Genomic DNA, 251,436 nt, shown 5'->3' on the forward strand with positions numbered 1-251,436 from the left:
GTAAAATTTCATAAATATAAAAATGATGGTTTACAAATAAGTATATAACGATGAATACAGGAGCTCACGATTATCATTAAAATAAATTAAGATTTTCGATTATATATTATAATAAACTTCCATCTAAAGAAGCTGCCATTTGAAAGAAACGCAAAAAAAATAAAATGTCTATTCAAATATGTCACAGTAGCATAAACGCACAATCATAACAAAAAAAATAATATTTCCGTTTAATTCATAATCTTGGCATAGTAATAACAAATCCAATTACTATTTTATTTTCATCATCAACCAGTATCAATCTACTATTGGACATAAGCCAATGCCTTGAAATTCGATTTGCAATTTTCCGCATTCGGCAACTAAACTAAATATATTAACCTATAGGTATCTTAGCATGTCTATATTTAACTCTTGTTTTGACCAAGTAATCTGTACTAAACATCAGATGTCAGAGTACCTAATACAGTGTAAACTCTTTATAACGAAACACAAGGGACTGAGCATTTTTTGTCGTTATAGAGAGTTATCGTTATATGGAGTGAACAAAAAACAACCAAATTAACAAGATAACATAACATAAACAATAATACCGATAATTAATATTTACAGCCTAAAAATATGACCACATTTCTTCGTAATAGAGAATGGCGTATCGCTATAAAGAGTGTTTTATAAGGTGGGTTTTAACGCAAAACAACCAAGTTGGGCTCACTTCAACGTTACAGGAAGTTTATTGTTATAAAGGATAACGTTATAAAGAGTTTACACTGTAATTATATTGCAAGTGTTACGATTTTCAAGTAAACAAAGACTAGTACAGGAATTATGATGGATGTAGGTATTCGGTGAAGGAAAGATTTTCTTTTGTTTCTTAAAAATCGCCGATTAACAATGTTATACGCACATTCGTGAGTAACCATTATATAGAAGTACATACATTTCTTCTTATTCTGCACAATAATACTTCAGATTGTTTTGAAATTAAATTGAATTGTATAACAATTTAAAAGTTGTTTTATTCATAAGTTTTTATGTTGAACGACCGAATCCCGCGACCACAATTACTCGTAACGGTGAAAGTAATGCCGTTTCTTTTTTGTTAAATCGGTAATTAGACGTTATGTAACAAGATCTTTATTGAAATAACTACAATTAGTAATCCGTACCCCTAATAAGCAAAGATTAATTTAAAAACCAACACACTTTATTGGCTCATATCTTCTTATGACTCCATGCACAGATAATACAATACTATAACTCGTAATCTTCGGCGAATTGTTGTTTTATTAAAAATTACCTTAAACCGAGTTGTACATCTTAAAAATATTATAAATACGAATGTTTGGATGGATGGATAGACATCCAGACTTCAAACAGACGTTTGAAGGTATCTCCAGAACTGATCAACGGTTAAAATTTGACACAGATATAGATCACAGTGTGGAAGAACACAGGCTACTTATTATGTTTTTTTTAATTCCACGCGGACGGAGTCACGGGCGACATCTAGTACATCTTAAAACTATCTGTAAAATAACTCTGCGTACTTTTTTGTAAGAGCAACTGTTTCTGAGAGATTACGGTTCAAACTGTTCACAAAATCGTATTCTTCACCAGCCAGGACTGCGACTTCGTCCATGTAAATATACTGTAAAATACCAATTCCGAAACACTTATCTTGTATTAAAAGAAAAATAACATATTGTCTGTTTTAAAACAAGTGCTTCGGCAGTGGAAACCCACAGATACAAGTGATACCCCACAGTTGAAGTTATTGCGGTCAGAGGTGTTTTGCTGCGAGCATAGTGCGCATTCAAATCCAATAATGTTTGCATATTTCACATATATTCTATACGTAATAAAAGTTATAGATACAGTGTTTTCTATTTCATTTAACGTTCTTTTATAAATAAGTATGTTTAAATGATAAGTTTTAAAACTTTAATATGTCTTAAACATAAAATATAATTATGCCAACGATATGTTTAATATATATTTCCACAGATATTGTGCCCTTATGACTCTTATCTTATAACCCCAAGTTCAGAAAAACATTTTAAATTATTTTTTTAAAGTACCAACACTGCAAGTACAAGCCATTCATAAAAATAATCGGCTCCACAAACTCAGTCATTTCGTGCAATTTACATCGTGTATCACGATGCGTCGCCACTTATAGTTAATTGTTGATGAATGTTTCTTCGGACGACCTAACAAAAGTGTGACCAGCCTCTTTATATACTCACTATGTATTTTGTTTCTCAAATTACACCTACCTAAATACCTTAAATTACCTCACTAAACGTGCTAATGACAAATTGTCCAAGTTACAAGTCGTCTACTACTTTTTTGCTATAGCTATGTATTCCATTCTTGTAACTAGGTTTAGGTTTAAAGAATTTATTCTCAAAAAGACAAAGACAAAGTCACATGAAAACAATATCGCACACTATACATAATACAATATGGTCGCCGTTTTTAGTTAATCTTCTCCTCGGATTCATATAACTCCCATCAAAGTGAATATCTATGTGCATATCAAAAGTGCTATCTTATATGTGAAAAAACATAAAACGTCAAACAATACTTTCATTACATATGTTTTAAGCTCTTTGTTTGTAAAGATAAGACACTTAACTCAAATATCAAAGGTAAGTGATATGCTACAAGTGATATAATGTAGAAGCGCCTATTGTTCTCCTTATTACACTTCGAAGCATGACGTTTGTCGCCAAAGATTCATATAGTACAAAGATTTAAACATAACATAGCGTTACATCCATAATTACGATTAACAATCACTTTAAAATTATTTGCGTTTAAACCTAAACAAATAAATGTTAATGCAACAAGAATAAAATATGAAAAGTAAACGTTCCGTTATTACCGGTAACATATTTTTTTAGCACGACAAACTTCTGACCTTGAAAACTTTAAGGAGGCGTGTGCAGGTGCACCAAGTTTGAAGTCGTAGATCAGTCACCTAGAATAATATATAGAAATATAGTCTTATAGGCTTATAGTCGATTACTAGGCACTCTCTTAGGCACCCCCAGATGACTTAACATGGATTGACGGGGCTCAAAGGCCCCGAGAAGGGACCTCGACTTGAAATGTTTGCTTTAAGCATTTGATTGGAGAATTCCCGTCTACGTTCTTTCGTTCGTATTAGATTACCTATAGCGTATAAAGATAGAAGCCTAATTTGTAGTAGTGGTCACTGCCTACTGGCAGACAGCTGTATATATTTTTATGCGTAAGCGTGAGCACAGGGGCCAATGAGAGAGCACAGGTGAGTTTATAAACGCTAACTTTTATTACGCACACATGCGCATATTGTCTTTTTATATCACGACAACAGAAAGGCTCACATCTTCGTCAATCTTAACGCGTCTTTTATTTTTCAGAAACATGAATATATGGTAATAAACGTCGCGACCCAACATCGCTCCGGTAGAATTATTTACAAATATTAATATTAATATCAAGATATAAACATATGTAATTTATCCCTCTACCAAACGTCGAGACATGATATTTGTTATGTACCTATACATGTTACGGTAGTTGTATATGTAAATGGGACACATAAGACGCAAAACACAAAAAAAAATAACCTTCATGTTATGGATTTTGGATAACCACAAAGGAGTCATCATCTTTTGTTGTGTTAAAATAAATCTGAAAACGGAAGTTTCCTTAATTCCATTTGAAAAGTCTTGATTTACTTAAGTACTGCGCAGTTAAAGTTAGAAAGTTAATTCATGTTTAGCATAACCAAAAAAAACGTGCCCGTCGGGTTAAGCAAATGTGTTTTGCTTTTTATAAACAATTCAACATTTTTAAAACGTCTTTAAGTCACTAACTTTACCTAATGATTGAGAAAAGGCGCGGAAGTGACGAATATATTCACTCATCGTTACATTTGTACTCTGTATTTTAGTATGCTAAAGAAAATACGACCATTGTCTAAGTACCCGTTCTAAAACACCGTGTTATTGAAACGTAACCATTTAGTTTACGTTATTTTAAATTAAAAAATGAATCATCCATATTACCGTAAGTGACAACTGTCCAAACAACTGTACAAAACATTTTCTTTCTTAAAAAAGAGATCATGCTTATGTATGATGCTTTGCATTTCAAAAATTGATACTCAGATGTTTGTGACCTTGGCAGCCTGGCTTATAACCATATTATCAAGCGCCATAATGCGGTTTTTATGTTCTTATATTGCTTATTGAGTAATCTCTAGTTGCTGTGAATGTGTGCACAGCCCGTGACGCGTTTCTTTCTGTCACAATAAGCTGGGCAGGGTCTGTCAACAACTCCCTAACAATGTTACTTCCTGTTTCACCTACTTATGTAAGAACCTATATATGCACAATACTATGACAAAAAAATAGAAAATAATCTTTTATCATTCAAGTATTTCTAAGAACGAAAGAGGGAAAATACTATTTTTTATGTTTATGTTCTGAAATTAAAAAATCAATTAATGATTTTTAAGACTTAAATTACTTATTATTTAATTGAATTAAAATTATTTAAAACTTTAAACAATTCTTTGATGTTTATTCTGCAATATTTAATAGTAATATTAATTTTATTACTAATGCAAAATTGTAATTTATCTAAATATATAGACAAGAACAGGCATAATGAAAATAAAAGTAAACACTTAAATAACAAGCTCATTTTTGAAATTTTATTCATGTAAATTTGCAGATATAATTATTACAAATTATGATCGTGTAAATCGGGACCTATGATAAATAACATATCTATTAACTGGTTGAGAGGTCTCTGTCACTGCTGCCCCATCTGTTGCCAGCTCCAGCCATTGTTAAATTTAGATGACTCATCGATATACAAAAAGGCAGTCTCGGAAGTGTGGCGTTACAAATACTGTCTTATCTCTAAGTTTACATTATGAGATTTTTATTGTGATAGTGATAAAAAAAAAACAAAACTTAACTATGTGAACATATCTACTGCCTGAGTTACTACATGACACATAACTTGTTCAGGTTTCTCACATCCTAGGTGGTTTCAGGTGCACAGCTATATGAGCTAAGAGTCCTAGAGAATAATGTGACAAACCCTATATTGTCTATATGTCACCATACATCACAATTTTTACTAAAGCTATCTGTACAAGAGGGAAAATTTTGGATTTTTTCTATTAGTATGCCAATAATCGTAACCACATAAATGATTCTACTAGTTTGAGCAGCGATTGTATTATATACATTGCTACCATTGCAGGGGAAATCTATATATTTTTTATATCGCATCAATTTAGTATTTTGCTCATAATTATTTATGGAATTAAGGATATCTATTAAAACAATCTAGGTAGGAATTGAACTATTCACAAACAAATCCATAAATAAACTTTGATTGAAACATAAAACATGCATATACTTAGTGTGTCGACACTACTGATTTTATGAATGCAGACCATTCATAACAGAGAGCGATAAAGATTATTCCTCAGACTCTTTTTGTTCAGGTTGGCTCTTCTTCAGCCAAGGGTGCTGCAGGCACTCGTAGGCCGTCGCTCGCCGATTGGGGTCAAAGTCTAACATAGGCTTCAAGAAATCAGCAAACTCCTCCGCCTCCCTCTGACTCCATTCATATTTATCTTTTAATACGGAAACTAAGCCCCAAGGCTTCAACCCTGTTATATTTCTTAACTCACCTTTCTTGTTGAAGAATACCTTCGAATATTTTCCTGAAGCTGCAATGCGTTTGGGGATATCACCAAGTAACTCTATTATATGAGCTAGGTGATCTTCATCTCTACTGTAACCATCACCGGAATGAGGTTCAAATAAGTAATCCCCTGTGGCAAGTTCAAATGCCATGCAAGCTGTGCTCCATATATCTGCTGATGTGCCATAACCTGCACTCAACAGTACTTCCAAGGACCGATACTGTCTTGTTTGAATATCTTCAGTGAAGTGCCGGTGTACCCAACAGGCATTTCCTAGATCAGCAATCTTGACTTCTATGTCACACACTTCAAATGCAGGATCAGGGTGTTTATCAAGCAGTTTGTCCTTAGTTTGGGAGTTGAAGGAGGGTGGAGTATCAGTCATTTCTCCTTCGGACATGGGTGTTCCGGGATCATCACCGCAGTTATACTGCTTATTTCTTACTTGCACTGCATCAGCATCTGTGTCAAATGCGTCGTCATCAGCTCTTTGTAAGTCATTGCAACCATTAATATTGGCTTCAATCTCTGACCGTGTTGTTTCAATAACACTCGCTTCCTCCGGTGTTTGAGGTGAATCATCAATATCCTGAGACATCGGAGCTGACTCACTGTTGTTTTCAATCTTCTTCTGTTCTTCCATTTCCTCTATTTGTTCCATCTGCTTCTTAAGTAACATGGATTGACGTTTGGCTTTCTTCTTTAATTTTTTCTTTTTGTTTCTACTCATTTTTGAAGTGACTACAGGCTCCTGGAATTCCTTTGGTGCTGTGCTAATGAGGGAATGGGGCAGTCTCAGGCCAAGGGAATGTAGCTCTGTTGCTTCAGCGGCCAGCTTTCGAATATAAGCTTCATCAACACAAACCAGCACATTTTCAGGTTTTATGTCGGTGTGTATTATTTTACACTTGGTATGCAAATAATCCAAGCCTTCTAACACCTGTCTTATAATAGTTTTAACATTTTCACGTGGGATACCTCTATAGTTAGATTTGAGTATTAGTTTCAGCAGGTGGTGACCAAGAACTTCAAACACCATACAAACATGGGTTCCATTCACACCAGTAATTTTAAAATCATTAAGCAATTGAACCGTCTTGTTTCTTTTCGGATCGGCGGGATCACTATCACGAACCGCCTTTAAAATTTTGATTTCATCTAGAGCGGTTTCCGTAAAGTGGGGCGCCGATTTAACTACTTTTAACGCTACAAAACGCTTGTCAACGAGATCCCAACACAACCACACAGTAGAAAAGTGACCCCAGCCCAGCTTCCTGGTGACGTGGTAGCGGTTCAGGAATAGATCTCCTATTTTGACAGGATGGTATCCACCCTTACAGTAATCGGCGCTGTCCTCCTGCTCCTCGTCGTCACTAGCATATTGTTCATCCTCATCCTCTTCGATGGTTTCATTAGATGAGCTATGTGTTGGTTCTAGTCGATTCTGATTTTGATTGCGCAGCCCATTTCCTTGCCCAGCAGCGCCGTGGTCCTCCTCACGGTTTTTCTTTTTACCAAGTTTATGCCGCTTCTTTTTCGCCTGAATGGCGAGTACTCTTCTATTGACGTCTGATTTAGAACTCATTTAGTAAATTAAAACACTTTCAACACCTTTCAAGATATAAAAAATTTATCTTTTCATCTCAACCTTTTTGTTTGAGTATGGCGGCCGGTTGCAGACAAGACAGAACAAAATGCGCTCGAACATGAACCTATAGGGTTGCTATTAGTAATTAAACGCCAATTTTATAACGCACGTTTATCACAGACTACACCAAACTAATCTTAAAAATGATTTCATGGAATATATTTAATAGTAATTAAATAAAAAGACACCTTACAAAATTAATAGATGTTTAATTTTATTCGATGATTTTATAATTAAAAAAAAAATATAAATGTTGCATTTTCGAAAGAAAAAAATAAATTTCTGCCAGGGTTCCTAAAGTTTAAATTACAAATATATCCTTGATTATTGAATAAAATTAACACATGAAAATAATGTAATAGATATATTTATTTTACGTACAAAAAGGTAACTATACTAAATTAGAACAAAGTCATTTACTTGTAGTACCATTTACATTAGTCCTCTTTTGATTAATTATTTCGTTAGTTTTAGGAGTTAATTTTAACCTAATAGGTAACAAAACAAAACCTCCTAAAGATATAAATAATCCAGAGACGTAAAAAGCAAAAGTATATCCAAAATTACTTTGAATAATACTTGCGAGCGGTGTGCTAACTAAACTGCCTAGGCCATGAAATAGTATCAGCATCCCTGTAGCATTCGTTAATTTTTCTAAGCCATATAGTGACACTAACACCATACTTCTTAGACAAGCAGTACTCGCGATACAAAATCCAAATACAAAACAATAAGCATACTGGTAATATATGTCGAATGATATTCCGGATGCTATAGTTCCAATACCCGCTATTATACAAGACCCGGAATACATATAAAGCGGATCAACTTTACATGCTAGTATTCCTAAAATTATTCTTCCTAGTGCATTCGAAAAACCTATCGCACTTACAAATAACGCACAATGATGTGAATCTACTCCGGCTTCTAAGTTTCGACTTTGAATAAAAACGTACGGTACCAAAAATCCTACATATACACAGAAAGCAGACGCGCACAATAACAAAAATGAACTTTGTTTCAGTAATTTAGGGTCCATCATTGTCGCCAAAACACGTCTGGCCGCAGTAGTGAAAACACCTCGTCGTTCTTGAATATCTGCAGTTGTAGCCGCTCTCGATACGGCTAACTGATACTCTAAGCCAGTTTTTCCTTCTGCTGTTGTATCTACCATACTTTTTTGATAAATAGGTAATTTTTCTAATTTACCGTCGTAAAACGCATCGTCTCGGTACATTGGACGAGATTCCGGTACATGTTCTTCCCAATGAAATAACCTTCTCCAAAACCCAGGCCTTTTTGAGGGTATGTTTGACTCCTGTTCAATGTCCGCATTGACCTGCTTTACATCTTTAATATTACTTCTAGATATCATATCCTTTATCTGTTTTAATTGTTGTCGACTTATTGCGCTTTGGGGCCCATGAGCCATCAAAGTAAGTTTAGATACCGGCGTCGTTGATGGGCCCGGTTGAGAGACAGGCACGGCGGCACCTTCTTCAACTATTGCTGCCGCAGTTGGGAAGTTGTAATTTGAAACGGCACTGAAAAGTCGTTCTGTCGTCGTTGGTATCAAATTATCCGCTTTCGTGCCTGAAGCTGTCAGTTTTAAACCTGCAGCAGATAAACTTGGCAAGTACGTCACAGTGCGTGTAGGATCTTCTGTAGCTTTTATGACTGTTAAGGAGAGCAGCGGCCGGTATGTCATACCGATAAAATATACTAGACCAAAAAGTCCTGAATGTAATAGTGTAGTATTACGCCAGCCTGACAAATTAATCAAATACGTATTTACAGGAAACATTACCATTACACCAAAGCTAGATCCACAAGTTGAAATTGCCATAGCAATCGGCCGTAGTTTCTCAAAATAAAATCCTACGATTAAACCTGACGATAAATTTATCATACAGTAACCAATCCCCGCCAAAGCACCATAAAATACACACACTGTTGCATAATCAGTTGTAAAATATGTTGCAAATAGCGAAAAAGCACATATAACGGATCCCGACATAATACATGCTCGAAATCCGAATCTGTTTATGTAAGCCGAAGCGAATGGTCCTCCTATAAAGTATAGAGCAATTGCTATTGAATTTATTAATGCTATGAGTGATTCGGGCTCATTTAGATCCTTACTCATATCCTTAAGAAAACTTCCAAATGTGAAGCAAGCACCATCAAGTATAAAAATACTCAAAAAACTTGCAGCCACAACTACCCATCCCCACCCGCCTTCTTGTGGAACAGATATTTGGGCTGTGATTTCAGTTTCTTCCCCGCCTGCTAAGTTGTCTGGTCTACTAACAACTCGGCTTGGTACGACCAGAATACTCTTTTTATTGTCAGTTTTGACTGAAGCACCTTTTGCCATTGTAAAAAATAGTTCACATTCCTATGTTACTAAAATGATACTTTGCTGATTTACTGTATAAACTAAATCATTTTTAGGCATAGCATTCGTTCTAACTGCGATAAAGTTGTTTTGTTTCTTTTCTCTATACTTGATAAATAAAAATAATTCTATGTTGTCATTTTCAAAAACGTCCATGACTGTTTAATTGTCAATTCAGAGTAAATGTTGATAGAGTATTTAAATCTTAAAAAAATTAAGTCCTAAAATTATAGTATTTTAACGTAAACTAATCCTACCTTAAAATACTATAAAATAATTGAACATTAATTTTTTAACCCGTGAATAAGTATTTATTTGTATTTAAAACGCTAATCCAAACAGAAAAGACGGCGGAATTGTAAAACTGTAACAGTAACAATAACTGCAACTCTGTGCCTGTAAAGGTCTGTAAACTGTGATAAAGACGTGAGTCAACTCCGTTAACTCCGGAATTCGTTCGATCGTTCAACTCCTATGTACTATGTATTAGTACAAACGTAAGCTTTTTGAAATGGATAGTTAATTGTTTCAAATCCTACTAATATTATTTTAGTTTTAATTAGAAAATATTTTATTTCTTCGCTTATTAAGAAAAATTTAAATATAGATAAATCTGAAAAAAAAAAAACGGACATAGCATTCACATTTTGAGTCGATGGTATGCTATTATTGTCTTTGTCTAGAGCTCAGATTGCAAAGTTTCAATTTTAAGTTGAAATTGTCAAAAATTTAGTACTTTTGGAGGGAATTCCGTTTGTTAAACTTATAGAAAAGTTGCTTAAAATATATACAAAGAAAATTTAATCATGGCTCAAACGACTATTACTACGTTTTTCAATAGTCGAAAACGGCCAGCATCGGAAGATCTTGTAAATACAAAACATAAACTAGCGCATATTGAGCGTATTCCAGATAACCACAAAGAAACTGAACGAAACTCTTCATCACTTAAAAATAATGATGTGGATAATAAAAATTTGAAGCCCCATTTTACATGTACAAAAGTGTTGAAGACAGATAAAAAGGATAAAGGTGAATGCCATTCAACCTCTTCGAATGGCCTTATAAGAGCATCAAACCAACTGGAAGTATTTGCAAAAAAAGTTAATGCTAATAATATAGCTAAACCTTCGTTAGCTTCAGAAACAGTCTCATTAAATTCTGCTCGTAAAGAATTAAGTTTGGGGGCTAAACCTTCTATTCCTTCAGAAACGGTAACCGGTTCTGCTCGAAAAGAGTTAAGTTTGGGTTCTAAACCGTCTGTTTCATTAAATTCAGCTCGTAAGGAGTTAAGTTTGGGAGATATCCGAAAGAAATTGGCTAGCAGCTCTAGACTAGCAGAGATAAAATCAACTGCTGAACGTCTTAGTAAAAATATTCCACTATGCTTAGAAGGAAAACATAAACAAAATCTTAAAGAATTTAAGTCAATTGATGTGGATGTACCTATAAGGTTAGTTATTTTAATATATCATTCATTATACTTGAGAATTATATGAATTTCTGTTATTTCATCCAACATTTGTACAGTCCCTACAATAAATGTTGTTAGAAATGTTGACTACTATATTATTATATTATTTATATCTTATATTTTGACTAATGTGACAATATCATTTCATAAAGTGTTCTGTTCCATCTTTTAGTCCAAGTAAACTTAACAAGGGTTTATCAACACCCAAGAAGGAGGCAAAATCAGAAGTTCAGTTACAAAGACCTATTATTTCACCAAGAAAAGTCCTTGTCAGCCCTGTCAAGAGCCCTAATAAGGTAAATAAAAACTTTTAGAAAATTCTACCCTATCTTTTGAAAACATAACTTATTCTTGAAAATTTTATTGAAAAAAGCATTTATCATTTTGATATGTATGAAAAGAGTAATTGTTAATAATAAAAGTAAATTTATAAATTTTCTAAAATTAATAACAGTAACAGTAAATTAACAACATAAACAGTAAACAGTTTAGACCCATATAAATGTAATTGATGTTAAATTATCTATGTATTTTCATATACTGCATATTGTAGGCTTTATGTTTATTATACTTTTTGGATTTCCAGGTGCCAGCATTTATTAAATTTGCATCTTTAAGCTCATCTACTGCCTCCGAGTCTCACAGCAGTCTCCCTCTACCCTACCAATACAGATTCGTTGGTGAACTCTTCAGGAGCATGGAAACAATTGTAGGCATGCTATACAGTAGGAATGAAAAAATTACTTTCACCAAACTCCAGCCCTCTATCCAAGAGATGCTCAAACGAAGATTTACTCTCAAACATTTATCTCAAATTAAACATCTTGTGCCGGACTTTTATAATTACAGTGTTGAGAAAGTTAAAAACTTCACAGCTTCATGTCAGAAGGAATCTTACGAGTTGGTGATATCACCAAATCTCCCCAACGAAATCAAGACCATGAACCTGAGTGTTCTGTTAGAAAGACGAAGATATTTCTTCAATACATTGCTCCAAATGGTGAAGAAACATCATGCTCAATTCCTGGCATCACTGGACCCTCCAATGGAAATACCTGATGACAAATTAATTCGTTGGCATCCAGAATTCGAAATTGAAAAATTGCCAGAAATACCATGCGCTAAATTACCAGAGATGCCTAACACTGAGAAAATTAGTTCGGCTCAGGATGTGCTTGCTAAAGCTCGTGAATTATTTAAATGCAATCCAAAGATGGGTAAAGCTTTAGAGAAATTAACTGCGGCGAAAGTAAATGAAGAAAAAATAACAACAGATAAAGCTGTTGCTGAAAATATGCCTAGCACATCTACTACGAAAGAAGCAAGTCAACAAACAGCTCCACCTACATTTGTAAATCCTGCTTTTAAAGGATTACCTATAAGTTTATTAGAAAAGGTTAAAGCCAAACAAGCCGCTAAAGCTTTACAATCAATGATGAAGACTACAGAAAAAGAACAACAATTCTATATTTACAGCGGTCTACCTGACTTAGCTAAAACAATAAGAAATATATTTGTGTCGGAGAGGAAAAATGTTTTAACCCTAAGTGTTGTTCTTTCCAAGTTAGACTGTAGTTTTAAGACCTCAGCTAGTGATTTACAAAGAGATATCAAATTGCTCACAGAAAAAGTGCCAGATTGGATCAAATTGCATGAAATTAGAAATACAACATATTTGAAAATTGATAAAAATCGTGATTTGAAAGAAATAACAACAAAATTAGAAGCTTTGGCGGCGGAATTTAAAAGTGATTAATAATTTGTGAGAACGGACAAGTTTATTCTGAATGATCATTTTCTATGTTTTTGGCATAATTTGATTATTCAATCATGACTTTATTGGTTACAACTTAACATATCTTTAATTTGGATTTTAATTATTTTGGTTTTTCCCATTTAGCATTATAATAAAGTTTTCAACTGACTTAAAATTGAAAATATTTTTTTAAAATCTTAAAAAAAAACACTTAAATATATTGTTAAGTTCTATATGAAAATATTTTCAGTTTTACAACAAAAAGTTTTTAGCTTTCTATTTATTATAACTTAATTTTATTTTAATAATAGTTATAAGTGACTTTCTTAGCGTAGGCAATCGACTGACAATAATCATGTTTGATTATTATAAGGAAATAAGTTGAATTAATGGATCCTGAATGCCTTTATAATTATTTTCAGGTACAAATCAACTTTACACAGTAAAATTAATATAAACTTTGACAACATTACCTCAATACTATAATATTTACTAGACATCTATTCATTATGTTTTTGAAAAAAAGTTAAATAGACTGTTATAATTTTACGGCTTTTTGCGATATTTTTTTTTTGTATTTTTCAGAGGTCAAAGACATTAAAATACTCCATAGACATTTAAATATTTTTATGGAAAAAAAAGAAGATAAGTACAAAAATGTTACCGTATGGTGACAAGTTTAAATTAAGTTTTTTACAAGCAAAAAAAATTATTTTCATAATTGTTTCATTTCAAAATAAAAGAATAAGATTTATTAAAATGCTTTTATTTTTAATAACAACATTGTTATTTAATTAATATAAAATAATAAGAATTTATTATGTTAAAAGGTCATAATCTGGTACTTTCCCAGTTCTGTAGGCTTCGTAAATTTTCAGTAGCACATCTTTGGGCACTAAATAACTCTTTACAGCTGGATCATTCAGCATGTTTTCAATATACTGATTCTGTAAAGTAAAAAAAATGATGTTGCATTGAATTTTTGAATTTTAAAACAACCAAATTGCTATATTAAAATTCTTGATAAACTTAAAAAATAACAACTTTTAAATTCATTCTTTTAGGACCCGAGTAAAATTGGGATGTAATTTTACTAACTTCTAAAGTTTTACGTTAAAATTTGAAACATTTACCAAGAGTTTATATTCAGCACCATCAATTTTCGCTGCTTTATACTCGTCTTGGACATCGTAAAGTCTTTCTAGCCAGGGCCATATCATGTAGTCCGCGTAGCCTGGTTCATTGCCACCGAAGAATTGAGTGCCACGTCTCTTCAATTGGTCTTGAATAAATCGCAATGCATTATTATAAGCATTAATATTATCGTCGGTGAGCGTTTCCGGAGCCTTTATGAATTTGAAGAACATAGTTTGCAACTGAAAAAAAAAATCATTCCTCCTATAATAATGGGATAATGTCATTATTTTAATAATTAAATCAACACTAAATGTGACGCAGAGTGACTAGATGGCCACTAATGAACTGCTTAGTTATGTTTCTATGTGTGCTATTCATACGTACTGGTCCAGCTGCCTCAACGATGATTTTGTCGTAAGCTTTGGTCAACGGATCTTTTGATAATAACGGTCTTTGATCATAAACTTCATCTAAATATTCCACCGTAACCAAACTCTCGTAAATACACACATCTTCTTTTATTTCTAGTGATGGGACTTTGCCTGTAAACCAAAAAAAGCTTAATAAACTTTTAAGGAGAAAAACAATCCGTAATTAACCATTGCGATTGACTTAAACCTAAATATCCCTAATGTAGAATAAGTTCGAGCAGTGCCGGCGTTAGGGTAGGGCGATGTCGGGCTGCCGCCTACTGTGCTGGGCAAAAAGGAGCGCCACTGATCTGTTAATTACATATTCTCACGTAACCCTGTTAAAACCCAATAAATGGTAACAAATATAGCGCAAATGATATGTAAAATTCATTAGTCACCTTTAGAGGAAAGTTCAAAAACTAAAAAGGTATAGATGCAATACCAGTCTTTTCATACGGAGGGTAATTGAGATTGATCAGAAAGGATAGAAAAACTGTTTCCTTACCAAACGCACTTTTACGGGTAAGCCATTCTGGTTTATCTAACAAGTGCACATTGACCACTTCGAAGTCAATGTCTTTGGCAAGCAATGCTAGAATAGTTCGTTGTGCGTAAGGACAGTATCGCATGTTATAGATACGCAGTTTTCCATTGTAAGGAGGCAATGGGTCACCTGGAAAAATTAAAAAGGTTTAAACTGAAGTCAAAAAGATGAATACAACAAAAATTTACAAACCAAGTCTAACTCAGTCTAGTCACAAAATAAGCGCGGCGCGCGTCTTCTATGATTCCTAATTTGAATATGCCGCCTTTTTGTTTCGCGACCCACTTCGGAAATTATGATAAAGAATTATATTCAAGAGAAATATATTCTATTGATTTTGTACATATACTGCTAAGGCGATATTAAATCACTCAAAAGAAATTAAAGGAAACCTTAATCAATACTATGTTGTACTTAGTTAATGACCTGTGAATAAAGTAATACGAAATAAGTAAGTAAGTACAATACAAAACAAAGTAAACGCTTATTAAATACTTGAAAAGTATAAAGGATTAAATAATTTATAGCTTACCTTTTTTCAAATGTTTTACATTAAAATTAATTCCTCCTTTGATTGCTTTGTTTGCCATTTTTCTGTAAGTATAAGGCAATACGTATTCGACTACTTGCCTGACTGGTTCTAGAATTTTGTATGACGACAAAAATATATGCATAGCGAAGCTCAAAGTACTGGTTATCATGTTAATTAAAATATGTAAAACGTTGTATAAAAATGATAATAATACTTAGTGTTTGTCTGTAAAACAATGACACAGCAGTTTTATAACCTTGAAAATTTGTAGTCTATCGGATTGATGTGTTTGCGTTTCTGTCAATAAAAAAAATTACGTTTATCAATATTTCTACGTTATTGTAAAAGTGGACTTTGCTTCATTTAGTTTAAACTAGCTTTTACCCGCGACTCCGTCCGCGGAATAAAAAATAGAAAACGGGGTAAAAATTATCCTATGTCCGTTTCCTGATCCTAACCTGCCCACCAATTTTCAGTCAAATCAGTTCGACCGATCTTGAGTTATAAATATTGTAACTAACACGACTTTCTTTTATATATATAGATAACGAAGCAGGTTACATTATGCCAGTAAAGTAGGACAGTAACACTGGCACTAAACGAGGTTTAGACTAAGCGCCATCTGCGCCCGGTCACCTCAAGCCCGGTGACACTGTAAATGCCTCTTCAAGGCAAACAGTGACTACTCAGTCACAAAAAAAACGCTGACCTTGCTTGGACTGTTTTCGGTATGCGCCAATTACTGTTTACATAATGCCAGTTTGTCAGCGCTGATTTTGAGCACTGCTGTCCTACTGTACTGGAGTAATGTAAACCTGACAGTAATAATTGATTTCTACTGATATTCGATTTAAAAAGAAAGAGACACCTGTTTTAATATAAGTGATACAGCAGTGCAATTTCATGTTTACACATATTATTGCGCAATTGGAAACATTTAACATGTTATCAAAATTTTAATTAGGGTAAACAATTTGCATATCCCTATCCTTGCATATTTGTTAACTTTTAATTGTATTTAATTATTACAATGTACATAAATATTTATTATCTAGCTATCGCGAGACTCCGTCCTCGTGGAATTTAAAAATTAGTAAGCCTATGAGACATCTATGTCAAATTTCATCAAGATTCGTTGAGCCGTAGTGGAGATACCTTCTAACAAACACCCATCCATCCATTTAAACATTCACATTTATAAAATTAATAAGATTTCTCCATACATTTTAAATAACATGAAATGTTGAATGCTTATAAAATAATGCTTAGATAAATAACAAATAAAACAAAAAATATAAAACTATAAATTGTACTTTTATTGGAATTACTAAAATAAATATATTTTATAATTAGTTTTAATAACAAAGCCAAAAATTTCAAATAAAAATTTCCATGCGTAACCAAATTTAGAAAGCATTGAAAATTATTAAGGGGTTAAAAATGGACAAAATAAACAATTTCTCGATAAAAAATACAAATTAATGTCTTTTAAATATACAAATTGCATGTAAATTTTGGAAAGATAAAAATGTTTTTAGATGTTCCGTATTTATTCCTTCTTCTTCCTAGGACGCATGCAGCAAACAGCGCTGGTATCCAGCATATTGTAATCCGGACTGCCTTTAGCTCTTGATTCAATGTATTTAGCATGAGTTTCGGGAGCCAAACAATATGATTTCACTGCTGGCACATTTTTCATTTCTTCAATGTATTTTGTCTGGAATTTCATTTATATTTCAAATCATTTAATACCTAAATTCTAAATTAAAATGTTGTATTAATTTCACATATTTAAGAAAAAAATAAATTCAGACTATGGTTTTTTTATAGTATATGATGTTAAACGAGCAAGTGGTATCATGAATTCACCAAAATAGCAAAGTGACTGCTTCTCATACACATTCAAATTTGCAGATGTTAACAGACAGTCAACAGTGGGTTATTCAAATAAGAAGCATTACTAAGCAAGAATCACACCAGTAGTAATCTTGAAAGAAAAAGTATTAAACTATAAAAATTACATAGATATAAAAATAATTTCTAAGATATTAACTTACCAAAACATCATACTTAGACTTATCAATAGCAAACTCCTGCTTGCCCAACAATGGTAAAGCTTGGAAACGTTCCAAGAACGGCCAAATGGTATAATCTACCAAACCAGGTTCATCACCGTGCAAGAACTTAGTTTTACGGACTTCTAATTCCTTTTGTAAAACTTCAAGACCTTTGTGATAGGTTTCCACCATGGATGGTGTCAGAGAGGGCGAGGAAAATGCTGCAGTGTAGTACGCTGATTGAGCCTGAAAGTTGTTAAAATTCATTAGTTTTTATTCATTATAATTCTAATTATAATTTAGTATTAGAAGACTGGGGGATTTAAAATTGTGCAAAAGATGTAATAATTAATTTGCTCATAACACTTTAGAGTTAACAAAACACCATAAATATAAAAACATTTGAACCTGAATAACCAAGAGTTCAAGGGACCAAGATGTTTTTTTGCTTGTGGAGGTTTTCTCTATCCTTTTTTGGTTATGGAGATCGTCCATTGGGACTGGACAATTGTCTTATCCAGCTACAATTGCATAATTAATATGGGCTTGGCCCAAAGCACCATCAATTACTGTGTTTACACCAAAATTACATAAAGATAATTAAATTTAAATGCTATAGTAAAGTCCAGTCGCGGAGCACGAAGAATTTCGTACAATGACCTCTTTACCTACTGACAGTGGTCACAAACATTTTTGTATTTGGTACGGTTTACATGAATTATTTGAAGGAGGGAGAAAATTTACCAACTTATGAAATATAGTTATTATTATATAAATTATTTATTTTGATTTTATATTACAAGTAATAAAAATCTAGACAAGTAATAAATCGGCAGAAAAAAAAAACAAAAATCAGAATCCGATTCCTTTGTATCGGTGTAACTGCTTTCCGAAGACGTCTCGCCTGTCACATTTATTACAAAAGAATCAACAGTTTTGTCTACATTATCTAGTCTAGCTAATTTCGATTCCACTTTTTTTACGTGACTGATGCAGTTTTGCCATTTTCATGCTGACTTTTTGTCGTGACTCAAGGCCAAATAAAACCACATTATGCAAACAAGAACAAACCTTATAGTCTACAGTAAAAGGTTCACAATCCCTGAGGACGGCGGCCATTGTATCTGTGCGAGCGAGACTCATTGTATTTACGCGGGAGTGACAGAGACAGGTAATGACAGTTCAATGTACGAAATTCTTCGTCCTCCGCGATTGGACTTTAGAACACATTGATTGTTACTACAATATTTTAGAATTACAGTGAAACTACGGGGCAGGCTGTCTGTCACATTGAATGTGTTATTAGATACAAATTATGTTTGGTGAAACATAGACATACCCCAGTAAGTTGTTCAACTAGCATTTTGTCTTGAGCCTTTCGGAGTGGGTCAGTAGATTGCAGAGGCACCTCTGGGTATTTCTCGTCCAAGTAATAGTTAATAATATTACTGTCAAAGATTCCCTTGCCCTGTTCATATTCTAGTGCTGGCACGGTGCCTAGCAAAAAACATAATTATTAGGCAAGAATTAATTAAGAGATAGGAAAATTGAAGACAAATTATATTCATAAGATATGTTGTCACTATAAATCTTTTTTATTTAGTTCCATTTTTAAAATAACAAAGTAGCATTTTTTTAATCTGGCAAAAAATTTGTATATGTTAATATTGTGTTAATATTTATGTAGTAAACATATTATAAGAGATAAGTTATTAAGTTTAAGAAACATGAATGACTTATACAGTAAATACACAGAAGGCACACAACCTTACAGATTATATTTTATCTGTTGTTTATCAAAAACCACATATTGCTCAACATTTCATATTGATATCATTTGTTACCACATTTCTAAAAATAGTAATATATGTACCATGAAACATAATTGATAACCAACTTGAACCAAAATATTTTTTGGAGAAGAAGGTTTTTGGTGTCTACAGTGGTAGACACCAGCAACAACATCTGTTGCACGAATTGGCTGGCTCGACCGGTGTAATACCACAACAACACAGAAGACAGGCATGAAGTGGAAGCAATTCTACATTTTCTCTGATGAGTGTGGTGCCGGAGGCCTAATTTTAGTCCTCTTTCCATTCCCACCCTTTTCTTATAAGGAAAGGATGGGACGGGGAGGTGGATTGGATGGAAGAGGAGATGCATAGGAAGGTTAAATATTCTCTTTTAGTGTGTCTCCTCCTTCGTCAATTGAGGGTAGGCAACGCATCTGAAATTGCGGATGCCTATGGGCAGCGGTCGCTTCGCCATTTCGGCGAATTCAGGTTGCCGCTTGCTCGTTGTAATATAAAAAAAAAGGAAAACAATGGAAAGGAATTGGTATTTTGGAAGGTCATTTAGACGTACCTTTTGGGCTGAAAGTGAAGATCCATTCGGGCTTTTGATCAAGATTAATAAATACATGATCGTATGGAATTTTTTTGGCATTCAGAACCAAAATGCTTCTTTCCGCGTACGGACAAAATCTCATAGCGAATAAACGCAATTTTCCGCCAAATGCTGGCAGTTCATCACCTAGTAACAAAAAAATTCAATAAGAATCTTGTGAAATACCTACTTTCGCCGTAATAAAACACTATCAACTTACCGGTTTGCAAATGTTTCTCAGACATGGTTATTACTATGTTAAATTAAAACAAAAGTAATCTGTTCCTAGAAATATTGAGATAGATATATCCGAATAATCAGTTAGAAAAACCAAAGAGAACCAAGAAATGAACGATTTATGTATTGAATAAAAAATACGAGAAAAACTTGACAGGTGAACAAACCGGATACCGGTGAATTGGAATGTTCTTTGTCTTTGACAGTTCAAAACACAGAATATTTATTATAGAGCAGATTATAAAGACCAAAGTACCAACATAAAAAAGAAAACATTTTTCATTGCAGATCCCTCGATCCTCAGGAAACGGAGTAATTTTTATTAAATAATTAAAGAACTAGTAGTTTTCCGTAGAGTCCATGCGTATTTCGACTCAACTTGACCATCGTCTGAAGGCAATATGGTTACTTTTCCCTTGTACGTCAAAGTGACGCAGTTTGTTTTGCTGCGCGGCAAAAACTGTAAAATACCTACTTTACCTAACTCTCGCTTAGGTTAATTAAAATAAAACAAGTTTTTATTAAAAACATATATTTCATTGTTACATTAATTACTTTATGACACAACCTGTATCCAACAACTACCAAACGACAAAATTTAGGCATAGTTTTTATAACGACAATTATTAACAATTTGTTACGATTTTCTCGTTTAAATCAGAGATTCACAAATAAATTAACAATAGATAAAAGTTAATTGAGTATATTTGAACATCTATAACTTAGTAACTGAAATTGTGTGAAGCTAAACTGGGTAGTCGAAGCTGCCTACCTTTAACATAATTAACAAATAATAAATTCTGTCAGAACAGTTTAAACACTAATATTTTAAATCTCATTTATCATACAGCTATCAGTATTATTTAATGCTAGGTTTTCATCGATTAATTATATCCAAATGTTAAAGTGCGATACACGGATGTCGCCGTGACACATTGTCGTCTCTGTTAATTTTAAAAAGAACGTAAGATTTGACCATGTGTAGGAAAAAAAGCGTCAATGCCGTCGTGTCCCCCATTTTACCTGTCATCAAATTTGGAAGACCTTTTTTAACTTATAAATGAATACAAGTCAATATTAATCGAAAACAAACAATGTTCGTTTATTATTCTCAAAGTAAAAACCTTTTTTGACAAGTACTAGGTATTATATTTTAACTTAAAACTTATTCGAACTAAAGAAGTCAGTATTATTATTAAATTCAGTTCATTAAATAAATAGCTATGATTGAACTGAAACAACTGAGTTCATGATCACACAATTCAAAATAAGTACATTAACAAACAAAAATACATTGTGAATGTTAAAAAGTTTAACACATCTTTTATGTGCATGACCCTTTAACAGCCAGAGTTAAAATAATTATTTTTCAATAAAATTACCTTAATGAAAAAATAACAACCTGACAGACTGAGGCTGTAATAGATGGAAAAGGCCTATCTATTGTCTGCGTTTTAAAACAAAGATTTAATGTTTTTTTTTAAATTTAAACTAAATAAACTGTAATGTTAAAAAGAAAATTAAAAAAAATAATAATTTAGTAATGAAAAAGGTAATATTAACTGAGATTTGCATTTGAATGTGGATGGATGTTTGAAGGTATCTCCGGAACAGCTCAACAGATCTTGATGAAATTCGGCACAGATCTAGAACATAGTCTGGAAGAACACATAGGCTATTAAGTTTTTTTTTTAATTCCTTGCGGACGGAGTCGCGGGCGACAGCTAGTTCTATAATAATCATGTTTATATTACTAATTATCGGAGTTTTAATTTGGAATGTGGGAAAATATGAAAGTGTAATAAGAAAACAATAACACATCTATAACAGAGCATGTGACAAAATAATTATAATTTGACAACTTTATTATGAATTTTATGTACAACATGACAAACATGCTTTACTATATTTATTGCAATAATTTGTACTATATATATAAAAATAATTAAGTACTTCTGTTATTTTGAGATAGTTATATGAATAAACATTATTTTAAAATTAAATAATCCTTATTATTAATACAAAGCGAATATGATTTTCTTTAAAAATTAATGTAAAGAAAAAAGCACATTTCTAAAGAAAAAATTAAATAAATCCATTAAATGTTTTCGTAAATATGTATCAAATACGTGTTCTATTTACTGCAATAGATTAAATTAACTTTTTCTATCAATAAATTAAATGTCTTTTATGTATAGACTAATCGTGGGTTTCTAAGACTTAAATCTCCATTTAAAACATATTGTTATCTCTATTTTGTCAAAGATAATGACAGGGATGACTATATGTTTTATACAGTGATTTTTGTCTCGGAAACCTCCGTTAAAAGGTCATAGATATGAAAAATACACTTTATTTTTTATTTATTTTGATCAATTAATATCTCATTTTAATCTCCATTACGTTAGTCGTTCTTTCATTCATTTAACATTCGTTCAATCATTCGTTCAGTTCACTAACATTAAAATTCATACATACAATGCAAGTATTATTATTATTTGTATTGCTGAGATTTGGAATATTCAGGTCATTTGTGACATAAATCTAAGGTTGATCTTAAAGTAAATCAGAACAATACAAAAACCAATTATAAAGCACCTTTTAAACATAATGAGAAGTATATAATAATATTTTTTTTTTTACCTAATCGCCATAATGTTTTAAATATTGCGAGAAAATAACGTAATAGAGACATCTATTATTTCTCAAATTGAAACACAATCTTACAAAATTTTCTTAACAATACCAAACTGATCTGTACTAATTTTAGTTGAAACAGTCAAGAAACTTCCAGATATCTATTTTAATTAGCCCCCATTCTAACGGGCGCTTTTTTAACGCGCGCTTAAAAAGCATCCAAATAGAAAAAATGAAATTATACATATCTATTCACATGACAGCATTTATAAAAGTGAATCTTTTTTATGATTGCATTCTGAGCATTGCATCTGGACGCAGGTAACGAAGAGTAATTTTAAAGCGTTCATCGTGTAAAAAAAAAAGCGCCCGTGAGTTTGAAAGTATATAAAAACAAAAAAAAAAAAAACAGCGAAATCAATCTTAAACTAAAAATCCATCGGAAACATGTTTCTAATAAAAAAAAAACAATATTAATTTCAGTTGAAACAGTCTAGAAACATACATAATAGATTTCAAATTAAATAGAGATTATTTTTTTTATAAAAAATTAAATTTTTACGTACGTTACGTTTTCTTCTTGAATATATTCTGTAGATTGATATTGTTCTTGGAGTGGTGGAAGATCTGTGTGACCCTCCTGCCGACCTCCTGCGCCGCCTGCAGGTTGGTGGTGGTGGTGGCAGCTCTCTGCGGCTCTCGCGCACTCTCGCCCGTGTGACTTCCCGCAGCGTTCAGTAACGCCTCTATTGATGATTTGTACTGACTCATCGCTCCTGTTTCTACACTTTCTTCTAGTTTCCTATACAATATTAACGTACGTTTAAACCGCCTTACAAGAGAGGACGCTGTATTTAAAAACGAATCGTAGCATCTTTGTAGTATATCATCAGCTCAACAGTTCTGAACTGAGGGGTTTGGAGCTGACCTTAGGACATAATCAACCATGCCTGCCCAGTGCGAGTTGACTTAACACATATCTTTGAATTTTTTTTAGATATGTGCAGCATCATGATGTTTTCCTTAACGGTAAGAACACCGGATAAATGTACATATGTAAATCGGAAAACACAATGGTACATGACGGGATTCAAACCCAGGACTTGCAGATTGCAAGTCAAGTGCCCCTGAGCCACCGACGCTCCAACTACGCTTTGTATTACATACTTATAACAATCTTGATTTGATACCTCGTTTTCTATATTATACTAGCTTTTACCCGCGACTCCGTCCGCGCGGAATAAAAAATAGAAAACGGGGTAAAAATTATCCTATGTCCGTTTCCTGGTTCTAAGCTACCTGCCTACCAATTTTCAGTCAAATAGATTCAGCCGTTCTTGAGTTATAAATAGTGTAACTAACACGACTTTCTTTTATATAGATAGTATAGTAAATTTTAAACAAAAAATAAATACAATGAAGCTATTTAAAGTCATTTAAGGTATTAAGGATTAAAAACTTTGGTTATAGTGATTTAAATACTCTTTTATACAAAATCTAGATAAGAGAAAATCCTAAGAACTCAATTGTTCTCGCTTATAGAATTTTCTCTCTAACCCAACTTTCTCGCTCCATGGACCTTGAGATCAGACAGTAACTCTCGCTTATCCAAGTTCAATCGGTTACTATGACTGTATAACGTAGATAACTTGGATGTCGTTATAACCGGTATTGCGTACCTGAGTGCGGGTAGTATAGCGGGATGCTGTCGACAGTGGTGCACAGCAAGCTGCAGACCCGGAGTCAAAGATGACACCCACTCGGCAGACAGCGCCGGATGGTGGCATAAAGCGCACAGCAATGACACCGCTACAAACACACCAAGTTAGTTAGCATTCGGAGTTAAAATAGTTCCTTGAAGGAGTTATTTATGAAGGTTGTACTCTACTCTAAGAGTCATATAACTTGTTAAAAGATTTTCAAGAAAATAAAATAACTAGCTATCTGCCGCGACTCTGTCCGCGCGGAATTAAAAAACGTAACAAGTAGCATATGTGTTCTTCCAGACTATGTTCTACATCTGTGCCAAATTTCATCAAGATCCATTGAGATGTTCCGGAGATACCTTCAAACATCCATCCATCTTATTATTATTATTATTATTAAAACTACCAATCATTAAAAGTATAACCTTGTTCGGAGACAGCGCGGTCATCAACAGTGGGCAGCACGAGGAGCGCCAGGGCTTCGGCGAGACGAGCCGCCTCCTTCGGAGTGAGGGTGCGGCCTCCCACCCACTGCTCCATTGGCGGCCAGCACTGTGCCCCGCACGACAACCCTCGCACCATACACGCGCGAGTTACACTGCCCCACGAGCTCAGCGCAGCTTCCCGCACAGAACTGATTCATACATTTTATTATATAGCAAATGATGCAAACGATACCAGCGAACCATTGAAATTCGCCAAAATAGCGAAATGACCGTTAAGCATGGACATCTGCATTAAATGATGCGTTGTATATCTTTATTCCAGAGGTGGACGTATATAAAGAGGATATCATTTCTATCAAATACGAAGTGAATCATTAAAAAAAAAAAAAGGGTGGGAAGGGGAACAGGACTAAAATTAGTCTTCTGGTACGCAAACTCAAACGTAGACCTAAATAAAACATTTTTATTTCTTAAAAATGAAACAGGTAGACCAATTTATGTTGAAAAACTGTCACTGATTGCAGCCCCGGATCTATGAGGGAGGTCAAGATGAGGCTAATTTTCCGGGCCGCAAAATTCACAATGTAAAAATCAATCAAAACTGATCATTTACTTAGCTTTCATTATAGAATAAACATAAACGTTAAAAGTAAAATAAGTGGGCTAAAGCGTCATATTTAAATTTACATCCAGAATAAAAAAAACTGTAGATCTGAATCTCAATGTATCATTGCAAAGTGTGGACTCACACGTGATCATCATACAAGAGCGCGATGACGGCGGGCAGCAGCTGGCGCTCCATACACTCCTCTCTTACGTCCGACACATTCACCATCTCCGTGAGGAGTGCGCCGATGTGAGCGCGGATACCTGCACCACTCGCGTTCTCACAGCTACTAGCGCAGACTGACCACAAAGAATACATAAGTTTGCCACACAACAAAACAAATCACCAGGACAAACAAAGCAGCAAGGAATTAAAAAAAAATAACTTATAATATTCCCGCATGCATCAGCTACCTTCCCGTTAAAGCAGTGTTTCCCAAAGTGGGCGATAACGCCCCCTTGGGGGCGTTTGAAACCTAGGATTGGGCGATAAGGGCCCAAAAAATGGGGGGCATTGAAATTAATTAACGTAATGAAATTGTGGTTTTTAAGTTTTAGGGATGAATAAAAATTAGGGGGCTCTGAAATATAATTGATTTTCAAAAGGGGGCGGTGAAAGAAATAAGTTTGACAATCACTGCGTCAAAGTAACGTAATCAGTGCAACCGTTCCAGTTTATCCGGAACAAACGTTTAACGGAAAACATCCACTTTCTCTTCCGTTTTGTAACTGTTATATTTTCTTGATGATAATTAAATTTTCTATTTATGATTATATATGACTTATTTAATAACTAATTTCGATTAACACACTTCATAAGAAAGTACTTACATTCCCTTAAATGTTGCCAGAAGAATGTGAGGACTTCAGGTCGATGTGTTGCCAGCCATTTGAATGGCATAGAGAATATCTTTGCAGGAAGTCCACGTATACTGCTGTATACAATCCATCTAAAAATACATATTATATTATATTTAATACTATTAATTTACAAAACTTAAAACTCTCATCTGCAAAGTAGAGCACAATTTCTATGTCTTAAAAAAAAAACTGTATATTAATATCCCCTCTAATTATCCGATATTATGTAAAAAATGACTTACTTTTGCAAAAACTCAGCTTGTGAAGGGCCCTCTTCGACCGCAATTAAAACTGAAGCCAAATATATACCAACAACAACAGTACTCTCCAAACTAACTGTGTCTAATTTTTCTATTTTCTGTTCCAATTCATTTAAAATATCAGTAAATATAGGCTTCATTATGTTACAAGCGAAGTTATAACCGAAATTATCTATGTAACTATTAAATAATGTAATCAGAAGCTCATAAACTATTGGATGATTTGAAACTTTACAGCTGCTTATTATTTCTAACATTTTTCTTATCCTGGAAAATAATATAAAAATAACTTATATTAAGAAATTAAAGAAATGAAACGTCGTAAATCTATAAGAATACTTGACTATCTTACTTCTTACTAATATTATAATAGGAATGTTTAGATGGATGGATGGATGAATTAATATTTGTTAGAAGGTACCTCCAGAACGGCTGCATGGATCTTGATGAAATTTGGCATAGATGTAGAATCTAGTCAGGAAGAACAACTAGGCTACTAAGTTTTTTTTTTTAAATACGCGCGGACAGTCTCGGGCGACAGCTAGTAGTTCATATTTAAAATAAATTATGAAATAAAAAATATTTTAAAATCAAATCCTATTAAGGTCACCAAATAAAAAATTTATAAGTATATTTTTCTTTTAAAATAAATCATTTAAAACAGATTAATAAAAAATTATTATATAATTTTTTATTCCACAACTACGTTTAAGGGCAAAACCTAGTCAAGATAATAAAAGGTAAACTCACCAGTCAATAAACCAATCGAGCTCTGTCCATCTAACCGAAGGGTCTTTAATTAAACTATTCATAGCTAACAATAACATCTTAGCGTCCACACTGTCACTAACATAACACGATACATCTATGAAGTTCTCCTCAGACTCCAACGGCACATCTTGTAAGTTAATTGTCTTCATATCACAGTCACTTAAGTTAACATCCTTAACTATTTGTACATTTATCACATAAGCGAGCTTCGCCAATACTAGACTCTTGATAACTTCTAAATTTAATAAAACACTCTTCCATTCATTATCATTACAAGATTTTATTAAATTCGTCATAACACGATTGCACAGATCTGATGAGAATTTGCCTGAAAAAGATAAACATGTTCTAAAATAAACACAAATAAAATAAAAAAAACTGTTTACTAATTTAATGTACAGTGGGGTACGCTGGCGGTATTCTACTAGTGAAATAAAAATCATTTGAAGGACTTGTACGCTTTGAAACGGTAATGGTCAGTAAATAAGGTACAATACTACAAGTACATTGTATTAAAATTACAACATTACATATATCAGAAGTTAAAGTTCAGAACACAAGGTTAAGTACAGTGCGATGCAGGATTCGAGGTAGGGCACTGCACAGTGCTCCAATGACTCTGGGCCGCCATAATGTTTGAAAAAAGTGAGTAAAGAGTATTGACATTTTTTTTTTGATTAGTATATCGATAGAACAGAAATTAATTATGTATTTGTAAGAAGGTGCAAAGTTTAAATTCATTGCGTGCAAGATTTCTGTAACTATAATACCGCAAACGAAGGTGACTGTACATTTTTGTCTTAAAACTAAATAACTAAATTTCACATACCAGCCATCAAAGCACTCCTCGCCAACGTCGGTACGAACACATTGATAGTATCCTTAACATTCTTATCCACTGGGTCTTTTAAAAAGCTAAACATGAGATTCTCCAACTGGTTATATTTATGATCAGCGACCACACAAACAAGACACGCAGATTTCAAACCCAGACTACGGATTTCCGGTTCACTGGATTCACACATAAGTACCACAAGACTTAGTAGTAGTGATGTACATAACTCTACAGGTACATAAGGCGCTATAGCCAGACAAATCTGACTGGCCAATATCCTACGCTCTGATGACCTTGAGGCTAATAATTCTGCAACTGATGATAAGACTTCCGCAGCCCCACCCCATTTCACCACGAGGCAGACAGCTGAAAAAAACATATTACATTTTGGAGTACTTTAAATTTTATTTCTTAGCAAACTAAAATAAAACCTACTCTGAGTTAATTAGCGGTTACTTGAGAAGTCTTTTAATGCAGTTTAATACTTTTAAAAATGACGGTTTAAACAAGAATTTAAAAGATTACTACAGTCTTAAAACCTTTAAGACTGGTAAAATAGATGTGCTTACAATATTAGCAGATTATTTGAAAAAAACATTACATATTAATCACGGCGGTCGAATGCGGAGATTCGAATCCATAGCCACGTGTTTGGTTGTCCTTCTAAATATGCACAAAATACTACGTCTTATAGCCAGTCATTTTATAGAGGTCAATGCTAGTAACCCTTAAAACTTGTAGACAAATCTGTCAATGTCAAAACTGTAACAAGATCCTTGTGGGATAATACCTTCACATATGATCCTTGCGTCGCCGGGTTCAGGTTTCTTGAGCAGCGTGAGCAGTGTGTGCAGCAGACGGGCACGCCGCGCCTCCGCCGCTGACAGCAGCGCAGCGCCCGCCGCCAACAGGGCCGCCGCCTCGCACCGCCGCGACACCAGCGTGTGCGGCACTATCTGCACACGACACCACCATCTCATAATGCACACCAGTACAGTAAGACAGTAGTGTGTAAGCTGTACCAGGCCACTTAGAAAGTATTGCGAGAAAAAGTTTTTACGTATGTGAGACTGGCCAGTTATAATTTATTTTAAAAATATGATTACTTGTAAGTAAAATACGTTCTAAATTCAAAACTTCAGGCAGTTAGTGTTAACATTATGCCAGTTGTAAAGCCAGCGCTGATTTGGTGTGCTACTGTCCTACTTTACTAGCGTAATATAAATCAGGCGTAATGTTAGCCTGTTCTGATATTTCAGTTTTATATGGTTTAGAAGACTAACAAAAATGTAAATTTGTCAAGCTAGGTTTACACAAATTGGATCACTTATTTAGTCCTTTAGAAAGTTACTTTTTTTTTAATGTGGCAAAATGATTTCAGCTAACATATTTGTCGGAAGAATAGCAAAATACATGATGAAAGCATACAATATTTACTTTTGTATATAAAAAAATATTAATTTAAAACTATCAAAAGCTACAACTGCAACAAAGAATCAATATGTTTCTTATAAAGAATGAAATTTAAATATGTGTAATGTATGATTATAGATTATTTTGAATATTCACCCGCGGCAATGTATCAGCCACTAATAACAACAGTCCAGGTAATGTGATGGGTTTGTCACTGTTGACCAGCTCTGCCAGCAGGTCATTAGTCAGTGGCTCGTTGAGATTCAATGCTTCAGAGCATAAGTTCAGAATAGACTCTTTCACACCAGTTGGTATCCCACTAAAATTTAAATTTAAAGTCTAACATAACTTACAGACAGTCAACAATAAATTAAATAATAAATAAGTGTTTTAGTGATGTTTCTGCATAGTTGTCTGAAATCTAGGAAAGATTAACAATCTGGTGCAGTCATGTCACACCTGTACTCAAGAGGTGTCAATGAACTGCACTAAATAGAAATCCGTTATCTCCCTCTAGTCCACTGGATCACTGGCATGAGGGCAATGTCAGTTTCAACCTAATAACGCCCTAAGCCAGTTCTCTACGTTTTTACTAATACTCTTTTTTCCCATGTTTGGGGGAAGGTTAACATTTGTGTAATTCGCAGACCAGTAGCGCCCCATTCTGTCCTAACGCCGGCCCTGGAAGTAAGTTACGTACCTGTCTATCCACATTTCCTTTGTGTTATTCTCAATATTATATTCGTATTGCACGCGTGTCCAGTCTCCGGCGTCGTTAATACTCAATGTTTCGTCAAGGGTGGTAACACTACCTGTGCGTAGTGGGGACCCTCTGGCGCTGATCTCGCCTAACATCGCGGGCTCGAATGAGCTCGTGTTAGACCCATCTTTCTTACTGTAATGAGTTACAGCTTAGTATTTATCTGTTGGAATTTATTACGATTGTGACAACTAAGATGTTAAAATTGGAAGATGACTTTTTCATAATTAACGAAATGGATTATTTTATGTAACATTACATAATTTAAGTGTTACTTATAGTATTTTATATGGGTTTAAATTTTTTTTAAATGATTTTCACGTTGCGCACTATGTTTAAAAACAACTAACATATTTTTTTATTATTTTGGACAACCATTCACTTTGTTTTTAATCATATACTTATTGTGAAAAAAATTACTGATATATAACAATAAGAAAGACACTCCTTTATGAATTTACTAGCTTTTACCCACTACTTCGTCTGCACAAAATAAAAAAAGGGGTAAAAAGTATATCATGTGTTACTCGAATCTATGTTCTTCTGTTGTTGAGTATATTTGATCCAAATTTCAATAAAATGTGTTGAACCGTTGCGGAGTTAATTTGATAAATAATCGAGATCAAGATAAATAATTCACATCTTACATTCCACAATTTTTCTCACTGTCAATCATTTCAAATTGATCTGGTGTTGCACTGTTTGTTGAATGTCCACTGCCATAATGATTTTCAGCGGCAGTACAAGTTATGGGTCTTGCATCTAAAGACTGCTGTATTATTTGTCCCGTTGTTAACAACTTGTCTCCAGGTATTTGTAGGTCGAGACCTTTACTCTCTGAAGTAGGACTTGTCAGAGAGTTTAAACTCACTATCGCAGCATCATACAACTTTTGGAAGTTCAATTTTTCAGTCTCCAATGCTATTATCTTTTGTTTTAATAATTCGATTTCTTCAGCTTGTATTAATAACTAGAAAAAAAAAAAAGTTATTGCTAAGTTAAATAATTAAATATACTTTGTCAATAGTCAAAATTAAATATTACTTATGTATAGTATACAAAAATAATTTCTCTGTTTTAAAAATATGTTGTGAACATTTTTAAACAAAATTTTATTTATTTATTGATTTTTATTTCAGTGGAAAACTGTGTTTTTATAGTTTTCGCAAATACACAATGAAAATAATAGTATACAAATCGCGAAGAGAATAAGAACAATTTATAAAGAATAGGGAAGTATAAGAATAATTTAAAAAAAAGTTGAACAAATTAAAAATAAACAGTAAAAAGAAAAAACAAGCGGCTAGCAAACCGGACAACCAAAGAATTCGCTGCTTAAATCGATTACAATGTCAGCAAGCCTAGTATTAAACAAGTCGATGTGAGGACTTTATCTTGATATTGAGTTAAAGTTAAGTTATCAAAACACAAACCTTCAGAGTCAACAATAATAGAAACACTTAAATATTTATGGATGATTTTATGTACAAATTAGTCAAAATTAAATAGATTAGCAGCCTTATGAACTGGTATTTCGGATGTTTATGAACATCTCGGTGTTCCCGCTGCTCATTTGCCCCCGTGTCTTTAAAAAAAAAAATTATACATACCTCATGGTTCCAATCTGTGTCATTATCTAATGATGTCTGACAACTGACACATACATTTTCTTCTTCGCATTCCGTTTGACAATGTATTTCAACTCTTTGGATAACATCAGTCTGTGTGATGGCATCATTCGTTGAAGTGCTCAATGAACTTTTATTTCCTCTAAATAATGAAATCAAACCAGCTGGTCGGGGCATATTGAGACCAACATCATCCCAATCTTCAAATTCCTTTAAAAATTAAATTTGATTTAATACTATAACTAGAACTGCTAACTCAGAGATTCCCAAAGGGGTCGATATTTACCCCCTGGGGTTGATATTGAACTTAAAGCATTCGTAATTCTCACTCTGTCTTCTTCTATTGACCTAAATCAGAATGAAAAATAATAATAATAATAATGATTGATCTTAAAAGTAGGTAATTTGGCCATGGGGGTCTGAGGTAACAGTTCATTTTGTAAAAGAGGTCACTTGTCCAAAATAGTTTAGGGATCCCTGTGCTAATTTCTTATCAAATAACAATTTGGGTTTAAACATGCTCATGCAATTTTTTTTTATGTTGTTATATCAATTTTATTGGGTCTGCTGCTTACCAATAAACTTCTCATACAGGACTTAAATATTCTTATGTGACGGAATTAAAAATGTATTGCAAAAAAAAAAATAGAAAAAGAAGTAATTTCATTGTCTGCCCACTCCATAGTTTCTTCTTGTGGAATTTATATTTTAACTCTTTACCTGATCAGGGTTCTCATCCGAAAATGTAATGGAAGTAAGCTTATAATTCTGTAGCAGCAAATATTCATTGATAAGGAAATTTAATGCTCGTTTTTCATGTGGCTTTAATGATCGCTTATCAAAATTATCTTGTGTGATCTTATCCAATGCAGACTCACCATCTAAAAAACCATGAGAATAAGAAAATTGGTTTATTATATTAACAAAAAAGTAATACACATCTTAAGGATGCTATGCAGTTGTTTTAAATAAAAAACATAAAATAAAAAAAACCCTAATTGTTAAGTAAGTTTTAGCAGTAAAATGACATAATATTTTAGAACTTATTTATGAAGCAGTGGATTTCCACTAACAAAATAGAGACATAAAACATATACATTGCCTTTTTTTTCAAAGCGAATGATAGGAATGACAGTATGTGTGTTTTTGAAGTACTGGAAATCTATTGTATAACACATTACTATGTAAAGTTACCTGCAAACTGTGTAAGATTGGCACGTAAAGCATTAATAGTCTCTCTGGCCTTCCTTAGTTCAAATTCTAAAACAGCCACATCCCCTCCACTGCCACCTCTGTCCCCACCACCATCTTCTGAGTACCTGGCTGTGTCCAGTGAATCCAATGTGGCTTGGCTAGGTGTTCGGTCTGGAGTATACATTGAAAATTTATTTAATTTGTCTAGTGTAATTACACCGAATTACGTTCTACACTTAAAAAAGAAAAGCAATATAAATACTACAAGAATTTTTAAAAGCTTCAGTTCAGATTTTTGCCCATTTGAAAAATGTTGTTTAAATTCTCCTAAAACCATAACTGACCACAATGACGTCATAAGTAATTGATTATTTAAATTCACTTACGCATAGACCCAATATCAGATGGTCTAGATACATGTTGTTCAAAGTTGCCCGGATTTGAAAAGAATTCTCTTAATTGCGGAAGCTCTTTTCCGCTCTCTACCAACTCAGTATGAAGCTCTAAAGCTGTTAGAAAGTAATGGTCTTTCAGTAGTTTGGTTGCGATATCTTCATATGCGAGATGTGGTGAAGAAGTAAATGAACTGTCTTCTACGTCTTTATACGGATTCATTGTTTTGATAAGAGTTCATATAACCAAACATGTATTAAAACTTTGTGTATCATCGCCCACATGAGTCAAATAACAATTATTGCTTTGTTTTATCACCAAAACAGACTTTTTCTAAGATTATATTTAGTTGACATATCCGTAATATTGACATTTGACATTTGACAGTTCACATTTTGTCATTTAAACAATAAAAATACAGAACATAAAATACTTTTATGAAAAAATACTTTCACGTAAAATTATTCACCACATTTGACGTTAGATTCAATGTCTCTTTTAAAGACCCCTTCATAATTTTATTAAATATCTATTATTAATAAGAAATATAATTGTAAAAACCAACTACTTTTTGCTTGCAATAGCTTTTTAACAAGTGTCAATGTGAACAACAAACAACTGTCACAAGATGCGTAGCCAGTTCAACAGTTTTGTTTTGATTTAAATCTAATTACCAAATTATTCAAATACACAAATTAAATGATCTAAGTCTGTAATAAAAAGTAGATCCAGTTTGTTCAATTTAATGACTTCTATTGCCATTTTTAGCTAACCGCTGCCACAAAGTTATAAACATGAGTGAAGGATACTTTAATCTTAAACAAAAATTGGAAGATCTCGGATATAATTATTCACTGCCAATAGAGGCAGTGCCATTAGTAGAATGTATTGTTGCGGATTTGCTGCAGACTACACGTAGTTTACAACACTATATGGATTTATCCAAAGATGCTCTTATACAACGCGATTCGTTAATGATGGAAGCGGAACCATACAAATGTGACAACGCTAAATTAATTCGTGAAAATAATTCATTGCATAAGGAAATTTTAACACTCAAAGAAGAAAACATGAGATTGTCAAAAGAATCAAAGAGGAAAATTAAATGTATGACGGATGAAATAATGAAAAAAGATATATTAATTAGCAAACTACAACACGACATAAGAGATTTAAGCTTAAGAGGATTGTGTGCTGGCACTCAAAGTAGTCGGAATAAAAGTAGAAGAAAAGATGATGAATCTACGGCAGTTAGCAAAATTTGTATTTGTAATAGTCAAAGTAACAATGACTTAGGTAAGGATACATTTGAGTTGTCGAAAACGATTCAGCTTTTAAAAGATAAAAATGATACTTTAGAAGATGAAATAACATTGCTTAAAAGTAAAGTTGAGCAAAGGGATGATGAAATTGTAAGACTTAATATGATGTTAGAAGGTGGTAGACCATTAACAGCTATAAATAAAGACTTTTATGCTAACAACCCTGATTACACTGAACAAGCAATATTCCAACAACTTAAGAAAATCCAAATAGAAAATGATGCATTGAAAAAAGAAATTCACAATGGCTTAGGCAAGCAGCATGAGGCAATGTTGCGTGCATTGAGTCTTGCTGATAAAAATAGAAATTTAGAAGAAGAATTGCAAAAAGTCGATAAACTGGCATTGCAAGTTGAAGAAGAATGTAATAAAAAATTGTCATCATTAACAAATGAAGTAAACTATTTGCAAACAAGATTAGAAAGTTTACGTTTTAAAAATTCAGAATTACAAAGAGAACTTTCAGAGTTCCATAGAAAGGATAAATCACCTCAGTCTTGTTACACACAAGAATCTTTAAAGTTGGCTCTCAAAGAAAGAGATATATTACAAAAAGAAAAAAAAGATTTAATAGACATCAATAAAAATCTTCAAGAAAAAATTGGTTCTTTATCTCAATTTAATAAAAACTACCAGGACAAAATATCTATGAATAACCTACATAACAATAATGGATCTAAATGCCTTCAAAAGGAGGAATTACAAAAACTTCTACATGAAGAAAGAGTTAAATATGAAAAGTATATGATAGATATTCAAGATAAATTATCAGAAGCATTAAATGTTTTTAATAAACATGTACATAGTGGTTTTGGAACAAATTCTCAACGAGATATATCTCCAGATAATACATTTATAAAAGAATTACACAATAGATTGTGTGAAAGTGAGCAGAAAATTCTTATGTTAAAACAAGAAAACAGTGAGCTTAGACAAAATGCAGTTCAACAGGAAGATAATAATAGGGAAAATCTTAAAGATGTTATAAAACAATTAAACATGGAAAATACTCAACTAACAAAAGAAAATATATCTCTGTGCCAACAACTTAGTCAGCATAGAATGATGAACTCAGTACAAACAAATCCAGATGAATCTAATTTAAAAGAATTGTCTACGTTAAGAGATAAAAATGATTCCTTGACAAGAGAACTTAATTACCTTAAAAAAGACCAACAAGAATATAAATTGAGGTATAAAGAAGCAGTGGATTTAGTTGAAAAATTAAAAAGAGATTTAGCTCACAAGCAAAAGCAGATAGAACAATTAGAGGAAGAAAATTATTCATACAAAATGACTAATAGAACTGGTAAAGCGTCTGCAGAGCAGTTAAGAGATGAATGTAACTTTCTAAGAGAGCAAATAAAGACAATGCAAACAGATGTTATTAAAGAGAAAACTATAGCTAGTCAAATTAAAAATATACAAATAGAAACAGAAAGAAACAGTTCTGAAGTTCAAAATGAATTATTAAATGTTCAGAAAAAACTTAGTTTATCAAAAGACCAGATCAGTTCATTAGAAAAAAAATGTAAGGAGTTACAATCTGAAATAAATTCATTGCAAATTGATAAAACAAATTTAATTGAAAATATTAAATCCATTGACAGGGAAAGGGATAAACTAGTTATAGAATTAGATAATAAAACTGAAAGAGTAAGTAATTTGGATGACAAAGTTAAAAGTCAAGCATATGAAATAAGCAAGTTAGACAAAGAAAATGGTGATTTAAAAAGAAAATTGAATATACAAATATCAACTGAACACAAATTAGCTGATTATGAATCACAGATTATGTTTTTAAATGGTGAGATATCAAGGCTCACTCAGCAAAATGATACAGCTGTAATGGAAAATAAACGTTTACAAAACAATTTAGGAGATGCAAATGGTGCCCTGAAATTAACAAAATTAGAATTGGAAAAAACCAAGAAAGAAGTTGACAGTCTAAAACAACAGTTACAGCATTATGTTGCAGAAGTCAGAAGAATTGAAGAACTCTTGTCACAGAAAGAAGCAGAAAGATCAGACATGCTTGAACAATTTGCTAGTTTATCAGTAGAAGCAAATATTTTAGAAAACACAAATCATTCATTAGAAAGTGAATCAGCATCCAAGTCAATGCAGTTACAAAGTTATGTTAATAGAATTGAAAACTTGGAATCTAAACTCATTGATAAAGAAAACATAATTGACAGTCAATCTGCACAAATAGCAGCTATGACTTGTAAAGTAAATGCTTTAGAGAATGAAATAAAGCTTATATCAGATGAAAAGAAGATTCTAGAACAAAACATATCATACATGAAACAAATGTGTAACCACATGCAAATGGAACAATCTCAAAAGAATTTGGATCTCAAAGACACAGATTCTGAGTTAAAACTTTATGAAAATAAAATAAAATGTTTATCAAATACAAAAGCCAAGTTGCAAGTTGAAAATGAGGAAATGAAAAATAAATTAAGTACAACAGAAAAGTTGCTTTCAAATGCTAGAAGAGAAATAATTGAATTAAAGTTAGCTCTACAAGATGCAACATCTGAAACTAAATCATTAAAAGACTGTGTTAGCAGATTGAGCAGAGAACCTGATATTCATGAGGTAAATTATTTTTTTATTATCTTACAGAAACAAATATACTTAATGCTAAACTCAGAATCATTTTATCATGACTTGTGCAGTACCTTGGTGTATATTTAAATACATTTCAGTGACCATTAAATCACTTAGCATCATGGCATAGCACAGCATAGTAGCAAGTTCTAATCACTAATTTGATCAACTAGACTAAATTCATAGTAATGAACATTTGTTTCACACTTGATTTTGATTAGGGCATGTTAACGGCAGAGCTGTTACAACTACTCTAATCATGTTTCTAAATATTTTTCAGTTTATGCACTAATTCATATGTTTGATGTTATTTATTATTGATGCTAATTGACTACATCATTGAAAGGAAAAACACAAGAAAACCAAAATGTAGAATGGTCAAAACAATAATTTAGTTAATGCTTCTTTTATATATTTTTTTAAAAATTATTTTTTTTATAATTTTCAGCATACTTTAATAAATGAGGACATTGACTTGCCTCATAGTCTTGGTGATACAATTCATGAAGTGAGCAATGAAGATGATGACAGCATAATTCATGGTGACCACATGCTGCATAAAACATATTCAAAATATTCACATGGGAGTACTATTTGATGACCTTTGGCTATGATATACATTTTCTAGTCTGGGTACATTAAACAAATGAAAGAAGAAAGACAAAAAATACAACAGTGATAGGACTATCTATTCCACAGAATACTAGTCCAACTTGTGAACTAAATAACAACTAACACTAATGAGAATTATTTAATGAATTTGCAGGATTTAAGAAAGTGAAAGATGTGTCGGAACCAAACAATGAAATTTAGTGTCTGTCCTAATGAGCTAAGGTTTTGAGATTGTCACTAATTTGAGACAGCTAATTCGGTGATAATTTAAACAGGGAATTTTAACTGTTGGTATTAAGATTTAATGTGTAATTTTCTGTAAATATGTCAATATATAAAATGGTAATATATAATACAAATATATAATTAAATTTTAGTTGTCCACGATTTATTGTACAGAATCATAAAATAAAATTCTTTTAATATGAAATCTTCATTTATTATCATCGAATAAATAATGCAAAAAGTTTTACATCAAAGTTCAACCACAATTTATTGCTATAAAGCTACCACAAACAAACAGTAGCTTTTTAAGATAATATTTACATTTCTATCAAAAACCCTACCAAAAATCACATCAAGTAATTAAATCATGGTTTTGTACAAAATAAAATCTCTTCTTTAATAATGAAATTATTAAAAATTGATATTAAAACACATTAGCAAGCAGCTAGTCATGTCATTTTAATCTTAAATTATCACATATAATACATTTTGCTATTTGAAATATCTCTCATATAGTTTATCCAATCAAGATATACTGAGATAGCAATAGCTATTTTATATTTTCATTAATAAACTCACTTTTTTTTGATCCAATGTGAAGGAAAATTGTAGGCAACTTACTTGCTCTTTTATAACATAATTAAGGACAGACACAAAAGGTAACTGTTTTATATAATATAGAAAAAAAACTCAGTTATGGACATTAAGCAATAGGATGTCAAACTAACAATTATCACAATGTAATTCTATTACTTCTATTGGCCAAAATATATTGTATTAGTTTTCATTTAATTTGAAATAATACGAAATATTTTTGTGAATACTATCGGTGGGGTACATAAAGCCAATTTTGCAATATAAATTATACTTTTCAGAGACTTAGGTCCTTCATACACAAGGCAACGTAAATATTTGAAACCGGGTGATTTTAGTTGCTAAGTGACTTATGCAAAACAGAGTCATAGAGGTTTTTACAGTGTCTCTGGCATTTCTATCTGCCAAAGGCAGTTGCTCACAACCTTTTTGTCAAGATTGTTGTGAGTAGAGTTGTTGCATGTAGTTACCATGCCTATTTTGATCAAATAGACGACATGCATTGACAATTTAACATTATGTGTATGCAACAATACAATATTGGTATTAAAGATTCATGTTGCCTTGTGTATGATAGAACTTAAACATGGTTATAATTTGTGATGATTGTGGAATGTTCCTCTATTTACATTTTGTATGAAAAAAGTAACTACACCTAACTTGACAAACTAATCATTGGTTTCTGAGATCAAAATACCTGTACAAAACATGGTATCTCTGTTTTGTCAAAGTTAATGAGAGGGATGATATGTTTAAGACAGGGATTTTGCTCTTAGAAACCAACAATAAGAGAAATAGAAATCAGTCAAGCTCAAAATTATTATTTACATACAATATTTGTACAAACATAAATTTAAATGAATTTTTTTGCATCACAGCATTTGAATGATAAACATATTTCTACAGTAAACCAATATTTTGAAATAAGGAATAATTTAATATTTACATTATTAAGCATTAAATCTAATGGTATTAAGAATATTAACTACACAAGTAGTACATTTTCACTATAACATGTCAAGCTATTTGATACATATTTTCCATTGATCAGCACCATCTAAATTATTTAAGATACATTAATATAAGGCATAATTGACTTTACACATATTTTATTAATACTATTGAACTACAAAGATTATTTTATAATGTTGCTAATATTCTTGTGAATCCGATACCAGCCCCTAATACTGTTTGTCCAATACCCCATATCATAGCATGTATAGGTGGCATGTCCAGTTTAGCCGCACGATATATAAACGCTATAGCAGCACTGCTTGCGACGCCTGATGTGACTGGAGTCACAACTCCCATAACTATTAATAACACAGGAAAGAATTTCCCGTATTTATGCTTCCGTAAAGTACCAAAAGCTACTAATCCAGCACAAGTATGCACAAACACAGACGAGCACAATGACCACAAAAACACGGGGTACCACATTTCACCAAAAGTATCAAGGGGGTCACCTGAAGTCAACTTTAATATATCCACGAATGAATCAAATTCGGACACCTTAAATTCCGACAACATGTCATACATGTTGTCTTGATGAAGTTAATGGTAACATGCATCGGGGTGAATTTTCCTCTCATCAAAGTTCGAATAATAATAAAAATAAGTGGCTAAACTTGAATCGCTTAGGGTTTTATATCCTTTTGAGAGAGCGAGGCTACTGTTATGGCCTCAAGTTAGAAAATATAAAAAGAAAAATGAGATAATTTCTTTCAATTATGCAAACTTATTGTTTTACATTTGATTGATATATTTTAAAACAAAAAAAATCACAGACATTTCACATTTCGTTTGACAATTACTTCCAATTTGACATTTTAATTTTATTACCTTTTCTTTTCACAGATTACTTAACTTTTTTGTATTATTTATGGTAACTTTGTTGGTTTCGTTTTGATATTTTTGTTTACTTTTACGTTTCTTATATCTTAACTCAATATCCAGTGTCCAGTTATTTGGTATTTTCATAAGGCACAAATGTATTTAAGAGCTAAGCAATCAAGCTATTATTATTAAGCTCTTATTAGTAAGAGCTTACAGAACTGTTCCTCGATTAAAAGACTTATTGATCCCAATCCCTTGAAAATAATAAAATTAGCTTTAAAGAAAATTTTCTGATCAGTCTGAATATTCTTAAACTCATTTAATCTACGTTCTTCAGTTCAGTTCCAATGACAATGACATTGATTCACTGTTTCAATGTGGTGAAGTTGGTAACAAAAACAAAAATAAAGAATTACTGTAAAAACCTCTTCTTTTAAAGCTATTGTTATTTTTTTAAGCTCAAACTAACAATTTTTATAGGATACTGAAGATTCCTGTCGATTTGAAAAGGTAAATAGTTAATTCATGTATTACATCAAAGAGATAAATTGGCTTATTCATTAGTCTGAAGTTGGTGTGCAACGGTCTCGCCGTTCTGTCAAAATTCATGTTCAATTACGATACAAATAACCTAACCTCGTTACTTTACGACTCCGCGTGTTTATTTCTTAGTTATTTGTTAGTTAAATTGTGATAGTATTTATTTTGGATAAAATAAAAAAGTGACAATAATGGGTAAAGTTCGATCAGCACCGGGAGCGCCCCGCAAACAGGGGTTCAATAAATCTGGACATTCTATGAATCCAGACCGTCCTACAGAAGGTTTGAAGGGTGTTGGTAAGCCAAGAACAAAGGCAACAATTAAAAGGCTGCAGATGTACCGTAATTTTAAGGCAAAAAGAGACAAGACTGGGAAAATCTTAACACCCGCGCCGTTTCAAGGCTGGTTACCATCAGGTACACAAGCTAGAGTAGAACCGAATCAGAAGTGGTTTGGCAATTCTCGGGTGATTTCACAGAATGCTTTACAAAAATTTCAAGAAGAGTTTGGAGCTGCCGTTAAAAATCCATACAAGGTTATCATGAAGCCCACAAACTTACCTATCACATTGCTGAACGAGAAAGCTAAACATGCCAGGGTTCATCTTTTGGATACTGAAGGTTTTGACAAAACTTTTGGCCCTAAAAAACAAAGAAAGCGTGTAAATTTGAAATTCAATGATATAGAAAATCTCTCCAAAGCAGCTGAAATAAGTAGTGAAAAATATGACGAAAGTAAAGATATTGATCTAGTGCGTGAAGACACTGGTGTTAGAGAGGGACAGAGAGATTGGGTGTTTGGTGCCGGGATGAGTAAAAGAATCTGGAATGAATTATATAAAGTAGTAGATTCATCTGATATTCTACTGCAAGTCCTTGATGCTCGAGATCCTATGGGTACAAGAAGTCCTTATGTTGAGAAGTTTTTGAAAGAAGAAAAGCCACACAAACACCTGATTTTTATCTTAAATAAAGTAGATTTAGTTCCCAACTGGGTAACACAGAGATGGGTTGCTATACTTAGTGCAGAATACCCAACCATAGCATTTCATGCGTCAATGACCCATCCATTTGGTAAAGGGTCACTTATAAATTTGTTACGTCAGTTTGCTAAACTACATATTGATAAAAAACAAATCAGTGTTGGTTTAATTGGATACCCTAATGTTGGAAAGTCATCAGTTATTAACACTTTAAGAGCTAAAAAGGTCTGCAAAGTTGCTCCAATTGCAGGAGAAACAAAGGTTTGGCAATATATTACTTTGATGCGAAGGATATTCTTGATTGATTGTCCTGGTATTGTTTATCCTTCAGCCGAGACAGATACAGAAAAAGTTTTAAAAGGTGTAGTAAGAGTGGAATTGGTACAAAATCCAGAAGATTATATTGAAGAAGTCATAAAGAGAGTTCGGAGAGATTACTTAATCAAAACATATAAAGTTGATGGATGGGAAACTTCAACTGAGTTCCTAGAAAAACTTGCTGCAAGGACAGGAAAGTTACTTAAAAAAGGTGAACCTGACATCTCACAGGTTGCTAAGATGGTACTCAATGATTGGCAAAGAGGTAAATTGCCCTTTTATGTAGCTCCTGAAGGTTTTGAAGTGCCTTTGTCTAAGCAAGTTGAAAAGCAAACTGAGGTGCAGGATGAAGACAAACAACAAACTAAAATCCAAGAAAGTGAGGACAAAGCTGAAAAAAATATCAAGGAAGTTGTGGAAACACCTGAACAACCTAAATTGATAGTCAACAAGTTGGTAATAGCACAGGACTTTGCTAAAATAAGAGTAGGTTTACCATTTGACAACGAACAGGATGTCAAACCACTTCAAGAAATTGAAATTCCTGAAGAGTTGAAAGGTATTGATGATGGAGATGAGAATGATAAATCTTTAAACGAATCCCAAACTATAGATGAGAATGATAAAAAAGAAGATGAAAATGATTCTGATTCAGATATTAGTAACTTTTATAGCAATGATGAAAAAGAGTGCAGTGATGTAGAAGATTATTTAACAAACAATCCAGAAACTGTAAAGGAATTAAAAAGAAAAAGGTTGGAAGTGGCCAGTGGCACTTTCACTGTAGAGGAAGTACCAAACAAGACTGCAAAAGTTAAATCATCTATTGTTGGAAATAAATTAACAGCTAAACAAAGAAGAGCATTAGAAAGGGCCCAACGTAGGACTAAAACAGGAAGCAACTTCTATGAAGTATCCAATGTAAAAAATAGGAATAGAAATAAGAAAAAGATTGTTTAATTTCATGACCACTTTAGTGTTATTATTTTAATAAAATAATTTAATTATATTTATTGTTTTAATTGCATTATCCTATACTACCTTTTACCCGCGACTCCGTCCGCGCGGAATAAAAAATAGAAAACGGGGTAAAAATTATCCTATGTCCGTTTCATGGTTCTAAGCCCACCAATTTTCAGTCAAATCGATTCAGCCGTTCTTGAGTTACAAATAGTGTAACTAACACGACTTTCTTTTGAATGATGAAGAAGATGTTATATATATATATTTATTAAGGTATTTCCATTTTGTGTTTTATATAAATATATTTGATTTTTTCTCTGTAGATGTCATCTGGCAGTGAAAGTGATGATGATTATGTACCAAAAGAAGCTGAACAACTCTCCGAAGAGGAATCAGCGGATGACGAAACTGAAGCACAATATGAAAATGAAGTAGATCAAAAGACTACAAAAAGAAAAGCAGTACAAAGAAAAACTAAAAAGAAGAAGAAGACTTGCAATGGTGATAAAGAAGAGTCTAAAGATGAAAAGGAAATAGATAAAGTTGAGACAAAACCGGAGGATGAAAAGAAACGAGAAGATGATCTGTGGGCTATGTTTTTGGAAGGAACGGATACAAAACCTAAATCTGCGAACAATTCTAAAACTGAAACACAACCAACAAAAACAATAACTAAGTGTGATACAAGTAAAAATACTTCAACAAATAACACCAAGACCTCCACTGAAACTGATAAAGAAAAAGAGAGAAGGATTTTTGAATTTGCAGGCGAAACAATTATTGTGGAAAATAATGTCATCAAAGAAAAGATCAAAACAACTGAGACTTCACCTTCAGGTAAATATTTTACTCATAATTGAAAACGTCTACATAAAATTTTCTTGTTTATTCCCTTTATTTAAAGTTTTATGTAGTACTACCAGTCGCCTGTGGTTACGCCATCGCGAAATAAATTAAACGTAGCCTCAGTTACTCGCGTACTTCTAAGCTGTCTTCCAGTAAATGTCCCCTCAAAATCATTCCAGCCAGACTTGCGGAAAGACAGGCAGACAAAAATTAGATTTAAAAAATCGGATTTTCGTTATAAGCAATATGTTTGCGAAATATGAATAGTCACCCCTAATTTTGTGTAGACTGCGTTGTGTGTGCAATATATATGAGCGGATGACGACGAATACAATCTTTGTTTTGGCATTGCAGTGAGTAAAACAATACCTTCTCGAAGTCGCGGAGGTGGTGGTCTATCGAATGTTCTGGGTCAGCTTAATAAGAAAAACAAACTTTCCACACTCGAAAAGTCCAAGCTTGATTGGGACACATTTAAAAAGGAAGAGGACATTGAAGCAGAAATAAAAAGTCATAATAAGGGAAAACAAGGGTAAATATTTCTTAAGAATAGCACTTAACTTCAAAATCTAGATATTAATGTGCCATTTAAATTTTATATAAGGACCCGAAGGGAAAAAAAGCAAAACACGAACAAATTACCTACGTTGTTACCGCGTTTTTCCTTTGCCGAAACTAAAGAAATAAAAGAAAAAAAAAAACGAAAAATCGGTCTATCTCTTATTCTCTATGAAAACCAAAGATTAAATTTTATTTTGTACAAGTATTTTGATTATGGAATACAATTATATCACATGCAGAGTTTTTAATATTTTTTTTGTTCCAGTTATCTAGAGAGACAAGATTTCCTCGCGCGCGCAGACGAACGTCAGTATGAGATCGAGAGAGATCTCAGATTAAGCAAAAGAAGCAACCGATAAACTGTTTAAAGTCAATTGATTTTCAGTAAAAATATTTGTCTGGAAATAAAATTGTATTAGCTTTTTAATGTTTTATTTATTTATTTTAAAATTACATATAAAATATTTTATTGCATTCAAAATTAAAAGATTAATATAAAAAAATTGTTGTTTTATCCTGCAAAGGGACATACAGACATACAGATCTCAGACGAAGTTATTGAAGTATTTCCGTGGAAAAGTCACTAAGTACTATTTTTTAATAAGTAATCTAACTTGTTATGTAAACTAAATAAAATGATATGAGCTTTTTAGTAAAAGCCTTGTTAAGGTTAACCTACCTCAGGAGAAGAGATCAATCGTGATTACTATCACAGGAAATTATAATTTCACTAAATGCTGTGATAATTCGTTTATGTTAAGAAGTTGTCATTCAACATTAGGTGAGAGGCTTACTTGTTTACCTATTTCTAACATAAAATAACTCTTTACCGGTCTCTGTGTGTCTAACAGGCCATTTTGTTCCAACTAATCGTCATTTACTTAACGTTAGTGCGTTTAAGTTCCTTACTTATCGCACAAGATAATTTATCACGGGTTTCTTGGCCATTAAAAGCATAAGAAGCGACCAGTGAACATTAGGACAACTTTCTTAATTGTTTATTACTCGTAGCTTTGAGTAAAATGGTGATTGCTTTCTTCACGTTAAGTTTATGTTGGGTACATTGTACGGACTTCCAAGATAATATCTATGACTATCTTACGAACAGGTTATGCAGTGATAAATTACAATGTAATATTTATTTTCATACGACTACTTAGATTAACCTAAATGCCTCCTTTATTTAACTGGTTGCGGGTGATAGTGATCTTTGTTTCAAACTGTTTAAGTGATTGTTAATGCAACATTGCTAGTCAATAAAAAGTGATACGGCTTCACCATAGCCACTTATTTTTGTATTTTTCCATATGGTATAACAAAACGCTGACAACACAACTCTTGGTTACTGGTTGGTTTAATTCTTACACATGTAAGGTAAGGTAGAGATAATTTTTTTGATATAAAGACAGAGGGGACTTCGTCCGTGTGGAATTTAAAAAATCTAGTAATATAGCCTATGTCACATGGGGATAGTGTATCTTCCCAACAGCGAAACAACAAATTGGTTCTCTAGTTCCGGAGCCTATTCAATGCAAAGAAAAAAACATAAAACATACAATCAAATATTTAGAACTAAAGTATTAAAAGTAAAACTCTTTGAGACAGTAAAGTCCTATTTAACACGTTCAATGCCACATATACGCCTGGCGAGTTCACTTTCATACAAAAAAGTCATAGTGGTTGGGAACGTTATTAAACGTAAGAATTTTAATACAGTAATATAAGTGTGTACATGCATGTTGTATGCAAGGAATTTGAAGCTGGAATATATTTTAATCATGCCATCAAATGCATAATGGTGCACATGGCCATTTTTATTAGCATCTCAATATACAAGCAGTGACTGCGTCGATACAATATTTATACCAATAAAATGGACCTTGTATACTCACTTATATTTGATTTTGATTATAGACAATTTGTTTGAAAAAGAAAACAAGTAGCGTAAGTTTTAGTAGACACACAATGAAATAATCATGTTGTTATTGGTTTTATAATTAACTTATAGTTAACTAGTTTTAGCCTATGACTCCTGGCGGAATTGAAAAAAAATAGTAGCTTACGAAACTTCAGCAACATATATCCACCCAAACATTCGTTCTTATAATAATAATAAGGTGTCCAATACTTTGGACATAGTGTGCAATGGTATGAACTTTATCTTTATTTTAATACTAGCTGTCGCCCGAGACTCCGACCGCGCGGAATTATATACTAATATAATTACGAAAAAAACGTAATAAGTAGCCTATGTGTTCTTCCAGATTATGTTCTACATATGTGCCAAATATCATCAAGACCCGTTGAGTCTTTCCGGAGATACCTTCAAACAAACATTTATCAATCCATCCATTTAAACATTCGCATTTATAACACTAGATAGATAACACTAGAATTTACATTTAAGAAATCGTACCTAAGTATCAAAGAAGTTTAACATAGCTTATTTTCTAAACACAATGTAGGGTATTTTTGTTTTTTAAACCTTATACCTTCGAAATAAATAAAATAAAATACATCGGTACTTTGAAATGAACTTTACATTGTTGTAACAATAGCGTTAACCAACCGCCTTGCAAGGTTCATTTCAACCATTTTGTTCAATCACGTCAATGAATGTGACTGAGAGGGCAATCAATTTCAATCTGCGAGAAGCATGCACACTGGTACGCCGCGACTACAGCCGAGCGATTTGCACACTTTGTGTTAATCAGCACTAAATATTTGCTATCGTTCTAGTGTCAAATAACAGTTGTCACATTGCACTCGTGGTAGCCTCATGCTTTTTAATTTAGTTGTTAAAACAAAAAATAAGTTTGTTTTAAGCCTGTGATGTATTCAGTGTAAAAAATGACTACATACGGAAGATGGACCCTGTATGATGGTAGAATGGAAAGAGTTCAGGTGAGCAACTTTAATGTTTCAATGTACGTGGGAGGCGGAGGATTTTTAATTCAGCAATACATTAAAGAGAAATTTAATTGAATCAAATATACTATCTATAATATACTAATATATTATATACTATAATATACTAATATCATATTTTCATATTCTTTAACTGTTAATGGAGACAGAAAATACAACTTATTGAATTTAACTTCAGTGTCATCAGATGTGATTATAGTTTCGGAAGGAAATTCGATTTTGCTCTGTGTTAGAATTGCAAGTATCATATAAGATTTGATGGAATTTATTAGGTCAACAAAATATTTGACTTTAAAGTGCAGAGAAGATTAAGAACTGTGTAAAAGACTAACAGAGAAGGAAGTTTGAAAATTAGAAATAGAATTTCAGTTAAAACATATATCCATGGGCGTCGTTGAACACCTCGGTGTTCCCGATGCTCTTTTGCCCTCTTATCTAAAAAAAAAAAACAACAAGAACAGGATGCGTCCGAAATACCTATTTTAATTTCCGCATTCTTAGTATTGTTATTTCTGATGAAAGGCAACAACAAGTTACTTTATGTTCTGTACTCATAACTTGGTTGTTATTACCAAAAATGATGTTGATCTTATATATAAAAACTCTTGTGAAAATTAGTTCGATAAAGAAAGTTCGCGAACAACACGCGCACATGGTGATAGTGAAGTTGCAAATTACATCGTCATTTGTGGAACGAATTTGTTGTTAATTTCGTTGCGTGTTTAGAAAGTATTTTTTGCGTGTCTAAAGGAGTTAATTAATTTAGTAAAAGTGACTGGACTTAGACATAAAAATATTAATCGTAGTAGGTAGAGATTAGCGTTTCAAGTACTGGTATTTCATTGTCACCCTTTATGACACCACTGTAAGTATAGGCCTTCCCTATTCCCCCCACAGACTATATGATGTTCAAAATTAAATGTAATATTAAAATATTAAGTGTTTAAGACGTTCAAATTGCATTAAATATTGCAGAGTGATTTAATAAATTGATATACACTGCCTTCGCAAATTGTATCCTCGTGACTCGATCATTACCGTCTCTAGAAACAGATTTCTTCATAACTATTGGATTAGTAAACAAATGCGCACGCTCGGGGATTCATTTGCTGATAAATGGATCGTAAGAACCTGTTTCTAAGACTATGTTTCCGAATCCTTTAGCCAGCTGTGGTCGCCCACGTCTAGAGAATATTGAATGGCTAAGCACTGGGTGTGATGACGTAATGTGGAGCAGTGAACGTATCAGAAAGGAAAAGTGGGCGACTACCGGCTAAAGTTCGCAGCCTCGAGTGCGCCCACGCTGGCCCACGGCCTACTGCTGCGACACCCTTCCTGAGCTACCATAGAAAGGAACAAGTGTTTCGTACAACCAATGGGCTGCCTTAATTTAACACCATTGTTAAACTTGTTAGTATTGAAATAGAGATGATAGATCAAAGATTTGAGTAGTTGATGTGATTTAGAATTCAGATTTGTAATCGAATGATATGATTGATGATTAATTAACTAAAAAAAATATCTATATACTCATTTTTACTTCACGGAAACTTAATTTTTTTGCTTTTTTTGTTGCCAATTTCAGATTTAAGTATTTCATATTTAATAGGGCTGAAAGTCCATTAACCTAAGTGGCAGGATGTGCAGGGCGGATCGTGGCTCAGCCAATGTTAATTGGTGCTTGCGTTTCGAAACAACGCGTCTATTGTCGACAGTCCCATAATATTTGCTCAGGTGTGTATTGTGCTAGGCGATGCCTCCAAATGAATGAGCCACGGAATGTGCGGTGTGAGCGGTGCGTGCAGTGCGCATGTGTACTCGCGTTCGATAACCGCACGGGTACTAGGCACTACGCCCGTGGGCTGTGCACGAGGCACGTGGAGGCGAAGGAGGCTGGAGGCGCGACGCCACCGACCCCGTGCTGCCGTCGCCTGCCGTCGCCGATCGTAGCCGACGCGCGCGGGGTGAACGCCGTACGCGTCCGATGCGCGCGGTGCGTCAGTCGCACACACGCGCCGACCCGAGCGGCCGCTCTTTCTGTCGCACTCGCGCCAAAAATCGACACGACATTACGGATTTGTTTTCATACTTACGATCAGTGATAAATCGATATTGAATGAAAAATATTCGGTGATGTGTGTTTCGAGCTATTTTTACACGTGCGGTGATTTTTTGGAAGCGGGTTCCTTGTGATCGGTTTTTGGGAAAATTGTTTTCCTCGGAGGACGGCGTCTTTGGGCGCTGAGCGGCGGCGGAGTAGCGGCGGTGGCGGGTTGGTGGATGGTGCGGGGCGGGCGAGGGCGCGGGCGGGCGCCGGGGCGCGGCCGGCGGCGCCGCTAGCAAAATGTCGATACCCCTGGGCCGGGACACCGCGCTACCCACGCAGGTGAGCCTACGCTTTTCTCGCTTTTCCGGGTGCAGCGAGCGCCGTACGTAGCTCCCTGTGACGTATGCGCTCAGCAATAACAAGTGACGGCTCTTGCAGCGATAGCCGCTCGATATCACTGGTTAGTGTTGTTGCTTTACTTGTAGGTACATTTGTTATCGTAGAGTTGGAATGTAGGCTTATGATTAGTATAAGTAGAAAGTGTAAGTACTTTATAATAATGACTAATATTTTTATTCACCTTGGTAAGTAATAATTTGCCCAATCCCAAGTTTGATTTTTAATGGATAATCTTACAACTTACAATTAGTAAAGACAATTTCTCTTAAATACAAAGATTCTTCTGTAATTCGTCATCAAGGTAACAGAATGAGTCAGGTTGTGATTTAGGTCAATTTTTACGCCGATTAGATTCGTCAATGAACTGCTTAGTTCATAAACTCATTCAAAGTTTGTAAAATTTAGGACGTAAATGGACGTTATTTTTGGTAGTTTATCATTTTGACCGTGACATTATCATATGTAAATACCGTGAAGATAAGCAGGTGTCTTTATTGTGTACTTATAATTTGTTATCAACATTAAGAAATCTTTTGTTTCTCGAACATTTCATATGGAACAAAAGTTTTAAAAATCCGCATAATGTTCCTACTGCTGACTATTGTTATTTGCTTGTAATATGTACTGGATTATTTTATTAATAATGATTGTGTGCTTGCTCTAAATATAATATTCCATTGGTTTAGGATGCGCCCTTCTGTCACGTATTTATATAAAATCGTGATGATTCTTTAAAGAAATCTGTGTATATTAACAACTTGTTCAATCAGTTATTTAATTAAATTATGCGCATATTTAATAATCATATCTGAAAATCAAGTGATATAAAATACTTATCAAAATTTCTAGAATCAGTTGTATTATTAATATTCCTTAAAATAAATGATTATAATTGAATATGATTAGACGAAATACGTAAAAATGTTGAACATAACAATGAGTTTATCCAAAAATTGGTGAAACGCTAATCCAGCGACCAATCACGATTCAACGAAGACGTTTACCTCAGTATTTCTAGGAATTACAAATTCATCATTTTTTAATGCATTATGATGTAATTTTTTCTCATATAAGACCTCCTTTAAATGTAATGGTATGGAAATTAAATTGCAAGTAATATTAAAAATATCGATGTGGTTCTCTTATCTCTGTGGTAATAAAACTACTACCATTTAAAATGCATTTTAATTTGGCCATAGATGAAAGATTTTAGGCTAGTTAGAGATATTAAATATGGACGATGATCATCTAAATTATTGTCTTTATTAGTATTCATCTATATTTAAATAACTTATTAAGTTTTACAGGTTTTTTGTAGAGACTTTGATGGATTATCTACGTTATTCCAAGAATAATTATTATTCCTTGAAAACATTAGTCATATATTTTTTAATTTGATTTTCAAACTAGCAACACATCAAAAACTATTTTAATAGAGGCGGATGCTTGGTTAAAAATATTACTAACACTTTAAGAGGTGATAAAATTGATTAACAATTTATTAAAATCATAGTTAATTAGAGAGAAAGTTAAGGAAACGGAATATTGATAACAAGTTTGACGAATGATTGATGTTAAGGAAATATAAATGAACTTTCGTTTCGGTTTTTAAATCGGTCAAGTTCGCGAAAATAATATTAACACCTTGATGGATGACCTTAATCTGCTCCACGTTACGGTATTGTAGGAAATGATTAATTACTTGCCTTATCTTAGTCCTACTATTTACAATTCGAGAACGCTGATTTTATTTATGTAGGTGAAGCTACCGTTCGATATAATAATTACTCTTTGACTTTAATGTACGTTTAATAATTTAATTTTTTCAGGATTTGTGATAAGAATTAATGACATTTACACCTTGGTAAATGTTATCGATACTTGAACCAAATGTTAAGTTATGTTATGTTTGTAAAGTTTTAAATAACAATTCATCAAAAAATGACTGTGTTCATAAAAGTATTCAGTTTTAAGGAAAGCTATATATTTTATAAATTTTTAAAGCTTCCTAAAGCTATGAAAGCTAAAGGCAAAATACATATATTTTCAGTTATCAAATTAAGTTAATTAATATGAAATAATAAAGCTTGTATCAAACAATCTGCGTGACATAGAAACTAGGTTTATTTATATAGTGGTCGTAACTGGCAGGCAGTGGCCTAAGTTCAAGGGTCTATCGATCCGTCTTGCGGTCTCAAACCAAAGCGCCGATTCATACATAAGAACATTTTACTAAAATCGTTTTACTTTTTTTGCTCTTGCAACACTAATTATAGAACGACAACATGATTCATTTAAAAATTAGAACTTTTATTATCTGTGAAGAAATATATCGGGTTAAAGGTTAGGTTATCGCTATTTCATGTTTTATTATTAGAGATACGCTAAATTTCGTTACCCATTGTTGATTGAGTAATAAAAATTGATTGTTTTTGATGACATTATATAAATTACTATCATTGTTTCCTTTTAATTAGATTTAAAGATCTTTATTTCTCATAAAAAACACAATGTTTCGCTTACAATGAGAATGTCATATAAATAAAACATTAACGGGTTTACATTTATAATTTGGATATTTATTGATTGGGCTTGCTGTTTCTGGATTAGGTAAAAAGTCGTCTTTGTTGAGTAAATATTAGCGATGATAAGAAGTCATGTAAGTGGTAACAATCTTCAGATGTATGATTATTGTTTTTGGTATAAATGCTAGATATGTATAGACAACAAATAAATTTGCATTATAATATGGCCATGCTATTTATTCTAGTTGAATTATTGCAACATTTACGTAACTACAAAAGTAATAATGTTTACATTTTATTTTGCAATTATTGCCACAATTAAAAATATTCTATTACTGAAGACATTGTTAAAGGCTAATGGGTAGTAAAAAAGTATATAAAATATTAATAAAAATATAAATTGTTGCATCTGCCGACGCCTTTATCTAAAATTAATTATTTATTCTGCCTTATATACACAGGTGAAATATTTTGTGTCTTCTTTATGACTTATTCCAAAATAACCTTGTCGTGCATGTCTCGGTTCAAAATGGCAAACAACGACGTTGCTCATATGTGACTCATGGTTCACATTTCTTCGAAACACTCCTACACCTTTTGTCTATGTAGTTTATCGATTACATACTAATATTATAAATGCGAATGATTGGATAGACGGATGTTTTTTAGAATGTACCTCCGCAAAGACTCAACGGATCATGATGAAATTTGGCACAGATGTAGAGCATAATCTGGAAGAACACATAGGCTACTTTTTTTTTTAATTCCGTGCCGTGTTACGGATCCGCGAGTGACAGCTAGTTAACCATAAAAAGTAGCGACGAAAAGATTAAAGTTCACATAGTACAGAAGAGAGTTTTTTTGTAATGTTCGATTAATAAATTTATTTATAGTATCATTTAGACTTAACTAAACGTAATCCGTTCTTCTCGAACATTCAACGAACGCAAGAAACAGTTAATCAGCTGTAGTATTTAGAGATATTGATCCTGGCCAAGCCATTGTTAACGCAGAAATTGCTAATATCGAGTTGTAATACAGCTCTACCCATTTTATTTATCATCTCTTCACAGTGTTCCATAAAAGTGATGTTAAATTATTACCAAATTTTGTTAAACATTCGTTGTCATTTATATCTATATACTTTGTGTGTAAACAGTTTTAAAATATGCAAGTTATGTATGAATGTAAAGCCTTTATCCTTAATGCGTTACGAAGTGACTGAGAGTTGTCCGGTGTCTGAGACACGTTATTATTACAAAACTGGTTCAAAGAAATACCGGTAATTTGCGTTCTATTTTTTTCTACTGGCAAGCTAAATATAATAACTAACTAAATGTAGATAAAATACACTAAAATAAGAAGCTTTCTTTTCCTTTGCGTGTTCGACCGGAGATAATTTAAATGGTTTATTGATTCCTTGATAAAATCGTCAAAATTATCACGAAACAAGACGTTAGTGTTGTAAATATTTGTGAAAGAGTTAACGAAGGATATTTTAGTCCAATTCACTTCATCGCATATTTAATAAAGGCTATTTGTCGGAAAAAATAATCTTGTATTTATAAATTTAAGTTTATTGGCGATTAATCTAATGCAAGGAATAATGTAACGTAAGTGTGTTTATTTGTTGCGGAATAAAAAATAATTCTAATTATTCAAAGTTCAATGTCTAAGATTCAAAATTGGATTTCTATCTTTTTAATAGCTACTAAAGTGTTGGACTTTAGCAAGGTCAATGTAATCTATTGCCGTTTAATTATATTGATAGCGGCTTCGATTCTAAGATAAGAAATGTATGAAAGTAATTCTGCAAAATGTGCTATCCTCGAGCTATAGGCGTTATCGACAGTACATTGTTCTCATCTTAGCCAGCCTTTATTACGTTAATGGATCGTTTTGCTTCGTGAAAGCTTTGCCTAGTCACATAGAACGTTAGCAATTGAAGTGTAAAAACGTCCATTAGCTTATATTGTATTACTATGAAATACGCTTCACTTTTGTCCTCAACTGTCGAAGTTCGATTATAAAAATGACAACGTTCTATGCGATTGTATTTTTTTAGAATCAAGATATTCAGCGTTTGATTTCTTTTACAAGTGGTTTTTAATGAAATGGTCTTACAAAATGCAAAGGTTATTTTTGATTTAGTAATATTGCTTTTGACTAAATTCGTTGATCTTGCAAAATATAATTATTAAATGTTTTGTTGTGCTCTCCATTTTTATTTTCTCAAGATGTAGTAGGTACTAGGATATCATAAATGTTGTGCAATCGTTCAATATTCATATTTATTGTTGCGCACTGTTACCTCCTTTCGGGCTTATCGTGCGAATCGTAAGTACGAGCTTGTTCGTACACTTACATTATCGATACTGATATACTGCGATAAGGAAATAAGTATACGGTTCTCTTTTCGGATATCGATGTTCTTACGTGTAGTGATATAATTTGAAATATGATTATAGCTTCGATCTCTTTATTCGTTTCTCCTTTTGTTTATTTTTGTTTTCTTAATTTGATGACAGCGATGTAAAATTGATTTGTACATTTTTAAATTTTAAATTGATTATTTAATTAATAAACAAACATGATGTGAATACCCACGCCTGTAGCTAGCACTTGCACGCAAGCTACTTGCACGTGCCAGCTACAGGTGTAAAACAAGTGCATGCAACGACATTTGATTTTGTTTTGTACAAACACGAATTTCGAGTGCTTTCATAATGTAGTATACGTTTTGGAAGCAACAAGCATGCAAGTAAATTGCAAATGTTTCCGTATAACATCGGTGACAGACACGTGCCAATAACAGGCATGCCAGCTAATGCTCCATTTCACACGCATTAAACAAATTTAAATTAGGTAAAAAAGAGAACGTATAAAAAAGTAAAAGTCTGATTAAAATTGTTTACTTTGAAATGCGAATAAAATACACTCGTACAAATTAAGTAGTTGTGTTAATGATTTTTTTATAAAATATATTTTTATCGTTCTAAATACCTTTCAAGAGTTAATCTTTAAAAACCGCCCGAGCAGCAGTTTTGCTCGTTCACCGCTTTTTAATCTCGTAAGCAAATTTCAAGTTATTAATGTGCTTAACGTAAGAGGCTTTAACTTTGTAATGAACAAGGATATAAAAATGCTTTTAGAATATACGGATTAACTTTTTTTGTAGCGTTTTAGTTAATGTCAGAGTTGATGTTATGTTATTAATTAAAAAAATTGTTTAAAGTTCACTTGCACTACGATACATTCCGAACGCGTCGATTCGCAGATAACAAATTGGCAAAAAATTAAGAGCGTCCGAAATTCCATTTCATGAGAACCTCACTACGACATCGCGTGCGTGAGTTTCGCGGAACCATCGGTTCCTTAAATAACCCGGCGTGTAGTTAAAGCGGCATCTCGCTCGTCCTCGGCGGCGTCCTTTGCAGAATGCCCCCCCATCCCATATTCGGCTACATAATAATCCCATCCCATCATTCGATGCTTCGATTGTAGGACCCGATTTGGAAAGCTGACGCATTTTTGACCAAGAATTCTCAACATTTTATTTCGCTTTACGTTTATAGTTCTACGTCTAGTCTGCCGAAATGTCCTTATATGATTTTAGATTAAGTAAGATTTAAGATAATTGTAAAATGAAGTGTTTGATCGTTAGAAGATCCTAAGATCAAAATAAAGTTTCCAAAGATTTCTATCTCAGATATTTTAAAGAAAATGTTAACTTGGTAGTACTGTGTATAAATACAAAGTAGCAGTGACAAGGATTAGAAATCTGTTAAATTATTGCCAGCAAGAAATTCTTAATCGATTATATTAGCTTAAACTATTTACGGTCTCTTAGCATTAGAAGCCACGTCTTAGAAGTGTGGCGCCTATTTGACATTTCAATAGTATGCAGATCGCATGTAAAACGGTTGCATGGTGTCACAAGGCGTAGCAAATTGGTGGCGCGGCCACTGCCGTATATGGTATCGTCGAGGCGAGTACAGCCCCTTCTGCACGTTACCTCGTACACGACTCAAGTTGAACGGGATTTTACGCCTCACACGATGCTTACATGCTACTCGTAAACCTGAAGACGGATTTATTAATAACTGAGTACACAAGAAGGTCAATTTCATCCATTCCTGATTTATGAATGAGTGTTTTATAATTTTGTCTTCAATACTTTCCTACTTATTTGTTCCTAATACTTCGTGATGCTTTTCCATGAGGTAAATATTCCAGCAGAGATACAGTTTTACTTTTTTACAAGAAATATCTTTGCGTTAAAATATAGGTGGAGTAATGCAGTACAGCTCAATTCCAAATCTGATATTTTTTCTCGGAACATAAGAATTTATTGTTAGCTATAGACGAACTATCTGACATATTGGATCATTTAAGTTCTGCTGAAAAATAAGCTTAGATGTTTGTTGATAAATATTATTACTATTAATATTTTGACTCATAAGTATGTAGAAGCTCTGCACAAGTTTATTGTTTTTGTTTTATTAAAAAAAATAGTGGAACAAAAGAAAAACAAAACTTGTTTGTCGATGACTGTCATTTATTATCAACATATATTTTATCGGAATCAATTACTCTTACAAGATGATAGATAATGGTGAGTCTGGCTTAGATAGATAAAGCACGCAACTAAAACTAGTACAAATATTCCTTACAAGCTAATCAACCGCTCGCCGCAACTCGGTCGCGACAACGATGTAGGATGTGATCTGGATTAATCTAATGTAAACCTAATAGCTAATTGCACTTAGAGCTCAATAATACTAAAAGCTAAAATAGGCTGCGGCATATGCGTCTCAGACCGTCTCAAGAGGATGTTAAGTTGATCCTATAACATTCGAATTACGATTTTATTTCCAGGTATTAAGTGTTACATTGGGTCAGCAAGTAGTGGAATCTGCACATAAATTGCCATCTCTACGAGTGTGACAGAATGAGAATAATTCCGGAGTCAAGTGCTACCGTTCGTTACGGATCTTAGCATGCCACGCCACATGCCACGACGAACGAGTATTTCCTGTGGAATACCTATTCTTAACGTTAATATGCAATTTAAAAATGGAATGAAATTTTTACTGATATTCCATTATATTGAAAGTAAACTTGTAAGATTAAAGAGGTATTACGAAAAAGGTGGTCCGCATTGAAAATAAATGTATCAATTAAATTTTGATCCGTCCGGCGAGCGAGAATGCCCCGCCGGTTTAATAGGGCTCAGTTTACGATCCAATTTGAATTTAAATTTCTGTTGAAAGCTTTTCGGCCACCAAGAAACGCATAACAGCTATTGCTATATGCTATAAAATATTCTCGGCCTGTTACCTCAAATAGGACGTGCATAATTTCATTTGTTTCTTATTAAGTTGCAGCAGTAAATGTTTTGTTATTTATGTTTTTTAAATTAATTTTTATCGAGATATTGATGAAGTTTATAAATTTAAATAACTCTCACATTTTTTTAATACCTTGCAGATATAAATGTTTTTTTTATTGATTTTGAGCCATTATACTTTTTTAATAATAAAAAATACAGATTTTTAATTAAAAGGACATACTAAGTGCTCTGGCTCTTTACAAAGTACCACGTATTAAGTAAAAGACACAAGTGTTTAAATATAACTTTTATAATTTATATTTAAACATGCAATTTATGTTTTAAATAAATTTCAAATCTTTAATCGCAATAAAAACATGTTTGAAATTGCGAACGAATAAATCATTTTATAACGGCATAACATTGGCACAACACTAATCATTTCTTCGCTTATGAGATGTCATAAATTTTATGTCGGGGCATTCGTTTATAAAGCGGCACACATTGCTGATTCCTTTACATATAGAGGTCTCTGCTCCTCGGGCTTTTAGTAGGAGATTTCTAGGCTTTGACTATAGAGAACGAACTAGGCACAGAGCAGACATTGTACTAAATAAATTATTCACTCTTCGCAGAGCCTAAAGTAAAGATGACAATTGACATTTAATTGAAATTGAAAGATCTTTCACTTTGAACACTTTCACATTGAACGCGTACTAGTTAAAAATTATACACTTACACAAAACGAGTATACAGGCAAGCATGCTTAGATCTTACTGTGTTGTTTTTATTAGAGGTGAATGCGCGCGCTTGATAGGTCCTGTCTCTTAATAGTTATAGTTTCTAGGTATGTCGGTCACGGAGCTAGCCTTAAACAATTATATACCAGCTCTAGATATTTCGAATGTAACAGTACTCTCAGACGCGCCGACGGCTGCTTATAATTTTTAATCTCACGTCGGATCTAAGCAACCGACACATTTATTAATACATTTACATTTGTTTGAATTTAATAAAAACAAAATACAGTCAAAACCGTTTATAGCGACATCGTTTAGAACAACATACCGGTTAAATTGACCAAAATCAAAGGTCCTGGCTGAATGTTATTACATATCTTTCCTATTAATACCTGTAAACGCGGTAATGCAAAGGTTCTTTTGGGTTGGTCGTTGCACGGTGGGACGAGTACAAAACTGCGGGAATACGATAATTGAGGCAGTTCTGCTAAAGGAAGGAAGCACAGTACCTTGTCTCTTTCTCCGGACTTCTCCTGCTTCTGGACACCTCCAGCACGAACCCGCACTCACTTTAAAAACCTTTTCGAATAAAAAGTTGCGGAGCGGCACACGCACAACGACGACGATTTCAGCCATTATAAATTTTCAAAAACGTGCGATTGCGGGGCGCGTCCTTCTCGCTCACCTGTACTGTGCGGGAAAAGGACAGGAAAGGATGCAACGACCAAACGCAAAACGGCGTAACCATTCCCCCGGGCTTGAAGGAACGCCTTCAAAAAAATTTAGATGATTGATGAAAATAACGCGATATCTAACTTCTAACTAAGTACCTACATTACTAATACGACTAATAACTAAGATTAATGAAAAAACGAATGTAATTTAAGCGCGCTACTGTTTAGGTAACGGACAAAGACGAACAACGGGACGCAAGTACGATCCAGTCGTAGTCCTAACCCGGGCGACGCGAGTGACTCCTGTGGAGTCGGGAAAAACTTCCTCTATGACACCTAATGGCCAATGTAGCGGTGGCGTATTATCAGTTATGATAATTACGACTGAACCCACAACGACTGGATCCACCGGCGTATTCCACTTACGACGCGATTGCAACGTATGGAGGTAATCCCTTCTCCAGCGCTTCCAGAACGATTGAATTAATTTATCTAATAAGTTGTGCCTAGCCACAATAGTAAGGCTTTCATCTATTTCTTCCGCTGGCAAATGCCGTAAAGGTGAGAGATTTAAAAAATGCGCTGGAGTCAAAGCGAGGGGTTCGGAAGGATCACTAGAGAGCGTTGAACATAAAGGACGAGTATTCATTACCGATTCAATTTGAGCAAGCACAGTGCTTAACTCTTCAAACGAAAGAGTGGTGTCACGCGACAGACAGTCGGCGGGATTGTCTGTACCCGAAATATGATATAAATTATGCGGCGCTAAGTTATTTTGTATTTTTGTAACTCTGTTGGCTACAAAGGTATTCCATCGGTGAGGCGAGGAATGTACCCAGCAGAGAGCGACAGTTGAGTCCGAAAATGCGAATATGTTACGAAAAATCACGCGACTTTGACATGCGTCTACCACCTTTTTAATAAGTTGAGTTAATAAAAGAATAGCACAGAGTTCAAGACGAGCGAGTGAGACAACCTTTTTTGGAGAAACCTTCGATTTAGCCGTTATCAAATTGATTGTATTAGAGTCCCTATTTTGAACGTGAAAATAAATAACTCCCCCGTACGCTTTCTCGCTGGCGTCTGCGAATGCTAAAATAGTAATTACACTATCAGCGACGATACCAATGTGACGGGGAATTTTTATATCACCTAACAAGGGAAGTTCCTCTCTTAAACGTGTCCATATTTTAACTATATCTTCAGGCGGAGTGTCATCCCAATCACAGTTACACAGCCAAAGCTGCTTGATAATTAATTTTACGTACAAAACGACAGGTGCGACAAATCCCATAACGTCCCATATTTTAGCGACACACGACAATATCGAACGTTTAGTACAAGTTGTTATGGGAGTATTAATTTTTATACTGAAATAATCGGACGTGGGAGACCAACACAAACCGAGTATCTTATGTTGATCTGACTCGTCAAATTCTTTCACTTCCGGTAGACGGTGCGATGGCGGAATCGAATCTAGAACCGCCTGTGAATTACTAGACCATTTGACCAATTCAAATTGTCCCGCTTTCATGAGACTTATCAACTCCGAAGCGGTAGAAATGCCCAACTCTTCAGATGGGACTGAGTAAACGAAGTCATCCATATATAGACTTGTATCGATGACTTCCCTAGCCTGAGGGAACGAAGCGCCTTCGTCGGCCGCCAGCTGCTTAATAGTACGCAGCGCGTGAAAGGGGCTAGATTTGAGACCGAATACTACACGATTAAATTCATAAACTTGTAAAGGTTCTTGCGGGGAAAAACGATACAAAATGCGTTGAAAACGCCTGTCAGATTCTCTTATGCCGATGCTTAGAAACATCTGACGAATATCAGCGGAAAGAGCGATCGAAAATAAACGAAAATTATTAATTATGTTAAATAAACTACCTTGAAGATTTTCACCTCTATATAATAGGTCATTAAGAGAAAAACCAGTGCTGGTTTTACAACTACCATCGAGAACTACACGTAACTTCGTTGTGACCTTATCTTCTCGGATCACACCGTGATGCGGAATAAAATACGAACTTTGTGAAGAATTACAATTTATAGGCGAAATATAATCCTTTTCTAAGTATTCGCGGATTACATTGTCGTATGCGATCTTTAATTGTGGAGAAGCCTGCATCTTTCTCTCTAAGCAATAAAACCGCCGCTCACTTGCCTGACGCGAGTTACCGAGACAGCTGACGTCAACCTTGAAAGGCAAAGCCACCACGTAACGACCGTCACTAGCTCGCGAGGTAGTACTCGAGTAAAACTCCTCACACAATTTATCATCGGGACTAAGTACTGGAGGGACGTCGACTTCCTCCAGCTCCCAGAATTTCCGTATAACGGAGTCTAATGGATCTGCGGTGCAGCAATATGAAACGGACTCGTGAGTATCTACGCGGACCGGAGCGTCACCAACAATGACGTAGCCGAGGACCGTTTCTAACGCGAGCGGTGAGACATGCGGAGGTTGTCCTTGAACCTTATTCGATAAAAGAAGATGCGGAAAAATAGAGGCACCGATCAACATTTGAACCGGGCCCGAGCAATAGTAAGTATCGTCTGCTAGCGGAAGATCTTTAAAATTCGACAATAACGAAGGATCGACTGTTGCGGTCGGTAACCGTTCTGTTATTTTATCTACAACCAACGAATCAATATTATAAAAAATGTTGCGATCGAAACGAGAATGAAATTTAAGTTTTACGGAACCTTGAATGGCTTTACTCGAACCTCCTATCCCCTTAACCACTGAACAAGCGGGTCTTATGTTTGTGTTCAAACCTAAAATTTGACAACAAGAACGAGTTATAAAATTGCTTTGAGAAGCGCTGTCTAACAATGCGCGAACGCAATGTTCTTTACCACGAGAATCTACAACGATAATACGCGCGGTTGCTAGTAATACCGTGGTAGGGCCACGAATATCGCTGCGAGTAATACTGCGACTATCCGCAAGCGCACAAAGCGTGATGTCATCGGTGCCTGCGGAGCGAGCGGGGAGCGTATTCGACTCGCTTGTAAGAGCGGGACGTGCGGCCGCGGCGGCCGTGAGTCGTGTGTTCTGTTGTGCGGCCGTCTGAGCGTTTCTTGCGGCAGCGGGTTCGATTCCGAAGCATAATAAAGTATGATGTTTAGCGTTACATTTTTTACATGAAGATGTCGAGGCACAAGCGGAAACACGATGACCAGAACTTAAACAATTTATGCATAAATTTTTCGACTTGACGAATTTAAAACGTTCATTCGGTTTGTAGTTATTAAATACCTTACATTTATAAATGTAGTCGTGATTACAATTGCACAAAGTACATGCGGACGACTCGAAACTAGTATAAGCGTGCATAGTCAATGGCTTACGATCAAATGGTTTTCTGTTGTTGTTAGCAACCTTTGCCACGGATGAGGTGCGTTCCAAAACCTTAATATGTTCGCGAATAAAAGAAACCAAGCTTGAAAATTTTGGAATTTCACAACTCTGACTATGACAATGGTTGGATTCAAATGAACGCGCCGTATCAGTATCTAGTTTTTTAAGTGCGATATGCAAGAAAATTAAATCGGAGAGGTCATCGACTTTTATGTTTTTTAAAGCGGCTACTGACGAAGCGAATTTGTCTAAGAATGATTCTAAACTATTAGGGGTTGCAGTAGTAATGGATTTAAAATCAAATAATTGATCCAGGTATGAAGTGGCAGAGAGACGCTTATCTTCATACTTACTAGTTAACAAATCGAAGATTAATAAATAGTTATCAGCTGAAGGCGTGATCCCCGAGCATATGGAGCGTGCCCTGCCAGTTAATTTGCCTAATAAGTAATAAAGCTTCTCCGAATCCGACAACGACACATTATTGTGTACGACGTTTTGAAAACTTGCAATGAACAAAGGCCAATTTTTTATGTCGCCATCGAACTCGGGAATCTCCATCGGAGGCAATTTCGGAGGTCTAGGTTGACAAGTGGGTCCGACATGAACACTAGTTTGAGAGTATTGCGATTGCAATTTTTTGGCAGCTCGTTTCACACTCCCTAATAGAATTTCGAACGAGGAAAGCGGTTGATAATCAACAACGTAATTAGGATTTGCCTTCAACTCTAAAGTAGCTATTTTATCCAGCACATTTTCAAAATCATCACGCAATGAATCAACAGTTTCAAACTCGCACAAAAACGAATCTGCATCAAATGATTTTGAATCAATATCTTTAACGCGATTAAAAATATTTTGCATGCGGGAGAATATCCTATCTCTTTTAGCATATTGCAATTGCAAACTGGTATCGGCCGGTGCCATTTTTATAGAAAAATAGATGTAAGCAAATGTTTAAAAATGAAATAATTTAAGCGAAAACGATAAGAAGCGACGGAGAAACGAAATACCAAGTACCGGTACGAGCAAGCGACGTTAACGACAAATTTAATTTTAATTATTCTAATTATTCTATTCAATTTAATTATTCTATAATCGCGGTACGAAATATACGAATACCGCCAACTAACGCGGCGAGCGGGCGGCGCGGGGCTTGTAATAACTTACCCGGCCGGTGTGCGAACGATAATTTAAACGAAACGAAACCGATATATACGATACATACGCGGGATGAACTACTTATTGTACACTTAATGCGATTTAATGAACACTATTTTAACTAAAACGACTTGAAATTAAATATACACCTATATGCAAGTATAATATTATTACGTAATTTCAAACGACAAAATGGCGGGTTAGTGCAATTTAATTTATTTATACGACTTTAAGAGACAAATATTAAGTATTTGAATGGGTTTAAAAATGCGGGTTAAGCGAATTAAATCAATATGTAAGCGAACTAAATCGATATGTTAGCGAATTAACTAAGATATAGCGGGATGAACGAAAATTTATACAAGTAGGTAGGTAACCGCGCGAACCGATGCCACGGGTGTACGAACTACTTTGTACGCGGTTTTAATACGAAATGAAACGAAACGAAAACGAATTTAGATAATGGCTAGCGCAAATTTTAACAAATAATCCCGGCTCGTTTGGACCAAAATGTAAACGCGGTAATGCAAAGGTTCTTTTGGGTTGGTCGTTGCACGGTGGGACGAGTACAAAACTGCGGGAATACGATAATTGAGGCAGTTCTGCTAAAGGAAGGAAGCACAGTACCTTGTCTCTTTCTCCGGACTTCTCCTGCTTCTGGACACCTCCAGCACGAACCCGCACTCACTTTAAAAACCTTTTCGAATAAAAAGTTGCGGAGCGGCACACGCACAACGACGACGATTTCAGCCATTATAAATTTTCAAAAACGTGCGATTGCGGGGCGCGTCCTTCTCGCTCACCTGTACTGTGCGGGAAAAGGACAGGAAAGGATGCAACGACCAAACGCAAAACGGCGTAACCAATACCTGTCACCGGTTGTTACAACTATCGGTTTTTACGACTCAATATGAGTAGTCCCTTCGATGTCGTTATAACAGATTTTGACTGTAACATCAAATAGAATATTTATGTCTAGTGTATTATGTTTTTTGCAACAATTTGTACACTAGAATTTTTTTTTTTACATATAAATAAAACAATAAAATAATGCTTGAGTACGTCCTAATTTGTCAAGTGGCGATGCGATCGAAGTACACTCGACATTTGACTATTCAACAACGGAAACATTACGTTAGAATTTTATACAAATTTTGAATAATCTAACTTTAATTTAAACGTTATAATTTATTAGGTCACATGAGTTGCAATCATCGTATAGATGACAGTGGAGGTATGACACATATTAGTTGAAAATAATGTATACACAAGCTTTATAGTGACACGCTTCGATAAATGTTGTGCTCATATGTAACGAGAGATCATAAAGATATGTATATGCGCGTATCGTATAGCGACAAACGGCAAGAGCCGCGTACTCGTTACTCTTATCAAAATCTAGGTATACTTAACTTTAGCGCTCGAGTTTCCTAATGTTATCGTGCGTATCCACTGTCGAAACATGTATAAAAACATTTTATTCCCGTTAAGTTAAATGGACTATGGACGAACATTCAGTTTGAATATGTTAGCCGAGATTTAACTGCGGTGTTATTAATTATAAACATTAATATATCGAGCGAGAGTTGCAACGGGATCGATACCGGGAATAAATACCAGCTTGAGCTATTACTGGTGTGAGGACTTGGCTATACTAAATGCACCATTTCCTGGACAATTAATATTTCCTGTGTTGCCATTGTAAGATTGCTAGAGGATATGCTTGAGGGTTGCCTATAAATATACAACTTATTATACTAAGAAACTTAACATTGATAGTTAAGTAGTTAGAGATATAGGAGCAATGTATTAACAATTGGGATTCGATATCTGAGCAACTTTTAATAATACGAAAATTCCTAAACACAACTGATTCTCTCATATGTTTAGGATTTTAAAAGCTTTTTCAAACTAATGGCAATTACGCCACATTCAAAGACCTTAAGTGGTCTCTATTAGTGTAGATGTATTCCAAGAAATCTCCACTAAGTGCCTCCCTTAGTGGTAAATTAACAGCTCTGAGTGTAAAGTAAAATACGTGCAATTTTATAGACTTTAATAAAAATCACGAATAAGGAAATATGTCTATAACAGTTACCCTCACCGGTAGTCTATTGTGATAATGAAAATGTATTATATGCACTCAAGGCTAATTAAATTAACCCTACAGTTAGTATATTTTGCAGTTAAAGTCCACTGAAATGTTTCCTGTTACATTTAAACGTCGTGTTATGTGTTTAGTCCGAAGTCAATGACCTTACGCCACGCTTATAAAAAGTAACTCGAAGCCGTCTGCCGCAATACTGCAAATCGACTCCATATCTGACGATAGCGACTTGACTTTACCATAAACCCGCTCCTGACAATGACAATATCATTTTACGTGTCGTAATCGAAAAAAATGTGTAAATGTAATCGAATAATGTGTTACTAGATTACTAGATATTTTAATTATTAATAAGTATTACTTTTATTATATTTCCAATGTTGTCAACATGTGCTACATGAATCTAGACGGATCGATAACCTCATTAGACTTAGCTATTGTTGAATTTACGCCCATTAGTAAATTGATATAGTTGAATTATTAATACATTCGCTTCTCTATGTCAGTCATTTTGATATTCAAAGATTTATATAAATAAATGGGATTTTTTTTTCTAAAAAGTGTATGTTTTCTGTGATGTAGTGGACTTAAAAAAATCCTCGAGGCATCTCTTTAAAGGTGCTAACAAGAAAGTTTATATTCTTATTACGTATCACGACGATACTCGATACCCAATCATTGACGCGTCTTTACGCCCGTCCTAATTAACCACGTGCGGCGCTGTAATTGACGATGCGCCTTCAAAATATCATTTATATGCTTTTATTGAGTGGCCGTAGCTTATGTTTAAGCAGGCGTTTTATGATGTTTAATATGCATACTTATTTATAACGCTCATTAAATGTTGTCGGAAGTTTGTGCTAAAAGTAACCTATAAAGCGGTACTACTGCGAACGTCATTAGGAGCCGGTTGTCGATTGTTTTTCTGCAAGTAAAAGCTCTCAGTCAATAATGAATAGAAACCAATTCAATAGAACTGTAGAGCCTTGGCCTTTATCGAGTTTCTCTACTACTTTCGATAGTTTTTATCTGTTAGAGGCGAGAAGGAGTATCGATTGAATTAATGTTACTATCCCTTCGGGCTGTGGTCCGCGTCCGTATCACACTTGACTTTCACTGATCAAAATTTTTGCTAAAAGCCGGTCCATGTTTCGCGAAAGTGGTCGGCGGTGAAGGTAAAGTCCGCAGTTCGTCCGATAGACTAGACGTACGGTATTTCATTTTACAATTTACGGTACGCGAAAAATTCGACACATTTGTAATTAAATTAACGTGAAAGCTTGAATGTGTTATCATTAAAATATATTGGATGTTCATTATTTACACAGTACAGAATTTACAATTATTTTGATAAATCACATTGGTTTTTTTTATCTGTGGTTGTAACGTAGTAAAGTAAGAATCTATGAAGTTTGTGACGAAATGCTATTTTTTTAACAATAACAATTTAATTTCAAAGCCTAATATATTCAGGAATAATAGTAGCTAGTGTTGAATTCAATGAAAATTGAAAAATTATAACAAACCTGTCTAAACAATTTAACTTTATAACGTTACTAGCTGTCGCCCGTAACTCCGTCCGCGCGGATTTAAATAAGTAAAAAGAACTTACTTAATAAGTAGCCTATGTTTTCTTCGATACGGTGTTCTTCATCTATGCCAAATTTCATCGATATCCTTGCAGCTAGCCTATTATTTCAGACTTATTAAGGATAGATATGTTTGTATCATCAATTTAAACACTTAAGCTTGCCAAAATAAATCCATAGACAATAAATGACTTGGTCGAGAAGACTTTGCTTCAATTCGACTATAGAAATTAAAGAAATATTAGATTCATAACTAAGAAAATTATTTTCTGACCTAAATCGAGCTTTCAATTTAATCTCTCCGACATTTTTTCAACATTACATAACCTTTACAATTCTTATTAAAATTTCTGAATAAAAACATTCCAAAACTTTTTCTATAAAACTTTACAGAATTTCTTATGCGTCTATTGAATCTGGCTTCATGGTCATTATGTTTATGGACGGCAATACAGACAGAAATAAAGACAATTAAATGAAAAGAGCCGCCGCAACAGGCGCGACATTTATGACACCTATTAGCTTGTGTGACTGATTTTTATACATGGGAATTGGCTCAATGTGATCCAGTAGGCATGTATTCTTTGTGTGAAATGTTTTTAGCCTCTGAACGTTTGTTAAATTTTTGTTCCTTATCTTTCTGATTTCATACATAATTTGTTATTTTCATACCACTACCACTCGGGGAAATTGTAGTGGAATTAAAATAGTTTTAGGAATCTGTCTTCCACCTGTTTCGTTTATTAAATTGCTTTGCGAAAAGAGCTTATTTTTAAGACAAAGCACGGTCTATTAAAAGTGTTTTTGAGAATGTATAGTGAAATGTTTGAAGTTCATAACCTTTTATCCTATTTGAATTTCATTTTGTTAAAAATTAATTTCAACAATTTATTAAAAAACAAAGTTTCCTTTTTGTATGTGACATTTAAAATCTAGTGAAAGGTTTTAACGGCGCGTGTTGACACGCGCATGTCACTTGTTTAAAAACTTTTTAATTAATCAATGGCTTGTTGTTAAATTGACATTTAACAAAGTTCGTCAATCAATTAAATTCTCACGTTCTTTATCATATTGGATTGGCAGAAAGTTTTCATTGACCTTTTTAGGTCTCACTGGACGACTTCTGTTAGGTTAGGGATAGTCGGAGATTAAAATTCCTACCGTAATATTAGTTAACATTTTATAGATCGAATAATTAGATTTTTGACCCTCATAATTAAAAGAAAGCTTTTACCCATTCATTAATTCATCAGCCTTTAAAGTTCAATGTCGTTGTTAAGACTTTCTTCAAGGTATTCAGGGTGTTTTACAAGACTGATGACGTAATGGCATCACATACCAACTGGTTTCATATCGTCAGTCTTAAAGACAGTTTTTTAGTAGTCGACACTTTTTGATTAGGAGAGCTATTTACAGTTTTAACTGGTTTGCAATCGAAGAACTCTTAGCCTGATTTTTTAAGAGTACTCAAGGACACCATTGTTAACTGTTTGTTTTTATGTCAACTGCCACTGACAAGAGTGTAATAAATTTCTAGAAGCAAGCTGATTTTATAGAATTATAATGATTATAGTGTGGGCATGATTCACTTGATATGGATTGCTTGTCAGCGTTGATGCGACGCGTCGTCTGCACACTGGAATGTACCAGGAAGTATTTCTTATAAATATAAATAGCATCAAAGAAAAAATGTATTAACAAAGAGTTGTGGTAGACGATAAGATATTTATTTTGTATAATATTACTAATATTATAAATGCGAAGGTTTGCATGGATGGATGAATGTTTGTTCGAAGGTATCTCAATGGATCTTGAATTGACACAGATGTAGAACATAGTCTGAAAGAATACATAGGCTAATTATTATTTTTTTTTAATCCGGGCGGACAGATACTGGTGCGACATCTAGTCTGAAATTATTTCATTCCTTAAAAGTTAGTTTTTAGGCTAATGGTTATCCTAACACTAAAGGCGGATAAAATTTTTGGAAAGGTCAAGGTTTTTGTGCGATTTTATAATATAAAATTATAAGTCAACAATATATTTAAATAATCATAATCAATATACTACAGCGTATTATTATATTTTTTTACGTGTTTACATTTTTTATTGTTATTCGATAAGAAACTAACTACATATAACGCACAATATGTTTTCACTTCTTTCTATGAAATTGCTTGTATCACTATAAAATATATTCATCACGAATCATCTTTTTCCTATTTCTATATTGGACGTGAGAGCCATTACAAATGATTTTGAGACCAGCTTGAATTTATTATAGAACGTTATGAAATAACTCACGTTTCGAGGAATTGATATAAACGCACATTTTTCAGAAATGATGTGTTTAAATGCACATCAAACAATCCAAATAACAAGAATTTTAAAAAGTTCATAGTCGTAAAAATATTTTTTTTTTCTAAAGCAGTACGTCCTTTTCTGGATGAATGATTGAAGCGTTTTGAAGTGAACAGAAAAGCATTTTTAAACTTAGTCGAGAGATAACCAACGGTTGACGACAATTTTAACTGACTGGTCGAAGATACGCACCGATTTAGCATTTCTAAAGAAATACGAACGCTGTCAACTCTTGTTAACAATCTTTTGCTATATGCTTAATTAAAGGCGAATCAAATCGCTTCGATCTATCAACAATTGATAGATAATAGCTAGTGATATATAATTTTAAAGAATCAAATATTTCCTCTTTATTTAGTACTAGCTTTTGCTCAAAACTCTGTCCACGCGGAATTTAAAAAAAAACTTAAGTGGTCTATGTGTTCATCCATCCATCCATCTAAACATTCACATTTATAATATTAGTCAGGTATGTAATATTTATATGGTATACACAAAGAGACCAGTTCAGTAAGTGATTTAGAATATTTGAGTGGCGTTAATAAAATCCTGTAGCAAATGTCACTGACCGTAAAAGGTCGTTGAAGATTTCGTGTGCATCAGAACCGCAGGCTATGATCAATATTTTATCACTAAATTATAGTTGTAAACTTGGTCCTTATTTATCACTTATTATGGTCCTTACGGATAAACCGGACGCCAATCAATTATGAATAACAATTTTCGTGACGCCCACATAAGTAATTTTTATATGTCTGGAGGCTACGATATAAATTGGATAAAATATCGTATACATGTTTTTTAAAATCACAGAAGGAGTTAAATTAACTATGGACGTGATAGCGTTAACTAAACAGTAATACAAAACATTTTTACAAGAACTAAAAGTGTTTTAACGTTATATCTTAATACTTTTACCGCAGTAATTAAAACTTAGGTTCAGAAAAATTGCCAGTTACTACAGTAAGACTATTTAATTTATTTTATTAATGTACTCAAAGCTCATTCTATATTTTATGGTGCGTCTGTGACCGCTACTAGCGGCGCCATTCGAAGACATCGTGTCTAGATAACATCAGATAGGTCAGTGCCGATTCTCCATCGTGACTTCGAATAATAAAATTGAACTACTAAATGTTTTTTTAAGCCTAATAAAAACATCATCGATCATTGCGTATTAAAATCCTACTTAATTTTAAATAGTATATAGATGTTCGTTGATTCAGGCCAGTTATAAATACTTAAATAAGAATCCTGCTCTTTTGTTTATACCAATGATCAATGATTTACCACTTCTGCTATTTAGTTTGTAGTGATAAAATTGTAGTGGAGATTATTACTAAATCCCAATTTATGCAGCTAATAGCGTATTTAAATTCTCAAAGCTTTGTAAAAATTAAGCTTTTCTACGAAAGTGAAAAGCATAAAAAAATCCTTAATATGCATCTTTCACTTACAGTATAATTGGTTGGACTTGTGTGGTCTTCGCCCACGTCTAAACTAATTGATTGAGATTGTTTTTGATTACTTATATACTACTTAATAAATCGAAACAAGTTGTTTTATTATCTATGCAACAAAACTGTTGATGAATTATAATTTATGACCTATATAATCTGTGGCGGTTCTCTTGTATCGACACGTCTGATATGCAAATAGAACGGCCGATATGTCGAGACCGATACGCGCTTTAATTCTATCTGTGGTGTAGACTTATGAATTATTCAGCTTCTGTCTGTAGACGACAAAATTTAATTTTCCCGCCCAATCATTAAAACAAAGTGGCTTTACAACAAACACGTGATACGATAATCTTTAACATGTTGAATCTTATTTTAAAAGGTTAAAGCAACATGTTTATTTTTTAACTTATAATGTCCATTTCTGAAAGGTCAATCAATTTACTTTACGATTAATCTCTGGTTAATCGCTGTTTAACATTATTGAAAACCAATTAATCTTATTAGTATTATAAATGCGAAAGTTTGGGATAAATGTTTGTTATTACGTATCTGCAAAATGGCTCCACCGATCACGATGAAATTTGGCACAGATGTACAATAAAGTCTGCAAAAACACGTAGGCTATTAAGTTTTTTTTTAATTCCACGCCGACGTAGTTGCAGGCTAAAGCTATTATATATATATAACGGCCGGGGTGGCTCGCTATCAGAATTATTATTGATTGAGATCACTTGTGGGCGGCTATGGGTAATATCGGATTCAAGGAATACACTGCTTATCACTTCTCAACTCGTTATAATTGATTCACAGGCTCATGTACAACGAACAATGCTTTAGCTACGAACCATATTTCCAGAATGACTAATGTCAGACGCGCATCGTACAAGAAGTCTCTTCGAACACAGCTCGTGTTCTAATTTCGATTTATTAAAGTTGATTTCTTCTTCTGATTGCGACACGGCCGTCCTGCGAACACCCGTCCTCGGGTGATGTTAGATTGCGAACACCGGTCTCAGTGTGCTCTTAGCATGTGAACATTAACTCAAGGAAATATTTTGTTACGCTCGGCCACTCCTGGCCCAACTTCTGTTATCTAACGGGACACCGCCGTTAAAATCAACTCAAATACTCTACAACGTTAGTTACTCCCAATCTCCCAGAAACCCACCGAGTAAGATCTCTAACGCCACGGCCTCTCGACCGAATTTCACTCAACGGCTTCTCTAGCCGAATCTTTCACCACGGCTCTCCGGCCGAATCTCTCTCCACGGCTCTCCGGCCGACCAAACACGTGTGTTACCGTGATATCACACCACCGATCTGTACAAATGGATAGGCTATTTGCTTGGAAATGATAGCTTTTGCTTAGTTCTGCCCTAAAAGTGCATGTTCACGTTTATTATTTCTATTATTAGTTTGAATCATCACCACCGCTACCAACCAAAAATACAGTCAACGCCAAAATAGCGAAAATCAAAAATCAAATACACAAAACACCACGTCTTTCAGCCTGTACATTTATAGAGGTCAGTGCATCACACACACTGCGGTCCTCCAGACCTCGATCTCTGCCCGTCACCCTGTGACGTGGCAGTTCCACATCCGGTCCTCGAGACCTCTGCCCGTCACCCTGTGATGTGACAGCTCCACACCATGGTCCTTGAGACCCCTGCCTGTCACCCTGTGACATGACAGTCACACAAACCGGTCCTCCTGACCCCGACCTCCGCCAGAGTAGAACGCGCACCGCTCACCCACGGACTACTTGAGCTGCCCCAAGAGATACCGATTTCCACAGGGCTACGGTTACGACGTAATAACTCCTGGTACGGTCGAACACAATACGGCCGATAGAGATCTTTACCCGAGTTTCTGTTACAAATTAGCTTTACTAAATATCACCAAATTCATTATCAACTCGACTTATCTTGCACCAAGCTTTGCAATCCTGCAAACGTCGCTGGTATCCACCAACCGCTGCCACGCAGACGCTGCTGCAGTGGCTTAAACCCACCAGTCTCGGCCATACTGACATTAGCACGTCCCCGTGCTATCCTCATAACAGACTTCCTTCATATTGTACATCTGCAAAAACAAAACGAAACCGCAGAGATTACTGTGTCACACCGCTCGTCTTATTCTGACATCATACGTATCATTACGATTTACGAATAGTTAATAATCATATCAATTAACTGTAAGAATGTTTGACCTTAAGGACATTAATAACTCCAATACCAAATTCTCTCCGTTACTAACTCATGGCAACATGGCTCAAACAATCAAACCATCTGCACCAAATGTCATTTCGTACGATAACGTCGACAACATCATTTCAAAGATTTACTTCTTAAATTTAGTAGAAGTCAAACTTCCTTATTCCCAATTTACAGATTTTAAAGTTTTGACGTTAAGTAAAGGAAAAATAACCAGTAAAGAAACAACAATAATATTCGTAATGAAAACATCCTGTCATTACATGCCATATTTTCATTCAGTTAGTAGCAAACTCTAAGTCCTTTTTTTTTCTTAGCAAGCATAGCTCCTAGGCACCAGATTCAAATTCTCGTAAGCGTATTTATGATTACGTTAAAACCCAAAGATTTAATATCAATGCCAACCCGTTTTTATCGATTTTACTGAATTGTACTCGTTAATTCTAACATCTTTGCGACACCCACATTAAGTCCTAGACACAAAACCGTGTCAACTAGTTAATGTCAACAAACCATTTATTTACTTGCACTATTACAACTTAAGACCGAAGGCCCAATCCGCTACGGGAAAGCCATAAACAAGAAAATGAATTTAATTGAACTTAAGACCGAGAAGAGATTACTATCTGTTAAGTCTAATCACGTCTAAACACATTTTCGCTTTTAAGAAACAGCTACACGACTTAATTCATTTCTGTTTAAATAATTTTCATTAAAACTGTCAGTTGACATTCAAACCAATAGCATAACAGCTAAAACACACAAAATAGTACAGAAACGAACTCACCGGATGATTAAGTTGAAACCAACTACTGTTGATATGAAAGAACACACATTCACGCAGAATGCATTCAAAGCATTCAATAGGTTGCACGACCCAACTGCTTTTGGGAGACCTCTAGACCCCTTGCGTCTACCTTGCTCTTCAAGCCTTCTTTCCAATTTCAATTCGTTTCATTCTGTTCTAGAATATCGTTTCTTAATTGTTGATGATCATTTTGGAATTCCGCATTGAATTATTTTGAGACTTGTCCTTAAGATTGGTTGAGGTGGATTTCGGCTATCCGGTTTTATTCACCTCTGCTCCAAATAGTGATTCAATGCCTATGCCGAACCAATGTCTAAAGTGGCTTGTTATTATTAATGTAGCAATACATTTTTACGTAATCTTTCTGCAATGTCAACTTCATAATTTGGCAATTATTTTCTTTTGACATTTGGTTTCTCGAAGCATAATGTCATGGATCCACGCATGCGCGTTGGATTTTTCTTTCTTTCCTCGTAATTTATCTTCGAAATAGTTTTCTTCAAATTATTGTATGCCATAGGATCCCCAAATTATGTTAGCGGCTCACTTGTATCGGTATGCGTATACCTCGTACTGCTACTAAGGACTCACGCATACTTCGTTTGCGTATTTAGTTGCTGAAACCTCTAGATCGTACACAAAATAAATTTATCATAATCTTCCACATCAACGTTTCTTATTTACGTTCTACCAAATTAATTGCGTAGTCGGAATAATTTTCTTTAATGACGGACGGAAACGTCATGTTATTTCTTTTCTTTTCTCAATGTCATATTTCACGGAGAATTTCACAAATACCAACTGAAAAAAATTGCGCTCATCTCCATTTTCTCACGATCATCCCGATCACGATGGATCCCACTTCTGATAACGGCCGGGGTGGCTCGCTATCAGAATTATTATTGATTGAGATCACTTGTGGGCGGCTATGGGTAATATCGGATTCAAGGAATACACTGCTTATCACTTCTCAACTCGTTATAATTGATTCACAGGCTCATGTACAACGAACAATGCTTTAGCTACGAACCATATTTCCAGAATGACTAATGTCAGACGCGCATCGTAAAAGAAGTCTCTTCGAACACAGCTCGTGTTCTAATTTCGATTTATTAAAGTTGATTTCTTCTTCTGATTGCGACATATATAATTTGTAATCAGAGCTAAGAATAAATAATGTTTTCTGATTACGCAAACCCTGATTCAAGTTTAATTAAGCAAAGTTCAGGCAGTCAAAGCGAATTAAATTAGTTTTTCGTTGCTACAATTTCAAGAGTTGACTCTTAATTACGCTTAGTTAGAGCGTCTCGCTCTTAAAGTGTACAAATGTTTGATTAACTTATTCTATCCTATCCAATGTCTGATTGCAATTAACTAAAATCATTTAATAATTATAGCAGCATTTGCATTCTGAAGGCAGGAATGTGTTGGCATTCAGTTATGTTAACAAGAACATAATTAGTTTTATCACACAAGAAAGTTTATATATTATAATTTCTTTAATAAAATATAGGAATTAGAGAACCAAACCGATTTATTAAATTAGTGCTTGAAATTAATTAAGTTTTTAATTAATACTTTTGTTCGAAATTTATATGAATAGTGAATGCTTTAAAATTTGATTGCAAAACAAATATAAGGGCGTATTGTATCTATGTAGTTAGTTTTATACGTAGCCGCATGCAAAATGCGGGCAAACTGTTAACTACCGCAAGAAACAAAAGCGTACTCGTATATTTTGCATGAGCATCGGGGCCGAGGTATCCTTGCGTTTATATTTCTATTCTTTGTTATGCACCCGTTGGTTAAATTTTGGAATTTAAAAGTTTTAGCGTAAAATATGCAGTTTGTCTAAGGTGAATATATTAAGGCTTAGTAATTAATCCTCAAATTAAAAACTGTTATTTAGCTAACCTTAAATGTATAAACCATGTTATTTTATTTTATGTGCGATATACACGAACGAACAATTCTTTATAGGTGGCATAAAAGTAGACTGTAAATTACACATGGCGCCAGAGACTAGAGTTATCTTTTTAATAGTTGGACACATGTTCTCTATCTTTCTGCCTGTTTTGGTATAATCTGTATCTAAATGATAAGTCATTTGTCGAAGTCAAAGATACTTTTATGTTTGTTTGTTTTTGATTTTATTTATTTATTTAATATACGATGCAATACAACTCCTGGATTATAGTTGTACAAAAAGTTTTGCTTTTAAAATGTTTACAGTACATTTATTTATTTTTAAACTAAAGCTAGGATGTAGTTGAATTCTATGTCTCACATTGATAAACCCAGTCAATAATCAATAAACCTATTTTCATATTTTGAACATATTTTGATAGGTAAAAAATAATTTTATTGTATTGCAACACTGTATATTCTTTTTACGTGTGATTGCATAGAACATTATTTAACCATGTTACAATCCTTATCCCGTAAGATAGATATCTTGTAATGTGATAGTTAAGGAGATAAATTAGACTGCCTGTTGATACGATTACCTCCCTCGAATATACACTACACGAAATCCCGTTCCTTTAACGAAGATCGATGTTTATAGAATGTTCAAGGAATTATCGCACTCTGGGGTAATCAATGGAAGACATCCTTAGTGTAAAATTTTCATTATAAATCTACACTAAGGTCACGCTTTGATAACTTTCTACCATGCTTTTCTATTTTTAAGTATGGAACAACTTCAAAATGCCACGTAAAGGATGGCATCTGAAATGCGATTGTGATTACGTATATTAAAGACATTTTACTTTCAGATCAAGTGCCTTCAAATGACAATAATTCTTGTCTCATAATTCCTTGGGCATAGGCAAATTTCTTATTATTTATATTTTGTATTTTTTTATCTCAGTTATCAAAGTCAGTTTTTATTTCAATCAATATTCTATTAGCGTTTGTGGTCAATAAACAATTATAATCGATTTTTTGTTATCTATTCCGGTCCGTAAGTTGCTAGTGATTGAAAGCATTGAATATGCGATACAACAAAAAAAAAAAATTCCATTTACATTGATGTTGTTGTGGTGGTTGTTTTAATTTCAGCGTTGAATGGTGGGTGTGTGCTTTTATAAAAATCCTTTTATATCTTGATAACGTCAATAAAATGTTCATATAGCGCACCTCCATTACCATAAACTTGGTGGATTCTTTTACGTTGCAGTATTAGTGCCAGGTGCGGTTTTATGTGCAAGGTGTCACACCATATGTTCTTTAAGTCATAAACATTACAAAATAAGTGACTTACATATTCACAAAAGAGCTCAAGAACACACTAGAGGAAAATCCCGGAGAACAATAAGAATCCACGTCTTTTTTATAAAGTCTTCCCTCAAATAACTTATGTATTTCCTCAATTTTGACAGTGAAAGAGATAAAAAAATACCTTAATCTATCCTTTTCTTATCCTATTTCTCTTCAAATTCACATCCTCTTGTTACCCTTTTCTTATTAGAAAACTGAGACAGTTCACTCGTCTGATGAAACGCAGAATACTTCAACTTCACAAGTGTACATTTAATCAGGATTCTTGCAACAGATGTTGTTGTCTACCATTACGAAAATAAAGGCAAATCGTAAAAAATACTGTCTATTACACGTTCATATTTTCAGAAATCGTGACTTCCCTTTCGTTAGCACTCATGCAACAATTCTTAGTTCCACTGTCGAAATAATCGCTTTCAAATCCGTTGTTGCCTGTCGCGATGAGATTGAGTAATTGATAACTAAGAAATCTTTTTTTTTTTATTATTTCCATGTGCTTGGTATAATATAGAAAATACGCAACCTTATATAATACCAAACTGCACTTTTTTTTTTCTAAAACAGTTCTGTTCAGTCACTGACTATGATAGAAACGATTTCTAGTTGTATGTTATCTACCTAAAAGGAAATTTCACTCAGAATAGACGATTGGATAAATAGGTCGCAATTTATACTACAAATCCGTCTAAAGTATAAATGCTCTCTATATATCCCCAACGCTCGGAGTCTACCCTAAGTTAGGGGTGACTAGGCCATAGTCAACCACGCTGGCCCAGTTCGGGTTGATTAACTTCACACGTATCTTTAAATTTCTTCACAGATGTGTGCAGTGTATCACGATATACAGATAAATGTACGTATGTAAATCGATAATAAAAAAACACATTGGTATATGACGGGATTCGAACCCAGGACCTGCAGATTGCAAGTCAAGTACTTAACCTATGAGCCACCGACGCCTCCACGATTTAAATATAGAAGTTAATATCAATATTTATGCAAAATATGCAATGCAAAAATATAATCAAAGTTATTCGCACCGAATTAACTGTCGCTTACACAACTTAATGCCAATTTAATGACGGAAAGAAAGGCGGAAATGATTAAAGTATTAACATTTAATGTATTGGTCGTGTTAAAATAATTATAAAAAGGAACCAAATTTAATGGAGGCAAGCGTGAAAACGAGTGCAATCAAATCAATTGTAGGGGTTTCGATTGCGACGCTTGTCGAAATAGTTTACTTTATCGTAATTAGAACACTTTGCTACTGAAGTTTGGTTTCTTACTTTTATACTTTTGGATTGCAAACTGTAATTTTTAAGATAAGTTCGGTGATAAGTATCAGGTATTAAGAAATATTATGACTATGATTAATGTCTGCTGGATTTTTTAGGTTATATTGGTTTTTAAAATAAAATATACGATCAATTATCATTATTTTTTTTTTAAATAAAACGTTGAATAATTAAATATTATACATATACTGTCGAAACAATTAAGCATTTTTAAAATATACTTGTATATAAAAAGGTTGTGCGTGCCTACACGGTGCATTGACATCATTGCAGTGTCAAGTGTTGCCAACACAACTGTATCAATTGTCGAAATTGGTTGCCAATGTTGCCAGCTTACTTATATCAATTTTAACCGAAAGCTGTCGCATTGAGAGCGTGGCGGATTCGTACACTTTCGGGGACATATTGCCGTATGTTAATGACATGTCGTTTATTTAGGACCATAGTGACAGTTCCCCTGGCATGGAGCGTCGACTTTTATTGCTTCGACATTTATTGATTCACTATCTTCTTTCATGAAATTGAAAAAAAAAAGTAGAGAGAAATTGTTAGGTTTTGGTTTTTCTCCTTTCTTACCCGAATTTTTTTTTCACTTTGTACATTTGGAACCTACCTACTATTGGCACCTGTTAAATTCCTATAATTTCTTCCTGTTCAAAATTTTGTCAAACAGAAGTGAGACGCAAAATAACGTTGAAATAAAATAAAATAACTACCAAATATTTATTCATCAAAGACAGGAGAGAAATATTTTAGATCCGTTATGTTGTTCGCTGGCAATAAAACCAGGTAATTTGTTTATATAAGTGACTACCGGCTTAACCTTATTTAACTTTAAAGAAACATTAATATAACCTTAATGCTCGTATATTAAGAAAGTACCTTAAAAGGTGAGAAGATATGAATCAAGATCAGAAACAATCTTAACGCACGGAGTAATCTCGTTAATAATCCTACGGGAACTAGTAGCGAGGTGAATGACCTACAGTCACGAAATAACAATAAAAAAATATTCGGGTGCAATAAAGCATGGAACCTTTCTTCTGTCGTCTAATAGTCCCGGCTCAGACACTCCGAGGATCCTTAAAAGCCATAAATTCAAGATTAGTGTCAAAAAAGAAAAAAAAAAAACTGACCATAGAGATTTTTTCTTCTAGTATCTGTGGCGTCTGTGCACGTTCCTTTGTCGAAATTTGTAAACGAATCATACTTTATTTATACTGTACTGACGTGAGCGTGGCCTAATCGATTTTATTTCTTTTTGTTCCAGGTATGTCCTTGTAAACATTTTACATTTCCGTAAGTAAATTGTTGGATTTTATTCTCGTTTTACTGCTTTAACTCTTATTTTGTTGTAAATAGTGGAGTAGTTTTGTGTACTTTAAGGAAAAACGATCTTGTAGTGTAGTGTAGTGAGTTTGAATGATTATTTTCGTAAAGTTTTATTTGGGAGGTCGAGGTAGTTTATTTATAAGTTTATTTAAGTATTGGCCATTGCCAATATTTCCTTATACAAGTATTTAGACAGTGGAAACTCAGGGAAAACAAACATTCTCTTACGTATGATCGTTTCAGATAAGAAGATGTCTCCACAATTATGTGTAGGTTTAGCGGGAACATCAACATTTCTGTAATTAGCTCACCAAATACGGTATCCTTTGATAAGCGGTAGATTGCTTGCTAAAAGGCAAATGGATAGCTGTAGATTTCATGCATTTCTATTTAAAGTAAAATTCTACTGCCTTAATTAATTCTTGGATCACTTGTTATGAACATTGCCGCTTCCTTAATTTTTTTTTAATAAAACATAATATGAAAATATATTTTTATACAAGTGCTTACACAGTTATAATATAATATAATTATGTTAATTTTTTTAATATATTATAAGGTGGCAAAATTACAAGCGGCCACCTGAGTTCGCCGAAAAAGCTAAGCGATCGCTGCCCATGGACATCTGCAGTTGCAAATACGTTGCATACCTTTAATCAACGGAGGAGTGGACGCATAGAAAGAGCATATTTACCCTTCCTGTGCGTCCCCTTCTCCGCCAAATCTACTTCCCCTTTCCCATCATTTCCTTATGGGCAAAGGGTGGGAAGGAAACATGGACTAAAATTAGGCGTCCGGCACGCAACTTTAGTATTAAAAGTCATATATCTTCGTGGTCGTTAGCCAATTTGCTATTGTACGAGGTCGCTTTAACTTTCCTTTGACTAATTGGTCACGCTTCTCAAAGTTATGAAGACGTTCTTCAAATCGTACAATTAAAGCTGCGGTTGAAGGTTAGGGTTGTCAGAATTAATCATAAAGGTATATTACACAATTTCTTACTCGACAATAGTTTACAACCAATCTGTTTGAGATAAATTATAACCCCTGATTATTGTTAAAGTACTACTATAGTACTATAGTACTAGTTCTAGATTTTAGCGAAAGATTTTACGACAGTAATTTACTCGGTTTGCAAATAAAAATAAATAATACTTTATCTAACAAGTAATCGTGGACAGTTGGGACACGCGACCGAAAGCGTTATAAGATTTTCCAAGAATCGCCAGCCCTGGGTAGACCCGGTTTGCCGACAAAGAGCGCGTCGACGCGGACAATCAAATCTGACGACAATTTCTCTGACAACTACTAGCTTTGTCCTTTGTACGCCGAAGAACGTATGAGTTACGTGACCTTATCTTTATACCCTTGGCACGAAGCGACAAGCTCTTTTTTAACTTCTTTGTTTGTACGGAAACATTATCACCGTGGGTGTGACCAACAATGTTAACTGACCATATTGGGCAGCTATTGAATTATTGAAGTCAAACAAAAGTAACTACATTGTCGGATAAATTTAACTTTGTTGTCAAATAATTTATCTATAAAAGTGACAATTTTAACATGTAAAAGAACCAACTTTAGTTTACGTCTAGGAGTGACTTTTTATTAGGGATTTTTGTCAATTCAATTTCGTTCATTTCGTCTTACCGAAAACATTGGTTTCTTGATATGATTTATGACATTGTTTCGAATACAAAGCAAGTTAAATATTATATAAGATTTAATTTTGTAAAACGTTCCACTGCAAATTATTCGTGTTATATTACTATTCATCCTTTATTAATACCATCCATTTAACTACATTTGGCGTATATTGCATTCATCACCACATGGCCAAACAGTCACAACATATGTGTAGGTGCGTCATTCAAGGGTCATTTTAGGCGATGTCATCCGACGGTTGTAAGAAGTTCTTTGTATTCATCTCCCCCGGTGGCGGGTAATCGATATTGAATTAGGCCGGGTTATCGATGTTTCGAATTCCTGTGTACAAAAAGCAGGTAGTCCGTACGAGTCACTAGAGGTCGCCACACAGCATGCCGCAAATAGTTCCTTTTGGTGTGTCTGCTTTTTGCGAAGTTTACTTTAGTGACTGGAATTTTGATGTGAAATACTTTTTCGTTTCAAGTGTTTATCTACATTTCAAGTTAAATTTTTGGTTGCAGAGGTTTTCTCTGCAACCAAAAATTTAACTTGGCTGGCCAAAACCAAAACCAAAAATTTAAGGCTGGTTGGGAGGTGGAAGAAGAAACTTTTCATAACTTATTTTCTTCTTTACATGACAATTATTTACTGTGTAAAAACGAGTGCGCAATGCATTTTTTAGTATATATTTTAATTAAAAAGTTACAATTTAATTAAATTAGCAATAACTAATTTCGACACATGTCCTTTTCATGTTTATTATTGCATGCGTTGGGTAAAGTTGACGCTTACTTGCAGGTTCCATATTGTTGGTGATAAAGGGTTCCGTACACTTTACAAAACCAATATTATTACAATATTTTTTTAAGAAACTTTTGGTTGATTTTTTAATTTATAACATTTATTTTTATTTATTTTCGCAACTACAGATAGAAATTAAAATAATTTATTACGTGTTTATTGAACCATGAGTACTGCAAAGTAATGTTAAGAACAGAATCAAAACTCTTTAATATAAATTGGCAGGTCATTGAACTCAACACGTAGATTGCCAACAAGCGATTATTGTTTTCCAAGTTTCAGTGAAATCCGCAACTAATTCTAACAAAGTAACTGAGAATTTCTAATGCAGAAAATCGTATAAAGACATATTCACATCCCTCTCACTTACTTTTAGAAAACTGAGATAGCTATGTTTTTGAACGTATATTTTAGCAGTGGAAACTGATTTATAATTGACTTGTGTCAGGATTTATTGAGTAATTTCACACTACAAATCATTTTAATTGATGTTATTTCTCACGCGTTATTTAAATACTTATAAATTTAATTTTAATAAAAACTAAATTATTTACGCTTTTAAAGTTTTTTTTTCATATCCCAAAGTGTACGGAACCGATGTGTGAAACCGGTTTGTGGTTAACTTTTTGTTGTGGAGATTGTTTTTAGTTACTATCTGAATATGATAAGGAACAAAGCAGTTTTGTTTTTATTGTTTTATTTTGTTTATTGTTAAAGTCGGCCTGTTAGTGATTTCTATGGTCATTAATATTAATGAATAGGCTATATTTATTAATTGACGTTTGTTAAAGCTTTCTAACATAGACAAAAAAAGCTTGACTAGAAAATTCTTTTAATTGTGCTTTCTATTTACAAAGACAAAATGTAAGTTCATTACATCAAGTGAATATTGAAACAATGAACTTTTAATCTATTGGAATTCATTTGTTTTAATTTCTTAAACTCTATTACCTAAGTAAAAAAATGTAGATTTCTGTTGTTTAAATGAAACATCTTGTCAATATTTCTTTTTATTTAAAAACTGAATGTCATGTAAATACTATAAAAGCCTGTAGTCTGTATTACTTATGTATTTTTATTAAACTAAATATGTTTTAATTAGTATTATCTTACGTTATCATAATTATTTATACCTTTCCGCGGCCTTAACTCACTACTCCAAGGACTGATGAAATATAATTTACAATATAAAACGACAACAAAATTTATCATTACTTTTATCTGTGATTTCATTTTCAGTGTGATGAAATTTTAAAAATATATTCATAAATCGTTGAAATCTTGTATTAAATCATTGATTTATTACTTACGAGTTAAGGCTCTTCCACACGATGACCATAACGTCAAAATATACGTACACATATAAACAAAGAATGAGAGGGTTTAAAAAGTATTTGGTACATTCAGCTGCAAAAATATCTACTTACACATTTATAAAACTTAAAAAACTTTTACTTGGCCTTCATTTTCAAAAATATGTATCAACGTATCCATCCGTTTGCTTCAGACTATATGTTATTGGCGGATTTGTGCACATATTTTTGAAACAGAAGGCCAGGAAGGAATAATTTTTTAAGTTTCATAAATGTGTACATATTTATGCAGCTGACAGTACATGCGATTGATTGATACGATTACAGATATTCTTTGGATAAACTGACTTTTAGATTTGTAAAGATCACCGATGTTGTCTAGACATTATTGTTTTTGGTAACAGACTCAGATGTGTTAAATGAGTGTTGGAAATAGAACCATCGTATCTTATCTATTACTACCTCATTAGGTTTGATCGTCATCATTTTAATAATAGTAATGAGCACAAATACTTACGTGGATGTTATTGTGGAACAAACGAAAGTGTGTCACGGCTGTGCCAAATAGAAATGATTAGTTCTTATCCTTACCTAGTGTTTTGAACGTGAGATTCTTTTTTGTCAATAATATTATGAGTCATGGATTAAATTTTATAAATCCATATTTTGTGTGACGTAATATTAAAATGCCAACAAAATGTTAAATAATAATTCATTCACTAAGCAAAAAGTGACTGAAACTGACTTACGACGCTTAGTATACGTGTAAAATATTCGGTACGTTTGCAATAATTTTGTTATGAGCATTCAAAAATATTTTGTTACTGCCGTGATGTGGAACTACCTTTAGGACTAAAGATATGATTTCAATATTACGTCATTTGAACGGAGCTGAGTCAGTTCACCAAATGTGTAATACTCTGAACGATTGGACGAAACGGAATTCCGATTCAGATATTGCTAGCTGTTGCCTGCGACTCCGACCGCGCGGAATTAAAAAAAATATTTAGTAGCCTAGGTGTTCTTCCAGACTAAGTTCTTCATCTATGCAAAATTTCAGTGAGAACCGTTAAGCAGTTCTGCAGATACCTTGTAACAAACATCCATCCATCCATCCATTCGCATCTAAACATTTACATTTGATTCTTTATCTTTAACAAATAGTAAAATAAGCATTTAAGTAAACCTATTTCTTACTTAATTCATCCTTATTCATTTCTTTCTTTTTTATCTGTGAAGGCGCGTTGCCGTGTTTTAAAAGCAGTCATCATGCGGCCGAGTGACTCTTCAGCCGTGAACTGGCCCTTGCGGCAAGGATGTGGAAAGTACTAGAATAATCGGAGACATCGTTTAAGGGAAAGGTCAGATGATATAACTCGTTCGTGTCACTGTCAGTTAAAATATAATTGCATTAAACTACGTAGATTTTATTTATAACAGTAACTATTAAGGTTTCTTTAATCTTAGACAACGTATAATCAGTAATTGATCTCGTTTTCTATATCATTTTGTAATCTTAAACATTGTAATGAAATTAAAAGTAAGTTTTGTTATTAATGTCTGATATAATAGTGGACCATTTGGGTGGTCCTGCAATCTAATGGTTCCAAAACAAATGACGAACGGCGCGCATCAATCGATTTATTGGGAAATTATATTTGATGAATTATCGATTGACCACTAATAGGCCAATGGCTTTCACAAATATTTGGCCACCCACTACAAATGTTTCTTACTGCAATTTAAACGTTCTTGTGTATTATTTATCTATACATAAATAACAATTTGTACGCAATTTTTCAATTTCATTATGAACTTCTTAAGCAAAAGGGATGTTAGGTACTATAGAGGAATCTGACAGTATTCCAACTTAAAAACAACAGTCGTTTGAACATTTCCTACGAGGCGTAAACAATTCCCAATTGGACGCAGCTTTCGAGCAGTCTGTACGAAGAAATGTCCGTGGTATATGACTAATTGCTTTTTAGCCGACTTTTACTACAATTCTTTGCGCAATTCACTAACCTTAATGGTTATAATCTTATAATGTTCGAAGAGTCTTTTTTTCTTTTTAGAATACCGCGAAAGGGCCTGACTGTACATACGTGTAAGCAATTTGTAACTTAGAATGCTATTTTCACTCGGCATGTAAATAAACATAAGATTTGTTGAATCGCTGTTGAACATCACTTGTTGCTTGAAAGCGGGCCCTTGCTTGTTGTTTGGTCAAGAAACAGAATCGGATATCAGTAAACAAACCGACCTGCGTTGTTTCATATCAGATAGGTGATAATTTTACAAACGAACCATAGAGATGCGTGCGTGTACGTCTTGTGGAATGTTAAAGGTGTCAATAGCCTCCGAAATAGTGATAATGGTGGAGAACACACTTGCATTAAAATTTTCTTTTACGAGTACAAGTGGAAAATACAGACCAGTCTATAGATTTTATGTAATTATAGGCTAGTTCGTTTATTTACCAATCACAGATGACTGGTTTTGACTGAAGGGAAGATTTGACCAAAAATAAGTAGACAATATTTGCAACAGATTGAGATCTGGAGTTTTATATAGTTAACAATTATGCAAAATATTTTCTTACTTCAAAGAGGTTATGGATTGTGTATTTGTTATTTCTATTAGAAACTAGCTTTTATCCGCGACTCCGTTCGCGCGGAATAAAAAATCCGTCCGTTTCCTGATTCTAAGCTACCTACCCATCAATTTTCAGTCAAATCGATTCAGCCGTTCTTGAGTTATAAATAGTGTAACTAACACGACTTTCTTTTATATATATACGAGTAGATTAGTAAGTTCGAGTATAATTACAACATGGTGCAACGTTTGATTTAAAATTTCACGATTCGTAGAAAGAAAATAGCGATCGAATTTATATTTTAACAAAAAAACTACCACAACTGCTACTTTAACTTATCATGTTTCAATACCGTAGACATTCTATTGTGATTGTATGAACACGTGCGTAAATAAAATGTTAGGAACGCAACGCGAGTGAGGCGATTGAGGCGAGTGAGGCGACCCTGTTGCCCTGTCAATATCACTGATTGGAAACGAGTCGGCCCCTCGCTTTATTGCTTTTATTTATTCGCCAGCCTCAGCTTTGCCGTATTTCACTTTAATGCCGCCTAACCCACATAAATGCTTCCTTTTTCATTTAAATTTAAAACCATCGCGTGTTTTGGTTGCGTTTAATTTAAAAAATTCTGATTAGGGGCCTTTAAGAGGGGTCGTAATTAATTATGTAGTCAAAACGCTTTATCAATATTTATTCATGGGTATTTACATTACTGTAGAAGATTAGGATGAGATATTTTAAGGAAATTGTTCTGGAATTATTTTTCAGTACGCCAGAGTATATTTTGAAAATTATCTGGATTTTAAAATTCTTACCATATTCCTTTTATGGCTTTTTATTTCTTTTTAAGTATTTACTTATTGTTACATACAAATAAAATGCCAAACAAAAAAATCGATATGAAAGTGCATTCTTTGGTTTACGATGTAAATTCTCTCTTAAAATATTGAGCATACCTAAATTTTTACTCGAAAACAATAAGATAAAATTTAAAATCCGAAAAAACAACGTATATCTTGATTTACGATACAATAACTCAACTTAAAATTACTGTAATATCGCAAAAAATAAGCACCATTTATAAATTACAAGAGCACGTAAAATGGCGGCTGTTGGCAGAAGGACTTAACGAATTATGTACGATCGTCTCGTAGTGGATTCAGCCACTAAGCCGGGGTGAACGACCCCTCTCAAAGGACGTTAGGTAATTTTTATTCCACAGCGAAAGGAAAAATAGATTACCACAAGCTTATTTTTCATCGTGGTAAAATGTAATTTCTGAAATCTACTTTTTAAGGTACACTCCGTTAATATTTGTAATACTTTTGTAGTACTTGAAATAACATTAATTTAGCTTATTTTGAATTTTCAGTGATAATACAACTCGTATAAAAACGTATCGTATTCCCTTTGAAAATCCAGAGACAACATTTTTTTTTAATATAAAGTTTAATATAACAGTGGAATTAACGGTTAGAAATTATTAATCGTTAAATGTTCCTTCAGACATAACAGATTTATCGTAAGTAATAACAGGGAAATTTATCATAAAATAATACAGGACATATTCAAATTTTATAGTTATAATTGCAGTGGGAATATTATCGAACTGTCAACAGATAATGTGAAAATACAACGGCAGAAGAGAATTATATCTGTGGTGTATGTAATACTGCACAAATCATTGCGTTCAAAGGCCTTTATTCGCGGGCGCAATATGCGGTTACAGCATTTATGATGATAAGTTTTCCACAACTCGACTGTTATAGGACTTATGTTTCAATTAATTTCCTGACTTGTTTATGTTTTGTATTTTAATCTTTTTATACCTTTATACCTTCTATTTATTTATTTTTATTTAACTACCCAGTATTTAAGCCTTGAACAAAATTTAATGTCGTACTCAGAGTCTTTAATTCTCGCTTGTATAGTATCCTTCTTCATCATCATCAACAGCCTTTGTCTGCCCAATTAACAAATCAAAGTAAACAAGAGAACCACAATCAAGTCTCAAATGGAATACCTAATTGTAAAAATGCGGATCACAACCACTTTTTCATTTATTTCGCAGTAAATTAGTTTATTTGTATTTCATATGTATATTTTGGAATATAATTTGTAGGCCATTATGTTGAGTTATTGCGAGGGGCGACGGCAGCGCCTTATCAGTGCGCCCAGCCCTACGTGACCACTCATCTCTTTAGCGTATACTATAAGCTTCACCATGATTTTACCATATGTATGGATACTTTCAATTTCAATTTACAATTAAATTTCAATGAAATAAACCATATGTAGTTAATATTGCTTTAAAAAAGTTCATTTAAAAGTTGACGGTAAATTCGCAAAAATTAAAATCTCAGATTAAGTATTAATAGTTATATAATTTTTATTTTTTCCTTTGCTTACTTCCCGTTATCATTACTTTAGTGGTTTATTTGAATAACATAAGTTAATTCAAATTTTACAAATTAGATGATACTGTTTCTTTGTTATTTAACAAAATATGGCAACCCTATAGAGCACAGTTCTATCATAAGGCGTTGTCAAATGCTTTTTATCAACTACAAAATGCTTTTAACTTCACTGATATTCTTACTTTCACTAATGTAAAAATTTAAAAGCAAGAACAGCAAGATAAAAACATGAAAACTATTTGATTCTTTTACTATTCGCTAGAAATATGATAAATGAAACTTTCACCGCAATTAACCGTTGAATTTCACTGCTGTGGCACTTGTTTTAGTACATATTGTTACACATATTGTACATCTGGCTTGCCTCGTTGTCCTACGGCGAACTCGAGAATAACCTGGATTTAAATCGGCTAAACTAAAAAAGTGATAACTCATCTGTACCTTATATAATCCTCACGACACAGGCTTAGCCTAGTGTGAGGGTTATAGGAAATAGAAATTTTAGAACTAAACTTTGTTAATCTATATCGCCAAATCTAAACTGTAAATAATTTTTTTTTTCAATAAATCTTTTCATATTGTTATCCCTTTCGTACTCTTTGACAAAACAGAGATAACAATTTGTATTAATAAAAGCGTTACGCATTTATAGTACTTAACAAACTTAAGTATAAGCCGATTACCTTACAAAACCACTGTGGCATAGTAATTTATCTTAAAGATAAGTGTGAGTTAAGTTCTTGCAAGTTGCTACGCTAACATCTTTAGAAAATGAACGAGTTTCAGCACTCGACGCCATTAAATTTTCACCTTCAGAGAGTCTCTCGTGTTAGTAAGTTGGCAACACCGCCTTCGCGAAGAGACACTTTTGTTTTTGGCTGCCACTTCGTGTTAAAAACGTAGTCTTAAAACGTAAAGTTTCTGTCATGGTTGACTAATGGATCGATAAAAGATAGGTCTACGCTTGTTAATATTGTTACTTCTATAGTAAGGTACACATAAATAGTCGTTTTAGAAGTATCGTCTAATTTCGTAGGTAAAAATTCTATTTTTGATTATACTCGTACATTATTTATTTTAAAGAATATTTTTCGTTTGTAATCAGACATGTAAAATCCAGTCTTTAGTTCACTGACATTTTCTTACTCAATAACATTTAAAAAAACATTCGTTATTAAAAAGATAAGACTGTATACACAGTCATACTAGTTACAAAGAATTTAACAGTGGATACAGTACTTAATGTGCCAGTCAGATGTAGATACTTTAAATAATAATAATAATGAGTCTTATTTGAAAAACATAACATTTAAAATAAGAAATTTTTAATATGATGGCAGATATACGAGGGGAGGTCCAAAAGTTCGCGGAATGAAAGGGTTGTCAATGAAATATAACAATAAATTTATTTTTCCTTTTCAATATAATCACCCTTAAGTCTAATACATTTATTCGATCTATGAATTAATTTTTCTAAACCATCGAAAAAATATTTTTTGTCTTTGGCCTCAAAATGGGCCGAAATTGCCTCCTTCACTTCATTATCGTCGGAAAATTTCCTTCCCCTTAGCTCTTTTTTTAAATTTGGAAATAAATAAAAATCGCTAGGAGCCAGGTCTGGACTGTAGGGTGGGTGAACAAGTGGTTCGAACCCATGTGTGTGCAGAGCAGCCATGGCAACTCGGCTCTTGTGAACCGGCGCGTTGTCTTGCAAAAGCAACACACCCTTGGCCAATTTTCCTCGACGTTTTTCTTTAATTGACTCCTTTAACTTTTCTAATATGAGTGCGTAGTATTCTCCGGTTATAGTGGTACCTTTTTCTTTATAATCAATGAGTAATATTCCCTTACAATCCCAAAAAACAGTGGCCATCAACTTTCCCGCCGATTCTGACACCTTGAATTTTTTGGGAGGTGGTGTACCCTTTTTGTGCCATTGCATGGACTCCTGTTTGGACTCAGGTTCAAAGTGATGAACCCATGTTTCATCTCCAGTAACAATCCGCTCCAAAATCTGCACGGGCTCGTCTCCACACAACTCCAAAAAGTGCTTAGACGCGTCGACGCGCTGCTGTTTTTGAAGCGGCGTGAGCATTCTCGGCACCCATCTTGCACTGACTTTTGTCATGCCCAGGTGGTCGTGCAGGATACGCAAAATAGTTGTATCTGATACTCCAACAAATGCAGATAATTGTTTCTTCTTCAAACGTGTGTCTTCGAGTACAAGTTTTTCGACTTTTTCGACGATGTCTGATGTGGTGGCGTCAGCTGGCCGCCCAGAGCGAGAGTCGTCTTCAATTGAATCTCGACCATGTTTAAAAAGACCATGCCACTTATAAACCATTGTTTTACCAGGGCACTGATCTCCATAAACGGCTTCCATTTCATTTAAAATGGTTTGAACGTTTTTTTCTTGCTTGGTAAGGAATTTTATCACAGCGCGATGTTCAATTTTCTCCATAGTTGCAGTTTGCTTCCGGATTGACTTGTTCAGCAGGCGAGTACTCGTAAACGAATGGCACTATAGGGTTGAAATGTTATATATATACTAATTATGAGTGCCCAATTAGTATGACACTAAGCGAGCTACCCTATCCCCACTCCATCCCCTCCATTCCGCGAACTTTTGGACCTCCCCTCGTAGCTAATCAAACTCAATTCTCAGAATTAATACATTTAATTTACCTAACATTTTATGGTCCTTCGAGTTCGATGTGACATTTAATTCTATGTTTTTTTATCATTCCAATACGTAACTTACTGTAATCGTGGAAACATCAATAGATTCATTAATGTATTATATTTACAACAGTAGTATTGTCTGAAAATCTCAAATATAAATCACGCTATAACCTAAAACGTAAAACCTTAAAAATATAATATAAAAACTAAAATATACCGTTAAAAGGAGTCCCTTTAGGCTTCAAAGTTTCGAAGATACTGGCAGCGTTCCCCCTTTGAATAGCTAGACTTATTCTTTGTCCGAGGTAGCTGCCAGCTCTTCGGTCTCCTTTGATGTCGACTAACCTTCATTAATTACATTGTGTTTGTAATTTAGACATGTCATCAATATTTCCCTAAGACGAGGGTTAAAAGTAACCCCGCGTTATTAAAGCATCTTCAGGCGTCTCAACATTATACAGTTTTATAAAAGGGTTTAAGGATAATCCATTTTATCTACAGACAGGCAGGTTGGATTTGAATCGTAAAGGTTGATGGATCCATCAGGTGTTGTTTACGAAGGAGGATTTGTATCCAAGTTGTAATCTGCGTCTTAGCCTTATATCTCATGTAGCATGTTTGCGAATACAGGTATCGAGTTCACACCTTTATGGTCTTACGGTATTATAAATTTAAAATCAGAGATATATGTACAGCCGAAGACGTTTATTTCCTACCCATTTCGTTGAAATGTTATATCACGCTAACAATTCAATTAGGTGACATTTTACTCCATGATATTCGATCATAAGTGGTAAGCGAGCTTAATTCTTTGACTAGGTATACTAAAGTCTACGTTTGTATGCATCAGTCATAGTGATTAATTTTTACATCATCTAATTAATATAATATCTTACGGTTTTATGTTGAAGGGATCTTTAATAAAATACTTATTTTAGTGTTTTCTATAAATCTGAGTCTGTTACAGTAATCAGAAAAAAATGCGAAATGTATTAAGTAATGTCATATCTTCCGCACACTGTTTTTTTAATGTTATATGAAAGAATACTAACATTTTACTATATGTAAAAGAATTTTTATTATAGCTTACTTCTAGTAACTTAGCAATAGTAGTTCAGTTAATAATACCACCAAAGAAGCTGTCTTTTACATAGAAATTCCTAGTTGTTAATAGCATTCAGTCAGAATAATTATAGAGACACTAACGCTTTATAAACAGCGTTAAGTCGACCACGGTGACATCATGACATCATTTTAGGTCACAGCCTTTAAATACTTGAGCTGTTTGCAAATATAAATCTTATCAACAATGTTATAGCACTTGTCACATTCGATTAAAAAAAAAAACCTTTTCTAAAGATTAAACCGATTCAGCCAGAACTAATTGCTTTGTAAATAAATGTTATAATTACTTTGATTTTTTTACCTTACTAATGAAACGATGTAATACAACACTTTTCTGTAAAAACGAGCACTTCATGTTAAGAAACGGTTTTCTTAGTATTCTCTTTTTAAACGATTATAATAAAGGATAGAAGGTATATAGTGAGACGGCAAGTTTGTAGCGTACGTCGGTTAGGTCATGCGGGTGTGCGAATGCGCAGTGCAGGCCGGCGCCGGCGCCGCGGATCTTAACATTCTGCGTATCGCATGTCGTCGGCTATTCCTATACCTCAGGGTTGCCACTAAACACTATTTATTAACTTTTGGATTTAATTGAAGGAATAGCAAATTGGAATGAATAAATAAGGAGTGATAAACATTCCTTAAATATTTTAGTGATCGTTTATACATACTGAGACGCTCACACCTTTTTGTAAATTTTCTTTAATTAAACAAATGACACATTGACCAGTAATAATGTTTGGGCATTCTATTGATCCACTTTAAGATTGAAGGAGATAATTCCTATAAAGTAATGTATGCACAGGATGTCAGCCCTGTCGTACTGCAGACGCACGAGCAAGGTCGGCGGGAGCGCGTCTATCTCCGCGGCGCCTGCCGCACGCCGCCAGCTTCGGCCGCTAGTTCATTCACAATCAAATTAGAGTCCTGCCGCGATGTCCGCTGAACATTAATTCCTTTAATGGCCTTTGTCTTGCGTTTGTTTAACCGATTGCAATAAATCAACCGGTCGACGCTTCGCTTTCAACTTTCGCCCTATTTTAAGGCGGCCATTTTGGTTTTATCTATTTGTGCCGTTTATACGCGTTTTGTCAATGGCGGCCCTGCGTAATGTGTCAGCTTGTATTACATTTGAGTTATTTTAATCACGTTACGATGTTGGTGTCATTGTATTCAATGATCGATTGAGCTTCGCATTACGGGAACTAGGTTTAGGTTTAGGTACGTGCTGAGAACATCAGTTGATCGCCGACTTTAATTTAAATAATGTTAATTTTGAATTACGAATAACCGATTACCTTATGCAATCATTTGATACATTATTAATTTTCTATGACCGCTGCCCATAGACAACCGCAATTGCAGACAGAAGGGGGACGCACAGAAACGAATAGTTTCCCCCTTCATATGCGTCCACTCTACCGTCAGATCCACTTCGCCATTCAATTGTTTTCTTGGAAGAAAAGTACGGAAAAGGAAGAACAACTAAAATTAGGCCTCCAGCACGCACACTCATTAGACGAAATGCGGTATTATAATTACCCTAAAATACGACTAAAATAACTGCTGCAAGCATCACCAGTGTTCCACATATCTAATGCATATTGTAATCTAACTAATATTATAAATGCGAATGTTTAGATAGATTGATGGATGTTTTTGAAGGTATCTCCAGAACGGCTGCATGGATCTCGAAATTTGTCATAGAGGTAGAGCCTAGTCTGGAAGAACGCATAGGCTATTTTTGATCCCAGAAACAGTTACGGTTTCCGTGCGATTGATACATATTTACTCGATAACTCCACAACACATCTTATTGAAATTAGGAACTGATATTTTGTAGAACATAGACTCGAACACATAAGACACTTTTCACTTTTTTTTAATTTAGCGCAGACGAAGTCGATGTCGAAGACGAAGCCAGTATCATTATATTTATTCGCAAAGTTCTCATGTTGTAGGACAGCTTAAAGCGCTTTACATCGTTTAAGCAATGGTTTGTAGTATTTGCGGTGCGATTGCACATAGTTTGCTTGTTAGTCGTTTTAATGTTTTCTAACATATATTGAGAACGAATATACGGTTTTATGTCTAAGTATGGGTTTTCACTGCAGAAATGTGTGTATAAAATGAAGCCTCTCTTTTATTATCTTTGAAATAACTGAGGTAATATTTAGTTTTTGTTTTCGCATGGTTCAATTTCGCTTTGTTGATGGAAATCCAAGGTAATTAATTAAGCAATTTGTGGATAAATTTAATGTTATTTCTCTATTAGTATTTATACCTGCATTTCTCTACTTTAATAGATAGTAGTTTTAAACGTGAAAATTATTTAAAACGTAAAAGATAGTTTACAAATTCATTCACAGTAACGACTTCATTGCAATGAAAAGCGCGACCGCAAAACTTTTTCACTTTGCGTTTGTGGCAGGCCTTTTGAGCCCGGTGAAAGACATTCAGGAAAATATTTCATCATGTGTGCAGTAATTAGCGGTGGCTAGTATGTTATTCAATCTTTTTTATTTAAACTCAGATTATGATGAAGAGGACTTGGCACCGTCAATATTCAAAATGATGATGCATTTATTAAATTTTATTTTATGAAATAAGCCTTATTTATACTTAACGCATTTAAAAAGATTACATTAGGTAACTAAATCTGAAAAAGTAGTCATAGATTGACCGCAGATAAAGCAAATATATAATATATAATAACCTCCGTGGAGAGTAAGACTTTTATAAGCGAAAACTTGATGTTTCAATCTACTTTAGTTACGTTATACTGTGACAATGAATTTAACTTTAGAAGGATTAAGTTCAGTCGAGTATTTTAACTAGCTGTGACGTGTTATTTTGATATGTCTTTTTTTCCTACGATTAGAACTACTAGTTTACGATACGCATTTACACAGGAAGATACTTTTATTAAAAACAAATTTTTAAAGGTGAAGATGACAATTGTCATCTTTTCAAACATAGAAATGTATTAATATACATACACATAATATGAACTTTTTTGGTGACAGTGCATAAGCGATGTGTCAGGCGCCATTAAAAGTGTAACGGGCGTGTACCTCAGAGGGGGGGCTATTGTGTCTCGTACCTTGTCAGTAATCAGGATGTAATTGTAATTGTAATCTTATACTCGTAGACTGGAGAGTCAAGTGTTCGTATCTCATTATAGGCGTCATCACATTCCTACGTGTTTTGTTCAATATAACGCATCAGCTATGCCTCATTACAAATTCATTTATTTCTTTTATACGAGTTAAAACTATGTGTAGTGGTTATTATGTTCTATTATGTAATTGAAATAAGTAGCCGGAACTCTCTTTATATGGTACTGCATATTTCTTTGGTAGCGTGCAACTAGCTTCGGTGATGAAAGACAAAATGTCGGAGACCTGTGCCTGTGTACGAATCACTATGTCATTGTATTGAGTAAGTCGCTTAGATTCTAAAATCACTGCGTATTGAAGATTTACTTAGCTTTGTGAATATGAATTAGACACGAGCGTGAAGCAATTAAATCTGGAATAGCATAACCTATATTTCAACAGTACCTAAAAGATATTTAAGATACGAACTGGCCGTGCGCGTGTGCATGCGTCGGCTCCGTTTAACGAGGCGCGATAAGATTTCCGTATTTACTTATCATTGGCCTGTTTCTCAGTTGTGTGCGCCATAGACCATAGTAAAACAACATTGCTTTTACGTTCAAACTGTGGTTAAACTTTTATTTGTTAGCTTTGCTCAGTTTTATTCACTAATGTGCCATGTATTTATGTAAACTTACTAGTTTATTCCTTGAAGTATAACAATATTTTTTTTATATAGATATATAGTTTACTTCACTTCTTTGTGAAAGGAAACGATACTAATAAGTTAATGTCTTTGTGGCTATATCGTAATCAATAACTGTGAGTTTCTGCGACCTCTCTTTCAGAAAGTGGCAGTACAAAATTATTAACTTATTTTGATTAAAAAAACATTAAAGTATAAAAACAAAGCATTAAGTTTCTTTACGCGATTAAATTAAATCAATGAAGTTAAATTAATAAATAATTTATATAAAAGTTCATTCATTATATGTCCATTGATATATTTGTCACATTTGTTTAAAGGCTTTAATAGAATTTGCACATCACATACTAAATACTTAATCAACATTCACAACATACGTGTCGTGCACAAACAAATGCGTCAAAACTAAGTACATTCATTATTATTTAATTTATGTTACTTTGCTAAATATAAATATATTTATACATGCAAATACTAGTCGTCGCCCGCGACTCCGTCCACGCGAAAAAAACAATGCATAGCCTATGTGTTCTTCCAGACTATGTTCTACATCTGTGCCAAATATCACCGAGATCCGTTAAGCTGTTCTGGAAATCTAAATTTTCGCATGTACAATATTAGTAAAATAAGATTTATTAATCTAAATTTCGTTATTATTTTTGGAGAGTTAAATAGTTAAGGTAATTTATTTTTGTTTCTTTTTTATTTTAAAATACAGGATAATCTGTATTTCGCATTTTACTTTTATAATTTATTGTTATTAAAACTTGACTTCTTAAATCAGTTTCAATATTTTACTAATGATATTACACATTTATTATGGAGTAACCTATTGTATTTTATTAACCAAGTAAACCAAGAACACTTACTAGTATTAGAAGCTTTAATCTTACTAATATTATAAAGGCGAATGTTTAGATGGATGAATGTTTGTTAGAAGATATCTCCAGAACTGCTGCATGGATCTCGATGAAGTCGCGGGCTGCTAGTGATTTATGTTTTCGTCGTATCGAATCAATCATCTGTGGTTGTTAATAATTAATTTGAAAAGTGTTTATCTTCCCAAAACACGCAGAGTGTTTTCATATTGTTAGCTATAAATCAATCAACGCCATTCAGCACTTCGTTTTGTGTTTAATTTTATATCGCTGGCTTTAACCGCTACTGTAAGATAGAGATAGCCATTGTGATATATTATAATAAAACTAGCTGTCGCCCGCTACTCCGTCTGCGCGCAGTAAAAAAAACTTAATAGGGGTATGAAAAATAGATGTTGGCCGATTCTCAGACCTACTCAATATGCTCACAAAATTTCATGAGAATCGGTCAAGCCGTTTCGGAGGAGTACGGTGACGAAAACTGTGACACGAGAATTTTATATACAAGACTATCAAATATGCATGCATATATACTAGGGTGGCCCAAAAAAATAAAATTTTTGTTTTTTTCGATTCTCGTGTGAAAATATGTGAGTTTACTATGTTTTAAGAACCTCCACCAAAGGACAGGTTAAAAAAAAAATCTTAAAAGAATTCTTAGAAGGAGGAATTTCCAAGGTAAATACTTTATATCTTTTTAAAAGAGAAATTTATAAAAATTCGGAGCGACCTTTAGAAAATAAAATTTTAACGTCAAATTTTCAGAATCATTATATTATTTTACACTTAAAAAGATGGCATGACGAGAAAAAAAAATTAAAACAAAAAAAATCTGATTTTCGGCAATTTTGGAATTTTTCAAAAATTCTGAGCGACCTTTTAAGAATTTTTTTTTTAACCTGTCCTTTGGTTTAGGTTCTTAAAACATAGTAAACTCACATATTTTCACACGAGAATAGAAAAAAACAAAAGTTTTATTTTTTTGGGCCACCCTAATATATACACATATATATGATGAAACCAAGCTACTAATGAGATTCATATTTGTGTTAATAATTAAATTAATCAAATAAATCATTACAAGTTATGAAACATTTTACGAAAAAAAACGAATTGAGATATTCCTATACGTTCTTTTTTGTCAAGAAGCCATTTTTTAGTCGGACAGCATACGAATGTTCCCACTAGATGTCAGCAGTTTCGAGCACGCGTGCCGCAGACCGCCCGAGGGAGATTATCCCGTCCAGTACAGGGAGAATGCCGACCCTCCGATGTAATCGCAAGGGAAATAGCTATAACATTCACGGATATTGCATTATGACTGCCGAAGTGCCAATGGTATGGTATTATGAAGGCATTAGTTTATCATAATCGAGTCAAGCTTAGTAGATTTGATGGATAATAATAAGTAGGTGTTCCTGTGATTCACTTTTCTAACACAGAAAAACTTTCTTTTATTATTTGAATTGCATTAAAAATTCAATTGCCAATGCTCAGATGACAACGAAAACCTTCGCCATTGGCTCAAAATTACCGTTACTATGGCAACCATTCGTCGAAAGTAATCATGTCTATTCTTTCCTATCAATTCCCAACAACTTATTACTAAAGCTTCATAAAGAAACTATGACTTCTATAATTTTTTTATAATGGTCGATAAAAATTGTAAGCAAATCCTTCCAATATTCAAAGAATGTGAAAAAAAAAAACATTGGAAGAAGCTAATCCGGCCAGTATGATTTTACTCTTTTTTTAATGCATGTAACCTCCTTTGTGTCAACTCTATTTCCAGCCAGTCTTACCATACACAGGATTCAATGCATATGGATCTAACATTAGAACTCGCTTCGTGCAATCGTTGTGCGAATATTTTTATAGTCCATATAAGATGTAATTGCATAGTTCTGTATATGGAACAATGCATAATCGCTGTACATCTATGACGTCATACGAAGGTGTGATATAGTAATGCTATTGACCCTGTGAATGGAAAGGCTGTATGTTTTATAAAACTTGGTTTCTACTTTTACAAAACCTCTCATCCCTTTCATATTCTTCTTAGAAAGTGAGATGAGAATATGTTTTTGTAAATTTGTATGTAGTGGAACTCGCGATTAATCTTTCAATTTCATTAATTTAATTCATTACTTTACAAGTTAACTTTAAAAACAAGAAGCGAATCAACAAATAGAATCCTAATAAAAATAAATATGGTTCAGCGAACTACCTTTTAAGATGTTTAAAACTTGGGGGGGTCTTTTATATTCATAGTGGCCTAATGTTTCACTAAAGGTGATATACGTAATATAGACAGCAAAATATACGATCGTAACTTCTCTAAAATAAACTGTAGATAAAAATAGTAACGTATGTAGTCAAAGTTTTAACTCGGTAATACTCAGGAGATAGATATTGAAGTTTAAAAATTCTTATCGAATTCCACAAAACTAATATTTTAATAAATGTTTCGTCAGTGAAAACCCACGATTGAAGTTATTGGCTTAAAGCTAAAAGCTCTTCTTCTATATATTTCGTTAGTTGACAAAATTGATGAATTATTATGCAAATTGAATCGCCCTATGCTGTTTGCCAATTTTTACCCTCCAACCACTTTAAGGGGAAGTCAGGGATGGAAGAGTGATTTTTAAGCAGCTCTATTTACATCCCAATAAATCCGATTAGGTGAATCTTGTGTCCGCTTTCTACCAGCGCAAATTGATTCCTATAATATAAAACCGTTTAACTCTGTAAAGATTTCCGATGGAGACTTCATTCAACTCATATTGGCGTGTGAAGCCATTGTATATGTTTGTGATATATGTGATGGAAGTCATTTTATAAACCTTGTCACACACACAAACACACACTCACAGTATTACTAACCGTTACGCACACATTCAATATGGTCCGACTAAATTTTCATTTGGATTGTATTGGATGGGCCACCAACGAGAACGCTAAGACGTCGATGAGATATTGCCGTGTGTTAAGCTTAGTTTATCTATCTATATTATCGTTAGTACCTTTATTCAGTAGTAACATAGTATTAAAGTCATTCTCGTAAGCATGGTAACATACCGTCAAATGTCAATGGCAGGGTGAAGTGAATGCATAGAGCAGAGAGCACTTGGCCCCGCGCCTTTACACGCGACGTCAGCCGCGCCGCGCCCCTAAACGAATAGGGTGGCGGTCTATAGTTAAATGTACTACAGCTCACGTTGTCTATTGTTATGCATATGTATGAGTAAACCAATGAGTGCATGAATTATAACTCGCTTTGCATTCAAGACATTATTGATTTGTTAGAAGGTATCTCCGGAACGGCTCAACGGATCTTGATGAAATTTAGCACATATGTAAAACATAGCCAACAAGTTTCTTTTAAGTTCTCCTCGCGGACGGAGTCGCGGGCGACATCTAGTCACACATAACTATTAATATGGTTGTAACATTAAATTCAAGTTAAAAAAATAAACAAATAAATTTCGAAGAGCCCTTTTGACTCGCCGAGTAACCGCTTTGCCTGATTTGAGATACTCGTAAAATAACGATCAAACCTGTTCTTAGCCAGGAGCGGCAATTAATTCGAGGGTACTGAATAAATTTACAACAGAAATTAATTAACGCTATCAGAGTTATGAAAATCCTTCGCAATGAAAAAAAGGTATATTTAAAAAATTAAATTCATTTCCAACTTAGAATCAACTATCGTACATTAAACTCCCAACTACATTAATACCACGTATTTATGTTGCTTCAAGTTTTCGATCTAATTGCACTGTGAGTGTTCTATGACATTTTTTCAAAATGGTTAGGAAATAAACGTCCTCGACTACGTATCGAATGTAATAACTCTTCGTTTGAAAATCGAATTCCGGATATCGGTCGGAGTGATGGGACTCTATTATTGTCCAATAGGAAGTCTGGGACATTGCGATGGCCGCAATATCGCGCGCTTTCTTACAGATTGTAAAAAAATATAAAATGAATTCCCGTCTTTGTGGGTTATTTCTCTCACGACCCAGTTTTAATATCCGCGTTCTATTTTGTTTAATGAAGTAATAAGAGACTATTGACATTTTAAATAACTGAACTGAAATCTACTACGGAATAATTAATTTTTATCTATTATAAAGGGAAAAGATTTGATTGTTTGTTTGTTGTTATAGGCTCCAAAAGTACTGAACCGATTTGAAAAAGTCTTTCAGTGTTGGGTAACTTATACTATTCCCGGATGACATAAGCTATACATATGTACTGCTAGATTTTTTTTAATGCCGCACGAACAAAGTAGCAGGAAAGTGCTACTATTTAATGTATTTGAACAGTAATTATACTGCATTCATCCATTTTTATTTATTTATATAAACGAATTTTATATTGCATAATATTTTTTCTATTATTAGAATAACTTATAACAATTCCATTCAGCAACATTGACAAATGACTCTCAAGCAGTCATAGCGCACCCACAAACAATACCACAGACTATTTTATTGTTTCTATTATTACGAATGCGTCATGAAGTGATTAATTTAAGCTTATTAATGGTTTGGATGATTGGCTTCATTATTCAAAATCATAATGGAATATTGCAGTATGGGATAAACTAGTAATTGAATATTTCTTATTTTTTTATCTTACTAATATTGCTTAAAAAAACGAAAAAAAAAAACAGTACTGTTTTATTATTGTCAATTTTTGCAAATAAAGTCTTTTTTTTTAATTATTGTGATATCATATGAGTCTTTTTGTTACTACTTATTAATATTTTAAGCAGATTAGCTTGTATTTGTTTGAGGAGATGATTGCCAGTAACAAAATAGAAGTTTTGACACACGTTTAATATACGTTATCCAAATTAATAACCAAGTAATTTCAAATCTATCCAGAAAAAAATAGGACCCACCTGCAAGCACTTCCTTTTGATTAAAATATTTTTTATCAAAATCGAACCACAAGGGGCGGAGCATCGCAGTAACACACATAAAAAAAATAAAAACAATTTGATAACCTCCTTCTTTTTGAAGTCGGCTAATAATGGTTACTACAATACTTCTATGTTAAGTTTAAAAAGATAATTTGTTAAGACTATACTATCATGATATTATTATTAAGATTACTGTTAGTTAGGATTACCATAGTCTCGGTTTAACCGGGATAGTCCCGGTTTGAGATTCCAGTCCCGGCGTCCCGGTCAAACTTGAACAGCACCGACACCCCAACCAATCGTTCCCCGGCGCCGTTTTTTTCAATATAATTCCGCGTTTTTAATTCATAATAATTTTGATTGCATTTCAAATATGAAAAACACAAATTAAGCGAAAAGCAAAATGAAAATGAGCCTCTTTCTCTTCTGCGTCCCGGTTTGGCTCTTCGTAATTATGGTAAGCCTACCGTTAGTTACCACTCCTGCTATGTCCTATGTTAGTAGCAGTCTGTGAGTGACGTACAGACGTGACCACGTGACATGTAATTCATCATACGTCATGCTGACGGTTGCTCGTAGACACTGAAGGCTGAACTGTTACGTTATCGAATCTATTGATCTTTACATGTTACTTATTTTCCGGGTCACCTTTATGAAATATTTATAATATTATGATTTTACCTATAGTTTTAGAGAACGGTTTATTGCAACTTTGCAAGGTCCTAAGACGTTAGATGTAGTTAGTAAAACTTTTTTGTTAATGAATTCTGTTTCATAAAGTGAAAGTATTAACCGTGAAATATAATACAAAATCATTAGCATTATCTTTCTGTGACCTAAATGACGTTCTTATTTACAACTTCTAATTATTTAACTTAGATAACTAACTGTGGGTTTTTGAGACCAAATCCCCGCTTAAAACATATTGTTATCTCTTTTTAGTCATAGATAATGATACTGAATATATGTTTTATAAAGACATTTTGGTCTCAGAAACCAACGTTAAGTAAAGTATATAACAAAATGTTTTTGTTTACAAAATCCCAAACCGTAATCCTTAGTGTTCTTCTTTAACTTGCTTTAAAGCCTAATTACAATTTATGACCCCATTGCATAAGAAATCCTTATAAAACTTTTATGATTTCCCCACTTCTTTATGAAAATTAAACAAAAAGTTGGAAGCTCGTTTGCCGAGTCCGCATCTAGAATTCGCATTTCCAACGTTTCGTTTCCTCGAATATCCCTTATTACAATAGGCTTTAGAAATAAGCATAAAGAACAAAGCCGTAGTAATTTTTTACTTTGCTTGCTTAACCGCATTTTTTTAGTAACAGATCCCAGGGGCAGTTTCTGATATTTATTTTACTTTCACTCATATATTTATACCGCACTGTTTTCCGGCAATAGGGGAGCGAAAAAATTTTCAATAAAGACCTGTCTGCGTCCGGCTGTAGCTTTGTAAAAAGTGGAGGGTGACCATCCCTCATCAGGCCCTTCCCCCCGTTTTGTTCCTCCCTATGCAAGGTTTAAAGGATTCATCCCTCACATCGCATCACTACTCTCATTGTTACAACCCAGTCAATTGCATATTGTTTGTCTTTTATATCTAAACTGCAGCTACAAAAGTGCTACATAGTTTGTACAAATAGATTTCCAAATACATTAGTGAGAGTTAAGTACAATAATGTATTGACAACCAGCAAAATGACACATCATCTATTATATACAATTCTCGTGTCACGGGGTTCGAATTGAACTCCTCCGAAACAGCTTGACCGATTCTCATGAAATTTTGTGAGCATATTCAGTAGGTCTGAGAATCGGCCAACATCTATTTTTCATAACCCCCCCCCCCCCCTAGTTTTTTTTTAACTGCGCGCGGACGGAGTTGCGGGTGACAGCTAGTATATTCTATAAAGGAATTATGCGTTTAAGAGTAACAAAAATGTATTTAATAAAGATAAATGTATCTAACTTACAAAAAAAATATTGACGGTATGTTATCTGTAAATTAGGATAATACCCTTTCTTCTGGGGGCCATTACACTGTCTGGGAACGTTAGGCGGCTAACTTTGCCTTATAACTTTTCTTTATTGCTTTTATCGTGGGACAATGGAGAAATTTATTGTAATCCAGTTCTAAAAATAAATATTGATATTCTTAACATTTGGATTGATTTAATTTAAATGATGGAACAGATTCCATTCCTAAACGTTGGAAAATCAGAATTTTCCAACGTAATTACAAGCAAGCCTATTGTCCAATTAAAACATTGCAAAAAATTCCGTGAGCCGAGGTAGCAGAAACAGTTGACAATCGTCGAGTTGGAATTATCGAGCGGAGTGCACTATAGAATGGTAGGCAAATAAAGCAAGTGCGGGCGGAGTTTTAATCAGGGACAGTGCTCTCGAGTGGTGAGAGCACAATACAGCCAACGAAATTGTTTCAAGTCGCCCGGAGAGCTGTCGTTCAACTCCGCTACTTGTCGCTACGCCAGGGGTGTCAACCCCTGCAAAAAGTAGCTGACAACGTGCGGCTTGACACTAGGGGTAACTTTTTTTGCTTTATCAGTTAACTAGGCAAACAACCATGACTTCATTTATTCGAATTTACACGGTGAATTTTAATTTTAAGGAGGAATTTTGGTTTTAATAGGAAATTCTTGAAATTTTCCACCATATTTATTACTGTTTTTTCTAAAAATAGGTAGTACACACCTAACCATAAACTATAATTTTACAACACGAAATTAAAAAAAATCGAAAATTTGATTTTTTTGGTTAATTTTTAGACTAAACTTTTATGGTATGTTTTATTTGTCAGTTTATCCAGTTACACGAGTCAATAGGGATATCACCCCATTTCTCATTTCGAATTTAATTAACTCAATAAAAAACGTACAGGGCTACATACAAAGAGGGTTTATTTTTTTGTTCTACAAAAAGCTTGGCAACCCTATTATGAAGACTAACAAACTGGCAAGCGTGACTCGCTGGGTTTATTTACATGTTATCTATTATAATCGTAGTTGTAAACACGGGATTTGTTTATTTTTACACAGCTTTAACACACTTATCTGATTAAAAAGAATGCTGTTTATATTTTTTTATTTTTACATAGGACAATAACACACACCTTACGACAAATAGCAATCTTGCAGTTTTAGCGACTATTTCCATTGGGTGTTACTAAATCTGAGTGTTTTATTTTTAATTAAAAGATAAAATATAACAACGCTTTAAAAATTTCTGGCCAGTATCTAGGTTAAAACAAAGAATTTCATGTTTGTTAAATTCTTTTTTCACTGTCGTACTTCAGAGAGGTACGAACGAGCCGTTATTGGTTTTAACAACTGTGTCCAATTCGGAACACGATTGGACGTTTGCCAAATAACTGGCAGTCGTCCCAAGCTACAAGTGTCAAAAGGAATACGATTCGCGGCTTACAAATTGGAATAACAGGAGACAGGGAGATATTCTAACAATACATTTGTCCGTTGTTTTAATAAATTAAATTACAACCTGATAACTATCCAGTCCAAATCCATAATCTAACACAAAACGAGCGGTCAAGCGCCATCTGCCCCTGCTCACCTCAAGCCCGGCGAAGCTGTAAATGCCTCTTCAAGGCAAACAGTGACTACTCGTATTTTTCATAAATTAAACTTCTTCTTGTTATTGTGCTATCTCCTGAAGAAGATTGGCGATCATCATAGCAACTCAAACTCTGGATAGAACAGTACTTTTATTGTACTATTTATTTTCCAGCCAAGATATTCTTGTCCTTCCTTTCCTTACGACAAAATAACTGAAAAATTGTAATAATGTTATGTCTTTGTACTAAATTTATACGCTGAATCGAAACCTGGTAAACGTATAGAGATTTTTCCCTAAAACTCAGCGGTTAAAGTGAGGTAAAAATGGCATTGTTTACAAATCCATGGAATTCATTACAAAATTGCATCACTATGGGTGCTTACTCCCTTCGTTTCGACCTCACCCTCGACTATTTTTCATTCGCCCCTTCAACTTTTTTTACTACTAGACTGCAAAATTTTTATTCAATGTTGAATTACCAATTCATCTAGTACGAGTATTATCTTAAGGCTAAGGTAAAAATTAATAGAGTTAATTAATTAAGAAACGGCTTAACTCACGTTAAGCCGTTCCTCGAGTTAAGCCGTTTCTTAATTAATTAATTATGATGTCTCACGAAAGTTTAAACAATTTAATTAATAGAGTTGTTAATTTTTTTACTGAAATGTTAGGTATCATAATTTAACTGAACGTTATAAAAAATGCATACACGAAAGTAGTAATCCTAAAACCTTTCTTCTAAAGTTTGTTGTCGTAAATTCATATAAGTACTATTATGAGGCATTAATTAACTTATCTGAATTTCTTTAAAAATATGACTACCGTATCATTTTGCTTAAATCCTGATAATAATGAGCACCAATTAAGCCGAGCTTTAAAATATGAGATCAGTTAGCTTTGTCACTAATATAAGGTACAGCCACAGATGTGAACTGTTATTTTTTTTGATACGGCATTATTATGAAGAAAGGAAACACATTGGCAAGCAGCTGCGCGGCTTAGACTGTAATCAATGTCATTTGTAAATCTATTTTTGTAATAAGAATCCTTAGGAAGGGGATTAACGTACATGTTTAACAAATTTTAATATTTATTTAAATACTATAGCGAAGTTTATGACCGATACTTAGTTACTGAAATAGATTCCATAGAGATACTCGTAATTATAACAAGCATAGAAGTCTATATTCAAGGGTACTTAATTTAGTCTAAAATCCTTTAAGAACATAACTAACTCTCTCGTTTTTTTATTTTAAAATAATAAAATAAAAGTCCGCATTTTGTTTGAGTCGACCGCAGGAGCGTCGAGTGCTGTGCAAATTCCGCCACTCAACCCACTTGAGACGCAGATGAAGGGCATTATTTCCACTTTTCATATGAACGCAGCCCTTATCGTTCATAATCACAAAGTTCCGCCGCGCCGTCGCCGCATTTTTACCGCCACTTGTCAGTTCGTTTGTGCCATCTGTGGGCCTGATTGCAGACTGTCATTGATTGCTCTTAAAGCAGAGACACACATTATATTTTACTTGTCAGTTAGTCAGCGACACGCATGAGCTTTATTAACTTATGTTGCGTCAATAGACACAGATTTTCAATCAAACTATCTAATATATAAAATTCTCGTGTCACAGTTTTCGTCACCGTACTCCTCCGAAACGGCTTGACCGATTCTCATGAAATTTTGTGAGCATATTCAGTAGGTCTGAGAATCGGCCAACATCTATTTTTCATTTTTTTTTAACTGCGCGCGGACGGAGTCGCGGGCGACAGCTAGTTATTCTATATTATATACTTTACACTTTATACTTTTATCAGATAGAGATGCAGCACATTTTTATTATTTGTTACTAAAATAACTGGTTACAATTAAAATCGATTAAATTCTGACCTGACAATACGTATACACAACACAAAACTTTGCTGTATTGTATTACTAACTTAAAACAAGAGGAAATTGTGTTGGAATAGTTTGCGTGACGCTACAAACTTATGGTTATGATATCACATATTTAAGTTGCAATGCTTTTGACAAGGGATAGTTAACTATGAGTATCATTACCTGGACAAGCAAGAATCCAAAGGAACCGCGTTATTCTCTAGCTTATAGTAGTTTCTTTTTAACCCGAGTCTTTCGCTTATGGAGCAGACAATGACTCTCGCTTATAGAGGTTTTTCGCTTATCCAGCTTCGACTGTACTTGCACAAAAACATAGCAATTCTTCTCAATTGCTTTGAAAATAAAACAGAGATAACAAAATATCTTTCTACTAGTGTTACGGCAGCGTAATTTTATCTTTAATGGACATTAATAGAGAAGAGGACTCAACCAATTTCCCCGGTTCAGTGGTCGAGCTGTAGTGCACTTGCGTTGCACGTCTTTGAGAGCAATTTAGATCAAGAGCTCCCGAGATTGAGTCTCGGTTTAAACCGTTACTTTTTATCGGATATAGATCAATATTTATAATATCATTTTACCATTATCGTAGATTTTTTCATCACCTATTTGATACTATCACCATAATCTGGTCTCATATCTGTAATCAAGAGTTTGGAGGTGATCTGAGGGTATGGATTTATATTATAATAGGATATACTTAATACGTTTTTGTACTAGTTTCTAACCGAAGAAATCTAAAGTAAGAACATATGATACAGTCTCAAAAATAAATATTATAACATTGAGAAAATGGAGTTCGGAAATATGTTACGTATTACAGAAACTACCAATACTTGTAGGTGTATGCGAGGAACGTACTATCTCGAATGACTTTCTGACATATTCCGCTGTCCAAGTACTAAGTGAGTTCCATGTCATTTCGCAGTACAAGTCTAAAAGTTTATGTCGCAGAAAAGTTCACAAGTATTCGAAGCGACTTTGTGACAGCGCTGTAACCGTACAATATATGATCAAATGTTAAGTTGTTCCACAAACATTTTTCGTGAATACTAACTTTCACGAAGATGTCAACAATATTGCGAAGAAATTTTTGTGAAGATATTTTAATATTCAAATAATTGATACTCTAACTGCTGTCTCAGAATCGTCAAGTTGTTACTATACCAGGTCCTATAAGGAGACTAGATACTGTTTTCGGAGTTTGTTCTATTTTTAAAAAAGGTGAATATTACGCAAAGGTTGTCGCACATGCGCCGTGACGTCGTAGTACGGTGCGGGCGACAAGGGCGGGGACGGGGGCGACCTACGAAGGTCGCAGCCGCCATTGAGTCGCACATCCCTCATTGATTTTCCAACCGACGCCATATGGACAGGTTAACTGGAGCGCAAACTGACCTCACTATCGGTCACCACTCAACATTTCTACACAATTATATTTCGTAAACTTTTTAATTTTTTGAATATCGAATGTTTTTTTTTTTTCAGTTTACGTAAGTAGGTAATGTAAGAATGAACAATAAAGGATGTTCAAAAACAATATCAGGAATTCCCTTACCTCTAAATTTGATGTCACAAATATGATTACATAATCTACAATTTAATTTATGACATGTCTGTATTATGTACTAACGGTTGCCTGCGACTACGACAGCGCGGAATTAAAAAAATAGCCTCAGGTACACCCGTACACATAAGAAAGGAATAGAGTGCAAACTGCAGCTTAATTAATTGTATGATAACGTAATAACAAGAAAAAGCTCTTCATTTATAATATTTTTTTCTAAATATAATAATGACTTGCTATTTTGTATGTATATGATGAAAACCACAGAAGTATTGTTCTAGCCTTTTTATATTTTTAATTTTCATCCCAAACAACTTTATGCGGTTTTAATAGGAATATTTATTCCACTGAGCATGAACTCACAGCCTTGAATTAGGTTGCTAACAAAGGACACGTTCGTTGAAAACAAAACAAACATCTGAATTACATGTTTTTGAACACTTTTTCCTTCCCACTCACAGAATTGTTACAAATAGGATGTGTCGAAGTTTTGCATTTCCTCTGACACTTCCTTCCTTCATGCTATGACGACTCTTTAAGGCAATTTAAATAGAGCATTTGACTGAATAACTAAATGCTTTACACAATTGTATAAAAATAAATATTTTAGTAGTTTCCTTTACAAGGATATTATCATAGTTAACGATATAAGAATACCAATTTAAGATTTTCTTTTTACTTAATACGACAATATAGACTAAAAACATATTCTCAATACCTATTTTACTTCACATTTCTTCTTATCTTCTACTGCTACTTCTTCTTCAACTCTAATATTAATGCTTAAATACCATTAAAACTAAAATTTTATATAACTCGTAACACTTTTTCTTCTCTCTTAATGTTTTTATATAATTTTTTTATTGTTCTGTTTATATAAAGTTTTATATTAATTTAACGTTTTTATTTCTCAGCTAAGGTTCATAAAAGATTAGTTTAACGCATTAATTTAATGGAATTTAGTTAATTATTGATTGACAAGTATGACAAGGATGCGGCAAGACGGATACATGTTGAATCATGGCGCCTTCGGAGCAAAACTTCCACGAATCAGTTCGCCTCCATACGCGGCCTCGTATCGTGCACGGCGTAACTAAGGTCATTGACTCACATCGACCATAGATAACATAAACTGTCAATGAGTGGTCACAATATAGCTTAAATTACCCAGGTATAATGTAGAATTTTAAAAAAATGGGTGTAGTAGATTTTAAGTTTACGAATCTTTCTTCTTTTTAAAGTTCAGATTTTTTTCAAATCTTTTATCTTTTCGATTTATCGGTTTTAACTACCCAAAAGGTAAAATAAGTTTAATTAAAAAACTTTTTCCATTTTGTGGTTATTATATTATACTTTCGAAGATGCAAAAAATTCACTTCTTTACCATTGGTAAAATGTGACTTCAAATCTGTCAAATAATAACGCATTGTTCCTTTGTGAATTTGCTTATTTTTAGAACAGGAATGACGTATCTAATACAGACGTTTCACTCATTGCTATTTACAAAATATCCTTTCCTTGCCATCCAGCCATCCAGAACAAAATATTAATATTACGTAGTTTACGCACTGACGTACGTATTCGCTGATTCACGAACGAGTTCTAATAACGTCGATTTCATAAATCATATATAAAGTTGCATCGAACATTGACCGATCAGTATGTTATTAGCCGTTGTAGAGAACGCATGACTGTCCGAGGTATGGTGGTCGCAGTTTGTGATATTAAAATCAGTGCGAAAGTACGATTAGTTATAACGATGTGCAACTGCAAGGGACTACACACAAGTGTACGAATTGTTAAAGAGAAACGGGTTAGTGTTCAGTATTTTAATTTAAGAGCTTTTGATAATTTAATAACGATATAAAAATTCGCAGCATCTAACTTTCCTAGATTTCATTTAATCGCTAATAAAGTACTATGATAAATACTGCTGCTATACTTCTTTTAATAATTAAATAAACTTGAGAGGTGTCAAGGGACACCCGGATGGAACGAAGTTCCTTTCTATTAATTAGTGAAGGAACCAATGTTTAATCTATGAATAAAAAACTTAAGTCTTCACAAGAAGTACATTTTATTTCTATGAATTTTCGTTATATATTGTCACGTCGTTGCCATGGTGAAGTAGCGCTCATTCGTCGTTAACATACTTACTATAGCAAAAAGTGTCGTGACAACTTTTCGTAAGAATTTTTTCCGTCCAGCCCCCTTACACAACGCGCGATAAGGAACTTCGTTCCAATAATGTATTATTAAATATAATTAAATCAAAAATCTTGTAATTATTACATTAAGTGCTCATTCACACGGGCGTTTTTTTAACGCTGCGTTAAAACTCGGCGTTGTCGGCTCTCGAGCGATGAACACTTTAATATCACTCTTGTTCCATTAGCCTTTCCCTCAAAATACATCACTTCGCGATAAAAAGTGTCATGTTAGAAAAGCGTCTGTACGATTTAGGACTAATCAACTTACTCAAACGCCGGCAACGAACTTGCAGTTCCTCCAGTATTGCGGATTATCTTGGCGTCGATATCACCACGGTGCTTCTCACCGCTCGTTTGCCCTCTTCTCTTATACAATAAAATATTATTTAATTTAAAACTAGTTTAAAAAATAATTAGATTAGATTATAACGACATTACTCTCCGCTGAAACATCTATTCAAATTGTTTGATCAGTTTTTACTGTAAAAATGAATGAATAAGACAGCAAGCTGTTTTCTTACAGATGTTGTGGGAACTTTGTAGAAATTGGGTATTGCTAAAAATTAGTTCGTCTTATTGATTTAATTTTCCAAAAAATGGAGTTGATAAAACATCAATAACAGTCTAAGTTATTTTTGAATTAATTAGGTATATATTATTGCTTGCATTGTAAAACAATAGTAAACTTGTAAGACAAGATGCATTTAAATATAGATAGCGACATCAATATTGATTTACGTCAAGAATCCGCCGGCGCCGGCGGGCGTCGTAACTTATTGCAATTCGTCTCTTGATAACAGTACAGTTATATCCGATGCAGATAAACTGTAATCATCGTCTGTCTAAAAACGGACGAGCCACTCTAAATGCAATAAATGTTATTGTTTCTTCTTTAACTATCATGTTGTATGATTTATAATTTTTTTTCAAAGTTCAACTCGATTTTAATTAATACAATTCAGACAATTTACAACATATCAAATTGCTAATGATTAGTTTTGTTTACAAATATTTCTAGTCCGATTACAAACCGGCCACAGTCCATAATCGTTCGGTGACATATCAATTGCATAAAGGCGTCGGAAACGGACATGGCCTGCCCCAAGCCGCCGACGCGCCGACGACGCCCACAACGATTGCACAATGCAGCGCGATGCAATCCGTCATTATCGCGCCATTTGGGACGAATGTTCCGCTGCAGCTGGGTGCATGTGTACATACACTACACACACCATCATTTTGTACTTATGTGAGACTGTTCTGATATTTTAAAAGTGCCATGGAGATAAATGTTGTCGAAAAACATCGAATCTTTATAATCTATTATCTATAAGTGCGTTTATTTGTTAAAAACATAAAGTAACCATCGTTAAATATTTTTTATTAACCTACTATTTGAGCTGCGAAAAAGAATGTAAACTTTATAAGCTATTGCAGTAAATTAACTTACTTAAAACCCACACTCTTACGCCTAGACTAAATAATAGAATTGCCATTAACCTCAGTTTATCTCATAGTTCCTTAAACACCCTTAAATCTTATTTGTTGAACCGGCAGGCATAACAGTGGGAACAAAGACAGTAAAAGACAAAGGAATTTTCCTATTATACAACTGAATGCATGAAAGCTATTTAAACCCTTTATCAGTCTTTCAGTTCAGTCTCGCTTCCAATAAACAATGCTTTTATTAAAATTAAATGAATCCAGTGTTATTTCAGTCCAATAATTTATGATTTGTATTTGGGCATTGCATTTTTTATGCAAAAATTACTGCTTCTATTTTATGCAATACATAAATTTAAATATTGTCTCAAGTATATTTGAAATTAAATATGTAGGTCCCGAAATTCAATGTGTTTATGGTCAATATAGCGACGTGGGCGAAAATGTACGCAAAGGGTAGCTAGTAGAAAACATATAACAATTTACGACTCCAATTTACGGAGAAAGATTTTTGTCGCTTTTATGTGTTCGTAAACGAACAGCTGTGAGTCTTTGTCCCATGGGTGATAGGCAATTATCCAAATACAGTCGATCCTGGATAATCGAGAAACCTCTGTATGCGAGATTCACTAATGGTCCCGATGGACGACCTCCATAAAGGAGAAACTTGGGTTAGGGAGAAAACTCTATAAGCGAGGAAAACATCGCGATTCCTTGGACTCTCGTATACAGATTCAACTGCAATAAAAAATACTGTTTGTTATTTCTAGATTGTTAGTGTAAATTCAAATGATATCAACTACCCACAAACAAAAATTTTATAACAAAACTTATTTCTAAATGATTAGTTTAAAAGTATAAATTTATGACTTATTTTTTGTCTAAGAAATTAGTTAATTTTATCAAATGTAAAAATATATTAAAGTTGTTAGTTATTTTAAAATAAGTCTTCATTATAACACATGATAAAGGTGACGGTGTTATAAATATATGGACGTTATTAACCATTTCAAAGTAGGTTAATACGAGTGCAGAGATTTTGTGTCTTAATTTAGTTTGGGTATCGCTAGAATTATGTAGACGCGATGACAAAAGACGGTGTTCCAAATTTGAAACTCGGGAGAACCACAAATTATTACGTCCGTCTAAAATTAGTAAAAACAAATTCTATTGCATAAGAACTTTATTAAGGCATTTCGAATTTGTTCTAAACTTTGTTTTCAAGTTATTCAGTCCATAATACTTTCACGCTATGATTTTTCATGACTCCTTTATGACATTGCGACTCCTACATTTGTGGGGCTACTTTAAATTTCCTTGCTAAAAGGCAAACCAATGCTTGGTAAGAATATTCTTCCACTCTATTAATACAAGTTTTAGGTTTACCAACGTTAGAAAAAGAAGCAGAGAAAGCAAAAATTCAATCATGCTAATTATTTTGTAATTTGTTTCCAGTGTATGGCGCGAGCACTGTACGACAACATAGCGGAGTCGCCGGACGAGTTGGCGTTCCGGCGCGGCGACCTGTTGACTGTGCTGGAGCAGAACACCGGTGGCAGTGAGGGCTGGTGGCTATGCTCGCTACGAGGCAGACAGGTCAGTGCCAAGACAAGACAGAAACATACAATCATTATCTTCTTTCTGTCCCTTTATAACGTCCTATAGCTTCTAGAAAATTTCTACAAGGTAGGCAGACTGACAGTTGACAGAAGATAGAGACTCACAATCACGATCTATCTACTACCTTTCGAATCTAGCTTCTACTAGTAACGTCACTTATTTGCCATCTAGATTTGCATCTGCAATTAACCTATTCAATGGAGATGTCTATAGTTATGATCAACAATGCGTAAGCTTGCTATCCTCTTTTATAAAAAAATAATTAATACAAAAATCTTAAGTCTTACACGCCTATAAGTTACAAGCGATATTTTATACACATTCCCTTTAATTACCACATTTTTTACCTTAGACGAAAACCTTTTCTCTTGGTGCACAAAGGTTTTAATTAAGAAAGTGACTGACCACTAAAGCTATTAATGACCAGTAATAAAACGAAACTGTAAGGACAACACAATTATCGCAACGTTACGCATGCTATTGAACTCATCGTTTGTTTTTGTTACCATGACGCGGATCGTACGTGACTTGGCGTCAAGATTTTCGTTAGCTTATCCCATATCCCATGACGTCGCAATTATTAGAACTGCACAATAATAATCGTTATCAATTGTCTTAATTTGTTGTGTAAACAACAATTAAAATAAGCCACCCCTAACTTAGTGTAGGCTCCGAGCCCCTCAGTGGGGACTATAATGAGCTGATATTAATGATGTTTACTGTATTGGAAACCAAGATAAAACATATCTATAAAAAATCAATTATTATTTTAATTTTACATACTTCGAAATCTAGTCTAAAAATGCACATTTTTCCTCTTTTTTATGACCACGCACTTTTTTATCTACTTACGTAAGTAATTGTTAAATTGGGGCTTCGTAAGTCAAGTAATATGGGAATAACGTACAATGTAAGTTACAGGTACATACAATATAAATGTATTTTATATTTTCTAACATTTAAAAGACGCATTCCATGTAGCAAATATTTTTCCTGTCCCACTTTAGTTCCGCTATTTAATTCCTGTCCAATTAAATTGAAAAATACATAGAGATTGCAGAAGTCCGTAGAACTACATCATTGTCGACACAGTAATGTGTCAGTGTCTGCGGTCTTTCACTGAATCCAAACTAATTAAAATTATTTTACCTTTATTAAAATGCTCATTTTAAACCTGGCATCAATGCACAGAAAACTTTTTCTTAGCATTTTTGAAATTAGAGAGATAGGGTAATTTCATTTTCTTTTTAATACAACCAGTCAGAAAATTCGATGTTCTTTTTCTAAAAGTTGGCTGTTGGAATGTGAATGTATGTATAATTAAATTTAAACAAATCTTAGTTTTTCTTTGTTAATACAAAGTTTATTTGATTTTTACATTATAATCGAACAGGGGACATTATCTCCCTTATGGTACAAAGGCTAACATATACCTATCTGTGCATTGCAGGGCATATGTCCGGGCAACAGACTGCGCATAGTGGCGGGCGTGTTCGAGGCGGGTGCGGTGACGCAGCGGCGCCGCACGCGCACTCCTGTCGCCGCAACAAACACCGTGCCCGCACCCGTCGCGCACCAGCCCATGCCCGCGCACCACTCACCCGCTTTCACTAAAGTAAGTAATACCTCTTTATTCAACTGTAATATAAAAGTGATAGTGAGAATATATTACAAATACACTAGATTGTTGTCATATTTCGTAAACACGTCTGGCGAGTAACTGACAGCTGTAGTATGAGTCTACTATAACCAAACCATCTCAACAGATCGAAGAGTGTTCTCACTACGACGTGCCGCGTGCGCCTTTGCCAGTAACCCGGGGTACATACGACTGTCCCCGGCCGCTCGGAGACTGGTACGACGCGCCGCGAGCGCCGCGGCCGGCCAGCGCAGACTCCGCGTGCAGCGGCACCGGTTCTCTCACCTCCGCCACCTCCAGCGCATCCGCAAACTCCGCCAATTCCGCAAATTCTGCGCACTCAGCAAACTCCGCGCATTCCGCCGCCTCTACCTCGAGCACGTACGACGTGCCCCGGTCACGGGCATTGCCCCTACCTTGTGATGCAGCATTAGAAGCCCTAGAGAGGTTACAGGTATGGTACTAATGCTTTACGAGAAAAATTACATTAGTAGCTCCTGCACATTGTAAGATTATTAGAAATAATCTACCACCTCCCTCAGTAAATAGAATGCATAAAAAAAATTACTAAAATCCGATTTACGATTTACATGTTAGCGCGTTCGAACTCTTCAATTAATAATAAAGATATTTAAAGACTATGTTTGACACATTATATTAATAAAAGATTATAAACGTGGTTTGTGGTTGATATCAGTGCAAAGCACAGTGACCGTAGAGACGTTATTATTGGAGTTGTATAAAAGAACAGTCCTATAGTAGCTATGATTCATGTAATGACATCGGTTTGTGGTTACGGTACTGTTGTTGATGTTACTTCAAAAACAGATGATCTAAGCGCAAGGTTATGGTTACAATACGAACTCTTAAGTTGACATTGAGTTGATTAGTCTCTTACAGACAGAGGGATTATAGCAGAGCGGCGGAGTTTTCTTTAATTTACTTCAGAATAAAACATGCGACACAAAACGTTATTATTATTGCTTTCTGTGGTCTAAAGTGTTCTTGTGCGTGTAGGAAGAGGCGTCTGCGGCGGTGTCGCGGCTGCTCTCGCACGTGTCGCCGGGCTGGCGGCGGCGAGGTGCGCTGCGACCACGCGTACTCGACGTGCGCGTGGCGGGTGCCCGGCTGCGAGCCGCGCTGCACGACCTCGCCGTTTTCGCGGACGCCACGCTAGCCAACGCACACGATGCACAAGACAAAGGTACATACTTAGTTTGTCATAAAACTAAAGACAGAAAGAAACTTTCATCTGTTATAATAATGGAGGAATTAATAGCCACGTTGATCTTTCTAATTAGGCATTCATATGCGTGCAGGTATCGCAGTGAAGCTGCGTCCGCTAGTAAAGGCGTTGAAGGACGCGGAACGGATCACGCACGAGGCGACGAGCGCGCTGGACGCGGGCGACTGGGCGCCGGAGCGGCTGGAGCGCGACCGCGAGCCCACCGACGGCTCGCAGGACGCGCTCGACCAGCTCGTCGCCTGCGCACGCTCGCTCACAGAGGACGTCCGCCGCGCAGCTTCGTTTATTCACGGCAATGCTTCCCTACTCTTTAGGTATGAAAATGTTTTAAGTTACTTTATTACCGTTTTGTGTTACATCTTCATAATTGAATGTAGGCCTTCAAATTGGAGGTAGAGGAAGACCGAAGAATTTGATTTCTTTGTTTAGAACAGATAGAACCTCTTTACGTACATATAGATTATATGGATTACAATTTGCTGTTGCATATCAGGCGGTCATTGGCGCCGGAGCACGAATGGACGGAGGAATACGACTACGTGCGGCTGGAGTCGCGCGCGGCCGCCACACGCCGGCACGCGGAGATCCGCGCCGCGCTGCCCGACAAGCTAAGGGCCTCGTTCGACGCCCTGCTGCGGGACGCCGATCACGCCGGAGAGGTAACGCACGATAACTAAATTTCTAATTGCTGCACTCAGAATCGTTAAGTGGCCCCTTTTGGTGTAGATTTCATTAAAGAAATCTTGCTTGGACAAATGCAATTAATATCTTAATCTAACTTAACAAAACCAGTTTAATAAGTTTAGATTTTGATTACTTTAAAGCAAATACATTTTATAGCAAGATAATAAAACTAAGCTAGATCGAATTTTCTAGCAATAAATTAAACTTTATCCGTGTACAGGTAAGCGCAGTGGCGGCAGCGACCCTCTTGCCACCGGATGACCGCCAACTGGCGGCGTTCTACGCGGCGCAGACGGCTACGTACGGCGCGCACCTCGCCACCGCCGTCGAAGCCTTCCTGCGCACCATCGAAATGGGCCAACCGCCTGACGTCTTCCTCGCGCACGGCAAGTTCGTCGTACTCAGCGCGCACAGAATAGTGCACGTCGGGGATACCGTACACAGGTACGTCAACTCAAATTGCTTATTTTACTCTTGTTTCTAATTGTATTATTTTATTCCTCCGTTTTAAGCATTCATACGGAGTTTTTCCTTTCTCTACAGAAACAAAGGCAAATGAGGTTATTTAATTTATTCAATCATTAATGAAAGAAATCTAATTCAACAGGAGCGCTCAACACGCGGGTCTAAAATCCAAAGCGTTACGATGCTCAGATGCGTTATCTGATGCGCTAGCGGTGACCGTGGCGAAGACAAAAGCGGCGGCGCAGCAGTTTCCATGCGCGAGCGCGGTCGCCGAGATGGCGGAGGCGGCGCGGACGTTGGCCGCGCGAGCGCAGGACTTGCGGCGCACGCTGTGTCAGGCCGCAGAGCCGCCCGCCCTCTCGCCCTCCACACCCGCCACCACAGTGCCCCCCTCCGCGCCCGCCACCCCCCTCACACCGCTAGCCCCCGCCCTACCCGCACTACATATATAACGCGACTGAACTTACACTTTTGAATCCCTTATTCTATTTTGTGATGAGTTCGATTTGTGTGAGTTCTACACTACACATCCCAAGATACTAAAGTGAAACTAAAGGGTTCTCCAGAGATACGAGTTTAACCATGAAGTGATAGTTGACGTTGCACTAATCAATATTAAAATGATTGATGAGAACACCAATGTCAGACATGGACTATATTTGTCAATCGAGATATCGTAAAACTGACATCGTTTTATAAAATATATTTATTTTAAGTAAAGATTTTTTATGAAATTATTCTAAATAGCATTTACACAAAACTTGTACTTCATGTTCGCAAACCATTGAAACTTAAACAAAAACATTTATGACAGAAAAATGTCATATTATTCAGGGAATACTTTTTGTAAACTGGAGTAATATGTTTATTCCGTAAAACTATGTGATAATGGAATGATGTTAAAAAAAACTTCCAAATCGAAGTATATTATAAGCGCCTAGGATCAGATAGCTTTGCTTGGGATTATCGATATTGTAAAATTAAGATGACTTACCGTGGGTTTCTCAGACCAAAATCTCTGTATAAAACATATCGTCATCCCTCTCATTATCTTAGACAAAACAGAGATAACAATATGTTTTAAACGGTGATTTTGGTCTCAAAAACTTACAGTTAGTAATTATGTCGTTCTCTTTATATTGTAGTATGATACAAATGTCTCTGCGTATAGTTTACCTTAATTTTATTCAAATGGCGGCAGCTCGCAATCACTAGAAAAAAATTAAGGATGGCTCGCAATGTGTTAAAACCGGTAACATATATATTGCTTGACGGTCATAATAATTGATATATGGGTGACTTATGCATCATGTTATAACATAAAGAGTATCAAGTATGCGTGAGGTTCGTGCTTCGCTTTTGGCAGCGGTTGTGTTAAAGATGGCGTCTGGAACGCTCTAGAACTTTACCGTTGGTTTACTGACGAAATGTTCACATTACATATTGTTATTTCTTTCATTATTATCGAAATAAACTGGGATAACAATATGAATGCGTAATTTATTCGGCAGTTTAAATCCACGGTTAATGTGTAAATAATTGTTCGATGTTAGCTAGCTAGATAACTAACAATTAAGCAGTAAATCTGCTATCTACAGTGCGCGCCAATTAACACGTTGGGTAGAAGAGTACAACTTGCAGGAACATCGGCTGAGTTCGATTTGTAGAGCTTTCTCTCTGTCACATAGTACAATATAGCGCTGTTGACTGAGAGAAAGACAGATAGGCAACGCTTTACAAATGGCAATTTCTCTTGTTCCCGTGCAAACTCAAATTCCTCGTACTGTACGATATAAGACAATTAAAATAATGATTGTTATTGAAAAAGCGTAAGTACGCCTCAGCTGCAAAAACATATCTAAACATAACGACAAATGGAATTGCTGTAACTATAGATAATATGTACTTAATTATAGGAATAACTATCATCGATGAAAACGTAAAAAGGCAAATTGTTTTGTGCCCTTTGCATTTGTTTAGGTTACAATGTAGTATATTGAGTGTATTTTGATTTGTGTGAGAAATATAACCAAAGAAAACTGCGATAGGAACATTCATCAACATAGACTGCCAATAACGAGACAAATATATAAAAAAGAGTTTCTATTAAATGTTAGAAATATATACAAATTAACCAAGGCTGCTGTTATTTTATTCGTAAACTTGTTGCTAAATTATCGAGTTTGATGCTGGATGCTCAGATGCCTAAGTGAGTTGAGTTATCCGTCCAGTTTTATAAAATGTTGCTACAAATATTTGTAGTTTCGTGTAAATGGGATGTAAACGTACATTCGCGTACATGATAATATAGAAATAACATCGAGTTAACACTTTCACTGCCAACTCGCCTGGCGAGCTCACTTTTTACATGAAAAAAAAATCGTAGCGGTGTTAACTTTTTTATTCTATCTTTCTTAATTGATGTACATATCCCATACTACAAATTAACTGGCTGTTTTAATATCTAAAAAGCCAAAGAGCCTTTGTATTTCTGTTTTTAACACCATGTATCTAAAAAACTATAAAATTTCATCATAACTTGAAAAAAAAAAAACAGATAACAATGTGTCAATACTAGTTCCCCAACAGTCGAAACACATCGAAAAGAAGAAACGCACAACATAATATTTTGTTACTGTAACAATAAGTTTAACCTTCATAAAAACATAATCAACATCCCTTTCATAGTCTAAAATAAAAACTGAGTAAACAGAATGTTGTATACAAGTGTGACGACAATGAAAACTAACGGTTATTTGTATCTAAACATAAAAAAGATTTCACTAATTGATGCTCAAATATTTTGCTGCTCAGTTGCTCTTGTATATTATTTTTGCACATTTCTTATTTCCGCTTTAATGCTATAAACTTTTTATATCTATTTATTCAAAACCAATTCTAAATATAGCTATAAAAACTGATCACTATTTAATCGGAACTTGTACAACTAAACTTCTTTAAACCATACTGTATTAAATTATAAGTAATTAAGACATCAGTGTAAAAAAACATGTATATTAGCAATGTATTATATCTAGACATAGCGTATGTGTAGTTAGGCATAGATGAAATTGTACAAATGCATATTATTAAAAAAATAATAATTTTATTATAATGAGAATTATTAATTCAATCATCTTGTAAAACGCAATCAAATAAAATATACAAAAATTTTCGTATGTACTACAAAGTGTATTATTTTAAATCCTTATTCTGTGTACCTTTTATTTTGTTTATATGTAATAGGCTTTATTGTACCATTATACTGCAAGAAGAAAAGATGTCACGTCAAAAACACATTCTATTTTTAAATGAATTAAAAAAATGAAAGAATGAAATAAATTTGGGGGTAGCAGTTAAAGAGTTAATTAAGCATCAAATTTATTATTAATTGGGGGTAAGACAGGGTTATGTGTGTCTTGACTCACTAAAACCCCCTCGGTAGCTATCCTTAAGTGCAACTGGTGCGAGTCCCGGAATCTTCAAAGAAACGCATCAGAACACATACAACACAGCTTACATAATACAGTAACAGCCTACATAGTAATATTAAATATATCTTATGTACATCATAAAATAAGTACTCAGTACTCACCCACACAATCCTATGTATTTTGAATTATACAACACATACAACTTTTAACTGTGTTGTGAAACATAGTTCTGAACACGACACTAACACATTCACTGCCACCGACTCAACTAGCGAGTTCACTTTATATAAAAAAACACTTTAGGTATGAATCATCACATTGTATGATTATATCGTTCTAAGTATTCTTGCGCTGGTTTCTCTTCATCAGTAAACAGCAGTCCAGGATGGTTTGCTGGTAGCTTGGCCTGTGCTGCAATAACTTCTAGCCTGGCCGCCCGCAGCTTTAAAGACCGTTCCAATGCATTAGACTCGAATGCAGCCACTTCGGCTTGCATTGCATTCTCTACTCTTTTTCTTTCCATCTGAAAAATTACAAATTAAAAACCATTATATAAAAAACTAGTGTTAATGTTTGTTATTGTACTCTTAACTATTAAAAAAAATTACGAAAAAACATACTTTTTATTTTTAACTAAACTTTTTGCACTTTTAGCGTTATTTTGTATCACAAAATGAGTTCTGATGTAATTCTGAATGTAAGAATACTTACCTTTGCAGTTTCCAACTGATAATTAAAGAGTTGTAATTTTAACTTCTCAACAAGTTTACTATCTTGTGTGCACCAAGGATTATATGGGTGTTTCGATTCTAGGAACAAAAAAACCACGTTACGCAAATAATTGCTAAAATAAGTATGTTCTACTGCATATAAATAAGTTTTTAATTTACATCTAGAACTGGATAAAAGTTAAACCTCTATAAGCAAGAAAAATAACATCGCCATTGAACTCTTACTTATTCAGGTTCGACTAATATAATATTTACCATTTCCACAGTCACCATTGATAACTGTATCGAGAGGATCAATATCTAGATATTTATTTTTATTTAAACTTAAGGTATCCATCTCTACATTATCATTCAAATTTCCATCATTTGTGTCCGAGTCAGATTTACAGTCAAACAGTGGTTCAGTCTTTATTTTCTGAAAGAGATTATTTTTAATTACTGAATATCACTTTCCAGTAAATTTAATATATAAAATTCTCGTGTCACATCTATATATATAAAATAAAGTCGTGTTAGATACACTATTTATAACTCAAGAACGGCTGAATCGATTTGACTGAAAATTGGTGGGCAGGTAGCTTAGAACCAGGAAAAGGACATAGGATAATTTTTACCCTGTTTTCTATTTTTTATTCCGCGCAGACGGAGTCGCGGGTAAAAGCTAGTAACTCATAAAAACATATTATCGTCCTTCTCATAGTCTTTGAAGCAATCAAGATAACAGTGTCATATTTTGAAACATTACAAGCTTACTACAGATATACAATACTGAAGCTCATGAGCCAGAGCGGATATGTTTTGTTCAGTCTTAGTACCCCTTTCTTCCACATTCATACATATATGCTATTATTTTAGAGTAAACTTAATAATTATTGCTTATCTGATGTAACCTACACTTATAATATTATGCTAGATGTTGTTTGCTTTAGGAATTAAATAGAAATACTTGGTTACTTTAGCATACTTTAGCTTCCTTCCAGCGAATGCCCCATCAAAATCGATCCAGCCGTTTCAGAGATTACCCGGAACAAACATTTTAAACATTGGTTTTTGGAATAAGTAACACATTATGTGCATGAAATATATATTTTTTAATTATATTACACACACACACACACTTCAATTTTATTAACTGTATAGATTATTTTATTTATTCATACCTCTTTTTCATGCTGATTGTTCAACAGATACTGTTTCATATGAACTGACTTAGCAGCTTTCTTCATATTGTCAAACTTTGTACGCAAAACTTTACTAGATCTTTTCTGTGGGTTCTGTTTATTAAAGGCCTCTGCAATCTGTAACATGTAGTTGATTAAAAAAAAATCATCATCAGCTTACTATACATCCCCACCGAGGTGCTTGAAGCCTACCCTAAGTTATAGGTGACTAGGCCATAGTCAACCATAAAAAAAATATTTTTACACAAATGTAGCAGTTACATTAGTTTATAGAGTTTGATTTGGAATTAGAATGAAGTACACTTAATTTGTATGCAAGTCAACAAAACATACTATTAACACTTTGACTGCTAACAACTAATCATGTAAGCTCACTTTAATATATAAAATTCATAGTAGCAATGCATCTATTGACCATGCAGTTTGTTTAAAGTTTAACATAATTTTTTATACATACCCTGGTCCAAGCACTATTTTTGAGAAGATTTGTTTTTGAGTTAGTTTCCTTAATGAATATATTGTTCTTCTCTTCTCTCACACATTTTAAAAGAAGAGTACACTCTTGTGGTAAGAAATTTAAAGATCTGTTTGACCTAAAACACTATGACTAGGTTAAACACAGATTTCCACCATTGATTGTAGATTTAATGGTGTATAGATTCCAGCATGTAATTTACAACCTTTGCTTGATTCCAACTTAAAAATACCAGTTGAAGTTTATCATGCAGATTGCAAGTCAAGTGCTTAACGCCTGAGCCACCGACACTCTCCAGTTGAAGTGAATGTAAACTAATTCTATCCCTATTATTATTAGTTCAAGTTCCCAACATTGCTACAAACTGCTACAGTCAGTACCGAAATAGCGAAAAACAAATAAGCACAAAATACCATGGATTGTAGCCTGTCCAGTAGAATATAGAGGTCAATGGTTTCTACAATTGAAACACTTGGATAAAAGATATTTGAATCTTTGGTGGTATACATTTATTGGCAATGATGTCAATTTATTTTAATAGAAATAAAATTACCTTACCTACAAGTCTGCATATCTCCATCTGAAAAGACAAAATTCAAATTATTTTTTTTAGTAAATTTAACAATGTCTTAGTTTAAATTTTAACTTATCACTAAAAATAGTGAAATTGTCATACCTGAACTATCAGATTCTTCATTTTCACATTCCTCAAAATCCATAATAGTTGCATTATCTGTGTCTTTTGTATTTATTTCTGAAAATATACCTCAAGTTAATAATTTTTATATGACCTAGACTTATCCAAGAAATTTTGAAAACAAACCATTTGATCCATTCTCAAGACTTGGCTTAGAGTCCTCATTTTTTTCATGTTCTAATAACATTGTAACCACTCGACTCCACAAATCGTTGTCATAGTGTTTCATTATCATTATATTTTTAGCTGCCTTCCTTGCTTCTTTTTTTAAATTATCCCACTTTGTTTTTATGCTTTCAACACTCCTTATATGCTTGAAGCCTTGTTTATTGAAAACTTTGGCTATGGAATTCCATGCTCTGTCTTTAGCGTGACTAGCGGCAGTAGAAGTTGATTTATTTAGAATAATACTTTTATAATTTTCAATAATATTCAACAAAGCATTCACCTCTTCCTTTGTGTACACAGGACTCCTGTACCTATGTGTTTTTTTTTACATTTTTATACAATGTTATAATTACAGCAATTATATATCTTAAGCAACTTACGATTCTTTGCGGTCTTCATCCATAATCTAATATTTGTACTTGATAAGTTGTTATGAAATGAATAATATAAAACGATAACATTTATAAGTGTGATCCGTACTATGGAAATAAACTCATATCCATTTTCAATTTAATATAAACATTTCTTTATATAATCTCCCCGAAATCTACAGTATTATTTTATTTTTTCTTTGACTGCCAAAAATAAAACGATTGACAGTTTACAAATTGAGATTGACATCTAAATTTGAATGACATGTTCGTTCAAAAATTATTAGATAATCTTGTAATTACCGTTTTATTTTGTTTTTCTTATTCAGAAATACTCATTTAAATTATTAAAAGACTTTAATCTTCGAAGGAAAAGTTTTTGATCCGATGTCTAATTTAACACTATTTCGAATTAATACAAAGCAGTTGTATGTTGGACACTCAAGATTACCATCTCTAAGGATCAATTTTACCGATACATTTTTAGCAAAGTAATACGTTTTTTATTTTTATTTATGTGCATTCAATAAAAGAGTGTTTAATTTTATCTTATATTTCATTTTTTTAAAGTGTTTTTTTTAAAGATGCCAAGACTAGATTGTCAAAAAACGAATGACATTTATAATTGATTTGAATTTTTTAGGTTAGGTAATTCGTCTTATTCTCTCGGAAACAAGAGGAAGTTGACGGGAAGATTTCATACGTATTATTTTATTTAACACTTGTTTAGATAACTACAGGAAAAATCGAAGTAAACAAGTAATAAGTTATTGATTTATTGTTTACTTGCACGTACACCTGACTCCAATAAGTGCCAAAATGGCGCTGTTCGCTTTATCTCATTAGACACACTAGTCGTAGTTAATAGTTATCTCACATAACGTCCCTTGTTATGGGTTTGTTTACTATTAAATTTTAACAAAAGACGAGAAAGTAGCATTCTACATTATTCCTGAGTTAATGTTTGTATTAATCTTTTATGTAGTCGGATATGAAGGAAGTGATTTTAGCTATTTTAACCTTCGTATGTAGTGTAATTTTAGTTTTTGTATTTGTGTTGTTTTGTAAGTAGTTTTCTGTTTGGTATAACAGCTAAATAAGAACTCGTATGCGCTGTGTAAATATTTTTGAATGCCTCTTAAGCATGATCCTTTGTCTTTGTTCTAGGTTGGTACATTGTATGGAAGTGTTGTTTGTCTAAGTTTCGATTTGTTCGTGAACTCCTCGGGGGTATGTCCGATACGCCCCCAGCGTCAGAGACAAGACAACCTAACAAAACAAAAAAAATAAGAAGAGAATAATACACCAAACTTCTATCTATCTATTAAAAACAAGATACTTTCTTATCTTATATCAAGAGCTATTATTGTACAGGTCAAAATGAATATACGCTGTGCACGTCCAAGTGATCTTATGAATATGCAGCATTGCAATTTGCTGTGTCTGCCTGAAAACTATCAGATGAAATATTACTTCTACCATGGTCTCTCTTGGCCACAACTGAGCTATGTAGCTGAAGATGAAAAAGGGCACATTGTAGGTAAGTATTACTAAAAGAGTATCCAATACAATTTATGATTACTTTGCCAATTGGTAATCTAGTGTTTTTTTATTTTATTTTATTGTAGTAGTGTTAAAGATTAATCTGCTTTGTTTATTCAGGCTATGTGTTGGCAAAAATGGAAGAGGATGGAGAAGATAATCGTCATGGACATATCACCTCCTTAGCAGTGAAGAGATCACACAGGCGCCTTGGTCTTGCACAAAAACTTATGAATCAGGCTTCACTGGCTATGGTTGAATGTTTCCAGGTATAAATATACTCGAAATTTAAGTTGTTAACACGGCATTAAAATGCAGTAATCTGAGATTAAGTAACTAGTGCTTAGAACTAGTTAAATATATATTCAGTTTAGGGGCCAATATATTTACACGCAGCTCACACCTGTAACCCAAAGGGGTAGGCAGAGATCACAGACTTCCATTTGGTTTGGCCAAATGAATATCCGCAATCCGATTTTTGCCATTTCAGGAGACAGAACCTGATGGGTGGCGGCACTATATTTATATGCTGTCAATTTACATTAATTGCATATTAAGCTCTTTAGGTGTTCATGACATTAATCATTTATTCTATTTTGCAGGCAAAATATGTATCACTTCATGTGAGAAAAAGCAACAGAGCAGCTCTCAATCTTTACACAAACTCTTTAGGTTTTAAAATTCTTGAAATTGAACCGAAATATTATGCGGATGGAGAGGATGCATTCTCTATGATGAGGGATCTAAGCGCTTTTGCTGCAGAAAATAAGACAGATAGTGATAATTTGGAAATTAAGTCTGAGTCCGCTATAGTGTCACAGTGTTAAATGGAATCATATTAAATATTTGACAAGAAACTATTGTTTTATTTACAAGGTTTATATACATCAAATAAAGCTGGGTACTGACCAACTGTTATAAGGTTGAATTGTTTGTGGTATGAAAGTGAACTTGTTAGTCACTGCCAAAGGTTTACGTAGTGAAAAGATTACAAATGTAAAAAAAAAAATATTTTTATTATAAAATTAGTCATCACAGTCATCATCCATATCTGTGAGATGATTTAATTTTAACTCTACTTTCTTTGTTCTATCTGAGTTGTCATTAGATACCTGAACTTTGTTTTTCTTCTCTTTTTTCTTTGATACACCAACAACATATTCTGGCATTATGATTTTGTTTTGTTTAACTATTGGCTTTTCCTCATCTTCAATAGGTTTGACCTTCAGTGTCTTAGATGCTTTGAAAATAGGTTTTTTAAATACAAGACTTTCATGTGAATCTTCATCCATTGCATGTTTTTCAATATTTCTTTCTTCTAATTCACGTATCAGTGCTAATGCCGTTGCGGTGTTGGTAGCATCAGACATTTGTTCAGCAGTCACATCTGATAAAGAGTAATAAACCCATTTATCAGGATTCTTTACATGATCAGGTACCGTTTTTGAACGAAGACAATTTCGTAGTTTTGCTTCTGGACGCTTAAATATGCTCTCTTTTCCAACGAATTTCTTCATTTCATTTTTAAGTTTTCGATAAGCACTCCTATCAATAATTCCATAATCTGTATCAGGGGAGGCCTTGTTTGTTTTCGAAAAGCTATATTGTTCTTCAGCATCTTTTAAAGTGTTAAACAGACTCTTCTGTCTTTCGAAATATGAAGACATATTTACAGTACCTTAGTACCGCTAGGGTATTTAATGCAATGAATTCACAAGTAATATTAAATTTGTATAAATTAAATTCTTCTGAGACGGAGATAAAAATAAATCCTTATTTTTCTATAAACACTTGTTTCAATTATTTTGACATTGACATATGTCTTTTTTTTAATTTTAAGAATTTAGAAGCAAATGGTTCATATCATTAGTCTACTATCAACTTTTTGTGTTTAATGAAAAAATATTAACAAATTCATTGTTAAAATCATATCACAATAGAATCGAATGTTGATTGCGTTGGTAATGGGAATATTCTGTCGGCCGATTGACTTATTTGGAGCAAAACTGAAAGCACTAAGAAGTTGGCGCTACCTCCAGGAGTGGACTTCATTCCAATTTAAAAAAAAATATTTTTTAATTAATTTTTGTTAAGAACTTTAAAAATTATCTAAAAAAAGATATTTTTGAATGAAACTTATCGGAAGTCGTTGTCATAACTACAGTCCACAGAGTACTTTGTATATAAAACAAAATATTTTTCTGTGGTACATTTAGTGCTGCTGTTATTTTTATCATGCTGACATCTATAGTGAGCAAAGGGAAGTTCTTCTCGCCATTTAATACATAAATGATAGATGTCACTTCCACACCAGCATTATACAAATATTTTATGTTGAGTATGTGTAGTATATTGTTGTTCAGTTTTCATAGCACACCTTTGCAGTTCAAGTTAACTGTTACATTACTAAAATTTTTACTTAATATTCAATTAATAAAAATGTCCTTCATTTCTTTCAATAGAATTAAAGCAACGAATTAACAATATAAATAGTTATTTTGAACAACCAAAAGCCTTTTGAGCTGATTCCCACCACGTAACTCAAAAAGGTTTTCAAATTTTGCAAACTGTAGGGATTCTTTAAATTCGTTTGAATAACGTGCAGAGATAATCGGAAACCTACTAAGGGCAGTTCGGCAATTGAACACCCACGGATTATAGCAGCATATCTTTTGGAATCGTACAGTACAAATACTAATGTGTATCAAGTTAATAACATTATCCTTGACCAAATGGATAACAGAAAGGTTTACCAAGTGTCGGTTCAACAAGTAGTAAAGCTTATGCTCATATTTACAGTGGCGTACCGGGCAATGGGTTAACGCGGACTGGTATTAACAACTGATTAGATTAAACTCATATGTGTTTGGTAATATTAATTGTATGTTCGGGTCGGCTCTCTATGGAAAAGGAAAACCTTTGCCAACTTAGATAAGAATATAATGATGTTCGCCTCGCTTTTTTTCTGCTTTTTAGTCTCAAGGTACTGGGTACTAGCCATTTTTCTCCTTGGAGTAGTAAAAGAAAATGTAACTATATCACTTTCATAACAAAGATCAATCCCAATACTCAATTTAATAAAATTATTTTATTTCTGAAAGCTTTTAAATAAGATGTAATGTGAAACCGGAAACACTTGACGGTCACCAACGACAAAATTACCAAGTAGTCTTGTAATGTTTAATGTAAATTGAAACTGTACAATAAATAAGTCTTACATTGTTATCGGAACAGACCTCGAAGTAACCAATATTCCGTTGGCATTAAATATTAAAAAGCTGGTTTATAAGTAACAGTAATAATTCCAAATTACATGACTCATTGAGTGGTGCTTACGCATGCGTAGAGTGGCCATGATCCATGATGCTTTTTAAAATACTTCTACTTTATTACTCCAAAAAATAAAGTTAGACGCAGTTTAGTTAATCACTTGTTTTAACCCTTTGACCACCGGTGATATTATGGACCTCAGCGTGGTTATAAAAGAGCATGTTTTGCCCTTAAATATGTATCATTATAACTGCTCCCAATATAAGTACTTTGTCATTTATTTGTTAAGACATTTCTGAAGCAATACGCATGAAGCATAACACAATTCAACAATCATGATTTCTGATAATATCTAATTTCAGCTTGCGATAAAAGGGTTGGCATGTTTAAAATGTAATTGAAACAATGTTTTTTTGCTTAGATTTTTAAATCCCAATAAATATATTAAGACCGTCATAAATCGTTATTTAAATTAAATCTTGCCGCAGTTTTCTTAATGTTTGTTAACATTGACTTGCGGTAGCGGGCGCAAGCGTGGTAGACGAGCGGTCTTGTGTTCACATTGGCCGCGAGGCGTTTGCGTGATCGAAACATACTTTGCTTCACTACTAAAATTTAAATACACTTATTCAATAAATATTTTTCCACAAAACATGAAACCTTAAAGTTGCTTTTCAGATATTTCATTGGATTTGAAATTACGAGTACAATTCCGATTCAACGAAACTAATGGTCACCCTACAGCAAATGAAGTGGCGGTTAAGTTACGCTACTTATCGTGGGTTTTGGAGAATACAATCCCAAAAAAGTTTCGTCTCACAAACCAACTGCTAACAATCTTAAATTTTACTATAAATTGTTTATTACTTGAATAAAACACTTATTTAAAAACACTAAGGTTTATAATTTACCAAGCTTTGCCGTAAGTATCAAACCTAACAAATCAGAAAATAATAACTTACAAATATCTTTACTCACTGCCTTCAAGATCCCAGCCCTATACAGATGAATATGGTAATGGCCAGTAAAAGACTTAAACTTCTGTTCTATTCTACGTATATAAAAAGCTACATACATAAACTTATAATGCTTGTTTTCTAATAATTACAATTGAAACTTTATGATTTATACAGTATTAAAACATACATATATTTCTACTACTTATAAATTATGTATTTACATATATTTATTTAACCGGTCCTCATTTACCAGAATATTATCGGCCTTTGTTGAACGTATTGTGTTACGATAACACTTTAATTAAATTGAAAAAAGCCGAAATACGTATAATACGTTTTTAAATTAACAGGACAATCTCAATTTTATATTCAAATATATTTTGATACTTGAATAGGTTCATTCATTACTTCGGCTTCGTTCGCCTAATGTACTCCTTATCCTCCTACATCGTGTCGTCAACGACAAAATTTTTGTAGCGCCCCATATCGGGCGTAAAGTACACCAAAAATCTAATACTAATTTTAGTATAATTGACGATTAGGATATGAAGGCAACTGTCACAACTATTTATTAGCCCACTGTTCCCATCGTGTCAAATCAAATGCTGGGTATTATACCAAAATAATAACGATTGAAGAAAAAATCCATTTTTATGACAGTTTTTTTGTTTTTGTGAAATATTAACGAAATCACGAATGCTTTACTTTGTACCTATGAGTGAAAAATAGAAAGGAGATGAAACCTTGTGTTGGAGTTGTTTTTATTAGCGCTGCTGAAATATACATAAATAGTGCTCGCTTTTCACCTGTCTGGGCTAGGTATTTTTGCAGAAATTTAAATGCAGAGTTGGTTCTTATTTAGTAACTATAAATTAAAGTGTAACAAACTATCAAAATTAACAGGAAGAATGTTATTTTTCGTAATGGATGAATTACATATTATGATTTTTAGAACTTACAAAATAATACATAAATAAATTACAGATCACATAGCCCATAGACATAAAAAAATTATGAAAAAAAATATATGAGTTGTCATTATTTTTTAATTTATTTCGTAATTGAAAAATTTAAAACAAATTTGTAATAATTCGTTGCGCACATTGAATAGAATGTAAATCAAATTAAATTTCAACTGATGTGAGATGAAGGCTGCTAAGGTTTTGTCAATACCGATGTTGACGGCTGAAAACAGACAGATCTGTTTGTTGTTATCGGCGTGCGCATGCGCGCGATAGTTCGATGGCGGCCGGGCACACCTCGACCGGCCAGGCACTCAACGTTCGTGGCTCGCGCTGCCATCACGCCGACGAAAACCGCGGGCTAATATTAGCCCCCCAGCGTGACTCTATACCTAAAGAGTCTTAGTGCTAGCCCGCAAACGTGACACCGCGTCGCGTGCTAACCTCGCACTGAGCCCGGCTCGGGTTTTTCCGCGAGAGCTCGCAGGGCGGGCGGCGCGCGCCGGCACCACCCTATCTTCCCAATAAGAAATCAACCTTATAACCAGTCGCACGTCCTGAAAATAGTCTATGAATTGCTGTAATTTTCACATATTTTCAGTATAAAAGTATTTTGTGCAGTGATAGTTGAAAATTTTGAGATTTTCTTGTGAAATGTGAGAAGGGGCAGAGGGACATAACAACAGGTAACTATTTGTTGTCAATGGCTGTATCATATGTCGCGTAAAAAGTACTTTCTACTAGTATTGACGTTTTTCTCAATATCCTTCTACGTTTAGATATGAAAAAATAAACAATAAGAGTGGTTTAATTAAGTAGTTAAATTGTTTTTAATGAATTTAATATTTAAATTTAGCACCCTTGTAGCAACCATATGGCATGAACAATGAAATATGAATTAATTAGAATAAAAGGACCAATTAATATAGGATTGCTACGCGAGACATATTGTTTTGTTGTTGAAAAAAAAAAGTCAATTATTTACTTTAGCACATTTATTATTATAGGTTTGATTACGTTGCGTAAATAACTGATTCAAAATCATAATTGAAATTTCATACAATTTTTCTCTAGTTACATTTATAATTAAAATAAAAATTATAAACGTGCTGATAATAAAACGTAACGAAATTGAAATTACACATTATTCATACACGATATTTATTATAACTTATTGTAAAGTTTTCAATTTAATATTTAGTCCTAGGTTATTTGATGTGGTTAATGCTGAAATTAGTTTTCCTGTGACCTATTTCTGATGAGAAAGGAGTTTACAATGATTGAGCTTCCAGCTGCGCGTTTGCCTGTTGCTTTACAATACAACCTGCGCAGACATCTTGAATGACGTTGTACTTATTTCTATAAATAATTTTAAGTTATCTAAATAATTTAAATACAAATTCCCTAAATATGAAATTCTGTTTTAATTAACTAAGGTTAGAAGAAGACGCTAACATAATAATGTTTTAAAATAAATTCTTTGTACACAAGATATAATTTATTCTTTACTAAATACTAGCTTTTGCCCGTGACTCTGTCCGCGCGGATTTAAAAAAACTTAATAAGTAGCCTATTTGTTCTTCCAGACTATATTCTATATATGTTACAAATTTATCTGATCTGTCTAGCAGTTCCGAAGATACCTTCAAACAAAAACCAATCAATTCTACCATCCATCTAATTCTAAACATTCGCATTTATAATAACTTTATAATGTTTTTAGTAAAATTAATACTCCATTATATGCGTAACTCTCTTTAATATCAACTTAGTATATTTTGTCTACACTAGACAAGATACGTTAGCAGTAATTTTTAGGCCGATTTAGATGCAAGTTTGCCAGACTGGAGATACAACATAGTTATATTTTTTGGAGTTATAGTTAATTAGAGTATAGTGTGGTAACAAAAGCTTTTTTTTAACAAAAGGGATCAGAAAATAGGGTTACCGGTAACTATAAAAATTTCGTAATAATGCATTTATTTTAAATTTACTAATCAATTAAATCGAAAGTAATAGATTTAAAGATACTTTTGTCTTTACTCAATTGCCTCAATAATAAGTAATTTGTATACTTTAAACAAGAACGCTCACTTTCTGACTGTTACAAACGAGAGGTGTCAGTTTTCAATGCCGCAGCTGTACAAACTCTTAACGTAGAACTCTATTGCCGTAACACTTGATATAATATATATTTAAGTCACTGTTTTTTCAAAGAAAATGAAAAGGACGACAATATTCATACAAGTGTCAAGTCAGTGGAGTTCTACTGTTATATAAACCGTCTGGTATCTTCGCGCAGAACCAATTATATTTTTTAATTACACATTTCAGTAATTTACATACACGAACGTGTTAAACTAATTTACTGTTATATTAAACAATGTTTTATTATCTGTGCACCTAACATGAATATTCGTGAAAATCGTCTTCGTATCTTCATCGTCAATTATGTCAAAATTAGTATATGAGATTTTTGGTATACTTTACGTCCAATATATGCGATGCACAAATTTGGTCTATAACGATATGATGGCAAATGTCACAAAATATTCGTGCTTGGCTCAATGAATGTATTGAAAATTAGTTACTATATATTAATATTAAAGATTACAGATATCAAAGATGTAATAATGTGAAACGTAACGAATTCTACTGTTGAAATTTTCGTACAAAAACATAATTATCTCTGATTTTTCAAAGAGAGTTCCTGCCTGGTTTATATTACGCCAGCAAAGTAGGCCTATAACGCTTAAAATCTCAACAATAAATGGCACCAGTGAGCCCAAACAGTCCATGTCAGGTCAGTGTTACTATCCTATTGTACTGGTATAATATAAATCAGGCATTATACTCGTATTATTAACAGGAATACAAGGAAAACCTGATTTTAGTCAGTGCATTGGATTATTAACGTTCTAATATTTGGATTGAATATATAAATACATTTGGCACATCGCCAGTAATTTTGAATCATGTATATTTTTTTAAACAACTGGCTTTTCACCGCCACTTCGTCCAAGTGGAAGTTATTGGGTATATTAGACTTTAAAACAAACGTTTACCCCTTATTTTTGACATTTAGAACATAAATGAAAATTATCGAAAAACGTTTTTATTTGGCAGTAATTCTGTCGAAGAAACATCTCTCTACTTCACAAACTTTCATCCCCCACTTAGACTTTTAGGAGACAAATTTTGTAAAAACCTTTCATAATGATCAAGTAACTATACTAAACTATGTATTTATCTTTTGGCATATAAAAAAATTGTTAACTTAAAAAATTATAAATGTAAAGCCAAGTATATGGTTATGTGTTCAAAGGTAAGTTTAGCAGTTAGTAATTTGTGGTTAATTTTGTGATGTAATATTTAAAACAGACAACAAAATCATAATATTACCTTGAGATTGGAAGGGGATATGGATTGGGTAGAGGAGAGGACTCATAGAAGGGGAGAATATCCTCTTCCTGTGATCTCCTTTGCCGATTAAAGTTCGGCAATGCATATGCAAATGCAGATTTGTTTGGAAACGATCGCTTTGCTATTATATCGAATCTAAGTGATCGCTTGCTCGTTTGCTATAATAAAAAAATCTAATAACAGTCAAGTTTTCTTTTTTTAGTTTTCGTTGCCAGTTACAAAATCGGTTCGCTAAATTCAATAATATGTAGTGACAAAATATAATTACTTGCAACTACAAAAGAAAAATATACTTTTCATTGTTTTCATTTCCTTAGAAAAAAAACAGAGTTTACAATTTGTTTTTGCACAAGTCTTTTAGCAGTGGATCTCATGGTAAACCTTGACAATATATGTTACATTTTATTATTCAAATTTTTGCTTTTCTGGGGCATATATTCAAAAATTTTAATTCCTAGTTAAGTTTACGCCATTAGTACGTGTACACTGACCTTAACGACTACTTAATAAGTATGACCAATCGTGACGTCAATGTAACGTATCACTTCTGTGTCAGACATCGGTGCAAGCGCACTTGCCACTAGAAGCTCGACTCATGTCCGTTCGCGGACAAAAACATTAAATATGCTTATAAATTAAAATGGAAAAGTTTCGCATGGCATTACGAATCTACTGTGAAATTCCTTTGGCAGAATATTCCATGCTTTCAGCTAAATGATTAATTCAAGTCCCAAAGGCGCACTATATTAGTTCCATCTCTGCAAACTGCTTTCAGTACAAGTCGTGAATGTCGAGGAGTAAAGAACGAGTTAACTGTTTAGTTACTAATGTTTACTATTGGAATTTGTCTGACTGTATATTATTTTGTATGTTTCTATGCTGTTACTATTGTATGGTAAGTTATATGCTTATTTATGTACATGTTTCTAAGTGTAACTTAAAGCTATGCTAGAACTATTTATAAAAAAGTATATATAAGTTCTGTAGGGAAGTGACATTAATTCTTGGTTTTCCTTTAGCTCACTGGATAAAAGCACTAGTTATTTTTCTCAAGTTGCATATTGTGTAATTTTTAAATTGTTTAAACTTTCGTGAGACATCATAATTAATTAATTAAGAAACGGCTTAACTCAAACGTGAGTTAAGCCGTTTCTTAATTAATTAATTGTGTAATTTTTTTCACTTTTAAACTTTAATTTGCCAAAGAGATACCGGATAAAAAGGTTGCATATTGTTTTTTGTTTAATAATAATTTTATCAGAATAAGATTTAATTACATAAAAAATAAAATAAATTGTTTTAAACTCTATTAAGATTAATGATTTAACAATTTTTATATAAAAGCTAAACGATCTAATTTGCTGAAATCGGAGAAAAAGCTAACTTATATAAAGCTTTCATTGGCTTGAACTTTTCTCAAAGTCATAACTTTCGCAACTTTATTTTGAAGGGGATGGAAATTGTAATGAAGGTTCTTCATTTAACTTCTTGGGCTTAATTTTAATTTAACGTAGACGAAGGGCAGACGCATACCTTTATTATTGTATGAATGAATCTTAAATTATAAATGCGAATGTTTAGATGGATGGATGTTTGTTTGAAGGTATCTCTGGAACGATTCAACGGATCTTGATGAAATTTGGCATAGATGTAGAACATAGTCTGGAAGAACACATTTATTATTTTTTTCGCGCAGACGTGGTCGCGGGCAACAGCTAGTTTAGGAAATAAAAATAATACTGCCACACTCGACTCGAGCGACTTATTCTAGATTTTATGTGAAATTTACCTTAAATACATTAACCATCGAGATAGTATAGCGCATTACCATCATGATTAATTTGAACAAAGATGATTCAGTAACGCGTTTCATACTAATGAGTTCACTTCATAAATCTGTACCGCGTATTTCTGGCCTGGGTTTCTGACCTTCTCGAGTTTATGTCGATTTTAACATCTCACTCAATAGTACTCGTCATAAAACGTAGTAACGACTCATCAGTAAAACATCGTGACCTGATTTTAAAATGCGAAATAAATAATAGATTTTTGCGATAAAAATGAAATAAAAACGTTTTTTTCGCTTCGATCTTACTCATCGATAATCGAACGATTTTATACTCAGTTACTTCGTTGAATTGCAAATTATTCGTTAATTCAAAATATATTGTGAGCATGGATTAAGTTTGTGAAAGTTATATTACGCAATTACAGTGGAAGGAATTTTCTTCTATTTTCATTTTTATGACTATGATTCATTTCTCTCGCTTTTCTACACATACAGTTTTCGTATTTTTAAAGCCTAGCAACCGCGTCGTCTAAAAAAACCATGCCTTGCCTACGAATAGTTTTATTAAAAAATATGTTTTTAATTATTATTTATTGCTCAACATGTTATTAATACTCTGTTCTCTCACGTTTCAGTAATAATATTTTCCGTATAGCAATTGAAATCATGAAACAAAACACGTTAAATATTAAACGCTTTAGAATTTACACTGTTTATTTGAGAAAAATTTAGTAATTTAAATTTCCGTTAGTCGATCGATCCGTTCTTCCACATCTTTAGTTTCGACAATAATACATTTTATGAAAAAACCTTTTGATGTTTAAAAAATGTTAAACGATGATTTTTCCTTTTGATTTCGTTTGGCAAGGCGGGCATTTAGTTGGGTTACTCTTGACCCAGTTATCTGGATGTAGGACGGAGCCCGGCCGGCACCATCCGGCACCGGTAGCCCGCGCATGCGTTCTCCAGAGCTTTCCATTTTAACTCAAATATAAGTATCTGGGTCCTGAAGTAAATCGTAGATAATGTAATTTATGTTTGTTATTGTAATATAAAATACTAAAGCCAATGAATTACGAATTCATTCCGATATGACGATTGATACAGACAGAAGAGAACTACATAGTACTATGCCGACCCTTGGAAAACAGGGCAGAAAGGTGATGATTTAAGTAGATGTCATTTATTCATAAAAATAATTGAACAAGATAAATTAGGCCCCCAAAAACAAAATGATTCGTTTGTCTGCGGGTGCGGAGTACGCTCATTATATATTTAATGTTGTTACATTACAGAAATAACGTATTTTTTCATTTGTTTCATGTTTTTTTCTTCCTAAATAAGTTGGAAAATGTCGATACTCCTTTGTCGTTGTTAGCTTGAGAGATAATCTAAAAGTGCAGTATCCTAATGTACAAAATTGAACTCTGACATTTTTGCATTTGTTGCCATAACTCAAACTTCAACTATAAACGCGTTAACAGTCTTGACACTATCATAATGTTGACTAGCTTATTACGAATCAGTGTCCAATGTTAATGCGCTAACTAAATATATTTTGTGTATTGTATCTTTTGAAGTCCATATGTAGACATACAAAATTATTTTTCTCTTTGCCGCCTCAGGAAATACAATGGTGGACACACAAATAATACGACTAAACAAAGTTGTCAGCTCTCAAGATTCAATGTCACTTATTCTGTAAAAGGTCTTATTACCGCACGTCAATTATTTGAGTAAATAACAAATGCTGAAATGTATTATTGTTATGTTAATGCTAAACTGAAAAGCAATTTGTTAATACAAATGATTAAATATTTAATTTGAAGTAAAACGGGAAGCAGTAGTATTTACTTGTTTTAGAAATACTTGAAGCAACGAGTAATATCTAATAATAAAATTGACAGGCAACATAAATAGGGTAATGTATATATATGCTATTTGACACCCGTTAATTTCATGATATGGTCATTGTGACTGCATCATTGTGTCATGATGGTCACTTTGTAATTGTTAAAAACTGTTGAAAATAGAAATTATTCGAAAACTTGGACAAAGTCAATGAACACTCTTGGTACTTGAACAAAATCACTTTATATTTTAACTGTTTAAAAATTTAAATAAAGAACAGAGTATCTAATATAAGTTTGAATTCACGTAGATCTCCGTTTCCTTGTATTTGTATACATTTGCAGAAGCATAATAAAATAAATGGTGTCCAACATTAGCTTGCGGGCGATTCGAGTGCATTCATTTCCGCGTGTCGCGACTGCTGCTGGGCGCCTAGTGCCGAGTGCCAAGTGCCGAACGCCGGCTATTTCCGAAAGCAACTTCTATCATTCTGAGCTTTGCATACTGACGCTTAATATGACTTTCCCGTATCTAAATGTATCATCTTATGTACGAACATATAGCATGTTTTAAAAGTGTAATGAGTATCGCGAAAAATAAGATTATCAAAGACAAAAAACTGCTCCGGTGGATAACTAAAGTAGCTCATAGCTATGTCAATGACAAAAAATGTAACAAGATTGGCTTATGTTTTGTAAAATTTTATATGCCAAAGTGTAGTGTAGTGTAGCTACGTCTAAATCTTACAAATATTATAAATGCGAATGTTAAGATGGATGGATGTTTGTTTGAAGGTATCTCCGGAACGACTCAACTATCTATGGATCTATATGAAATTTGGTGCAAATGTAGAATATAGTCTGGAAGAACACATAGACTACTTATAAAGTTTAGTTTTTAATTCCGTGCGGATAGAGTCGTGGTCGACAGTTAGTGTTTAATAATTTAAAAATTAGAATAAAAACCTAAAGCTAGAGTCAGATCACTAACGTATGTGAGTTTTTTCTTATTTCTATTGGTAGATAATATTTGCGAACGTGTAATAATGAAATGAGCGCGCACGCGATATTCAATGGGTTAATTAATAAATACCTTGTACTGGTGCAAGGCAGATATTTGGCAATCGGTGAGCATTATCGCTCTTAAGGCGCACCTTGCGCAATTAGGATTCACGCACTGATACAGAACGTAGAGGACGATTAAAAACCGTGTTCCGACTATTAAATATATCTCGAAAATTATTTTTATATAAATTAAAACATTGACTCTGAGTATTAAAAACATTTTTTTAAAGTTAAATACACATATTTAATCATATATTATTAAACTAGTGGCCAAGCAGCATGCGTAAAATGACGTGGCCTATGGGACGAGGAAAAAAATATTTTCACCGTCCCAAATGTCCCAAGTTTTCAGTCAACTTTTTGGTTTCCTTAATGTTCGTTAGTCACTCTTTATGCCCATGCAACAGCACATATAATGTGAATTTTCAATAATAAAATAAATGTTTATTGGCAGACTAACAAATTAGTTATTTGAACCAACGCAATAAGAGTATATTTAAAAATGCATGTACTTTAACTTTCACATATCTATTATTGTTTTTATTAGTTGTAAGTCTACCATGTTAACAAGTAAATATTTAAGTTTTTTATTCCGCGCGGACAGAGTCGCGGGCGATAGCTAATCTTAATATATATCAAGAAAAAACAAAAACATAACTCATATGTATACGCGATAAAATGTACTATCATCAGCTCCAGTGCAACAAAAACACCATTATGTTTTTAGTGGTTCCTAATTGAATATAGAGTGGAACATATTTATGCGTTGCAAGCCGTTACACTCGGATCTCTAAATATAGGGCAATACCGACCGAGTCCATAAAGCTACGGCGGTATATAGGTCAGAGGCGAAATAGCTATCGTAAAATGTCTCTGATGTTACGAAATTGAGTGCATTTCTCATCAGGCCAGTTATAACATGCGGAAAATGATTGCAACATGCTTCGATTGTGCAGGAAGTGTTCGTGTAAAGAATAGTCGGACGTAGATAATCGCCTAAAATAAGATTACTCCAATTTAATTTTATTACTACATATATGTCTATTAATTTATCGGTTTTAAACTTAATATTTTATTCATGTTTTTATTGTTTTATGTAAAATGAGTCTTGTCTTCTCTATAGTGGTCTAGTTCTAGACGTAGTGTACTATACTTTGCTGTATAAATAGGAAACGTTGTATCAAGATATGTATGCATCCGAAAATATGTAAAAAGGAAATCGTTTTCAGAAGCGCGCTCGAGGTATATTTTTGTTTACAAAGGAGGAATGCGCGGCGTGCGTCATGACGCATCAAGTGTTGACGCACATTTCGCCAAACCGACGGCTTTCCATCAACATGGGTATTAAGTATATGAAAATTATCTGTATTATACAAAGATAATATGAAAACTTATGGAGCGTTTCCGAAAATCATACAATGGAAACATGCCTATAGATATAATAGCGACAAAAGTTTAATTGATTAAAGTTATCTGTAGTATTGAAATTAAAATAAACTTAATACAAATAGTCCAAGTAATTGAATTTAAAATAAAATGTGGTAGGCGCGAAATATACGTGATCCAATTAAATTGTAGTTACAAGGCAAATAAATGTTAAGTATCAAATCATTAAGCACCTGAATGAAGTAGGAACTGAATCGGTCTAAAATTCGCGTACCTGTACTTATTGCCCTTGCCTGTTTCTGTGTAGTTTAACACTTCGCTGTTGCTCTCTGCGTTGAAGGCAAAATAAAGACTCTTTGTAGTATGATGGTGAGGACTGCCCATTGAGTTTATAAAAGTACTTATTTTGGATTCTTTTTCTTGGTAAATTAATATGAAATATATTTCGCTTTAAACTGGACGTTAATATTAAAACAAATGAAACGTAACTTTTCAATCACATACTTAAAATATGCATAAACTATGTATAATTTTTTTTCTTAAAACAATTATTATAATTCAAATACAATATATTACTTTCCGTTTTTTACAGGTCTGATAAGAAGCGGTCAACAAAATGACGATAGTAACGAACCCTGCGCGCTCAAACTCCGAGGATGAGATCGACGCGGGCTGCGAGATCATGCCGTGCGGCGAATCCTCTGGCCTCACCATCGACGATAACATGCGCCTCTACGACGACGAGAAGCAGAGCGACATCGTCTTCGTGGCGGGTATCAACGGCGACACCTGGCGCTATCCGGGTCACAGGCGCGTGCTCGCCGCCACCAGCCCCGTCTTCGCCGCGCTGCTCTCTGCCAAGACCGACGTCATCGTCGTGGACTACATTGACCGGCGCGGCTTCGACCAGCTCCTGCGTTACCACTACTGCGAGCCCACCCAACTCAACTCCGTGGCCACGGCGCGCTGCTCCCTCGACGCTGCCTACAAGTTTCTGTGCCCGCAGCTCGCCGAGCGCTGCGCGCGCCGGCTTGACGAGATGCTGAACGCCAGCGTCGCGCTCGAGATCCTGCGTGACCTGCGCTTCATGTGTGCACGGCTGCCGGGGGCCGCATCTGCGCCGCCGTTGCCCTCGCTCACCAACGATACGGCCGCGCGCCTGCTCGCCCAATGCTCCTGCTGGTGTGACTCTCTCGCGCACAACGCCCTTCTAGTGCTCGACGAAAACGCCGACGAAGCGCTCACTGATGAGCGGCTCGAAGAGCTCACTTACGAAGACCTCGCGCTGATCGTAAAGCGCGATACCCTTCGCGTATCGAGTGAGCTGGTGTTGGCGGAGGCACTGTCGCGGTGGAGCACTGCCGCGTGCAAGCGGACCAAGCGCGAGCTAACGCCAGGCAACAAGCGCGCGGCGCTGGGCGAGCTAGCGTACTGTCCACGCTACCTACTGCTGGCGGGCGAGGAGCTGGAACGCGCGCTAGCGTTGGAGTTGCTCGAGCCGATGGAACGCGCATTGGTAATGGCGCGAGCGCGCAAGCTGTCTGCACCGGTGCCGGTGGGCGCGGAGCAGGAGGGGTTGCTGCGGCAGTGGGCGCGCCCGCGGCCCACCACGCCCGCTGCGCTGCCTGTGCACCTCAGCGCGCGCTCCGAACCTGCGGATGTGCAGCCTAGCAAGCTGTGCGCGCGTCGCGCCAAGCGTCCCAAGCGGCCGAGCTTCGCGCCAGAGGAAAGGAAGGCCCCGAAGCGCGGCTGCTGCACCTCGTTCTGCGACGGTCTGTTGAGAGCCTTCATCTGCCTTTTCGATTGAATTACAATAATCGTTTGTCGCAGATGCTACTCTCCAGGTATTGTTTGTTAGTATGTGAAATCGTTGTTCAATGTGAAATCTTCCTAGACGGCAACACTTTCCTTCTATCTTATATGTATGTGTCTACAAAAACACACTATTCAATACATTAGGTCGTCTCTATACGGACAAACGAAAAATATCTTCGCTACATGAAGAGTTTATTGTATAAATGTGTAGAAAAAATAATTTATTACTTAGTAATACGAGCGTAACTATATTATGATGACTTTTCTGTAAAAATATCGGGTATACTATGTACTATGTACAATCTTTGTATTTTTCAAAAGTTTATACTAAATCATAAAAAAAATATCAGATGTTATATTTCCAAACAAAATTAATCCTCAAGGAGGTGGACGGAAATTTAAGTTGTACAAAATTGTCATACATTTTTTCTGTCGGTTATTTTTGTATATGAAATGCATTTAATGTAGTACTTATTAAACATGATGCATTATTTCCATGTTATAAAACAAAATGTAACTTACTATAATCTTGTGTCGCTTTGGTGTCTTTGTAGTAAAATCTCGTGCTTTTGTTTAGAGAAAATTGTTGTCAAATTATTCGTCGTTTGCTTCTTTTTTGTTCTCATATCAAATTGTCAAACAATTTGCAGGCGGAATCTAGCCGCGGGCTTCTACTGGCGAAAGACTTGTACTAAAGCATATTGTCAACACTAATTTTCTTAAAAAAAGAGAGCTGACGATACATTCATGTACAGATGTTTAGGCAGTGACTTACGTTTAGGATTTACTTTGTTGCATTTATAATTAGCGAATTTTCTCGAAGTTAGTGTAATTATTTTATTAAGATAGAAAAAATCTTCCAAAACATTTTTTTGCTAAAATGTTTACTTTGCTAGTCCTATATTAAGTAAATTAATTAGCTTTAATTAATTTCAATTGTACTTAGCTTTATAAATCTCAATAATCAATTCACAGATTATGTCCACTGCCTTTTTTGTTACTTAGTTGTAAATTTACTTTTTTTAATATAGAATTTATACTTATTTAGTCTGTGCCATATTGATTATTGATATTAGTGTAGAATCAATGTCATAATTTTAAGGACTTAGGTAAAATACCTAGTACAATTTAATTAGGTGCTTTTTAATGCATTTAAATTAAATACCTATTTAATTTTTTAATTTTTATCTATGTGGCCTTGTGTATTTTTTTTTTAGATTTTATGGCTTGTTTATTGGACCTTAAAGCCAAGTGATTATTATTATGCTTTGCCATAGACAATTGACATATATTATTTTGCAAATGATAGATTTTTTTTAAATTTTGATTTAGATCATAGATCATTTTTACTCTGTGTACCCTTTATAAATGTTTTAAACAATATATACTTATGTAGGTGGCTTTAAACACAATTTAAGTGTTTCTTTATAACGTTTTAAACGATTAATTCAATGTTAAAATGGAAAAAATTAATGTTAACTTGTGTTATTTAAATACACGATATTATTGTAATCAAAATTTTCTTGATGTTTATTGATGTTCAGCTGAGAGCTGATTTAATGTATTTCATGAAAGGAAATAAAAAGAATTCCGTCATACTTTCTTGCTTTTATTGATCGTTACCGAAATATTTATATCTATAATTAGAAAATTATTTTCCTATTACATATTTATTTTCACTTATACTTTTTTTTAATACACATTAATTCATAAAATAGAGCTGTTTAGAGATTAGATCATGAATACAATTTTATATAAAAAAAAATCTTGTATTTTACAGTTTAAATTTTTTCAACAGACTGTTTTGGAAAAAAGATTTGAAATGTTGATTAAGAAGTGTTAACATAACTTATTTCCTTGAGAAAAATGGATTTTGCTGCATTTTTTCACTTTTCATAGAGACCAAAAACTATATTTCTTCCCACATAGAGTTTCTTCGTATTGGTGAATGGCATGATGAACTAGATGGCGTGTATGATATATTTTCTCTCTTTTCTAACATTTCTACTTTTTCCAATATATTAGCAATTGAATTTTCAGCAGCGTTGAGGTCTTTACGCAATGCTATAACTGTTCTTTGTAGGCCTAGAATAGAATTGATCTTCGAGTCAACCATTTCAATTTTATTTTTAATTGATTCTCGCGCTAAATTTGTTTTTTCTACTTCGTTTGCGATTTTCGTATTAATAGCTCGACTTAAATCTGAGAATTTTTTTATTGAATTTGCTGCCATTGCACTGTCCATGAGTCTACCATCGCCAGTGTTAGTCGACGTATTGCGATATTTATAACCGAGGCTTCTTGTATTGTAATAACTCCAATAGCACATTCTATCCATATTGATATATGCAATGGCAAAATTCGATAATAGAAGATTGTTGATAATGATGAAGTATTAAGAACTTTTACTCTACATCTAGTAGGTATTTTACGCAAAATTTTATGATTTTGATTCCCGAAAAAAATAAGTATTTACCAAATAAATCGATGCCTGACTTTTATTTTTTTAATACCAAATGTCAAATTTAGACGAATTCATGCCAAATGTTGACAGCAAATAAATTGTGCAAAAAGATTTTTTAATTAAAGAAGGAAGTTACGAAAAGGGAGCCATCTGTTGGAGACCTTTGTTTTGGTTTATGGTTTACGCAAAAAGCAATAGAAAAAAAGGTTTATTTGCTGGCCACCAGAGGTCGGTTAAGTATTCGTAAGGACTCTATTTCAAAATATATTTTGAATGAAAAAATAAACGAAATGCCATCTATTGGGCACTTTACACACTATTTTTTGCGTAAACATGGTTGTGAAAAATTAAATAGAGATGGCGCTATAATACAAAGTAGTGTACTGTAAGCTGTAATGTGCACAGCAGTTGAAAATAACAGTTTTAACTCATACGAAGTGAAATCCTTAGATATTTATCATATCACCCCTGGCCTAATTCATCAGTGATAATATATAGGCTTTGACGATTCCATTTCAACAAGTAGCATAAGCCACGGCTGCGTTGGAACAATAAGAACTAATAAATTCAGAATAAAACTAATTAAATATATTTTATGCTAACTAACATTCCTGCATTTATTTTTAAATCAAGCAAAGAAACCATTATAAAGGCGATAGAGGCGATTCTTTCATGTCTAGCCCCTTGTCTCGCCGTTTTGTAAAAGAAAAAACTATTCAGGCCGCATATTAGCAATCTATATGTATTTACGTTAACAATAGAAAAATTGTTGGTGGCTAGACGTTCATAATGTAATTCAAATTTACAAAGAACTTTAACTTTGAAAAGGACTTATTCAATGTCCACTTGAGAGTGTAATGGACAAATCAGGTTAAAAACAATAATTCAACTTCGTATTTGCACTTACAAAAGAACGTTGGAATCTTTTTTTCTTTCATTGTTCAAATAACAAAGGTACCAGCAGGTTGCCGTGTATTATTATTTAGAGTAAATTTATTTTTGATGAAGTGCAAAAGTCGGTAGAGTTGTCTTTGAAAGTTGTTTTTTTTTTGAGGCGTTTTGTTACAAAGATCATGCGTGAAGGGTTTCGCACACGTGGGGCCAATATGTCCATTGTGCTTTGTGAACTAATCTAATAGTTGGTGTGAGAACCGAGGACAAGTGTGCCTTTTTTTGCTGTCAAAGGAAATTTTAAATTATCGGCCAGATATAGAATAATATTTTTAACGGCTTACTTTATGTTTAATTTAAAATTGTAAATCGAACCATTCATTATTATTATTAAAAGGTGTTTCAATAAGATATAGTATTGTTTAAATTAAGAACCTATCGTAATTATGGGAGGGGCTTAAATGTTTGTACTAAAAATGTTTAATTCAATTTTAATTAAACGAAAATGAAGACAATTAATGCAATCGTGTTTACCGGCGGTAATTGCGAACTTATAAACTGTTCATTAAACAGGATAATTGTGGGCGAGGCTACACTCGAATAATGATCACAAAATAACGGACCGATTTCTAATATACGAAATAAACTGTAATTATAATATAACTAGCTGTCGCCTGCGACGCCCTCCGCGCTGAATTAAAAAAAAAAAACATAATAAGTAGCCTATGTGTTCTTTCAGACTATGATCTACATGTATGCCAAATTTCATTGAGATCCCTTAAGTTGTTAACGAGATACCTTTAAACAAATATCCATACATCCATCCAAACATTCGCATTTATAATATTAGTAAGATTTGAAGATTTCATTCGTTATTAATTCCGCCCTGTTCTTATAATATTATGCTCAAAGTACGTTTTAAAATCTAGGTATTTTACATAATTTTGTATGTATATTTATTGCCTTCGGGAATCTCAGATTGCAACAAGTTTGTAAAGTCTATTGCGAAATTAAAATCGTCATTGATTCATTTTTTACTGAAAATAGACAAAAAAGTAAAAATTAAGCATTTAAAATCTTAGTTATAAAGCCTAGTGCTAGTGGCTGACTAAAATAATATAAAAATAACACATATTTTGCAATGATAAATAAAAACAACACAATATTAATTAAACATGTGTGATGATAATTATGTGAATAGTAAATGAAAATATTCAGTAAACACAAACACAGTTTGATTTTATTACGTGTAGGTGTTGGAACGAAGACTTTGTCTGTTTCTAAGTATTATTAGGTGTAGATAACAGACTTAAATGTTAAGTAAAAAAAGTTTATTATGAGAGAATTTGTTTCTACGAAGATTTTAAATGGGTTATTAGTTTTCCGCGTGTATTAAAATGTAATGATATAAACAGAGTTGTTTAGATTGTCGGTAGCTCAGGGGTTAGGCACTTGATTTGCAATCTTCAGGTCCTGGGTACGAATTCCGCCATGTACCAATGTGTTTTTCGATTCTCGATATACATATGTACACTTTCCAACGTTCTTACGATGAAGGAAAACATCGTGATGCAACCTGCACGTATCTGAGAAAAAATTCAATATGTGTGAAGTCAACCAACCCGAACTGGGCCAGTGTGGTTGACTATGGCCTCCGGGCTCCGAGCCCCTCAGTGGGGACATTTAGTGAGCTGATGTTGAAACAGAGTTATTTAGACCACTTTATCTTGTTTATATTCCAAAAACGCGATTGGGTGATTAAAAAAATAAACTTCGAGTCTTCTTTTAATTCTTTGTAAGGTGTACAATTTATAGTGAAGCACACCCACTAAGCATTGCATTGTCTGTGACAGTAAATTTGCCGGGCGCCTCACATAATACCTGGCAACAATAGACAACCACTTGAAACTGAGTTCGGCACAATTTATTCCATTCTATTTACAAAAAAAAAACTAAGGAACCCCTCCTTTTAAATGTCTAAGCGCCATCGAAGTTTCTACTATTGACATTTTTTTTGTAGTCTGAACGTAAATTTGTAGTAAGATTTCGTTTGAAACAGGTCTAAAGGGTCTTTCGATGCAGGTAGAGTATTCTTGTAAGGTTGAAAAAAAGGTTCTCCCCGAAAATGATCCTTTTCGAACTATTTATGTTATGAAGAGCGACATTTAATTTATGTTTAGGTTAATAAATAAGCGTGGCTTTTTATCAATCGAAGTAGCGAATAAGTAAAAGTATTAAAGATTAGAGAGAAGAATTAATTGTACCATTATATACCAAAATATTAAATGATAAGGATGCTCGTATATTTAAGAATGGTTTAGTGTAAATAATTAGCCAATTCGGGAAAAAATTTCATTGCATTTGCGTCACGCACACTAATAACATATCGAAAAAGGGGTCGTATATCAGTATCTATATATAGACATAAATATCTATGGTTTCAATATTTCTTAAAATAAAACCTTCTTAAATTATTAAGAAATTGCAGCTTAGAAATGTTAATAATAGGCAAGACGTCAGGAAACTTTGAATAAGGTACTAATCATGCCCTGCAATTAGGATATCCGCAATTCAATTGAAGCAATTTCCAGAAACATTTGATTAGACTGGTTCATATCAAATAATACTGTCTAATATAATGTTAATACCAGCTATATCATTTTAAATATTAACTATCATTTTTTTATATAATAAACGATTGTGAGTATGTGTTTTCTTCATTTGTAGTAGTAGCAACAATAAAAAAAATTACTTTATGAGGGCCATGACTGAACACATAATGGTCCCGACATTCCCGCCACATGTGGAAAATGGGCTGAGAAATCTGATTCATGATATTAATCCTTGTCTCTGATCGCCTACCAAACATTTCGAAGTTGTAATTTGACTCCACGTAGTCGTGATGCAATAAAAAAAGTATAAGCAATGTCTATGGTGTGCTTCGAGAGTCGCTTTTTGTGACTGCTTTGAGTGGATCGTTTTTATTGAAGTTAATAGTCAGAGGCTATGCGTAAAAAGTCTTTTTGTTTTCTTTTACTCTTCGGTGTGACTGTATATTAATACTAAGTATTTTGTTTCTTGAATAATAACTTTAATTTATAAGATACTAGCTGTCGCCTGCGACTTCGTTCTCGCGGAATCAAAAACAAACATAATAAGTAGCCTATGTGTTCTTCCAGACTATGTCTCATCTAAATCTGTGTCAAATTTCATCAAGATCCATTGTCCCCTTACGGAGATACCTTCAAACAAACATCCATCAATTCATCCAACTAAACATTTGCATTTATAATATTAGTAAGATTTATAGAGAAGGCATTTTGCATTGTGCCTTTATCGATTTAACGGAAAAATATTATTAAAAGGTTAGGAATGTATTACATAGATTCAAAAATTATTACGATTAAGTCGGATAAAGACAAAGTAGAATACCTACCTAATACATTACCACAAGTTACATTATTAAGTAATGTAATATTTTTAATCGAAGTTTCTTAAAGTTAACTAGTGGTTTAACAAGTATGGTCCTTCGTTCTTTTAACAAAATACGAACAAGTAATTTCTCATTGAGTAAATTTTGTCGTTCAATACACACGACTTGTCGCTTAACTGACTTTAAATAACGTCGCCTGTCCGAACGGTCGCCGGGACGGGTAAAAAAATGATACTGTCCAATCGACACGAAGGCGCCATAACTATTAAGTAACCACTTTACCTTAAGCCACGAGAGTAGCGCTGACCGCCAATGGACTCACAGGTAAACAGAAATATAACGCATTCCTTAAACTACGGCTTTTAGGTTACTAAAAGCTTTGGCATAAGATCGTTGCGGCATTCGTGTGGTATACCTAAAAGTAAGGCAGAGCCCCTGGATTCCGGCTACGAATATCGTGCTGGAGGGAGCGATGTGCGAGTTAATTCGTTCCCTAAAAGCTCTAATTGGTCGTTTTTGTGCCCGCGGCGGACGGACGAGGCGAGGGCGAGCAAAAAGCGAGTCCGTCGCGGAATGCGCCGGTTGAATAACCAGCCGTCTGTCCTGCCATTACAGCCTATATATAAACAAAGGAGTCTGCATTGCGTAAAAATACGCTATGCCGAGCGTACCGCATCGATGTGATTTATTTTTCGTGTCGCCGCGAGCGCTCTCAGACTCGCACTGAACTTATTTACGCTGCAGCTCGTTTATTTTTTTACACGGATTATCGGAGCCGCGCCAAGAATGTCGAAACCATTCAGGCCAGTAAGTGGGCAGAGGAATTCGCCATTCATATAGCCGATGCCGTCGGAATAACGAAGTGAATTTCGGGCGCAGCGGAGACTTTCAGGGCTCGCCGGCCTAAAATTAATCTGAGTCCCACTAAAATAAAGATGCAGCGAGGGCAAATTTTACATCAGACGTCAAGGCGAGACTGCTGCATAAGCATACGTAGTTTTAAACTAGTTACGTGCATTTCTTATTTTTCATAATAAAACAGATTTTGGATAACCCTATTTTATTAACACTTTCTAGTAAAACCTACCGAAGGATCCGAATATAGCAAGGCAAATAGGAAACACTATATATGAGAAAGTAAAGCTGAAAACATGCTGCTCTTTTTTTACGCTCAATACATCAACATCAACTCACTGTACGTCTGCACTAATGGGCTCAGAGTCTATCCTAAATTGGGGTGACTAGGACATAGTTAACCACCCTGGCCTAGTGTGGGTTTGTTGACTTGACACGCATTTTTCAATTTCTTCGCAGACATGTGCAGGTGACTTCACGATGGTTTCCTTCACTGTAAGAACGTCGGATAAATGTACGTATGTAAATCGAAGATCGAAATACACACTGGTAAGTGGCGAGATTAGAACCCAGGATCTGCAGATTACAAGTGCTTAACCCATGAGCCAACGACGCCTCACATATGTACGCTCAATCATAAATACAATTTTTTTATTTCAAGACAGGGAAAAGATTTTTTTTTTGTTTGTTGATGTTTTACTAAAATAACTACTGAACTGATTTAATTAATTATTTTAACAGTAAAAAGCTCTTCTCTTGGCCATTGTCTTAGGCTATATACTAGTATCAATTTATCTTTCTTAAAGCATTGCCAGTAATGCACGCATTTGTGAAATATCTATCTAAAATGTTTAATAAAAAAAACTGCGAGTTAATTGCTATCTTAGTCTGATTTCATAGATTATAGGATTTCCAAGATAAGACAAGGATAATAAAGCTATAATGCATGCGCAACCCTACACACAAATTGCGGTGTGTACTCAACACAAACTTACTAAAAGTTATCGTGATATGCAAACATTAAAGATATTTATAATACTGACGTGGTCGAAGGTATCGTGAACCGAGCTTCTGAGTTGTTAGTGTGCGTTTACACACACAAATGCGTATTGTGTTATAATACACTATAGTATAAGAGATTACAGTCAATGTAATGTTTGCATAGTTCGATTCCTCCTGACCCTATTGTTGTAATCCAAAAAATGTTCTCAGGACAGCCATTTCAGTGTACCTAATTTAATGATATGGACTCTATTTTATAGAAAATCTCTTGATCTGAACTACTTATTTAATTAATTTTTTGATTTCGAAAACCACAAAAAGTAATTTTGCTCAAAACGAGTTGCGACTTTATGTGAAGGACCCGTCGAGTTATGTTGGATAAGAAGCTTACGGCTTATTACGTGTTTTTTTTAATCGTTTAGTAGCGGTTTTATCGTTGATTTCAAATTGTATTCTTTATGCTTTCTTTTGTTAATTAGAGTTATTGATATTTTATAAAACGACCTGAATTTAAAGATTACTCGTATGTTAGTGTATGATCCTTTTAATGCTATTTTTAGTATTGTTTATGATTTATACAAAATGACAATAAAGGCAAACTGATTTCTAAATCTATATATATATAAAAGAAAGTCGTATTAGTTACACTATTTATAACTCAAGATCGGTCGAACTGATTCAGCTGAAAATTGATGGGGAGGTAGCTTAGAACTAGGAGACGGACATAGGAACTTTTTTTATCTTGTGTACATTTTTTTTATTCCGCGCGGACGGAGTCGCGGGTAAAAGCTAGTTTATAATGAAGATTAATAGTTTGTATCATAGTTTTTAGATGTGCGAGTGGCTGCGCAAAACCCATTTTTTAAAGAACAATACGTGGAATAAAACGATGAATAATGGACATAGAGATTTTAATGTCTCTATGTAATAATCTATTCAACGTTTATGACGAATCCTAAATGTTATTAAAATAAAACATCGCTAACAGTTTTGTCTGGAATTAGTGAGATATAAATAGAATGACTTTTAGTAGCACAATGAAGTTGAATAACAAGTCTAGTCCTGTTTGAATATAGCAGCTTTAGTGACTAACACTTAACAATGGGAGGTTTATTCGATTGTTAGCTTGTAGTAAGAAGTGTTCGTAGTATGGACGCGAGAGAGCGGTGCGGTCAGGTCATTATCCTGACTATATAACTAGATATAGTAAGTATTGTATATGAGAACCAATTTAAAACATTAAATTGTTCACTTTTTTAGGTTATATTTGTTAAAAAATGTATATATTTGCTGTGATGTTAACTGTTAGAGTAGTAATTAGAGTTTTTGTTTTTGATTTGAAGAGATTTTAAGTTAATATCGTTAATTATGTTTAGAAATATATTTTTTCTGTCATTTTGAAATATTTTCTAACGTGCTCACTTCTTGAAAGGCACTTTGTAGGTAGGTCTTTGTTGTCTTGGAAACATCCTTATTACTATGAGTGGCTTCAATACAAAGGCTTAAAATAAATAAATCACAAGCAACAAAAGATATTCTCATAGAATTTTTATTTAAGCATCAATTCATTGATATAACTTGTTTTTGTCTTATATTCGTTATTCGATTATAAAACAAGCAGATATAGGTAAGTATATTTTGCATTCAGAGAAACAAAAGCAAAAAATTGTCACAAACAATTGAATGAAAAACATAACCTGTTAGCTAATGAGTACCTGTTTATAAGTAGCTTATGTGTTCTTTCAGACTATGCTCTACATCTATGACAAATTTCATCGAGATCCGTTGAATCGTTTTGGAGATACCTTCTAACAAACATCCATACTTTCATCCATGGTTTATGTACATTTTTAATTATAATATTAAGCCTATCTCCTAAACAAAAAGCGTTAAAACTTTTGAAAAAGTTTTTACTACTTTATAGACAGGACATCACCGGAAAGGGTACTGATATGACAGAAAAGAAATCAGCCATATATTCTTTATCACCTGGACGAAGCCGAGGCGGTTTACTAGTAGCACATATAGATAAATTAATGTCAATCATTGTGCTGAGTGCTGCAATTATTTTATTGTTACAAGTTGTAATTTATATTGATAAAATAAATAACAAATATCTTATGCAAGCCCGTTAATGTGACACGTGACTCTATGTCGTGGAAGGAAAATATATCTGATACAAGTTTACATAATATATTCCTACATATACCTACCTTTGCAAAGGTAGTTCACGGATGTGCTAACTTAGCCTAAGTGATAAGAGTGATTACTACTCGTTTTCATTTACATTACCAGCTCAAGGGTTAGACTTAGACGAGCTTTTATACTTAGACAGCTTTTCATCTTATTTTTATCGTTTAGCATTTTGGTTAATGGACGTATTCAAGAGTTAAAGAAACCTCTAGTATTGTATTAATTGCCCGACTAACAAGGAGGGTAATTTTTCTCGGATATGTATGTATTTAAATTGGATTGCGACTTCCTATAGCCTACACACAACCAATTTTTAAATTACAGGTGACATAGGGGTACAGTCAGTTGGGCTTCCTAATTTTTAGGCATTATCATGTTTTTTTTTTAAATAAGGTACTAGCACAGATTGTGTTTTTATTGTGAGTGCGTAAGAGACAAAAAACACGATTGAAATTAACTGTCGGGCTCAAGGTTGGCGGGGTCGACGTCCTTGCGGCGCAGCGAGCGCTCACCGCTCCGCGCCGCGCAGCGCCAGCGCAGTACACTGACATTCAAAGTTTATGGCAGTTCGCAATTTCGCCACAGACGCTGTGCACATCAGTATTTCAGGTATCGTCATAACGTAATTGGGGCAAGGTGCACGCCTGTGTCTTTTTTTCTTCAACGAGCTTTGAATTCATCCGGCACTCGTCTACGAAGACATGCGCTCGCTGTTAATCACGAGCAGTCATATAGTTTGTGACTTATTATACAGCGCCTAACCTCACCACTCAAGAGATGCGCACGCGCATCGATAAGCTAATTTATTCATTTTTGTTTACAAGCCGTAAAATGTTTTATGTAAATTAATAGTCAATATGGAAAAAAATGTTACTGTAATGTCTCTTTTATTTTTATTTTAGTTTAATACTATTTTTAGTGTATTTGAATTTTAAACAAAATTTTACTATAGAGTATTTCTTTATATGATTCAGTAACAATTTAGTTTTCATTATACTTATTATGAAATGGGTATCTGCTAAATCTAAATACTGAATTAGAGACTTTTTTGTGTGATACCACAAAATGGTTATAAATTGTGTTAAAAGGGCCACATCAATACGTATATTGAATCTGAAACGTTGTGAAATATGGCATCCCATTCCCTCTACAGACCTTACAAATATTAGAACGCCCTATAGAACAAAGTTATTGCATCAAATATCAATATTATTTAATCGATTATAATGTTGCGGGACATCCCTATAGTTTGAGCGGTGGCTACCGCGCTACGCGGTGCGCCGAATGCCGACCGCGCGCCGCCGCCGGCTCCAACGTAATTGACTAATTGTCGACAATCATTTTGTTTAGTGCTACTTTTAATAAGTACGATCGTTTGGCACTACAGTTAACGATGCTATTTTAAGATGGCCCCCGACCGTCCTTTGCTCCACTTTGTTAATTCAACTCTAATAATAACTCGTTCAATTGAAATGCACTGTAAGAAGTGAACACCATTGTGAAGTAACATTATATAACTGTAAAAACACGCAATTGCTTACCATTGTTTTAGTAATATCTGGTTCATAGAGTAATCGAATTAACAAAAAACATTTAGTGGGTTATTAGTTAACCACGCTGGCCCAGTGCGGGTTGGTTGACTTCACAGATATCTTTGAATATGCAGATTGTAGATATGTGCAGGTTGCATCATGATGTTTTCCTTCACCGTAAGAACGTCGAATAAATCTACATATGTAAATTTAAAAACAAAAACACATTGTTATATGGCGGGATTCGAACTCAGAATCCGCAGGTTACAAGTCAAGTGCTTAACCCCTGAGCCACTGACGCTCTAAATAAAGGAATGTTCTTGATAAAGATAAATAATGAAATATCCTTACAATATTATGCAATAATTAAATTAATAGAAAATCAATTACAAATCGATTACTTAAATGTTTCGATCGATTTACGAAATATTCAAAGGTATCAAGATAAAATATTATAGTTAAGTTATCTGCAGACATTGATTGGCGTATTTAATATACGAAGAAAATAGTACATGACAAGAAAGTTCAGTTGTTTCTCTTTTGCATAAACGACTTGTCTTATCGCCTTTATCGAGAACCGGTCGTGTGTAGTTTTCACACGCTGTTGAATTTCGTACGTATTGAAACTGGATACATCGAATGCGAAGCGACGTTAAAATATTTGTAAAACTTTACAAGTTTACCTCGGATACTCTGCTCGTACCGTTAAAAATATACGGTGTACACAGTTCAAACATCTTTCAAAACAATTAAAATTGGTAGAGCAAGTAACGGATATTCATATTCACTAATTTCAATCATTAAATGACCACTAATGAACTGTCTTAGTATACATTTAGTGTGAGTAATATATACTAAGTAACCATTAAAGACTCTAAGTGTGGTACAAGATCAATAATTATCAATTTAGATTGAGTGAAACATAGAAAAATAATAAAAAATTGTACGTAATAAAATTCGTGTCTCAAACTTCTCAAAGCAGCCACTAAATAGAACAATTTAATAGGCTTACAATTTCTGTAAAATATTCTTTGAAGGATAAAAAAAAGTTGCTATAATTTACAAGAAGACTATATACCTAATACTTATTAGGCTAAAGCTAGTAATACACTCATTATGTTACTTGTAAGTTTCAAGGACGGTAAGTATTGATTAAATCTCTTTTTATAAAAAATAAAATTAATTCTCAATATCTCAAGTCTTCGTAAAAAACAAATGCCATTCAATGATGATTACTTTGTAAGTTAATAATATCGGTCTATTTTTTTGTTTAATTGTATAATTTGTATACCATGACACAGATCCACTTCGTTATAAACATTTTACGCTTCATTTGCTTTTTTAAAATTACAATTACACAAGCATAGAATAAAAACGTTGACGTAACTTGATGGCTTTTCACCGAGAATTCACGATTCTACGTATTGGAATCTACGAGCATTGAACATTACCGAAAAATCGACTCAAATAATAATGTCATGAAGTAAACAAAAGGTATAAATTCTGTAGGAAAACTGAACTAATTAAGTATTAGAAAAACTAAAATAAGAAGGAAAGAATAACTAAGAAATGAGTGAGGTGAGGCAGGAACGTGCCAAATGGAGGTATGTGGTTTCTGCCTACTCCCCCTGTGTTACAGGCGTGAGTTGTTTTTAGAAATAAAAAATGTGTAAAGTCTATTAAATTACTTAGCATTAAAAAGCGAAAATTCCAAAAAAGAAATGCGAATACAAATCATTAAGCACTGATTATTCTTACTGAGGACAAACACGATGCAACATCTGTAGAAAAACGTACGCTGTCGTTATTCTTTCACAAAGTGAATCACAATATTTTTTTTTTGTTTGTTGAAAACCCACGGCTAGTTTTTTTTATATCAAAACTTTTTATCTTGATTTTATGTAGTCTGTACTGTAATTGGTAGTTGTTAGGCCGCGGTTTGGCGTTGCTCTTAATTGACATACTCTATAACTTTTTGCTGCATTTGTGTTGAAATTTTGTCCAATTTTGACCTGATACGGTATAACATCACTAATTTATGGACTACACGTTGCAGTTTTGGTCTAATGATAGCAATTTAAAAAGAAAAGAGAGTACGGATGTGAAGTAAAGATGGATTTGTCCTGATTATCGACTAGTAGTTGAGGTTAGACAAGACACATTACATTTTCATATTCCACCTCATCTTTTCCTTTATTTTAAGATTAGGAAAATTATTTAAAATTTAACAAACATTTGTTAATCTTATTTCTTACTGATATTCTAAATACGAATGTTTGGAGGTTCGGATGTTTGTTAGAAGGTATCTCCAAAACGGCTGCATGGATCTCACTGAAATTTGGCATATACAACATAGTTAGTTATTTTGGCAGAACACATAGGCTACTAATTATTTTTTTTAATCTCACGCGGACGGAGTCGAGAGTAAATATAAATATAATAAAATATTGCCGACATCAATTTTCACCGTTTTCAGATTTCAATATTGAATTTGAATCGCTAACTTCAAAACCTATTTCATGATATCTATATTAAAAAGTATTACATCAATTTACACTTTTAATGGATAAAGTTTCCTCAATTCGTTCACCATGAATGACTGGTATGTTTAAAGTCAAAGTTCCCACGCTCTCTTTGCTGTGATTTTGGCATCGCGTGAACGCACTCGTGTGGGCTTCCTGTGTACTTACGTAATTTTTGATTCACAACGCTCGCGAAATTTTATAAAAGTGGGAACGAACTTCGAGTAAAGTAAGCCCTTTTTTTAATCAATGGCTTAAGAAAAGTTCCCACAAAAGTTTCTTGGGTCTTGTTTGAAAACTTTAAACTGTTTAAAACAATAGCAAAGTTTTTATCACACTATAAGATTTCTAGTGACTAATTTAAGGATTTGAAACATTTATCTATATCAGATTTCAGACTTTACATTTATTGTAATACCTTCACATTTTCATTTAATTATAATTATTCAAATTAAATATAGTTTTTCTTAAATAAACAGTTTTTGAACTTCCTGTAAATACACAACGTTTACTTTTTTTTAATCGTTTCGTCGTCGCGTAAAGTTGTGTACTTTTTCTCGATGTAATTATCATTTGCAGCTGTACTTGCGTTAATCACGGCAAGATAAACCAAGGCGGTGCAAAAACCTGCAAACTGCTCCGGCATGCCGAACGTCGCTTTATTACGTCCCCGTCTTTTCTTTTTAATTTCAATGAAAAATCATAAAGCCAACATGCCGCTAAAAAGTGACATTCCGTCTCGTGGTATTAAAAAAGTCTCGTTCCCAGAAAATGGACGTTAAGAATGCAGGAGCCGAGCTTTATTAGGGGACCGCGTGCAGCCGTCTGGAACCGTTCTAAATTTACTTAACAATCTCAGTAATCAACCATTTATAGGACAGTTTTATTTTACTTTACTACAAGCTAGTTGTCAAACAATCTTAAATACGAGTTTGAAAGTATTTTCCAAGCATTTCAAAGGGCTTTTTGTGCATGTTTTTGTTACACTATTAAATGTTTGGCTATTTTTCTAATTCTTGCAAAACCTTCGTCATTACGGACTCTATTAATTTTCTGACGATGCATAAACCCAATAAGGTATTCATGAAAATCACCAATGTACAAAACAATTCAAATTTCCCACGTGATATTAGATAAATTGACTTTGTCTAATCATGTATCAAGACAGCAACTAAAGGTCTCTGAGGATCAGAGGTGATATGTCGGGAACCTCATTGTGTTTGAACTTTCATATCTTCGAATATTTTCAGGCCACACAACGATACTTACGCAACCGAGGAATCAATCACGGCCACTGTAGGTTGAAGGAATTGTGATTCACAAAAAAAAAACAACACTTGAGGAATAATTCATACATTGCGTGGACTGCGAAGCTTTACATTGAACGCGGCGCTGGCACAAACAATCGAGTATACGCTGCGTTCCTTTTTCAAATATTTCTTTTTCTCATTTCGCCGTTTCCTTTCCTGGCTTCGTGCCACATGTTTTATTGATGGCCGGTTCATTGATATTGCTGGCTCGTTCAACCGGTGGGTGAGTGCCCACTTATGTTAGCCATAAAAGGTCTAGCCTTGGCCATATGGGGAAGCCGGCGCGATGCGAATGCGTTCATGCGCGCGCGCATATCAGATCGACGGCTTACAAAACAAAGTGACGGGTAAATCTGTACGAGTCGCATAAGCAAGTGGCCGCGACTCACCGCGCCATTTATGTATATTTACTAGATATGTATTGGGCATTGTAATTTACATAATGCCATTAAAAGTTACACTATATTGTAGACACAATGTTGGGAGAAATTTAATTTAACGATGGAAAAGTAGCAGAACTATTTATAATCATGCGTTTTAAATGCTTCATAGACTATTAAAAGCACAAAAACACAAAATATCTCCATCTCAAATATGACATATGTGTGTATGACATAAAGCTGCCTTATATTAAAAATTTATAATAAACTAGCTTTTACCCGCGACTCCGTCCGCGCGGAATAAAAAAAAATAGAAAACGGGGTAAAAATTATCCTATGTCCGTTTCCTGGTTCTAAGCTACCTGCGCACCAATTTTCAGTCAAATCGATTCAGCCGTTCTTGAGTTATAAATAGTGTAACTAACACGACTTTTTTTTATATATATAAGATATAATGTAACATGCGGGCCATAAAACGCTATTTAATTACTTGACTTAGACTACGCTTAATTGATCCGACTAACAAACTGTCATTTATGCGTAAATTAACATAGGAATATAGCTAAAGCTAAAGTGTTTAATAATAACTATTACAGCTTGCAACATTGTATACAATATGAGTAAATAAATAAGACTTTTTTTGTAAGTACAAAATAAAAGCTAAAGGAAAATGATCTAATCGTAGACGTTCCTAGCAATAAATTGTTCACCAGTGCGTAAAAATTCTGATGCAAGGTGGTAAAAACCAGTTTAAACCGGTACGGTCGAACTCTACCCGGATAACAGAAATTTATTTTCATATTATAAGGTTGAAAAACGCATATTTGTTACTGACAGTATAGGACTCTTTCTATTTGCAGTGTTGGCTCAGAGCGCTAAGAAATAAGTTAATTATAAACATTTTATATGAAAAGTATTTGAAGTGTTATTTGTCCTTAAAAAAAGTTATATGTAAAGGCATACGTAAGAGTGGAAACACTGATTTAAACTTTATCAGACTGAAGATGGTACTAAATACTAGTGTCGTATGTAGATATAATAAAAACCGTTGTTGTAAATGAGCTTAAACAAATGTCGTGTCTAACATGCATTTTTTTATAAAAGTACAAGATAAGTTAATGATTTATTGATGTAATGAACGGACTCTAAGTCGTGAGAAATATTTGGATGCACCAAAAGACGTCATGTGATCTGTAATAGGACGTAACAATGATAATAGTAGACATAGGAATGTAAGTCGATCCACGTGTCTCTCAGCTGACACGAGAAACGAGAGGGGGTGGTGTCCCCTCCTCTTCCCCACCCCACAAACTAGGGTAGTCTGAGTGCATCTGTATCGATATAATTAACAATGTTCATGGTACAACAAAGGTATCATGATCATTTTACTGGAATGCTACATGGTGTATTTTCTATATTAATTTCAATTTATGACATTAAAAAAGGAAGGGAATTTTCCACAGAATAAATTATCGTTTTTTTTGGAAATTTTGATTGATTCTATCAACGTTAGGATGATATTTGAGAAAGTAAAAGCATACATTATGAAACGCATACTGTGGTGAAATGTCAAACGTCTAGGTTGTATGGTGAAATAAACAAAAAAGAAAAGCAATCCTTTTTTTCTCAAACTGTCACGTTAGCTTATTTTTCTTTGGTTGTTCAAATGCGGCAATCAGTTTTTACGGAGTTACAAGCAAGAGCTAAATCAGTAGTGCTCTTAAATCGTAAACTTTTAGTATTTGAAACTAATAATAATCGAAGTATTTTTCTACATTGATACAAAATATATTTTGAAATAGGAATCTGCATTTGTCAGTTGCGTAAGGCAGAAATCAAATAGTGAACGAATCAAAGGATAGCAAAATTTTCCAGCATTTCAAAATGAGTTGTGTAATTTAATATTAAGGATGTTTAACATTGTGTTTTAGTTTATTATATTTATCTGTCCGGGTATATTTAGTTAGTAAGATAGGGCCAGCCCTAGTGACGCACGTGTCTCGCGGCCAAGGCTGCGTGAAAGCTCTGTGTATACCCGCCCACGCTACAGCGTACAAACGTACACACACAGATATTTACACACAAACCAACCTGTATACACGTAGCCGCACACAATCGTAGCTGCATACATACACAAGTTGTACTTATAAGCGAATCTCTGTTATCCAGCCTTCGAAGCATTTAGTCATCGTGCATTCGTGCATTGCTTTTTGTACATTAGTGTGTGTGTTTTTCAAAATGTGCGTCGGTCCCTCAAGCACCATAACTTGTTTAGTGAACAAATTCTCAGAATCAAGCTAATGTCGGAGTATTTCCACGTATGTAGCAGTTTGATCAACCTTCCTCGTCTGCCTACCTATGGTATGGCGATGTTTTGTAATTAAAATTAAGCAAAACAAAGGCATACCAAGCCATTTGTTAAACATCTTATGTCGTTATATTGTAGTATTAGAATTGTTTTTGGTATGATATGCTTGAACATTTTAACTTGATAGCTTGGTTTGATCGAGAAATAATTAAAGTCTCTCATGACCATAAAGTGACAGCGAAAAAAAGATTTTTTTTTTTCAACTTATTTCGAAGACATAAGACTAAGTGGTTAACAAAGCATCTTTAAAACTCATTAAGAGCCAAGTGATACCAAGTCAAGACCGAAGACTTTTCGAGTATTCGACATTTTTGCTTTAGGAAAAATAACTCATTACGCAGTTTGTGAATTAGGACAATTCTATTGTATTGACAATAGAGCCTGTTGCTCCACGTGTGAGGGGTCCTAAAGTCCAAGGGTGGGGTGTGACCCTGGGGTTTGTGGGGGGTGTGTATCTGGGTTACCGGGACGCTGCATCTCGGCCCCCGAGATATCATGACCTGACCTATTTTTCCTGCATGCAAATAGGCTTTGTTATAAACATGTTGTAAATAATATTGCTAAAGGTGATCTTTAATGTAAATTTTTAGGTTTTTTAGAGACGTTAGACATTCTTTCTTATATGTTGTCCTGAATAATAACAGTACATATAACTTTCCTTACTATATGCAATTTAGGTAGCGTAAAAATAATAAGTATATAAATTTTTTATTAAGCAATGATATTATGCCATAAATGTATAACGGTTAAACATTTACGTTTTTACCTTTTACTGTTTTGTAATGGAATTAATTTTAATTCAACATTAATCGTTATCAGCCGACCCATTTCCGTACTGTAAAAAATATAACGGCCTCGTGTAATCGACTGACAATAAATATACAAGATCTTTAAAAATTCTGCCTCAAATACTGGGCCGATTTAGATCAAGGACTACTAGTTTTATGTCTAGAATTTAGACAAATACAATTTATAAACTTAACTGTTTATCACATGGATACTGTTTAGTCTTGACTTTGCATTATACTTATACATTTTTTTATAATCAGTAGATGCAAATTAACATTATAACACGGTTGAACGTAGTGAGGGGATTCAGAACTGTCATAGTATTGCGAGTGACCATAGGTTTACACTTGCATATTATTATTGTCGCTTTGTAAAAACATAAAAAACACATAATAGACAAGGGTTTCGCCAGTGAAAACCCACGTTGACATATACATCTTACCATGGGTTTCAAGTTGAAGTATAACAACAGATCAAGAAAAGCCCGAAGAAATATTCGTTCAGTGCGAAGGGGTCCTTTTCTACTTGAGCAACGGATTTTACTTTTTTTTTGTAATAATATTACATAAACTAGGTACTAAATAAATAGGTGGTAGAGCCGGCAATAACATTATTTGCACGAATGGCACGATCAACCGGTGAAAAACTACGATCACATAAAAGACAAGCGTGTGGAAGTGGAAGCAATTCTGCGTTTCGTCCGATGAGTGTGCGTGCCAGAGGCCTATTTTCAGTCTTTGTGACTTTCCCATCCTTGCCTACTAAGCATAGGGTGGAAAGAATTAGACTCAGCGAAGAATGTGGCATATAGGAAGTGGAAATACCCATTTCTTGCACGTCCCCTTCTCTGTCCGTTTAAATTAGGCAGCTCATCGATAATTTGTTGAAGATGCCTATAGGTAGTGGTAGCTTTTTTTAGCGAAATATTACTTACTTTTTCGGCCGCTTACTCGTTTGCTACTTTCCAACATAAAAAATGAATAACAGCTATAGAGTTATAAATTAGCATTCGCTAGTCTCTAGGCAGTTTGCTCACTACAATATTTTTCAAGTGACATTTAGCTGGATGTAGAGCATGAGGATTACTCTTATTGACGTTGTGATGCTGGTTAAAATAAACTCTTGCGTGACAGAAGCACTGCATCAAGACGTTGCTACATTTATTACTATGATTAATTTGTAATGAGTGTTTATACCCTATTTTAACTACGTAAACTCTATCTAATTTCTAAGTTTTAAAAATGTGAGAGTTTAAAAAAAGATGTTTAATTAAAAGGTAATAATAAATGGTACGAATAAGCGATATCATATTGTTTATAAGTTATATTACAAGCGATAACTTGTTTACGACGTTTTAAGAGGTTGTTACTGTAACTTAAAAGCAAATTATTTTATGGAAAATGGAATACTCTAGTCACTTAAGTTGGTAATCAATACTAAGAAAGGTAATATCCATATTAAAAGATGTTTGCGTTGCCAGGTGTGAAAAAAGCAAGTTGAAATGCTAAAATAAGAAACTTATATCTCTGCGTTCTCCACTAGGTCATGGCTTTCAAGGTTTTATTACAATTTATATTTATCTTATAAACGTTAAGTATAAAAACACTTCTTAATACGTAATATTATGTGATCATTTTTGTACTATACATGTATGTTTTCTTTAATTTGTAAAATAAGAATGCATAGAACATATTAAATGGAACAGTATTTTGCTATCAGCAATTCTGAAATGTATTTATTGCATAGTTCTAGCCAATAAATCTCATTAATATTTCCGTTTTACATTTTTCCCCAATGGGTATTTAATGACGACATTTTTTTTTTCATCTTTATTATGTACACTTTTATATTTCTATGAATAATATTAATTTGCTAAAATTTTGATATAACAAGTAAATTACTGTAGAGAAGTGAAAAAAAATTGCCACCGTTTTTGATGAGTCTGGTGAAGCTACACAATTTACAACTTTTTTTAATTCTTACAACTTTATAATATAATATAGTAATTAACCACACATCCTAGTTCGTTATAATTTTATCTCTAAATGTGTAGGCATTTGCTTATATAGGAATGTAAAATAAAATAAACAAATGAGAAAGTTAAATACAAGATGGCTGCCATTGGCGGCTGTATTCGATTTGTTAGCGAGATTAATTGCTATAATTTGTCTCGGTACAAATTCGCCCTATCGCTTCTTCACTCTTCGGTTATAATTAAAATAAGCGCTATTGATAGACCTTGTTCTGTGCCAGCTGCAGCGCATAGCTTAGATAATATTTAAATAAGAATTAACTAGAAATAAGTAGATATTGTCGACTTGAGAAGTATAACAAATTAGTGCAAATTATTACCTCCGATATCTTACCGTTATTTGCAGGCACCTCGAAGTTTTGAATGGAAATTCATGACAATAACTCAGGATTTGTTTAACAAGAAAGTTCGTAAAATAGCAAACTTCTTGTAACACTTTGAAAGTACATTGTAGTCGAACTGTTCAGAAACCACGCACTAAACACTAACAAAACATTGCATTAAATCCACAATATTTCAAAATGTAACTTTAATAACAATTTCGTTTTTACGAAATATTAATATAGCACATTATGGAAAACCTTTGACCAAATTGACATTTTTATAAAATAACAACCTTTTACCCGCGACTCCGTCCGCGCGGAATAAAAAATAGAAAACGGATTAAAAATTCTATCCTATTTCCGTTTCCTGGTTCTAAACTACCTGCCCACCAATTTTCAGTCAAATCGATTCAGCCGTTCTTGAGTTATAAATAGTGTAATTAACACGACTTTCTTTTATATATATAAGATAATGTAATGTTGTTCATATAACTTAATTTAAAATAATAAACTCGACTTAATTTCAAATCATATAACCTATAGATACCTAATCCGGAGCACCAAAGTGAGTCGAGAAAAAATGCCTCCAGAGGCCTCATTTGTGATAAATTTCACCAGTGTTGTTATTTACGAAACAAAATGTACAAAAAAGTAAATCGAATACAACCTCTTTTCTGAAATTTTCATTTTTTATTTTTGTTTTTAATTAAATTCTGAGTTGTGATAGTATATTATAGGTTCAAAAATTTTTATAACAGATTTTTTAAATATTTTTTTTTGTTATAAGTGATTTTGGGTGTTAATTTGTGATGAATATAATTACAAAATAACGTTAATTAACATTTTAATAAAAAAATTATATATTTAATAAATCCGTATTTGGGTTTTTTTTTTTCATTACACTGGTATACATTGGCGACATTAATGACATTTCGGAAATCGTCTCTCGTAAAACTTGTTTGAAACTATCCAGCTATTGGTATCTATCTCTTACCCTACTATCTACTTACTTATCTATCTCTAGTTCTAACTATTACCCTAAATATTTACACTTTGAATACTCTTTTTTGCTATATTTCAGTAGGAGTTCTAGAAACTGTTCACATCTCATTGCTATTGTACGTAAACGCGTTTATTTTGAGTAACGAATACAAATAATACGAACACGTTTGTTTGAGCAGAGATTTCACTTTGTTTGTTTTAAAATTAATCTGAATCTAGGCTAAATAAATCTGCAAAAAGGATTTGTAAAGTAGCTGTAGGAAATAGAATATTTTCTGCAGTTTAATCCAACGAAAGAGTACTTTGACCGTAAGGTTCCATTGCTGAAATTTAGAGTAGGTTTCCATACTTACTAAATATGTCAGTTATGAACTTAAGAAATTCGGTCAAAGAACTTTCTCTTGTAAAGTACGAAGTTAGTGCATTAGTAGAGACCAGGCGAGCATAAGTTCGTGTATACTACGTTGTAAAAGGGTAGTGTTGGTTGCAACGCAGAGCACATGTAAACACCGCTCGTTCGTAATGAGCAGGCGCGCTTTGAACCCGCTCTTATTTCAGTCTCAGAACAATGTTGCTTTGTCGTTCTGGGAAATGATAAATCTTCACACGGCCCGCTGTGTTTACTACGAAAATGTTGGCTCTTTCGCCACGATACGCTCCGATTTTACTGCAATGTTACATATGTAACAGACTAGTGATTGTTTAACTATCGATAAATCTATCTCTAGCAAAGCTATACAAGCTTTGTTAGTTAATAAAGTATAGCTTTGCTAGAAATTGTAGTTACAATACCCTTTTTATTATAATTCTCGCTTCGTTTATTTATTAAAATCACATGTTTAAATAATTATCATTAAACATATATTTTAAAATTTATAATGCACTGGTAGAAACTATATTGCTTGCATCATTCGTACGTACTTTGGTCTACACGCGGCGTGCAGCAAGTCGCAGGAATAGACTAAATGGCAGACTAGAATTAACCGGGCTCGCTCACGGCGCGCGATGCACTTTGTTACACCATATGTCTAACGCCAAGAGATGCGAATGTCTGTCTGCTATTTGAAGACATCGACCTCGGGTTAATGTTTTACCAAGTAGCTCCTCGCACAGCACTACAAGTACTAATTTACTATAGAATTGATTCATAATGATTTAACGAAAGTTTCTTTGAGTTTGTTACAGGTGTTAATCTGTGCATTTTTTCCGAGAATAAAAGGAGAGACGTCAGCAAGTGAGGGAGTCACCGTCGCGAGAGAGCAGCTCAGACGAGAGAATCGAAACTATAAAAATAAACTACTTTGAAATACTAAGACGCCTACAATCTCTTTATCCCTATATAATCCATTAAGCAAACTCATAAACTACTTCTAAGTATTTCATTAAAAACTAGCTTTTACCTGCGACTCCGTCTGCGCGGAATAAAAAAAACACATGATAAAAAAGTGCCTATGTCTGTCTCCTAGTTCTAAGCTAAGTTCTAATCTAAGACATTCTATAAAAGGTAAAGATTATTTGAAACGTGAAATCATAGAACTAGTTATTCGATCTTTATTATTGAATTTTTAGTGGGCGTTGATTTTTTCTGACTGATTTCTGCTGAGCTTTCTTTGTCAAAATACTAAAATCGTGTTGATAAAGCAGTCGTCAATAATAAGCGTTAAATAATTTAAAAATGACTTGTGTTTCGTATCAATGAATCCATTATCATTAGGCAACTTTTAATTGATAAAAATATAACATTCAGAAACATTTACGAAATACATTTACACCTTGACTTTATGTTGTTTTTGTGTAATGATATTAAACAGTAGCTCGGTATTTTTTTAATTGCCTAATTAATTTAATTCATGATGAGAACAGGTTTTTGTCATAAATTGTCTTATAATCAAGTATAATAAATTAAATTTATAATATTTAAAATATTTCTTTATTCAAAACCAGATTAATTTAGGTATACTATTTAAAGTGCGTAATTTGTGTATTGTGTTTTCGTTGAGATGTGTAAAATGGAACAGCCTTTATTTACAACAAAAAAAGGCATATTTAGCCACAAACAGTATCATCGTAATAATTTTCAAACATAAGTTTATGTACGAATGTTTGACTCACAGCATTCAATGCTAAGACCTTGCGCCAAAACATTTAATTAAATATGTGCATCATTGAATATGTCCATATAAATAAAATTTACAACTGAACCACTTTTCCTTCCAAATATATAATAGTTACTCAATTTATATTTTAAAATAAATATAGCTGGCTGTTATTAACCATGAAATTCTACAGTCGTAACATCTATATATATAAAAGAAAGTCGTGTTAGTTACACTATTTATAACTCAAGAACGACTTAATCGATTTGACTGAAAATTGGTGGGCAGGTAGCTTAGAACCAGGAAACGGACATAGGATAATTTTTACCCCGTTTTCTATTTTTTATTCCGCGCGGACGGAGTCGCGGGTAAAAGCTAGTTTTTAATAAAACATATTGTAGTCGGTATTAGAAAAGGAAAATACCATATAAATGGTTTTAAATGCAGTAGGTAATGAGGAAATTGAAAAAGAAGAAATCATTTAACAACTTTACAATGAGTAATCAAATCCATACCAAGTACAATTCAAAGTTGGGGTCACTTTTGCGACAATAGCCTAAAGATCTAATAGTTATTAACTACCATCATTGATACTTAACGATGTAGATAACAGTGTGCGTGTTATTTTACCTTATAATATAATATTTAAATTGCTGAATATATTTTCCAACATTATCTTGTTGAAGAAATATGTATAGTGGATAATTACAGTAGGGCGTGGGACGGCAGACGTCTGAGCCATCCGGCGCGGAGTCAACAAACTGCAATCAGGTGCAGCGACACACGTCTTGCAACGGCTTTTTATCTCAACACTATTTAGTAAGCTTGTACGTTTGATGCGAGATAAGTGTGAAGACATTTTACGCATTTAAACATTCAAAACAAGCTCTTAAATGCATGACACCTTTATATGTGTTTCGGCAGTGTAAACCAACTCTAAGGCAAAGTATAAGGACATAAACTGCTATGGATTTTAACCTACAGGGATTATAACGTTGAAAATATACATCACGCAAAAAGTAGAAAAACATGTACTAGAAATTTGAAACAGTGGACCTAGCACGAATATTAAAATTTAAACAGCGCAACTATCAGGCGTGAAGTACACCATAAATCTCATACTATTTTGACATAATTGACGATGATGAAACGAAGACGATTATCATAAATTCGTGCTTAGTCCACAGATCGACAAGAAGAAACGTGTGTGACAATTGTTATTTTATGTTAAACGAACCTGGAAATGAGAGAAAAATATCATTTTACATGTATTATTGCTCGTATAAACATTGTTTTTCGGAAATAAATATTTAAGAATACAAATATTTTAATGTTTTCGGACCCCTTTTCCCGTTAAAACATGATACCTAAAATTAAACCTATTCAATTATATTTAAATACTAAAATGGTCATCATTATAACCATTTATGATAAATATAATTATCCTGTAAATATGACAAATATGTTTATTTACCTCGAAAACAAGTACTGACTATAATCAAATTTAATTTTCTCCTGCCTTTGAAAATACCGATCATAGCTTTTGCTTTAGTTAATTCGTGTTTAATATTCGATGTAAATAAGTGGCTATTTTTGTGCGTAACTGTTTGAAAACTGGTGCAGATGACATAATTATACTAGTAATAGGTATTAGTGCTAAAGGAGGTACGAGAAAGGAAATAATCTTTCGCTTTTTATTTATCAAGGTAAAGAAAGGCGAGGTTTGGTAACACCAGTTGCCAGAGGTGAAATGTAATCTGTCCAAGTCTTGGACTGAGTGGCTGAGGTGGCGCTGGACCCCAAAAGGTGGAGACTCACATTATCGGGCTTGTGTAGACGCGAGGTTACGCACAATAAATTCTTCGCACCTGCGATCACGCTCTGCTGATCAAACATCTATATTCTACATATAACATAATTCCACAGGTTATCTAAATAAAATGAGCGGACACTGTCTCGAACTGAACAAAGAGAGAAAACAGGAAACACAACAATGCCAAAAACTTTCGATTGTACGTAGCGTTTATATTTAAATTGTTGCTCCCAACGCTGAATTGCAGTCATTAGGCTTTACTGATGTCACTGTTTTTATTTGAAAACACTGAAACTTTCTATTTGCTTAACCTAATAGTAATTAAGCACTTAGAACAAAAATGAAGTGTGTCAAAATAACCTATAAATTTAATAAAAAATTAAAGGTTATTTTTTAATAAAAAAATCTATGGAAAGACGTTTTGAAAAATTCACAAATACAATTTGAATAGAACAATTCTTTAATCATCGTAACGTAACATGAAAATTCCTTGAACATGCAATATTGACTCATCCGGATCTAAGCAATTGTTTTGCTTGTAGGCCCCATGTAGGCATAGTCTGAATGTGTGTTAACACGAATGAGAACACATTCTGAGGAGAAGCTTTCGTTCCTCGTTATAATAAAAGAAAACAAGTTTGAATGTTATTGCGGCAAAGCGGAACAAATCGATCAATAGCCCTCGCCGAAGAGTTCAACGCTGTCGCTGACAATCAGAATATCAAATTGTTATTCTAGACTTGTACCATTCCGTAAAATGGCTTTTGTTCCATTTTTTATTACGGCATAGTAAACAATGTCGAATATTTGAGATTACAAAGAGCTAAGACCATAAACGTTAATCAAGATAAACGGAACATATTTCTTTAACAACAGAACATATAATGGTCCGACCATTTGTCCTTAAGGACCCATTCGTTCCTTTTTAAGGCTTATCTTAGGAACCGCTCCTGGAACACAATGGCGGTAGGAAGGGGCGGGATTATGTACGGATACTTAGGACGCTACTGTCCTTGTTTCGCTGAACCGTGATCCACCTTAGTGATAGTTTTACTACGCTTTAATGGACATTGTCGAGGCGGGATTTACAAGTTACGACATACGTTTATTTGAAAGGATATAACATCTTTAGAGTTTGGCCGAGAGAATATACAAAGGTAAATATCACTCTTGACACGTTTAGTGATATACTTAATAAACATAGATTTGCCTTGGGTTAGTAAATATGTTCTTATTTTCTATGACTTATCATAGCTGAGAATATGTATGTTGCATTGTTTTACTTTATGTAATAAATATATATATTAGCAGCGAGCGAGCTGTGAACTGGGAAAACCGTTCTACAAAGAGCAGCGACTAACTATTCAATTATTATTCAATGTAACAAGACGTGGAATTAAAGCATGAATCACAGCACGGATTTGAATTGAATGATACGATGATGTAAATCGCTTCGTCGTCACGAAAGTATTCGCTTATAAATAAATGAAATTGGGCTAATAGATTCAATTTATTTCGATGAGTATGGTCGTTGTTGAATACTTTCTTACGGGCGTCAAATAATTGCATCACAGAGGTAAGCGGCGATGCTGCGGGAGGGGCGAGGGACTGGCGCCTCGCCGACGCACGCAGCGGACACGCGGAGCCAAGATTCGGTGGCAACGCTCACACAGGAATTCATTTAGCTTCGAGAAGTGTCCGGTTTCAGTCTGGCACGACGAGCGTTCGTGTTGCATTTACTATTTATTCATGTGTCGGGTGGGCGCAGGTTCTGCCGGCGCGGAGCGGGCGCCGACCGGGCCGGGGCGGGGGCACACTTACTACGTGATTAATCCGCGCCCCCCGACCCTCGCGGCACCGCGCCGTACTCGCGCCGGGTTTCCTCGTCCCCGCGCCTCACGGCCACTCGCTACGCACGGCGCCCCGCCACCGGCCCCGCGTAGTGCCGCGCCCGCCGCCCGTCGCCCGCCGCCGCCACTCGCCAGTCGCGCCGCGACCAGCGCCGACGTCGCATCGTTTGTGATTGTGCTCCCGCTGAGCCGACCTATGATATCATTCATGCTAATCTCCGCCCGTTGATTTTCCTGCCGAGTGACCGCAGTGAGACGGCCGCGATATCGCGTGTGCCGAATGTGCTCGGACGTCGCCCGTGTACTTTTCCATCGGATACCGAGCGCGCCCACGAAACCAGTTCGGAGTGCCGGAACGCGCCTTCGGATGAGATCTCCGAGTGAGCGTCTGTGACCCGCGGCCTGAGATGCTGCGCCCGTGACCGTCTCGCGACAGTGCCACGAAACGTAAGGATCCATACCATACGTTCATTCGGACGGCCGGCTTTATTACCCGGCCGCCTTCCTATTCGCATGGCGTATACGAGTGGATTTTATTTTCGTCTGGCGGGTGTTGTGTGCGTGTGAGTGGCGGCGGCGCGGGCGGCGTGGTGTGCGCGGGCCGCGTGCATGCGCCGCGATTGCCGCTCGCCGCCCGCCGCGACTGCTGCTCCCTGGCCCGCTTTATTTAGGTTGTTTCTGAGCGTGGTGGTGCCTTAGCCTGGCGCTCGCGACCGTGCACGCGCCTGCCGTTCCATGTTCTGATCGCCGAGGGCTGCCAACGACCGACCACTGCATGCAAATACGTTGTCTCCTCGCCAGCTGTTAAATCATTCCGCTTTTCAATGTTCCTTTTGGCTTTTAATCGCTTACATGTTACTCTATTACTAAATCATTTTAATCAAATTGACGTTAAGATGTCTTCGCAATGACAAACAATGTCATATTTTAGATACGCCTACAATCTCGGTTTTCGTATCAGAGATAATTCATGTTTGTATCTTGTCAGCTGTTTAATAATAACGTACACTTATCAAACATTATCTAAAGTTCTTACTATTGTAGTAGGTTTACATTGACACTTTTTCGATAAGTCTAACCTTCAGAACGTCCTTTGCTAAGGAAGCTAGCACGTATTTAGCATTTAAATTAGGAAGACAATTGAATGATAATGACTGGTGTTTATACACCGCAAGCATAAGAAGGTTGCAAATGCACATGCTTAAAAAACATGGCGAATGATGCGGACAAATTGCATATTTTTTTAAATTCGTAACACACTATTTACGTCATTGTCTTCAAAAACAGGAAACGGGGAGCTATTAGTGGAATATTTTCAATTTTTTCGGTACATTTCAACTATGATAAAACTTTGACCTCAAAATATATTATAAATGTTAATATATTATGTTTAATAAGAAATAGATTACAAAACTGTTTAGCTCTATGCTTTATAGGCAAAGATGGGTTGCTAGACATGCACTAATTAATTAGATCAAATTGTAACAAGTAGGAAAAGCACAAAGACAATTGTCGGCACATTGAGTTCGTCGCGATAAACTCTGACCTTACCGTACACATTGCTAGGGTAACTGTGATAAAATATATTTATTGAAATATAAAAGATGAAAACATTGAAGCTGTTAACGAAGCCTTTGACAAGAATTATTGGGATAGTTACTAAAAACTAAATCAAACATGTTAACAATCAAACATACAAAACGTTCTACTATTACATATGAAAATTAACATCAGTACTAAAATATCGTTGATTTAAACATTTTTAGAAAGAATTACGTAACAAATGAACACAATTTGAATATTAAAAATAGATGCTATTTTGTGTAAACAACTTTGGAAACATTTCAGGTTATTTTGCTTGTAGTACAAAGGTCAAATTGGGGAAAAAAAATGTTTGCTATATTATTGATGATGCGCGATTTTTCTATAAATGTTATGCAAGAATGCTTGAATATAACAACTAATAAATGAATGATATATTTTATTTCGAACATTGATAATATTAACGTGTATTATATTAAAACTATTATGTTTTCTTTTTGAATTTTGATATCATGCCAAAAGATAAAAATGGTTTACCGAAACCAGGAAATTTGAAATGGTTTACGAAAAAAAGTTTGGTTACCTCTGTGGGTTACGACTGCCGTGGCGTTTATTGATGTCTCTTTTTTTTAGAACAGATTGTGAGGGATAACAACATGTGTCAACCCAAGTGTCACTGGTGTTGAAACTTAGTGATGTAGAGACTAAATGATGTCCAAGACTAAAAGTAACATGGTCAACCTACACGCACTTGTTGAGACTTGTATCTTATATTGGCTCTCGCTTCATTAGCCAGAGCAATTGTAGGCGCTTTGCTTTCATCTTATGAACTACAAACAGCTTTGTATAATAAGGTTGTTATCAATTTGCATATATTAAATCGAATAGAAATAATATTTTTTTAATTTTATTTCATATCTATAAACTTTATCATAATTTAGGTGAATAAAATTACAACATTTTGCCTCAAAAAACATTTTAATAAGATAACCGGCTCCGGCAATCTTTTTTTTATATCATCAACGAGAATAAATTTGATGGATTTTGGATTAAACATTCATTATCCTTTAAAACCGGGTATAATCCCTAGGTAACTTCAAGCCACCTTCATTTTTTGTGTAATAACGGAATTTTCCATTTCTTAAATTTTTTCCACTCAATGTTCAACAGAAATATTTCCTTTCTCCATTTATTGAGATTTATATCTTACTAATTTTATAAACGCGAATGTCCTATGTATGGATGGATGTTTGTTACAAGTTATCTCAAGAACGGCTGCATGGATCTCGTTGAAATTTAGCATGATGTAGAACATAGTCTGGAAGAACACATAGGCTAGTAATTAAGTATTTTTTTTAATCCGTCTAGGACGGAGTAGCGGTCGACAGCTAGTATAATATAAAGCTTATTTACAAACGACAATGTAATTTCCGTACTATATTTTGCAGTATATGTATATCCTTTGCGATTAATGTTATCGCATATTACTATGTTGAGTGTGTGATGTTTACATAGTTACGTGATATGATAAATACATATGATTTACATAAGTAATCAAATATGTGTGAAACTTTAAATACGTCAATAACATATTATGTATGACTTTGCAAAATTATATTTAATTTTTTACCAACATATGCCAAAGTTACTTTGAATGAGTAAAGAAGAAATAAATTAAAATTTTTTGTAAAAATAAATTGAAGATTTTACAGAAAAATTTTAATTTCTTTTCAGGTATTTAAGTCATAAAATAAAAATACGTGTATTATAAAAAAAAACTAACATTAAGATATAATACTTTAATGTAAAATTTATATTTTTAATACCAACCGAAAATAGTATTATGAAATTTATCAAGTAGTAAAAGAATTTCCTTCCCCAAGTAATTATACGAATAAAATATCTCGAAAAGAGTCTGTAATAATTATAAATACAAAATAATAAGTGTCACCAATGTTCATTTCATGTATGTGAAGAACATTGCTTAGCATCGCGCCGCGCCGGCCTTCGACGTGCAAAATTAATTATGCGGTGAAAATAATCCCTCCGTGTGTCTGGATGCTTAACATATCGATAATGGGTAATACTAACGCGTTCTAGTTTTTACAATGTTTTTAAAACTCAAAATAGGAACGACAAAAGGTAACTACAGACCTACCTATCTACAAAAGCACTCGCAATGATTACATTTAATAAAAAATAATGGAATAATATGGATAATTCAAACATTAATTAATTAAAAAAAATTAAACATGAAACTCGACTTTATAAAACGGTCTTTTAGGAAATAGGAATGTCTTCGAATAGACATTCTTACATAAGGTAATGTTTTTACTGATATTTTCAGTCAACACATTCAATGCCACACTATTTTTACGAATGTGCGAACGAGAGAAGTCGGTGGCACTGAGTGTGTTAAGGATAATGCGTGGGTGAAACTAGTGATACTGAAGTTTCAGGTTCATTTATTATCAACAGTGATTTACTTCAATAAGGTCGGATGAACAGGAAAAAGTGGAGGTTAGTGTTCCTTTGATAAAATGTATAATAGACAGTATATGGAAATATATTTCCGTTGAAAATTTATCGACACAATTGTAATCGTACGATAAAATTTAATAACATCACACGTGAATTGGATTTACAAAATCAAAAATATAGCTTGTCTTAATCTCTTAATTGCTAGTATTTTACTTTAATTTATGGGGAAGTCCCTATGAAATTCATTTCCGTCTTGACATAGTAATAATAAAATATAATCATTTGTTTATTAAAATTACTCCAATTAATAATACGCTAAATCATTCCTATTTGGATAATAATTCTTCTCTACATATCGACATGAAAATAACATAACGAGAATGTCCAAAATGTATTGTAGGGTTCTAGTTACTCAACATCCTATTTGATCAATATGATTGATCGCCTAACATAAGTTGAACGGACATAACATGTCTTCATAATGTCTTCTAGCAATAATACAAAAATAAAATATTAACAAATTCTAATAAGTGTTGATTTAATTTCACCATAGAACGCTACTTGTATGATATATTGTCTATCCCTTTCATTCTTTTGACAAAATAAAAGACAACATTCATTAATACAAGACACGGCAGGTGAGCTCTACATTTATAAAATGGTTAAGATATCTCTAGCAAATGTTGTTAATTATATGTAATTATGATTATGAATATATTATGTAAGATAATATTATCCGTTGTTTATATATATACCAATATATAATATTATTTTCGGTATATAACTTGTCTTTAAATATACACAGGCACGCAATTTATCAATAAGATTACTTCTCGCTCGTAATAACGGTTGTTTGTTGAGATAATTGCGTAGACAAGTAGCGCTACTAATTGCCTTCAAACCAGAAGCGATAATATTTATATGTTCTTAGTATAAATTGTATACAAAATTATGTTATTTTCATAGTTTTTTTTTTATAATAATAATTAGAATAAATGTTAAATTTAACATAGAATTACTTTATTAAAAACTTCCACTTAAGAGATCTACCACGCCAAAGATCATTGAACAATTCACCGTGGATTTCTGAGACCAAAATCTCCGTTTAAAACGTATTGTTATCTTTGTCTTATAAAGAGATTCTAGTCTCAGAAATCCAATGTCAATCATTTATTGTTCACTTAGAAGAAGGAGGCTCTTAGAGTACAATTATCTACTAAACCTACACTAAGGAGGAACCTATGTACGGAAAAGCCATAAGGATACACTAAATATTAACAGATGTTTATGTAAATGAATAAATATATCGTGGCGTTTGGAAATTATAATGTTTTATAACATTTTAGTCGATTTTACTTCAAGTCAGGCTTTGTTTTATAAATACTTTTGTTGTTATTAAATTAACCTAGTAACTAGTTATAATTTATTATTATGTCGTATCTTAGAAACGCGTTGTCTTTGATCGTCTCATCTCTATATTGTTTATGATTTGTAAATCATTTCTAAGACAGCAGCGTTGGTAAACGTCTATTCTAATTGACCGGTACTATATTCTTTGATGTTAATATTATTACGTTTCATATTAAATTAAATAAACGGACTGGTGTCTGATAAGCAATGAACGTTTGCGAAGAAAACAAAGAGATATCGCGTTGTGTCCGCGATAGTTGTGTGTATATGACACTTGTGTGTGTTTGTGTAGCTGTGTATGCACACTGGCGAACTTATAACGGCTGTTTCGTCGTTATCAAGCGAGCTACCGCCTACGTAGCGTTATCTCGCTTTATCAGCGGCATTAGGAGCGATAATGCTCGCATACCTGTATTTTTCAACGCGCGTATAATTTAACATACATGAATGAATGCTCCGCCCGACGATTGTTTATTGTATGGAAACACTTCACAATGTAACTAACTAAATAACTTGCCTGTCCTCAATGAGCTATGGTTACTGAGTTTTGTGACTGTAAGCATTTATAAAAAACTTTTACGACAAAATTTAACCACCAAAATTGGTTGGTTCACAAGATTTATCATTGACACAACAAAGTACACCATTATTACCGAATAAACTTTTTCGTTGATATTAAAAGACAATTTTAATTACGTGGAACGAGAAATTGGCGGCAGAACTAACTTGAAACATTCTCACGGCCGAAAGAACGGTGTCCTATTGCGGTGTGTCAACATTCAAAGTGCTGCAGTCGGCAACTCTGCCTCAGATTACAGAAAATACGACCGATGTTATTATTTCCATATCGAATCCCAGCACCGCCACATATTTACGAATATTGTAACCGGAGGACTACCCGAACTTACTTTTCTCTTGTATAATTCTGTACCAGAGTTCGCCCACGAGTTCTCTACTTGTACCAAATTTAAATAAGATATGTTGGACAGTTGCAAAGTTATCGTGTAAATATATAAAGAGGAAACAAACGTATCCCACTGGGAACGTACATATTTCCGGTATCATTGGTATGCGATTTTTCAGAAAACGTTACCACCTTCATCCAGATCCATGAAGCCGTTCTTGATACCTTGTAAAAACATCTATCCATCCAAATTTAGTCCATCATCCATTTACATTATTAGTAAGATTAACTAACTAAAGGAGGTGTCTTAATCCACAGTTTTATGTTATCTAATTAATTTTGTATCCGAATGTACCTATCAACCTCGGAGGTGATAACATAGTGGCACTATAAGTTGTCATTAACTATTTAGTTTATAGTGAGGATAAACAGTTTAACAAATAATTATAGTTGTAGATGTACCCCCGCCGTATTGTGACATCATAACCTCTAATTGAAAGAAATAGTTGGGGTCAGCAAAACAAATTAATCTTTTCTCAAATTTAACCTTACGTATTACTATAATCTTTGTCTTCCTAACCTGAAAAGAGGTATACTTCTTTACTGTGAATATACTAGAAATAATTTCAATCTTTAAATTTTCATATATTTGAACTGTACTAACAAACGTCTAATCATAGCGCGTTGGCTCCAATCCAAACTTTAATCTTTTTTCAATTCAATTTGAAGCTTTATTGAATGTAAGTAAACAAACAAAAGGCCACAAATAGATTTAGTAACGTTATTACTATTGTCTTCCAAAGAAAATTGTTCGGATTTTTTTATGATCATTCAATTAATCTGGAATAACATCATGGGTTATCTATTTTATTGTATTGTATGTAATATTCGATTATGGTTAATCTGGGAAACCTCACACGAAAATATAAACTTAATAGCAGTCGTCCGCGCCGAATTAAAAAAAACTTTATTAGTAGCGTATGTGTTATAGCAGACTATGTTCTACACCAATGCCAAATTTCATCAAGATCTGTGAAATCGTTCCGGAGATACCTTCAAACAAACATACATCCGTCCAAACATTCGTATTTATAATATTTGTAAGATTTAAAAACAGGTGACTTAGCAACATTTTACTTATTTAATTACAATATTAATTAGTAATGTATAGATCAAGTAATGATTTTTAAAACATGTAAAATGCCTATACTTTCATTTGATCTAACATGTATTTAAGTTATTAATTTTGATACATAAATTCAAATTAAAAAAAAACATAAATTTCACTTTATCTTTTATCCTTCTTGTTACACTCAGAGTCCTCCAATTACTAGTATGGTAGTCCTTACTGTAGATTTATCGAAAATAATAAAAAAAAGAACTGCTTGCATAGCATTAAACTACACTATCAGGAAGTTAGTACATTGATTATAAATTAACACATAAATATTTATTTAATTCTTTGATAAAGAATTATATATAGAGTGCAACAGCAACAATTTAACCGGTTAATATTTATATCGGCTGGCAGATTGTTATACAAACAATAATTGCTAGAAAGGATATTGTGTTTATCAACTTGGTCCCTTGGACAGAGTAGCGTGTTTGTATGACTCCTGCCTTCGCTTCGTCTATAGGTTAATCAAGAAAATAAACAAACAAATCTACTGTCTTATGTCACGCTGTCAAATTTATTATTACATGCCTACCTATACAAAAACTATGTACACATAGAGTCTATGCGCACATATATAGGTATCTTCTCCTTTGGAAATGTCATCACGAATATTAAGAATAAATCAAAAAGGGACATATAAAGCACACTGTGACATCTTGACAATGATGTAAGTAAGAAAACTTACAGATGAAACATTTTCAATATATTTAATTCCAGTATATGTTCAGTCGAAGAATGTCATTATTTTATATCGTACAACAAACTGTCACCATACGAGCTGTAATTTAGCACGTTTTTAAAACAAATTAGAAGAAATTGTGTTATTTTAATGGTTGTAGGTGTATAGTTACTTACAACATAAAACATGCGCCATCTTTGTTTCTACTAACCTTTTCGTACTAAAAAAAATGGCCGGTCAATTTCGTCTAATGCTTTATCGAATCAAGAATAGGAATCGTTTGGTATTAGGTAACAGTTTACATTCACGACGTCTAATCAATGGGCCGGACTGCGCCCGCGCATTGCGTCATCGCTTTCGCGGCTCCATAGTAGCTTGCGAAACACAGCTTATGCAAGAGTACAATGTACGTAAATTTTGTACTTCGACTTGTTGCTTGTTGCTGCTGTCAACATGTTTTTTTAAAGACTTTTATAATAGACTGCCAGATATATCTTTAAAAACTAAAAACTATTGCGATAGATAAAGATAGAGAAAGCTTTAACAAATGCAGATGTCTACAGACAATCCTCACTTTGCTATTTTGGCAAATTTAAACGGCCGCTTCCTCGTTTGTCACCTTTTCTCATACTATAAAAAAAGTTAAAAAGAGCGTTAAAAATAAAAACTGACAATGCCCACAAACAAATGAAACAATAAAGAAATTTAAACTGCCAGTTACTAGTAAGCTCAAGAAAGTATATAGGAAAATAGGACAAGAATTTTAAAGAGGAGCTTTTTAAACTTAAGTTTCGGGTAGAACTTAAATATCTTATAAGTTCTAAACTTCCGAACGAAAAATGCAATCCGGGTCTCCCTTGGTGACCAATTAACGATTCTGATTGAGTGTTTAAGACTATCTCTAGTATTCTTACGTTGTAATGGAATCGATTTTTTTTACTTGCCTTACTGGGCAGCGGTATTGCAACATTTGGCGTGCGGCGGGCCAGAGATCCCACGCTTAAATTTTAGCGTGATAATTAATTGAGAGTAAGGTGTGCGTGACTGAGAAAATTAAAACACTTGAAGGATATTAATGAAGCCTTTAACTTTTTATAGTCTACATGAAAGGGTAAAAATCTGTAGTCATGATTTTTTTACCTTGAGAAAAAAGGTTTGAAAATTTTTGATGAAATTATGTTTTAAACTTAAATAATATTTTACCTTGGTACATAGATTAATTAAACATTCTGCTATTGTGATAATACATTAATAGCTTGAATTTATATTGTGCAGTAACTCGCATTTCACACAAATAACACTTGACTTTTACCCACTTCTTACGGCAATACGGCGATAAACTCTAACCTTAGAAAGGTTGCTTAACAGTAAATAAGTGGCAAGTGGCAATATTTTATCTGTTCAGTGTAAACTTTACTTATGTTACCTAATACTGGCTAGACAGTATTGCGACATTTATTTTGTAGAAAAACAATAAAAATAAAAAACATTTCGTTTTAACTAATGTATTAAGCGGCCTCTTCACTACTTTTGACCGAAAAAAATAAGTTTATTGAAAAAATCAGTGGTGAAAATGTTTATTGATGTATTTAATATAGCTTTTGTTAGCAACTTCGTCCGCGTGGAATAAAAAAATAGCCTATGTCACTCAGTAATAATGCAGCTTGGTAATGACAAAATAATTTTTGAAATCTTTTCAGTAGTTTTTGTGTTTATTCCTAACATATAAAAATACAAATCTTTCCTCTTTATAATATAGATACAGTAGACTATTATAAAAGGGGAAGAAGAAAATCGCAACATATTTAATGAGATACATATGTATGTATAACCTGTGTAATGTTAATGGCCAAACCTTGTAGGAAATGCCGCCTTGACTTGGTCAAACAAAAAAGGGCATTTCGAGGATGTGGTCTTATTCATATGTTTTGTAACCTTTTTTGTAAACTAAATGAAGCGGTTATGTAACTACATATTACAAAAAATTTTAACGTTCAAATATGGACCATTGAATATTCAACTATTATTATTGTTATTCGATAACCATTTCTGACTAGTTAAGCTTTCTTCCTAATAAGCATAAAGGATTTTTAAGATGAATAGTGACGAAAATAAAAAACGTGTTTCATAATTTACTTATCCACACAACTTTCAATAAATAAAATAGTACAAAGTATTTTTAGAAGTAATTTGTTGTATCAGGTGATCCAGACCTGAATAATTTTTCCATTATTCCATTTAAACGTACAGCCAAGACCTAAAATGTCGTGAATAGTCGGTGATTTAGTCTGGTTGTTTGTATTCGGAGACCTACTAATTTAGGAAATAGGTCTTGTTCCCTAGGAATTGAAAATAGCCTTAGTGATCGATATGTCTGCGGACTCGTTCTATATTCCGCTTTTAGAAGCATTATAAATGTAACTAGGTAGGCAAAGACACGGAGACATTGTCATAGGAATATTTATTGACACGACCTAGCATATTAGAATAGCAGACAGTGGCTTTTTGGTAATGAAAAATCTTTTTTATACCTGTACAGTTTGTAGGAAAAAGAAGTTACAAGGAAATATGATTAAAAATTATTAATTTTGTCTAAAATATTTTGGTTTAGGTATTCTTTCTTTGGTCAGTTCGTTGCCTGTATTTGCGTCAATATAACAAACTAAAAGTAATATAAAGTAGGTAATAGTGAAAAAAAAATAACTTAAAGCGGATAACGTTTCACGGTTTGTTTGTCGGGGCGATGGCGATGCGAGGCGCGCGGCCTTGCGCGGCCGAGCGACGCCCCGCGGCCGCACGTGTATGCGTGACGTCACGCATACAGCGTTCAAGTTCAATGCTGCCCATTAATTCCACCGCAACGGCCAGCTACAATACTTTTTACTAATATTATAAACGCGAAAGTTTGGATTAATGTATGGATGTTGTTACCATGGCTGAACGGATCCGGTTGTAATGTCAAACAGAGATAGATTTTAATTTGGAATAGCCCAAAGTTTTCCACGCAAATGCATCTTATATGTTAGTCTCAACCGTCGCACTCAGAGTTTGTCGCTCAGCGAACCCTGTAGAGTTGATTTCTCATACTAAATGTACACTAAGAGAGACAACCTCTTAACTAATTTACTATATCCATACAATTAATTAAATTGGAGTGTCTTTGTAATGTAAACAAGTATGTAATAATTCGTACACAACATGTATAGCGTTATTTATAACGTTGCCGAAGTCGCGGGCGGCAGCTAGTTAATATAAACTGTATTAAGTACTACAAAAATACAGTTAGACACTTTAGTTAAATACACTTTGACCGACAGTCATTGATATTATGAACGTCAAACGTAAATAAACATTATCTCTATTATTTAAATCTGAGACTGTTTTATTTTAAAAATGCAACTAGACCTCGATAAATAACGTTCGTAAGATGAATCGGGGCCTATATTTATTCACAAATGTTAAATCTGCGAGATATCAAAGTCGAAGAAGTAATGTTCAGTTCAAAGAGCCGTTAACAGACGAATAACATACAACAACTATTTTTAAACAAACCTTCGAATAAAACATTGAGATTCAATAACATTTATGTAACATGATATTTCGTCTAAATATACAAAACATATCGAATGTACCTTATCAAATATAATATCAAAGCAATAAAATCTTGAGCTGTCGAGTTATACAATAATGGAATTGGTCTTATTATTACTAAAAATAGTTGAAGACGAAAGAACAGATTAAATTAAAAAATCTCCAATAGACAGAACTTTTATTTTGGAAAAAATCTACGGATCCTGTGGAATAGTATCTTTGTAATGCCACACGCACGAATCCGCTAGTAATATTTCATATTTACTAAACACATTCAAATTATTTATGTTTATTTTTCAGAAATAACGTTAACAAAGGATACCTTTGGTTAGAGATGCGTTGTTTGGTATCTCTTCTCTGAAGCGTACGTTATGAAAACACGAACGCGCGCTTTCCTCGGCCATTGAGCCTTCCCCGAAGCGCGCGTGCCACATTGTCAATACTAATAAAGTACGAGTACAACTACGTCATAAAATTCACTTGTAGTTAAATTAAAAAAAAAACTAATAGCCCAGCTGACTGGAAGGAAATCCAGTGAATATTCAAGTCACATTACACCTTACATATGAAATAATAGTTTTAAATGTTTTTTTTTTTTAATATTTTTTGTCATTTTTCTGTTACGGAAACTATCTGTGGAGAAAATGTAATACACCATACGTGCAATAATCTTCAAAGTGATCTTAAATACAATTTAATTATAAATAATACATGTGTTACGAAAGTTGAAACACGGTAACATCAGTTTGTTATCAAAACTTCTAAATATTTATGTCTACTCCATACATTATTGATAACAATAGATCTACTTCAGTTTATTATAACTTGGCGTCCTTGGCAATTATCTACTTAGTTCACAAATCACAAACGATGTGTAGAAACATACTGCCTATTATTTGTTGTAACAATTATATGTTTAATACAATTGTATCGCCAGTGAAAACCCACGGTTAGTTGAACATTCGCGATGTTCGTGTGGTCATTTAAAGCGGTGTACGTGACCACTGATAACAGATGCCGTGGGTTTATCTCACTAATATTTAATTACCATACGGTCAAGTATCAAGAAGTCATTCGGTGATATTTTTCATGATAATAATATTTTCCAATGTATTCTATTTATAAATTAATGAGTGATCATTCCGTTGTCCTCGTTTTTTTTTTCAAACAACAAATGACTATATGTTATGTAGGAACTAAGTGTAAGTTTTAACTTTTTAATTTCATGTAAAAATTTCTCCACACTGTATAATCTTGTAACTGTGACGTCATCAGAATAAAGTCTTGGTATTGTGTCCGAGTACAATCTGTATACAATAAACAGCGAACGAAAAGTACACTTCAAATCGTTATCTGTTACAACTTATTTATATAATACGACTATTAATAATAACACTACAAAATATTATGGTTCCTGCTCGTTTATTACCTTTAACCCGGAGCGAATCGTAATTTAAACAAAGATAAAACGTGTTTACCCAATTACAAACAGTGCACTCAAGGCATGTCTGATTATTTACATAATTCCCGACGGTCTCAGAACAAATAGTATAATCGAATCTATACTTGGCACCTAGTCATGGGTAACTTAACTAAAATCGATGACCTGCAGATCAGCTCACAGTTCAAATGTGTGTAGCAGATCAGTGAACCGGTTTTTGACTCAGCTCAATTTTTACCTGCATAGAGTTATGATTTTTGTTTCGAACTGTGACCTGCAAGGTACCAGGCAGCTTATGGCTCGTCAGCTCATATAGTTATAGTACATGGCGATGAGCCTTGAGGTGTCAATTTAATTGTTGAGTCAAAGCTCAACGGTTCAAGTCTATGTGACTTGATTTTCGAACATGTTGTGAGTTGTTTTAGACATTTCTACTGGCAACGGTTTATTTATAATGAAATGTTATCGTTGTGTCACTCTTACACGTGTCACGTTAAACAAGTGCTCTCTTATTAGTTAAAACGAATATTTTCTTGATAACAATGTTTTTATTGGAAAAAAATACTGTTTTACTGTCTGATTGTTTTATTTTAACGACTAGTGTAGATAGTGTATGACCATGTTAATTAATGTTAAAGTAAAAAAATATTTGAAAAAAATCGCATTTCTACTTATTTTAAAGTGTCATTACGATTTTCATTTGTTACCAATGGAAAACCATTGCCTAAAAAATAGTACAAAAACCGTGGAAATACACTGTAATTGAATAATATTCTTATAAACATTTTTCTACAATTGAATTAAAAAGTAGTCTTGTTTTTTATTACCCAACTCGAATACTTATAAATTAAAAACGCCTCTATATTTTGCCTTTTATTTAAACAGTTACTGATTTTATATCATACCATATATGAAAATATTTAATGTAAATTGTTAAATGAATGGAAAAAACAAACAGCAAGCGAAAAATCATATCAAACAAGTTTACAAAACCTGTTTCGGTATACGAGGATATATCAATGGCTGGACAAGTGAGGCGTAATGATTGTCTAGATTTGCATACAATCGGTAGCTTGCAGGTGGGTATCAGGTACCCGCGGTGACTTAGATGAACGCCTTAATATTCTAGACATCGCCTAGTCGCCTACGCGTGATGATTTCAATCTAAAACAAAACAATAACTGTTTACACGAGGTCATAATATCTGTTTGCAAATAAAAATGTACATAACCAGCGCCATATTGTGACTTCATAGCTACGAAACTGTTTAAAATGTGTATATAAATACGAATTAAAAAGACATTGTGTTTACTAACTATGTGTTAATCGAGACTATGTTCTACATCTTTGCCAAATTTGAATAAAATATGTAGAACCGTTACGGAGTTATCAAGTAAATATGTACAAACGAAAATAAACGTATAACACGGGAACCGTACATAATTCCGGGATCCTAGTTAGCCTAGATATTCTTCCAGACAATGTACTACATCTATACCAAATTTCATTCAGATCCATCAATCCGTTCTGAAGTTACCATCTAACAAACCATCCGTCCAAATATTCGCATTTATTAGTAAGATTACGCATTCAAAAGGTATAATTATTTTTGTGAACTGATTTTTCTATTAGTGACGAATCAAGGTCATAAACTTGAAAATTCTTATTTAGAACACGTAGTGAAACAGTGTATAGGAGACATCAAACCGATAAATGAATATTTAATAGAATATAGTTAAAATAACTGAACACTTCTAATGGTTTTACTCATGGTAAATTTAACACTCTACATAACATTGCTTTATATTTCATACAATGGTCAAGGTTACAATTTATGTAAATAAACTTTATAACTTTATAAATATTTAACGTTATATATATCATTCGTTCATAGGATAAATATAAATTTTATTGTGCGTAGCGAATGACGAGAACGAATGTAAAAGAATGAACGGCATGTGGTCGACAAGACGCGAGAAATAGTTGGCACATCGCACTGTCTGTTTACGAGACCGATTGATCAATCTTCATTCTGCACTATTTGCCTGTTGTTGTAATTAGTTAAGGCATCGTTCGAAAAATTTTAATTGATTCAAACTTTTTCTCGTTTTAATCGAGTTTTTGTAGTTCGGTATAAAAATGTTGTTGACCTTGAGTTTTGACGAAGGATACTTTACTATTTTAGTAGTTAAACAAATTGTAAAAACAATTTCGATACGTTCTTAATTTTTTAAGACCCTAATATTAGATTTAATAAATCGAGAGGACTTACAAATAAGGTCGTAAGTTTTAAGCAAAATGACCTTTAGATCTTTTCGGACTCTAAAGAATATAATATATTTCAAGATTTTTCAAGAAGCCTTCGATTTTTTTTATTAACTTAATAATATATTTAAAAAGCTATTTTGAACGCGAGCCCGATTAATGTACCTCGTAGGCAAAAGTTGAGAGGCTTACGCTTTGATGCTTTCAATTTAACGACTAGACGGTTCGATGGAAATTTGCCTTTCGATAATATTTTATTAATATACATTTTCACTAAAGAAACACCAAGTCAGAAGGGTAAACCTGAAATAAATTTTAAAGGTACTTTCAAATAATTATATAAATAAATACTGCCTATAAACACGAAAAGCGTGTGGGTTTAACCTTCATATTGCCCAAACGTTAAAATTAGAACAATGTGCATAAAATAAATATTATTTTTTACCATTACAAATAAGGCATGGATTGACCAGTGGGCATTAAAATGGTTATCTCTAATACTTGTAACAGGTTACTTAGATGTTTGTTAATTTCATTTATTCATATTGTATGTATTTAAAGTGTTCACGAACAGTTCTAGTTTTGTATATGAAGGCAACAAGCTTATATAACTTAATTGGATGAATATTTAAAAGTGTTAATTTGTTTAAATAGTACTTAGTTCCGAACGTACACTTGTGACGTCACATTTACCATAACGGGTTAAGTTGCTTTTAACAAGTTTCATTTATATATTAAGTATAGATAAATATTACTACTGAATTTAGTATATTTTTAAATACATTTAATATTATCAAACTCGTGCCTTATATAGAAACTCATAAAATATACATTAATAATACTTTTTAACGTGTTCAAGTATCAGTCATTGAATTAAAAATGTACAAAAGTAGCATCTTGAGGTGTGTAATACGGCTCTGAACTGGTACAATAGTGCAGGTCACAAAGACTTGAACCGTTAAGCTAAAGCTCAACAACTAAATTCACAGCTCACGGCTCATCGCGATATACTCTGTGTGAGCTGTGACTCTTGTGAGCTGATGCGCCGCGAGTTTGCATCTCGAAAGGCAAAAAAGAACTCTATACAGGTACAAATTGAGCTGAGTTGCTAGCCGATACACTATTTCTCACATGTGAATTGTGAGCTAGAATAGTGATCATCAATTATAGTTTAAGTTACCTTTGATTAATAAAATTTAAGTTAAAATTAAAGTAAAATTTAAGTATTTAAGTGTATCATTCGGTCCGGTTTCTACTAGATTAGCTAATGTGGTGGCTACTTCAAAATAGCAATCTTTTAGCGTCGCGTCGGCCAGTCGTGGGCAGACGTTGACAGGTCACTTCCCTAACATTTTTGCCTGAATGCTTTTCAATGTTTATTTAAAACAGTAACGATCAGTGTAGTGACATCTGTATTTTTTCGCGTCACTTTCACAGTTTGATCCCTGTCATATTTTAGTTTTTTTTTTTCATTGTTATGAATGAGTGATATTCTATCTATAAAATATAATTTTATTTAAAAAAAAACCTCGAATAAAATTGACTGAATGTGAATGAAAACGTTGTCGTAGAATAAAATTCACTAGTTGACATTATGTGCACATTACGAGATCGCGGCGAGGAATTCGAGAGATCGGGCCAAGTCGCGTGGGCGAAGCTCCGCCATACAGACGAGTACGTTACTATACGCCACTAATAACTCATAATTTATAGCCAACATCGACCATTTGGTAATTTGTAATTAATTGCGAACGAACAACACGTGTAAATAAAATAGATCGAGTCCATTGAAAATTGCACTAAACGACATAAAATCTGCAACGTCATACCTACCAATATTGCAAATACGAACGTATTATTAACATGCCAAAGTTCATTGACCTCCTTTAATTAATTAATACGGTAGCTCACCACTAAGATTTTATCGCTTACTGGCTAAGTTTTTTCAATAAATCAGCCGTGAATTTGATCACAAACAACTTTCTTTACCTCAAATAGCATATTGTTGTATGTAGCTAATGTAAAGACAAACAAGTTTTTTCATCGACGTGATTTTAGAAATATGTTTCGTTTTTGGTATTGGCGCTTATCAGGTTGTTCACACGTGCAATTACCGACGTGGGTGTTTGTTGAACGTGAACGTGTATAGTAAACGATTTCAAACAGTGATTTAATTGAAAAAGATACATTCAAAGGGGGGAAAAACTAACAGCTCTAAATAGGTGGCGCTAGCGCTAATAGTGTAATGTCATCTATCAAAGTTTATATACCATATTAGCTGTCGCCCGCGCGCAGTTAAAAAGGCTTAATAGGGGTTTGAAAAATAGATGTTGGCCGATTCTCAGACCTACTGAATATGCTCACAAAATTTCATGAGAATCGGTCAAGCCGTTTCGGAGGAGTACGGGAACGAAAACTGTGACACGAGAATTTTATATATTAGATTTCAGCGATTTAAAGCAAAGTATTCCATTTTCATTTTTTGTAGTACATAATTAATGTAAACTATCGTAAAAAATTACATATATAGTTTTAGTTACTTTTTATATAAAATAAAGTGTTTTTGTATATCTGTGGTACATTTAGTGCTACTCACTCTCGATCATGCTGACATCTGTAGTGAGCAAAAGGCAGTTTTTCTTCCCATTTGTCATTATTATTTGCTTTGTCTATGTTCTTATACTTTTTTTAATCGAACGCAAAAAAGAGTCATACTTTTTGGAGAAAACAGTGATAATATGTTTTTTACTAGTGTTTGGGCAGTGTAAACTGACGATAACAAGTATGTAAATAAATTGTTCGTGATGGTCGTAGTGTAGGCGGTGTTGTTTGCCTCCACTCTCCTATTGCGTGACACACTGAATAAAAGTGTTGTTAGACCTCAAATTGCCCATATAAACGAAGCCTTACCACTCCTTAATTATATAAATATTTAGTTTTTTCCAATAATTATCTTACTACAACCTTCACATATAGAAGACAATAAACTAAATCAATATAGTGTGATAAAAGTAGCCAGTATTTACATAGTTGTAAGAAAAAAAATATTGAAGAAATATTTAGTATAATAATAATATGAAGTTGCAGTCTGTGATGAAAATATTTCTGCTTTAAATAGTACCGAAATATACTAGATGATTCAATGTAGTTCCAGAGGTTATAACAATGAACATAATTCACTTAACTAACTAACGAAATAACTGCAATACGTTTACCTTTAGTGGTATTTATGCCGCAGACAAGCAAGCCCGCTTTGGTTGGAACTTTACGTAAGAAGTCGCGTGACCTAGCCACCGTTCATTCAGACAGCGCCACGCGACCGGTTCGTGTTACACTGCGTTCCCACTGACTGAACATTACAAAATATACTGTTGTTTCAGATTATTCTGAAAGAAAGAGAGAGATAACACGGTTTTGTAAAAAAATGTCGTCAATAGAATTCGACGGTTATTTAATTTTTACACGTTACATTGCACTTTTTTATTTATGCTGTGGAATAATGTACTTCGTATTTGATATGTAATAATGATTTGTTAGATTCCAAGTAGTATACCATTAACATGTTTATAAACATTATTCAGTAACAAATAACATAGTAGGTTTCGTAACACAACTACACAAATAATATCTGCACTATTATTTAAACTATAAAGTTCAATTGACGCAAATAAGAAAGTGCAAAATGAAATTATGGAGAAAGGACATTTAAATAAAATGGGTAAATGATTAAAAATGTTTTTCTTGTTTCCTAAGTAAGCTAAATAAGTCCACAAACACTTTCTATGGGCATTGCCAATTTAGAAAAACATGCTAATTTATTGCAGCGTACATTGAAATCCATGAAATCGTAGAAAAGTAAACCCATGTCTTAGGAATTCATATAAATAATTATGTATATACTTAGTATTTTTTTTTCTAATAAGTTAGGTCAGTATTTAATTAAGGAGACAAATAAACACTAATTGATTATTTTTAGTATGCACTAAAGAATGCTTATTTCTTATTCTATTCTAGATAATATGTCACACGTAATTGTGACAAAGATTATTTTGATAGAATTGGAACGCGAACTGTCAAAAGTTTGTGTTGGATCAACAACAGACTGTAAATAAATATAGAGAACGTGAAACTCGAAGTAATCCTGGCAATGGAACAAGTTGGAGAGAGAGGCTGTGGAATGGGGATGTGGGGGTTGGCGACGCGGGGGTTGGAGCAGCGAGGGCTGGGTTGGGGCCGCGGGGGCCGCAAGACGCGGCGTGAATGGCGGCGGCAAGGTCATGGGCGCCGGAAGTGGGTTACGGGCGGCGTATCGACCGCGGCCGCGCATAACACCACCGAGCACCGCCCTAGGGTTGCCATGTGTCTGCTCTACATATTGCAAATATACTAAATTGCAGACTTCTATTATACCTTATGATTTTATTGGGTAGCTCGTCTCATACAAAAGAAATTTGTCCATATGGTATTAAATTGTCCGTATTGCCTACTTGATAATCTTTTAGCTGTATTTTTTTTTTGTTTTATTTTATTTATGAACATTATTATGCGTATTTATTTTCCAATAATCGAACCGTACTTATAGCTCAATTAATTTGTATTGTCTCGATATGAAATTTCTCACGATTGTTTTGGTCTAACAGGTTTGGAGAAACCTAAGCCGTTTGATCGAGTTATAATGTTACGCCGTAATCTGATCACCAATTAATTAGTTACAACATAATGTTATATGGTAACTGGCGTATAGGATAAGTTTATTTAAAAGAGCAGACCAAAATCTCTTTATAAAACATATAGTCATCCCTGACAAAACAGAGATTACAATATGTTGTAAACGGAGATTTTGGCCTCAAAAAAGCTAAGTTAGTATTGTAGAAATTGCACATGCGATAAAAATATAAAATACAAAAAACAGTAAAAGATGTTATACATTTCTCTGAATTAGGTCAAGCAAGGAGAGCTCATATTGTTTTATTTGGTATGTCTTCCATTTGGACATTATAGTTTTGTACTTGACTTGTTTCAACATTGTACGTCTCGCTTTGCTTCGGAATTTTATCTAGACTCCTGACTCACGTCATTCCAAATGTCTTTACCAAAGATAAACCTTTTAAGAATTTATTACAAACATTCTCAACTATTTTATAACGTATTATGTAGACTCTTAAGTCGCCATGTTCATTTCAGGCCATGCGCCTGCGCAGAACCTTACTCCCGAGATAAAACAAGTTGTCAACATGTATCTTTATAGAAAATTCAGCTCTTACAGAGTTTCATTCCATATTCAACTTTTTAAATCATGGGATTTTGAACATTTAATCACTACATTTTAATAAATAAATTTTTTTAATAGAAAGCGCCCAACGAGCAAGCGATCACCGCCGAAAGAAAGATGTTACCACTGCACATTAACTTCCTTAGCAAGTTAAAAGGTTAAACGTTGTCTAAATGGCAGGAAGGATATTTACTTTTTTCATTCCTTTTCCAAAATCTCATCCCTTTTCCGTTACTGCATATATTGGGAAGGGTATATTTGCATTATAAAACTTTGTTATATTAGTGGCCATTCATTACCAGCGCGGCCACCGAACTCCCGGCCTTGCAATGCGCCTACGTCCCAACTCCGAACAATCGACAGACGGTGCGTCCGACCACGTCAACTATCAAAATTAGAACAGTCTGTAATTTTAACATATGCTTTACAAAACATGTATTCTTCATTACATCGTATATTTTTTATTATACTTTACTCGCTCTACGGAATTAAATTGCAAAGGATATATACCGTGATATTTAATCGTCATAACACTTTAGAGTGTTTTTTTTTCTATAAAGAGATGGATGTTTTATATCCATATGTATTAATGTGTTTATTTTTAAACTTATGAACATATTGATACGCGATTTTTATATCCAGTCCAACCTGGATAAGAGAGAGTCATCCCAACGGACTACCTCCATAAGTGAGAAACTCGGGTTAGAGAGAAACGCCTATAAGCGGGAAAAATGTCGTGGTGTCTGGAAGTCTCGCTTATTACGCCACATGACTTTCATGATTTTTGACCCCTCCTCGTTGTCACAGCTGTTCACATTTATGACACCATCCTACGTAATGTAATGTCACATATTGCAATTTTAAATATACAAAATGAGTTTAAAAAACAGAAACTGTTGAATATGACATTTGCCACCCCTCCCCGCCTCTCACACTGTCACACTTCGTCGACCCCCTCCCTCACACTTAACATGTGACGTAATTTATGGATGACCCCTTATTTACCTATTGTGTTCTTAAAAACTCGCAGTTGACAAAGCAGAATTTGTATTGTGAAACCTGTATGAACTGGAATTTTTTAGGCCTTAGTCACTTGACTATCTCAAAGTGCGTGATTCATGTGCAAACACTAAAATATTTTATGTATCCAACGAATCGCAGAAGTAATGTAGAGAACCGGCTTATGTTTCCCCGAGTTTGCACTATCAAATCAACTTTAAAAAACATATTAATACTTACTACTATAAGATATAAATATATTTTAAATGTCTATATAATCTTCACTGTGATTGCTTGATTATTTTGCATGCATTTTAAGGATTATAGATACGCCATTTACAGAATAGTAGAAACATAACTAAATTAGAGCGTAAAACATGTATAACTTAATACGATTGTTTTTTAATAAATCAATTTTTGAGCAATATTGTTATATACGCTTTTGAAATAAGAATCGAATTTATAAATGAAATCGATTATTTTGATCGTAAAATATTTATAATCTGTATTTCACCACTAAATATACTTGATAAGAATCGGACGTGCTCCAATTTAAGATTGTTGACTACTGTTATCATCGAATAATTTGTAACAAACGACATCTCGTACTAGGAAATGAAGCTATATTCATTTTGAGTTCTCCATGAGTAAATTTTTAACTGCCACACTTAGACGGTGAATAGTTACTTAAACAGGCTCTAAGGGGCTAAGTGAGTATACTATATTAAATTGCTTGTGATGTAAACTTTGACTTTTCCTTCACTAGACCTACATACATGTGTTGCAGTTCGATGTTTGCGTTTTTCTCTGTTTTGTATTGTTCTAATTTTAAATAAGCCCATTTGTCATTCAATATGTCGACTTTTGGAACGAAGTTCCTTATAGCGCGTTGTGAAAGGGGGCTAGACGGAAAGAATTCTTACGAAAAGTTGTCACGACACTTTTTGCTATAGTAACCATGGCAACGACGTGACATTATATAACGAAAATTCATAGAAATAAAATGTACTTCTTGGGAAGACTTCACTTTTTTATTCATAGAATAAACATTGGTTCCTTCACTAATTAATCGAAAGGAACTTCGTTCCATCCGGGTGTCCCTTGACACCTCTCAAGTTTTTTTTTCATTTCCTGATGGGTCCTTGAGTTAAGTTACTTCAGAATACTTGGCGTTATGCCATATGACGTCATTCTTATGTGTTGCCATAGATAGCAAAAATTATTTTAAACTAAGTGCCACAATCTTCAAGTATGTCCTGAATAAGCTTCTTGGAACTTATTTGTCAAATAAAGTCGTCGTTGGCGTATCACAATGTCCAAATAAGCTGTGAAATTATTTTGACATTATACTTCTTGTTAATAATACTTTATGTGCCAGTTAATTTATTTGTTACGTTAGTTATGAAGCACTTTACTTGGATATAGTAAAACAGGTCCTTACTATTGTAAAATATTCTCAGATACGAGAATCACACGTTGGACAATGTGTTTTACAACTAGTAAAGACTACAAGAAAGATACACTGCTTTTCCGGATGATATCTATTTGTATCAAAAACCTTAATTTAGATCTATAATTTGTCATACCAAAAATTTAGAAAGATTATTAACATGTTGATTTAAAGGCCCTATTCATTAAAATATGAGTCAAAAAAAACAAAAAAGAATTGATTGATAAGATCATTTACTGTCCTTTGTTTTTTGATATCCATTGACGATGCAAACAATTCGAAATTACGAATCAATGGATTATTCGGTGGATGACATGTTGAGAATTCGCGTTGGGGCCCACGGATGGGTAGTCCACTGCGGTATTTCCGGCTCGGGTAGCGACTGGTAATTATTTAAACACGACTTCAGACATCTAAACGTGTCTATATCTCACTGAAGTTATAAAAAAATATCTAATTGACACAAAAAAAAATAGGAGCTATCTTTATTCCTTGAACTGCTCCATTATTATGTTTTTTCTACATCATTTTGCCTCTACTCTGTAATGAGAAATGCATAGAGATGAAGAGAGAAATAACCATTATTAACTATGTTTTCAATATCTACTAATTTCATTTAACCGTGTGGTTTTCCACTGCCGAAAAAACTGTACAAAAAACCTATGTCTGTAATACAGTGAAAACTCACAGTAACACATCTCTATCAACACACTAATTTTAATCTCTCACCACTTTAATCATTTTAACACCAATTTAGTACTATTAGCTATATTTAACCTCACAGTTCAACGAATTAAGACAAAAATAGAATTGCTAAACAATTGACGTTTTAATTTTTTGTTTATTTGGAAAAGAACAGGTTTTTTTTGTTAGTTTTTAGGTGAAATCCGCATTACAATGAATATAAAGTCGAATGCAAAGAACTTTTGTAGAATTTTCACAGCTGATTAGAGTACAAGGTCGTGTAGGTTCGTGATAAACAACAATGAAGACTATTTTGTAATATTGCGATATATTAAAGGATTTCTAATTTTACCTGATAATGTTGCTTCAAGTTACGTTTGTCATTGCGATAACGAGATATACTAGGAGATAATATGATAACTGTATGTGTATGACGTAAATAAATTTGAACTTACAATATCTATTAAATTATCCATGTTCAGATAATTTGATTATTAATATTTGATAAAATTTTGTTTGTAAAGCAATTTTGGTGTGCCATGTTTGGTCCGTATTACAAGAAATATATGTAAAACTTTTAAAGAAAACTCTTGGAAAAATTCCTAAATGTTTTGTTTGAATCGATTGGGTGTATTTTGATGTGTGAAATTTGACATAGTTGGCATATTGGCTGTACTTCGATGTGTGAGATTTTACATAGTTGGCATATTGGGTATATTTCGACGTATAAGATTTGGCATAGTTGCCATGTTGGGTATATTTCGATAAAAATATAACAAATATATGCGTACCTGAAATGTTAATTATTTTCATATTAGAAGGAACTCTTTTACGGGCGAAAATTTACTTTCGATTTCTGAGTGATCCCTTTTAAAAATAAATTGTAAATGTGAGACGTAGTTAGGTAATGTATTGGCTCACATAGAGGACGTATGCTAATACATAAGTCTGTTTGCGCAGGTGCAGGCGCATTCTTTGTTCATAAAATTATCGCCTGCAACCAACGCGGACAATGTTGACTCCTCGCTACTGCTTTTATTTGTTAACTTTTTAAAATTCCTTTCTAAAGTTACGCAGTAAGATGCATTACAATGAAGAATATGATTTTAAAGGATCAAATGGAAAAAGATAAAAACTTATCTTTCTATACAATTAATGAAATTGGCGTGTTTTTATGTAATACTAGCAGTCGCCAGCGACTCCGACCGCGCGAAATAAAAAAAAAAACTTAATAAGTAGCCTAAGTGTTCTTCCAGACTGTTCTATAAAAATACATCTGTACCAAACTTCATCAAGATCCGTTCAGTAGTTCCGGAGATACCTTCAAACAAACATCCATCCATCCATCCATCCATCTAAACATTCGCATTCGTAAGTTAGTAAGATTGAATAAAAAATATTTCGCGAACATGACGTAATTGCGGTGCTGTTAACGAAAAATCAGCTTTTAAAATGTCTGCCAGACTGTCCGCAAGTCTCCGTTTTTTTCTTGGTAATCTCCGACACGGTTGGACCGATTTTGACGAGACTGTCTAGGAGGTAGCTGATGAATGCGGGCATATTGTAGTCTATTTTTGTTGCTATGTTGACGAAGTCCCGGGAGTTATGATTTACTCTATAAAATGCTTATTTTATTTTTAAAATTATACGTTAATAAATTTTTGAACGCAAATTTAAATTTTTAGGATTGTGTGCTCTGTGCACAATTTAAATTTTTAAGTCCAAAAAGTATGAGCTCTTCATTGTTACTCCGCATATCTAGTTAGTCTGTTCCAACTATTAAATTTATGTATTTGTTAGATATAAACGATGTTATTGTGAACGTTCTAATTATCAATGTAATACAACGTTTTTATTCTCGTTTCACTGACAGTATTGAACGCAAGTTGTAATAGACTAATTAATAATAATTACTTTATTAACCTAATTAATAATTATTCTAGGTAATGTAGCTAAAACACGATAAAATAATTAACTAGCAATTAATAAAATACAATAGTATACAGGACTTGCGTGTTATTTACATACTTAAATTTTACGATACCTTTGGAACCTATAACTTTTAAATTAAAATGGGCATAGATAATAGAAATTATTTATTTACTCTGTAACATTGAATATTTTATTACATATTAGGAATGTACATAATGTTCTAAAATTGTACATAAATATTAAAACTCAATTAACAAGTAGTGGTTTATTACTAAAGAGATTGAATGGGAATCCTTACTTTTTAATTGGTATTAAAAATTAAATTAATTTCTAAGATGTATCATAAAAAAGTGCGCAAAGAAAAAGACTCCTTTGATATTTTGGATCTTATTCAATCTATTAGGTACACATGATACGAAATACGAACGTAGGAGGTGTTTTAAATGTGACCTCTTTACGAAGCCGCTGACAGATTTGATACTAGTTTGGCAATCTGGCAATGCTCAGTATACCAATACTAGCAATATCCTGTCTTAATAAGGACTCGTTGTGTTATATTTATCTTGCCAGACGTCCTTACATCGATCTCGTTCCACGCATGTTGTAGACAGTTAATTAATACGAACGTTACGTACGACCATATACATGAGGTAAATGTTGTTAGTAATTTTTATGTTAAATTAATTATATATCGCGTTACTCAGTCGTTATTGCTACCAAGTTATGATTTATGCTTTCTATCAAACCTTAATTAATTCATTTAATATGTTAATAGGTGGTAACATAGTAACTATAAATTATATAGTCTTATTTTTAAAATTTTGGAACATTAAAATGTTTTTTCGGAAATAAAACATACATGTAAAATATCCGAACATAATGCCTTAATCGATCACTTTATCCGCAACATGCATATGTGTAGATAGATCCGACATCTGCACTTCCCTGTGTGTGTAGCTGATCAGAGGTTGCATGTGTGCGATAAGAATGTGGGGCGGCTACGTAAACTTTATAAATAGATTTTATTCTTAAACATAATCTACATGTAATTGGGTAGACGCGTTTACTGACGAGTGTAATTCCTTATACACGCACCGAGTGAACTTAGCACGTGTTGGACGCATCTGTTGAGTAAACAATCGCTTGTGTTTTAACTAGAAACTGATTTTTATTTTCGTGTAAACAGGACATGGTACACACGACATTGTGTAAGCGATCTTTTTTAATACCGTTCTTAAAGATGAGATTAGGAAGTACGTATGTATTGCACAATATAATTTTGCATTTATTTTAGGTTTTGAATTGTTGTTCATTTTTTATAATTCAATGTATTCAACGGTTTTGCTACTGTAAGGGACACATCAGCCCAGATGGGCAAAGCTATTGAAACTGTTTAAGAGTTACGTGGGTAGGTTTTTAATATGTAACTGTTGTTGTTTGCAGCACATCCGATGATCTCGGCGAGCCACCCCGGCGAGGCGCTGGCCCAGCTGCAGCTGGGGCACCTGGGCCACCTGTACCCCGCGCCGCCGACCGCTGCGATGACGCCCGAGTTTCTCACGCCTCCGCCGCGCCCTTATCCGCGCTACGCCGCGCGCCGCCCGCGCGACCCTCCCGCACACCCCGCGCCTGCGCCGGTGCCCGCCCCTGCACCTCACCCTCCGCCCCCGGCGCCCTTCGCCGGCTATGCACCCTTCCTGCCGCACGCGCCTTACGCCTACCTGTACGGCGCGCGCCCGCAGCCTCCCGCCGCCTACCCGTTGCGAGCGCGCTCCTCCTCCGGCTTCGTGCCCCCGGCGCCCGCGCCTGCGCCCGCCCCACACCGCTCGCCAGTGCCCGCGCCGCACGAACAGCCAGCGCCTGCGCCCGCACCCGTGTCATCCTCCATAGAGGTAAATTTTTTTGTCATTTAATTTAACTTGTGTTTTTGTAAATAAAGTTAAAATCTTATAACAACTTGTGTTGTATGATTTTCTAGGAGGCTCCGATGTCGCCGGAACGGGGCGCGCCTGCGCCGTACTTCTGCCGCGGCGCTATGATCCGGCTGGAGGACGGGTCGCTGCGGCGCGTGGAAGAAATGCGCACGGAGGACTTCGTGAGCAGCGCGGGCCGCAGCGCGCATCTCGCCCTCACCAAGTGCACGCTGCTGCGTCTCGATGAGCGCGGCGACAACCTCGCACTCACACTCACCTACGATAGGAACCGCACTCAGGTAACACAACTCACCTCATTCTTAATCGTTCTATGTCTCACACTGTCCTACAAGCTTGTTGTTCTTGATCGTATCGTGTATTTGCTCAGTTGTTTATTTGCATTCAAAAATCGGTCGACCCGAAATGATTCACGCAAAAGTTCAGTTTTTATATTACGTACATATCCATTTTTTGAAATTCCTTGTGTTATGAAAAAAAGGAAAACAAATGAGTGATAACAACGCTAAAGCTTACGACTACCGCTTACTCTCTTCTTAATTATTTCTTTGTATATTCCAGGTGGAGTTAGACTGGACGGTGGACAGGCCGTTCTTTGTGTACGGGCGGGGCTGGGCGTCGTGCAAGCCGGAGCGCACGCTGGCGCGGTACGGCCTGCGAGTGCAGAGGCTGCAGGTCGGCGACGTCTGCGTGTCACTGGTCGCTAAGAGCCATACGGCTGCGAACGGCACAGTTACCAGCAATCTGGGGGTTAACAATGTCACCAACTGTCTACCAGCACCTCCACAGACGCATCCAGAGAACCTCAGTGTGAAAGAGGATGCCCGCAAACGACGCTGGTCCGCCCCCGACGTGAACGACGATGACCGTCCACCACTCAAGAAGCGCTGAGCGCACTATGACTTTAAAATTGTGAAAACTTTCCCGTGCGTTCGCTCGGACTTTGCCCCGCTCTGACGAGGGGATCGTTAAATTCATTAGTAATAAAGGTGAGCCAAACTCACATGGTAATGTAGATAAATAGATCGCCCCAGTGACTTCGCGCGCAACGATTTAAATCAATTGGTAGGCCTTCAAAATCCGTTTTCATTCAAAGAAATAAGTTAATTTATCAGATAATTGCGATTAATTTTTGATAAGATAGAATTAAAAATGACAAAATAATTTACAGTTTCGTTTATTCTATAAATAGTAATAGAACGATTTAAAATTCTAACGCATTAATGAGACAAAGTTTTCAGAGTTTCCCGCGTAATTTTGACATGTGACAGATAATAATGGCCGCTAATATATTTAAATCGGTGTTCGTGTCGCGTTCGGTTCGATGTAGTTGTGACAGCGAGCGCTGACTGTACGCTTATGTTCTCTTGGGGAACACCAGGTGCTTATTTCTGTCGGGTGCTTCTTTACGCGTTCGTGTAATTATTGTAAATAGGTAACTTAAGTCTATTGAATATTACACTCCATGACCAATATTATGTCACAAAAGTGCCGGTAATTATACTACGCTGAATTCTATTTCAATAATTTACAACTTTCTACTTACTACCGCTATCAGAGCCGTTAAGCGTCCCTTAATGACCACTTAAAATCTCTGAGTGCGGCAGTTAGATGCAAATAAGTTTTTAATCCACTAAAAACATGTGGATAACAAAATCTGTAGTAAAAGTAAGTAAAATTAATTCAGCAGATAAAAAAAATATTATAATATTAGTTCTAATATTAACTTGATCACATGAAGCATAAATCCAAAATAGTAACAATATAACATGGGGTATGAAATATCTGAAAAAGCACAAAATAACAACGCGTTATTTATCAGATCTTAATATTAGGTTAGATATTGTGATAATTGAGATTTATATCGCCCGTCAACTGACAGCTGGCGACGGTTAAATGTTAAAGGTACAATGAATGTTAGCGAAATACCTTGGGTTTCCACAGCTAAAACACTATGTAAAACATATTATATTCTCTTTGGAAAGACAGAGATAACAATGTTTTTGTATAGAAGTTTTGTCAGTGGGAATCTACGGTTAGCGAGTAATGTTGGCGTGTGCTTAAACTCCAATAGTTTATCGGTTGCGGGTATCCGAATTAATTCGTTTCACTCGAGTTAGTCCTCTCGATTATTTTTCGGATTTCCCTAATGGTTGTGACAGCGACATATCGTGCGCGGGTCGCACATTAATTTGCAATAGTTTTTGAGTTCGGGCGTTCATATATCAATCTTATTGAATCCGCACATTATAAAATTCAGCGAGTACTTAGTGGAACAAATGGCTGACTCTTCTTGAGAAATAATTTGTTTATATAATAATGTTGTTGATACCTATATTGTAAAAAAATATGTAAAATGGTCATGGTTATTAGATGATATATCTATTGGTTTTTTGACGTCCATGTGTGATACACATAACTTTTCTATGAGAAGATGTATACATAATAAACACACCGTCTGTGATATTTTGTAGGTCAGAGTAGGTATGAAGTATTGCTTGGATAAACAAATATATATGTTTTTAGAATAATAAGTGCGTTATTGGTAAGGAGCCGCAGTTATATTATACTCGGAAACGATACGCTGGATAACAAAAATTTAATACAAATAAAACAAGTAGCAACTGTGATTAATATACATATAAATCGTTACTCTGATAACGACAAACACATGGCCATATCAATTGAGACAAATGTAGTTATCATATGTCTCTCATTTGGAATTGTCTTTGGTTTTTGTTAATTAGGTATTAAAAATCCCAAAAAGTTAAAAACTTATATCAAACAGATATTATTTTAAATAACTCTTACAATTAAATTTAACTTAATTCGAATTACTTTGTTTAGAGGAGGAGGAGGTAGCTGAATAACCTATTACAGTGAAACCTGGTTAAGTGAGACATCAAGGGACCTGCAATGTCGTTTCACTTATAGAGGTATTCCACTTACCCAGTGTCTCAGATATACAGGTATAAATAAATATCTGTCTCATTTACAGAGGGTTCATTAATAGAGGTGAGAATACAGATTATTTCAGTTATACAGGTGCGATCATTAAATAAAATAATGGGTTATGTATTAGCAAACACTGTTCAAGTTCAGGATATTCTGATAAACGTACACGTTTTAATTTTCCTTGTCCTTCTATGTTTACTCTGAATTATTCTACAAAGAGTAGATTTTGGCACATTAAATTCGGCATAAACTTCTTCGCGTGTTTGTCTTCTTCACTTTCATAAACGGATATTAACTTCAGTTTTTCACGTAATGATAACGATTGTAGCTTTCGTTTTGACTTTTTCAAATAAACATCTGTATAATAGTAAAGCGAAACTAAAACTGAAGGTAATTGAAGCTCAAAATTTGTACTTACGTACTTGGAATTACGTGTGGAATTTGTGGGTAGAATAAGAATGAGTAAACAAACAATTATCTCAGTTACAGAGGTTTATGCATATAAAATTTACTCGCTGTCTCAGTTATAGAGGTAACTATGATGATAAATCGAAAGAACAAATCCCAGATATAGAGGTTTACCTCGTCCCACTAACAGAGGTAATTCAGTGCCAAAGTGTTGGGACCTCAGCATGAGTTCCAGTTATGGAGGTTTCTCACTTATCCAGGTCCCACTTAACCAAGTTTCACTGTATAAAGCTATCTCCTCTAACTATTAAAAATGTCATTACTTTGAAATTTTTTAGGTACACGTAAAGTTGGTACTATAATTGGGCAAAACAGCGACTTTATATTGTGATGTAAACTTGCCAAACGTTCTGTACTCTGCCCGGCGGGGGGAGGGGGGGGGGTTTCGATACTGAGGTGTTTTCATTGTACCGTCAACTGTCGCGTGCTCGTCGGTCATTCGCTAACGGACGAGCGCAGAGCGCGGACGCATCGCGGACGGATAGTGTTGTAAACAAAAAAAACGTTAATAATTTGTTGTATAATGTATGTAATTCTAGTTTTATCGTTTTTTTATATTATTTGTAATTTTAATGAAAGATCTCATTTTATTAATCGGTATTTTCTAACAAGGCGCTTTCATTAGATCATGACTAAGCCTACCTCACAAACTCTAAGACTAGTGTCTCGCGGGGAGACGCGATCGCAAACGAGTCTAAGCAAGATCTCAATTTGATGAAAATAAACTTTTAAAAAGACTGGGACGCTTTACTGAATGTTGTGGGATAGTAGTTTCTTCGAAGATATTACTTAAATTATGAGATAGGAGCATTTATTTTGTAAACGGACGCCGTCGGCTCCGCTACGACAGAGGGACGATCGTGAAGTACAAAATTCGTTACAAAAAAGTATTATTTCCTAAAAATCCAAATTCAAAAAAGTATTAATTTATTTTCGCTCATAAAGTTGATTAGATTTTTTTTCCACAGAAGTTGTAGAAACGCAATAATAGATAAGTAATTTTCCTTTTCTTTCTATAATCTTTCTATTTCTTGAATAATGATAATTGTCGCAATCAACGTTCTTCCGTGTTTTGATAATAGGATAGTTTAAACACTACAAAAAGTATATAATACTGATTTCATTACGACCGAAACTTTTTATATATGCATATTATATGTCTAAAATATTGAAATGTAATTTTATCAAAACTGTCTAAATTTGCTTTCTTCTGCAATGCTCATACAAAAACTAAGAATAATTAAAACTTTTGTGTAAATGTAATAATTTCTAAACGTTAAATAATATGCAATTAGTTGTATGCAGTCAATATTATTTTAAGATTAAATTTCAAAATTTAAAATTATCAATACAAAATAATAATTGCTTTGAAATTATCCACATCGTATTTTCTCGTTTTTGAACTGAATCCTTTTAAATCAATTTGAGACGTATCAATCGGGCAACACTGAAGATTATTTTTGCATATTTCTATATAAAATGTTATCAATGTTAATGCACACAGGTTGTGGATGCGTATAAAATTATTTGCTGTGTTTATAACCGTTGTACGTTGTAGGAATTTATAATTATATTTAAAATATGATTCAAATTACGAGTAATTGTTTTAATGTTGCCAATGTTAGGTACGGCCAGTAATGGTTTCCATAGTCTTTAATTATTTTACCATCACTAACACAATATTCTGACACATAATTGTGCCATCCTAACTTCTAGAAACATCTAGAAGGTCGAATGTTTATGGTAAGTTATTGTATATTTAACCAATTGAAATTTATCTTTTATTTCTAAATACTTTATCTTATCATAGACTCGTGGATCACATATTAAAAACAGTTTTATTTAAAAATGTATCTTAAACTCTATGTATAGACATTTGTCCAAATAATACTGTTTTTAAAATGTAATAAATGTAGAGAACAGGAAATGTTGTGTCATTTAATTAATAGATAAATAATTTTAAAAATTGTTATATAATTATATGATGAATATGGCAAATATATATTTAAATATATATTTTATTGTATAGCGGAATGAGTAATACTTGACATAAATGTAAATGGAAAATGTTATAGAGCGAGATATGTTAAAACTAAGTTAACTGTTTGTAAAAAGAAAGAGAAAATATGTATAATGGAATATTTGCTATTTTGTTGTTTTATTTAATTAATCCTAAATTACGATTTATTCAAAACTAGCGCTCGCCCGCGACTTCGCCAGCGCTAGATTAAAAAAGTAGCTCGCATACATCAGCCCATCCGTTCCGCTAATTACCCAGAAAAAACGCGGCTTGCAGACAGATAGACAGACAAAAATTGTAAAAAATGCTAATGCTTGCTAACCAGACTATCATTTAAGATAATAGTACAGGTTACGCGCTCTAACAAGATACTAGATAAAAAAAAAACCTTCAAAAAATAAACATGAAATTTATTTAAAAAAGCAATCACAACTCGAATACTATTAAAATAAAGTTCCAAACCATCTTGGTTTACAATAGATTCTAAGGAAGCAATGAACTAAACATTTAGCAAAGTAGTTCATATATCAGACTTTAGGTCCAGCAACACTTTCTCTCCGGGCTTAAAGGCCGGCATGCCAAGGTACGGACAGGTCGCACAACGGAATGCATCGCCAAGGTAACACTGCAAAAAGTAAATAAAAACCTCAAATCCCACTAATACTTTCCATCTTATTGCAATTTCCTCATATAAAAGTGAAAAAAACAGTCCAAGACAGGACATCTCAAACAAGATTTTTCACTTATCAAATTGTTCAAGTGACCTTTTATATTACAAGGTGGCAAACGAGCAAGCGGCCACATGAATTCGCCAAAATGGCGAAGCGAACGCTGCCCATAGACATTCGCAATTGCAGATGCGTTGCCTACCCTCAATCGACGAAGGAGGAGACGCACAAAAAGAGAATATTTAACCTTCATATGCATCTCCTCCTCCATCAAATCCACGTCCCCTTCCCATCCTTTCCTTCCCTCCAAGAAAAGGGGTGGGTAGGGAAAGAGGACTAAAATTAGGCCTCTGACACCACACTCATCAGACTGTACATGGAATTACTTCCACTTGATGCCTGTCTTCTGTGTGGTCGTGGTACTTCACCGGGCGAGCCAATTCGTGCAACTGATGTTGCTGGCGTCTACTATTGTTAGCGCACTGTGAGCTGTATACCCTATTAGTATTAGTAAAAGACGAAATTTAAGAATTTATGCACCGTTGAATAGAACAATTAGGTTTACAATTTGTCTCAATAATTTTCAATACTCACGCTTCCACATGAAGATTTAGGCGTGTCTTTAGTTTCACCTCGCAGCTCCTCCGCTAATCCACAGCTGCAATCCGCACATGCCTTACGCTTGCCCGTCGTAGCGCAAACTGGAATTTACATAATTAATGTCAAGAGAGTTTTAAGATCTGCCTTTTGGGGAGAAGACAGAGTTATGTGGGGTTTTTAACCCCACTAAAACCCCCTCGGTGGCCAGCCTCGAGAGCAATTGAAGAGGGTTCCGGAATCTCCAAGGAACGCACCGGAACCCTCAGCACTTTACTACCCATACCTCACTTTACATAGTATGTACACATAGCAAATGAAATGATTAACCATTTCGAGTCGACCAAACATTTTGGAATTGACTAATAAATGTTTGGTCATAATCTTTTGATTTGGCACATATGGACAAAAGTATTGTTCTAGCCGACGTGCAACTCAAGTGTGTACTATTTGTATAAGACCTTCATAAAAGACATCAAGAAACAGTTGAATGACTAGATGTTGAATCGCTCATTGTATTTTAGAAATAACAGTTGTTAACAGCATGCAATTGGAGCAATGGTATAAAGCATCATTATTCAATAAAGCTGTTGACCTTAGTCATGGCCTTTACCAGCTTGGAACACAAAACATTTATTACTCGCAACACAAAACCTTTACTTGTACGTGCAGCCAAAAAACCGCGATAACGACGTATTTGTCATGTGATAGTGGTATAGATAGTACTAAAAATGTTTGATATAATTATCAGTATTGATATAAACAAAAGATCTTGCTTTGATTAATTTGTGATGAATTTGCTACCTGAATTCGACGAAATAGCGAAACTGACGCTGTCCATTGATAACTATAATTGCACATGTATTGCCAACCTTTAAAAAATTGAGGAGGGAATGCACAGAAAGAGGATACTACCCCTTCCTATGCAAATCCTTTGCCAAATCCCCTTCCCATTATTTTCATGAAAGAAAATGGTGGGAAAGGAACATGGACTAAAAATAGGCCTCCGGCACATACACTCATCAGATTAAATGTGGAATTGCTTCCACTTCACACCCATCTTCTGTGTAATATTCACAGGTCAACCTGGCCCATTCATGCACCCAACAAATATTGTGAATTCTACTTATAGTCTTAGGTAAATCATATGTCCAACGCATTCACTTTGGAAATATAAAAAACATATTTGTACTGATATTTTGATACTAGATTTTCACATTAGGATATCCCAAAGGTGATTTAGTCTGGCTTTAGTTTTAACAACACAGCAGGTTACAGTATAACCCACAAATTTTAAAAAAAAACAAAAGTTTATACATATTTACCCCTAAGAGATTGTTTGTCTGGCTTCTTCAAGTCATCCTCATCTAGAAGTTGATCATCATCAATGATGTCATCATCATTACCCCCTGTCCATGCCTCCTCTACTGTGTCATCTAACTTCCATACTGCAGGCTTTTGTCCCAGTTTTAATGACACTTTTGAACCCACCTAAAATTAATGTTTATATGAAATAAGTAATAAGATCAAAATTAACACATTTAGAACCACACTCACATAGCAATATAACTATCACACAATATATTCTAGCAGCAGGGAATGTACTAATTCTTATCTATATATATATATAAAGTCGTGTTAGTTACACTATATATAACTCAAGAACGGCTGAATCGATTTGTCTGAATATTGGTGGGCAGGTAACTTAGAACCAGAAAACGGACATAGGATAATTTTACCCCGTTTTCTATTTTTTATTCCACGGGGACGGAGTCGCGGGTAAAAGCTAGTTATCAATAGAATTTATTTAAATGATGTAATACAATATTATGTTGAATAAACAAAATTATTATTTACAAATTCTTACCTCAAATTTAGGTTTTTCAGCAATGTATGTATTGCCAGCACTTTTGGTTACATTAACAAAACCATTGAGTTTTAAAGTACTGGACAGATCTGTGTTGTCTTTGACAATTAATCTACCACTTGGCTTAAGAATCTTTATTATTATAGCTAATAAATTATCACTGTGCTCAACGGAATGTGGTGGAATAAGATTGCATAGAACAGCATCAAATGAAGATTTAGGTCTAGATGCTGAAAACAGAAACAATTTGAAACATGAAAATAATTATATCACAATTATTAAAATACATTTAGGCTTGCAACATGCATACAATACTAACAGTCATTGATCATTGTGGAGTTTTCCAGAAAAACATTTCCTTCTGTAGCTATGCTTTTAATTTCGTTCACAAAGTTAGCAATGTCATTTTGTTCACTGTTATTCCAAATAACTAAGATGCTATCTTCCTTTTTCACAAACTCCATTTTAATTTAATAATCCTTTAAAATGAAGAAAAAGAAATCAAAAACGTCACTATGTCCAATAGCTAAGGCAACAAATTGTGGTTAGCGTAATAATGATTATATTCTTTGTAATTGTCTGATCCAATCACACTTTCCTTTTAATTCGTTTGAATAACTATTGAAGATTTAAGTCCGAGTCCGAATCCGTCTAAATTAATAATTGCTTGTCCACAAATGCGTAAATCGTACGTCAATTTGACAAAACCTTGATTTTAAATCTGACATTTGATAATAAATTATAGACAAAAGCTATTGTATTTACCAGAGCTGGGCATTAACTCGTTAATCCGTTAATCGTTAATTAACGAAGTTAACATTTTGCTTAACGGATTAACTTTTAAGTTAACTTCAAAAAGTGTTAACGCTTTTGTTAACTTCCGTTAAACTCAACTTCCGTTAATAAAAGTCCGTTAATCGTTAAATTAGAAACTTGGAGACGTGCTGTAATTTTGTTTGAATTACGCATCACGCCACGCTCGTAAGTTCAACTATGTTGGGCGACTGTCGGCGACTCGAATGGTGAACGAACGAGTTGATTATTGATATATGTGAAGTTCGCGTGCAAGTGTGATGCATCAGAGCGTCCGGGAAAGACCTGACCAACAAGACAAAGTCAAAAGAAGTCGCAATAGTATATTTCATTACGAGTATATAAAAGCACGAGTATGTAATAGCCCACATTCCGAATGCTCTACGTCACTGCAATACGCCACTTTTTGAGCAACTGTATTAAAAACACTTTTTTACTCGTGCATTTTCTTTAGCTTTTCAAAACTCGTGAGTTCTCTTTCCCAGCTGTCAAAATAATGTCTGTTAAAAAGAAAAACCAACCACGAATTTTTTACAAAAAAAATCATTGAAGTTTTTATGATTCATGCAAATATTTCTAAAAAGAAGCTCCTAATTTGCTACAATATCAAATTTAATGATTTGATTCAATGAATTAGGTTAGGTTTCATTTTATTTCATCTCATTAATTTTCATTTCATATCAATAAAAACAATCTACTGAAGACTTGGCTGTTTGGGTATAGTTCCCTTTGCCTACCCAGAATGGGTGAAGAAAACAAAAAAAAATCTCTGTTTGTATTCTTTTACGGTTGGCGCCATTTTCCAAACATTTTAGTTAGTTGAGTTTATTGTGTTTTTATTATTCTAATAAATTGCTTCATTTTTCCGAAACTGTATCAAAAATAATTGTTTAGTACACGTGCGAAATTACAACTTGTTCCAACTGTCAACTTGTAGACATTTGTCGAAACACTTTGCAATGACAGGCTTTTATTAATATGAATATAATGCATTCATACTTGTCTCTAATACTAATGTGTTATAGAATGTATAGTCAAATTACTATTTTAAACAAGTGTCGCCACATAATTGTGAAATTAGTATGTATAATTTTGGTATGGTTAACTGTTAACGATTAACTTTAACTTGCGTTAAATTTTCGATAATTTAACGCTTTAACGATTAACGAAGTTAATTTTTTAATTAACGAATTAACGATTAACGAAGTTAACTTTTCGATTAACTGTGCCCACCTGTGGTATTTACGTATCTTTTAATTTCTCGTAAAATTAAAATAAGAACAGAAAATATTTTATTTAACACAATTAGAACTTACTCAGGTTTTGTTGCGGCTTGCAGTAGGAATTACGTTATTAATCCAAAAAAAAAATAGGAAAAAATAATTTGTTTTGTTTATGACCGTTTACGTCATCGTACCGTCATGTTTTGACAGTTGACAGCAACTTTTGTATAGGCTGGTAAAGGTTATATTTATGTAGGTTATGTTTACTGAAAAAGTTACAAAAGTATAGGAAAATAAATCAATTTCACACACTTTTATTCATTAAATAAAATTGATTCTTTCATAATAGTTTTAAAATTATTGTAAAAAATATTACAAGTTTGTATACAGTTTTTGTAAATATAAAGACAAAAGTTTGGGTTGTAAAATGTTTTATGAAGCTTTCTTAGCAGGTACATGGGCATCAATGGGTAGCACTTTTGGTAAATTATCTGGAACACCTACTATTGTAGTAAGTAGAAATAAATAACACAATTCTCTACATTTAAATCAAAAGTTATTTAACTGAAAGATAAATACTCGTCTAGCCTGTACCACACTAATGTGAGAAAATACAGAAGTATATTCCCCGCCTCCACTTAAAACTCTCAGTTACCTTTAAATAAACTGTTACTGAACTCCACTAACATTAGATGACCCAAAGTCACCTTGCATGTGTATGACATAAAATTAAAAGTAATTAAAATGTTTCTTTCTCTAGAGGTGTATGTATTATTGTCCTATTTTATTTATTTTATGTAGGGTGATAGTTACTTGATATGGGCTTTTCTTTTGGCTGTAATGGTGCTAACCAATACATGGGGCTGTCGTTACTACCTACACTCGTTGGATGCAGCGAACAACTCTGTAGCACCTACTGTCATCTCAGCGGCCTCTAGTTATGTACTATCAGTAAGTGCCCTTTTCCAGTGAGTGTCTAGCGTCTAAAACGTAGGTATTAAGCACTCTACCTCTAATCTGCGGGTCGTGGGTTCGAATCCCGCCATATTCCAATGTGTTTTTCAATTCTCGATTTACATATGTACATTTATCCGAAGTTCTTACTGTGAAGGAAAACATCGTGATGCAGCCTGCACATATCTGCGAAGAAATTCGCGCGCAGTGCGTAAGGACGCCGCAGGCGCCAGAGTCGAATATAAAAAGGCCTATCGTGCCCCCCTAAAATACCTTTTGATGATTCCTCAGACATCAAAAAAGGATGCTCTGGTAATGTGAAAATCGGCCCTGGTCAGGTGGAAATCAAGTTTTTGAAAGCACTTTGATTGTAAAACTAACATTGATAAGAATTCGTAATATATATATCAAACCGCTTTCAGTAGTTTCGATAGGTATAAGAACATCGAGAATCCAAAAAGTAGTTTTTGTATTTGTCCTGCTCAAACCTTTTTTTGCATTAATTAAAACTTACTTATTTTTGCTTAAATATTTGTTAAAATGTTATTATTTTTTACAGGGTGTAATCGGAGTAACTTTGTTCAATGAGGGCGCCACTGTGCGATGGTGGTTGGGCATATTTTTCATTGTTATGGGATTGATTTTGGTAGCGCGACCTCGGGTTAATAAAATCAAATAATATTAAAATATAGTCAATTAAGTTTATTTTTTAAGTTACATGTTAACCTCATGTCACAGTAACGCGTTTTTCAGTTTCGCTAGAATCTTAAACATGTTAAAAGATAATCATCCAGTGTTTACTAGAAAATAAGTATTATTTACTCGTTCTTTTTAATAAAGACTGGGAATATCTTTTTCATACGTTTCTGTGATAATTAATCAGGAAATATTTTAATAAAAGGTTCGTTGAAAATTTCTTTTATTCCACCGAATTCTTTCTTTCTTCCTTTTATTGCGATATACCATGTCGGATAAAACATATCTATTGATACACTATGATGGTCCATAGCTAACATAACGATACATTATGTTCGACCGTAGTTCGACGGCATTTAGAGATAAGGCACGTGTTACCGCACAACACTTATTTGAAAGTATACACCACTACTAGAATACCGCATACCGCCTTTATTTATTTATATCAGAAATCTGTCATAATGTAGTATCAATACACAATTTAAAAAAAAGAAGAATACGAAACAAAGATACTGTTCATTTCAAAATCATTGATGCCGTTTTCCCTATAGGCGGACACAATGTATTGGACAGAAATACAAATCCACATGGCTCCTACAAATAAGGGCCAATTGCAAATTGACAACTATTCAGGAGGGGCTCTCAAAGTTTCATCTATATATGAAAATAGGCTGCCCTTTTACTTCAGCAAAAAATACACATTTACACCTGATAATGTGTATTTTCTTTAGTGCATGCTATTAATTTATTACTTCGGCCCTTATACGTGGGAGCCATCGATATATATTAGCATTCGAATAAATAAAATTAGGTTCAGATGATGCTGGCTAAGAGCGACGAGCAGTCGTAGCAAAGAAGCGTAGAAATTCAATCAAAATTGGTAGAAGCCTTATAATTTAAAAATAAACCCTGAAAATATAGTTAGCTAGTTTGACCCCTTCTCTTATAAAATAATAATTATATTCGTTCATAATTTTAAATAAAGAAAATTAAGTAGGCCATAGTTGTGAAATCTTATTTAATTTATTTTCAATACATAAAAATAGTGAAATAGTTATAAAATCACAAATACAATAAAGTTAATTTAGATTAGCAGATTTCGAACACATGGTAATTCCAAGTACCGCTTTGCAGTTGCTCGCGTGCCTTGGGATGGATTAGTATCGTCGTAAATATTTATCGATTGTGTTTTATCGACAATGTTAAACTGCTCACATAGAGTTTATAGTTCAGTGATAATAAATACTGTTACGATTTTAGTTTGAAAAACACACTATATTCAATGGCAAGAATTGGAAGCATCTCACCCAAGTTCTGCTCGGTTAATTAGACATAAAAAATTGTGGCTTAAAGAAATCATTGTGTTATTGTTGGCAAAGTTTATAAAATATTAAGGTTCCCTTTTCAGTTTCCTTTTCAATTGAAAACTTATAAATCTGTTGTAAGATATCGATATTTTCCGAAGGCACATCATTAGGCAGGCTTACAGACGCAGTGCCTCTGTCGCCCGCCCCGGTTTGCGCTGACCCAGCGGCAGTAGCGCGTCGTAGGCGGCCGCCGACGCGCGTCTTTCGTAACTCACTAAAATTACGTGTCAGTTTTATCAAATTCATTTCGTTTAAAATAATTTTCCAATCGATAACAGAAAGTAGCCATTAAAATTAAATTATCGATACTAAGACAACACTAGTGTGATTAAAACTTACATTTTTGTACGATAACTCGATGTGTCGATAAAAACATCGATAGAATAGCAATCGCGTGTACCACCGGCGTCAACAATGTAGCCATAGTGACGTTACTGTTGACAATTTGACAGTTTGGTAATGTTAAACGATAATTTATGAGCCTCAATTATGTTTTCTGAAGTAAAAAAAGTCTGGTGTTTACGTGTTTTGAGATTAATTTGACAGGTTTGTGGCGGTTTTTTGTGTAGGTAACTACATCACCTTTAAAGATGGGTAATGGAATGAATAAGGTAAATATATACTTTTAATATTTCATATAATATATAATTTAATATGTTGTAAATAAAGTGTCCGGCACATTGCAGTTACGTAACTGCCGTGTCGTAGCCGCTCTTTGCTCGTAGCCTTCTCGTAGCGCGTGTCCCCTAAAAACCGAGAACAAAGTTCGTTTTTTACAAAGCCAACTAAAACTACCCTCAAATTAACCAACATCATTTAACTGAAGTCAATTTTTAATCTTTAATGCATAACGTGTATTTAAATGTTTTTTTTATAAATTATCATGTTATTGCAGTTAAATAAAAAAAACTTTACATAAAATGTACATTACATAACATGTACAGTAAAAATGTGTCTCATTTTGATTAAATAACATTAAACGTTTTATTCAGATAATAAAATTTAAGTACTATCTTTAAAAATCTGCTTTTTAATATAAAATAATTAAATATAGATTAGTGTTACCGAGCGTAAAGGTTTGCGAGGTTTGCTATTTTTCTTGTAGCCTTCAGTGTCACATGTGTGATCTGAATCTAAAATAGGATAACCTTTATCTCTAAAGCTTTAAACATATTTCTAAAATAAAACCCGTCTATCGTGTACTTGAGTTATTAAGCAAATAAGAAGCAGTTTTTGGATTCATAAAGCAAAATATGTTTCCTATCGTTTTCAAGTCGTTTAAAGTTATTTCAAAGTAATTGTTTAAAAATTATTGTTGTACTTTAATGTTAGTTCCCACTACCAAAACATATAAAAAAACATAATTTTATTACTTTCAATTCTCTTAAAAAAAAAGATAAAAACATGTTTTTACACAAGTGGAAACTCACGCTAGAATTACATACGTTAAATAGTAAAATAGAACGTTTTCTTGAAATTGTCGGCGTATAGAAAAGAATAGCTTTTACCTTTTACACACTAACAAAAGTAACTAAACCGAAAAGATTGTTTGAAAAAGGTTAACTAAACCGAAAAGATTGTTTGAAAAAGGTTCACCTATTCCGGCCTTCGTTTAGCAGATACTTTGAACAAATGGGCTCGAAGTTTCACTATAGTTTTTGTCATATGTGAAAGGTTCAATGAACTCTGGTGGCCCGCTTACTAAATTACATTGGTTATATTATTATATACACGCCCTTTCTCACGCTATGTTTCAAATTGTAGAGTCGCTTATACATTAAAAGCTCTAGATTTTATGTTTTTTTCGTAGTATTTATAAGAAATGAGGACTACTTAAATATTTCTTGAAGAACGCAACGCTTTCTGCGTTACCTTGTGTAAGTATTTGTTGTTAAATCCACATAACCAACGAAAAATAATACAGAACATAAAGGAAAAAACATAAGAACAGGCTAAATGGAAATCCGTAATATGACAAATCTATGGTTTCAAGTAAATTTATTTAAGTCCATTCATAGTAATCCAGATTATACTGGTTATAACCTTTGTATAATGGGTTAAATTGTTCTTCATTGCATGTCCCGAGTCAACTCGCACTAGATTAAACGAGCTGCTGAGCATTTAAGTCCCTTCGTGTTTGCTAATAATATAATTACATCTTATGTTTGCAAAATTACTTCTACTGTAAAATTTTATGTCGTTGCAGTTTTATATTTTTTATTTGAGAATAAACGCTTGAAGTTTAACTTTGTTACATAAAAAGAATGTTAATTGATCTTCAAATATTTTTATGTTTTAATTGGAGCTACTTCCAGAGAAAACTATTTATTCTGCTGCCGTATAGTAAAAATATTTAAAATTCTATTGCTGTTTGAATATGTCAAGTAAAGTAACATTGAAACTTCTAATGTACATTTACCAAATTACGTTCCGATTCACGAAACTGGGTCAAAGTTGTCTTATTCGGTTTTAAGGTAACGAGCTGTATTATCATGTTTTAATGTAATACTAAAATTTTCACAGTAATAAAGATAATAATCTCGCTTTATCACGTTGAAAAATATATTTAATTGTGATTTCCACTATAAATAATCATATGGAAAGGTGTAGTTATTTTTTAATTTTTAAAGAGTTCACAACGTTTTTTTTAGGTATCTTTGCAGTGGAAATCCATCGGTGTCTTTATACCTTACATAGATATTAATTCTTCATACTACAGGCAGTAATTCTGATACGTTATAAAATCTACGTTCGCGTGATTACGTGTACTTTGTCCAGTCACGCGAATTACGATGAAATTATTGACGTTACATTTCGAACTAATTTCTCGTATAGGTGGAACAAAAATCAAACATAGACGTTAAAATTTTTCCATAAAAACCACATCAGTGATATATACTCTTTTTTTTACTGCTTTTTTATTTCTTTTTAGTCTGTTTTCGTTTATTATCGCTTTTATTATTTGTTATAGCATCTGTGTAACCTATAAATTACATCTCGCCACATACCTAGAAATGTCAACTTTCGTAGTAACTGTAAACCCGGAAAAAAACAACATTGTCTTCTTACTGTGGGTTTCTGACAACTAAATCTCTGTATAAAACATTTCGTCATCTCACAAACTGAGATAACAATATATTTTAAGCGGAGATTTTGGTTTAGAAACACAGGGTAAGTTAAACAACATTATTTTATGACATAAAGTCACACATTATCGTGAGGAAAACAAATGAATATGATAATATCGCGAGGCAGTACATAAGTGGCGCGAGGAACGCGTCTAAAATTATCCTCCTCGTGGTAAAGTGGTCGTTTTGTGACAAACAAATGCGGTTCACTGTTGACTCTGCACGCTTTTCCTTTTAGCGAGGTAATGAGTGTTTTTTTTTCATACCATGCGTTTTAACTGACATAACACTCTTGAAAAACCCTTAATCATCTATGAAATAACAGATATAATATGTTTTTGTATAACCTAAATAGTTCGTAGAAAACTCAGTTATTTTACTAGTCATATTATTTAGGTGTATTTATCACAAGCGGTCGCCCGCGACTCCGTCCGCTCCAAATTAAAAAAAACTTGATATGTAGCCTACATGTTCTTCCAGACTATCTTGAATTTGTTAGAAAGATGAAATGTTTTTAATATTGAATAGTGTTACATATAGAGTATGAATGTATTATTTTCCGATTTCAGCTTGGTATATTGTAAGTTGTACTGTCAGTACTTGTGACCTTTTGGTGAGAGTGTTCACGTAACGATATTTTGATTTCTTGCCAACTTTATTGTTGTAGTATTTCGATAGTCATTTCTACTTATTGATTTGAAAAGATATTGTAAAAAAAAAACAAAATTAGATAGAGATGGCGTGAGATAGGACAGAACATTTTGTTACAAAAAAAAATAGTAGCAATTATTTAAATACTTAACTTAACCTGAATAAATCGTTGATCTTAAATAACTAAATTGCACAAACACAGTAACGAATTTACCTTAATATAAAAAATACCGAAGGAGAAGAAAGATAACAAAAGAGGAATAAAAACGAATTGAGGACAATTTACGAGAAGGTAGTTGAAAGTTGTTCTTAACTGCATAATAAAGTGGAGATGAACAATAAAAGAAAAATAAAGGCACTGACAACAATAATCTTGAAACTTGGCGGGACATTTATCATTTTGAATGAAACCAGAAGATTAATTTTTATTCAGCCTCTCATTTTTCATTCGTAACAATTGTTTTGAACTTTTCTGTTCGTCGTCATTTTATATATTTTCTTCACGACCTTGCGCGAAAGCTTACATTATGCTTGTGTTTATAAGAGTGTAATAAAAACTGTATTAATTCGTATTTTTATCGTCGAATGTGGAGTTTTAAAATGATTTAATTTATTTTAGTACTAACAGAGGGCCAAGACTTTGTCAACGACAAGCGACTTTATGATGTAAAATAAATATATGACTTATAATATGCTCGCGTTCATCAGCTACTTTCCCGTCAAAGCCTCGTGAAAATCAGTCCAGCCATTCCGGAAATTATCCGGAACAAATGCAGCCTTACGGACAGACATAAGTTTAGTTTTTCGTTAAAACTTATCAGCAATGCAAATATATCGCTTATACGAAATATGACATTTTAGTTTCGATATTACATACAGACATTCCAATTTTATTAATATGTAAAGATAATGGCAAAGTACGACGAAATAAGGACATGTTTTTGTTTCCAATCAATTTTAATATTTATATTTCTCTGTAGTTATTAGTCACTGTTGACAGTATCGGTTGACACACGTATGAATACAAAATTGAACTTCAATTTACACACAGTAAACCACAATTGGAACTGTTTGATGTATATCTGCGATATTTAGCTTTAAAAAAAAACTTTTTTTATTAATGTTACTAAATTGTATATTGTATATCACCACATTTAAGTGAGTACAGGTAAAGGTTAAATGTCATTTCTTTAAATCACAATATAAATCCAAAGAAAGCACAAAAGACGTAATCCTAAACTTTGTTCCTAAAGTTGCTATCGAACATGTTTAACAATGACTCTTCTAACAATAGAATAACAAAGCCTTCTTGCGATCTCCACTCTACCCTATATTAATACAGAGAAAAGCCTTTACAATATATAAAATGCCTATGGAAAATACATATACGGAGATTCATTTTTTTTCTGTTTTCTTAGATTACTGTGTTATGTTAAATTACGCCATTTTTAATACTTATATAAAATTGTAACTACATTAATGAGATCAAAGGCAGCTTATTCTATAATCAACAAATAAACAAATAGATTAATGCTATTCTATAAAAGTTGTTGATTCCTTAATCTTTCTGCAATCGGATTACGGATTTGATAACATACTTTTTAAAACCGTATTACCATTAATCCCATATTGTTTATGAATTAAAATAGCTTTATAACTGTTATTAAAAATAGCTTTATAACTGCTATTAAAAATAGCTTTATAACTGATATTATAACTGCTATTCTTGACGATAAAATATAATATTTTATCTAATTTAATTCACTATCCGATCCGTTCCGACTTTGCAATAAAAATGCATGGAGTTGTTAAATTGACGAACAACAATGTATACACGAACAGAAATTACAATTGCGGCTTGAAATATAATTATGTTGCCTCGTTGAGGACGTATTGTGAGGCACAAACGGCACGTCAAAAGCGGTTTGTATCCATTATATATAGCGGCTCTCACCGCCTCCACACTAATTGCGAGACCAAGTGTAATGACCTAAACTTGTATACTTTGTAACATATTTCAATCCAAACCAGAAATATTTTCATCATAGACAAAAGACGACATTTGTCGATAAATCTCGTAAAGTCCAAGATATTTCTGGTAATATTAAAAATACAAATGGTATAATTTTCACAAAACAAATGAATACAAAGAAAAAGAAGAACAATTTTAATCGAAAATCAAAGAATAATTTCATTGATTATAATTTATGGTCGAAATGACAAATCGACGACCGTTATAGTATTCATAAATATGTAGTATATTTTAGCCTTTCCCGAACTTTTTACACAAAATATCCGTTCGGTTATTTTGTGTAAAAAGTTTTCTCAGAAATGGATTCAATAGGCAATAGGTAATGCTTTATCTTTTATAACTTTTTCAAGGTACAAAAGGCCGTCTAATGGATTACTTTGATTCATGAGCAAACGCTAGCTTCGACAATGTCGGTCAAACATTTTTTGTACCAGTATTCATAGTTTTTTATTTCATACAGTTTTAAATAGGGGTTTTAATATACATTATTGGCTATGCTACTAGCATACTATTTTGTGAATGTACGAATCTAGTCTACATCCACATTAGAATTAAGACCATTTTTGCAATAGGTACTTGACTCTCATATATGTTTGATTCTCATATATGTTTGTGATAAGAAATTATAGAGATTTAATAGATTTTGTTTATCATGATTTTGTGTAGGTCCTGCCTGGGCTGTACGTGGGCAACTACCGGGACTCCAAGGACCCCGTACAGCTTGACAAGTATAAAATTACCCACATCCTGTCCATACACGACGCCGCGCGTAGACTGCATTCCGTGAGTATCCACAACATTGAATATAACTAAGTATTATATAAAACATTATATAAAAAATTATATAAAAATATAAAACAGTTAAAGAGAAAAATCTGGTCCTTCGAGTCGGTTATTCTAAAACTAATTAGGTAAATAAACAGGGATAGAATCCAACAACATCTGTAGAACTTTGGAAGAATGGAGGATCTCGATGTATGACCTCACACGACCTCACAAAAGACAAACGTGAACTTTTCTGCTTTTCATGTACTGATAGATGTTGGAGACCTAATTTTAATTGAATCCAGCCACATTAATTTACTTGGACGTTGTAATACGGTAGATGCCTTTTGTTATATTTTTTCACGTGTAATTTATTGCTATCTTTTAACTGTAGAGTCTTGACGCAAATTTGGAATACGGCCAACTCTTTGAAGTTGTAGAGTCGAGGATTATGATACAATTACTGTCACGTGATAAATAATATATAGATTTTATTTTTATTCAGGATTAATAACACCGATTATTTCGGATAAATTTCAACCATTTCCCATTTATTTGTCGCTGATAAACCGTTTAATTTAGAATGGTGATACTTAAAGGTTACTCAGAACATCGTATGAGAGCTCAATAAATTAACATTATGGGAAACTAGCTGTCGCCCGTGACTCCGGTAGTGCCAAATTTAATGAAAAAAAAAGCTTAATTTTTGTTTGCCCATGTGTTTTTAGCCGACTTCAAAGAAGGAGGTTATCAATTCGACTGTATTTTTTTTTTTTTTTTATGTGTGTTACCGCGAAACTCCGCCCCTGGTGGTCCGATTTTGATGAAAAATATTTTAATCGAAAGTAAGTGCTTGCAGGTGGGTCCCATTTTTTTGTTTTTTTTTTAAAATAACTAGAAGACTAGTAGATTTTGAATATAGCTTCAAAATTTGTTGCGAAAATTAGGGACATTTTTTCTTTCAGCGCTTACGTAGGCTAAACTATAGGACCTACATAAAAATGATGATGGCGAATTGTAGCTCTTTTAATGTGCTAAATAAAAGTCCGCGATAGCATATATCTATCTTTTATAGTTTTCTCACAATAACCATTTTTTTCTTCAGAAACATCAATTAAATTCATGCCCTATTTCCGACGCTATTATTCGAGTTCAGTATTAACCCTTATGTAAATAAACATGTTCATTATCAAGAAAATTTAATGTAGATTATATTTGCAATTGAAACTATATCATTCTGTCTAATAGTTTAGGAGATATCGTAAGAATAAAATTACGCGGAAACGAAAAATGCTACACGAAAAGCACAATTTTGCTTTCTGGGCTTACGTAGGGTCAAACTATATGACTTACATAAAAATGATGTATGGAGTAATTATAGATCCTTAAATTTACTAAAAAAATTAATAAAAATGTATTTATTTCAAGTAAATCTTTACAATCAAGTTGCCGGGGCTTCCCAAAAAGTAGTCAAGAGACACTTGTGTAGGGAATGCCTCGCTCTTCCAGTGTACATAGCAGCTTAGATTTACATTTTAACATAAAGAGAAAAAAAAAATTAATTTTAACAATTCTTTGTGAGATTTATGCGTGTGTTTGAGTGTGTCTGTGTGTGTGTGCGTGTGTGTGTGTTTGTGTGTGTGTGTGTGTGTGTATGTGTGCGTGTGTTTGTGGTGGGTCCAATGAGAGCCAAAACTAAATTGTTCTAGTAAGAATTTGCTCAACCTCGTCGTAGGTAAGGGCAGAGAGCCAATCCTGTAGTAGGGACATAAACGTAAGTATGTCTCATACATCTCAAATATAAAATGTCACCTATTTACTTCGGCCGACACCGACTGCGAAATAACAATAATTATACAATATAGACATGTTACAAGAAAGAAGAGAACTTTCTTTAGAGTTTAGAGGGTTTTTGAAAGAGAGAAGAAAGAAAGAAAGAAGTTTTCATGTCATTATTTTGTTTAATTTTAGTGCATTTTGTTTGAGATTGTTTTTTATGGTACTTTTGAATGCATTTTGTTTAAAATTGTTTTTTTATGTTACTTTTGAGTGCATTTTGTTTGAAATTGGTTTTATTAGGTTACTTTTGAGTGCATTTTGTTTGAAATTGGTTTTTTTAGGTTACTTTTGACTGCATTTTGTTTGAGATTGTTTTTTTTTCAGACTATGTTCTATATCTATGCCAAATTTCAGCTATCCGTTCTGGAGATATCCGTCCAAACTTTCGCATTTATAAGTAAGATTAATGTATGAGTTTTTCTGTTCTTTACATAGACTTATTGTTAGCTTGTTAATTTATTATGGTGGAATTATATACTTCAATTTAAAAAAGTATGTGAAAAATTCAAATACTTCTAAATACCACTTCCTAAGTTTTCTTTATGTACTTCACTTTGTGTTCGCACGGCTCTTAGTAAACGAGACGTCTTCTGCACTCGGGTCCAATGATTTATTCACCGTCTCGTCGCTGTTATTCGCTCATAAACTTTGATGTCACACTGCCATCGTTTATTATAAATGCTTTCATCTACTTGATTTTATCATATAAATCACATCATTAAAATGAAATGTTAATCTATAAAGATAACTTTGAGCCGCCTCGAGGACGTGTATGTTTTTTTGGTGAACGACTTCAAAGCGGATTTTTATCAGGTTTATTCTTTTACGCGGACATTCTTGAGACTTACTTTACGTTGAATTATATCGAAGGTTAAGATAATACTAGACGAAATATCAACGGATGTTGTCTTTGTAAGTACACAAGGAGCGAAAACAAACAGAACCAAGAGAACTGAACAAACTAAAAATGATTCTTGGATAAAAAAATATAAAGAAATAATAATATAAAAAACCTTTCTGGCAAAATTATGAGCGAAGCTAGCTTATGGGCGTTAAAATTGAATAAATGATGAATCGGTAACTTCGCGGGGAAACGCCGGCCTGCATTTAAAAAATTCATCAATTGAGCGAAGCTTTTCTACTACGATGTAGTAAAAATTATACTAATCGTATTAATACTGTAGAGGATGGCGGCGATGAGGAGAGAAATAAAACACGAAGTTTTAATACGGTGCGCACAGTTCGCTGTCCGAAGGCTGGGTTGAGACTGTACTGTGTGTCGACTACCTTGCGATTCCTTTATTTTTATAAATTCAAATATACAAACATTTTCTCTAACTACCTTGGTAATATTCAATATTTCACAGATAATAAAACGGTACGTTATGGTATTAATACAGAGAACATATTCATATCAAATACACAAAGAAATATAGTTAAAGGGTACAAAATCAATACGGTTAAAATACAAATAGAATTAATGTAGAATATCACGAAAAGCTATGATTCCATCGTCAACACCGCCCCCTAGTGCTGACTCCTCAGCAATACATCAATGTGCTATCGACCTATCATCCAGACAGACAACCTGAGTGACCAGGTGCCAGACTTAATCCGACTAGTGCCAGACCTAATCCGACTAGTGCCAGACCTAATCCGACTAGTGCCGCACTCACTGCGCCATGTCTTAAGATGATCAGAAAATCCCTACTGTTATTGCTTTATTTAATACAAATACAATATAATTCAAAAAGTTCAATGGTGATCAGGTTAGTTAGTTCACAAACTTACCTCGGTCAGACGTAGATGCGCAGCGCAGACCCTGAGCGCCATGCTGTGCTGACATCGGTCAGCGTCGGGAGTGCGCTCGCCACAAGTGCAGCTATCAGTGCTGCTGATGTTCCGACCGGAGTGGTAATCAAACATAATACCTTACCATCAACACGTTGGAACGCCTGGACAGAACAGCTACGTATGCTTCTAACAAAGCATCGCAAAGTGCGTTTATGTGTTGATGAAGCTGTCAAAGACCACCTGTTTTAAGTGGAATTAGAAATCATGTTACACTGGTCTGCAAAAATCTTTTTCTCACTCCTTTAAGTTTGATGCTAATTCATTTTATATTAGGTGCTCCAACACCGAAATATAACACGGAAACAAAACAAAGCAAGTTTATTTTAACAATCATCTGTATAGGCTTTACTAACAGTCTTATTAGCCTTGAACAAGATATTTCGGATCATGATAAAAGTAAATATACGGATCTTTTAGTAAACTCAAAGAACGAGATAAAATGCTCTTTCTGTGCGTCTCCTTCTACGTTGATTAAAAGTAGGCAATGCATCTGCAATTGTGGATTTCTATGGCCGTATGCACGTTTGCCGTCTTTTGATATATAAAAGTATTAAAATTAAGAAATACACGAAAACATAACTCGAATGAATCGAACTAAACTTTAAACAAGTTAACAGTTTGTTATCTATGTTCACGTTACATGTTACATTTTAGAGAATACTAAACTGCAAAAAGATCTGTGCAAGTAATCATGAATTTCTATCAGATTCACTGGTACTTTACTTTCCCTACTACTTGCTAAAACCTATTTATAGGCTATTTATATATATAGTACAGGCTATTTTATAATGGTTGGGAATAAACTTCTATTTCAGTATCTCAAAAATCCGAAAAAATTTTATTTTTTAACATTAAAATTCCAGACGTATTACAAAATTCTGGTAAAGGAGAATCTTGTTGCATACCAGGTAATCATTGACCTGTGTCATATTGATTCATGACAGATATTCAAAATTATTACAAAACAAATTTGTTCAAAAATATTAAACCTCAAAGTAATACACCAACTAACAAAATAATGTATTATCATCACAACAAAATGTGTACCAAATTTTAGATATATCTATCTATCGGAACTAGGTCTTATTTAAATTACTTAATATTGACCCAATTAAACAAGTTTAATAAAACTGTATTAACAACCACAACAATTTAATCATTTGACTGAAATTGTTTAGTTAGTTTAAAACAATTCACTGTTGTCGACAATTTCAGTTATTGTGATCAAGTGGAAATAACCAAAAATCTTACTAATAAATTAATTAAAGAAAGTAAACATGAAAAACAAAGTAAATCACTACCTAATCATTTGTGCGTAAGATATATTATTTCTCACGGCATTTGAATCTAATATAACTGTGGTTTAACTAATAATCTATTATAACTACAGTCAGCGATAATATTAATTGCAAAGAATATTAATAGCAAAACATTAAATTTAAAAATATTTTTCAGTGGAGTTAAATAAATCGTTACTAGAAAAATAAATGTAAATACTTTCTTTATAAAAACTATTCTTCAATATGTTACGGTCTCCAGGTGTGCATTCTTATGCATTAGTAAATTTAAGTAGCAGAATGCGAATGCTAAGCTATAAAATAAACATTATGAAAAAACTAAACAGTACGTTGACATGGCTTATGTCGCTATAAAATACAATTAATCAAAGAAGTGAAGTGTCCAAAAAAAAATAGTTAATAACACGCTTGTAAGATTAAAATCTTTACGCAATCTTTACGGCTTTAGGATAAGCAAGCGATTTAATTTTTCAGATTTTAAGATTCAAAATTAACGGAAAATAAAAATATATTAATTACGTAAAAACATAAACATTGCTTAGACATGTCACTCATGTCGCAATGAGTACATGCGTACAAGTACATCACCACTGCATCACGTTAAATAGAAAAAACAAAGAAAATAAAAATAATTGAATCATGATGAAAATCAAAACAAAAAATAATTTAGTGCAACACTGACCTTAATTATCTGCTGCGTTGATATTTTGTTCCTCTGCTGTACCTCTCTGCACAATCACAGCTATATTTCCTAAAGTAATTGTTAGATAAAATTTAAGTAAACAAAGCATCATCAATACATTCAGTCAAATGTTACCTTTACAAACTTACACATTACGAAAAGAATAATCTACAATATCGTTCTCATAATAATGAGCTTTACTTTCAGTGTGATAAGGACGACATTTCAATAGATTTTTAACAATAAGCATTTTTTCATAACTTGTTTACATGAAGTTGCATATTCATTGTGCTCGCCATTACAGTGAACGATAAATGAATGATTTGGTGAGTGAGTGCGACCGCAGTATTATAATACTGTAACACTGTGTGTACAATAACAATTATTTGAAGACACATAAGGTTCACTCTGTTAACAAAATTATTTGTATAATGCAATGCGATTTGTAATAATGCAATATTAAAAGCGCCTACTAAATAGATGTTTACATACATGAAATTTATAACTATTTAACAAAATAAAAATCAACAAACTTAACAACGGTAAATAAAATTCAGAAAATAAGATGTTACAACTAAAAATTACAAATAATTAGACTGAACGCATACAAATTCTCTTAACGCATTTTGACTTTGTTCGCTTTGTACATTTTAATAATAATAATTAACAAAACGCGTAATGACACTTCTATCACTTTTAGCCACAATAAATAACACATTGTTTTATTTTGCTTACGCGCTGCTATGTGGTCCATTGTGACCTGCGTGGATGATGACGACTGTGCTCGTCGACGGGAACCACGGCGGCGCGGGCGGCTGGGCCCGGGTGTCTTGGTACTTGGCGGCTGGCATGCGCGCTGCTTTGTTGCACGCACCATGTTCTGCATCATTCTCGGAGACGTCATGCGATAAAATATTTTAATAACGGAAATTTTTTCTTCACCTTTATCAAACTTCCATTTTTCAAATGGTTCTTTGTATTCAATTTTAAAATGTGGCCGTTTATTATAACGGCCGCTGTTATTCTGTAGACTGCCAGGGGTGATCGCCTGGCAGGTTAGGTTACTGATCTTTTGTGCTGTGCAGAGCTGACTCGTCTCTTTCAGTACATGCTTGTCATCTTCATCCTGTGACGTGTCATCTTGGGGTAACGGTTCGCTGCTAATGACTGTTGGAAGGTTCCGAGCTCGAGTCTCGAAGGCTGCCGAAGTCTGGACTTGGCTATTCTCCAACCACTCACTAGCGCTGTTCCTCACACGTTCGCTGCCTTCGAACTGGTTATGTGCTGGGGCGTCGTCGGCTTTGTCCTTTGCCATCAAACGTGCCAATTCCGCTTCCAGCTTGGCGAGGTGTATCTTGATTGCAGCCTTCGCCTGTGCAGCTGCCAGCTCCAGTTGCATCCGTCGCGCAATATACGCTGACGAATATTTCTTTGTGCGCGGTGTCTCCTCCATCGCCATATTAGGTGAACCCTCCAGTGTATCCATGGTATCCTCGCGAAAAATATACAGTACGCTCCACGAGAATGTTGCCACTGATTAAGGATTCGGCTCGAAGCGACCAATTTTGTAGAGGATGGCGGCGATGAGGAGAGGAATAAAACACGAAGTTTTCAATACGGTGCGCACAGTTCGCTGTCCGAAGGCTGGGATGTGACTGTACTGTGTGTCGACTACCTTGCGATTCCTTTATTTTTATAAATTCAAATATACAAACATTTTCTCTAACTACCTTGGTAATATTCAATATTTCACAGATAATAAAACGGTACGTTATGGTATTAATACAGAGAACATATTCATATCAAATACACAAAGAAATATAGTTAAAGGGTACAAAATCAATACGGTTAAAATACAAATAGAATTAATGTAGAATATCACGAAAAGCTATGATTCCATCGTCAACAAATACATTTCTTTAAAAACGTTCAATTAATTTACACTGATAGTAAGTACAGTCCGCTCGAAAATTATCGTTTTATATTTATCATGTAAATAAGAAAAACGTTTCGAATATCTTGTTTAAATTTCATCGTCAGGTAAGGCATTAACAGCGGTTTTCACAGTACTCCGCAACGCCTATAGGACATTAAATAGCCTATACTAACAATCTGGCTACATTACCTAAATGTAGCCCGTTTCAAATATAAAAGAAAAGAAAAAATTGAGGTAAAAAATAATAAAGTTTCCTCGGCGCAGTAAAAAGGCTTGTCAATTGTTCGTTTAACAACAAAAACTTTTCAGGATGCGAACCAATTTTTTGTTTCTAAAAGCAATTTCGGCGCCCTCATTATTTCTTGTCACTTTTAAATTGTTTAGTGAATAATTGTCGTAATATAACCTGTGCATCTTTAAGCCTAAATAGAAAGTTACAGAATACAAACAATTTGTGACATTCCACTGTAGTAAAACTTGTATTAGAACATGTAGTTGAATCTGTTTTTTTGAGAAATAAAGATTAAGGACAGCATATTTAGATATAATTTTTAGACAGTGGAACGTAGAACCCACGGTTAAACTTGCAACAATTCAAACTACTACCCCAAATACTAAAAATACAAGGACGATTTTAAATAAAAATTATTTTAAAGTATTGTATTAAAAAAATATTAAAAAAGAAAAAATAAAAAAGTGAAAATTTTTTATGAACATAAATTATATTATAACTTTGAATAACGCAATTAAGGTCAGATTACACAACAGGCACTTCCTTTGTACGGGACCCGGCCACGGGCGGACAAATAACTTTAAAGCTCTCGTCTATATCCATGAATATTTAGTGATATTATTAGCTTAGATAAGCTAGAAGACTTAGCAGGACATTTTTAGTTTATTTTTAAGATAAAGTATCGCCTATCAAACACACAATATTACAACCAACAACATTACCCAACATCGCTCAATCTAGTACATACATGCTTCACTGCATCCAGCGATCCAGACAAAACTGTGTAAGATTGAGCTGTCTCCAGCAATTGATTACAACTTTGTGTTAAATAGAGTGTCCTGCCAAAGTAAGCCAAGTTCCTGACAGTTTGAAACATCTACAACTAGGTTCGAAGTACACTTCGTTGAACAACTTTAAAGGAAAATTTACCTTTTTTTTACTATTTTTTTACTCAAAACTATTCAGTGTGTTCAGGCTCTGTGGCTCAAGGGTTAAGCAGTCTTGTAATCCGCAGGTCCTTTGTTCGAATCCCACCATGTACCAATGTGTTTTCAATTTTTGATTTATATTTTTACATCTATCCGGCCATCCGATGCAACCTGCACATATCTGCGAAGAAATTCTGCGAGCTAGCGTGGTTGACCTAGTCACCCCTAACTTAGGGTAGGATCCGAGCCCCTCTGGGGACGTATAGTGAAGGCTGATTATATGTTCAGTGTGGTATTTACCCTTTTGATTTTACTCGAACTTTTTTCCTTTAATTTTTCAATGTAATTTTAGACTTAAAGTGTAAGATAAAACACTTTACCAGAACTTACAACTTAACAACTTGCACAACGTTCTTGAACATACTGTGTAATTATTGGGGTGTCTCGAACGTGTTTATCATAAACATCTACGAAACTCGAAGTATCCTTCAATAATTGACTCAGGAAAATTTAATTTCCTTAAGTGTCACTTCAGAAATTTTGTGACGTCCGCTCAATTTACTCGATGTTGTTATTGAAACATTAAGCCACTTTATAAAATAAGATATTGCTTTTAACTGAAAGCATCTTTGGTCCATAACCTTTTTTTTTTTTAACAAAAGGGCAACGGAGAAAGAAATTCATTAGTAATGTACAATTATTCCTGTAAATAATAGATTATACTAATTGGTATTGACATTGCAATATGTGGGAGATTTAGAGGTTTTATTATATTTATTTATTTTTATTTATTAAACAATAGTAGAAGTAAACAAATCATTGGTTAGCTCAACGGAAAACTAACGAAGAGCGCATGAAATTGTGCATCAATATCATCATTTTAATGTTAACACGTACAGAGAATCAAACCGCAAACCCACTGCAAACTTCACAAATTTCCCAAAGCGCGGCAAATAATTTAGAAGCTGTGAGCGAACTCGATGAATATTCAGCACGAAGCGACCTTCGTTCAAATTCGACTAAGTTTAAGGGTCCGTTCACATTTGGCAAACGAGCCTCGAAGCCGCAATTCGCGAACCGTTCGTGAACTGCTCACCTACCCATAGCGAACTGCAGAAGCTCATTTTATGTTCGTGGCTTCGTTTCTGCGACCGTGAGCGGTACGCGCGCATTCGCGGTTTATTAATCAAATGTAGATGTACCCTAACGTATCTGGTCTCTAACAACTTGAAGTTCTGATTTTAATGAAGTGACCGATCGCATGGATCATTTGTTAAAGAGATCACCTTTGGACAGAAATAATTAAGATTTTAGATTTACTACGAGTATATACCAAATACTTATGTCAAAGTCCTATGGACTAGAAGGAATTAAACGTGTTTTTTTGTGTATTTACTAAAACAAAACATTTTTGTATTATCAACATTAAATATAGCACGCTTAAAATTGTTAGAACTTCAAAATGGCGAACAATAAATACTAATTTTATTTCAGAATGTAAGATGTATAACAGTTACCACTTTGTGTCCAGAGATAAACACCATTGCGCTTCTCTATTGATACACCACTTCTGTAAACAACTGTTTTATTATTGATAAATATTTCGACGTGAAATTCTTATGTCGATGGCATATAACCTCTTATTAATATAAATTCAAGTAATTTTTGCTGTTAATGTTTTATTACAAATAAAAAAACTATATTAACGAAACGAGCAGAACTAAAATGAACAGAAAATAATCGTATTCAAGTCCTTTTTTCTAAACTTTCACTTCTTTATTGAGAATAAAAAAGTAAATGGCCGAAAAAGGTTAAAGCAATGAGTAGAGTTTTATTCAATTTAATCCGTACTGAATGTAGCTTCGTCCATCGCTCCCCAGAGGGCGCGGCGGACTAAAGCTATCGAAGCGTAAACGGCGAAGCATTATTTATACGCTCACAAAACTTTTGTTAACTACACATCTATTTCAAAAGATAGATATTTCTTCTTTCGTAGGTAGACTATCGTTAGATTTAACAGTCAAGTATTTTGTTTTTATTGTAATTTTATCTTTTTTCTTTTAGTTCAGATGTATTCTATTCGATTAAATTAATATGTATAGTGAATTACGTGTGTATGTATAAGTAAAATGTTACCAGTACAGGTAAATTCGTTTCGTTTTCTCGGTTTTATAAATATATATCATAAGATGGCAAACGAAAAAGCGGTCACCTGAAATCGCCGAAATAACGAAGCGACCGTTGCCCATAGACAAGCACAGAAAGAGGATATTCCCCTTCCTATGCTTTCTCTCCTCCATCAAATCCAAATGTTTTTTAATATACTTCTAGAATACTAAATACTAACATAATATTTATATGTAAAATGCTATTTTAATTTTTATTAGGTCAACGCATTTCTCGCAATATTAGTATTGCCACAGATAATACAATACAATATATTACGTGTAAATGCTGGCATATAAATGAGACTGAAATTGTTTTGCCTTTTTAAAATACTCTTAGATATATTACATGCTCGCCCTACATCTAACTGTTTTATTTATGAAATAAATAACTACAAGTATTTTTATAAATTTACATTCATAAAATGAGGCTTTCGCATGGATTAGATAGGGTAAAGAGGTCTAAACAATAAAGGCAACTTATGAAAATAGGCGGTAAATTATATTAAAACAATGTGTTTTTCCACAATTATACTCTTTAATTGTGTTTTATCGCTTTTTTACCTTACCTTTTCTTGTTTATAAGATTTAAAACAGGTTGAAACAGAGGAAAGTGAAGAATTGAGAATATCGATGTTTTGACTCACATTTATTTACTGCAATAATTTAATGTAACAAAGAATAAAGTACTAAAATAATATAATCCTATGTCTAGACGAACGGCACTTAACTAACGAATCGTAAAACAGCATTAGCGACTTAATTACCATGCAAATAGTATACAGTGAAAAAAAGAGCGTCGGTGGCTCAGGGGTTCAGCACTTGAATTGTAATCTACAGGTCCTGGGTTCGAATCCCGCCATGTACCAATTTTTCGGTATTCGATTTACGTACTGTACACTTATCCTGCAATCTGCACATATCTGCGAGGAAATTCACAGATATATGTGAAATCAACCAAATGGGTCAGCGTGGAAGCCTAGCTTAGTCACCCCTAATTTAGGGTAGACTCCGAGCCCCTCAGTGGGAACATATAGTGAATTGATGATGATGACCAAAAATAATATCTATATTTAGTTATTTTTTCAGTATAGAGGCTGTTCAGACCGTCCCTGCATACCCTGAACTGGTGTGCGTTGTGCTATGTGTGCGTTTTTTGTGCCAGCGTGGTAATAAATGTGTTTTTTTTCTTTCTCTATTTTTCGTTATAAAAAACTGTATTGTAACAACAATTATCCATGGTAACAACTACAAGTACTACTTATAGTTGGTTTCTGAGACCAAAATTCCCGCTTAAAACATATAATAACAATATGTCAAAGATAATGACAGATATGACGATATTTTTGAAGAAATTTTGGTTATAAAAACCAACGGTTAATCATCTTGTAATATTTATATAACGTATAAGATTATATTTATGTTTGTGTATTGTCGACTTGTCCTCGTTTGTTAGTTCGACCGTGTACCGTGATGAGCAATGTTCGCACGAACTGGCTCAGAATAATGCGTTAGTACAGTTCACTGCATCTAATGTTATTACATTAGACGAGTAATTCTTTGATAATATACCATTTATTCAAAAGGAAAGTCACGTTATGGTATTGGCTACTTTATTTTTATTTTGAAATGTTAAATATTGTGCCTAACTTTAGTGTAAAATAATCTAAAAACCTAACCTAGTTAATTACTGTATGGTATTCGGTCGCCAAGAAGTTTTTAAGATATAAGTTTGACTTATAACCAAAATCCTCCAATATAAATAAATAAATTTCTATACCTATCCAAAATTTCAAATTTCAGAAATATGATAATATCCCACGTTTAATGGATATCCCTTACAAACCCTAAATATAACACACTTATTCGCTAACACAGTTTTCAACCACCGAAGTGACGTAATAAACTCCATCTCAGTTAATTCATAAACCACACAACCACTATATTTGAATAGGCATACGTCCTCATTCCCACAACTCTCATTCACTGCCTATTCAAATGTTGAAATGTTCCACAATTGTTGGGAACTACAAGTTCTAAACATAATTATGTACATTTCGTATTCAGTTTTTACGAAATATATGTTTATGAACATTTCTTTATTTTGTGAGATATACAATGTATCTTAGTTAAATGAAAAAGAAAAAAACTATTTCACTGTTATAAAATAGGGAAACTTTATTATTTGAGGTGAAAATGTCTAACGGATGATCGTTTAAGGAACATAAACGTTAAAAGGTATATTTCCTAATTCTGAAAGCAGTAAAGTAAATAGCAAAAATAAAAATGTCTTAAAATAATGGTCGAAATCATAATGAGCAGAATCTAGACCGAACGGATATTCAATGGGATTTGACACGGTATTTAGTAAACAGATATATTTTAAAAATCGTCTCACAAATTCAGTTTTAGACTGCGAACTCCGTCTATCTCTCTCATGTCATTCACAATACTGCTATCCTTCCAATACCCTTACAACTTCTAAACTTTTGGCAACTTAATTCTCATTTATAAACTGAAATCAAGCAAAATGAATCCTGAATCTAATTTTCTTTTATGCATGTATATGCAATTTATTTTTAAAATCTAACGTATGACTAATAAATAAACTATAAATATTTGTGAAATTAGTTCTTGAATAGGCCTTTGAAATATTCGACCTAGATACCTTCGCTATACAAAGTTTTGCTTTATAAAGATTTTGTGCAGATGTAAAGAACCTGTAAAGAACTCATTCAAGCTTGAACTTTTAAATGCATTTTTTTACAACAGATATATTTCCTTAAATAAAGCCTAAGTTACAATAATTGTGTCAGATTAAAAAAAAAACATGAAACAAAAGTAATATCACTATCTCACTCAGTGGCATTAAGTGGTATTCCTTAATCTAATATTACTTAGATTACGTTTGAGAATTCTACAATAAGGTATCTATTAATTACTAATTAACGAGTGTGAGTACGGTATTCAAGTATAACGAGAGATAAACATAGGAAATATTAAGAAAGGAACAAGGTCTAAATAAACCAATGATGGATGCAAATACGTGAATTTTCATGATGGCAACCGGGGCGCGTAAACAGATGCGCTCTTAGCAAACTCAACTCATCAGACTGTAAGAGCCATTCGCACAATCTGTTGCTTTATGTGACGAACACTGTACTGATAAATTATGCAGTAATCAGTAAGTAATGAAAACTTATTTTAATTTTGATTATATTTTATTAATATTGTAAATGCGAAAGTTTAGATGGATGGATGTTTGTTAGAAAGTATCTTCAGAACGGCTCATCGGATCTTGATGAAATTTGGCACAGATGTAGAACATAATCCGGAAGAACACATAGGCAACTTAGTAAGTTTTCTTCTTTCCGCGCCGACATAGTCGGGGGGACAACCAGTGAGTATATAAAGTTAAAAAAATAATTGGAAAAACGTTATGATACTTTTAATAATCGTCAAGATAAACGTAAGTATATTAAAAATATAAAACACAATGAAAGGAATCACAATATTGTCGAAAAAAATTAAACGAAACCTTGTGAAAAACCTGTAAGCTTATTTTCCAGCAGTCGCATACAATCAATAGACGCGACTGCATCCTCCGAGAGCGGCCTTGGCGCTTTTAACTGCCGAATCGATGCCGCTTTCACGTGCCAATTTTATGATTGCATTTGCTAACAAAATTTAAATGTTTTACCGCTTGTAGTCATTAATAATTACCTAATAAGATCACCTATGACAGCTAATGCACAAGAAAGCTCTATCATACAAGATATGAAAGTTATTGACATTCAAGCAAATTTTAATTTGAAGTTTATTTCGTAATACCGACCCGTGGTTTTTAAATCTATATATATATAAAAGAAATTCGTGTTAGTTACACTATTTATAACTCAAGAACGGCTGAATCGATTTGACTGAAAATTGGTGGGCAGGTAGCTTAGAACCAGGAAACGGACATAGGATAATTTTTACCCCGTTTTCTATTTTTTACTTCGCGCGGACGGAGTCGCGGGTAAAAGCTAGTAAGTAATATTAGTAAGATGTATATCGCCGATATTACTCAAAGATAAAGTATCAAGCTTATGGTGAAAAAACGTTTGAAATTTATCTATCACTTTTGAATTTATTTATGTTTGCAAACATACAAAAATGAAATTCTTACCTATATTATAAATGTTACAATTATTATTAACATAAAAGAAATATCTAATTAAGATCAGAAATAAAATCGAAGAGTAGTATAAAGATTTAATCTACATTAAATTGCAGTTAAAGAATTTTTGTTATTTCCTGCCAATTTCCTACCGAAGTCAGATCGTCGTTTATCGGTTTGTCGATATCCGGACCTCATCAAAGAGTTTTTAACAAAAATGGGATGTTCCAGAAAAATAAATATAAAAAGTATTTATTTATGATAATTAATGTTACTGGTTATATTATGAGCAAATATACAACAACCATACGAGTAAGTTGCAGTGACGTTATGTATTCGAAATCTGCCGAAAAATACATTACATATTATCACCAGCTATTCACTCTGAGGAAAAATGATTTATAACGTTTCCGCAGACTATGTGTTAAAATCTTAGACGAGATTGACGAAATGTAAAGAAAGATGTTATAAAAAGTAACCATAACTGTCTATGGTAAGAAGGAAGTCTAAATTGAAGAGGTATAATTCAATCTGATGGACAAAAAACTAGTGCGTAGTCCCCATAATACTTAGATAAAGACTGGGAGATGATGTACTGGCCATAACTGTATACGTATCCGTAGTACCTATGTAATAATAGAGTTACAAATTCAAGTTTGCATAACAAAGGACATTTACAATTCTAAATGTTATAACTTCATCAAAAAGCTCCCTGGGCGGCGACAAATTCAAAACTTTGATTAAGGTTCTCATGCGACGATGAGACCGTAATGTGTTAACTTTGCTTCGCAATTTGACGTCGGATGTTTTTAATAATTTAATACAAGAAATATAACGTTAAATAATCTCTTATTATTTTATAATTAATGTCAAAATTAATATGAGATTTTTTCTGTGTACTTTACGCCCGGTAGGTGCTCTACTTAAATCTAACTTCTTACTAATATTATAAATGTTTACATGAATGGATGGAACGGCTGAACGGATCTTGATGAAATTTGGCACAGATCTAAAACATAATCTGGAAGAACACATAGGCTATTTATGTTTTTTTTAATTCCGTGCGGACGGAGTCGCGGATATCGATGACGTTACGAAGACTTTCTTATGAATGTTTGTGCTAGCCCTCAGAGATACTACATAATGCGTCTGTCTTTTGTGAATTCGTCGTATTGCAACTGTCGAGCATTTATTCTTGCAATGGATGTATGTTGAGCTCTACCGCGTTAGAAATTACGACTAAATATAAATGTTAAATCTGTTACTTATTTTTCTTGAAATTTATCTGTAAAATTAAAAATATTATGCTGTATAATTTATAAGCTTTTAATTCGTAATCCGCGCGGCAGCTGCAGGTTATCTGCACGAGACCATTATCTCTCAACCAATTTCCGGCCGACAGAAAACCAATTTTGAGCTCAGTGACTGGACCGTTGAGAACAGATAAAATATTGCTACGAAACATGTAGCAAATACAAGTGAATAATTTTCTGTCTTTGTTATTATAAACTCTTTTGTAATCCGAAAAAACATTTGTTCAAATAAACGAACACAAACAATATTCTTGAACTCTGAATTTTCATAAAGTTATGTTCCTCGAACGTGTGTCTGTGCCTGTTCTGCAAACGATTGTTTTTAAAACAAATTATTATTTGATAAGCTATTTGATCATTCTTAGACAGGTTTTTTTAATTTCTTTTACATAAATTAGAACACAATGAATATATTTTTACTACATTTTAAAACTAGTAGTTACTTGGTCTTTAATCTTTAAATTTTTTAATTTACTTTAAAGCTATTTTCCGGATATATGAAGTATATTTATAAATATTGAATTTTATAAAGGGCTGTTGTGTTATTGAATAAAAACATGAGCTTTCAACTTTTTGAAGTGAGGCACTTCAAAGTAATTTAAATTACGTTCACTCAAAGCGGTTACTTAATACACTCATATTTACGCTCATAAAATCGGATCAAAACAAAAACTTCAAAAGCGAAAAAAGGTATTTAAAAAAGGTAATCGTATTTAGGGCTTTTAAAAATTAAGCCACTCTTGTTGTAATTGGAAAAGCTTTTGTTGGCATTTTTAAATTACACAATGTTCAGAGACGAACTTAATCCATTTTAAAATCCATTTTTGCATACTTTTCACTTAATTGCAAATGTAATTTATTAAATGTTATTAAAACTCAGGGGAGTTCTAATTTTAATAAATTTTTTCATACATACATTTCTTAAAATAAATTACTAACTAATGTTTTTTTTGTTTGAACAGGATAAACATTATCTTTGTATAATGGCGTCGGACTCACCAGACCAGAATCTCACACAATATTTCAGTTTATGCAATGACTTCATACACGCGGCGCGACTCAGAGACGGAAATGTTCTTATACATTGGTAAGTACTAAGAGGATTTCAATTTGATGGAATACTCTCAATTAATCTAACAAACTTAAAGGCCATATTTAATTTTTTTCGAAGGGTAGCGATCTTTAGGACAACTTGCAGTCCGATAATTAGACTTAAGTTTAGATATTCTAGCTTTCTTTCCTTTTATTCATTTAATTTACCTTTACTTTACTTTACCTTACGTTTAACAACGTTTATAATAACTAAGGTACCTGTTAAGGTTATACAGGGTAAACCTGAATCATTCATTAATACTGCTTTCAAAGCCCCAAATTCATTAACAAACAAGAAAACTTTATTTAACGCACGTCCACTGTTATATAATTACCGTTTGAACCCAAATAGGGCAGTGAGAAGGTTAAGTTCAAAAAGCTATTTAAACAAAAGACTACCATCATGATTACTGATCCTATCAATGTAGAGTCGTTTAATACTGGCAATACAGAAGTTTGGTTTTCCAATAATTAAAAAGATTCGATTTCCAATTTTGAATTTGAAATTTTTGGCGGTCTTTAAAAAATACAAAATATTTCGGAAAGTTCAAATGTAATGTAATATCCTTCGCTACCACCGAGATATAAAAATATGGACCTTAGTTCTTCTGAAATCACATAATGAGGCAACATCAAAGACGTCACACTACGTATTTCACTAGATTTTTTATGTTCAAAAGCTACGTCGTACAAACTACCATACATTCATTTCCTATTGCATTTAAGTACAAATATTTGCGAAATTAAATGACCCTCATATAAAATTTTATTATTTACGTTTTTTTTAATAGTTCTCGCTATTAAGAAGAATGCATGTACAAATAACTATATTGTTCCCTTACTGCCATGATTCAAGACATTTAATAGCCAACTAACGACGTAAAATCATCTTTTAATATTCGTTAAAAATCTGGGTACTATCTACGCCTACAGCAAATATCAACATTGTCAGAAAAAATGCAGTTACAATGAATGGAAAAATTCAAGTAAACTAACCTAACTCTAATTATAAGGATGGATAGTTTTATTTTAATTATTTCATTTGTTTTTCAGCATTTTATTTTATTTTATCTTTTCCAGTTTAGCGGGTATGTCTCGCAGTGTTACGGTTGCGGTGGCGTACATAATGTCGGTGACACCTCTGACGTGGCGTGAAGCACTCAAGGTGGTGCGCGCGGGTCGCGCAGTTGCCAACCCTAACCTTGGCTTCCAAAGGCAACTGCAAGACTTCGAAACTTATAAATTAGTTGAGGTAATTTTTATATTTAAAATAGTAATCAGTAAACTAAAAAGTATTCGTGGCACTTTTTATCACACATTTAGATATGTCTCGTGTAATCAGAATTTAGTTATCTCGCTGTAATCAACTAGTCCGAGAAAAGTTTTGCGACTAAAATAAAATCTCATCGACATTATAGATTTTTTCTAGTTAACCCTCAAACAATGCAATTTGCTAACTCTGCAAGATGTAGGTATTATTAACCTTACTTCTAACGTAGCAATATTAGCACATAAATTGTACAGAATTGTCTCCAGAGTTTATTACGATCGAGAACACATTAACGACATGATTTATGTTGTTAACATCTGTCGTAGTTTGCGACACTTCACATCTACAGTTCAGAATCTTGGCCAGAAAGAAAAATGTTTCTTTTTATTGTTTAAACTGCAATTCATTTCTTCTTTTCGTCAGACAAAGGAATTTTTCTTGCGTGCGCTTTTGTTTGTATTACAATGTGACATTTGAATTAAAAATGCTTTACATTTACGTCTTTTTTATTTGCTACATTGTTCTTTATTTTAATTAAAAGTCTACTAACACATAAAGATGGAATTTTTCTTAAGACAGTCGAAAACTATAGTAACACCCTATATACAGGTTCGCCTTCTACTGAACATAAATACTGCCTTTGCTGAACATACACTTTTCCAGAAAGATCGATCCTCTGCATAATGTTGAGAAATGTTATCGTGCTAAACAGATGTTTCGTTATAGACTAGTAGCGAATGTCTATCATTAACTAGCGGTCGCCGGCGATTTCGTCACCATGGAAAATAAAGTAACCTAAAATATATCCACGTGCATCAACTACTAAATACTTTTTTTATATTACATACAGACACTCCATATTATTAATATGTATAGATCATATATTCTAGGAGTAGCTTTATAACATTAATATTTGCACATTGTAGGAGAGGCGACGTCTCAAAGAGCGGTATCCGTCGCTAGCGTTAGCGGACAGCGACCTGGCAGAGTGCCGCGTCATGTTGGACTCATACCAGCTCATGCTGCGCCAAAAGACCATCTGCGAGGGCAAGTGCGCTATGGGCCGACAGTGTCCTACCGGTAATACTATACTTGCAAATTTTTTATCGTATAAGGTGGCAAAAGAACCAGCGCAGAGGTTCTCTGAAATCACTTTTGAAGTGATTGTTGCCAATAGACATCTTAAATAATAAGTTTGCAGATGCATTTAAGATAAGGTCTACGGATCCTCCCTGAATTGGGCTCCTTCATTTACGACCCTTAAGAATGAAAATATTTGATAGAAATTCTAAGAAACATTAAATTGTTGTTACTCAATATTCTGTTAACTTATAATACATTAAATTATCAGATAATCAACAAATCTCACTACAAAGCTTTTCTCGTTTTGTACACAAACGTAATTGAATGCGGAACAAAGAACATGTGCGCCGCAACGACTAGAGAAATAGAAGACGCGGCACAAAAACAAAAGATATTATCTAATCTCACAGGCCAGATGCTCCTTTAGGTTTTATTTGTTTTTGTGCTTGTCCCTTTTCGCTAAAAATATATCAATAATTCACATAACTTTAATAAATATAATTTTTAAGTATTTAGCTATATTTATTAACTTTATAATCATATCTTTATTTATTTAAAAAAATTATATTTAAATTTAATTTATTTCTCACAAGTAATGTTATTTGCTGTGCGTTAGTCAGTCATGTAAGGTGAGTCCGCTGTAGAGTTGTTTCGCCTAAATACACGTTATGCAATGTCAACGGTCAACCTTCAAAATTGACAAGTCACTACATTAAGAAGTTAGTCAGGACTATCACCCCACTTTCTCGCAGTATACAATGGTCAATGTGACAAAGAACTAATGTAACTATATGATCAGGCGTGTGTAGGACGGGCTCGAAGCGGCAACCGCGCACGCGCCGTCCATCCGCCGCGGGAGGCGGGCCCGGGGGCGGGGAACCGGGCGCGGGGGGCCTGACGCGCTCTCCCTCCACGCTCTCCACTGCATCCACTACTTCTGGATACAGGCCACGTTCCTCACCGGCAGGACTTTACAGTTACACCGGGCGTGAGTATCTGTAACTGTCAGTTTTTCTGACGTGACATATATTGCCATCCCTCTCATTATCTTTAAAAAAACAGAGACAACAACATGTGAAGGTCTAAGAAGGGTCAGAGTTTGCGTTTGCTATGAGAAACATTTGTAACTGGAATACTACGAACGAGCTCGACTGTACCACGTAGCAAACAGAATATGATGTACCGTATACCTTACGTAATTTTGTTAAGAAGAAAGTTGAGACGCATCTTCATATTTAATGCGAATCTAAACTTTTTATTATCTACTAATGCGTTACCTAAAAATATATGACCAGAATGATTTACGAAAATATACTGTATCAATAAAATAAGATGAATAGCAATTAAAATGTTCTAAATCGACCAATAAAAGTTTAAGCTCCGATTACGTAATTGCCTCTCGAAGCGTTATTTAATCCTTTAATTTCAATTCGCGCAGATTGACTCAATCACAGAGGCGGGTTTCGTCTTTAATCATCGTAATTGGAGAGAACATAATCAAGCTAAAAGGTTTTGTAATTAATTGCGCGTAGCTCTTTGCTATCTGTGGTTACAGTTATGAGTAAAACTTTTGATAACTAATGTGAAACGAAAGTGAAAAATAACTGGAATATGTAGACTTTCCTTCTAAAATATACAACCACAATCTCGAGGGATGTTAAGAGGAAATGTGATTTACGTGATACGATTTAGTCTTTAAAAAACATGAATTATATTATGAAAAATTGTGGTTTGACTTATTTTGCATAAATATAAGAATACGAAAAAACAAAAAGTGCAGAAAACCAGAGCTTCCATGTCATCTATTTTGAGTTACAGGTTCCCCTGCCATCTTTGCCTGAAAGTGAAGGAGCAGACTTGTAATCGAGTTTCTTTGAGTTGGTTATGTTCTTACTTTTTTTTTACCATGACAGCTACATCAAGACCGACCAGGTCGACCTCAGGGCTGAGCGTGACGCGCGTGCGGGACGCTGTCGGTGGGGGCTCCGCTATGGCTGTAGGAGGCTCCGAGTACTCCCGCCGCCGTGCCGCTTCTGCGCCGGCCACCCCCGCACTCTCCCCTGCGTCTTCCCCACCGGCATCCCCGCACAGGGCGCCGCATAGGTTAGTAACAGTAGAGCCGACTTGCTGACTTTTTTATTTATTCCCGTATCCGGGAACATGATGCCAACGACGAATCAAATAGACCGCTTATTATTTTTTGATTGACTTACGTTACATAAATACGTCACTTAAATAAGCGTTACATTCATAAAACCCAATTTCATTTATGGTCACAAATGTTTCATCACATTAATTAATTTCTATTTTGCCTTTAACTTAAGAAAGCTTCATGGTATGCATCATCACTTTAACCACAATCGAATGGTTTGGACAATGTTTCATGTCACATTATGATTGTTTTATTTAAATACTAGCGACCCGCCCCGGCTTCGCACGGGTGCAATGCAAAATATACCTACTACAGAATAAATGCACAATTTATTTAAGGTACTTAAATGGATAAGGATTAATGCTGTATTGTTTAAAATCACTTCGTAAAAGAATAAAAATGGTTATGCTGGGTTATCCCTAAGAGATAGACATATACCATCGCGGACTTTTTTGTTGAACTTTTTAAGGTGAACAATACTGTAGTACATTATTTTGGTCTATCTCGTAGGGTTCAGCCAGCGTTTGCAATATAAGCGCAAAAAAACGTGCTTATTTACGACATCACATTAGAAAACTTTAAATTTATCAGTGTTTCTCTACTATATTATGCATTTATTATACATACAGTCAGCTTCATAAATATAGTGGCAGTCAAGATATCCAAATATATAGGAACACCTAAAGTGATCAATTATATAAGTACAACCAAAGTTATCAAATTAGTTGTAGCATCCACTCTGCTCAAAAACACCGGAGCGTTCACATCGTCATATATATGAGTACATTCAAAGTGCCCATAATTATAGTAACAGACATAGCGTCAATAGTAACGAAGCATCGAAAGTATGCAAAAATATCGTAACATTTCACAAAATTGAACTCTATCTCTATTTACTTAAGATACACTTTGAAATATACTACTTCTGTTAAATTCATTTGACATTTTATATCAAAACATTTTTTTGCTATTTACTTCAAGTTTACGTCCCGCATGACAGATAGGTACGAGATAGATAAGCAATATCAAATTTTAATTTGTCACCATATATGCCAGTTTGGCCTTACGGCTTAACTGCTCGCTGTAATACGCAGTTTTGACGATTCGAATCCCAAACTTATTTTTACATTTTTAAGGTTTTTAATTTTATTATCAAAGCGTTATATAAAATTGAACTTTATCGCAACAATTATTGGTTACTATTCGACATCTTTAAAAATTAAGGAACCACAATATTCCTTGTCCCTTTTTTTAACCGAGACGTATTAGCATGTTTTTTTATTGTTCACGTTTATTATTGTAAGTTTCGTCATTAAATTCCGCGCGGACTGTCACTGGCGACATCGAATACGTGTAATAAATCTATGCTTGGAAAATTCTACTGCAACCGGACTGAAGATACCTAACAGGAAGAGAAAAATATTTTGATACAAATTGTCAATTAATTTAATAGAAGTTGTATAGATGGCCGAACCTAATCGTTATTAATTTTATTTAAATATTTAATACCCCAAAAATAAAAATTTAAATTGTTTTTGTTAAGTAAAAAACATATTCTAAGTAAATTACTAGATTTTTCCTTTTCATTAAAAATAAATCAAGCTCTATACATATATTGATAATATTGAAAAATAAAAACCTTGTAAGGCTGGGATTCGAACCATTAAACTTACGTACTGCGGCGAAAATAGTAAAACACTGAAACTAGCACATATTGTGACAGAATATAATTTGATATTACTTACTAGCTTTTACCCGCGACTTCGTCCGCGCGGAATAAAAAAAATGCTCACAAGATAAAAAGTTCCTATGTCCGTCTCCTAGTTCTAAGCTACCTCCCCATCAATTTTCAACTAAATCAGTTCGACCGAACTTGAGTTATAAACAGTGTAACTAACACGACTTTCTTTTATATATATAGATAGGTAGATTAGGTATCTGTCATGTATCGTCAATTTATAAATTTTAAACGTTATAATAATAAGAAGAAAAATGTTGGGTTGTCCGATAAGTTCGTGCCCATTTTTAATGGAAATCTTAAAGGCCCTTAAGTTTTGGCATACGTCTTTTAAATTATATTTGTTCGATTTTATAGCAAAACGTCTTATGTATTTCGGCAAAAATTAAGTCAATCAGTTTTTATAAAACTGATAGAAAAGAACGAATCGTGTCCTACCATTTGTCAAAATATGGCTGAAGTTAAGCTTTTCAGTATGTATGTGTTATGTAAACACGTCATATGTTTTCAATAATTGTAATATATTCGGGTCTATTCTAAGATACCTATTGAAAATCGGAACGAACTTATTGGACAACCTATTATGTTGATACAAAGCGTCAAATGAATTTAACAGAAGTAGTATATTTCAAAGTGTATCTTAAGTGAATAGAGATAGAGTTCAATTTTGTCTAATGTTACGATATTTTTGCATACTTTCGATGCTTCGTTACTATTGACGCTATGTCTGTTACTATAATTATGGGCACTTTGAATGTACTCATATATATGACGATGTGAACGCTCCGGTGTTTTTGAGCAGAGTGGATGCTTCAATTAATTTGATAACTTTGGTTGTACTTATATAATTGATCACTTTAGGTGGTCCTATATATTTGGATATCTTGACTGCCACTATATTTATGAAGCTGACTGTACAAACCTTCCTTAAGAATCACTCTATCTATTAAAAAAAACCGCGTCAAAATCCGTTGCGTAGTTTTAAAGATCTAAGCATACATACGGACATACAGCGAAAGCGACTTTGTTTTATACTATGTATGTATTGATTGATTTTGCATTGCATGTTCCATATTTTTAATTTTAACATTTCATTTATTACTAGAAAAGCCTGCGCTTGGATTATACCTTCTGTGAAATGGATGGACTCTGAAGACGATTTATAGGTAAAAGATGAGTATAGAAAAGCTCCTTTTTCAAATCAATCAGAATACTTAGAGAAGGCCGATAAAACCGTAAAGTGAACGATAATTAGTGCATTGATTTTAACAATTCTTTCGCCGTTAGAAAGGTTTTTATTCAAAAGTATAGCGGTTTTTATTTTTTAAGAAAAAGTGGCAAAACAACTCACCAACCACTATTAATTTAGACTTCAATATTTATCTCTTTCGTTGCAATAGCTTTTGGTTTCACCGAGATAAAATCTTTGATGCAAAATCAAAATAGGTAAGCTCATACGTTATAGAGATAAAATTCGTTTGACATACTGTAAAGCTTAGCAATGCTCTATAAAATTTTCCCGCTGAAATACAAGGCAAAAGGCTTTTAATATCTAAAGTAAAGCTTTAGATCTGTGTGATAACAATGAAGTATTGTTCAATACATTTTGTGTGATCTCGCAGCAACTGTTGGATAAACGAACTCTACACAAACAATTGTTAACATACATGTATTCCACATTTCTGAATGACAAACATTTTGTACAAATTCGTAGTATTTTACTGGAAAAATGTTTTCATTTGTTTGTATAAAGTATTTTTTTATTTTTTATAATGCATTTGAATATTTTTGTTTTTGTAGTGATTGTGTTTACAAAGTGCTGATAGAGTCATAATTGTATTTGAAGATTAAAATTATTCATATCAATTCAATCTACATAAATATGCAATTACGTTTTAAAATACACTACTTTTAGATGACAATAGAATGTGCTATTGTCCAGGTCATGATCACTAGAATAGGAAAATAAAAGAAACTAAAAACCCACTTGGTACTTTTTGTGCTATTATTTCTTAATTCCTTATGGTGGATACACGTACGTAAATACTCGATAAACTTGTTTAATCTGGAGCAAGTATCCATCCCAAATGTCAAGCCATCCCAAATGTTTGATTCCAAGTAAACATCTTTATACATGTAGCCGCGATGTTGTACATGTTTGAAAATAGCCATGCTCGGATGAAACATGCTCATCGAGTAGACACGTAAGTGTGTACCCACCATTGTAATTATTTCTAATTATTTTATTTTGCTGTCTATTCAGGTCTCGTCCTACACAGCGGTGTTCGTAGCAGGCCGTCAGATGTCGCGTCTCATCCGCCCACAACCGCACAAGAAATAACTTAATTATTAACTATTGTATAATACAATACACGATTCTATTTGATATACACTCGCTCAAACTAACAACAGCTGAAGCTTACTAAATAAAAAATGCTTGAATAATTTTTTAAACCATGTACAATCGCGGAAAACCGCGGTGTTTTACTTTTAGAGAAATAACTTTATTCCTTGCAACGAAACAAACTCCTCTGTGTGTATCTCTGACCGACCTTTTTTTGCACCGGCACATTAAAATGCTGCGTCGTCCCATTGGACATTGTTTGCGCATCAACTGTTGCTTGAATGTGTAAACGACTGTTGCTTTTAAGGAGGAACACCGCCATTTTCCCCGACTGTACTAGTGGGTTTCGACTGCAATGACACTTGAATTAATACAAGTTATTGTCTCTGCTTAGTGTAAGGGATGACAATATGTATTAATACAATGATCAGTGCAGTGAAGTTCTTGGCTATGGTTACGATTGGCTATGAAAATTAAATTTCATTTATAATTGCCACCTTTGGTGGTAGAAGTGAAGTTTGTTAGTTATTTTGAATGGTCGTTTGAGGAAAAACAGCCGCTAACAAGACCTATCACCATAAATCTAAAAAAAAAACATATTGTTTATCTATTTCCTAACTTCATTACAATTAACTATAATTTTTAAAAAAGACCAATTTTATTTAGATTAAGAAAAATTAAGTACACTGTTAAAATATCCTTTACACTAAAATTTGTTCGATCAAATGTTTTACATTATAATTGATGTTTGTTTAGTAAAGAATGGAATGAGAATAACTTCCAAAAGCCTTAAGCACATAACCGCAAAAGCGAACTGAACCGGAAACAAAACAAATCCATGATATTTTCCTATGAAATTTCACTTCATCTTCAGTTTCCTTTCGCGGTATGCTAAATAAAGGCGTATGTATGTCACTTGAACTTTTAAATCTGTAGCGTCTGTAAATAGCGTAGCTTGTAATCTTTGCTCAAATTAACTTATTCCGTTCATCTTGCACAACTACGGAGATGTGGGTAACGCACGATTGCGTTTATATCCTGTGCTCACTTTTAGATGTAACGCTTCAAATGCAAAAACTCTTCTATCTTTTTATAAGATTCAAACTTTATAACAGTTCGTGGTTAGCTGGGAGCGCATGTCTTCGTAGCTAGGTCCACAGGGGGTGGAGGAAAGTGCGCACAGGTCTGGTAAAAGCTCAAGGTCACTTGAACGACTCGCATTGTTCCGAGCCACCAAATTTGATTGTTTTCCCCTATACCTAAATTGTGTAATTCACAGCGTCTTGTATGAAATCCAGAGCTGCCATAAAGTTTGGATTTTACTATGGGTTCACATGACACAGTGTTCCAAAACCATATTGTTAATTCTTTCGTACTTCTAAGAAAAACTGTAGTTTAATTTTTTGGCTATGGCTCTTTCTTTTTGTTTGAATATTTGCGCAGTGTGAACCCGGTTACTGATTTCTTAAGGGAATACCCACGTATTAGCGCAAATACTTAACTAAGATAATCATGTCAACGAGGTGATCAAGTGATATTTAAGTAAAAGTATATACTTAAACAAGCATTTTACAAAATGCAATTAAAAGTGACTAGTTAAATATCTCAAACTATTTAGAAACAATAGACAATCCTCGGAATACTGTTTTAATAATTTTTGTTTAAAAAATATTAATGTTCCCACTACAAAAGTAAGGTTATAAACAATATTTTGTAAAAGCAGAGATAACATTTCGAACAGGTGTATCGGTAGTGGGAACCCACACTAAGAAACACTCTTAAGGGTCCGTTTAGATTAGAGAGAGCAGAGCAGATTTTTAAAATATATTATTTAGCTTTATATGGTTGAAACAAGATTTAATTTTACTTTGTCTTTTATCAAGAGCAAGCGTAAGTATGTTTCAATCGTATAAAGCTCAATTTTATTTACGATAAAAGTCTACTGTGCTCTCCGTCCCGTCTGTGTGCACGGACTCTTAATACTAACCTAACAATGAATAAATTGACTTGCCTTAACATTTTAATCTAATTCCCTAGGGCTTAGCCGCAATTTGTGATTTTGATGCCTTTAGTAGATGAATCCCAGCTTAGTAGAAAATTTTATAACTTAATAATTTTGTCCATCCGACTTATTGTTGGTTTTTGAGCCCAATATCCCTGTATAAAACACAATGCTATCTTTGTTTTGTCAAAGATAATGAGAGTGATGACGATATATCTTATACAGGGGTTATGGTCTCAGAAACCAACGATTAAAGAATAAACTAAGTTTAAAACTTTGTTATACAAAGTAAAAACCCGGTAAGACCATAACTCATTTGTGTTAGTTTTGAATGTAGTCAAACAAGGATATCTAGAACGATGAGAGAAGCGCTACTATCGCTGTTCTGTCAACCGTAAAACCTACTTGAGAATAGAAAATGTCATAAAAGAAAACATGACAGTTACACTTTTTGACATTGACAAGAGGGCAAAATCACCGTTTAAATTATATTGTTTTAATTTTATACAGAGATTTAGTCTTAAAAATCCACGGTGATTCAGATATCCTTGTCGGTCTATAACTCTTAAGTATTTTTGATGGATGGACGAACTAGTGTTTTAAACTACGACTGTAAATATTTTTCGTATCTAAATCTTAAATAGGTTATTCTATAACTCTCAACTTATTGAAATCTTTCATATTCACGTTTCTGCACCTTTTAATGTCTGATTGCTGTTTTCTGTGACGTAATGTCAAGCACATATTTGTTACCGTGAAATTCCACTGGTAACATTTTGCAACATATTGTCATCTGGCAATATGTTTACATAAAAGTGTTTTTGCCAGTGGAAATCCACCTTTAGTGTTACAGTGAGAGTATGTGACAATATTTTATGAGAATTTTAAGAGAAATATTTTTATGTATGAAATGATTTGTATATACGAATGTACCTGGTTAAAATGGGACAATGATGATTGTAACAAAATTTATATATATTGTATAACACAGCACGCCTAGATACAGTATGTCTAATGTCACGATATATCGAATCGAGTTTTAGATACACACCTATATTGAAAGCAATAACTGAACAAGCACATTGAATATATTTATAATAGTTGACGTTTAAAGCTGTATATATTTTTAATATAAAATTTAATAAATCTCTTTGTTTCATTGTGTATCCAAAATGTACTGTAACCGTGAATTTCAAATAACAAGGTTCGTTTTAATATTGCCATCTCTGCTTTTAGAATTGCCATGCCAGAAAATATTAATTAAAAAAAATCAGGTGCATGAGAATTTTACCGTAAAGATCACTACACAACTTTAGTTTCTCTACAAATTACAGTTTTAACGGTATTATTAAAATTGAAGGTGTGTAGCAGGCTTAACAAGATTAATTACCGTTGGTTGCTGAGACCAAAATCTCTATCATATCGTCATCCCCGTCATTGTCATTGACAAAACAGAGATCTTTATTTTTTAAACGTTGATTTTGGTCGTCTCAGAAACCCACGGTTGGATGTTTTCTTCCTCCTCCGATAAAACACTGAAAATTAATTCCTAATCGTGCTTTAATGATAAATTTTATCTTCAATACCAAGTATATAATCACAGTTGAGTTTAAATAAAAGGCAAAATGATATTACCGTATGTATTTATATTCTTACTTACATATATAAAACTTCGGAGCTAAAACATCTTTAATTAAAATATCTAATATTAATGTTTGTTATCATTTCAACAATAGTACTGATCAAAACTATGTCTGTTACAAAAATAATTTTCATTTACAATCGGAAATAAATAAATGGTCTTATAACTATTATATCGTATTGGCCTATTTATAAGCAAATAAGATTTTTTTTTTTACTAAATTATGCATGACTTAATTGACGATTACTGAAATGCAATCAAATCTTACGCAAATTAAAAAGTTTAAAAACGTAGTGTAAATAACATTAATAAAATGTGAATTATTTACAATTTATATAATTATATATAG

The 251,436-nt window shown here is 33.8% G+C and overlaps 17 protein-coding genes across 22 annotated transcripts; 9 read left to right on the plus strand and 8 right to left on the minus strand.

Annotated features, from left to right (window-relative positions):
• Positions 1–4,701: 4,701 nt before the first annotated feature.
• On the minus strand, positions 4,702–7,462 carry LOC106719205 (SRSF protein kinase 2). The gene has a single exon (XM_014513483.2). It carries the CDS (start codon positions 7,305–7,307, stop codon positions 5,493–5,495), a length of 1,815 nt encoding a protein of 604 aa, XP_014368969.1. The 5' UTR covers positions 7,308–7,462; the 3' UTR covers positions 4,702–5,492.
• A 320-nt stretch (positions 7,463–7,782) lies between these two features.
• On the minus strand, positions 7,783–9,747 carry LOC106719093. Its single transcript, XM_045680349.1, has one exon. It carries the CDS (start codon positions 9,745–9,747, stop codon positions 7,783–7,785), a length of 1,965 nt encoding a protein of 654 aa, XP_045536305.1.
• Positions 9,748–10,480: 733 nt separating this feature from the next.
• Positions 10,481–13,137, plus strand: LOC106719124 (DNA replication factor Cdt1). Its single transcript, XM_014513380.2, has 3 exons — positions 10,481–11,221; positions 11,415–11,538; positions 11,829–13,137. The coding sequence occupies exons 1-3, from the start codon at positions 10,575–10,577 to the stop codon at positions 12,996–12,998; spliced, it is 1,941 nt and encodes a 646-aa protein (XP_014368866.2). The 5' UTR covers positions 10,481–10,574; the 3' UTR covers positions 12,999–13,137.
• Positions 13,138–13,801: 664 nt separating this feature from the next.
• Positions 13,802–20,478, minus strand: LOC106719094. The gene is made up of 10 exons (XM_014513347.2): positions 20,287–20,478; positions 20,046–20,213; positions 19,021–19,178; positions 17,682–17,927; positions 17,176–17,341; positions 15,625–15,837; positions 15,054–15,221; positions 14,520–14,677; positions 14,132–14,374; positions 13,802–13,945 (listed from the first exon to the last, which is right to left on the minus strand). The coding sequence occupies exons 1-10, from the start codon at positions 20,309–20,311 to the stop codon at positions 13,817–13,819; spliced, it is 1,674 nt and encodes a 557-aa protein (XP_014368833.2). The 5' UTR covers positions 20,312–20,478; the 3' UTR covers positions 13,802–13,816.
• A 3,029-nt stretch (positions 20,479–23,507) lies between these two features.
• LOC106719095 (RAB11-binding protein RELCH homolog) lies at positions 23,508–34,161 on the minus strand. Its single transcript, XM_045680149.1, has 16 exons — positions 33,807–34,161; positions 33,421–33,591; positions 32,947–33,107; positions 32,209–32,436; positions 31,246–31,568; positions 30,539–30,733; positions 29,995–30,157; positions 29,216–29,381; positions 28,420–28,791; positions 27,570–27,918; positions 26,802–27,086; positions 26,530–26,648; positions 25,842–25,998; positions 25,072–25,280; positions 24,620–24,749; positions 23,508–23,742 (listed from the first exon to the last, which is right to left on the minus strand). Exons 1-16 carry the CDS (start codon positions 34,033–34,035, stop codon positions 23,508–23,510), a joined length of 3,492 nt encoding a protein of 1,163 aa, XP_045536105.1. The 5' UTR covers positions 34,036–34,161.
• Positions 34,162–34,430: 269 nt separating this feature from the next.
• On the plus strand, positions 34,431–38,647 carry LOC106719221 (centrosomal protein of 135 kDa). The gene is made up of 2 exons (XM_014513506.2): positions 34,431–37,739; positions 38,200–38,647. Exons 1-2 carry the CDS (start codon positions 34,608–34,610, stop codon positions 38,347–38,349), a joined length of 3,282 nt encoding a protein of 1,093 aa, XP_014368992.2. The 5' UTR covers positions 34,431–34,607; the 3' UTR covers positions 38,350–38,647.
• A 1,577-nt stretch (positions 38,648–40,224) lies between these two features.
• On the minus strand, positions 40,225–40,981 carry LOC106719173 (transmembrane protein 170A). Its single transcript, XM_014513444.2, has one exon. It carries the CDS (start codon positions 40,719–40,721, stop codon positions 40,323–40,325), a length of 399 nt encoding a protein of 132 aa, XP_014368930.1. The 5' UTR covers positions 40,722–40,981; the 3' UTR covers positions 40,225–40,322.
• Positions 40,982–41,651: 670 nt separating this feature from the next.
• On the plus strand, positions 41,652–45,591 carry LOC106719213 (nucleolar GTP-binding protein 2). The gene is made up of 4 exons (XM_014513497.2): positions 41,652–43,780; positions 44,146–44,659; positions 45,023–45,200; positions 45,495–45,591. Exons 1-4 carry the CDS (start codon positions 41,750–41,752, stop codon positions 45,586–45,588), a joined length of 2,817 nt encoding a protein of 938 aa, XP_014368983.2. The 5' UTR covers positions 41,652–41,749; the 3' UTR covers positions 45,589–45,591.
• A 2,317-nt stretch (positions 45,592–47,908) lies between these two features.
• On the plus strand, positions 47,909–120,104 carry LOC106719096 (breast cancer anti-estrogen resistance protein 1). 4 transcript variants are annotated; one of them, XM_045680179.1, is made up of 9 exons: positions 47,909–48,133; positions 115,224–115,364; positions 116,839–117,003; positions 117,155–117,481; positions 118,045–118,231; positions 118,347–118,587; positions 118,767–118,932; positions 119,178–119,401; positions 119,565–120,104. In XM_045680179.1, the coding sequence occupies exons 1-9, from the start codon at positions 48,080–48,082 to the stop codon at positions 119,872–119,874; spliced, it is 1,815 nt and encodes a 604-aa protein (XP_045536135.1). In that variant the 5' UTR covers positions 47,909–48,079; the 3' UTR covers positions 119,875–120,104. The 4 variants fall into 4 exon arrangements, with proteins under 4 accessions (XP_045536135.1, XP_014368835.2, XP_045536134.1 ...); XM_014513349.2 differs by lacking the exon at positions 47,909–48,133 and adding an exon at positions 50,458–50,543; XM_045680178.1 differs by lacking the exon at positions 47,909–48,133 and adding an exon at positions 50,569–50,664.
• A 2,918-nt stretch (positions 120,105–123,022) lies between these two features.
• LOC106719166 lies at positions 123,023–126,664 on the minus strand. The gene is made up of 9 exons (XM_014513434.2): positions 126,489–126,664; positions 126,067–126,419; positions 125,920–125,997; positions 125,802–125,823; positions 125,226–125,361; positions 124,748–124,885; positions 123,843–124,002; positions 123,568–123,665; positions 123,023–123,379 (listed from the first exon to the last, which is right to left on the minus strand). The coding sequence occupies exons 1-9, from the start codon at positions 126,509–126,511 to the stop codon at positions 123,170–123,172; spliced, it is 1,218 nt and encodes a 405-aa protein (XP_014368920.2). The 5' UTR covers positions 126,512–126,664; the 3' UTR covers positions 123,023–123,169.
• A 432-nt stretch (positions 126,665–127,096) lies between these two features.
• LOC106719112 (N-alpha-acetyltransferase 10) lies at positions 127,097–128,878 on the plus strand. 2 transcript variants are annotated; one of them, XM_014513368.2, is made up of 4 exons: positions 127,097–127,238; positions 127,854–128,019; positions 128,142–128,290; positions 128,624–128,878. In XM_014513368.2, the coding sequence occupies exons 2-4, from the start codon at positions 127,860–127,862 to the stop codon at positions 128,846–128,848; spliced, it is 534 nt and encodes a 177-aa protein (XP_014368854.1). In that variant the 5' UTR covers positions 127,097–127,238; positions 127,854–127,859; the 3' UTR covers positions 128,849–128,878. The 2 variants fall into 2 exon arrangements, with proteins under 2 accessions (XP_014368854.1, XP_014368853.1); XM_014513367.2 differs by lacking the exon at positions 127,097–127,238 and having other exon boundaries at positions 127,775–128,019.
• A 168-nt stretch (positions 128,879–129,046) lies between these two features.
• Positions 129,047–129,798, minus strand: LOC106719111 (protein TSSC4). Its single transcript, XM_014513366.2, has one exon. The coding sequence runs from the start codon at positions 129,686–129,688 to the stop codon at positions 129,047–129,049; it is 642 nt and encodes a 213-aa protein (XP_014368852.2). The 5' UTR covers positions 129,689–129,798.
• Positions 129,799–133,406: 3,608 nt separating this feature from the next.
• LOC106719133 (BTB/POZ domain-containing protein 6) lies at positions 133,407–144,815 on the plus strand. Its single transcript, XM_014513390.2, has 2 exons — positions 133,407–133,898; positions 143,318–144,815. The coding sequence occupies exon 2, from the start codon at positions 143,342–143,344 to the stop codon at positions 144,530–144,532; it is 1,191 nt and encodes a 396-aa protein (XP_014368876.2). The 5' UTR covers positions 133,407–133,898; positions 143,318–143,341; the 3' UTR covers positions 144,533–144,815.
• Positions 144,816–173,531: 28,716 nt separating this feature from the next.
• LOC106719197 (ataxin-1) lies at positions 173,532–204,348 on the plus strand. Its single transcript, XM_014513471.2, has 4 exons — positions 173,532–173,842; positions 200,666–201,114; positions 201,201–201,434; positions 201,715–204,348. The coding sequence occupies exons 2-4, from the start codon at positions 200,674–200,676 to the stop codon at positions 202,042–202,044; spliced, it is 1,005 nt and encodes a 334-aa protein (XP_014368957.1). The 5' UTR covers positions 173,532–173,842; positions 200,666–200,673; the 3' UTR covers positions 202,045–204,348.
• A 2,688-nt stretch (positions 204,349–207,036) lies between these two features.
• LOC106719154 (anamorsin homolog) lies at positions 207,037–210,428 on the minus strand. Its single transcript, XM_045680280.1, has 5 exons — positions 210,048–210,428; positions 209,729–209,958; positions 209,187–209,352; positions 207,859–207,965; positions 207,037–207,221 (listed from the first exon to the last, which is right to left on the minus strand). Exons 1-5 carry the CDS (start codon positions 210,190–210,192, stop codon positions 207,117–207,119), a joined length of 753 nt encoding a protein of 250 aa, XP_045536236.1. The 5' UTR covers positions 210,193–210,428; the 3' UTR covers positions 207,037–207,116.
• Positions 210,429–212,139: 1,711 nt separating this feature from the next.
• On the plus strand, positions 212,140–213,412 carry LOC106719097 (transmembrane protein 42). Its single transcript, XM_014513350.2, has 3 exons — positions 212,140–212,275; positions 212,566–212,715; positions 213,278–213,412. Exons 1-3 carry the CDS (start codon positions 212,192–212,194, stop codon positions 213,395–213,397), a joined length of 354 nt encoding a protein of 117 aa, XP_014368836.2. The 5' UTR covers positions 212,140–212,191; the 3' UTR covers positions 213,398–213,412.
• A 1,559-nt stretch (positions 213,413–214,971) lies between these two features.
• LOC106719169 (dual specificity protein phosphatase 22) lies at positions 214,972–247,900 on the plus strand. 2 transcript variants are annotated; one of them, XM_014513438.2, is made up of 9 exons: positions 214,972–215,392; positions 221,259–221,375; positions 238,727–238,851; positions 239,937–240,108; positions 241,053–241,206; positions 242,009–242,197; positions 243,123–243,312; positions 246,205–246,265; positions 247,363–247,900. In XM_014513438.2, the coding sequence occupies exons 1-8, from the start codon at positions 215,372–215,374 to the stop codon at positions 246,263–246,265; spliced, it is 1,029 nt and encodes a 342-aa protein (XP_014368924.2). In that variant the 5' UTR covers positions 214,972–215,371; the 3' UTR covers positions 247,363–247,900. The 2 variants fall into 2 exon arrangements, with proteins under 2 accessions (XP_014368924.2, XP_014368925.2); XM_014513439.2 differs by lacking the exon at positions 246,205–246,265.
• The last annotated feature ends 3,536 nt before the right edge of the window (positions 247,901–251,436 follow it).

The sequence above is a fragment of the Papilio machaon genome, chromosome 12 (assembly GCF_912999745.1).
Source record: "Papilio machaon chromosome 12, ilPapMach1.1, whole genome shotgun sequence".
Taxonomy (NCBI): Eukaryota; Metazoa; Arthropoda; class Insecta; order Lepidoptera; family Papilionidae; genus Papilio; species Papilio machaon.

What these genes read in the sequence shown, in the direction of transcription:
- LOC106719205 (XM_014513483.2), bottom strand. Translation starts at nt 7,307, where the DNA reads ATGAGTTCTAAATCAGACGTCAATAGAAGAGTACTCGCCATTCAGGCG.
- LOC106719093 (XM_045680349.1), bottom strand. Translation starts at nt 9,747, where the DNA reads ATGGCAAAAGGTGCTTCAGTCAAAACTGACAATAAAAAGAGTATTCTG.
- LOC106719124 (XM_014513380.2), top strand. Translation starts at nt 10,575, where the DNA reads ATGGCTCAAACGACTATTACTACGTTTTTCAATAGTCGAAAACGGCCA. An exon ending in GATGTGGATGTACCTATAAG is followed by an intron (nt 11,222 to 11,414) that starts GTTAGTTATTTT and finishes TCCATCTTTTAG; the next exon opens with TCCAAGTAAACTTAACAAGG. An exon ending in CTGTCAAGAGCCCTAATAAG is followed by an intron (nt 11,539 to 11,828) that starts GTAAATAAAAAC and finishes TTGGATTTCCAG; the next exon opens with GTGCCAGCATTTATTAAATT.
- LOC106719094 (XM_014513347.2), bottom strand. Translation starts at nt 20,311, where the DNA reads ATGTCTGAGAAACATTTGCAAACCG. An exon ending in TGAGAAACATTTGCAAACCG is followed by an intron (nt 20,214 to 20,286) that starts GTAAGTTGATAG and finishes TTTTGTTACTAG; the next exon opens with GTGATGAACTGCCAGCATTT. An exon ending in TCGTTGAGGCAGCTGGACCA is followed by an intron (nt 14,375 to 14,519) that starts GTACGTATGAAT and finishes TTTTTTTTTCAG; the next exon opens with TTGCAAACTATGTTCTTCAA.
- LOC106719095 (XM_045680149.1), bottom strand. Translation starts at nt 34,035, where the DNA reads ATGAATCCGTATAAAGACGTAGAAGACAGTTCATTTACTTCTTCACCA. An exon ending in CTCGATTGGTTTATTGACTG is followed by an intron (nt 27,087 to 27,569) that starts GTGAGTTTACCT and finishes ATTATTTTCCAG; the next exon opens with GATAAGAAAAATGTTAGAAA. An exon ending in CTCTTGTATGATGATCACGT is followed by an intron (nt 25,281 to 25,841) that starts GTGAGTCCACAC and finishes TGTATGAATCAG; the next exon opens with TTCTGTGCGGGAAGCTGCGC.
- LOC106719221 (XM_014513506.2), top strand. Translation starts at nt 34,608, where the DNA reads ATGAGTGAAGGATACTTTAATCTTAAACAAAAATTGGAAGATCTCGGA. An exon ending in GAGAACCTGATATTCATGAG is followed by an intron (nt 37,740 to 38,199) that starts GTAAATTATTTT and finishes TATAATTTTCAG; the next exon opens with CATACTTTAATAAATGAGGA.
- LOC106719173 (XM_014513444.2), bottom strand. Translation starts at nt 40,721, where the DNA reads ATGTATGACATGTTGTCGGAATTTAAGGTGTCCGAATTTGATTCATTC.
- LOC106719213 (XM_014513497.2), top strand. Translation starts at nt 41,750, where the DNA reads ATGGGTAAAGTTCGATCAGCACCGGGAGCGCCCCGCAAACAGGGGTTC. An exon ending in ACTTCTATGAAGTATCCAAT is followed by an intron (nt 43,781 to 44,145) that starts GTAAAAAATAGG and finishes TTTTCTCTGTAG; the next exon opens with ATGTCATCTGGCAGTGAAAG. An exon ending in CATAATAAGGGAAAACAAGG is followed by an intron (nt 45,201 to 45,494) that starts GTAAATATTTCT and finishes TTTTTGTTCCAG; the next exon opens with TTATCTAGAGAGACAAGATT.
- LOC106719096 (XM_045680177.1), top strand. Translation starts at nt 111,803, where the DNA reads ATGACTGTCCGAGGTATGGTGGTCGCAGTTTGTGATATTAAAATCAGT. An exon ending in ACACGATGCACAAGACAAAG is followed by an intron (nt 118,232 to 118,346) that starts GTACATACTTAG and finishes ATATGCGTGCAG; the next exon opens with GTATCGCAGTGAAGCTGCGT. An exon ending in GTCGGGGATACCGTACACAG is followed by an intron (nt 119,402 to 119,564) that starts GTACGTCAACTC and finishes CTAATTCAACAG; the next exon opens with GAGCGCTCAACACGCGGGTC.
- LOC106719166 (XM_014513434.2), bottom strand. Translation starts at nt 126,511, where the DNA reads ATGGATGAAGACCGCAAAGAATC. An exon ending in AAAATAGTGCTTGGACCAGG is followed by an intron (nt 124,886 to 125,225) that starts GTATGTATAAAA and finishes TACATGTTACAG; the next exon opens with ATTGCAGAGGCCTTTAATAA. An exon ending in ACAATCAGCATGAAAAAGAG is followed by an intron (nt 124,003 to 124,747) that starts GTATGAATAAAT and finishes AATCTCTTTCAG; the next exon opens with AAAATAAAGACTGAACCACT.
- LOC106719112 (XM_014513368.2), top strand. Translation starts at nt 127,860, where the DNA reads ATGAATATACGCTGTGCACGTCCAAGTGATCTTATGAATATGCAGCAT. An exon ending in TGAAAAAGGGCACATTGTAG is followed by an intron (nt 128,020 to 128,141) that starts GTAAGTATTACT and finishes TTGTTTATTCAG; the next exon opens with GCTATGTGTTGGCAAAAATG. An exon ending in CTATGGTTGAATGTTTCCAG is followed by an intron (nt 128,291 to 128,623) that starts GTATAAATATAC and finishes TCTATTTTGCAG; the next exon opens with GCAAAATATGTATCACTTCA.
- LOC106719111 (XM_014513366.2), bottom strand. Translation starts at nt 129,688, where the DNA reads ATGTCTTCATATTTCGAAAGACAGAAGAGTCTGTTTAACACTTTAAAA.
- LOC106719133 (XM_014513390.2), top strand. Translation starts at nt 143,342, where the DNA reads ATGACGATAGTAACGAACCCTGCGCGCTCAAACTCCGAGGATGAGATC.
- LOC106719197 (XM_014513471.2), top strand. Translation starts at nt 200,674, where the DNA reads ATGATCTCGGCGAGCCACCCCGGCGAGGCGCTGGCCCAGCTGCAGCTG. An exon ending in CCGTGTCATCCTCCATAGAG is followed by an intron (nt 201,115 to 201,200) that starts GTAAATTTTTTT and finishes ATGATTTTCTAG; the next exon opens with GAGGCTCCGATGTCGCCGGA. An exon ending in ACGATAGGAACCGCACTCAG is followed by an intron (nt 201,435 to 201,714) that starts GTAACACAACTC and finishes TGTATATTCCAG; the next exon opens with GTGGAGTTAGACTGGACGGT.
- LOC106719154 (XM_045680280.1), bottom strand. Translation starts at nt 210,192, where the DNA reads ATGGAGTTTGTGAAAAAGGAAGATAGCATCTTAGTTATTTGGAATAAC. An exon ending in CTCCACAATGATCAATGACT is followed by an intron (nt 209,959 to 210,047) that starts GTTAGTATTGTA and finishes TTCTGTTTTCAG; the next exon opens with CATCTAGACCTAAATCTTCA. An exon ending in AGACAAACAATCTCTTAGGG is followed by an intron (nt 207,966 to 209,186) that starts GTAAATATGTAT and finishes TGTAAATTCCAG; the next exon opens with TTTGCGCTACGACGGGCAAG.
- LOC106719097 (XM_014513350.2), top strand. Translation starts at nt 212,192, where the DNA reads ATGTTTTATGAAGCTTTCTTAGCAGGTACATGGGCATCAATGGGTAGC. An exon ending in CTGGAACACCTACTATTGTA is followed by an intron (nt 212,276 to 212,565) that starts GTAAGTAGAAAT and finishes TATTTTATGTAG; the next exon opens with GGTGATAGTTACTTGATATG. An exon ending in CCTCTAGTTATGTACTATCA is followed by an intron (nt 212,716 to 213,277) that starts GTAAGTGCCCTT and finishes TATTTTTTACAG; the next exon opens with GGTGTAATCGGAGTAACTTT.
- LOC106719169 (XM_014513438.2), top strand. Translation starts at nt 215,372, where the DNA reads ATGGGTAATGGAATGAATAAG. An exon ending in GGGCCGACAGTGTCCTACCG is followed by an intron (nt 241,207 to 242,008) that starts GTAATACTATAC and finishes CTATATGATCAG; the next exon opens with GCGTGTGTAGGACGGGCTCG. An exon ending in ACTTTACAGTTACACCGGGC is followed by an intron (nt 242,198 to 243,122) that starts GTGAGTATCTGT and finishes TTACCATGACAG; the next exon opens with CTACATCAAGACCGACCAGG.